Genomic DNA, 288,358 nt, shown 5'->3' with positions numbered 1-288,358 from the left:
AGACTACAACTCCCAGAATCCATCTGCCATCAACTGCAGCAATTTCCAGGTATTTTGATCCTGCCAAAATAATAACTCTTTCAAGCCCTAATCTTTATGATGATTTAGATCTTGTATGTTGCTTTTAATCGATGCATCTATACAGGAGATTAAGATCCTCCGGGGAGGACCTGCTTTCTGTCCCGCCATTGTCACAGGCATGATTGGTGGGGACCAGAGACAGGGCCTTCTCGGTGATTGCTCCCCGGCTATAGAACTCCCTTCCTGGTGAGATCAGGTTGGCCCCCTCCCTCCTGTCCTTAAGGTAAAAACTTGGCTGTGGGACCAAGCTTTCGGGACAGGGCAATAAAGCATTAAAGCAGCAATAGGAAAGATTACCAGGCTAATTAGATTTGGCATGGATGACTAGGATGGTTTTAAATGATGTATTTTAATATTTTGATAAATATTTTTAATGTTTATGTATGTATATAAGAATTTGTGTCCCGGTATTGAATGTTTGCCATATATATGCTGTGCTCTGCCCTGAGTCCCCTTCGGGGTGAGAAGGGTGGAATATATATATATATATATATATATACACACACACACACACACACACACACACACATACACACACACACACACAAGTCAAAGTATATATTTATGTATGCATGCCTGTTTGTTCCATAAATTCTGTAGCTAGGTGAGTTGGCCTTGTGTGATGTCACTGAGAAAGAAAGGTGGCATGAGGATGGATGGATGGATGGATAGATGGATGGATGGATGGATGGATGGATGGATGGAAGGAGAAAAAGAAGGAAAAGAAAGGAAAGGAGAAGGGAGGAGGAAGCAAAGAGAAAGGAAAGAGGGACAGGTATAAGGAGAGGGAAGAAAAGAAGGAGAAAGGTGATGAAAATAGGATAGGTAGTGGCCCCTCTAACATTTGTGCAATATTTATTTATTTATTTACCATATTTATAAACTGCCCCTCTCAGCTCAGAGGCGACTCGGAGCAGCCCACAATTGGCAACAATCCGATGCACCAACAACCACAACAAGCAAAACAATAATAAAACACTGTTAAAAGCACTAGCACACAATACAAGGACACAAGAAACCATACAAAGCCTTAAAAACATTATCGTGAGTGTCTCCATGTCAAATCATTATTCAGTTGCGTCATCAAGTGGTTCCATGATTTTGTATAAGTATATGAAAAACCAGGTATATATATTAGTTGTATTATAGCATTTGCAACATCATCCTTGAAGGGAGGTATTTAATAAGTTGGTGTTGAGGGGGAGAAGATTAATGAAATGGGGGCTGTACATAGACTAAATCACAATTCAAAGTGCTGGCCTTAACATATAAAGCCCTAAAAGGTTTCAGCCCACCTTACCTGTCCAATCGTATCTCCCTCTATGAACCATCTCGGAGACTAAGATTAATAATAATGATGATGATATTAATAATAATAAACTTTATTTATACCCCGCTCCATCTCCCCCAGGCCATGCCCATCAATACAATAAACACAGTATTACACAAAAACATAACAAAACCAAAAAATAAAATACATAACATGCAAAAACCAATATAATAGACAACATAGCAATATAAAATCAAACATCGAAACACAAAGGAATTTCACAGGGCAGGGCCAATTCAAGAATAAAATTTAAAAATTTAAAAACAATGGGAGATAGGGCAGTGTAAAATTGTCGTAAAGGGGGATCCGGGGATGAGGAAGGATTTAATTGCACGAACCATAAGATAAAGTGCTTCTGAGGTCATTTTGGTCAGGGAGTGTCCTACATTCAATCATTGAAGGCACATTGGAATAACCAGGTTTTCAGTTTCCTCCTGAAGATTGTCTGGGGAGGCCCTGCTCTCGGTCCCACCTCCTTCACCATCACAGTTGATGAGGACAAGAGACAGAGCCTTCTCACTGGTGGCCCCTCAGCTGTGGAATTTCCTCCCCAACTAAATCAGGTCACCTCTTCCCCCTGTCCTTCAAAAAGAAAGTAAAAATGTGGCTGTGGACAGTAATTTCAGTGCAATGTGAATATGGAATAAGTGCAATTATGACTGGAATGGCTCCTAGACTATGATTTTGGATTGTGTGATTTTAATAGTTGGTTTTAATGTTTAGATGTTTTTAACTTTATGGTTTTAAATGTATATGTTTCTTTTATTTGTATGTCTGTTTAAGTGCCTACTGTAAGATGCTTTGAGTCCCCTTTGGGGTGAGAGGAGTGGGGTATAAATATAGTAAATAGATAAATAAAATAAATTTAATAGCCGGTCATGGAAACACCTTTGCTTGCAAAATCACACTCTGGGCCCCTCTCTTCATCCATCAAAGTCCATTTTCCCATGCTGTCTTTCTGGGAATGGGATGCTGAAGCTGAAGTAGCTATCATCACTAGTTGTCTCCACCAATCTAGCCGATCAATACTGCCCAGAGCTGGTACGAAGCATCTCTTCCTAGCAATGCTCACTGTTCATCCTATTAGCAGCTTATCGATTCTGACATATTGTTGGCTTGCAAGCAAGCTTCAGCAGGAATGCATTCTTCCTCTGCATTTTTTTGTGCAACGCTTGTCTTTCTTTCCTCTCTAAGAGATGGCAAACTTGTGTTCTGAAGTCCAGATCTGCTGTGGATTGTTTGTGACAGGTACTCATTTGCAGGAAAGCAGAGAGCATCAAACACCAAACAAGGCCCTTTAAGACCCTTTGTTCTTATCTCCGAAAATATATCAAAGGCATGAGCGAAGAAACATAGAAAGGCATGTGCTCTGAGCTCGCAAAGTAACTTCACGATAATTGCCGCTGCTGTTAAAAGCATCAGAGAAGGGAGGAAGGAGTCTGGAGAATGGAAGGAGACATGAAAAATTCAAGAAACAAATTACACAATGCTGAAATAGTTCATGTTAGGACATTGCAAGTTACTAAGTTTTGTGGTTTCCAGCTGGAAATATTAGTTCTTGTGGCTGATGAACATTATGCTTGGGTTCAAAAAACAATAGTGAGTTTCAAAAAGTTTTGATCCATAGCCAAGTATTTTGTGGTGACAAGATTGAAGGGTTTTTTGTTGTGCGTGCTTGTGAAGTGGGATGAGTGAGGCAGGGATTTTAATGCAGATATTTAAATGTATGAATCTGGACTATCCAAAAAGTAAAATGCACTATTTTACAAATCTTATTATTCATCCCAAGTAATTAGATCAATTAAATCAGTTGGATTTAGGTATGTGTTGACTCGCCATTCAATAATTGATTCAGTTGATCTATTCCAATGTGCCTTCCAGGGGCGGCTCAACCCATTATGCAAAGTAAGCATTCACAGTATAGTTGATTTTGCCAAGGGGCGCTCTTGAGGTGCTCTTGGGGGAAAATAGACCTTGACATATGTGAGTTGTAGTTACTAGGAAGTATAGTTCACCTACAATCAAAGAGCATTCTGAACTCCACCAATGATGGAATTGAACCAAATATGGCACACAGAACTCCCACGATGAACAGAAAATATTGGTTGGGGGGGGGGGCAAAATACTGTTTGCGTACCGTTGAAAATTACCTAGGACCGCCTCTGGTGCCTTCAGTGATTGAACATAAGGTACTCCCTGACCAAAAACTTTGCACTAAATGACCTCAGTAGCACTTTATTTATGGTTCGTGCAATTAAATCCTTCCTCACCCCAGATCCCCCCTCCCTATATTTGACATTGTCCTATCCCCCAGTGTTTTAAAATTTTATCCTGAATTTGGCGCTGTCCAATTTTTTTGTTTTAATGTCTGATTTTATATTGTTGTATTGCTATTATATTGTTTGCATTTATGTATTTTATTTTTTGGTTTTATTATGTTCTTGTGTTATATTGTTATGTATTGTACTGATGGGCATGGCCTTATGTAAGCCGCACCGAGTCCCCTTGGGGGAGATGGAGTGGGGTATAAATAATTTATTATTATTATTACTATTATTATTATTATTACTCAAGTTTGGATTTAGCCAGCATGGGATACAGATCTGGGACACATTCACATTGCAGAATTATAGTGCTATTATTCCACTTGAACCTCCATGACAACAAGTTTTATTATTTTTTGTTTGTGTAAAAGAGGGCGAGTGCTCATTGTCCATTGAGGAAAATTTAGAAGAAATCTTCTCAGATGATTTCTTGGCTGGAAACTGCAAGTCTACACAAAAGCCAAAGCTTCTCCTCTTGGAGGAGGATCTTCTATCTTCATTCTCTTTGCCTTGTTCTGCCTTCTTCAAGGGCAAAGGGTCGTTTTCCATCACCGTAGTCTCCAAACTCAACCAAGAATTGGAAATTTTCAAAATAACTACTAAAATGTCACAGTACTAAATATCCCCTAGTTGTCTGAGGATATTGAATTATTATAGTAAAGGTAAAGGTTTCCCCTGACATTAAGTCTAGTCGTGTCCGACTCTGGGGGTGGTTGCTCATCTCCATTTCTAAGCTGAAGAACCGCCGCTGTCCATGGACACCTCAAAGGTCATGTGGCTGGCATGACTAAATGGAGCATGGTTACTTTCCTGCCAAGGGGATTCAGAGCGGCTTACAAGATATATATATATACATACCACACACACACACATAGGTAAAGCCAGAGGTTTTCTACTGACATTAAATCCAGTCGTGTCCAACTCTAGGGTGTGATGCTCATCTCCATTTCTAAGCCAAGGATCCAGTGTTGTCCGTAGACACCTCCAAGGTCATGTTGCCAGCATGACTGCATGGAGCGCCCTTACCTTCCCGCCAGAGTGGTACCTATTGATCTACTCACATTTGCATGTTTTCGAACTGCTAGGTTGGCACATGCTGGGGCTGACAGTGGAAGCTCACCCCACTCCCCAGATTCGAACCTGTGACCTTTTGGTCAGCAGCTCAGCACTTTAACCCCCTGTGCCATCGGGCTCTCTCTCTCCCTCTCTCTCTCTATATATATGAATGATATCACATTCACTAGCTGTGTACAGAAATGCAATATAGAGGGAGGCAGACATGCATGCTTGCATGATAAGATAATTATATCATACAAAAGCCAACTAACACAACCTGGGGATCACAACCAGATACTGTGAAGACATCTCCCCTTTGGCTTTGCTACTCTGCTGCCTTCCCACCAGAGCAGTACCTATTGATCTACCCACATTTGTATGTTTTTGAACTGTCTGGTTGGCAGAAGCTGGGCCTAACAGCGGGAGCTCACTCCATTCCCCGGATCCAAACCACCAACCTTTTGGTCAGCAAGTTCAGCAGCTCAGCAGATTAACCCACTGCGCCACTGGGGGCTACAGCTATCATTATACCTGCCTTTAAAAAAGAAAGAAGCCAATTGGTTTCTCAGAAGAAAATTCGTTACTTTAGTTCCGCAAAAATCTGTTGCAGCACAAGGCACAGAATGACCCAACATTTGAACCATGTGATATCTCTCTCTCTACTCTTTAGTGGGGCAACAATCCTGTAATGATAAAAGTAACTGAAATATACAGTTGGAAAGGATGAGAAGTTATCATTTCCAACTGTATACCGCCCTTCTCAAACTTGAAGAGGACTCAGGGTGATTCACAGTGTTGGCAATTCAACGCAGTTGATTCAAAAAAAGTATAAAACATCAAAATTGCCCCTCTCCTGATGAAACGTTAAACATTATTGACCACATCACATAAAATGACATGACAGCATACAAAGACATAGCCGATGTCCGTAAACAGTGCTGGGCCACTGCACTTAAGATATGATTATAATGTAACTTAGTTAAGCCATTGTTAATGAAGAAAGAAACTTGTTACAAATAACAGGCTATTCCCAAGTTCTGATACAGACTTTGCAAGGCTAATAAACCTTCTGTTGACATCAAGGTTTGGTTTAAGTGAATCTTGATCAATTTGTCTCCAAAATGCATTTTCGAATATACAAAAAATGAAAACAAGTATACATTTTTAAATAAATGGGAAAACAATGTTCCTTTGCAAACCCATTCCTTCCATTTTACCACTTTATCCTGATCATACTGCTGACAGCCCACAAAGAAGGAGGAGTATAGAATTCAGTACCCCGTGGTTTCTTTGGATTGCAATTCTTGGAGAACGACATTCCTCAGGATAACATAAAGAATTGTACAAGAAGCACATTATCAGTTGCCAGATACACCATTTATTGTATTGCCATTTGCACAGGACTATGAGCCAACTATTCAAGGCAGAAACTGAGGGAACAAAAGAGGGGGAAGGAAAACCTGGATGACACTGTAAAAGGCAGTAAATCTACTGGAAGCTGGCAAGAAAAAAACCAAATTATTGCTCAAAGTATTCCACTGAAGTCTTACTGAGTGGCTGGAAAATACTTCATTGAGTAAACATTGGAAGCAGAGATCTCAGTTCCATTTTTCCTTCCTAAAAATTGAAGACAGCTGCTTAAAATCAAACCCTTGGCTTCTAGAAATAGGGGAAAGGGCTTTTATGGTTGGAGATCTAGGCTGATATAGACCTGTGCTTGCTTGGCCTGCCAGTTGCCATTACTTACTTAGGCAATCCCTCATAGTCCAAGGATGATGGTCCTCCAAGTTCGGTGTTCTGGCGGTGCGTCCATAGGTGACTGTGGAGCCCTATTCTTGATATGCATCTTCTCCCACAGTGAGGACATCAGTTTCCAGGTGGAAGGTGGTCCCGATGGGGTTGGCTTGATGCACCTTCCTCTTGGCACATTTCTCTCTTTTGCCTTCCATTCATGCCTCTTCAAATTCCACAACACTGCTGGTCACAGCTGACCTCCAACTGGAGCGCTCAAGGGCCAGGGCTTCCCAATTCTCAGTGTCTATGCCAGAGATTTTAAGGTTGGCTTTGAGCCCATCTTTAAATCTCTTTTCCTGTCCTCCAACATTCCGTTTTCCATTCTTGAGTTTGTAGTAGAGTAACTGCTTTGGGAGATGGTGATCAGGCATCCGGACAACATGGCTAGTCCAGCGGAGTTGATAGCAAAGGACCAAAAATACTACTGTATGGTGCAATTAGTTCAATTTGTATAAAGAAAATACTAACAAACAGATTTCTGGTGATGTCCACCTTTCTGTTTAAAAACTTACTCGTACCTGCATTCTTTTTTAAAACACCAATTTCCCTTCATGAACAAATTTCTCCAAGATGTGCCCTAATCATGATTTGGAATAAAGCTGGATGGGGAATAAAATCATTGCTAGATGGAAAAGACACTGGAAAAATAATGATCTGATTGAACGGAAGAGACTGAAAGGATACCATCTCGTTACAGAGAACCAAAGCATAAAGACGTAAAGGTCAGTGATATATCACGACCTTTAATTCACTCCACTGTGTTTTTCCATTCCAGCTCATGCATTATATCTACTGGAGCTGGAAGCACAGAAAGGCCCAGCTGTAAATATGACCTCCCTCCTCTCCCTGCCTCTTTTGGCTTTGATTTTGATTATCTGCCAGTCCTGCAGTTGGTTTTAAGGAGAGGGAGGAAAAACAAGCCGAGACTCTAGCTTGCTCCTCACAATTGCATTTCTGATTTGTTGCAGCATTGAGTGCCCTTGTGCGCTCGGTTCGTTGCATTGCACAGACAGCTTTTGAGCATCATGTTTACCTTGCGGCAAAGCAACATGGCATTTCCCATGAAGCATTTCTGTGGCATTATCCGTTTATTCCGAGAGCTAATTTGTAATGGTGATCTAAAAGAGGCATATCTAAAAACCCATTTAACACAGGATTTGCAGTGCAAATTAACTTGGAAGTACATTCATGGTTTGAGGACTTTCCATTTGCATATGGCTCCCTCCATAATATTCTACAGTGCTCTATGTGACACAGTGACAGCCAGTGCCTCCTGTGTCAAGAATATGGTCAATCCCATCTATTATGTATTTATTTATTTATTTACATTATTTATATCCTGCCCATATCAGCTCACAGGTGACTCAGGGCAGTCTACATATCTGCACAATTCAATGCCATCAATACATACATTCAAAAAGCAAAAACAATTAAGTGCTTTAGACAAAAAAGACAGTGCAATAACAGTTTTAAAAGAGCTATATCCTCTCGTTCCAATCCTCATCGTTTCATCGTCTTGGCCGTTCCTGGGTCATTCTCCATCTCAAGCTTGACTATTTATTCCGGGGTTCCAAATGCTTGCTCAAAGAGCCAGGTTTTTACTCTCTTCCGAAAAGTCAGGAGGGAGGGGGCTGATCTAATATCCCTAGGCAGGGAGTTCCACAGCCGAGGGGCCACCACAGAGAAGGCCCTGTCTCTCATCCCCTAGGTTTCATTCCAGATTTTATTTGGGTTACCGAATCCCATCCCCAAACTAGACTTAGATTCTTTAAAGCCTTGGCTAAAACAACGCTGTGTGTATATGTCTGCAGGAGGTCTCTAGAGCAGGGTTTCTCAACCTGGGGGTCAGGACCTCTCTGGGGGTTGTGAGGGGGTGTGAGAGGGGTCGCCAAAGCTATCAGAAAACACAGTACTTTTGTTGGTCATGGGGGTTCTGTGTGAGAAGTTTGTCCCACTTCCATCATTGGTGGGGTTCAGAGTGCTCTTTGATTGTAGGGGAGCTATAAATCCCAGCAACTACAACTCCCAAATGTCAAGGTCTATTCCCCCCCCCCCAAAAAAAATCGACCAGTGTTTTCTTTTGGGCATAATGAGTATTCGTGCCAAGTTTGGTCCAGATCCATCACTGTTTGAGTGCACAGTGCTCTCTGGATGTAAATGAACTACAACTCCAAACCCTTCCAGCATTTTCTGTTGGTCAAGGGAGTTGTGTGTGCCAAATTTGGTTCAATTCCATCATTGGTGTAGTTCAGAATGCTCTTTGATTGTAGGTGAACTATAAATCCCAGCAACTACAACTCCCAAATGACAAAATCAATCCTCCGTTCAACTCCACCAGTATTCAGATTTGGGCGTATTGGGTATCTGTGCCAAATTTGGTCCAGTGAATGAAAATACATCCTGCAGATCAGATGTTTATATTACGATTTATAACAATAGCAAAATTAGTTATGAAGTAGCAATGAAAATAATTTTATGGTTGGGGGTCACCACAACATGAGGAACAGCATTAGGAAGGTTGAGAAACACTGCTCTAGAGGCGGAAACAATCTGGATATGTTGCGGAATATACTGGCCATTGCAATGTCCATTGTGAATTAGGAAATGGAAGGAAAATGTGGTGAAATGAATGAACATTAGCAATTTTGCTAGGGATTGGGGGGGGGGGGTCATCCACCCTCACTAGGCCAAACCAAACCCTAAAATCCTTTCCCTCCAAATTCAAAACTATAAAGAAACATGGAAGTGAGAAAATGCTTATTTCTGGTTTTGAGTTCATGGTTTTAAAGCTGGATTGGGATTGTAGTGATTTCAGCTGGGACCACAGTTGAAGGGTCCATGCCCGGTGAGTGTATGCTAAACCAGATCAGCCAGGACAGAGAAACAAACTCACCAGGTTGAAGGAAAGCCACAGAGGTTTATTACGATTCAGCCAGAATGGATACAAATACAAGCAATTTGCTTTTAAATGTACAAGCACAACATACATAGAAATGCAGAACATCTTATACAGTTCTGACAGCTGTTCATACTTCTCACTTCCTCCCCTGATTGGCTGGAAAAGGGGCCGGCTAAGATCCATGCAGGATTGGCTGTGGGTTCTCTTGATGTCATCAGCTGAGGATTGGTTTATTTAAGGAATCAATCCTTTATGGGAATGCCCCTTAAGAGGGTACAGTTCATGGGAAACCAACAGTGTAATAGTGACACTCCTCTCGTTCTTTCGCTGTAGCTACTTTATTATGGCTGTAGGAAAGAGGGCTTATTGTCTCATTCATGGAGTCTGTAGGATACAGCTGCCTCTAGGTCTGGTTCAAAACCTTTAGCATTCCAGAAATTGTTTTTATTAAAAAAAGAGAGATATTTGCTTTCAATCTCTTGATAAACTATAAATCTTTCAGGGCAGGGGGGAGTATTGTGGCTCAATAACAATGCTACTGGGGTATTCTGGAATATGAATCTTGGAAAAAGAAGCTAATTCATGTTCTGGTTGTAGGAGCATTTTGAAAATGTTTATGTCTCAAACCTTGCTTCCATTAGTTGTGACATTAAGTTGTACCCAAAAAGATAGGCTGCAATTTCCAATTGCTACCCAGATGATTGGTTCAATTTGAAAAATTCAGATGGAAATAATTGGTTTAATGTTTTTAGTTCCATCCATGGCATTTGTGTTTCTTCTCCAGAACTCTCAGATGATCAGTTCCATTCTGCCCGTTTGATGTCAAATCATTTATTCACTAAGTCCTTTTCTAACGCCCTGGGCTAAGGAAATGTTTGGGGTGTGTGTGTGCAAGAAACTGGCTTTTGACTCTCCTCTTGTTCTTTCACTGTAGCTACTTTATTATGGCTTCCATACTTTTGGCACTAGTAAGTATCCAGCTTTCCCCTATAATAATGGCACTTTATTTCAAAACTATGAAAAAGAAAGAAGGCTTATTGTCTCATTTCAGATTTTTCAACAGTTAAGAGTGCCTGAAGGTGCTTCCACACAGGGATAAAACCTGCATCAAAGCAGATTAAAAAATCCACTTCAGTGTGGATTTTAGTCCCCACAAGTAATCCAAAATCCGGGCTTTCCCAAGCAAGGTGGCTACATGCCATCCCGGTAACTATCAGGATGGCATGCAACCACTCTGAAGCCTTCCAAAAGAACCCCTTAAAAGTTTTAAAAGCTTACCCGGCTGCCATTTTTTCCTCCTTGCACCCTCCTGGCGCAAGGAAAGCTTCAGGTTCCATCTGAACATGAGGAAGAACTTCCTGACTGTGAGAGCTGTTCAGCAGTGGAACTCTCTGCCCTGGAGTGTGGTGGAGGCTCCTTCTTTGGAAGCTTTTAAACAGAGGCTGGATGGCCATCTGTCAGGGGTGATTTGAATGCAATATTCCTGCTTCTTGGCAGGGGGTTGGACTGGATGCCCCATGAGGTCTCTTCCAACTCTACGATTCTATGATTCTATGATTCTATACCCCCCTCCCCCCCGTCTCTTGGTGCATGACTTTCTCACACCAGAAGGGTGTAAGGAGGAAGATAATAGTGGCTGGGTGTGGTTTTTTAAAACTTTTAAGAGGCTCCTTTGGGATTTGGGGAGAGGGGTTGGGTGCTCTCTTGGTTTTTCAGGCTCCTGGAGCCCCCCCCCCCCCCAAAAACAAAACAAAACAAAAAAAACAACAAAATGGCTATGTGGATTGGGCTCGGGGATTGCACAATGCAGTCCTTGGCCCAATCCACCCAGGACCCACACCTGGTAAGACCCGGATCTTACCTAAGATCCAGCTCTTACCAGGTGTTTAATTAATTCCAAACAAAGCAGGGAAACCCTGCTTTGTTCTGAATTAATTCAGTTTTATGATGCAGTCATTTGGACGTCTCCGGTAAAACCATGACAGATTCTTCATTATACATCTGTCTGGATGGGCCCTTAGATACCTGTGCAGATTAAAACCATTTCTGACACAAGATGGAAGAATAACAGTTTTTACCATTTCTTTTATAAATATGGAATTTCAGAGTTGCTCTTTGTCTCCATTGGCCAGAGGGGAAACTGGGATACAAAGGAAGAACTTGACTTTTCCCTTTTGAATTAACAGCTTTTTCAGGAACAGACATCCAACTGATATCAGGGGTTCTCAAGGAACAACACTGTTGTTGTGATATTCAAATGACAAGAGGATGACAAGATTTCCGTTTGACATTGTTCGGTTTTTAACTTGTGCATAATTTTTATATAAAAAACAAGAAAAGAACTCAGAAAGTGATTTTTAAAAAAACAATTAGTTATAAGGGAAGATAAGGACTGTACTTCACCAGCCAACAGTTGCAGGATTGAGGTTTTTGCAATCTTCAGTGATGCCAAACACTAGATTTGAGATGCTTTTTAGGGTTCATTGTGTAGAGATAGTGCAGGAAGAAGGGAGGACCTATAATTGTGGAGGAAGGAGTATGATTTAATAGAAGTAATTATTTACTCCTTTATTATTTTTATTATTTTTCTGGCATGGGATCCAAGGGGGATTGCAAAGGGAATTAATTTCAGAGCTCTGGAAGAGAGAACAAAGCTCCTTCTCTTGGACTTCTTAGGTATATAAGAGTAAAGCATTTTGGAGCTAGATGACAACAAAGTTCATCTCTCAAGACAGTAATTTCACAAGTATGGCATGAAAGTGGGAGTCCTGTTCAATTGACTGTGTCCACCATCTGGAAGTTTTCAGAACCCTTCTGCATCTAGGCATGAGATAGTCTAGGACAGCAGCTTATCAGACAGAATTTTATTTTACACTAGCCATCCCCTGCCACGTGTTGCTGTGGCCCAGTCTGGTGGTCTGGAAAATAAAGTAATGAGAAAGTGTTGGTTTCTAATAGATGTAATTAATTTATGCTTGTGGGTAAACAGTATTTCTTGCTGTTTCTTTGTCAGTGTTGATGTGGAGATTGTCTGGTTTGCCTACTCTGGAACATGCAACATATAATTGTCCTTCTTTAGGGGTCCCTTTCAAATCTATGATACTATATCTGTGTGTGTGAGTGTGAATCATATCTATCTATCTATATCTATGGCTGGATGGATCTTTATCAGGAGGGCTTTGATTATGTTTTCTGCCCTGGTGAAGGGAGTTATGCTGGATGGCCTTAAGTGTTTTATGTTGGTCATGGGGGTTCTGTGTGGGAAGTTTGCCCCAGTTCTGTCACTGGTGAGGTTCAGAATGCTCTTTGATTGTAAGTGAACTATAAATCCCAGCAACTACAACTCCCAAATGTCAAGGTCTATTTTCTCCAAACTCCACCACTGTTCACATTAGGGCATGTTGAGTACATATGCCACATTTGGTCCAAATCTATCATTGTTTGAGTCCACAGTGCACTCTGGATGTAGGTGAACTCCAACTCTCAAACTCAAGGTCAATGCCCACCAAACTCTTCTAGTGTTTTCTGTTGGTCATGGGAGACCTGTGTGCCACGTTTGGTTCAATTCCATCATTGGTGGAGTTCGGAATGCTCCTTGATTGTATGTTAACTATAAATCCCAGCAACTACAACTCCCAAATGACAAAATCAATTTTTTGAGTGATGGTCACTCCTCAGGTTGGTAGGTGTCTTATGTCAAAATTTGGTGTCAATTCATCCAGTGGTTTTTGAGTTATGTTAATCTCACAAACAAACATTACATTTTTATTTAGATAGACTTCTTCAAGAAAGAAAGTCATATGGAATTAGTACATTGGCACCTATTCTGTGAAATGTTCTTCCATGCGGCCCTTGACACGATCTGTTTATAGTTCCACACATGTTGCAGCTATACACTATATGCAAACAGTCTCTGTTTAATTCCAAGCTATCATCTATTTCATGGATCACATAAACAGTGCTAATAGTGACTGGCTCCACTCCAGCATTCCCTCAGTATCCATCCATACACTACACGAGTGAGTACAATGCAGAATGTGCTGGAGAGCAACAATGTGCAACACTTGCTAATGATTAGATATTTATTTATCGTGTCAGGAGCAAACCAAACAGTTGTATTGCATTTTTTAACAAACAAACAAACAAAACACAAAGTTTGCAAGCTTGGTAGTTGATTAAATGTCCTTTGACCAGTAGCTGGCCACTTGGAGTGCCTCTAGTTGTTCTTTGGCAGCTGACATGCCTTCAATGTTGATTGAGATTATTGTCATGGTTGGTCCTGTAAAGGTCAGTTGGTTGTTTTGCTTGCTTGTTTGCATGTTGCAAGTCGCTTCTGGAGTGAGAGAATCAGCCGTCTATGAAGACATTGCCCAGGGGACGCCCAGATGTCTTGCAATCCTGCGAGGAGGCTTCTCTCGTGTCTCATGATTAGATGACATTGCACCATACATTCAAAACACGGAGCACACAACTCAAATGTGCAACATGTGATGCAGAACTGCAGTGCACAATAGATGATGCCCATCTGCAATGCACAATGTGAAACTACAATACTCAGTGCAGAAGCATGTGTAAAGAAAAGATGCAGAGATATACTGCTGTGTATGCAATTCTGTTTCCATTGTTATTTACAGAATGTATTCACTATGCAACCGTGCATTTTTGCTCATGCCTATTGTGACTTACACATATCTGTGTCTCTCACTAGATGCCAACTAAAATTTGTGTCTTATGTGCTTCTGTAACATGTGTGTGTATTATTGATGAACATCGCGTTGAAATGTTTGAATCGCAGCATAGATAAATATTTGTAAATTGGTAAACAAGCTATTAAATAACCTAAATGACTAAAACCAGAGGGCTGTTGTCCAAAAAAAAGAAAGAAAGAAAGAACTCCCCTAAGCTTTCAAACATGTCTTTAATATGTATATAATATGTGAGCTTAATATATGAGCTAAGCAATGAAAAAGCAAAATTTAAAACCTAGCAGTAATTCAAAGCAGTGAATCTGCTAACTAAAAAAATGGATGCAAGCTTAAATTGCACACACTTTTCCTTCTGAATATTAAGTGAACCAGTGGTGATGAATAAACATATAAAGCATGTTTTCAATCAGAGCTTTCAATGTATGCAGAGCCTGTTGTGTGCTTTGCCAATAGCCACTGTCAGCAATTCTATCAGACTTGGCTTGCAACAACCTCCCTTTTTTATTTTTCAAGGGTGGGGGTTGGCAGCTTCTGAGTGTACTGTTCCGTTATTTCGATGGACCGTCAGCCAGCACTTCAGGCCTCTGTTTAAAGATGTCTGCATCTCGTTTACATTTATCAGACAACTCTGCAAGTGTGAAAGCACACTTGATTCAGCCAAGTGGAGTGGGGAAAGGGGGGTGGCTCGGGGATCCTGGTTGCCATCAAAGAATGGAGCTTTGACCTGATGGCAAAAATATGTGTGTGTTCCTCAGCTGGCTGGGATGTTCTGGGAACTGCACAGCTCCCACCTCTTTTGCTGCTGAGAAGGTTTATTGCTGGATTAACAGATTCGGATGTCAGGATAAACAGCTGCATGCAGAACAGGATAAACAGTTGCACCCAGGGTGGTATAGTGGAAGGACAAAGGGCCCTTCAAATGGTTAGGATGAAAAGCAGTTGCAAGCCAAAAATTTCTAAACCAAGATCTTGCATGGGCCTTACAGAGTAGAAAGTTTTGCCAGGGTGTACTTGTTCTCTCTCCTCTCCAGGTCTGCCACTTACTTTCTTCCTAGATCAGTGGTTCCCAACCTTTTTTTGCCCAGGGACCACTTTGACCCGGCACCACTCACCAACATAAGTTCCAAAAGAGTTACAAATCAGTTCTTGGTCAACTTTAGATTCGGCTTGGGCTGCTGATTCAGAAAATTGCATTGGATAGATCACATCAGCTCTAGTTTCTGATACAGAACATATGCCATATTCAGTGATAGGGAAGGAGTGACAAGCAGTGTGATTTGAAATAAAATAAATAAATGAAGAGAAAGGAGGCTCGCAGACCAGATTTTGTCCTTGCGGCCCACAGGTTAAGAACCACTGTCCTAGATAATGCTCTTTATGACTACTTAGTGATCATGGAAGGTGAAGGCATTATCCAACCATGTTTCTGTATGCAGACATACAAGGATGATATCTTTCTTCTGAATCTGAGGATCCCAGGAGATCCACTAGAACATCTGCTTCTTTGTGCATCCAATTGTAGGAACACAGGTGGATGCAGTCTTGCCCTCCCATAGCTACTATATGGCTGGTGGGAAAACCCACCCACTGAGAATGATTCACTCTCTCTTGTTGTTGTTCATTCGTTCAGTCGTCGCCAACTCTTCGTGACCTCACGGACCAGCCCACGCCAGAGCCCCCTGTCGGCCGTCACCACCCCCATCTCCTTCACTCTCTCTAACCTGACCTGAATTGGAAAAGACAATTCCAATTAATCCTCTCCCATTCCACTTTTACAGCTGTTTTTAAAGTGTCCCAGTTTTTCTTCTTTGCTTCCATTTTCCTCTTCGTTCTCTGCTTACTTTAGTTGCTGAAAACTGAATTCAGAGGGCAAAGGTACATTTAAATAACACAACAGCAGGGAGAGTAGAAGAGGAAATAGGAGGCAAGAACAGATTGCTGTAGTATTGTCGAAGGCTTTCATGGCCAGAATCACTGGGTTGTTGTAGGTTTCTTCAGGCTATATGGCCATGTTCTAGAGGCATTTCTCCTAGTTCCAGCAGACCTCACTACCTCTGAGGATGCTTTCCATAGATGCAGGCAAAACGTCAGGAGAAATGCCTCTAGAACATGGCCATATAGCCCGAAAAAAACTACAACAACCCAGATTGTTGTAGTCTCTCATAGCTGTGTGTCATTCCCCATTAATAACATTTTTTCATCTTGACCATGCTCTAATATTTGCACCTGTGAAATGTTGGAGGGTATACAGATGTTGTGGGCCTATAATTTCTATGGATAAATGTACTGAATACTTCCATCTGAAGCTGCCAAAAAGGGGGATAAAAATATGCAAAATAACCGGAGCGGGACGCAGGGAGCGCACAACGCCCTTGCTGTCCCAGCTCCACTGGCTGCCGATCAGCTACCGGGCCCAATTTAAGGTGCTGGTGCTAACCTACAAAGCCCTAAACGGTTCCGGCCCAAAATACCTTGAGTACCGCATCTCGGCCTACGAGCCCACGAGGACCTTGAGATCATCCGGGGAGGCCCTTCTCTCGGTCCCGCCTGCCTCACAGGCACGCCTGGCGGGGACGAGAGAGCGGGCCTTCTCGGTGGTGGCCCCCCGGCTATGGAACTCCCTCCCTGCTGAAATCAGACAGGCGCCTTCCCTCATGGCCTTCCGCAAGGGCCTGAAAACCTGGCTCTTTGAAAAGGCCTTCAGCTAGTGATATGTTTTTTGGAATGATCACCGGAATGGACTATGACTATGAGACTGGCTATGACCCAAACTAGACGAAGCGGATTTTTATATGTTGTGTGATGGTCTTATGCTACTGTAAATTGTTGTCTTTTTTGTGTTATGTACACCGCCACGAGTCGCCTCCGGGCTGAGAGTGGCGGTTAACAAGTGCAAATAATAAATAAATAAATAAATAAATGACATTATTCCTGGGTTTGTCACCAGCAACATGCCAGCATGGTGTGGTGGATAAAGTTTGGTTTATGTCCTATATGTCAGTTGTCCATATAGACGTGGACAAAACAGCTTTGTCTTTCTTGCAGATTGTTAGGAGGACGGAATGGATAGTCCAAGACATCTTAGTCCAAGGCAGAGGAAAAAATATCCTCCACTGCACATATAGAAATGAACCAGAATGACTGTTGACTCTTACTTCAAGATTGGTGATTTTATAATATCCTGCACCATTAAGGCTGCTTAAAAGATACAGAGCAGGGTGTGTAGCACCTGTAGTTTTGCCTTGCAAATACTTTTGTTCATGTTCAATAGGGCTTGCTCCCTGATTAATGAATTCCTCACTGATTCAATTGAAAACATATTCTCCTTCTTTGCTTGATCCAATGTAAACATGCCTCACAGAAAAGCATAAAACTATATTGCTGTTTTTAAATTGTTTTAAATTGCTTTTAAATTTTGTTAGATTTTAGCCATTTTTGTAAGCCGCTCCAAGCCCCAGGGGAGTGGTGGCATATAAGTTCAAATAATAAAATAAATAAATAAATAATAAAACTATCAATAAAAAGAGGAGGCTTCCAATCACCTCCTTGTTATAGGAAAACCAGGCCACGTCACAGTCCACTGGTAGATAAACTATGGTGTCCCATGTGGTCTCACGTACAGGGGATGAGCAACCAAAGGACTGAGTACACTTACTGGGCTGCCAGTTAGCACTCCTTTTTTTTTTTGGTCACGTCAGGAGCGACTTGAGGGGACACCCGGATGATTTGATGTTTTTATCATCCTTGTGGGAGGCTTCTCTCATGTCCCCACATGAGGAGCTGGAGTCGATAGAGGGAGCTCATCCAGCTCCCTCCGGATTCGAACCTGCGACCTGTCGGTCTTCAGTCCTGCCGGCTCCTTGATTGAATCATCCCTTGATTGAAGTAGGTCATTACTTCCACCCAGTACAAGGTGTAGTGCCTGCAACATATCATTCTCAAGTCCAGGCAGATGACATATGACACAACTTTATATTAGTTCAGAAGAGCACTAGAACAACTTCCGAATCAGAAGCTTCTTTCAAAACCACTTCATAACATGGGGTGTGCTGTTTAAATGAAGGAAGGTTTTCTTAGTCCTTCTAAACACACCTAATCATTTGGGTGTGTGACATCTCTTTCAGTCTTAGTATAATGCAAAATAATAGCAGCAGCTCAAAGGGAAATATATTATACAGCAGAGCCCTTGGTCTCAGACTAAGCTATAAGAGAAGCACAAATAGACCAAATGGGAACAATTTCCTTGACCTGTACATTTTTGGCATGATAGAACAATGCAGAGACCATGAACGTCCTGACCCTATGAACTGGGATTAGGATTTGAAATACAGGAAGTAAGCAATCAGGGAACTGTGCTAAATGAGAGACTAGAAAGTTCATTATTGCACTATAACTCCCAGAATCCCTTGCATAATGATGTAGTCCAAAAAGGACTGTTTTGAAGCTTTGGCTTACCTTTTGTGCACTAGATCCCACAATACGTTGCCATATCTCTGTCTATGAGCTGTGTTCCCTGGCAAGCTAGATGAGAAAGAGACCATGATTTGAGTGTCTGATAGTAAGTAAGCAAACAAAGGCACACATTCCATTTTGAGGTCAAACAAATAGCATCAGAGTCATAGGACTGTTTTCCTATGGAGAAATTTCTACACCATTCTCAGCAGGGGAACGAATGCGTAAGCGTGTTCAACAGGGAGTTCGCTTGAGAGAAAGCAACCCACCGGCACAAATCACCCACCCAGTAGACATAACTACATTCAAAACTTTGCACAGTCAAATCTCTGTGTCTGTTCACTGATGTATACAAGGGCTAACTAACCATTGTAGTTACTTGGAAGACAAGGTACTGTGGCAGGATGGAAGTCAGCCGAATAGCATGCTCAAGGCTCTTTTTTTATTTTTGACACTGCAGTAAAGGTTTTGATTTTCAAAAGAAACCAAAGTCAAAGGTTTTGGAGCTCAGAAGCAGATTAAACAATTTGGTACTATTGAAAAAATACACAAGAAAGGCAAGCATTTGGCTTCTGTTACTGAATCTCTATAAACCACATCAGATGAAGGATCAAGGTGTTGTGATGATAACTGTTCAGTTGGCATAATACTATTTGGAAACCCAAATCCTTCAGACTCAATATGTTGTCTCTCAAAATAGCCTATCCTTATTTTGCCTAGGCCCTAGGGTATTGCAGAAATGTGATCACATCTACGGATGTGAGAGCTGGACCATAGGGAAGGCTGAGCAAAGGAAGAGAGATGCTTTTGAACTGTGGTGTTGGAGGAAAGTTCTGAGAGTGCCTTGGACCACCAGATGTTCCAACCAGTCCATATTTCAGGAAATAAAGCCTGACTGCTCATTGGAGGGAAGGATATTAGAGGCAAAGCTGAAGTACTTTGGCCACATAATGAGAAGACAGGAAAGCTTGGAGAAGACAATAATGCTGGGGAAAATGGCAGGAAAAAGGAAGAGGGGATGACCAAGGGCAAGATGGATGGATGGCATCCTTGAAGTGACTGGATTGACCTTGAAGGAGCTGGGGGTAGTGATAGCAGACAGGGAGCTCTGGCATGGGCTGGTCCATGAGGTCACGAAAAGTCGGAAATGACTGAATGAATGAACAACAACAACAAAATTGGAGGAAATGAGTTCATATGAAATATACACACTAAATGATGGACATATTTATTTATTTATTTATTTATATATATATTTAGAGTTTTTATACCCTGGTCTTCTCACCTCCGGGGAGGGACTCAGGCTGGCTAACAACATAAAATTCAATACAATAAGAAAAACATGATAGGTCATCAATATAAAATACATTAAAATACATTTCATACAATTCATACAAATTACAGCAAGAATCAAGTTTGTCCAAAAGAATCACAAATTCATCGCCATCCACCAGAAAGGTCAGCAGTTATTGACTCAATCACCATTCTGTGAATGCAGTATCCCAAAGCCATGTTTTTACCTGCTTTCTAAACATCAGGAGGGAAGAGAATACATTCGGACAGGTAAATAGGGTCAGAGCTGTTTAGGGATTTATAGGTCAACACCAGCACTTTGAATTGTGCTCGGAAGCTGATTGGCAGCCAGTGGTGCTGGCCCAACAGAGGAGTAGTATGCTCGCTGTGCCCCCGCAACCCCACATAGAGAACGTTGTAACCAGAGCATGTACCACTGTGGCCAAGTCAGACTTCCCAAGTGTTAAAAGTGCCAGCATTCATCATTGCAATGTCCAGAGTAACATATTGAAGGAGAATCCAAATTTACAGGTCACCATGTCTATCCACATCAACAAACCAATTCTGACATTTTTCATCTGCACCTCATTTAGGACTGGGATTTCATTACCCATTCAAGGCAAACTCACCCAAAAATATTTTTTAACAGTAATAAGGTATCTTGAAACTATGGTTGCTAAGAAAATTCAAGAAGTTATGTTATCACTATCTCCTGTGAAGACTGTACTGAAATTCAGAAAAAGGAGAGAAGTAAACACTCTGATCCTGCAAGTTGCCTAAGTGCTAGTGTAGTGATTTCAGCTAGGACAGCTGTTAGAGAAGTCCATGCTCGGTGAGCATTTACTGAACAAGATCAGCAAGGACAGAGAAACAAGCTATCTGGGTTGAAGGCAAAGCCAAGAAGAAGAAGAAGAACTTTATTTTTCTACCCTACCTCCATCTCCCTGAAGGGACTCACGGCGGCTTACATGGGGCCAAGTCCAAGGCAAAATACAATTAAAAGCCAAACAATAACACATTTAAATGGCATAAAACAGCATAACAATAATAGCAAGCATCAAAAGCAACAGCAGAGTAATTTTGGAGGAGGCGGGCGGAAGGGGAAGGAGGACCACTATGCAAACTGGTTAAAAGATAAGGTGCTTCAATAAGGTGGATAGAAACATATAATAGCATAGGAAATAGCATGGAAACAGTGCAATTAAACAGGATCAATTTAGCTTCATTTTAAATATATATATAGTAATGTAATATAGTAATTTAGAATCAGGTCATGATTCAGGTCATGATGCAAGTCATTTGTCATAGCCAAAGAGTTTTATTATGATTCAGCCAAAAAGGATGTAAATGCAAGCAATATGCTTCAAAAGGTACATGCTTAAACTCACAGAGAAATACATGACATCTTATACAGTTCTGACAGCTATTCAGACTTCCTGTCGTCGTCCCCCCCCCCCCCCCCCTATTTTTTTTTGTCATGTCAGGAGTGACTTGAGAAACTGCAAGTCTCTTCTGGTGTGAGAGAATTGGCCGTCTGCAAGGACATTGCCCAGGGGATGCCCAGATGTTTTTTGATGATTTTTATCATCCTTGTGGGAGGCTTCTCTCATGTCCCCGTATGAGGAGCTGGAGCTGATAGAGGGAGCTCATCTGCCTCTCCCCGGATTCAAACCTGCGACCTGTCGGTCTTCAGTCCTGCCGGCACAGGGGTTTAACCCACTGCGCCACTGGGGGCTCCATTATTCTCTCTCTGATTGGATGAAAAAGAGGCAGACTACGATCTGCGCCCGGATTAGCCAGGGGTTCTCCTGATGTCATAGCCTGCAGTAAGAGATTCCCATCATGAGATGTGGTTGTCCAGTTTGAAGAGCCAATCTATTGCAGAGACACCCCTTGGGAGGGTGCAGCCCAGGAGGAAATGGTGATGTGGGCATGCTGATGAGTCCTTCATTAGCTGAGATGTCCAGTTCAGTGTGAAACAAAGGGTGTAAGATCCAAGAGACAAAGGTGGTGATTCTAGACAATCAAGGGTTCGGCTGCCTGTAGAAAGAGTTAATGTATTCATATTTGCTCTGCTCTGCCCCCTCTTCCACGGAAGCAGCAGACTCTCAGCCCCAAGTTAATTTAACAAACATTCTGAGCTTATTTTGTTGGCAAAAAGGATCATTTATCTACACACACAAAGATTCTGATAGTTATCTGGTTTGAGTAATAGCTGAAGGGATCATTTCCCAAGGGATTATGTAAACTGGGGAAAGGGAAAGACATTTTGATACATGCATTTGATACAGTTCATATACTTTTATCCTTTTAGAAGTAATCACAGTGCCTAAAACCTACAAGGTAACCCAGAAATCATCAAGTTAATACATTTTATTAAAGAGTTAGATTTAAGAGTTTGTAGGGTACAGCTGCTGCTAGTTCCATTCTTGAACCTTTTGCAGCTTCGACATTGCACAATTCAGATGGGGGGTTGCCATGGATTAACAACATTAGGATTAATGAGAAGTTTCTTTGTACCCTCCCTATTTGAGACATGGCATTATTATTTTTTAAAGTAATATTTTATTTAATTTAGTAAAAAAGGAAAAAAGAAAAAGAAAGAAATGGATTTAAATATAGGCCAACTATTTATCCTGCCCTGTCCACTTAAAAAACAGAACACTGTGGTAGGATGGAAGTCAGAGTCATATGACATGCTCCTGACTCCTTTTTTTTGATACATAAATAAGAGTTTTGATTTTCAAAACATGCCACATTTAAGAGAAGTTTTGGAGCTCAGTCCAAGATTCCCAACACTCTCCTGATACATCCTCCTTGGTAATTATACACTTATAGTCCAATCTGTAATTAGCTCTGCAACAAAGAGCCTACTTACAGAATGAACATGTGGCGACAGACCAGGCATGCACATAGCTGGCACAGCCCTAGCCCTTGGGAAAGGCAATAGAAATAGGATGGGAATGGGACAGGGGAAGGTGACACTGGTTTAAGAACTTTGATAACTCCTCATCAGTTTAGATTACCATCAAACTGCTCCAAGGAAGTGGACCGTACATTCAATACTTTTTATCTGCCTCCCCCTATTGAATACTATGAACTAAATTCAATTTCTATCTCAACTAGACAAAATCTGTTGAATCAGCTGGAGCTTCTTAAGCCAACACTTATGTAAGTTCCATTGATACAATGAATGTAGTCTAGTTGGCCTTCCCTAAATAGGTTTAGGACTATTTTATCTCTTGTGGCCAGATATCTGAGTTCTTCTGTGTTTTGTGTGTGGTCTAGTAAAGGTGACTTCCCAGATTTAAACTTGTGTTCTGTTATCATTCTGGAAGAGATCTGACAACTAAACAAGCTGTCAAAATTGAAGACCCGTCTTTTCTGGCAAGCCAACCAGTCAACAATCATGAGTTTTGATTTACATTCTATTGCTGCCGTATGTTAAGTTTGTATCTGTGTTTGGTGTATGTTTTTATATTGGTATGTTTTTATCTATATGTGTTATTTTATGTTCAGATGTTTTGATTTTGTTATTCGTCCTCCTTGAGCCATCAGGAGAAAACAAAATTTATTATTATTATTTGAAACACAACAAGATGAGTCCACAGCAGACACTCTACTGGCTGTTGAATTGGATCACACATCGGACACTTCCCAAGTGTCTAGGACTGTGTGATGTATCGGCGAATAATGCGTGCAGATCCCAGTAAGGTGGCCTTTTGCAGCTGGCAGATGGTAATCTTGTCAGCACTGATTGTGTTTAAGGGCAGGTCAAGGTCTTTAGGCACTGCACCAGATCACCACTGGGACCACCTTTACTGGTTTGTGCCAGAGTCTTTGCAGTTAAATTTTTAAATCCTCAGATCGCTTTTCCAGTTGTTTCTCTGCAATCCTGCTGTCACCTGGGATTGCGACATCAATGATCCATACTTCATTTTTTTAACACGATTGTGAGGTCAGGAGTATTATGCTCCAAAACTCTGTCTGTTTGAATCTGGAAGTCCCAGAGGAGTTTGGCATGTTCATTCTCTGTAACTTTTTCTGGCTTGTGATCCCACCAGTTCTTTGTCACAGGCAGATGGTATTTGTGGCACAAGTTCCAATGAATCATCTGAGCAACAGAGTTGTGCCTCTGCTTGTAGTCTGTCTGTGCGATCTTCTTGCAGCAGCTGAGGATGTGATGTATTGTTTCATCTACTTCCTTGCAGAGTCTACATTTGGGAACTGTTGTCGACTTTTCAATTCTGGCTTTGATGGCATTGGTTCAAATGGCTTGTTCTTGAGCTGCCAGAATCAGGCCCTCCTTTGTCTTCGTTTTCAGAGTTCAATTTGTGAGCCACAGCCATGTTTTTTCTTTCTCAATTTGGCTCTCAATTTACCTAGGAACTGTCCATGGAGAGCCTTGTTTTGCCAGTTTTCTGCTCCAGATTGTGTTTTTACGGTATTCCCTCTTCGTCTTTTGCACTTTAAGCAGTTTACTAAAATTGACTTCCCTCAATGTTGGTTCTTGACTGCCACATAATCTGCCAGGGCATGTTTCTCTTCTTCTACCATTTGTTTCACTTGCAGAAGCCCTCTGCCACCTGATTTTCTGAGCAAATAAAGTCTGTTGACATCACTATGTGGGTGTAATGCGTAGTGGATTGTCATCAGTTTTCTTGTTTTTCTGTCCAGATCATCCAGCTCTGCTTGTGTCCAGTTCACAATCCCAGCAGTGTATCTAATGACGGGGGTGGCCCAGGTGTTAAGAGCCTTGGTTGTAATTCCGCCATTCAATTTGCTCTTCAAAACCTTTCTATTATTATTATTATTATTATTATTATTATTATTATTATCTGATTGCAATGACTGTGTCTGCACTTCTTTCCCATATTTATGTTGTTAAGCACCTTCAAGTTTTTACTTATGGTGGCCATATAATGAGAGACATCAAATCACGTTGTCATCAACAGCCCTAGTCAAGTCTTGCAAACTTAGTGCCATGGCTTCCTTGATTGAGTCATTCTACATTCTATCTTACAAAGTATTATTGTATTTTAACAGGTTATACATGCTTCATGATATATTCCAAGTACAACATTCTCAATTTAGTCATCTTGGCTTCTAGGAAGAGGCCAAGTTTTAGTTGCTCTTGAGTTGCTTTTTGGTCTTTCTCATACCCTCCAGTAAAAATGGGAATATTAATCTCCCTCTCCATCTGGTCACAAGGACTTTAAAGTTCTCTGAGTACTAAAAATAAACACAAGGTCACTTAATAATAAATAAGTTAAATGACAATCAGCACTTGCATTTATTTCTCTATAAAGATACGTGGTTGATATTAAGTGATACTCAACAAACTGATTGGAACAGCAGTGCAAATTTGCTTCTTGAAGCATGAGTTAGGGCCCTTCTACACAGCCCTATATTCCAGAATATAAAGGTAGAAAATCCTACACTGAGTCCACACTCAGATAACCCAGTTCAATCTTGATATTCTGGGATATAGGGCTGTGAGGAAGGGCCCTTACTCTCAAAATATCATCCTTTTTTCCAACAAACTAGGGAATGTGAAAGTGTATCTGGATAACAACAATAACTGTTAAAATATTAGGTTTTTCTTCTGTGTTGCTTAACTGGTTTAACAGCCTGGACTACTATGCTGTCATTAACACTGACCTTCCTCAATTCCAGTATATCAGGGTTGGGCAGGGAACAAATCTAGATTTACCTGTTGTTCAAGATTATTTGTTGTCCATGGAAAGGACTCCTGACTCCCAATTACATAACAACAACAGCAACCAAATGAATGGCTTTCCCCAGTTTATGCTACTGAAATGAAGAAACCTAGGAGATGGGCTGTGAAGTTGATTTAGTTCTTGAACTTAAAACATCTTGTGACCATAATTCATTAGTATTAAGTTTATAAATGGATCCTGATTAGTAGTTCATGGCAATGCTCTACATTACACTATTAGGTAAAAAGTAAAGGTTGCCCCCTTAACATTAACTCCAGTCATGTCTGACTCTGGGGGTTGGTGCTCATCTCCATTTCCAAGAGCCAGCATTGTCCGTAGACACCCCCAAGGTCATGTGGCCAGCATGACTGAACAGAGTTACCTTCCCACCGGAGCGCTACTTATTGATCTACTCATATTTGCATGTTTTCAAACTGCTAGGTTGGCAGAAACTGGGGCTGGCAGCAGAAACCTCCTGCTGCTCCCCGGATTCGAACCTGCAACCTTTCAGTCAACAAGCTCAGCAGCTCAGTGGTTTAACCCACTGCACCACCGGGGACTGGAATTATAGTGCTGTAATTACACAATTACAGCACTATAACTTCACATTAACTGTCATGATTCAGTCCTATGGAATTGTAATATTTAGGAATGGGTGTTTGGAATGTGAAAGCTAGGGGACTTCTGTGTCTCACCAAACTACAACTCCTAGGATTCCATAGAATGCAGCTATAGCAGTTAAACTGGAATATTTACACTATAATTGTGTAGTATGAAAGAGTTATTAACGGTGTGGGTTCTTTTCAAGGAGTTCCTACAAGCCTACCTATCTCTTTGTTGTCATGCTATTCTGCATCCTATTTTAACGTCATCTGCCAAGCAGATTTACAAGGCATTTGACACCAGAGGATTTAGTGTCCAATTTGAAACACCCCCAAGCATTTCCACTGGATGCTCAGCTTTGAAAAGCAAAAGGGAATAGTCATGTTGCTTTTGACTTACTTTCGACTAAGAAGAAATGTTCAGCCATCATTAGCCAAAAAACAAACACCCCAGTTCTATGAATGTTTCCTTAACCTTAAACACTGATTGCATTCAGCGAGACTACATACTCTGGTGAGGGTCTAAATTCCCAAAGGCAGCAAAACCCATCTTATCCTGGAAACTAAGAATGGTCAGCCCTGGTTGCTATTTGGATGGGAGATCACCAATTATTACCAAATACTGTAGGCATATTTCACAGGAAGGAAATGGCCAACCACCTACGAGTATTCCTTACCTTTTAAAACCCCATGAAATTCATGGAGACACCATACATCATCAGGCAACCTGAAGGCACACATGCACACTTACTTTGGAGAGTGTGAACCAGGAACCAGAGCTTCAAAATCATTACAGTTTTCAGAATTCCCTAGACAACATGAAGCATTCCAACAAAATAAATTGGCTAGAGAGTTCTGTGAGTTTTAATTTTTTTAAAAGTAATGTTTTCCCGAGTTCTGTATAAGATTCTCATCTTAAATGATGGAAGAAAAGCAAATTGCCCAGACTATTCAGGAAGCCACTGGGACCACAGTACAAAATGTAAAAATCAGGCTAGGGAACTTGTGACTTTCCAGATGTTGTGCTCCATTTCCCACCATCCTGTCAACCCTGATCAGTAGTAAAGAATCAGTAGTAAAGTAGTAAAAGTAAAGTAAAGTAGTAGTAGTAAAGTAGTAAAGTAGGGTTAAACTCCTGTGCCGACAGGACTGAAGACCAATAGGTCGCAGGTTCGAATCTGGGGAGAGTGTGGATGAACTCCCTCTGTCAGCTCCAGCTCCCCATGCGGGGACAGGAGGGAAGCCTCCCACAAGGATAGTAAAACATCAAAACATTCGGGCATCCCCTGGGCAACGTCCTTGCAGACGGCCAATTCTCTCACACCAGAAGCGACTTGCAGTTTCTCAAGTCACTCCAGACACGACAAAAAAAGTAGTAAAGAGTAATGGGAGGGGTTCATCAACATCTGGTGGACAACAGGTACCCAAACTCTGGATCATAACAGAGTTGCTTTATGTTGTTGATCCAAATACAACTTGTTGTGGAAATTGCTCAGTTTGAGAGAATTGGCTCTTTTTCAAAGTACCATAGGCCTCTTCACACATCAGTAGAAATGAATGTTCTGCTCAGCAGGAAACAAAAGTAAACCATGGCTCGATGGTGTACTCATTTATATAATACATGTGTTGGAAAGCATATATTTATTGCATTTCCCATTCTACCTTTTGAGGTATACAATTAAAGCAAAGGTTGTAGTTAGTATAATTAGTGGTTTCCGTACCATTGAGGAGGTCCATCTGCTCCCACCTTAAGAGTAAATTCTAAAGGAGCTATCCAAGATACCAAATGTACTTTAGGAAGGGGGTTCAGTACCTAGCACAGTGTTTCTCAACCTGGGGTCCCCAGATGTTTTTGGCCTTCAACTCCCAGAAATCCTAACAGATGGTAAACTGGCTGGTATTTCTGGGAGTTGTAGGCCAAAAACATCTGGGGATCCCAGGTTGAGAACCACTGACCTAGAACAGCTTCTTTAAAGTTCTGAATTAATTCCATGGCAGAATCACTGTCCTGCTGCTGTGGAAGCTGTCAACTGCAGTAATTACTGACAGAGCTTCTAACTTTTATTTTTTGGCTCCTATTTATCTCACAGCTCTAAGACTTGGCATACCCAAATAACTTCTCTAGTTCTAGACTTTACTAGTGTCAATCTAGGTAAAGGTAAAGGTTTCCTCTTGACATTAAGTCTAAGTCATGTCCGATTCTGGGGGGTATTGCTCATCTCCATTTCTAAGCCGAAAAGCCAGCGTTGCACAAAGACACCTCCTAGGTCGTGTGGCCAGTATGACTGCATAGAATACTGTTACCTTCCTGCAAAAGCAGTACCTATTCATCAACAGACATTTGGATGTTTTTGCACTGGAAAGTAAGCAGAAGCTGGGGCTAACAGCAGGAGCTCAACCCACTTGCTGGATTCAAACCGCCAACCTTTCAGTCAGCAAGTTTAGCAGTTCAGCACTTTAACTTGCTGCGCCACCATGGCTATCAATTGAGTTCATACAGCATTCAGGCCTGAGCAGAACAATTGCTTTTAGCTGCTAGATCAGGGATAGGCCACTGAAAAAAAAATCCCCATGATGACTTTTGTTTTTGGTGTCAGGAGCGATTTGAGAAACTGCAAGTCACTTCTGGTGTGAGAGAATTGGCTGTCTACAAGGACTTTGCTCAGGGGATGCCTGGATGTTTGATGTTTTACCATCCTTGTGGGAGGCTTCACTCATGTCCCCACATGGGGAGCTGGAGCTGACAGAGGGAGCTCAATCCGCTCTCCCTGGATTTGAACTGCTGGCCTCTTGGTCAGCAGTCCTGCCTGAACAAGTGTTTAACCCATTATGCTACTGGGGATTCTGGGGGGGGGGGGGTTGTTTTGGTTTGGTTTTTTTGTCATGCCAGGAGTGACTTGAGAAACTGCAAGTCGCTTCTGGTGTGAGAGACTTGGCCGTCTGCAAGGACGTCCAGATGATTTGATGTTTTATCATCCTTGTGGGAGGCTTCTCTCATGTCCCCGCATGAGGAGCTGGAGCTGATAGAGGGAGCTCATCCGCCTCTCCCCGGATTCGAACCCATTACGTTACTGGGGGTTCTGGGTTTGTTTATTTTTTTGTCATGTCAGGAGCAACCTTAGAAACTGCAAGTCACTTCTGGTGTGAGACACTTGGCCGTCTGCAAGGACTTTGTCCATGGGACACCCAGATGATTTGATGTTTTTATCATCCTTGCGGGAGGCTTCTCTCATGTCCCCGCATGAGGAGCTGGAGCTGATAGAGGGAGCTCATCCGCCTCTCTCTGGATTCGAATCTGCGACCTGTCGGTCTTCAGACCTGCCTGCAGAGGGGTTTAACCCACTGCACCACTGGGGGCTCCTTGGGGTTCCGGTGACTGACAGATAATCATGCTGGTTGTATTCTTATCAATTATACAAGAAAAGTCCTTTATCCCAAAGCAACCTGCTAGTTGGATGCTAAAAGCAAAAAATTTCCTTGCCAGCATTGGTACACTTGATCCAAAAACAGACTGGTTTAATTTTCCACAGCTGTTTACAGATATAGAGTAGTGGTTGGGGGGAGAGATAAAAGAAAATATTCCTTTTTGGAACAGACAAGCCCAAGAAAACAGCTTTTCCTCCCTGTAGTTCTGTGATTAATAGATTCTGTGATTTGTCATCATAACCAGCTGATGATCAAAATTTCCCACCTCTGGCAGGCACACCATTCAATAAACATTTGCTGCACATTTCACTCTGAAATGTATCAACTGCTGAGATAATAAAGAGTGGCTTGGTTAGAAAGCAGCATCTTTTTACATTTGGGATGGCAGATATTGCGGCATCCCTTAGGGTTCTGCTATAATCATCAACACCGTGTAGCAGCCAGGTCTGGAAAAAATAGTGAGCAAAACAAGCAGAATTCCAAAACACGGTCTTGCTACATAGAAGGGCTGCTGCCTGATCCCACTGGGACTTAGCTGATAAGGTCACAGGGAGGGGAGGAAAGATGGGTAACTAAATTTATTTTAGTTACCCCTAGATGTAAAAAAAAAGCCACCCACCCAAAGTACGTGCACAGGGGCACTTTAGAGATATCTGACTCCTGCAACATTCATTGCGTCAGATGCTAATCCTCATTTAAATAGAGTGATCCCCTGTATTGACTGGCTTCTCATCAGGCAGGTTTTGTTATTTCCCCTAATTCCATTGTCTGTTCTTGGCTGCAAGCACCAATTTAATACTATAAGATCATTGGCTTCCTACCAAGAAGCAATTGCAATATGGCTCTTAAGCAAACCAGCCGAGTTTGCGTGAGCCAGGCAAAGAAGGGATGCTGAGCATTTTCCCTCCGAACAGCTGTAGCTCCTAATGATTTCAGATCCGGATGGAAAGGCTCTCAGAAGCATTACAGCCCAAAATTTGGAACTGCCAGTAGATAACAAAAACACAGAAAGAGTGGGATGGAAGGAAAGAGATTGGTGTATTGTGGTCAAGGCTTTTGGAGTTGGCGTTATGCTTTTTTTTTTAAAAAAAAACATCAAGAACTATGATATCACCTTCCACCTCACTTTCACACTTTCCAACATTTCACAGATGAAAATCCGGACACATGAGGCCAAGCAAAGTTATAGTGTGATCAAGAAAGCAAAAGATATTAATATTGAAGCTAGGAGAGGCGACAATAGTTTGCTGGGAAGACAAGACTGCTGTTGCATGTTGAACTCAGTTTGCAGCAGCTGAGTTCAAATGAGGACAAAGAGGAAAAGTAAAAGGAGATGAGAGAAATTGGGACATTTAAAATATATGTCTTAAAATGTAGACCAGTAAGACCACATAGGATTAATTAGGACTGTTCTCACTAAATTAGTACAATGGGGGATATTTATTTATTTATTTCATATCAAAAGCATTGCATAAATTAGTATAAAACCGATAAAAATAGAAGGAGTGCAGGTGGCTAAATATCTTTTGACCAAAAACGGGCAACAGCAATGGCATTGTCTGTAGCCTCCAACAATTCTTCCTCTGTACATGAGGCAGAGCATAGTGGACAAGCATACAAATGAAGAGTTGTCTGTTCTGCTCCACAGTCACATAAGGTGTGGGATTCTTTTAGGCAGTGCCATTTTGCCAGGTTGTCTTTTGTTCTGCCCACTCCACTTCTGAGTCTGTTCAGGGACTTCCAAGTTGCCCATTCTTGGTTTGCCCCTGGAGGAAGACCTTCATGGGGAGCCATCCAGTTGGGATTTTCTGGTTTAGTTGCCCAGAGGGGTACCCTTGCTGTTGCTGGAGGGACGCCAAGAGGAGTGGTAGTTCTCATAAAGCTTTTCCTTGATTTGAGTCTACTGGGAGGAGGCTGGTAGCCATGTAGTGGGTGGCTTTCACAGTGTTCAACCTTATTTCTCTCACATTTAGCAGCAACTTCCCATCGCACATCAGGGGGGCAATGCCCGCTAGCTTGTAGAGTTTATCAACAGGTGTAGGTTTAAGACATCCTGTTATCATTCTGCATGTTTCATTCAATGCTATGTTCACCTGCTTTACATGGGCAGATCTGTGCCAAACAGGGCAGGCATACTCAGCAGGTGAGTAAGACAAGGCTAAGATGGATATGACACATGCATTCAATTGCATAAATAAGACATCCAGGAGACATTTTGCAAAAGAGCTTCTATAATAGAGCAATATACCCAAGCCATTTGAAACAATTTTCCACCAATAGATTGTAGGCATTGCAAGCCAAAGCCTCTGAAGGGCAATTGCATAGGGAAGAAAACTAACATATAGGCTGCAGGCGTAACTACTTGGAATTTTGCAACTCCGTCTGGCCTGGTGCCCTCGGTACGCCTTTGAGCAAATTGGTATCTGGCTTTTCATCTCTCAGCCTGAAAGCCTGCTGAAGGATTTAACATTGGAAGGAAAACATTACATTATCTTAATCTGACAATGTGCTGCATGAACTTTTCATGAACATTGCACATCCCTCATTAAGCTGCATCAGGTGTGTACTTGTTCCAACTGCACAGCCAGAGTTGGAAGTATTATTGAACACAGAATGGGCTTTTTGGACCTGAGAAAAGGGCAGGGAAAGCAAATGGATATGCAGAGGTGATCAAAGGGCCTTAACAAGGCAACAGTTGGCATGTAATTTATTTGCAAGTGCTTTTTAAATTTAATTGTGCCTTCTCAAAGTTGTTCATTAATTGTCCTTTTCCAACAAAGACCCACAATTTATGCCCTTATTTATTTATTTTTTGTCGTGTCAGGAGCGACCTGAGAAACTGCAAGCCTTATTGATATAAAAATATGATAGATGATTTTTGTAATTCATTCTTAGATTTTTATCCCATCTTCCCTCCAACTAATCTAAAGCATAATTCACTAGGCTTGTGCGTTCTGGGTGAATCGCTATCCATTTCTGCTTACCAGTTACCAAAAGCCCCCCATATCAGTTTTTCAGCGCCTCCCGAAAACGGGCCCACTGCTAAATGGGCATTTTCATTCCACACAGCTTTATATTCCAGAATATCAAGGCAGAAAATCTCACATTATCTAAGTGTGGACTCAGATAACCCAGTTCGAAGCAGAGATTGTGGGATTTTCTGCCTTGATATTCTGGGATATAGGGCTGTATGGAAGGGCCCTGGTTTTACTGCTTTTTAAAGCTGTTCTACTCTAGAGGAGAGGCAGGCGCCCACACTTTCTTCTCTCCCAGCACCAGCAGCTTCAAGGCATTTTAAGTAGGCCCAGAGAAGGAAGAGCAATGATCTGGAGCTTAGTTGAGCTATCCTGCCTGGACTACCTTAAAAATTCCCTCACTTGCTTGCAAGGCTGCTGTGCTTCTTTGAAGCTGTTTCTGCTTTCTACTCTAGATGCGAGGTAGGTTTCTCCTTTTGTTTGCTGGGATTACTATTATTAATAATTATTATTATCATCTTTAGAAGTGTTTTATCAAGGAGATGAAGGGTAAGAGAAAAAGAAGGTAAAAGGGTGACTCTCCGTCTCCAAGTCCCCAACTCCTAGTCAGTCCCACTAAATAAAAAGAAGCAGGAAAATATAGGAAAACCAAAAAGATTCAGCTGTGATGCTGAATAGAAGAGGAAGAGATGAGATCAGCTCCCACTCGCTTTTGTGTCGGGTGGGTTTTTGTACCAGAAGGGCCCTTACCATTATGAGCTCTCAAAGTACCGAAGATAACGAAGGAAACTGAGGAAACAAAATCCACACACATTTATGGCTCTCCTTTCCCCCTAATCCTCACAACAAACCTGTGAGGTAGGCCAAGGTGAGCAATAAGGGTCTTTGGACCATAATAAAATGTTGTTGTTGAGTAGTCCAAAGTCACCCAGTGAGTTCGACTGTGACATGGAGACTTGAGCCTAGATCTCCAAGACTGAGTTTCCAATACCATACTGGCTCTCTCTCCTGAGAAGTCCTTTTTCTTCCCAGATCAAAAGGAACCCTCCTTAAGAAATTCCTAAAACTAATCTTGTGTACATTTGCTTTTTTTGTTTTATAATCTAGAAACATTACTGCACTAAACTCAGAAATGGAGATATATTGCTGTCATTGCCTTTCCCATTCTTGGTTGTGGCTTCTAATATGCTCTAAATATTGGGCTTTTCCCTCCCATTACACAACTGTCTTGTCAATGTACTTTTCTGCCACTCTGCTGGCTCCTAATCCTGGGCAAATGCACAAATGTCTGTCAGACCTTTTTACTTAACAAATACCTGCTGCTACTGGCTTTCTCTAGAGCATTTTTCGGCTTCTTTCTCATTTTTGCCTTCAATCTGTAATTGACATTAAGATCTAAAGGTTTATTGCTCTCTGCGGACATCATTTGTCTCTCGAACACTTCCAAAGTGCAGAGGGATGAGTGAGGGTAAGAATTATTGACAAAAATCTTGGCCCTGCTGAAATCAGGGTTTCTTTTGCCCTTAATTCCAAGAGGATCAGGGGAAACAATGAAAAATGAACATTGGAATAATTTTGATTAGATTTGTCAGGATTTACAAAAGTATTGCATTTACTTAATGTTCCATTTCTGGCTGGATAAGCAGTAAGCTTTCAATTGTATATGTTCAGTGATTTTTAAAGGCCTGAATGTTTATTCCCCCCAAGATATCTAAAATGCTCTTAATTCGCTTTTTTTGTTTGTAGAACAAATGGCAAACAGTGTTACACATCTGTATTTTGAAATCTGAGCTCAATAGATCTCAGTAGCGATATACTGGTGGAACAAACTATAGCATTGTTAGGATTGCTGTTGCAAATTAAATTTCATTGTGATGTAATTATAAAACATTATCTCATTTGGAAGAAGGACTTACTTAAGGATTTGCACCTAAATGTGCCTCGGTATAAAGCAGTTTCTTCTTAACTTAGCCAATCTTCTTTAGTATTTATTTATCGTATCAGAAACAAACCAAGGGAACTGTGCTGGCACGGCTGTGCCAGGAGATTTGATTCTTTTTCTTGCACTGTTAGTTTGCATGAATCTATTCAAGTTATGCTTTTTTGCAATTGGGCAGCTTTCCCCAGGTTGCAATCATAGGGCCAACAACTGATCAATCATCATTAGTGCCTTTAAACCCATCCCTTTCCCCAGGTTTAGAGGGAAAGGGGGACTTTTAGTTCAGTCTTACAGTTTGGAGCCCTACAGTAGGACGTGTGGGCTTTTTCTCTACCCCACCTGTAAAAAGCTTTGCTTCTTACAACTCTGCCGGGGTCAAAGAAATAGATCAACAGCCAGCTTTTGCTGGGGAAAAAGGAAGACCTCTACAGCTTTGTTGGAGAGTAAAGTTACAGGTCCACAGTCTTTGTGGAGAAACTAAAAGGACATCAGCTTAGCAGATCTGCAGCAACCATTGCCTGGTAAGGGACCATTCGGACTATCCATAACGCAGCTTGGAGCCGGGAGTTGGGGCCTCACGCCAGCAGGGTTAAGAAAGATTGCCCAAGGAGGGGTTGGAAGGTTTCCCTAAAGAAGATAGGAACAGTTTATCAAGCAGTTGCCTGTCCCTTGTTGGCAGATAAAGAAAGCTACTAGTTTTTCAAGATTATATGGCATTTTATTCATTTGTTTGAAGATTTAAGCCTTAATAAAGAACTTTGTTGGACTTATTTTGAGCCTCTACAGAACTTTGTTTTGGGAAACCTAAAGGACTCTTTAGCTGAGGCACCCTGGTGTCCCGTTGGGCATACAGAAAGCACATCCTATAAACAGTCATTATCACAGACCCAGCGCGCGACAGCACAGGTACCATTGTGATGTATTTTAAAAACATAAAGTTTAAAAACTTGGAATTATATTAAATGTCCCTTGACCAGCAGCTGGCCACTAAGAGTGCCTTTGGTGTTGCTATGAGAACGTCCTCCATTGTGCATATGGCAGGGCTCAGGTTGCATTGTAGTAAGTGGTCTGTGTTTGCTCTTCTCCACACTTGCATGTCATGGACCCCACTTTGTAGCCCGGTTTCTTGGGGTTAGCTCTGCATCTCATGGTGCCAGAGCACAGTCTGTTTAGGGCCTTCCAAGTAGCCTAGTCTTCTGTGTGCCCAGGAAGGAGTCTCTCATTTGGTATCAGCCATTATTTGAGGTTCTGGGTTTTAGCCTGCCACTTTTGGACTTTCACTTGCTGAGGTGTTCCTGCAAGTATCTCTGTAGATCAGGGGCCCTCAAACATTTTAAACAGAGGGCCAGGTCACTGTCCCTCAAACTGTTGGAGGGCCGGATTATAATTTGAAAAAATAATATATTATTTATAGTGCAAAAAAACACTTTAAAACACTACAATAATTAAAATGAATAACAATTTTAATAAATACAAACATATTAGTATTTCAATGGGAAGTGTGGGCCTACTTTTGGCCGATGAGCTAGGATTGTTGTTGTTGTGTGCTTTCAAGTCATTTCGGACTTAAGTTGACCCTGATCGCGGGCCGGGTAAATAACCTTGGAGGGCCGTATCTGGCCAACGGGCCTTAGTTTAAGGACCCTTGCTGTAGATCTTAGGAAACTATTTCTTGATTTAAGGTGTTGGCATGCTGGTTGCTATCTGAACAGATGGACGAGAAATGTCACTGCCTTGGTCCTTTCATTATTGGCTGCTACTTCCCAGTGGATGTCAGGTGGTGCAATACCAGCTAAAGAGTATAATTTCTCCAGTGGTGTAGGGTGTAGACATCCTGTGATTATGCAGCATGTCTCATTAAGAGCCACATCCACTGTTTCAGCATAGTGAGATGTGTTCCACACTGGGCATGTGTCCTCAGAAGCAGAGTAGCAAGCACAAGGGCAGATGTCCTCACTTTATCTGTATATTCTATAGTAAGATATATAAATAAATGGATGTGAATATGCATGTATTGTAGATGTGTCTGAATTATAGTTCCAAGACTATCAAATACAATATCTGAAGCTTGTCTTGCTGTGCATATCAAGGGCTATGTGGAGTTAAAACTATTATTTATCTTGTGTAGCCAATGGCGCCATTTTGGCTACAAGGAAATTGGAAAAATAGGTTTGCTCCTAATGTAAAACAGATCAAATTATTCATTTATGTTGGGGAATCTGAGCTGTTAGGCTCAAAAATGACCCTCAATTGGAGCAAATATAGCAGAGTACCAGGAGTAAACTCCATAACCAGCAGAAATGTGTGGTGGGAAGAGATAGCCTTCTGTTCCTTAGGATGGCACAGGATTGTAGAGTCAGAACTTTGGTTCAAAAATATTTATTGAAGTAAAAAGAAATACATTCTTGATAGAAAAGTCTTGGAGCTAACTAGCTTACAAAATCTCATCTTCTAAAGAAGGTAAATAGTAAAAAAAAAAAAAAAGGTCAATGCAGCTACATTTTGCCTAGAGAGGGGCAAAATGTGTCCTCATAACGAGAAAGGAAAAGGTAGAACTGAAAATGATGGAGACCACATGGTCAACCCAGGGCTGTTAAGAGGAAGTTCCCTCACAGAAATTCCATTACTATGTCATCAAAGGGGAGGGGGCTAGTAGCAAAGAGGAAAGGCAAAGACCTTGTGGGAAAGGAATCCCTCAGCTTAGCCCTGTTTCTAGTCTAGCTACTCATTGATGACTAGAAACTTGATGACAGAAAAAAACTTGTGCAGTCCAGGAATGAAATCCAACAATTTGGAATATAAATGAAGATTATATTGCATTTCCAATGTTGTGGGCTGCAGTTGCTTTCTGTTCTAGCCAGAATAGCTAATGGTAAGAAATTATGGGAGTTGTAGTCCAATAGCATTGGAAAGATAGCTCATTCTCCACTCTTCATGGACAAAATACCCACAAATCACTGATATTCAACCCATAATTCACTGAAATTCATAGATCGATATTCTCTTCAACTAAAATGTTAAGGCAGAAGTACTGTAAAGAAAAGAATCTGGATCAGCTTCTGGGGTTTACTACTTCGTTGTGCTACCAGTGAATTTGCCCTCTGCCTCTAACCTTGTTATTAAATGTGAAAACATTTCTTAACAATATCTCTATGGACAGAACTGAGTAGTAATGAATCCACAATACTCATGTCCCAAATAATATCCCAAGGCCAAACACTGTGCAGGAACAACATGTCTTTTATATAATTTGAAAGGGGAAAAAACATATCAAATAATAGGGGGGAAATCCATTGTATGGAGGAAATATTCATTTCTATTCCATTACAGAAATGACTTAAGAAAAGGAGACTTGTTTAGAATGTCCTGTTCATTGCTTATTAAACATACATTTAATCAAAATCATTCTAATTTTAAAGTAGATTCACAGAATCAATAAGTTTACTTATGTGTAGCAGTGCAATTTCAGGAATGTAGGTGCCCCCAGTGGTACAATTAATTAAACCAGAGGTCAGGAACCTTCGGCCCTCCAGGTGTGGTGGACTTCAACTCCCACAATTCCTTGGGCCAAGGTAAGCCTTTGGGGCGAATGCCGAGCCTCAAGGAATTGTGGGAGTTGAAGTCCACCACACCTGGAGGGCCGAAGGTTCCCCATGCCTGAATTAAACCCTTGTGCCGGCAGGATTGCTGACAAACAGGTCAGTGGTTTGAATCTGGGGAGAGTGGGTTGAGCTCCCTCTGTCAGATCCAGCTCCTCATACGGGGACATGAGATAAGCCTCCCACAAGGATGATAAAACATCAAACATCTGGGCATTCCCTGGGCAATGTCCTTGCAGATGACCAATTCTCTCACACCAGAAGTGACTTGCAGTTTTTCAAGTTGCTCCTGACATGAAAAATAGTTCAGAAATGTCCCGGATCCTGTTAGTTCTAATGCCAATTCTGAAACCTTGGTTTTGGAAACACCTTTTCTGCAATGCAAAACCCTTGGCTTAAAACTTGGCTGTTCCGATGTGCCTTTGGAGAGTGACCATTTATCCCATCTCTGTCTGCTCCATCCATAGTGGTGTCTCAATGATGCACTTTCCCCTGTCCTAAACTGAAATCCTACCTTACTGTTTATCCTTTTGGGCTCCCCTCAATCACAAAATTTTTATTCATATGTCATCCAGGGTTTTATCATTTTACCTTGTCCATTTGGTCTGCCCATTCTGTTTGATTTTACATTGTGTTAATTTGCTTTATTTATGTTATTTTGTTACTGAATGTATTTTATTCTGTTGCAATTTATGTTGTCTGTAGTCTGTATTTTATTTTTGCTGCATTGTATCTTTGGGCTTGGCCTCACGTTAGCTGCCCCGAGTCCCCTTTGAGGAGATGGTGGCAGGGTATAAATAAATAAATAAATAAATAAATAAATAAATATTATTATTATTGGTTGTTGTAGGGTTTTTTGGGCTATATGGCCATGGTCTAGAGGCATTCTCTCCTGACGTTTCGCCTGCATCTATGGCAAGCATCCTCAGAGGCTTCTCTGTGAAATACACAAGCATGTGGACAATTTCAACAAAAAGGAGGAAACCATGAAAATGAACAAAATCTGGCTACCAGTATTAAAAAAACTCTAAAATTAAAACAGCACAAAAACAGAGAGGAAACAAACAAGGACATCTAATCACCTCTCAACAAAAGTTTGCTCTAGGCAATGTCAGGCCATTATATGCTAATCAAGGTAGTCAGTTGAAACATTCACACCTAGCTCCAGCAGACAAGAGCCCTTTGTCTCACCCTGGTCATTCCACAGATATATAAACCCCTTTTCCTAGTTCCAACAGACCTCACTACCTCTGAGGATGCTTGCCATAGATGCAGGCGAAACGTCAGGAGAGAATGCCTCTAGACCATGGCCATATAGCCCGAAAAAACCTACAACAACCCAGTGATTCTGGCCATGAAAGCCTTCGACAATACATTATTATTATTATTATTATTATTATTATTATTAAGCACCCCTCAAATTAAATGCCGATGGCGGCATTTGTGTGCATGCATATAAACACCTGTGTGGGCCCTCCCTTCTGTTTCCGAGCTTGCGTGTGAATAATAACCAGGCATGAACAATAGCTCTGAAAGCAAACACTGGCTTCTTGTCCTATGGTAGGGATCCATTTCACTGAATAATAGAACAGTGAATAGAGAGTCCCATGGTGATCGGGTTTTGGGGTGGCATTAAGTATCACTGGGAAATGATCCACCAAAAGCCTCCACTCTCCTGCCTACATTCACTGAAAAAAAGAGAAATGGTTTTCATAAGCATGTCTCATATCAATCAATAAGCCATCATTCTTCACCGAGGTTACAAAGAGCTCTGAATAACAGCTGGATTTTAAACGTTTCAAGATTGGAGAATCAAACATTTCTTTACTGCTTGCTTTCTGTAGTACTTGATAACTGGCCTGAGACCAATATTTCTGAAGAAAGACCACTTGAACCAAATTTTAATATTTCTACACCTCTCCTCCCTTGTTTCTGGTAAAACTCTACCCGTTCAGTATCAAGTCTGCTTCCCTCCAAATTGCTATTTGTAACATTTCCCCTGATAAAACCACTTGGAGATCTTGAAAGCATATTTATTTTAGTTGACCCAATGAAAGTAGTACACTAAAAAGAATGCTGTCTTTTTAGTTTTTTGGGGGTTTTTTTTGGACATGTCAGGAGTGACTTGAGAAACTGTAAGTTACTTCTGGTGTGAGAGAATTGGCCGTCTGCAAGGACATTGCCAAGGGGACGCCCAGTTGTTTTGATATTTTATCATCCTTGTGGGAGGCTTCTCTCATGTCCCCGCATGAAGAGCTGGAGCTGATAAAGGGAGCTCATCCGCGCTCTCCCTGGATTTGAACCTCTGACCTGTCGGTCTTCAGTCCTGCCGGCACAGGGGTTGAACCCACTGCGCCACCGGGGGCTCCTAGTCTTTTTGGTGTACTACCAATAAGTAAAGAACAACACTAAAAAAAATAAAAAACGGGAATTCCAGACATGAAACAATCAGGGCCAACTAATCCTCTCCCAACAAAGGATTCCTCCAGGCAGTAAGAAGCCAGACCTTGAAAACTGCTAGGCCATTAAATGCTAATCAAGGTGGCCAATTGCTACAGTCTTACTTACTTACTTAGGAAATCCCTCATTAGCCGAGTAGGATAGTCTTCCAGGATCAGTATTCTGGTGGGTCCGTAGGTGACTGTGGAGATTCTTGATCTGCATCTTCTCCTGCAGTGAGGGCATTGGTTTCCAGGTGGAAGGCGGTCTCGGTCGGGGTTGGCTTGACGTGCCTTCCTCTTGGCACGTTTCTCTCTTTGACCCTCCATTCGTGCCTCTTCAAATTCTGCAGCACTGCTGGTCACAGCTGACCTCCAGCTGGAGCGCTCAAGGGCCAGGGCTTCCCAGTTCTCAGTGTCTATGCCAGAGTTTTTAAGGTTGGCTTTGAGATACACCTACCTCAAATAGATAGTTCTTTCTGCCACCCTGGACATTCCACAGATATATAAACCCAATTTTCCTAGTTTCCAACAGACCTCACTGCCTCTGAGGATGCCTGCCTTAGATGCAGGCAAGACGTCAGGAGAGAATGCTTCTGGAACATGGCCATACATCCCAGAAAACACACAACAACCCAGTGATTTTGGCCAAGAAAGCCTTCAACAATGCTGTCTTTAGCCTTCTCTGCCAAATAGTGTTGGGATTCCATAGCATTGAGCCATAGCAGCTCATTAGGTATCAAAGTTGAATTGATTCTGCAGTGCAGATGCACCCTTTGGGCAAGCCAATGTGTGGCCCTTTAATTATCAGATCCCACTAGAAAAACAGCTTCAGATCTCCTCAGATGCTTTGCTCCCTGCCTCATTCCCAGCTTCCTTCTCCCTTGTGAGCACTTGGAAATCAAATTTAGATGATAGGGCATGGAAAAAAAGTGGACCGGCCAAAGTATCAGGAGTGACTTCATCTGACAAAAGTCTCATTCTCTTTCCTCTCTGGGACACTTGACATAATTCACCCTGGGAGTACTTGGACAAATCACTCCCATGTCAAAAGACCAAAACAAGGGAATGCTTTATATCGCTCTCTGCTTCCAGAAAAACCCACTATTGTGAAGCCAGCGAGGGAAGAAGCTCTTGTCGACAAAGCCAACCCTGTGCAAATTATTTCCATTCTTTGCTGTAACGGAGCATTGGGAATGCAGGTCTGTTCAGCTAATAGGATTGACAAATTCCTCTCTTTTTTGCCCTTTGTAGGCAACTCTTGGACATCAACCACCAACGTGAAGCTTTGACGTGAGCAAAGCGGAATGACCTTTCATTCCGGACTGCAAAGGGTAACAGTCGCAGTAGCAAAAACGTCATAGACTCAGACTGCAAAAATGTCAGGCATTTATTTGTATGTATTTTTCACCTTCTCTCAGTGTATAGTTCACCTTGGAGTGGGGGGGGGGGGGGAATCTCTGGGTAATTTATAGAGATAAATGTGACTTTATAGGCTTACAGAAACATAGCCCTGTAGACAAAAGATGTGTCATATAAAGAAAAAAAGAAGGATAATATTGCCCTGAATCCAGAACAATTGACTTTAAAATTATGTGTATCAAGTTATTTTATTATTATTTTTTAATAACCACAGCTGCTAGAATTTGCTTTGTGAGAAGATGGAAGCAAGAAGAGATCCCAGATGAAGTTGAATGGCTGACGAAAATATTAAGAGATTAGAAATATGGATAGACTCACCTTCCTCATTTCAAAGAATAAAGGAACAAACATAGAAGTGTTCTGTCACCGCTGGGCCTGTAGTTAGTTAACTTCAGTACAGGATGTGTAACCTTTGCCCAGCGGGAAGCCAGGGGCCTAAGGAGAAGTTCTCAGAGGTTTCCAATACAAAGAATTTTCGGATGGCTATAGAAGTACAACAAAGTCTTTTATTAATGAAATCAAACAGGAACTTCAAGGCTTTCTTGATAAAGTATTGGTTCTCTCAATCTTGTCCACAGGGGACAGGCACTATCTTCAATAACATTTTCTTTAAAAGAAAATTCCCCTTTTTAGCTCCTCCCAGCCTGACTGAAATCCAACCCTCGCTGATGTGTGCTCCACTACCGGACCGAACTGCTTCTCGGACGCCGAGTGGACCTACCACCAAGGGAGTGGATATTCTCCAGCTGGAGTTCTTTAGTCTTTAAGGCTGTTTTCCTGGAAATTCCCAAAGCTGTGGGAATGCTTCCCTTGAGTTCTTAGGAGACTCTTAAAGCTGTTCTACTCTGGATTTCTTTCCCTTCTGTTTCTGTTAGAATTTCTGTAACCCTGGAAATTCTTAAAGGTTGAAGCCTTTGTACAGGGGAAGTTACACACATCCTATACAGAGGCTAACCTGGCTGAGACTAACTAAGAAATGGCTCCCTTCCCTCCAAAGCCCAAAAGGGGGGGGGGGGGCAGAGCTAACGAGCCCAATGATAATTGACAGGTGGCTTGCCCTATGATTGCAGCCAAAAGAAGCCACCTATCTGCAGAGTCCCTGAAACTTAGGACTGCAAACAAACATTCAATGCAAAGCAAACAAAATTGGAGCTCCTGGTACAGCTGTTCCAGAACAGGAAGAAACGGAAAAAAGTTACTGAATACTTAATACAAAAAAAAGAGAATTTTGATCTAATAATTGGAAAAAATGAAGAGAAAAAAAGAAAAAAGAAAGAAAAAAGGGGAAAAGGGAAGGGAAAGAAATGTAAAAGAAGGAGAAGGAGAGGAGGAAGAGAGAGAGAAGGAAGGAAAAAGTAAGAAGACCTATAGAAGATCCCAAGAAATCAAAATATTTTTCTTTCCAGTCACTTTTATTTTTCTACACAGGGGTTTGTTTGTTTGTTTGTTTTAGGTTTATTTTGAGGGGTTTCTTTGCTGTTTTTTCTGTTTAGATTTTTCTCTCTTTTTTTGTTACTGTGATATTTTATTTTACCTTATTTTTTATATAATTCAACTTGCACATTATTACTTTCATATTGTCTTGATATGTTCTTAAACGAAAATCTCAAATAAAGATTATTTTTTAAAAATTATGTGTATCAAATTTGGTCCAGATACATCAAGCCAAGTTGGAGTCTTTTTGGAAATAAACATACAGAGGGTTGCTGTGAGTTGTCCAGGCTGTATAGCCATGTTCCAGAAGCATTCTTTTCTGATGTTTCACCCACATCCATGGCATGCTTCTGGAATATGACCATACAGCCTGGAAAACTCATGGAAACCAGTGATTCTGGCCATTAAACAACACATTAAACATGCATACTTTCTTTTATAATGAAAAATAGTATCCAGAGCTTACCAAAGTTACATTTTTGCGCAGTAATAGTACAACGACAGTTACTTTTCATGTTGTCCCTATTCAAAGTTTTGGAATTTTGCTTTTTGCACCATGCCACCTGGGGAATGCTGGGAGATGTCATTCTCAAGGTCTGCCTCAATATTTTAAGAAAATATGTGTGCTGAATTGATCTCAAGGGGATATGCTCTTAAGTGGACATGTACGGCAGTTGGCTGTTTGCTTTTAAAATGTTGTATGTAATATGAATAATGTATATATAAAGTAAAGTTTAGAAAATAATCCTTTTTTTAAAAAAAATGGAGCCCCAGTGAGGCATGTATATGCCCCAAACAGTGATAAACAACTGTGTTTTTTTTTTTTACTATGTATTGAAGTTCATATTGATCAGATTTGCCATGATGATCTTAGTCATGCTCTAGGTGAGTTTAGTGCAATTGCCATTTGATCTCTTCACATTTTTTTGCATAAATAAGCAGCAAAACTGAACATGAGAAAATGACCCGAGACTATGGGAAATATGAAGAAAATGAATGTGAAGAGGACAGATACTGGCATTGTAGCCTCTGGAATAACCAGACTGAATATTATTTCAAAGACATAGAAATAACCATAAATTCAAATTGTCATCTGTATCTAACTCTTAACATATAATGAAACTCTTGGATTTTGTAGGTCTTCATAGCAGGGTCCCTCCAGCTACTTCGAAAGTCAGATAATATCAGGACCTTTGTGTGTGTGTGTTTGTATGTCAGTCCACTTCCAAGCACAATTCAAAGTGCTGGTCCTGACCTATAAAGGCCCAGCTTACCTGTCTGAACGTATCTCCCTCTACGTCCTGCCTCATAGTTTAAGATCATATGGAGAGGCCTTGCTCTCAGTCCTGTCAGCCTCGCAAGTATGCTTGATGGGGAAGAGGGACAGGGCCTTCTCGGCGGTGGCCCCATGCCTGTGGAACTCACTCCCCATGTCGGTGTCTTCCCACCTTTCTTTCAGAAAGAAGGGGTTTTTTTTTTGTCGTGTCAGGAGTGACTTGAGAAACTGCAAGTCGCTTCTGGTGTGAGAGAATCTGCAAGGACGTTGCCCAGGCGACACCTGGATGATTTGATGTTTTTATCATCCTTGTGGGAGGCTTCTCTCATGTCCCCGCATGAGGAGCTGGAGTTGATAGAGGGAGCTCATCCGCCCCTCCCCGGATTCGAACCTGCAACCTGTCAGTTTTCAGTCCTGCCGGCACAGGGGTTGAACCCACTGCGCCACCGGTGACTCCTAGAAAGAAGGTTAAATTGTGGTTCTGGGACCAGGCCTTTGGACAGCAAGCATGACAGCACTTTGGATGTTGAATTGAACTGGAATTGGCTATATGGATTGATGACAATGTTTTTAATGTGTTTTTAACTTAATGTTCTATTTACTGTTTTAAACCATCAAGACATTAGATTTTGGAAAAGTTCAGGATGAAATAAAATCTTTCAAGACTCAGTTTGTAATAGATAGTCTCCAAGGCTAATGCATACTTTCCTGATTTTCTCATGCTTCCTTGGTAACAATAGTTCATGAATTGAATCTGGTGCATCTCTGTTAGAGAAGGGGGAAAATCGATTAACACTCATATTATAAGTGTTCCCCACATCCAAATATGGATGACCTATTTACAGAGTCTTCAGCAGGAAAGGAGAGAAACAGGGGGAATGGGCTTTGCTGGCAGGAGCAGAAAACAGCTCGCAGCTCCATGTCTGAATGCTATTAACAAGTTTGCATTTTAATTTACTCGGAAGCAAGAGCTGCAGATTTAAAAAGCCACTGCTCATAGTTGTTTTGAACCTCCAAGACCAAACAGGTCTTTTTTCTTTTATCTGCTGCTAGTTCTGCTGTTCCCTCATTCTTAGTTTTGCATCAGTTGTTCTGCACAATATGAAAGCCGCCTTCTCTTCAAACCGTGTCAGGTCAATAAAATGTAGCACCTCAAGCCATTTTGATTTCTTCCAACTCTTCAAAATACTTCTCTAGCTGTGTCTGTATGCCATATTCTAAGGATTAACTGAGTATAGTATTGTTAAGACACTGATAAGCCTCTGTAGGGACATACTGGGAGCAAGGAATCAGATTCCCCTCCTCCCATCTACTCGATTAAAAAAATACTTTCTATTAAAATTCCAAGTTTTATCTAAACGTGATCGAGGTGTTTTTTTATTGTAAAGCAGACAAATCTCTGACAAATTAATAGATAATTGCAACTGTGACACAAACTATTGAATTGCCAGGTATTGATGGCTCCGTAATTCATGAAAGGCACAAGCAGCAAGTTATTGATCAGAGGCTGATGTCACACAGTGACACAATGTGTCTGTGAAGAAGAGTTCAAGCTAATTTAAAGACATTATAAGGCAAGAGGCATGCCTTCAACTATTTTAGCAGTACAACCATTTGGGGAAAATATGACGAAAAAGGAATTGAAAGAATTTTCAGAAGGCTGCATCGTAAGAGTTTCATATAAAATATACACACATGGTAAACAAAACAAAACAAACAAACAAACAAAAACTACACCCCTTCCAAATTGTGGATTTAATAGTCTCCATGAAAGTAGATTTTTTTCCCAATCTCCTGAACTATATTCTGATAAAACTTGCACCTTGCCTCACGTATTTCAATATTTTCAGGATATTTGGGTTTGTTTTTTAAAAATTGTGTCAGAAGTGACTTGAGGACCTCACAACCTCTGAGGATGCCTGCTATAGATGTGGGCAAAATGTCAGGAGAGAATGCTTCTGGAACATGGCCAAACAGCCCAAAAAACGTAAAGCAATCCAGACTTCAGAACCCGCCTCGAGTCACTGGAAGGCTGAGAGGGGCGGTATACAAATACAGCAAATAAATAAATAAATAATATACTGCAATTCGCTTCTGGTGTGAGAGATTTGGCTGTCTACAGGGATGCTGCCCAGGGGACACCCGGATGTGTTACCATCCTGCTGGGAGGCTTGCCTCCTTTCCCTGCAAGCTAGAGCTGACAGATGGAAGCTCACCTCTTCTCATGGATTTGAACCTTCAACTTTCAGGTCAGTACTCCAGCTGGCACTCCAGCTGGCCATTGCACCACTTCAGCTCTAGGGTATTTTGATGAAACTGCATTATATGGAAGTGTAGATGGGGCCTCAGGCAAAAGCAAACTATTGTAGGCTCTCCTAGCTCATGTTTCTTCCTTATTCATAACTTTTGCTATCTAGACCACTGCTTCTTAAACTGTGGATCCTGACCCTAAATGGGCCCCCTTAACTCACCATTAAGAGGGTCACAAAATGTGGCAACAATAAAAGATGCCTGAACTTAGTTGCTATTTTAGCCGTTTCCTTGTACAGTATCTGTTAGCAGCAATGTGCACTTGCAGTGTTTACAGTGGACTCTGCAGAATATGCTTCAGCCGTACTTCATAAAAAGGGAACTCAGCCTGTTTAGCAAGTCTTGCAAATGCTGATTTGTTATCAGTCAATGTTTGGTTTGTTTTATATACCTATTTACCTGGGTCATTTAAAATCATTTCCAGCAGAAGGGGGCCACAAGTGGAAAAAGTTTTAGAAGCCCATATCTGATGCCGATGCTGTTTGGCTAGACAAAAAATGTCCCAGTTTTTGTCTGTGAAATGTTGGAGGGTATGATGATGATGATGAATTTATTACCCGCCTCTGCCTGTGGCTCAAGATGGAATACAACCTAATTAAAACAAGAGATTAAACACAACACAAAGACATATAACAAGACACACAGACTTAAATAGAAGTTCAAATCCACAAATGAAATGCAGATTTAAAATCACAAATTTATTTGGGTCTATGAATAGCAAGTTTCCTTCGAAACCTGTTCTTTGTCTTCATCTCAGAGGTGCCTCCTTTGTTCCATCTTGTCAAAAGGCATATTACACATAAAAGACCGGGAAGGGAGTAAGTTCAGGGGTAGGAAAGCAAGCAAGCCCATTTCCCACTGCAGGGCTGAACTTCTATCTCTGTTGTGTGTTGAATGCCCCTGCATGGACAGAATCTATCAGGCAGTCAATCTCTGCAGAAAACAAGCAGCAGGAAGCCTTCTACATAAAACGCTAGTTTTCCGTCTGGACTAGTAGCATTTACTCACACACCGAAGAGAACCCGTCAGAAGACGTTTGCCGGTGTGAAGGAGGCCCAAAGACAAGTGCTGGGAAAAGAGAGAGAGAGACGGAAATAGCCAAGCAACCACAGTGTGCTTTAGCTCCGTGACTTGGCTCAGTCGAGGAAAGGTTTCATTCACTGATGTGTCAATCTGGGCAGAATGGGATGAGGCAGTCCCTGCAGTTTTCAAAACATCTTCTCCCAACATTGGCTCCTGCAATACTGGCTAAACCAGTGGTTCTCAACCTGGGGGTTGGGACCCCTGGGGGGGGGTCACGAGGGGGTTTCAGAGGGGTCGCCAAAGACCATCCAGAAACATAGTATTTTCTGTTGGTTATAGGGGTTCCATGTGGGAAGTTTGGCCCAATTCTATCATTGGTGGGGATTAGAATGATCTTTTATTGTAGGAGGTGAACTATAAATCCCAGCAACTAAAACTCTCAAATGCCAAGGTCTATTTTCCCCAAACTCCACCACTGTTCATTCACAATGGTCATGTTGAGTATTTGACAAGTTTGGTCCAGATCCATCATTGTGTGAGTCATAGTGCTCTCTGGATGTAGATGAACTACAACTCCAAACCTCAAGGTCAATGCCCACCAAACCCTTCCAGTATTTTCTGTTGGTCAGTGGAGTTCTGTGTGGCAAGATTGGTTCAATTCCATTGTTGGAGTTCATAATGCTCTTTGATTGTAGGTAAACTATAAATTCCAGCAACTACAACTCCCAAATGACAACATCATTCCCCTTCCAACCCCGCCAGTATTAAAATTGGGGCATATCACGTATTTGTGCCAAATTTGGTCCAATGAATGAAAATACATCCTGCATATCAGATATTTATATTATAATTCATAACAGTAGCAAAATTATAGTTGTGAAGTGGCAACAAAAATAATATTATGGTTGTGGGTCACCACAACATGAGGAACTGCATTAAGGGGTCATGGCATTAGAAAGGTTGAAAACCACTGGGTTAAACAGTATTGAATGTTTCAATTGACCACCTTGATTAGCATTTAATGGCTTGGAAGTGCCTGGGGGAATCTTTCTTTGAGAGGTGATTTGATGTGCCTGATTGTTTACTCTCTGTTGTTTTGCTGTTGTAATTTTTGAGTTTTTTAATACTGGTAGCCAGAGGAAAAGTGTTCTTGCCATACATCAAGGGAACCACTGACTGCATAGGGAAGCTGATGAGGAAACACAACATACAAACCACCTACAGACCCACCAAAAAATGCAACAACTGCTACGTTCAGCAAAGGACAAGAGGGATCCTCTCACCTCTGCAGGAGTCTACTGTATTCCATGCAGCTGTGGACAAGTCTACATAGGGACCACCAAACGCAGCAGCATGGCCCAAACACGAATCAAGGAACATGAAAGGCACTGCAGACTACTTCAACCAGAGAAGTCAGCCATAGCAGAGCACCTGATGAACCAACCTGGACAGAGAATATTATTTGAGAACACAGAAATGCTGGACCACTCTCACATCCACCATGTCAGGCTACACAGAGAAGCCATTGAAATCCACAAGCATGTGGACAATTTCAACAGAAAGGAGGAAACCATGGAAATGAACAAAATCTGGCTACCAATATAAAAAAACTCTAAAATTACTACAGCAAAACAGCAGAGAGGAAACAACCAGGCACATCTTAACACCTCTCAACAGAACATTTTCCCAGGCTCAGCCAGGCCTTCAAATGCTAATAAAGGTGGTCAGCTGAAACATTTACACCTATCTCCAGCAGAGAAGAGCTCTTTGCCCCACCCCAGCCATTCCACAGATATATAAACCCATTGTCCTATTTCCAACAGACCTCACTACCTCTGAGGATGCTTGCCATAGATGCAGGCGAAACGTCAGGAGAAATGCCTCTAGAACATGGCCCTATAGCCCGAAAAAACCTACAAGAACCTAGTGATTCCAGCCATGAAAGCCTTCGACAATACTTTTCTAATGGTCTTTGGTGACCCCTCTGACACCCCTTTAGCGACCCCCAGGTTGAGAAATGCTGGTGTAGTAAACTTTACCATTGCTGGATTATTGTAGGTTAACATCAGCTGGAAAAAGGGAAAAAAGACAGAATGGGGGCGGGGCCATGGTAAGCCCCGCCCCTCCGCGGCATGAAAGGCAGCTCCTGGGAGTGGGCGGAGCCTGCCGCGGCCCCGCCTCCTTCTGCTGCCTCGTTGCGGCGCCTCCGCCTCGCCCCCTTTTCTCCCTTTGGAGAAGCAGAGTCGGCGGCAGCAGCGGCGAAGGGAAGGAGAAAGGAAAAAGGGGGAGAAGAAAAAAAAGGCGCCCTCCCGCCTCATCCTTTGTTTTTTTGGTTCCCTCGCGTTTGTGTGTTTCTCGGCGTTCCGTTGTTCCGCGCGCCCTCCCGCCTCGCTTTCCCTCCCCCGCCTCCTTTGTGTGCGAGCGAGGCCCCTTTCCCCGCTTTTGTCGAGAGAGGGAGAGGGTCGAGGATGGGGCCGAGCGGGGGCCTCTGCTACTACTGGGTGAGGAGCCGCCGGAGGAGCAGCAGCAATAGCCCTTGAAGCCGAGGAGGAGGAGGAGGAAAGGGAAGAAGGGCGACCACCACTTCCGCCGCAGAGACCCTCCGCCGCCGCCTCAGGTAAGAAGGAGGAGAGGCCAGAGAGTGGGGCAGCAGCCACAAAGGCCAAGGCCATCCTAGGCTGTCTCAAAAGGGAGGAGATCGCCATTCAAGGGGGGGAAGGGGGACAAAAGGGTCCAACGCAGCCCTCCCCATGAGGAACGGCTTGAGGAGCTGCTGATGTGTAGCCTAGCAGAAGGGAAGGCTTATACAGACATATAACTCGGAGTATCAAGGCAGAAAATGATACAATATCTGCTTTACATTGGGATATCTGGGTCCACACTGCCAGGATCCCTCCCCAAGCAGCAACCAGCCTGGTGTTGAAGCTGCAAAGCCATTCAGTGCTAATCAAGGTGGCTAATTGCAACATTTATTTATTTAGACACAATATCTGCTTTGAATTGGGATATCAGAGTCCACACTGCCAGGATCCCTCCCCAGGCAGCAGCCAGCCTGGTGTTGAAGCTGCAAAGCCATTCAGTGCTAATCGAGGTGGCTAATTGCAACATTTATTTATTTAGACACAATATCTGCTTTGAATTGGGATATCAGAGTCCACACTGCCAGGATCCCTCCCCAGGCAGCAGCCAGCCTGGTGTTGAAGCTGCAAGGCCATTCAGTGCTAATCAAGGTGGCTAATTCCAACATTTATTTATTTATTTCGTATTTATTTTGTATACTTCTACCCCGTCCTTCTCAATCCCCGAGGGGGGACTCAGGGCGGCTTACAAAATGGCATAATTTGGTGCCTACACAAATACAATAACATATAAAAACAGCAATTAAATGGTTAACAATTAAAACAACAATATATCTCACAGTCGATAGCCAATCTCAAGCACAGCGTTCGCCAACTCAGGGTCCATACTTCGTTCCACATTGTCTATTCCTATCCGTCGTCACCGTCCTTTATTCATCTGCCAGATTGCCCAAACGCCTGGTCCCACATCCATGTTTTTAATTTCTTTCTGAAGGAAAGGAGGGATGTTGCTGATCTAATTTCCCCGGGGAGTAAATTCCATAGGTGAGGGGCCACCACTGAGAAGGCCCTGCTCCTCGTCCCCGCCAATCTCACTTGTGACAGAGGCGGGGCCGAGAGCAGGGCCTCCCCAGAGGATCTCAGACTCCGAAGTGGGACGTAGAGGGAGATGCGTTCGGACAGATACGCTTGCCTCAAGCAGACAAGAGTTCTGTGGTGGGAACTGTCATAAAACATGGCTAACCAGGAACAGGGGAATGGGATAGTGCAAGTTGTAGCTAAATGGAAACTAAGCAAGGGTGGTTTATTTATTTATTTATTTACGACATTTATATGCCGCCCTTCTCACCCCAAAGGTGAGAAGGTATATATACATACAATATAGTACAATATCAGTATTATATCATTATTTATATAAATAAAAATGTAATGTTCTGGGTTGTTGTAGGTTTGTTCGGGCTATATGGCCATGGTCTAGAGGCATTCTCTCCTGACGTTTCGCCTGCATCTATGGCAAGCATCCTCAGAGGTAGTGAGGTCTGTTGGAACTAGGAAAAAGGGTGTATATATCTGTGGAATGACCAGGGTGAGACAAAGGACTCTTGTCTACTGGAGCTAGGTGTGAATGTTCCAACTGACCACCTTGATTAGCATATAATGACCTGACAGTGCCTAGAGCAAACTTTTGTTGAGAGGTGATTAGATGTCCTTGTTTGTTTCCTCTCTGTTGTTGTTCGTTTTGGGATTAACGTAACTCAAAAACCACTGGATGAATTGACACCAAATTTGGACACAATACACCTATCAGGGCAACAAGTGACCATCACTCATAAAAACACTGAAAAACACAGCAGAAGAGACTTAAAAAGCCAAAAAAATTATTACATTACAACGCATGCATAAAACCACATATATATAAACACAAACGCATATATATACACACATATATACATATACACACACATACATACACAGGTGCCCCTGGTGGCGCAGTGGGTTAAAGCGCTGAGCTGCTGAGCTTGTTGACTGAAAGGTCGCAGGTTCGATTCTGGGGAGCAGCGTGAGCTTCCGCTGTCAGTACTAGCTTCTGCCAACCTAGCAGTTCGAAAACATGCAAATGTGAGTAGATCAATAGGTACCGCTCCGGTGGGAAGGTAAGGGCGCTCCATGCAGTCATGCCGGCCACATGACCTTGGAGGTGTCTATGGACAACGCCGGCTCTTCGGCTTAGAAATGGAGATGAGCACCACACTCCAGAGTCAGACATGACTGGACTTAATGTCAGGGAACAACCTTTACCTTATACACACACAAAGAACATATGCACAGACTGGGCCACAGCAACGCATGGCAGAGGACACTAGTATTGTAATATTATGTGTAATATAAATATATAAATATATGTTTATATATGTGGAAGGTCCCAACAAAGGATTCCCCCCAGGCAGGAATCAGCCGGATCTTGAAGCTGCATGGCCATTCAGGGCTGGCCAATTGGAACATTCACACTTGCTTCAAGAGTTCTTTCTCCCACCCTGGACTTTATTCCACAGATATATAAAGCTTCCTTGCCTAGTTTGCAAAGTTAGCTGGCCCTGACTGATTAATTCTTGTCTGGAATTCTACTGTTTTCAGAGTGTTGTTCTTTATTTACTGCCCTGATTTTAATACTGGTAGCCAGATTTTGTTCATTCTCATGGTTTCCTCCTTTCTGTTGAAATTGTCCACATGCTTGTGGATTTCAATGGCTTCTCTGTGTATTCTGACATGGTGGTGGTGAGAGTGGTCCAGCATTTCTGTGTTCTCCAATAATATGTTGTGTCCAGGTTGGTTCATCAGATGCTCTGCTATGGTTGACTTCTCTGGTTGAAGTAGTCTGCAGTGCCTTTCATGTTCCTTGATGCGTACCTGGGCAATGCTGCATTCGGTGGTCCCTATGTAGACTTGTCCTGATTGATGGTGGGATCTGCTTCTGGAGGATTTTAAGCAGAGGCAGGATGGGCCTCTGCAAAGAGGGCTTTGATTGTGTTTTCCTTCCTGGCAGAATGGAGTTGGCCTGGCTGGCCCTTGGGGTCCCTTCCATTATGTTTTAATTTGTGTAATGTATTGTATTGTTTGTGGTCTATTTACTTTGTTTTATACAGGCATTGGATTTTTGCCTTTATTATGTTGCAAGCCGCCCTGAGTCCCCTAGGGGAGATTGGGCAGGCTACACATAAAGCATTATTATAATGATGGTGAGTATTTGCCGATGCAAAGGCACTTCTCTGCTGCAGGGTCCCTATCCATCCCTGCTTGGAAATCCTTCAACTGTGACGTTAGTGGGAAATCGTTTTTTGCAGCATGGATGCGATGGAAGGTTTCAATGGCACTTAACTGGAAACGTCATTGAAGGATGCAAAATCTGATTTAAAGAACTCTGAAATCAGGACAGTAAATAAAGAACAACACTAAAAAAAAGCAGGGAAATTCCAGACAAGAATCAGGACCAGCTAATGCCTTCCAACAAAGGACCCCCCCATAGAGCAACCAGGCAGAATTTGAAGCTGCAAAGCCATTCAGTGCTAATCAAGGTGGCCAATTGCAACATTCACACTTGCCTCGAGCAGACAAGAGTGCTTTCTCCCACCCTGGACATTCCACAGATATATAAACCTCGTTTGCCTAGTTTCCAACAGACCTCACAACCTCTGAGGATGGCTACCATAGATGTGGGTGAAATGTCAGGAGAGAATGCTTCTGGAACATGGCCTGGAAAACTCACAGCAACCCAATGGCAGAATATAGCTGGTGTTGTAATAGTGAGTCTATAACATGTGCCTTCAATGATGCTACTTCAGAACAGATCTGGAAGTATTCCAGACACAGTAAGTTATCAGCACAGTGAGAACTATTTTGCACCTACAAACGGATTTGGAAAACTACCGGGCACAATTCAAAGTGCTGGCTTTAGCCTATAAAGCCCTAAACGGTTCTGGCCCAACTTACCTGTCCGAACGCATCTCCTCTTATGAACCCACTCAGAAATTAAGATCGTCTGGAGAGGCCCTGCTCTCGGCCCCGCCTGCATCACAAGTACGTCTGGCGGGTAAGAGAGACGGCCTTCTCAGTGGTGGCCCCTCGACTGTGGAATGTCCTTCCTACAGATATTAGATAGGTCCCCTCCTTGTTATCTTTCCAGAGGAAAGTGAAGACCTGGTTGTTCGAGTAGGCATTTGAATAGGGAGTGTAAAGAATATAGGAATATGGAACAATTGGATGATGAAACTGGATCCTGATTCTAATTACGAGACGCTAACGAGATGTTAATTGATGTATAATGGATTGTTTTAATACGCTACTGTTTTAATTGTTTTTAACTGTTTTATGTTATTCTGAGCATTGAATTTTGCTCTTGCTAACCGCTTTGAGTTGCCTGGGGGCTGAGAAAAGCTGTATACAAACATAGTAAATAAATAAATAAATAAAACTCACAACAGCCCAGTGATTCTGGCCATGAAAGCCTTCGACAACACATTAAAATCTAATCTGTTGGAAATGGGGCGATGGAATCCAGTGGACCGCCTTTTTAGAAGCATACCCAGAATTTTATTGTTGCGTGGCTGTATGGCAAATATATTCTAGCAGCATTTTCTTCTGACATTCCACCTTTATATACTCCACTTGCTGAAGTTGCCAGCCACAGATGCCTCCAACCTGGCAGGATGGTGGCCTGGATGGGCCTTGGGTCTCTCAATGCTCTTGGTCAACAGGACTGTGAGGTGTTGGGTCTGCATGTGTTTTCCTGACTTCCCTGTAGATGTTTCCCACTGCAGGATTTGGGAAAATTTACATAAAATATGTCACAATCCACCTGTGCACTGTTTTTTGGAAGTCTTGGGTTATATTTCTTGGCCAGTGTAGCTTTTAAGTGGGACTTCTGTGAACGGATGTCCTGGATACATGTCTCTCTCCAATAGGTTTCCATGACCAAGCAAAGTTTCAGTTCCCACTCAGCCATGAACATCCATTGTGTGACAAGGCAAAGTACACTCGGTGTCAGAGAAAGGCGTCTGCACAAATTTTGCCAAGACAATCCTGGGATAAGGTTAATGTTTGTGTTGCTGTGAGTAGGGAATGACTTGAAGACATGCAATCACAAATTGGGCATGAGGTTTTTAGCAAATCCCATCGGATATTGGAGAAATACACAATTACACCTGTGGGCAGAAGCCTAAAAACAAAATGCCTTCATGTTGTTATCCAAGTATAGCGACCTTAACAAAGGGTTTTCTTAGTAAAATTTGCCCAGAGAAGGCTTGTCTTTGCCTTTCTCTGAGGCTGAAAGAGTGTGACCTGCCCAAGGTGGGTTTCTGTGGCTTGTATGGATGCAATTTCATGTGCCCAAGAGTCCTGGTTAAGTGTTCAGACCACTGCAACATACTTGATGTGCTCCAGATCCAATTGCTAGTCCCAGATACGTGGATTCATTAAGTCAGTGTGGCCTATATGAGCGCTGACTTACATTTTAGTACTTGATTCATTGTATCTTCTTGAAACGAGGCTAATTGTTGAATTTAGGCCAGAAATCCAGATTCAACCTGGCCCAAAACATCTTGCAGTTTTATGGAACACAATTAGGTTAACTCCTAAGTATGTTTTCATTTGATTCCATCATGCAGAAGCCTTATACCCAGTAAAGGTAGAGACCGGATTTTGCAGCCTTCAGTTACCTTGTGAGCGAGTATCATTGATGTCTGTGGGGATTTCTTCTGTATGCCTGCAGTTCAGGATTTAACTGCATTTAATGGGCACAGAAATCTATCTTGTGGGGATGATGCAAATCTTGCATCAACAGAGTTACCTTTGAAGTCCCTTTGAAATATGTAATTCGATGGCTAGCATGCCCATCCCAAGACTTGTGTGTGTGTGTGTGTATAAATAAATAAAAATGTAATGTTCGTTTCTGGGATTAACATAACTCAAAAACCACTGGATGAATTGACACCAAAATTGAACACACTGAAAAACATAGTGAAAGGGACTTAAAAAGCCATTTTTAATAACAATGCATGTGCAAAATCACATATATATATTTACACAAACACACATATATACATATACACAAATATATAAACATAGGTAAAGGTTTCCCCCTGACATTATGTCCAGCCATGTCCGATTCTGGGGCTTGGTGCTCATTTCCACTTATATATGCACACATGATTGCTCCACGGAGGTTGAGAAGGGTGGTGTACAAATAATTGAAATAAATAAAACATAAATATACATAAGTATATACACACCTGTACACACACAAAACACATATACACAGACTGGGCCACAGCAACACATGGCAGGGATGGCATATATATATATATATATATATATATATACACACACACACACACATATTATAAACTATATAGTATATAAACATAGCAGTGGTGGCGCAGTGGGTTAAAGCGCTGAGCTGCTGAGGTTGTTGACCGAAAGGTCACAGGTTCAATTCTGGGGGGTGGCGTGAGCTTCCGCTGTCAGCCCTAGCTTCTGCCAACCTAGCAGTTCGAAAACATGCAAATGTGAGTAGATCAATAGGTACCGCTCTGGTGGGAAGGTAAGGGTGCTTCATGCAGTCATGCCAGCCACATGACCTTGGAGGTGTCTATGGGCAACACCGGCTCTTCGGCTTAGAAATGGAGATGAGCACCACACCCCAGAGTCAGACATGACTGGACTTAATGTCAGGGGACAACCTTTACTTTTTTTATAGCAGTGGGAAAGGTAGGATTGAATTCTACCTCTCCCACTGCTATGTTTGTGTGTCACAGTACACTCTTTCATGGGTTTTACTGTGGATCAAAGTGACTTCTTACACCTTGGAGATCTAGTCAGCTTATCAGTCTGTTCCACAGCTCAAGTGTGACGGGGGATGATGAATATGTCCCTTGTCGTCTGGAGGTGTAAATGTGGGTGGATTCTTGTTTAACTGGATTCCTGTGAAGCCTTGGGGCAAGAAGAGTGCAGAAAGTGTGTTCTGAATATAGATTTGTGAATGCCTGTGGCTTTGTGAGGATCTCTCTCAGTCTCTGGATTGTGAAAAGCAGTGTCTTTCCTTATTAGGGTTTCTGTTTAGGTTGCGATGAACACTTGTGTTGGTTCCTGGATAGCTATCAGGCTCTAAAATAAAGGATGTTGCTTTCAATTAAAAGGACATCAAGCCCAGAACCTGCTGCGGTGTCTCTAGGAAGTATTTCAGTGGTGCAGGAGGAAGTTGTTCTGTGCAATGCAGGAAAGGGCTAATGATCTGGGGAAGAAAGGGGAGTGTGCAACTGCGGCCATAAAGTCTGCTCATTACCATCCTGGAAGGGCTTCATAAATTGGAGGCTGCAGAGAGAGAGAGAGAGAGAGAGAGAGAGAGAGAGAGAGAGAGAGAGAGAGCAGGTCTGCAAAGCACATGCCCTTTCCCTGCTTTGCAGCTCATTGTGTTCTCATTATGTGCCTAGAATGAAATGCCCTGAACCGGTTCTGGCTTGAAAGCTATTCTTCCCTTCCTGGTCTTTGTTCTTTCTGAAGCTGGAAGTAAAAAGACCTTGAGGACCTCGTATGATCTTCATCAGTATGTTTTGTTAATGAATCGCTCCTGGGGTTCTTTCTTAATGTATTTAGCCACACACCTTTGTTTATCTTAGGTTACTTGTTATTTCAAAACAAATGTCAACAGTTCAACATGGTTTCCTTTTTTTTTTTTTTTCTCATTGCTGAGAGAAGGTTAAAGGTGCATTGAACCTCAGTGAGTGTTTTGAAGCATTTTATTGCATTTTCTGTGTCTCTGACTCTCCTCCACAGGAGTATACCCAGTGATGATGATAGGTTGTGATATCACTATAATCTATGGAGATTTTTTTATAGAGAAGGAACAGTAGAGTTCAAATCAATTGGTACAGTTCAAACTGGTAATACATTTCTCTAGTTTTGTCATTTCCTTTTTTAAAAATGGATGGTGTTAAACTGGGTTTCATTTTACTATTTCTACTTGGACTGGGCAGTCACAATTTGCTTATTGAGATCTCAGACAATGATTATTTCCCCAAACTATCCCAGTTTGAACAGTAAGAACTGACCATGGAACAACCGACTGGTTCAAGATTGGGAAAGGCATATTGCAGGGTTGTATACTCTTCCCTAACCTATTCAACTTGTATGCAGAACACATCATGCGATGTGCGGGGCTTGACGAATGCAAGGCTGGGGTGAAAATTGCTGGACAAAACACTAACAACCTTAGATATGCAGCGAGGAGAAGCTGAGAAGCTTTCTAATCAAGGTGAAAGAAGAAAGTGCAAAAGTTGGTTTGCAGTTAAACATAAAAAACCCCCAGATTATGGTAACAATGATCGACAACTGGGAAATAGAGGGAGAAAACGTGGAGGCAATGACAGACTTTGCATATCTAGGTGCAAAGATTACTGCAGACACAGACTGCAGCCAGGAAATCAGGAGACACTTACTTCTTGGGAGGAGAGCAATGATCAATCTCAATAAAATAGTGAAGAGTAGAGAGGGTCCGCATAGTCAAAGCAATGGTATTCCCCGTAGTCACCTACGTATGTGAGAGCTGGACCATAGGGAAGGCTGAATGAAGGAAGAGAGATGCGTTTGAACTGTGGTGTTGGAGGAAAGTTCTGGGAGTGCCTTGAACCGCCAGAAGATCCAACCAGTCCATACTTCAGGAAATAAAGCCCGACTGCTCATTGGAGGGAGGGTAGTAGAGGCCAAGATGAAGTACTTTGGCCACATCATGAGAAGAAAGGAAAGCTTAGAGAAGACAATGATGCTGGGGAAAATGGAAGGAAAAAGGAAGAGGGGCTGCCCACGGGCAAGATGGATGGATGGCATCCTTGAAGTGACTGGCGACCTTGAAGGAGTTGGGGGTGGTGACGGCCAACAGGGAGCTCTGGCGTGGGCTGGTCCATGAGGTCACGAAGAGTCGGAAACTACTGAATTAATGAAAAACAAATCCTAGTTTTGTTCGTTCCTCATTCCAACATAGGGTACAGGTGTATCTTGTTAATATCTGGTTACTATTCCAGACCTCCACCATAGCTTTCTTTTTTCGCTTTCCAGTGTGCATAACAGCTTTGCAGCATATTTACTTTATGATTTATTAAGGATGTAGTAGTACTAGTCCTAAAAATGGCAAAAGTAGAAATAATAAATAAAAGATTAGCTGGAACATGACACTGAGTCACGGAGTGCACAAGTGCTGTGAACAGAGTGCAGATAACAAAATGGCATCTTACTGTATAATTGAAAAGCACATTATTAGGGAAGCACTCCAAGGCAAAGTGCCTTAAAACAAGGTATGCTTCTATGGAAAAAGTCATGTTAATGCGATCTGTTGGGAGGCATTACCAAACATTTTCCCCCATATGCCAAGAGCTGGCACCATATTTATGCCCATTGTCTACAAAAGTCTTTTTTCTTTCTTTCATGGAAGCTTTATAGTTGCTATCAACCTTCCATGAACCACCCACATACATCTATATAAATAAAAAATGTAATGTTCGTTTTGGGATTAACATAACCCAAAAACCACTGGACGAATTGACACCAAATTTGGACCCAATACACCTACCAGTCCAACAAGTGACCATCATTCGTAAAACACTGAAGAACACAGCAGAATTGACTTAAAAAGCAAAAAACAAAAATTACATTACAACGCTTGCACAAAACCACATATATACACATATATACATACATATATGCATATACACACAAAACACATAAATAGGAAGGAAGGAAGGAGAGAAAGAGGGAAAGAAGAAGGAGGGAAAGGGAAAGAATGAAAGAAAGAAGGTTAGGGAAGGAAGGAGAGAAGGAACGAAAGAGAGGGAGGGAAGGAAGGAAAGAAGGAAGGAAGGATAGAACCAAAGAGCAAAGGAAGCAAGAAAAGAAACAGGTAGAGAAGGAAGAAAGAAGAAGGGAAGGAAGGAGAGAAAGAAAGAAGGAGAGAGAGAGGGAGGGAAGGTTGGCCACAGCAATGTGTGGGGGGTTCAGCTAGTACATCTATATAAATAAAAATGTAATATTCGTTTAAGACAATGATGCTGGGGGAAAAGGAAGGAAAAAGGAAGAGGGGCCGACCAAGGGCAAGATGGATGGATGGATGGATGGATGGTATCCTTGAAGTGACTGGATTGACCTTGAAGGAGCTGGGGGTGGTGACGATTGACAGGGAGCTCTGGCATGGACTGGTCCATGAAGTCACGAAGAGTCGGAAACGACTGAACGAATGAACAACAACAACAACAAATGTTCGTTTGTGGGATTAACATAACTCAAAAACAACGGACGAATTGACACCAAATTTGGATACAATATACCTATCAGGCCAACGAGTGACCATCACTCATAAAACACTGAAAAATACAGCAGAAGAGACATAAAAAGCCAAAAAACAAAAATACATTACAATGCATGTGCAAAACCACATATATACACGCAAACACAATATATACACAAATATATACACACACAAAACACATATACACAGACTGGACCACAGCAATGTGTGGCAGGGGATAGCTAGGATATATATAAGTTTGTCTTCCAGTGGTCATTTATGAACACATGTAAATGGGTTTTACACGTGCAAATAATATGATAGTTGGAGTTACAGGCTAACTTTATAATGTTTTCAGTACAAAGGGGTTTAGTAACACTTATTGTTCCTGGATTGAAACTTTGTGTCTCTCTCTTATGTTTCTTTGTTTAGAATATTGGCTCTTAAACAAACTACTTTGTATGACTTCTTATGCTCTTAAGACAAATCTATTTTATGAATAAGGCTTTAAGTGAATGACCCTGATTTTATTTCCTGCCTGTTCTCTTCAACACTTCCATAGGAATCCACTGGGGAAAAGATACAGAGCTCTTCATTTCAAAATAATTTTGGAAAGTCCAGTGATGGTTTACAGAACCTGTTCCACGGTGTGCTCCATAGTAGATTTGTAGCAAAGATAGATGTGGAGTGGGAAAGAAGTTACTCCAAATTGCTCATGTATGTATGGCTATTAAGAATTAAAACTCTATGAACTCTACTCAGGCTTGAAAGTAAAGTGCAAAATCTCTGGTTCAGATTTCAGTCCTATGTCTTTAATATAGTGATTATACTCCTGCATCAAAGGCTCCCTGTTGGTGCAGCGGGTTAAACCACTGAGCTGCTGAACTTGCTGACTGAAAGGTCGGGGGGTTCAAATCCAGGGAGTGGGGTGAGCTCCTGCTGTTAGGCCCTGCTTCTGCCAACCTAGCAGTTCAAAAACCAGCAAATGAGGGTAGATCAATAGGTATTGCTTCGGCAGGAAGGTAACAGTGCTCCATGTAGTCATGCTGGCCATTCTTTTGGATGTGTATTCTGTTTAGTTGAAGCTAATTTGATAACATTTTCTATTTAAGAGATATAATATCTTACAGATTTCATCAACAATATCTGAAATAGGTGGCATTTGTGTGAGTCTTTAGAAGGCTGCCATTCTAGGTTTCTTTTTGTTTGTGTTATTCTACCCAAAACAATAATTAATTTCTTAACTTTTCTAGAAATTGCTAAATTGTTGTTACAAGAGCCACAACTGTTTTTATGTAGTGCATAAAAATGGGAGTAAAGAACATGAAGGAAAATAGTAAAGTTCTTTGTTGCAAGAGAACTACCTCCCTGGGTTCCTCCTCTCACTCATGTGTGCAAAGAATATAAGAGATTTGCTTATAGTGACTTGGGAAACATAAATGAGATTCGGGGAGGTTTCTAGCTAAATGATGCATATGCAAGCCTGGGATGCAGAATTCAATTATTGTAATGACTGCAACTTTATTCCATTGAGAAAAGGGGAACAAAAGGTTGTTTGTTAAGGACCATACAACTGGATACAAAGACTTCAGTGACCTTTGAGTCTTAGAGGGCTGTGCATCTGAAGGATGAATTGTCTAAAGAACTGGAATAACTGCCAGGAGACAGGAGATCTACTTTTCAGTCCCTTTGCATATTCCTGTTTCCATGTCCCTATTAAAATATGTTAATGACAGAAACCTCTTCCGCAGACAGAATGAATGTCCTTTTAATCAACAATATTCTAATTAACCACCCTCCCCCCAAGAAAAGTACACACTGTTTTCAAGAAAAAGGTTGCTTTGAGTTGCTGAAGTGCTTGAAGGAGCTGCTATGAAGTAGGGAAACACTTTTCTTCTTGAGAAGCGTGGTTCATTTATATATTTTTTCTAACTTTCTGAGCTAGATCACTGCCAAAGTGGAAATTAGCAGGCATTCTATGCATGCAAAGTGCATTTAAGGTCAAAGCGGGGTTGACGTTCTCCCAGCAATCTGTCAACGTGGAGTGAGCCAGCCTTTGGGACTGTTTGAAGGACCATTTTTCTCACTTGAAGGTGGATGCCTTATTGCGGTGGTTCTCAACCTTCCTAATGCCGCAAGCCCTTAATACAGTTCCTCATGTTGTGGTGACCCCCAATCATAAAATTATTTTGTTTGCTACTTCAAAAAATGTAATTTTGCTACTCTTATGAATCATAATGTAAATATCTGATATGCAGGATGTATTTTCATTCATTGTACCAAATTTGGCACAAATTTGAATACTGGGGTTGGGGGGATTGATTTTGTTATTTGGGAGTTGTACTTGCTGAAATTTATAGTTAACCTACAATCAAAGGGTGTTTCTCCCCCTGCCTTGAAGGGACATGAGTTTTCCTCCAGCCTCGCACGCTCTTTCTAACCCGCACCACGCTGCCCCCGTCGGCGCAGTGGGTTAAAGCCGCTGGTTCGAATCCGGGGAGAGGCGGATGAGCTCCCTCTTATCAACTCCAGCTCCTCATGCAGAGACATGAAAGAAGCCTCCCACAAGGATGATAAAAACATCAAATCATCCGGGCGTCCCCTGGGCAACGTCCTTGCAGACGGCCAATTCTTTCACACCAGAAGCAACTTGCAGTTTCTCAAGTCGCTCCTGACACAACAAACCCTCCCTCCCCAAAAAAAACCCACTTCCGTGTGCTGAGCACACCTGCTCTCCCCTCCTGCTTGGTCTCAGAAACAGCCCTTCCCTTGGCTAAGAGGCCACCTGAGAGGCCAGTCAATCACAGCAGGAGGAGGGCTTTTGGTGGGAGGATTCGTCATCTGTTTCCAAAAAGGAAGACGAGGACAGGTGGAGAGATCTTCAGCCTTCTTTGCCAAAGGGGTTCCTTAGACCATCATAAATATGTGTGTTCTGATGGTCTTTGGTGACCCCTCTGAAACCCCCTTGTGACCCCGCTAGGGATTCCAACATCCAGGTTATTGTCTTTCCAAGTGAGGTCCAGCGGGCTGAAATAAGGGCAGGGCCATCTCTATTGTGGGATTCTCCTAGAAAACTTGCTTCTTCTGCTGAAATTCAGTAAAAGCAATATAACAAGCCCCAGAAAAAGACAAACTAGATGCTTTCTTATTCCCTCAAAGCTTCTACAAATGGGTATCTTGAATTGCCACTTGAAAGAGACAGTAGATGAGGACAACTGGTTCTCTGTTGAAAGTACGTGTGGACAACTTTCTCCATGAATACTGTTGTGTCTTCACCATTAATGTTTTCATTTAAGTTAGTGCAGTTTGAGGCTTTTGGTCCCTGTATATTGCAGTGCTCTGTTGACTTAAGAATGGGATGAAAACGTTTAAGTGCAATGATCTCCATTTGTTTGCTGACACCATGTTTCTTAAATCAGCAGCTTCCTACAAATAACATTTGTAACATCAATTAGGTGTGTTGCACTGCACGATTCCAGGGTACAAGGCCAAACCAAATGCAGTGCTGAATAGACTTAAAACAGGCTCCGAATAACAACATTGCAATAGAAAATTAGTACATACATACATATAAAGGAAGGTTCTTTAGGAGGAGTTCGAGAGAGAAGGAATAATAGGGGGGAAAGGGGGCATCCCTGTCTTGTTCCTTTACTAATCTTAATACAAGCGGATATCTGGCCATAAACTTTTATTTTAGCGAATTTTCTTGAGTATATTGTGTCTATCACCGTGATAAAACCATATCCTGCATCCATTTCTCTTAGTAATGCTTTAATTAGGCTCCAATTGACATTATCAAATGCCTTTTTGGCATCTAAAAACAAAAATTCTACCTCCTTTTGGATGTTCTTTTCATAATATTCTGATTTGTTATTATAGATTTCTAAAGGTTGAGTGCAGTTTTATGTGACTATTTCTATTTTTGCTTCAATAGAGGATGACAAGTAGCTTTAAGAAGTCCCTTTGTTTCTTCTAGAAAACATTGTAGTTATCAGGGAAACTTTGATGTAATGCTGCTACGGAGTTGGTAGAAAGTTACCTACCTAAATCTGAGCAAAGATTAAAAACTGATAGACTGAAAAAATGAATTAGTTAGAGGATGAGTCAGTGTGAAGTATTGGTTTGAGTGTTGCACTAGGACTACAAGAGACCAGGGATTTACAACAAAAAGAAATGACAAGTCTCATCTGGATAAATCTTGCCACGAAACCCCTGGAATTGCCTTTAGTCAGAACTGACTCAAAAGCTCAGAATTTCATCACGTATAGGATGCGAGTGGTATATGAGGCACATACCTTCTCTACATGGCTCCATGTTGTCTTTTTGGAAGTCAACCACACACTTTGATTCTAAGCTTTCAGATCATTCCGTATCCTCAATGCTGTAGAAAGCATTGACAATTTGTGTAAATCCGGTAAAAATGTTAAGGTCAATCTGATACCAGTAAATGTGAATTGCACTGCACTGAGCGCGACAGAGGTTTGGCGGAGGAAATAAAGAAAATAACCTTCATGATAATGTACTAGAGGGATATATAAGTACAAAAAGCATGTCAGGCGCATTGTGTACCCTTTTAGCTTCAAATCATTACATTGCAAGAAATAGAAAACCAAGGATATTGTATAGAGTTCATGTGTCACGGCTCAGGTATGTTTGTTTTAAAGGTAACTTTGAATTAGCTTCCTTTGCATCTGTGCTTGCCTTGATTTTGGTTCCTATTTGGGACTGCATTAAAGCAGATATTTTACCAGTGACAGGGAGAGCTTAAGTATCTGAAGTATCCACCTGGAAATTTGTAGTAAATTTACCATAAGAATGAGAAAAAATATCCTAGAAGGTGATAATCTAAACCAGTGGTTCCCAACCGGATCAGGGACCACTTGACCAGGGACCACTTTGATGACCAGGGACCACTCTCCAACATTAGTCCCAAAAGGGTTACAAATCAGTTTTTCATCAATTTTAGATTTGGTTTGGTTATTTGGGGTGCTGATTCAGAAAATTGCATTGGATAGACCACATCTGTATCTAGTTTCTGATACAGAACATATGCCATCCAGTAGTCGCTATCTGCTTGCCCACAGAAAACTATATTTAATAAGCCTTAGCACTATAAGATGGTTTCATGAGACCAGTTGCTCTTGTTGCAACGGTGTAGTAGTGGTGAGGGCGTGGACTGTATTTAGTTCTTGCTGATCACTGGTGGTCCACGGACCACAGGTTAGGAACTACTGATCTAAACTATAGACAGAGAAGAAACACTGGAAATGATTGGTGTTGTGTCTTTAGTCGTACAGTGTGTGCTTGGTATCCACCAGGATTTGGCTTGAGGACTTTCTGTGAATAACACAATCAGTAGATGTTCAAGTCCCTTATGGAAAATGGCAATATTTTCAAGCCTATTATTTATTTATTTATTTATTTACTGTATATACCACCTTTCTCATTCCTGGGGGGGATGGGGACGGGACGGGACAATATACCAATGGCAAAAATTCAGTGCCAACATGTAGTGGCAGTAGTAGTAATAATAATAAACTTTATTTATACTCTGCCACCATCTCCCCGAAGGCATCTAACATGAGGCCAAGCCCAGAATCACAACAAATAACAAACAAATACCACAAAATAAAATACAGAGAAGCAAAGTACCATCAAAATAAATACATAACATAATGAAATAAAATAAACAGTTCCAAAATGACATGAAAGAAAAATGGAACACAGTGGGCTGGCCAAGTGTACAGGGAATAAAATTGATAAAAATGGATAAATCCCTGGATGAGATAGGTAGAATATGTTTCTAAGGGAGAATATGTATGAGGGGGGAACTCAAAAAAGGCCCAAGAGTGGGTGGTTGGATCTGTGGATACAAATGGCTGACTTTAAATCTTAATTAATTGTTTTAAAAAATAATGCCGTCTTCTTTGATGTATGTAAAGCAGGAGATCCCTTCAAAATTACTTGAAAATTAATTGCTTCTTTCAATCACCCAAATGGTTACCTTGAAGCAAAACGAATAGGAAATATGACGAAAGGAGAAAACCTTTCATGAATGTCATGTCCAGTCATGTTTGTTAACTCCCCAAATAATTGGTACAGGAACATTTTAAAAGAGAAAGATGCAGAATTAAGATCTGTTAAGATTTTGAAGAGAAACCCTCCTTATTCATCTAGAAAACATTTAACTGGTGATCTACGTGCCTTTGATGCTATATTATTGTAAGGGAAATAATTTTCTGAAAACTTTGGTCAATGTTTGGAAGCCATGACACATTCCCGGCAGCTATTAGTCACCAGTCAGGACAGAGTTCATGATTGTAGTAATCTTCGTGCCTAGTGATAAAACTATGCCCTGGAAACATGGGATCCTATTTAATCTTGGAATCTTCAACCAAGTCAGAGCTGGTAGTAATTGGAAGATAAATCACTAGGAAAGACTACTGTAGGGTATATTTAGAAGGAGGCGATGGCAAACCACCTCAGGCAACTTGAAAGCATTATATTTGTATTCATAAATGGATTCTTTTAACCTGTAATAAGTAGTTGTCTGCACTGCAGTGTGTGCTATTGCCTTGTGGCTGAGGATGTATGGAATTATGGGCTAATTCAAGATTCCTCCATTGTTTATTCATAAGCTATTTGACACAACCATTTCAAGGTATGGAAGACTTATATTAGTGGGCTGTAAATTGCTCTGAAGATGTGTCTTTCGAGGCTTCAGAATCCAGACAGATTTGTGGTACTTTTGCCTACTTAACTCCCTGCTGTTACAGTTTTTGGTCAATTAAATATTACTTGTGGGTTTTCTGAATTTTTAGCCAAGATCCTGTCAGTTAGATATATAATTTCAAGCACAAAGCTGAATTGAGGTTGAGACTATGGGTTATGAAAGGAGAATCTAACAATAAGGCCTCCTTTTCCCATTAAGAACCTAGTTCCTTAGGAGCCCGCAGTGACGCAATGGGTTAAACCTTTATGCTGGCAGGACTGAATACTGACAGGTTGGAGGTTCGACTCCAGGGAGAGAGCAGATGAGCTCCCGTTTGTCAGCTCCAACTTCCTATGCGGGGACATGAGAGAAACCTCCCACAGGGTGCAAAGACATCTGGGCATCTCCTAGGCAACATCCTTGTAGAGGGCCAGTTCTCTCACACCAGAAGTGACTTGCAGTTTCTCAAGTCTCTCCTGACACACACACACACCCTAGTGCCTTATGGTTCATCTACTCCAGGGGTCCAAAAACCTTTTAAACAGAGGGCCAGATCACAGTTCCTCAATCTGTTGGAGGGTCAGAGTATAATTTGGAAAAAACAAACAAACCACGAATGAATACCTATGCACACTGCATATATCTTATTTATAATGCAAAAAATACTTTAAAACATTACAATAATTAAAACAAAGAACATTTTAAAAAAATATAAACTTAGTATTTCAGTGGGAAGTGTGGGCCCGCTTTTGGCTGATGAGATAGGATTGTTGTTGTGGTCGTTTCAGACTTAGGTTGACCCTGAGGGAGAGCCGGGTAAATGACCTTGGCGGGCCGTATCTGACCCCCGGGCCTTAGTTTGAGGACCCCTCTACTTCACCTGGGTGAAAAATGGGGGAGCCAACGTTCATATCAAAGAAAAAATACAAAGACTCTACCAGTGGCTGGATCTGCAAGATTAGTAGAAATATACTGTGGTTGAGGAGGGAGAGGGAGGGAAGGTGGAGATAAGGTAATCTACACCCGTGTAAATTAGCATAATGTCTTTAATATTTGTTGAATTACTCAGGATTTATATGTGTAACACTTGGAATTTGGCTTATTGATTTGTGTTTATAACATAATAAAATATCTTTTAAAAATAGTTTGAGGATCCCTGATCTACACTGTAGAGTTAATGCAGTTTGATACTGTTTTAACTGCCATGGCACAATGTTGTGGAATCATGGGTATTTTGCCTTCTTAGCCAAAGAATGCTGGATGTCACACCAGACTTTACATTCCAGAATTCCGTAGCATTGAGCCATGGTAATTAAAATGGTGTCAAATTGCATTAATTGTACAGTGTGGCTGCACCCTGAGCGTCTGGTTAAAGACATGGCTGCTTATTTGCTTTGGTTTTAACACTCTATCATTGGCAAGGACATTTGTCTCTTCCAGAGTTGAGATCCTGAATTCTGTGAATGGATATGAGATTGGAAGAAGCGTTTTATGCCCTTCTTTCCTTCTCTAGCAATGCCTCCTTCACTTAATGGCCCTTTATTCATATAGTTCTTTGCTAAGGGAAGGGTCCAGTCTTTTGTAAGTAGGCCCCAGGACAATCTTTTCTTTTCTTTTCATTTAACCCATTCCTGTCTTCCAGAATGTGGGGTCGTAATAACTAACTAGTTGCAGACATGTTGGCATAGTGTGTTTTGTATTATTTTCCTTTAGCTTTCGTCTTCTTTTGTAAACTCAAACCATGTGAACGGATGTAAATACTATGCATGTTTAAAATCATAAGCTCTGTTAGTAGTTTGTTCATTAGCTTTGAAATGCAGATTGAGATCTGAGATTCCCTGATTTTTTTTGGCCGTATCATGTATGTGTATTTAAGAAGGGGTCACCCCTTGAGCGTGAGAAAAAGCAGTTTATTGAATTGCAAAAGAGTGGACGTGTCTCTTTGAGCACAGCTGGACATGGGTTTTAAGGCTGTTGTCAGCTTCCCCCATGTGTTTCGCAAGTACCAGCAAGACCTGACGGTCATTTCTTAGGCAGAATAGCAGTAAATATTCTGACATTGCTTTGCAGCGTTGAAGATTTTCTGTTTAGAAAATAATTTGTTGTTACCTTCAATATAAAACGTAGAGTTAGAAAAGGCTCACTGGGGCTGGGGAGATCCAGGATTCTAATATTTTATCAGGAATTTGTATCGAAATACACATCTGAAGCCTGCTATTTTGGAGCAGGAAGTGCTCAAGATTGTGGTTTGACCATAATTGTTTTTGATAATGTAGAATTGATATATGGATGCTAGATGTGATTAAACATTTTTTGAAACTCTTCCTCTCAGGATCTAAATCTGAAAGATGTGGGAGATCATTCTGAGATGCAGATTAGGCTGGATTTCTGTAACTGGTCTATCACCATTTGGAGAATTCAGGCCCGACTGCATATAATCCATTTTCTGGATCCAGATTACGTGCTATTATATGGCAGTGTAGATCCAGCCTCAGTGGTGTGTATTAAGTTTCGGTTTAGGGTCTCCTATGTCCAACATTCTATCTGCATGTAGTTATCACCTTTCTATGAATCTATTTATCATGTCAGAAGTGAATTGAGGGTACAGTTGTAATGTATTTAAAAACACAAAGTTAAAAACTTGGTATTATCCTAAATTTCCTTTGACCAGTAGCTGATCCTTGGAGTGCCTCTGGTGTTGCTATAAGAAAGTCCTTCATTGTGCATGTTGCAGGGTTCAGACTGCATTGTAACAAGTGGACTGTGGTTTGCTCTTCTCCACACTTGCATGTCGTGGACTCCACTTTGTGGCCCCGTTTCTTAAGATGGGTGCTGCATCTTGTGGTGCCAGAGCACAGTCTGTTCAGTGCCCTCCCAAGTCGCACAGTCTTCTCTGTGTCCAGGAGGGAGTCTCTCATTCACTATCAGCCATGGATTGAGGTTCCGGGTTTGAGCCTGCCACTTTTGGACTCTCGCTTGCTGAGGTGTTCCTGCGAGTATCTCTGGAGATCTTAGAAAGCTGTTTCTTGATTTAAGACATTGGGGTGCTGGCTGATATCCAAACAGAGGATGAGCCGGAGATGTCACTGCCTTGGTCCTTTCGTTACAGGCTGCTACTTCCCGGCGGATATCAGGTGGTTCAATACCGGCTAAACAGTATAATTTCTCCAGAGGTGTAGGGCGTAGACATTCTGTGATAATGCAGCATGTCTCATTAAGAGCCACACCCACTGTTTTAACGTGGTAAGATGTATTTAATCTGGGTATATGTTTTTAGCGGTAGAGTAGCAAAGTGCAAGGGCAGATGTCTTCACTGTTTGTGGTTGCAATCCTCAGGTTGTGTCAGTCAGCTTTCGTATATTATTTCTAGCATTCACTTTTTGCTTGATACTCAAGCAGTGCTTCTTGTAAGTCACCATTTGGTGAACTCAGACCCCATCTACACTACATATAATCCAATTTCTGGATCCAGATTATCTGTTTTGAACCAGATTACATGGCAATGTAGATCCAGGCTGTGTGATATGTATTAGGTTTCATTTCAAGGTTTCCTATGTCCAACATCCTATCTGCATCTAGTTATTTAAAGAAGGATTTAATGATTGTTTGAGCTGGGATTGTGTTATTATTTTAATGTATTTCTTTCTCTTTGGTAAACAGTGCAACTGTACTATTTGCTTTCGTTAGTAAAGAGAATGGAAACAAACATAATAATATTGGTAGTTTATTTGTAGGTTGCTTCTCCCCATTGCTTTGGACGTAATGTGTTATGGAAAACTTGCTTTTACAAGAAATTACAATATTATTTTCAAAAAGTGATGGGATTGGTTGTAAGTGTGTCCAGCTTTTCCTTTGTGCACCAAGTATTGCATACCCATGCTTCAAAATGTTCAATTTCTTTGGAATTCTTGCCAATTTTGCATGTGCATGTTCCTTAAAAATAGTAATATATTAATAACAGATATTTACATTACGATTCACAACAGTAGCAAAATTACAGTTATGAAGTCGCAAGGAAAATAATTTTATGGTTGGGGGGTCACCAAAACATGAGGAACTGTATTAAGGAGTTGCGGCATTAGGAAGGTTGAGAACGACTGTACTAGAAGTTCTTTCCTTCTGATCCCTGTGCAAGTATCAATATGGAGGGAAAATGTTTAAGAATCCCTGCTCTATTCTATCAGTGTGAACAAAGTAGAAATGTATGCTATAATGTTCTCCTTTCATTCGCATCTGTGAGTATTTTTTGAAGATGGATTTTGATGTTGTACTTTTTTACGTCTCCAGAACTCAAAGATGTAGTAGAATTAAAATATAGCCTTTTCACAAGTGAGAGTTGGGTTTTAATGGTACTGTAAATGAAGTGATAATTGCTATCTATCATGCACGGTGCTCATTCTTTTAAAGCCTTTAATATGACTCTATGAATAATTGAATAAAATGAGCTGTATTCGATTTCATTAGTCCCAGGTGACTGCAACGTAGTGAACAGAATATTTGTTGGAGGAGAAATTTGTCAGATGGGAGAACATGACATTGGATGATTCTTCAGAAAGATTCTGACAGAGGTTTTTAACCTGTCCCTTCAGTGCTGGTTTCCATGGCTTCTGCAGACATTCAGAGAACTCAGAGCATTTGTGGACAACAATGAGTTTAATCCTCAAAAATGGGAGAAACCACCATTTTTGGTCACCACTTGTAATGATGGATCTTTTTTAATTGATGTTTTATTTTCATTCTCTAGTCTGACAACATAATTCTTCGGTTTGTACCCATTTCTAGACTGTAGATTCCATCTGTGTGTTTGTCTATCCATCCACCTGACTTATAGATGCCATGTATTTCATTATTTCTGATCCTCTAAGATAGCCTTTCGCAACCGGGGGGGGGGGGGGGGGTCGGGACCCCTGGGAGGGTCGCAAAGGGGTGTCAGAGGGATCACCAAAGATAATCAGAAAACACAGTATTTTCTTTTGGTCATGGGGGTTCTGTGTGGGAAATTTGGCCCAATTCTATCGGTAGGGTTCAGAATGCTTTTTGATTGTAGGTGAACTATAAATCACAGCAACTGCAGCTCCAAAATCTCAAGCTCTATTTCCCCCCTTACTCCACCAGTGTTCACATGCAGAATTATTGAGTATTTGTGCCAAGTTTGGTTCAATCATTGTTTGAATCCACAGTGCTCTCTGGATGTAGGTGAACTACAACTCCAAAACTCAATGTCAATGCCCACCAAACCCATCCAGTATTTTCTGTTGGCCATGGGGGTTCTGTGTGCCAAGTTTGGTTCAATTCCATTGTTGGTGGAGTTCGGAATGGTTTTTGACTGAAGGTTAACTACAACTCCCAAATGACAAAATCAACCCCCCTCCCAACTCCACCAGTATTTAAATTTGGGCATATCGTGTATTTGCGCCAAATTTGGTCGAGTGAATGAAAATACATCCTGCATATCAGATATTTACATGACGATTCGTGTTGTTGTTGTTCATTCGTTCAGTCGTTTCCGACTCTTCGTGACCTCATGGACCAGCCCACGCCAGAGCTCCCTGTCGGCCGTCACCACTCCCAGCTCCTTCAAGGTCAGTCCAGTCACTTCAAGGATGCCATCCATCCATCTTTCCTATGGTTGACCCCTCTTCCTTTTTCCTTCCATTTTCCCCAGCATAATTGTCTTCTCTAAGCTTTCCTTTCTTCTCATGATGTGGCCAACATAACAAAATTACAGTTATGAAATAGCAATGAAAATAATATTATGGTTGGGGTCACCACAACATGAGGAACTGTATTAAGGGGTTGCAGCATTAGGAAGATTGAGAGATACTGCTTTAAGAGTTTTCTGTGAATGCAAAGCAAATATAAAAAAAGGAGAGAGGGGCACATCCATTCTGTGGAGTGGATTTGAAATTACAGATCTTTCTATTCAGTGTCCTGCAAAATAGGTTTTTTAAGCGTAGAGTTGGACCTTGAAACTCAAGTGTAACTACCATCTCCTAAGGAGAATGTAAGGAAAATCGAGTAAATAAGCACGTAGTCTTTGATAATCAAAATCCCCAAAATCAAGCTGTGAGCTAAATTCAAATTCTGCACTCTACATTAGTCTTGCATTAACCATTGAGTTGTAGAATCAATGACCTTGCTCTGGTTGGTAAAAGTAAATGTATTAGTTCAATTTTTTTTAGGTCTAATGACAAACTTTGCATTTATATTTGTTCTTTTGTTATCTCAGTTTTGATCAGTAGTAAATATCTATTGGGAAAAACCAAAGTGGTTTTAAATATATTTATCTAAAGCAAAGGTTGTGTTTGGGGTATTGCTTCAGATTCACAAATTATTCAATTCACTGTGGAATTTTCATTCAATACTACATTAAAATTCCAGGTTTAAAATAGTGTCTTTTCCTATTTTATTGCTGCCATTAATTGCAATGGTCGTTTGATTGTTTCTTTGGCATGAACGCACTCTGAACCCCTTCTGTGTGCTGTAGTTGAAAGGTAATACCAAGTGACCAGCTAGGTCTGGTTTCCACTGGGGGCCTTAGTCGCAAGAGATTTAAAACCCATGTTTCTGATGAAATAAAAATAGCTACAGGGATTAAATTGTGGTGAATGTTGTGCTGTTTGCAGGAGCCCATAGCATTCCTGCTGAGAGTTAATCTATTGATAGTGTTTGAATTGTATAAACATGTCTGTTTCTCACAACAGAACATTCTATCTCATGTCATACTGCGATGCGGGAGCCCCCAGTGGCTCAATGGGTTAAACCCTTGTGTTGGCAGGACTGCTGTCCGAAAGGTCGGCGATTCGAATCTGGGGGGTGGAGTGAGCTCCCATCTGTCAGCTCCAGCTTCTCATGAGGGTACATGAGAGAAACCTACCATAGGATGGTAAAACATCCGGGCATCCCCTGGGCAACATCCTTACAGACAACCAATTCTCTCACACTCAGAAATGACCTGCAGTTTCTTGAGTTGCTCCGGATACAAAAAAGAAAACAACACCCTGCAATGCACTTTGGGATGACTAGCATATATGTAGAAGTATTGTGTACATTCAAGGTTTCCATAGTTCAGTTTATCCTGATCCTGTAAACTATTGCCATGCCCTCCTTCCTTTTATTGGACCTAGACGCTTAACACTGGCAGAAAGGATGGAATGAATAATAATAATAATAATAATAATAATAATAATAATAATAACAACCACCTATATAAATAAAAATGCAATGTTCGTTTGTGGGATTAACAGAACTCAAAAACCACTGGACGAATTGACACCAAATTTGGACACAAGACACCTAACAACCCAATGCATGTCCTTCACTCAAAAAATTGATTTTGTCATTTGGAGTTGTAGTTGTTGGGATATAGTTCACCTACAATCAAAGAGCATTCTGAACCCTACCAACAATGGAATTGAACCAAACTTGGCACACAGTTCTCCCATGACTAACAGAAAATACTGGAAGGGTTTGGTGGGCAATGTCCTTTGGTTTTGGAGTTGTAGTTCACCTACATCCAGAAATCACTGTGGACTCAAACAATGATGGATCTGGACCAAACTCTACATGAATACTCAATATGGCCAAATGTGAACAGTGGTGGAGTTTGGGGAAAATAGAATCTTGACATTTAGGAGTTGTAGTTGCTGGGATTTATAGTTCACCTACAATCACAGAGCATTTTGAACCCCACCAACGATAGAACCTCCCACACAGAATCCCCAGGGGGACAGCTAGTAATAATAATAATAATAATAATAATAATAATAATAATAATAATAATGAACTTATTACCTCTCTGTGTGGCTTGAGGGAGGGTTAAGCCATCCTACCACTGTGCCATGTCTTTGAATTGCTTTCCATGCCATTGCAGAAAACAAGGGTAAGAAGTTCAGTCATGGAGATCTAATCTAATGTGTCTTTTGGCTGTTAATGGACCACAACTGGAAGAAAATGGTTGTCCAAACCATAACATATTTTTGAGTATCGCACATTAGAAATAATGGATTTTTTTTAGTATGAGTCTTGAGTAGTACTCTCAGGTTAGGAAGTACTGGCTGACTGCGACCAATTTTTTTTCTCCTGAGTCTGTGCCATTTGGAGAGTATATAGCCTTTACTCTTTGTACTTTCTTCCAGTTTTAGTACAAGCGGCGCGACTTACTTGTTACCGAATCTCCCTTTCTGGCTTCCCTTCTGCCCACGTTGGGTGATCAAAATGCGTCAGAGCACAGTGCACAGTTATCCTGCAACATTTTTAGAATGGAAGCCCATCAATCTTAACTCTTCTACTTTCTTTTTACAAATCCAATTTATTGCATCGAGCTTCATTTTTTTTTTTACAACAAAGTGTTCATTTTTCGACAGCATCTCACTTGGTTGCTTTTAATTTGTTTTCTTGTTTCTATGATGAAAATGTATGGTGCAGTGTGTGAGAATGAGATTTCATCTCACTTGCTTTCCTTTTCCATAGACCGGTATCATTATTAAATGCTTGACAGAAAGACAACTGCCAAATTTTGATCAAATTTGTAGACATTTCAAATTTTCAATAGTTCTAGATGTGTCCGGTACAGAATATGGGGTTACATTGGTCTTTCCTCTAGCCCTTTACCTAGAAGTGATACCTTTTCCTTTCGCAATAATGGTATGAAAAATGATATTAAAATTGAGAGGATGAAAAAAAATATTTGACTGAGGAAAAATCCAAAGCTGTCAGAGGGCTGGAGCATAGCAGCTGCTCTTAATTTAGTGTGCTGCAGAAACTATTTGTCTCTGGCTTTCTCCAGCAAGGTTAGTGAAGCAGAAGCCTAATGACTCTGAGAACTCAGCATTTTAAAAACGTTTTATCATAATATGCAATGAACCAGGGGTTATCTCAATCTGTGTCAGCAGGATTCCTCATGGATTCCAGTCACTAGTGCATTTTATGTGTCCTGGTAAATATTTCAGGATGACTATCAGCAGGGCAGAAATGGGGTTAAAACGAATATAACGTTAGGTTTTGTGCAAGTCTCATCTAGAGCTCCTTTCCTGCCTAGAGGTAATTCTATGCAGTAGACAATGGGGACGGAGATGGAAAAATCTCATTACGGAATAACTGACATCTGCCTGGCTTGGGGAGAAATCATTGTTGGGTAAGTTCACAATAATTTGCAGAGGCAGGCAGACTTTATTCTAGCAGACTTCCCTTTACAAATTGGTGCTCTCAACAAATTATATTTCATAGAATCATCTATATAAATAAAAATGTAATGTTCGTTTGTGGGATTAACCACTGGACGAATTGACACCAAATTTGGACAGCATACACCTAACAACCCAATGTATGTCCTTCACTCAAAAAATTGATTTTGTCATTTGGGAGTTGTAATTGCTGGGATTTATAGTTCACCTACAATCAAAAAGTATTCCGAACCCCACCAACGATGGAACTGAACCAAACTTGGCACACAGTTCTCCCATGACCAACAGAAAATACTGGGTTTGGTGGGCAGTGTCCTTTGGTTTTGGAGTACTAGTTCACCTACATCCAGAGATCACTGTGCACTCAAAACACTGATGGATCTCGACCAAACTCTACATGAATACTCAATATGCCCAAATGTGAACACTGGTGGAGTTTGGGAAAAATAGCATCCTGACATTTGGGAGTTGTAGTTGCTGGGATTTATAGTTCATCTACAATCACAGAGCATTCTGAACCCCACCAACGATAGAATTGGGCCAAACCTCCCACTGCATGGCTATCATTATTCTGCTAAGTTAATAATAAGAATATTAGCAACTGTCATTATGTTAAAGAGAGTAAACATCTCTTGTCTGGATGAGTCCCTCTATGGAGGTAGAGAAGATCAGGATATAAAAGTATTAAATAAATTAATAATGTATCACTTCAGTTAAAAATCTTTCTTAAGAGGAGTGATCTATCAGTCCTTCCTGTCTTGTTTTGATTGAAGCAGGAATGCAAAGGTGGCTGTGAGCCTTTTTGCTTTAAATTCTCTCATTTTTTCATTAATTTCTTAAAATATTTATTTCTCGCCCTACATCAGAATATCTTAGGGCAGCTTGCAATAAAACTAATGTAAAACTATCAAAAACACAGACGACTGGGTGACTTGGAAGGTTTTATTTATTTATCGTGTCATTATCAACCAGACAATTGTGTTACATTTTTAATAATTTTTTTAACAAACAGACAAAACAGAGTTTTCAATCTTGGTAGTTGATTAAATGTCCTTTGTCCAGTAGTTGGCCACTTGGAATGCCTCTGGTGTTGCTGCAAGAAGGTCCTCCATTGTGCATGTGGCGGGGCTCAGGTTGCATTGCAGCAGATGGTCTGTAGTTTGCTCTTCTCCACACTCGCATGTCGTGGATTCCACTTTGTAGCCCCATTTCTTGAGGTTGGCTCTGCATCTCTTGGTGTGAGAGCGCAGTCTGTTCAGTGCCTTCCAAGTCGCCCAGTTTTCTGTGTGCCCAGGGGGGGGGGGGGAGTCTCTCATTTGGTATCAGCCATTGATTGAGGTTCTGGGTTTGAGCCTGCCACTTTTGGACTATTGCTTGCTGAGGTGTTCCAGCGAGTGCCTCTGTAGATCTTAGAAAACTATTTCTCTGCAGATCTTAGAAAACTTGGAAGATGCTGTACAGACTGTGCTCTGGCACCATGAGATGCAGAGCCAACCTTAAGAAATGGGTCCACAAAGTGGAGTCCACAACATGCGAGTGTGGAGAAGAGCAAACCACAGACCACCTATTATAATGTAGCCAGAGCCCTGCCACATGTACAATGGAGGATTTTATAGCAATACCAGAGGCACTCCAAGTGGCCAGCTACTGGTCAAAGGACAATGAATATAAACTTTATGTATTTATTTATTTACTATATTTGTATACTGCTCTTCTCAGCCCTCAGACATCTCAGAGCGGTTCACAATAGCAAAATTCAATGCTTAAAACATCATAAAACAGTTAAAATCAATTAAAACAATAGCATTATAACAATAAATTAAACATCATCTAACTTTGTGTTTTTTAAATACATTACAACTGTACCCTTAGCCGCCCCGAGTCCCCTTGGGGAGATGGTGGTGGGGTATAAATAAAGTTTTATTTATTTATTATTATTGGTTCGCTTCTGGTATGATAAAAAATAAAATCTCTTATCACTATAAATGTAACTATGGTGCCCTGGCATTGAAAGCCTCAAGAGCCACATAAAATGAAGTGTTGAGCCGAATTTGGCCAGCAGGTCTTGGATTCGAGGCGTGTGATATTGAGCTCACCACAAAAGAGAAGGTAGGTTTTATGTGGATTGAAACAAATTTAGAAGTACCGTTTTTATTGTGTTAGAATGATCTCATTCAAAATAAATAAAAACCTTTTTTTCAAGCAAGTGATATAAAGGGAGAGAGAGAGAAAAAATAAAGGCATTAAATATTTAACTGAACAGATGGCAACTCAAAATCTTCTCTTCAGTATCACACTAAGATTGTGGGATGCACTGAAATTTGACAGTATATTTGAATCTTATGTTGAATACACCTGATCAGCTTCCTTGAAAATTCTCCCCAAAAGGCTATAACTCATTCTCTCCCTCCCTTTCAGAGCTTTTCTTTTTCTTGGAGTATTAATACATGCTGAAATGCTGCCAGCCATAAAATGACTGTTCACTTTCATTAGATGCTTTGTTCTCTCTATAGATTAAACAGGAGTGATCAGCACCAAGCACCTGACCTCATGTGCTATACTGCATATGCTAATTTGTGTCTGAATATCTGAGCACTTTAATTGGACTACTGACCAAATGGGAGAATGTTAATAAATCTAACTGGTTGCCAGGCAAAGTTGTATTTCTTCTGATCAGATTTGTTTTATATTATGTCTAGGGAAGTCAGAATGGCTCTGATATTTTATTTCACGTGATCTTTGGCTATATTTCAGGAATTCTTTATATTATTTTGGGGTGTTGTTCAGAAGCGTCCACAACATGGAAATCACACACACACTATTCTGCCTCTGACAGAGTATATGTGTGTGGTTTTATAATGTTACTAGCGGTCCCCTGTCATGCGTTGCTGTGGCCCAGTCTGGTGATCTGGAAAATAAAGTAACGAGGAAGTGTTGGTTTCTAATATATGTAATGTCTTTATGCTTGTGGGTAAACAGTATTTGTTGCTGTTTCTTTGCCAGTGTTGATGTGGAGAGTGTCTGGTTTGTCTACTCTGGAACATGCAACATATCATTGTCCTTCTTTAGGGGTCCCTTTCAAATCTTTGATATTGCATCTGTCATATACATATATGTTTGTGTGTGAATGGCTGGATGGCCCTTTGTCAGGAGGGCTTTGATTATGTTTTCTTACCCTGGCGAAGGGAGTTGGACTGGATGGCCTTAAGGCAGCATTTCTCAACCTGGGGTTTGGGACCCGGGGGGGGGGGGGGGGAGTTGTGAGGAGGGGTCAGAAGGGTCACCAAAGGCCACCAGAAAACACAATATTTTCTGTTGGTCATGATGGTTCTGTGTGGGAAGTTTGCCCCAATTCTGTCGTTGGTGGGGTTCAGAATACCCCTTGATTGTAGGTGAACTATAAATCCCAGTAACGACAACTCCCAAATGTCAAGGTCTATTTTCCCCAAACTCCATCTGTGTTTATATTTGGGCATATTGAGTATTTGTGCCAAGTTTGGTACCATTCCATCATTGTTTGAGTTCACAGTGCTCTCTAGATGTAGGTGAACTACAACTCCAAAACCCAAGGTCAGTGCCCACCAAACCCTTCTAGTGTTTTCCGTTGGTCAGGGGAGTCCTGTGTGCCAAGTTTGGTTCAATTCCATCATTGGTGGAGTTCAGAATTCTCTTTGATTATAGGTAAACTATAAATCCCAGCAACTACAACTCCCAAATGACAAAATCATACTTTGAGTGATGGTCACTCCTTGTGTAGTGAGACGTTTTGTTGCCAAATTTGGTGTGATTTCGTTCATTAGTTCTTTTGTTTTTAAGGTACTCAATATGCACAGAGCATTTTTATATATGTAGATAGATGAATGAATTAAAAAAAATCACTTCTCTGGAAGGATTGTAGACAAGCACAAAAAATAAAGCTACTCTTTGAAAAAGTGTTAGTTGGTTCCGCCTAGTTAATATATATAGGAAATATTCCCCTCTATGAAATAATCCATTAGTATATTGTCAGACTATTTTTAAATGTGTTTAAAATGCAATTAGCATGTATTGTCCTTGCCTTTGCTTAATCATTGTGACCTGCGCAAATTGCTGTGTGTTCAGGTAACACAAAGTGCTCTGACATCTAGATAATACACAATTATTCTGCCCCTTTGTTCAAAACTTGCTTCTCCACAGCTTTCATTTTCTAGTATATACAGTCAGTGATAACAAACAGGCAAAAAGAATTCTCCCTCATCTCATGTAACCCACATGAGGCCATTGACACTCATGTCCACCTGCTCACATTTCACCACATTTGCATAGTGTATATATTACTTAGCGTTTGTGGGAAACGTAGGATAGTCAGAAATGCTGAAATGCCTCTGCTTTCACCAAAACCAGAATGCAATATCATAGAATCATAGTTGGAAGAGACCTCATGGGCCATCCAATCCAACCCCCTGCCAAGAGGCAGGAAATTGCATTAAAAGCAACCCTGACAGATGGGCATCCAGCCTCTGTTTAAGTATTCCAAAGAAGAAGCCTCCACCACAGAGAGTTCCACTGCTGAACGGCTCTCACAGTCAGGAAGTTCTTCCTAGTGTTCAGATGGAATCTCCTTTCTCATAGTTTGAAGCCATCGTTCTGTGTCCTAGTCTCCAGGGCAGCAGAAAACAAGCTTGCTCCCTCCTCCCTATGACTTCCTCTCACATATTTATACATGGCTATCATGTCTCCTCTCAGCCTTCTCTTCTTCAGGCTAAACATGCCTAGCTTTCCTCATAGGGCTTGTTCTCCAGACCCTTGATCATTTTAGTCACCCTCCTCTGGACACATTCCAGCTTGTCAATATCTCTCTTCAATTATGGTGCCCAGAATTGGACACAATATTCCAGGTGTGGTCTAACCAGGGCGGAATAGAGGGGTAGCATGACTTCCCTGGATCTAGACACTATGCTCCTATTGATGCAGGCCAAAATCCAATTGGCTTTTTTTGCTGCCACATCACATTGTTGGCTCATGTTTGACTCGTTGTCCACAAGGACCCCAAGATACTTTTCACACGTACTGTTCTCATGTGGCCTTCCTCTTTTTTTAAAAAAGAAGAGTAACACAGATTGTACGAACTCAAAAATCCTCCTAATAAAGGATCTGATGGGAGTGTAATACTAGAAGCTGTAATACTAGAGCTTGGGACCATCCACCGAAGCAGAATGGTGTGGGATTCAGAAGAGATAAGAGGACCAACTGCTTCAAATTAAGCAAATTTGCCACCGCATGGTATCATGATGGATGCCAGCTTGGACGGCTTTAAAAGGGAATTGGATGAATTCATAGAGGCTCGGCCCCCTCAGCCGCTATTATTTAGAATGGCTGTGTATCTCCTCCATCAGAGGCAGTAGGTCTCTTGCCAGGGAATGTGAGACAGAGATGCTGATGCATTTGTGTCCCCATGTAGTAACCTTCCCATAGACAACTGGTTGACCGCTATTGAATAGTGTTGTGTTATATAAGCTTTTCGTATGATCTAGGATTACTGAAAGAGGAACACAGAGCAATGATGGAAAACAAGACGCCTGGTTTGAACTGGCTGGTCACAGCCTTTGGAATGGTGTGATGGAGGGCGTGGATGTGGACAAAATACAACCCAGAGGCTTGCCCACTAAAGACAGAGATAAGAGCAGCTTGAAATGTATTTAGGGAGGCAGAAATAGTGTGTGAGGGCTAATTAGAAGGAGGGGAAGAGAGAAGATCTGAATCATGTTTCAGGGACCTGAGAATGGGGAGAATTTAGAGAGAAGTATTGGTTTGAAACAAAAAGGTTAGTGTGTATGCGTGGAGCATGCACAAAGTTAAATATTTATTTTATTTGTTATGTAATACATCTTCACTGTTTTCATTTTTCTACATCTCTTGTCTGAAGGGTTTATTGTAATTATTGACAAGTAAAATGTATCACACTTTGAACCCACTTTGAAATTAAATGAAGCATTGAATATTGCTCTGAGAATCATAAGTACTTTCAGTACTTTCAGAAATACAGTCGGTACTTTCAGAAATACAGTCTTGATTTTTAGTTTTTAGGGTCGACGTTGCATAAAAACAGCAAAATGCATCGAATACTTCTTTTGTGTATAATCCATTCAGATAAATAGGACTTGAAAAAAAAGAAGCAACTGTGCTGTTGACCAACTCCTATTTATCCTAAGGATAAAAGGCCAAGATAAGAGTAGGGACCCACTGTTGGAACTGCGTAGCTAACTTAGAACCTCAAGGTTCCATTACAGATGGGTTGCAGAGGGACCTAGTCATGCATATTGTAGAGTCTTTTAAATCTATGAGACTTTGAGCTAATCATGACTGATTTGTTTCTTGATTTCAGCAGCTATTCTCTAAAAATGACTAAAATTGATTAATAATAATAATCTATATAAATAAAAATGCAATGTTTGTTTGTGGGATTAACAGAACTCAAAAACCACTGGGCGAATTGACACCAAATTTGGACAGAATACACCTAACAACCCAATTAGTGACCATCACTAAAAAAATTGATTTTGTCATTTGGGAGTTGTAGTTGCTGGGATTTATAGTTCACTTACAAACAAAGAGCATTCTGAACTCCACTGATGATGGAATTGAACCAAACTTGGCACACAGAACTTCCAAGGCCAACAGAAAACAGTAGAAGGGTTTGGTGGGCATTGGTCTTGAGTTTTGGAGTTATAGTTTACCTACACCCAGAGAGCACTGTAGACTCAAACAGTGATGGATCTGGACCAAACTTGGCACGAATACTCCATATGCCCAAATACGAACACAGATGGAGTTTGGGGAAAACAGACCTTGACATTTGGGAGTTGTAGTTGCTGGTATTTATAGTTTACCTACAATCAAAGAGCATTCTGAAACCCACCAACAATAGAATTGAACCAAACATTCCACATAGAATCCCCATGACCAACAGAAAATACTGTATTTTCTGATGGTTTTGGCGACCCCTCTGACACTCCTTTATGACCTCTGCATGGGTCCCTTACCCCAGGTTGAGAAATCTGCCTTAAGGCCATCCAGTCCAACTCCCTTTGTGAGGGCAAAAAAAATGTAATCAAAGCCCTCCTGACAAAGAGCCATCCAGCCATAGATATAGATAGATAGATATGATTCTCTCTCTCTCTCTCTCTCTCTCACACACACACACATATGACAGATATAGTATCGTAGATTTGAAAGGGACCCCTAAAGAAGGGCAATGCTATGTTGCATGTTCCAGAGTAGGCAAACCAGACCATCTCTACATCAACACTGAAAAAGAAACAAGAAGAAATATTGTGTACCCACAAGCATAAAGAAATTACATATAGTAGAAACCAACACTTTCTCATTACTTATTTTCCAGATCACCAGACTGGGCCACAGCAACTCGTGGCAGGGGACAGCTAATAATAATAATAATAATAATAATAATAATAATAATAATAACAACAACAACAACAACAACAACAACAAAGCTTTATTTATACCCTGCCACCATCTTCCCAACGGGGAACTCGGGGTGGCTAATATGAGGCCAAGCCCAAGAATTACAAGATATCAAAATAAAATACATACGGCAAATGAAATGTAAACAAAACAAATTAATACAAAATCAAACACAGGAAATGAAATAAAATAATGAAAATGTTAAATCAGATTTGTAGACAATAATGGTAATATTGTGAATATTTACTGTTTATATTTGAACATTTCCATGGTAGAAGCATTTCTGGCTCTTCCACTTAAGGAGGGATATTAATATTTTAGTTAATCTTTGCCTTTAGATACATAGTTTCTTTAGTAGAAGAACAATATTAATAGCTGTACAGACATAATTGATACCCACCACTTTCACCTAACTTTTAATGTTTTATAGCTATAATACTTTAGACTTTTTTTCGTCTTCTTGCTTATTTACATAAAATGAAGTGCTGCATTGCATGGAGGAAAATGAAGTGCACTGTTTACAGTTGTGTGGTTTGTGGTATCTCCCAAAGAGCAAATGGAAGAAATTTAATAACAGCGACAAGAAGGATAACCATTAATAAATATATGGCACTACTGAAAGTCACTTTGAGCTTTTAAACATCCAGTTAAGTAAAAGCTCTTTCAGAATCACAGTTTTAAAGTCAAATCAGTGGCACTTGCTGCTTGCCAACAACCAAATATGCTTTCAAGGGCTATTAAATATTCAAAAGTTCATTCTGCGCAATCATAGTAGAATAGTCCCATGGATGTTTGGTACATTTAACAGTTAGGTTTGCTCTGTTTGGCTAGATTTATTTTTTGGAAGGAAAAAAAATCTGTCGACTATATTTCAGCTTCTCCAAAATGGTTTTACATTTTACCCAGTAGTTTGTGAAAGACAAATGAAGAACATCTTCTCAATGTTCTCTAATTTGCTGTCATTATGTTCAGGCTGTAGATGTGAGACTGATGTTATTAGAAGAAATTAAAGCTGAGAAAAAGTTTCTTTAGAAATGCCTTTTGAAGACATTGGATGATTCCAGCTCTATGAATTTCAACTCTGTATTATATATAGTCTGAAGGTCCTTTTAAAAAATCCAACTGGAAGATTGTAAATGTTTAGTACTGTCAGCTTGATATTGTGTTAGACCACAAGAAGATAAGAAGCCAGGATGACTTACATTTTGCATCCATTTGGGCTGCTGCAAGCAGATGTTTAAATGCAGTTTTGGCATTCTTTGCCTTTTGAAAGCAGCTAGCTTTTAACCAGTTTATGGAATAAAAGATTGCTTTTTAAGAAGACACACAGGCACTCAGGCAAATCAGGCAGTATTCATCTCTCCAAATAGCAACATTAAGTGATTTAATTATCATAACTTTCAGCAGTTGTTGCCTTTCCATCAAGCGACTATGGCAAACACTTTCCTTTCAATTTCCCGGCTCAGATTCTCTGGTTCATGATTTATTTTGAATGGATTACCTTGCTGGGTGAGACTGCATAGTTTGAAATATTGACATTGTCATAGTAACCAGAACTGTGGCGGCTGATAATTGGACTTCGAGGTGAATCATGGTATGTGGGTGCGCTCTTGAGACCAGATTGCCTCCATCACTTCGCTCCTTTGGAATCGTCTGAAACACTATAGTTGACTCTTTGCCATTTGCTTCCATTTAGAGTTTAGGGGATTGAAAACATACATTTGTATGCAACAACAATCACAGAACGGAGACCAAACATTCTTTGGCGTTGTGCCCTATTTTGTGACTGAAATGGAATAACGTGGCTTAATTGGTCCTTCTCTTTGTGGCATCCGGTTTATTTGAAACATTCAGTTTATGCAGAAAACTGCTCACCAGTTAGAGCTGCTTTTTTATAAATCTGTGGCTCCTTGTCAGTTGACAAATATTTGTATATTGGATTTTGTCCTTCTTAGTCAGTGTTTCTCAACCAGGATGGGTCATGAGGGGGTGTCAGAGGGGTCGCCAAAGATCACCAGAAAACACAGTATTTTCTGTTGGTCGTGGGGGTTCTGTGTGGGAAGTTTGGCCCACTTCTTTCATTGGTAGAGTTCTGAATGCTCTTTGATTGTACGTTAACTATAAATCCCAGCAACGACAACTCCCAAATGTCAAGATCTGTCTTCCCCAAACTCCACTAGGGTTCACATTTGTCCATATTGAGTATTCGTGCCAAGTTTGGTCCGGATCCATCATTGTTTGAGACCACAGTGCTCTCTGGAGGTAGGTGAACTACAACTTGCTAACTCAAGGCCAATGCCCACCAAACCCTTCCAGTATTTTCTGTTGGTCATGGAAGTTCTGTGTGACAAGTTTGGTTCAATGCCATTGTTGGTAGGGTTCAGAATGCTCCTTGATTGTAGGTGAACTATAACTATAAATCCCAGCAACTACAACTCCCAAATGACAAAATCAACCCCCCATCCCACCAGTATTCAAATTTGAGCGTTTCAGATATTTGTGCCAAATTTGGTTCAGTGGATGAAAATACATCCTGCATATCAGATATTTACATTACGATTCAGAACAGTAGCAAAATTACTGTTATGAAGTAGCAAGGAAAATAATTTTATGGTTGGGGGTCACCAAAACATGAGGAACTGTATTAAGGAGTCGCGGCATTAGGAAGGTTGAGAAACACTTTTCTTAGTGTTGATATAATAGTACAGAACTGGGGCACATAAGCTTACAACAGAGGCGTGGGAGTAATGAGTGCTGGAGGCTTTCAGATGGTCTACTACACTCAGATGGTCTACTACACAAAGGTTGTGGAACAGTCTGGAGAATCTGTGTAGATGTGCATTGTTTTCTTGATTTCATGTACTAAAAAGATTTTTGACAAGTGTCCATTTCACCAACTTATTGAACATTCTGTGATTTAAATAAAAAACACGGGATTTTATATTACCAATCAATCTCCTTGCTACTTCTTTAAAGAGAATCCCTCCTCAGTAGCCTGTCTTGGGTGTTTAATAATTTTGCACTGATGTTTGATATTTTTTTTTATTTATTGTGTCAGAAGCTTATTGAAAATATAGTTAAAATGTATAGAAAAACCACAAAAAAGTTCCATACTTGACATTACATTAAATTTCCTTTGGCCAGAAGCTGGCCACTGGTGTTGCTGTAAGAAGGTCCTCCATTGTACATGTGGCAGGGCTCAGACTGTATTGTAGTAACTGGTCTGTAATTTGCTCTTCTCCACACGTGCATGTTGTGGACTCCGCTTTGTAGCCCAATTTCTTAAAGTTAGCTCTGCATCTTGTGCCAGGGCACAGTCTGTTCAGCATCTTCCAAGTCTCCCAGTCTTCTGTGTGCCCAGGGGGGAGTCTCTCATCTAATATCAGTCACATTGTTTTATGTTTTTGACAATGTTGACATATGATAAAAAAATTGTTAAAATGGAGCTGGGGAAAATTTGTTGAGTGATCACCTGAGATTGAGAGTAATTTTTCAAGCATTGGGATTTACATTTTTGGTTCCTGCACAGTCCTTGAAAGAACCCTGTTCTTCACATCCAGTGTGGAGAAGGGGATGTCAAGATCCATTCCATTCCATGTTCATTCATTCATAATTCATGAGTTATTAAAAATATATAATTTCCATTGTGTATCTACATATTTGAGATGCCTCAAATAATGTGGCTAGTGGCCTCCAAAAATCTCCTGGAGGGCTAGTATGTCCCCCTACCCTTTCACAGTTTCCTATCTTGCTATATATGCACTTATTGGAGGGGAAACCCCTACTGAATTCAGTGAGTCATAACCTCTGAATAGACATCTGTGGAATCTATATAAATAAAAATGCAATGTTTGTTTGTGGGATTAACATAACTCAAAAACCACTGGACAAATTGTCATCAAATTTGGACACAATATACCTATCAGGCCAACAAGTGACCATTACTCATAAAAATACTGAGAAACACAGCAGAAGGGACTTAAAAAGCTAAAAATATAAAAAGCCCACGTTACAACACATGCACAAAACCACATATATAAATACAAACACACATATATACACATATATACAAATATATATACACCCAAAGCACATATACAAAGACTGGGTCACAGCAATGCGTGGCAGGACACGGCTAGTTTTAATATAAAATCAAATACCGATTCTCTATACCTAAGACTCTCTAGATAACTGAAAACTACCTTAAATAGCAACAAAAATAAGTTAAAATCAGTTATTGATTTACCTCTACAGAAAGTGGGGAGAGTATGTCTCATTTTGATGTGTTTTCGACTGCATTTGTTCTGTGCTTTAAATAATAAAGTTCAGGAATGCAAAATAGCTTCTTGCAAACTGCATTTTGGTTGCATTCTTTAGAAGAAGAATTGGTCGTCTATGTGTTTTTGGAAGGTTAAAGAATTACACTGGAGAATTACCATTTTTTTAGCGATCGGGATAGAATTAAGAGATTAAAAGCTTTACACTAAGCTAAAACATCTTCATTTATGAGCTATACAACTATAGAACATAAAACTACAGGAATTCGGATTTCTCCCCCAATGATCCCTGAACCATCTGTCAGATGTGTGGCAAAAAAAAATATCATGAAAACTCAAATATATTTAGTCATGAGTAAATTTATGCATCTCTCTTCAATTTGAACATGTTCACAGAGCTGTTCAGTTCACAAGTAATTAATACAGTCAAACAACATTTAAAATAATTTCCACTATGTTTTTCTTGTACTCTGCTTTGAGTCTTAGAGACCTCATTGTGTAAATGGTACCAAGCAGTTTCTGGTTTTACAGAACTCTTGAAGGCACTGGAGACAAGTAGTGTGAAGACATCTCTCTCGCGCCTCATGTCATTCTTTGGCTCACAATAATATAGGCTGTAGATCTTTTCTGGGCAGCCTGCTACACTAGCAGATGGCTATTTTTCAAAGCAGCTCCTTATTTCATCTGGGTCAGAGGAAAACGATTGCTTCTGGTCCTTTTTTCAACATTTTTTGTTAGATGTAGACTTCTCATATTATGTCTTCCTGCTAAAGCTACTACCTAGACTCTATGAGTTTCTAATCAGTCATTCTTTCAAGTCTGTTTCACAAATGGACTGAAGAGGAATATATTACTCTATGACAGAGCTTTTTACCCGATTTCCTCAAAAATAAGGCTGACTCTTATTGAGTTCTGCTCTAAAATACACATTGGGGTTTATTTTCAGGGGTGTCTGTATTCGGATTGATCATTTGGCAATAAGTCTCAAGTTCCATCTATTTGCATAGTCATTTACTACTTGTGCTAAGGCACCCGCTTGGATATTTACAAATTCTTAATTATAATTTATATTATAATTTATTTTAAGTATTAATGGCAATATTTTTTCATGCAGGAGCAATTTGAGAAACTACAAGCCGCTTATTATGTGAGAGAATTGGCTGTCTGCAAGGACGTTGCCCAGGGGATGCTCAGATGTTTTGATGTTTTACCATCCTTGTGGGAGGCTTCTCTCATGTCCCCACATAGGGAGCTGGAGCTGATAGAGGGAGCTCATTGCTCTCTCCCCGGATTTGAGTCTCCAACCTATCCATCTTCAGTCCTGCTGGCACAAGGATTTAACCCATTGTGCCACCGGGGGCTCCTAATTTTATTTACTTATCATTATTATTATTATTATTATTATTATTATTAAATTCAGTATATATGTCATGTGTTGCAGTGGATGTATTACTATTTTTGCTGAAGCATTAGAATGTATGGATTGGCTTTAGCACTTTTAAAGTACACTAGCTGTACAGGCCACACGTTGCTGTGGCCAACCTTCCCAGCCTCTTTATCTCCTTCTTTCTCTCCTTCCATCCCTTTTTTTCTTTCCTTCCTTCCCTCCTTCCTTCCTCACCCCTTTTCTTTTCCTTCCTCTTTCCCTCCTTTCTTCCCTCTCTAACTATTCTTGGACTGCAACTCCCAGCAGTCCTCCTGATCCATCTACCTACCTATCTCTATCTAATCTATCTATCTGGAGGTTTGCTGGGAGTTGCAGACCAGGGATAGGAAATTGGTTTATATGCAGGGATTGATATGCTCTCAAAGAAATCCAAGGAGTTTGCAGCTTGGAAGCAGTGCATTTGGATTATCCTCCTCTTCTAAAGGGCCTGGTCTAGGGGATGATGGGAGCTGTAGTCTAGAAGGGAGTTTGGATATACTTTTGTGTGTTTTGTTTGCCAGGGGAAATTTTTTTGCGCATGCGCTGTAGTGTCTTTTTTTGTGTGTGGCTTTTTAGGTCCATTCTGCTGTATTTTTCAGTGTTTTTATGAGTGATGGTCACTTGTTGGCCTGATAAGTGTATTGTGTCCAAATTTGGTGTCAATTCACCCAGTGGTTTTTGAGTTATGTCAATTCCACAAACTAACATTACATTTTTATTTATATCGATTGGTTGGTGTCGAGTTGAGTGGTGAGAAAGCACTTTCTTGTCCCCACTTTGCCCTGCAGCTGGCTGTGCAGGTTTCCCTCCACACTCTGTCAGGTTTAAGTTTAGTTTTCCTTTTTGTTGTAACTCCTGTTTATTTATTTTCTTTTATTCCATTATTTTTTCCTTTTGGTTGTAGCTCCTGAAGCCACAAACAAAAGGGATGACCATCTTTTTGGAAAATGGAATTCTCCAGAACCTTTTGGAGATTTATGATCTTTGGAAAGGGATGACCTTGTTAGAAGTCACAACCTTTTGAAAATATGATGCCATAACCTCTTGGTAAAAGTATGACCTGTTAGAGTCATAACCTTTTGGGAAAGTGGCATTCACGAACATTCTCTCATATATATATATATACACACATACAAACACACACATACACACAGCAGAGTTTCAGAAGTGTTCCTTTTAGTTCCCCAAAATCATGTACTCTCCCTTAAAATATATTTGCCTTTAAATCATGCTCCCAAAAGACAAAAATAAGTAGACTTCTTTAAAAGTAATGTCGTTAGTTCACTCAGAAATTTCATGTATTCAGCATACAGGTACTTTGTATATCAATCCAGTTACAAGTAGGAATTGAAGTATTTCTCCGTGTAGGTAACACAGGGTTTCTTTCTTAAAATCAATAGTCCATCGTCCAAAGCATCTCTGTTCTTAGTCTAATACAGTCTCTGCAGTCTGTTTCAACTAAAGTATCTTAGCATACTGTTCCTGTATTGAAGTCTCTAAGTCAGGGGTTCTCAAACTAAGGCCCAGGGGCCAGATACGGCCCTCTAAGGTCATTTACCCGGCCCTCGGTCAGGATCAACCTAAATCTGAAATGACTTGAAAGCACACAACAACAATCCTATCTCATCAGCCAAAATCAGGTCCACACTTCCCATTGAAATACTAATAAGTTTATATTTATTAAAATTGTTCTTCATTTTAATTATTGTATTGTTTTTAAGTGCGTTTTTTTGCACTACAAATAAAATATGTACAGTGTGCATAGGTATTCATTCTTTTTTTTTTTTCCAAATTATAATCCGGCCCTCCAATGGTTTGAGGGACTGTGCCCTGGCCCTCTCTTGAAAAAGTTTGAGGACCCCTGGTCTAAGCATACAGTTCCTGCTGACGCCTGAAAGTAGAGTTCTCTATTGAAGTCTAAAACAATCACTGTTCTAAAATAGAGTCTGAGCTCTGAACAAGCCCAGACCTGATCACATGGTCTGCAGCCCCTCCCACAACAAAGAGTTATGGTCAAATTGCATACCAATACACACACTCTGCTGGTACGTCTGTACCAGGAGCTCCAACTTTATTTTCTTTCTATTAAGTGTTTGCATGCATTCCAAAGTTTCAGGGATTCTGCAAAAAGGTGGCTTCCTTTGGTTTGCAGTCATAGGGCAAGCCACCTGACTATCATTGTTAAGTTTGGATCTGCCCCTTCTCCCAGGGAGATGGGAAGAGGGGGCCATTTTAGTTAGTCTTAGTGAGGAAAGCTAAGTTAGAAGACATGGACAAGCTTCACCTGCAGAAAAGCTTCATTTCTAAAGACATTCCGAGGGAAAATTCCCAAAGCTCTGGCTGGGAGCTTGCAGCCTCTCAGCCTTACAGCATCTGAGGGAAACAGCCCTAAAGTCTTAAAGAAATTCCAGAGGGAAAACAGCTTTATAGACCCGAAGAACTCTAGCTGGAGAATCTACAAGCGTTGTCTGGTAGGTTTACTCGGTACCAAGACGCAGTTTGGAATCGGTAGTAGATCCCACACCAACAAAACTTAGATAACAGACAGCCTGGGAGAGGTTAAAAAAGGATTTTCCTCTCAAAGTATAAGAACAATTAACAAAGACAGTTGCCTGTCCCTTGTGGACAAGATTAAGGAAGCCACCAGTTGATTTAAAGCCTTGAAGCATTTGTTTGTCTCATTGAAGATTTGAGAAATATCTGTTTAATTTGTTCAATAATAAAGGACTTCGTTTAACCTGTCAAGCCATCTAAAGACCATTTCTTCAGGAAAATCCTTGAGGGCCTCTTTCGTGGCACCCTGGCTTCCTGCTGGGCACAAGGTGCATGTCCTATTTCAAAAGACAATTATTACAGGCCCAGTGCATGACAGAACACACACATACAATACAGTAAGCAATCTGAACTGCATACACAGCAAACAACCAATGGAGGCTGGATAAGGTTGCTATTTCCAGCACATATAACCCTTTGGTCTGATGGTTCAGAAGATGGAGAAGTTCCTTGTAGAAAAGATCTGCCACTTCAGTTTGGACTTAATCCATACTTTTTCCACCTGGTTGTCAAAGTGAAAACTAGAGGTAGTTCACGTGCCTTCAGTGGTTGTGTAGAAGAGGGAATTGTAGCCGATGTTGCTTATTATCTTGTTGCATGACAAGCAACACCCTTTGAAAAAAAAAATTTGTACCACTATTAAAGGAACAGGAGCTGTCTCCAGCTATCAATCTGGCAATACTATTTATGCCTACTGTTAACAAATGTTTGTTTAATAGGAATAAAGAGCCAAAGAGAACCATATTATCAGTAAGCCTTATTAAGATAAATCATAATACAAAGCATCCCTTAAAGGGAACACGGTGTTACCTCTTAAATCTTAATTGTATGTATTAACGCTTGTCTGAATGTAGAGCCGTCATCTCATTTCTACATCTACAAGATTTCAAGAAAGCAACATTAAATAGGTTTCAACACAGATCGGATGTTTCTTCTTCTTCATTGTTTTAAATTAAACATCAGAAAGTGTCTTTATGAATGTTAATTTGCCTTTTAATCAGCCAGAGTCTCAGTGAGTGAGTTTGTGTATTAAGTTGGAATCCGTACAAATTACACTTAATTATAATCAAAGTGAAGCCTAAAGTAGGTCACATGTCTTATCAAATAAAACATTCCGAGACAACATTTTGTTTGCTTGGCTGGATATGAAATATTATTCTGAGGTGTTTCAGCTGCAGCTTTTCAATGACAGCTCTCATGTGTTTTTAAACTGTGGTTTGTTCTTCTGAATTATAGCTACGCTGTTCTCTTGGGAACATAAGCTTTATGACTTTCATCTCAAAATCAAGATTTACCCTATATTGAATTGTGAGGCATTTCTGCAGTCTAAATTTTATTTTATTTTACTTTATTTTGTAATATAGGTTTCATATTACAGACATTATAAGAGCAGACTAGATTGGTTATATACAAATACTGTATATACTTGAGTATAAGCCAAGTTTTTCAGCCCCCTTTTCAAGACGGAAAAAGGCCCCCTTGGCTTATAATTGAGTCAAAGTTATTTATTGTTTTACTCTATTATTATTATTATTATTATTATTATTATTATTATTATTTTACTGACACAAAAACACAGTATGTCCCAGCAAACGAGATCTATATGCTGGATTTCGTATCGCAAAATCACAAGTCGAAAACTTCCCAAGCGTCTAGGACTGTGATGTATTTTCGAATGATGTGCGCAGATCCAAGTAAGGTGGCTTTTTGCAGTTTACAGATCATGATTTTGTCAATGTTTATTGTTTCCAAATGCTGGCTGAGATCTTTTGACACGGTGCCCAGTGTGCCAATTACTGGGACCACCTGTACTAGTTTATGCCAGAGCCTTTGCAGTTTGATTTTGAGGTCCTGATAACGGCTGAGTTTTTCCTGTTGCTTTCCCTTAATTATTATTTATAATTAATTTATTATTAATTATTATTATTTATAATTTATTATAATAATAATTTCCTCTATTATTGCATTTATTATTTACTCTATTTATTATTAGTATTACATTTATTTTACTTTATTTTTGTTGTTATTACATTTATTATTTTACTCTATTTAGTATGATTATTACATTTATTATTTTACTCTATTATTATTGGAAGGGTACATAAGCATATTTACATTGAAGAAGGTTAGAATAATGTTTTAATCAGAGTTGGACAGTCTTATCTTAAATTACAGTTTTATGTAAATATTCAAAAACATTTAACCTACTGATGCCTCAATTAATGTAATTTTATTGCTATCTATTTTATTTTGAAATTTACCAGTAGCTCCTGCATTTCCCACCCTCGGCTTATACTCAAGTCAATATGTTTTTTTGTGGTAAAATTAGGTGTCTCGGCTTATATTCGGGTTGGCTTATATTCGAGTATATACGGTACATTCTTTATAAACCCTTCTAAAACTACTCCTCCCCCAACATAAAAAATAAAAAACTTAAAATTCACATCCTTTTTATCTCAAGCAATTAAAATATGTTAATCATCTTTTTCTCATAAACCCCCTTTCATTGTAGCTTTCTGCATTTTACTAGTTGTCATATAGCCTAACTTCTCTTTTCCAGTAAGCATGATTGACATTGGTCAGTGCTGCCCTCCTCAATTTATTCTATCTTCTCTTTGGAGCAAGAAAACACCAAAAATGAAGTCACTATGATACATTGCAATTTTAAAGTTTAAGGACACCTATATCATCTATGATAAGACATAGCTCAAAACAAGACAGTTATAGAATTAAATGTATTAGTCTCTGATTAGGTCATGCAATAGTATATTTTGATTTCATGAACAATTTGCAGCATGCAACATGCATGGCTTACGGCAATAGCTGATTTCAGGCGATGTTAAAAGCAAGAAGTGATCTTCCGAACTAGCTTTTGAAAAGTTTCAGGAATGCTATTAGTTGTGACATTATGCCGCTCTTAATAGAAGTGTTTATGGATGTTGGAGGTTTTCTTCTTCCTTACAGCTCTCAAAATGTTTTGAGTACATAGCTTTCTTTGTCAAGTACATTTAGAGAATAGTCTGAAAAGTTTACATTTCATCTCCAGCAAGAGGGGAAACCACATGGAAATAAACCTTGATGTAAACCCTAAGTGCTAATCCCTTGTGAATTTAGCATAGGCAAAAATCTTAGCGAAAAGTGGAAAATAAACGTACTCCTTCAGTCAGTAGCTTAGGCTTTAACACTTACGTGGTTGTGCCACTTAGATTGCATTAAGAAGGAAATAAAACCTTGGAAGGAAAGAAAAAGTACAACCTGAGAACAGACCCATACATCTTTACGATTGTGATGTTCCTGCTTAAATTAAAAATGTTGGCAAAGTCTCCCCCTTTGCAGTTCTGCATGAATATTTCATAAAGAAATGCAGTTTCTCATATATACAATCTGTCACACATCTCAATTCTGTGTTTTTCATTTTTTTAGTAGCCTGGATATGATTTAATTATAAGACTTTTAGTGCGTGAATGTATATACACACATATTTAAACATAATGCACACACATAGATTTTTAATGTAGGAGACTACATTACTTTTCTATAATTTCTCACAAATTAATAGTTTTTTTCTAATTAATTATTTTTATTGGCATATTTTGAAACAGCACATAGGAGCACTTTGAAATCTTTAAATAGGTTATTACAAAAAATATGATCTGTAGTTGAATAATCTGGAGGTTATATATGTATTTGTTATTATTAGGCTTCCTGATCTCAATAAGGGCATTTCACCAATTAGTTGATAAGAGAAATTCCAAAAAAAGGGAGAGCCCAAAAGAATATGGGCAAATAATCTTGTTGTAATAAGATAGGGGACATTTTAGGTTACAGGTAGAGTCAGACTTAGGTTAAGATGTTAGTGCTTACTCCATATCCCTTTATATCAGTGGTTCGCAACCTGTGGTCCGTGGACCACCAGTGGTCCCCAAGAACTAAAATATGGTCTGCGCCCTCACCGTTACTACACCATTGCAACGAGAGCGATAGGTCTCACAAAACCCTCTTATAGTGCCGAGGCAATGGGGATGTCGGGAGGGGAGATGCTGAATACCCATGAAAAGTGTGACAACAAGCCTCCTGACTACTGTTTCTCCTCTCCACCCCCCCCCCCCCCCCAAGCGGAGCTGTTCTATTTGGCACCTGGAAATGGTGATGCCTCGGTATCTTCCAATTTAGGCCTATTCCTGGGGTTATTTGGGGTGCTCATTCAGAAAATTGCATTGGATAGACCCCATTAGCGCTAAATTATTAAATACTAACTGTGCCCTGCTACGCGTTGCTGTGGACTATAGTGAGAATTTTCAAAGCAGAGGCAGCTATCTGGACTATTATGAAAGAGAGGTACCTACCTATTCCTTCCCCCCTTTTTCTTCCCCTTCCCCTTTCTCTCCTTTCTTCCTTCTCTACCTCTTTCTTTCATTCCTTCCTTCGCTCTTTAGTTCCACCCTTCCTTCTCTCTTTCCTTTCTTCCCTCCCCCTTTCTCTACTTCTTCCTTTGTCTCCTTACTTCCTTCCCTCTTTTCTTCCTTCATTCACTTTTTATTTCCTTTTCTCCTTCTGTCCTTCCTTTCTTCCTTCTTTCCTTCTGTACCTCTCTCTTTTCTTCCTTCCTTTTCTCCTTCCTTTCTTCCCTCTTTCTTTCCCTCCTTCCTTCTTTCCCTCCCTCCTTCTCTCTTTCCTTCCTTCCCCCCTTCCCTCCTTTCTCCCCTCCTTCCTTCCTGTCTGTTCTCCCCCAATACCATGGTAGAGTCCCTTCTAACTCTATGAGTCTATTTAATATAGTAGTGTATAATAGTAACATTATATTATATAGTAATATGTATAACACACACACATATATGTATATAATAGCAATATATATCATAGTAATATAAAGTATTGTATATATAGTTTTTTAACATACTCATTATGCACAAAACATATAGATTTCTGTGGGTGAGCAGATGGAGACTACTGGATGGCATAAATTCTGTATCGGAGATTAGAGCTGATGTGGTCTATCCAATGCAGTTTTCTGAATCGGCACCCCAAATAACCAAACCAAATCTAAAGTTGACCAAAAACTGATTCATAAACCTTTTGGTACTAATGTTGGAGAGTGGACCCTGGTCAAAGTGATCCCTGGTCATGTGGTCCCTGGTCCAAAAAAGGTTGGGAAGTACTGCTTTATATATTGGTTGTCTTCTGTACATTCACATCATGTATGTTTATTTGTATTGGAATATCTTTATTCCTCAGGGAGTTGTGTCCCAACTGAGCTACTAACATCCAACCCCCCCCCCCAAAGTCCAAGAAGAGTAGACTTCACTGACATATGTGTAATAGGTGCCCATTTATGAGGACTTTGGTGCAATCTAGGTCTTGTCAATTATTGCTTGTTATGGTCTGGTCTTTTAGAAATATACTCTTTGATTTATAACAGCTCTCCTTATTTAGAACAACCTTTCTTCATTTTCATAACCCAAGAGGTACCCTGAGTATGGAACTCCTTTTCCAAAGCTATTTGGCACCAGTATTAGGTGCCAGGTGGAAGATATGTTTTCAACAAATCATTAATATTTTATGGGATTTGTGGTATTTTGGTAGGTGCCTTGGGACTCTTCTTGTAAAAGTGAAAGAATGTTGGTAGAATGCTGTAAATAAATCATTTCAACATGGAAGATTTGGAGGGTCAATCCTGGGTTGACCATTTGAAAAGAGAGATTGGATAACAGTGCTGGGAAGGACATGTACAGAACTCCGAGTAAATGGTACAAAGTTAATTAGACATTGTGTGAAGAGTACTTTCTTTTTGTTTGTCCTGAATCTCCTGCCAGTCAATTTAATTGGGTGACCCTGAGAGCTAGCTAGCATTATAAGAAAGGGAATAAAATTAGACGGGGAAGAGGAGGAACAATTATATATAGTTTTAAATTTGGCTATGGCATTGGTTTGTGATAAGGCATTATTAGATTGGCGGGTTTATTTTCAGTCCCTTTGCAACAGTAAGAATATGTATGGTTTTTTCAAAGTGTTGCTGCACTAGATTGATATTTTCACTAATCACAATCACCATGATTCCAAAATCCAGTTGTAGTCTATAGTGTGTATTTGAATCTAAAGGTATGTGAAAATTACTACTTTGTCAGTAGCTCCATTCTTTGGAGAGAAAAGGTACATAAACATGTGGTGGCTGGGCAAATATTGATGTTCTTGGAAGAACTACATTATGTGGATCCATTTCACTCTGGGTCCAGGTCAGGGTGAGCTAGTTCTGCCCTCACACATGGTTGAACGATGGGAGAGTGCTACCCTGTTGATCTTCTTGAATCTCTCAGGAGCTTTTTGATACTATTGATCATGGTATTATGCTTGGTCAGTTCTGTCAAATTAGATTGGGGTGGGATGGCGGCATTATGTTACAGTGTTCTGCTCCTAGCTATAGGGTCAGCTCCAGCCCCATGGCCATTACTTTGTAGGGTGCTCCAGATTTCAATTTCAATATGCTGTTGGAAGCCTCTGGGAAAGTTCATTAAGAGGTCCCAGGTTGAATGATATCAATATGTTAACAATACTTCTCATTGGTGTGGTTTGCTAAGGCTGTGGCTGGATGATGTAATGGTGGATGATGGTCAGTAAACTAAGGCCCCAGAATTGGATTGGTGGTTTTCTGGTTAAGGAATTGAGTAAACTAATATTCTATGATTATAGTTGGTGAGCTTGTTGTGTGGCTTGATGCATATTTGGAAGGACTTTTTAATCTGTTCTTGTCACTGAAGGCCCAGGTGGACTCTCCTTGGGGTAATTGAACTGGTGCACCATCCATGGGTTTTTCCAGGACAAGAATAATATTGCTGCCGTCATCATGGATTTATAGCATCAAGATTGCATCGCTGCGGTGCACTCCGCATGGGGCTGCCCTTGATGATGACTTTGACGCCACAGCTGGTGCAAAATGCAATAGCTGAACTGCTGATGGAACACCATTAAGATTCTGCATCCTTGGATTCAACCACCCACAGCTTGAAAATACATACATACATACATACATACATCTATATAAATAAAAATGTAATGTAATGTTCGTTTGTGGGATTAACAGAACTCAAAAACCACTGAACGAATTGACACCAAATTTGGACACGATACACGTATCAGGCCAACGAGTGATCATCACTCATAAAAACAATGAAAAACTCAGTGGAAGAGACTTAAAAAGCCAAAAAAATAAAAAATACATTACAACACATGTGCAAAACTATACACACACATACATATATATATGTGCAAACACACATATATACACATATATAAAGAGTGGGACACAGCAGTGCGTGGCAGGGGACGGCTAATTAATATATATATATATATATATATATATATATATATATATATATAATGTTTGTTTGTGGGATTAACATAACTCAAAAACCCCTGGGCGAATTGACACCAAATTTGGACACAAGACACCTATTAACGCAAGGAGTGACCATCACTCAAAAATTTTGATTTTTTCATTTGGGAGTTATACTTGCTGGGGTTTATAGTTAACTTACAATCAAAGAGGATTCTGAACTCAACCAGCGATTAAATTGAACTGTACTTGGCACACAGGACTCCCATGACCAACGGAAAACATTGGAAGGGTTTGGTGGGCATTGAACTTACATCCTACATCCAGAGAGCACTGTGGACTCAAACAATGATGAATCTGGACCAAACTTGACACGAATACTCCATATGCACAAATATGAACAAAGATGGAATTTGGGGGAAATAGACTTTGACATTTGGGAGTTGTAGTTGCTGGGGGTTTATAGTTCACCTACAATCAAACCCCACCAACAATAGAACTGGGCCAAACTTCCCACATAGAACCCCCATGACCAACAGAAAATACTATGTTTTCTGGTAGTCTTTCGTGACCTTTCAGACACCCCCTCACGATATCCTCACAGGGGGCCCAACCCCCAGGTTGAAAATGCTGCCTTAAGTCCATCTGGTCCAACTCCACCAGGTCAAGAAAACATAAAGTCCTCCTGACAGAGCCATCCAGCCATACATATAGATAGGTATATATGATTCACACACATGTATACGACAGATAATAGTATCATAGATTTGAACAGGATCCCTAAAGAAGGACAATGATATGTTGCATGTTCCAGAGTAGGCAAACCAAACAATCTCCACATCAACACTGACAAAGAAACAACAAGAAATATTGTGTACCCACAAGCATAATGAAATTACATATAGCAGAAACCAACACTTTCTCATTACTTTATTTTCTACCTCACCAGACTGGGCCACAGCAACGCGTGACAGGGGACAGCTAGTATATATATGCACAAAAAAGCAAACCTTGATTTTGCCATTTTGTATTTTACTATGCTGTTGTATATGGAGCTTGGATATCCACAAATGCTAGTATTCTTGGGGAGTTCTGGAAGCAAACCCTATGTAGATACTAAGGGGCCACTGTTTCCCTAAGCATGTTGGACCAAACAGTGAAGTTAAAGCCATTGCCTTAAACATCTCTTGGAAATCAGTTGCTGAAGAGTGGCGCTCTTCTAGGTACAGCATGGTTTCTTTTGCATCACAAAATGGCCTGGCTCCTGGTTCCTGAACAATCATTCTTTGCAATATATATATATATAATAAGTTGCTGTATTGTACTCTAGATAAACATTTCTCATCCGTGAGATGAGTTGTGATGCTTTTGCAAAAGGCCTGTCAGTTTTATTAGTAAACACAACATTTGGTAACTGTTTTATATTTCTTAACGTGTTGCAACTTTTAGTTTTATGCTTTTCTATATGCATACATAAAAACTGGATACTGTTGTAAGGAAACCAATACTTCAACAAAGTCTTTTAACAGGGTTCTTCTTCTGGATTTTATGCCTCTGGAGAATGTTATAAAATTCTCAGATATAGATTTTTAATGGACAAATCTAACATTTTCCAAAGATAGTACAAATTTTTGTTTTTCATTGCCTGCCTTAAGAATTATAGCTTACTTTCACAGGTTCTATATAATAATTTGGTGTGAGATCTACTTCCTTGGATGTTGCCATCACAGTCTCATTATCCAAACCACTATCTCTAATAAATTTCTTGTAGTGATACATTTACTGTTGCCCCATGGTGCGCTTGCACATTTGGCATTTCATTAGTCACAGTGCATATGATTCAGTAATGCACACACACAAAGAATGATGTTCATTTTTCATATGAGAGGGAAAATCTGTTCTCCAGATCTGTATTTTAAAAACAGCAAGTCTTTCTGTTAAAATTATATTCCCACAATAACTGCGCAAACCCTGGGTATTGTATGTATGTGTATGGCGAGGGAGAAAAATAATCTTGGCCCCCAATAAAAAACCTTTCCCTCCGCAATATTAGTTATAGTAATAGTGGCTCTACTAGTAATAATAATAGTGACAGTCAAAATATTAGAATGTGCCCAATGCAATGGTATCTCTCTGATTCTGGGATAGAATCAAAATTATCAGTCTCCCAGTCTCTACAACTGGGAGACTGAACTCAATAAGTTGTTGGTGGCGATATTTTTTTTTTATCTTGTCAGAAGCGACTTGAGAAACTGCAAATCGCTTCTGGTGTGAGAGAATTTGCCGTGTTTGAGGACGTTGCCCCTGGGACACCCAAATGCTTTACCATCCTGTGGGAGGCTTTTCTCATATCCCTGCGTGGGAAGCTGGATCTGACATATGGGAGCTCACCCCGTCTTGCAGATTCGAATCGCCGTCCTTCAGGTTAGCATTTCAGCTGGCACAAGGCTTGTGCCACCACGGCTCCTGGTGGTGATGGTGGTGCTTTTCCAAATAGCAGATTTGAATCCCAAATGTCATGACATTAAACAAGCCCTCCCTTGCCTTTTAAAACTTTTATGCTTGGAATTAATTACTTTTCAAAGGCGAAATTTAGGAAAGGGAAATTAGGACTTTGTTGATTGAGGTCATGGATCAGTACTTGACTCAGACACAAAATATTCCTTTTGATGGTCTTTTCATTCATACTCTCATCATATTGCAACTGAAAATGCTTCCTGATGACAGGTTTTAAAATAAAAAATGCTGCCCTTGTGATGATGATGATGATGATGATGATGATGTTTATTTATACCCCATTTTTTCTTTCCACAAAGGAGACTCAAAGCAGCTCCTTTGAATTCATTCTGTATTGAAAGCAAGGCTTGGTGCAGAAGGCTCCGCTACCGAAAAGATAATTGTCATTGAGGTTGAAAATACCAAAGTAGTAAACAGTTTGCGAAGGTGATTGATTGCTGAAATGCTTGACGATGACACTAACCTTTTACTGTGACTAATGCTGTAGGTATAGTTTTTAAGCTGAAAACCGGAAGTATGTGTCATCTGTTTTGGAAAGGCAGTGGAAAATATATTGCTCACACTTGCCTAACATTTTCATTGTTTTCATTCCAGATTATAGCTTTTAGGTTTTGACAACAAGTGGGTGGGGAGTCAGCCGAAAGGTGGACATAGTAGTTGAGAGTGTGTTAAGCTGCGTATACTATTCGTCTCACTATCACTAGACTGTCACTTTTTAATGCCACAAGCTGAGTAACTGTCTGTGCTTTCTTTCTTTCTACATTTAGATATGAATATCTGTAAAATCAATGTTGAAGAGATAGGGTAAATTAATATAAAATGTATTAATTAGGCATTCTTGATAATTTTTCAAAAAAAACAAAACAAAACAACAACCTTTGTTCCATTGCTATCTTTGCCACATTGGTACATAATAATAAAAACATGATTAAAGAGAAATAGCCATTGCTGGAGACAAGTTGGAGACAAGTTACTGGATATTTAAATCAAAGAAATTGATATGGACCTGAAAAAGAAGAGAGGATTACTTTTGGGATAATTTGATGGAGCAGAAAAATCAAAGAAAGAAGGGAGATGAAGGAAGAAAAACAATAAAAAGAAGGAAGAGGAACAAACCTCAATAAAGATACTTGGAAGTCAAGAAACCTCTACTTTATATATATGTGTGTGTATGTATGTATGTGTGTGTGTGTGTGTGTGTATATATATATATATATATAGCGCTATTCTCTTTGGGTTTTTCTCTTTTTTGTTTCTTTTTCCCTTTTTTCCATTTTCCCCTCTCTTTCTTGCATTTTATTTTTCTTAAGTTATCGTACATTATTTGTTTCAAATGAGAACTCTCAATAAAGATATTTTAAATAATAATAATAATAATAATAATAAGCAGATGAAACAATAGACCACATCCTCAGCTGCTGCAAGAAGATCACGCAGACAGACTACAAGCAGAGGCACAACACCGTTGCTCAAATGATTCATTGGAACTTGTGCCACAAATACCATCTGCCTGTGACAAAGAACTAGTGGGATCACAAGCCGGAAAAAGTTATAGAGAATGAACACGCCAAACTCCTTTGCGACTTCTGAATTCAGACAGACAGAATTTTGGAGCACAATACTTCTGACCTCACAACCATGCTAAAAAACCAAGTATGGATTGTCGATGTTGCAATCCCGGGTGACAGCAGGATTGAAGAGAAACAACTGGAAAAGCTGACACGATATGAGGATTTAAAGATCGAACTGCAAAGACTGTGGCACAAGGTGGTCCCAGTGGTGATCAGCACACTGGGTGCAGTGCCTAAAGACCCTGGCCTGCACTTAAACACAAATCGACACTGACAAAATTACCATCTGCCAGCTGCAGAAGGCCACCCTACTTGGATCTGCACGCATTATTTGTCAATACATCACACAGTCCTAGACACTTGGGAAGTGTCTGACGTGTGATCCAATACAACAGCCAGCAGAGTGTCTGATGTGGACTCATCTTGTTGTGTTTCAAATAATAATAAGATAATGCCATTGTCAAAGACTTTCATGGCCGGAATCATTACGCTGTTGTGTGTTTTCCAGACTGTATGGCCATGTTCCAGAAGCATTCTCCCCTGATGTTTGGCCTGCATCATGTTGTGTTTGGGTACTGTATTTGGTAGTCCCTATGTAGACTTGTCCACACCTGCATTGCAGGAAGCAGAGCAGGCTTTGAAGCTGACAGGCCATTCAATGCTAATCAAGGAGGCCAATTGCAATATTCACACTTGCCTCAAACAGACAAGAGCTCTTTCTCCCACCCTGGACATTCCACAGATATATAAACCTCACTTGCCTAGTTTCCAAGAGACCTCATACCCTCTGAAGATGTCTGCCAGAGATGCAGGCAAAACATCAGGAGAGGATGCTTCTGGAACATGGCCATACAGCCCGGAAAACACATAACAACTTAAAGATAAAGCCCTTTGTGGTAATAATAATAGCAATAGTTATAGTAAGCATGACAACAGGTAAAGTTCAGATTTGAAAATTGAAAACTCAAACACTAACCTACTTTGAGATAATTGAGAATGACTTCAACCTATTTCTAATATCAGATCTATTTTCTGGATCATGTGATGTTAAAAAAGTCAAACTAGAGGCCCCTATTATTTTAGGACTCTAGCAATGTAAGGAAATACATTTCTTTTGTGTGGTTAGGCCCAGAGGAGAACACAGCCCACTGTGAAGGACTCCGTGTTCTCCTTTGTTGCATAGTACGCAATGTTGTACAGTTCTAGCGGAAAACTAGGACAGTGGTAAATATGGGATAGAGCTATATAAAGTTGCATAAAAGGAATGATGGCATGGCTGCTTGGTACTGACACAGTATTCATTCATTCCTTCCTTCTTATTATTGCCTTCGCATTCCATTCTTGCACATCATTTCAGTTTTTGTCATAAACACTAGAGTAGCCTTAAAAATATGCAGTTAAAGTTAGTGTGAATATATTACTAAAGTAAAAATCGTGTTTTCATTTAGAGAGAAAAATATCCCTTGATGTGATTTGTTTTAAATCAATGAGAGATTACTGTTGGGAAAGGAGCAAGATCTTGTGATATAAAATTGGCTTGCATGCTTCCATTCTTCTTTTTTGAAAGACCACTGAAGTGGTTTAGATAGAGCAGTGGTTCCCAGCCTTTTTTTGACGAGAGACCATTTGATCAGGTACTCCTTTGACCAGGGACCACTTGGCCAAGGACCACTTTGACCAGGGACCACTCTCCAACTTTGGCGCCAAAAGGGTTATGAATCATTTTGGTCAATAATAATAATCATCATCTTTATTTGTACCCCGCCACCATCTCCCCGATGGGGACTTGGGGCGGGTTACATGAGGCCAAGCCCAACAATGCAGTACAATAAAGGAAATCAAAGCACAAACAACAACATAATAAATTACATAAAACATAAATTATAAAAATACAGCAAACAGTATAAAATTACAATAAAACACTAAGGGTAAAAACATGGGGTGAGACAGCAATGGAGCAGATTATTTGTGAGAGAGAGACTCTTCTGAAATAGGGTCGAAAAGGACCTTCGCACAAAGGGAGAGGAGGTGTGCACTGCAGACAGATATTGAGGGTTAGTAGCAATATAAAATAAAGCCCAACTGCTCATTGGAGGGAAGGATAGTGGAGGAAAAGATGAAGTACTTTTGCCACATCATGAGAAGAAAGGAAAGCTTAGAGAAGGAAAAAGGAAAAAGGAAGAGGGCTTGACCAAGGGCAAGATAGATGGATGGCATCCTTGAAGTGACTGGCTCGACCTTGAAGGAGCTGGGGGTGGCGACGGCCGACAGGGAGCTCTGGTGTGGGCTGGTCCATGAGCTCACGAAGAGTCGGAAACGACTGAACGATTGAACAACAACAAAACAATATGAGATTATATGGTTAATCTCCCAAAGCGCAGCGGAAGAACCAGGTTTTGAGGTTCTTCTAAAACTTTCTAAAGTGGGGGCTCGCCTAATCTCACCGAGCAATGTCAACTTTAGATTGGGTTGGGGTGCTGATTCAGAAAATTTCATTGGATAGCTCTAGTTTCTGATACAGAATATATACCATGGTCAGCAACAGGGAAGGAGTGGCACGCGACATGAAAGGAGCGGAAATAAAATAAATAAAGAACGTGTACAAGAACCCTGCCAATGTCCTCCACAAACACCATACTGCCCACCACCCAAATAAAGGCTTTTACATGGCACAATTTCATCTTAGATTTTATTTATTTTTATTTATTTATTTTGGGCATTTGTACCCTGTCCGATCTCGACCTCCGCAGAGGCACTCAGGGTGGCTAACAAACCGGCACCCCATGGTGCCCACAACCAAAACATAAATATACAATTTAAATAACAATATAGCAATAAAACAGTATAATCTTTTTTTACATTTTACATTTTTCTTCCACCACAGACATCCCAGTTTTTCTGACTCTCCTCATTGGTGTGGAATTTGCATGATCCCACACTCTGCCTCTCCCATAAACCTTTCCTATTCATTTCTATGACACACAGCAAACAGAGGAATTGATTCGCATCTGAACATACTAGAGAAGTTTGGGGAGATTTCACCACGATTTATAGGAGTTGGAGGTGATTATAGTTCACCTGCAATCTAAGAGCACTCTGAACCCCACCAAAAATGGACTTAGAACTAACTTAGCACACAGAACCCCCATGATCAACAAAAAATACTAGAGGCCTTTGGAGGGATTTGTAGGAGTTGTAGTTCACCTTCATCCAGAGCACAGTATGAACCCAGACAATGATGGATGTGGATCGAACTTGGCATGCATACCCGATATGCCCAGTTTTGAATACTGGTGGATTTTGAGGGGGATTGGCCCGGACATTTTGGCGTTGTAGGCATTGGGATTTATAGTTCACCTGTGATCAATTAGCATTCTGAACTCCACCAACAATGGTATTGGACCAAACTTGGCACACAGGACCCCCATGACCACCAAACTGGAGGTTTTTGGAGAAAATTCACTTTGACTTGGGGAGTTGTAGTTCACTTACATCCAGGAGCACCCAAAACACCAATGGATCTGGACCGCACTTGGCACACATACCTGATATGCTGAAATGTGGTTACTGGAGGGGTTTAGGGGGAAATGACCTTCCTTTCTGGGAGTTGTCGTTCACCTACAACCATAGAAATTGTGATGTCCCCTGATGATGGACGTAAACCAAACTTGGCACACAGAAACCCATGACTATCACGGCATACTGGAGGGGTTTGAGGGGACTGACTCACCATAGTAGGAGTTGTAGTTTACTCTACAGCCAGAGAGCACACTGAACCCCACCGATGATGCATCTAGAGCAAACTTGCTCAACATAAGTTCTGATGGAGTTTTTCGGGGTTAACCTGGCATGATGTGAGTTGTGGTTCACCCATAACCTTATGCATTATGCACAATTTTAAAAAATGACTTTTTGAAATAAGCCAACGCTGAGTACCCAAGCTAATAAGTAAATACAATTGATACTGTTAGCCAAACTGTTGAACAAGACAATTCCATTAAAACAATCCCACAACTTTTCTTTCTTAAATGCTGCATTTTTCATAATAGGATACAAGTGAGCTTATAAAAACCGTGACATGGAACCTTTTGTAGTTCACAGCAAAACTGTTTAGTCTGACACTAGTTAGAATACTTCCCATTGGTTTTAGTGGAAAAAGAACAATTTATTTTGCTGGAGAAGCCTAATAATGCAGCAGTGACATACCTTGTTGGCCAAGCAGTTTACATTAAAATCTTACTCGCACCAATAGTTCTATTGAATTTTATTGGAAAATCTAAGCCGTCCATATTTGTTTTTAGAGCAAAACCCATAGAAGATAAATAATTAATGGAAATTACACTTGCAGTTCTCATGGGTGTTTTTTATATTCTTCTTATCTCTGATATTTTCATTGCTTTTAAAATGTTTTTTTAATGCCTGGCACCCAGATTTCAAGTAATGGTGGATGCATTAAACATGCATAAGAAAACAAGTGCTCATCCTTACAATGTGGTAGTTGCCTCTGCTGTGTTCTAGGCTGTTAATTCACCCAAAACACCAAATGTATAAGAAATAGATTTAACTTGCATGCAAAGTTGCAGGTGCCTTTCATTCTATTCATGAAAGACAATCTTGTGTATCTGTATGTGTTACAGATTGGCAAGGAGCAAACGTGAAAATCCAAATTCAGACGGCTTCTTTCGGACCAGCTTTATTCATTTAAATGCAATAGGCAAGGTACTCCTTGGTAAATCTCTCCCACATTCACCCTCCCAATGCCATGTTATACATTTAAAATGCTGCAATAGTCTGCAATACAAATCTTCCCTTCTCCCCTACATCTTCTGCTTGCATGATAAGCTTTCCAATATAATATTTTACCTTGTGCATTCTTCAGTTTTAATGATTTCATATTATCAGTTACATCAACGGTTCTGGTTCAGAATGTGTGTTTCTTCCATACATGTGTGTTTAAAAAAGTTAATTTCCTATCTGTCACATTAAGACTCAAAACTACATGGTTACGAGATCTTTTCTACCTTTTTCCTTATAAGGATGAGATAAGGATGGGATGAGCCCCTGGTTGCGCAATGGGTGAAACCCTTGTGCCGCAGGACTGAAGACTGATAGGTTGCAGGTTCGAATCAGGGGAGAGTGCGGATGAGCTCCCTCTGTCAGCTCCAGCTCCCCATGCAGGGGCATGAGAGAAGCCTCCCATAAGGATGGTAAAACATCAAAACATCCAGGCGTCCCCTGGGCAACGTCCTTGCAGACAGCCAATTCTATTACACCAGAAGCGACTTGCAGGTTCTCAAGTTGCCCTTGAGAAAAAAAAGAAAAAAAAGACAAAAGGATGGGATGAACTCGACCCAATTAAAGACCCTTCTCTACCGACATTTTAGAGTGCTGTGTTTTTATCTAGTGCTTTTCCTGCCCAGTCTAGATGGTCCATGTGGACACTCTATGATTGTGTTCATATGTTTTGACTTAGAAGAGACCTCGTGGGCCATCCAATCCAACCCCTTCCAAAAAGCAGGAAAATCATATTGTAGTACCTCATTGTTAGGAGAGTCGGATACCAAGCTAAATGTCTTATTATTATTTGAAACAGAACAAGATCAGTACACAGCAAACAAGATCACTATGGTGTTGTATTGGATCACACATCGGACACTGCCCTAATATCTAGGACTTTGTGATGTATTGACAAATAATGCATGCAGATCCAAGTAGGGTGGCCTTTTGCAACTGACAGATGGTAATTTTGTCAGTACCGATTGTGTTTAAGTGCAGGCCAAGGTCTTTAGGCACTGCACCCAGTGTACTGATTACTTTTCCAGTTGTTTCTCTGCAATCCTGCTGTCACCTGGGATTGCAGCATCAACAATCCGTACTTGGTTTTTTAGCATGATCGTGAGGTCAGGAGTCTTGTGCTCCAAAACTCTGTCGGTCTGAATTCGGAAGTCCCAGAGTAGTTTGATGAGTTCATTTTCTGTAACAGTTTTAGGCTTGTGATCCCACCAGTTCTTTGTCACAGACAAATAGTATTTGTGGCACAAGTTCCAATGAATCATCACAGCAATGGTATTATGCCACTGCTTGCAGTTATTGTTGTTGTTATTATTACTTTCACTTAGTTTTCTGAATACATTCGCACCCGTTACGTAAAAACACAAGTGAGGTGTATCCTTTGTGGCTCCAAAAAAGAACATCCTTCAGTAGACACAAAGATTTGTGTGTCCTTAATTTTTTTTTCTTTATTTCCGTGTTGTAAAGCTGTCTCAGTGGTTCCATATTCTTGTTATATATCAAGCTGTTATATGGATATTATTGATTATTTGAGGCAACTTTGCCTGGTTGCTGTTGTATAGGAAGAAAAGCCTTTTACCTTAATAATACTAGTAGTAATGTTCTATATAACCTATGTAATCTAATCTTGAACGAGGCAAAAAAAAGTAAAAATAATTCATATTTGCATCCTCCTAATGAGGATAGTTATCTTACTCCTGACTGTGTGTAAACATTCAGCTCATTTTTTCATCCTCTGCCACTGATAGGAAGACTGCCTCAGTGGTTCTCTGAAAGTTTTTTGCTCATTGTTTGAATTTAGGAAGCAGAACTAATCTTGACCTACTTTTGGGGCTTCTGTAAGTGTCTTCTGAAATGAGAAAAGATGATGTTCCTTTGGGAAATTCCCAGACGTGCTATTGAGAGCACCCAGAACTTCATGGTGATTTTGTATAATAGCGTTTATTACGATACTGATAAAATGAACTCACTTTCAAGGCATGTAGTAATCTATTCCCGCCTGCCCTACAGCAACCATTTGAATACAATCATCTCTGCATTTGAAGAACTAGACAAAGTTCCTATAATTTCACCTCTGAAATGACTGAAACTACAGAACAAGACTGTGAGACATTATGTTGATGGACTTTATGTATTCCTGCCACTGTTAAGGCCAGTGATATTTTGCAAATATTACCTTGCCCTTGGAATACACTGTGGGTCTAGTTGGCCCTGTATTTAGATATTTTTTTTGGTCTTTGATTTTTTATTTCTTATAGTTGTTGTGTAGATTGTATTGTCGAAGGCTTTCATGGCCGGAACCACTGGGTTGTTGTAGGTTTTTTTGGGCTATATGGCCATGTTCTAGAGGCATTCTCCCCTGACGTTCCCCCTACATCTATGGCAAGCATCCCCAGAGGTAGTGAGGTGTGTAGGTTATTTTTAAAAATGAAATCATCAAGTAGTAAAAAAAGTCTTTCCTTTCTTCCCAGTATATTATTGGATTAGAGGTGGATTATCCAGAATTAATGATACCTAAGAGTTTTTTTTTAAAAAAAAGCTAAAGTGATATCATTGAGATCAGAAGGGTAATTAATTCTGTAGGAGAGTAGACTTAAAAACAATTTCACTGGAAAAATGCATGCAGGAAAATATTTGTATATCACCCAGGAGTGTGGTAAAAATGCCCGCTAAAGTATGTTTGAGGGATTTTCATGCTTATGTGGAGGTGCCATGTAGTAGGACGTGTAGAGTCCTCCATAGTCTCCTGAGGAACCAGTGTGGTCCTTAACCATCTACATTGTTCAACTTACCGAGGAGATAGACTTAGGAAACCTATTCACACACTTATGAGACAATATCAGTTGGTGCTTTCAAGTTGCCTGTCAGTTTTCGGTGATATGAATTAGATAGGGTTTTCTTAGACAAGGAACACTTACGAGGTGGTTTTGTGAGTCCCTTCCTTTGAAATTCAGTGTAAATCACATGTTATTCATTGGTAATCTCCTGCTTGAGTGCTAACCAGAACTGGCCCTGCTTAGCTTCCCAGATTAGACAGGATCCAGTGCAGTAGTTCCCAAACTTTTTTTAACCAGGGACCACTTGATCAAGGACCACTTTTACCAGGGATCACTCTCCAACATATACGGTTCGGATCCAGCTTACTTGTCCGAACGCAACTGCTCCTATGTCCCACCTCGCAATTTAAGATAATCTGGGGAGGCCCTGCTCTCGCTCCTGTCAACAGCGCAAATGCGGCTGACGGGAACAAGGTGCAGGGCCTGCTCGGCTGTGGCCCCCTGCCCATGGAACACACTCCCAAAGGCCTTCAGACAATAGATGTATGCAGCTTTTAGTGGGACAAGGACTGGAACGGCAACTCGACTGATGAGATTGTTTTATGCTTTTAATAACTGTTTTGATATTTGGTGATGTACTGTTTTTAATATGATTTATGTTTAAAGTGTAGTTTTACTATTGTAGTTGTAAGGCATTGAATTTTGGCCATTATCTATGTGTAAACTGCTTTGAGTCCCCCTAGGGGTGAGAAAAGCGGGATATAAATACTGCAAATAAATAAACAAACAAACAAACATTAATACCAAAAGGGTTAGGAATCAGTTTTTGTCAACTTTAGATTTGGTTTGATTATTTGGAGTGCTGATTCAGAAAAATGCATTGGATAGACCACATCAGCACTAGTTTCTGATACAGAACGTATGCCATCCAGTTGTGGGATGCTCGCCACAGAAAACCATATTTAATAAGTCTTGGCACTATAAGAGAGTTTTGCAAGACCAGTCACTCTTGTTGCAACTGTATATTAATGATGAGGCCGTGGACCATATTTTAGTTCTTGCGGACCATTGGTGGTCCATGGATCTCAGGTTGAGAACCACTGCTTTAGAGTTTGTAGTCTGGATTTAATAAACTGTGAATGGGTTAGAACATCTGGTCTGAATATAATATTCCTTTGATGTACTGTATCTAGAAGTTTGTTTTTCTCAAATTATTTAGCTTACAATGCTATGGGGCAATCTGTCAATGATAGTAGTTCTGTTTGTGAGTTATGAATGCATACATGGGGTCTAAATGGAGAATATAAATACCTCAGAATTATCATTACATGACTCCAGCTTATGTGTTCATATCACCCAATAGGATTCTAGCAGTAAAATGCCATCTGAAGTATTTGTTCTTATTTGTGTAGGATGATGCATCTTTTTTATTGTTGTGTTAAGCTTTCATCATCCTGATTCATTTAGAAGGTTTTGAATGCTGACTAAGGCAAGAAAGCAGTGTTAATAGTTTTTAAAATAACAAAACTGGACTCCCCAACTTTGTAATGGTTAAGAGCAAATCTGACATTAGCCTTCCAACAGCTATATCTGCATTTTTATAATTTACAGTTTGTAGGCTGCACATTGTCTTCGAAGTAGTTGACGTAGATCCATCCATTAAACCTGGCAATCCAAGTTTTATACACTGCAGCAAATTCAAAAAAAGTGACAAAAGCACAAAGGTGTTGGAGTGCATCATAAATATTAATAGTCTTTCCAATGCAGCATCAGACCTTCGTTGAGGGGGAAGAGCTGAATTTCAAAGAGATTAAGTGACCTGCTCAAGGTTAGGTTGCATACCGTGTGCAAATTTGCTCTAGTTCGACACAATCTGTGGAGTTAGTAATAGAAAGAACGGCAGAATACACACTGGAATAGATGATATTGGGTTGGTTCATGGCACTGTGTTGTAAAGGAATCCTGTTTTGTGTTTCTTCCCCCTTGAAGCCACAGCCTGGAAAGGGTTACAGTTGAAATGCCTGTAGCAGTCCGGAGAAAATGTGAATCATTGAGTGAGGAAAGAATGGGAAGCCGGTGTTGCAAGCTGTTTTATGGCTCTGGGTTAGGATTTTTGCCAAGCATGTATGTTAATGGTACATGCTTTTAAGCCTGGCCGAGGTGAAACATATCGGTGTGGCTGTGTGGCCAGAGGGAGAGGAGAGAAGTAACTTTTGGTTTCCAGCCCTTTCCCTTGGCGCCTTCCTCTCGCCAGCTGCTTCTGCAGTGTGTGGATGCGTGAGCAACATGGAGGAGGGAGGGACATCGGCTGCTGCTTTTCCCAATATCTCTTTGACGGCTTCCACTGCAGGGGCTGCAAGGACGGGAGGCAATCTGGATGAATCCGAAAGGTCAGTGCCATCAATAAATCACCCACAGAAAGGTATTTGAGGGGAAGCTTAACCCGCTTCTCCTCCTCAAAACCATATCCTGTAGATATTCTGGATTCCTTTAAGGGGGGGGGGGGGAATGCATTCAGTTGTGTGATTTAGCGTGTCATTTTGCAATATGAACCACAATATTACAATTCATGCATTTTTTCATGCATTATTTTCTTGCATATTGTAAAATAACGAAGATAATTAAGAAAAAAATAGATAATTGTATGGAGCCTTCTATTGTTGTTATTTCACTAGGCAATTACACGAAAAAGTAATACTTCTTCCATTTTTCTGATGGTCTTTTTAGCATTTCATGAGCTGTAAAGAACAATACTGCATTGTTATTTCTGCATATGTGATCTGAGTCTTAAGAATAGAGTTTAATTGGGTGAAACGCAATCCCTGTGAGTTTAATTATCAGGAATGTAGTGTATTTGCATTTGGAAAGGAGTGTTGATTGAATTAAGCATTGTAGTTTCCGAAAACTTGTTTTAACCCTGGCTCCTCAGCCAAAATTCCTTGTGAACAAAGCAGCGTTTATAGCTTCAAGGGAATTCCATCCCTTTCACCTTGGCTGTTAGATTCTTCCCTTTGGCTGATTTGAAATAAGGCAGGTACTGTTTTAAGTTGTGTTGGGATATTCTACTAAACAGAGAGACTTGCAGGGAGCAGCCTGGGAAGAGTGGCTGTTAAACTAAAAGCATACCTTAACTGAGCAAATGCAACCTTCCACCTGATTTTTTTTAAACAGTACAGGGTTATTTGCAAGACTAAAAAGCAGGAAGTAGGTGGGATCATAAATCCCAGTTTCATTTGACATGCAAATATACAACATTCAGGTATTTTAATATATGACTCCACCCACTTGGTAGATTCAGCCTCAAACTAATGGTAGCCTCTAGGACTAAATGAAGTTCAGACTAGATTCCCTAGGAGGTTTTTTCATTTTTTTATTTGTTTGATGAAGGTAAAAGGTTTATATGTATAAAACCACATGGAATTCTAATTTTTGTACTCAATCTAGAAATTGTTTACATAATTGCCCTATGTCAGTGGTTCTCAACTTTCCTCATGCTCCGATCTCTTAATACAGTTTTTATGTTGTGGTGACCCCTAACCATAACATTATTTTTGTTGCAACTTCAGAACTGTAATTTTGCTACTGTTACAAATCATAATGCAAATATCTGATTTGCTAGATGTATTTTCATTCACTGGAGCAAATTTGGCAAAAATACCTGATGCACCCAAATTTGAATACTGGTGGGGTTGGGAGAGGTTGATGTTGTCATTTGGGAGCTGTAGTTGCTGGGATTTATAGTTCACCTACAATACCAGGAGCATTTTGAACTCCACCAAGGATGGAATTGAACTTGGCACATAGAACTTCCATGACCAACAGAAAATACTGGAAGGGTTTGGTGGACATTGACCTTGAGTTTTGGAGTTGTAGTTCACCTACATCCAGAGAGCACTGTGTACTCAAAACAATGATGGATCTGGACCTAACTTGGCACGAATGCTCAATATGCCCAAATGTGAACACTGGTGGAGTTTGGGGGAAATAGACCTTACCATCTGGGAGTTATGGTTGCTGGGATGTATAGTTCACCTAGAGTCAAAGAGTCCCCTTCAGGGTTGAGAAGGGTGGGATGTAAATGAAATAAATAAATACGCTTTGCTATAGTAATTGCTTAGAGTGGACTGTATTGTATGTGCATGCATAAGAATAAGGACAAATACATCTTCTAACAATAGAGTTTCAAAATTTAATTATCAGTGTGAATTGATTGAGGAATGAATTTGGCAGCCATTTTCATGTGGTAAATAGATATTGCAGGTATAGGGTGGAGCTTACTCTGTTTTGGGACACTTCTCAGCCAGAATAGTTCAGTCAAAAGCAGTAGAGGAGGGCATTTTTTACTGCCAGTCTGACCTGCGGGCCATATATGGCCTTTGGAAAGGGTTTTTCTGTTTCCCGGAACTATTTTTGTGGTTTTTCTGGTCCCCGGGACCTCAAAACGCCCCAGATGGCATTTTGGAGATTGTGGAGGGCATTTCCACCACATGGGAGGTCCCTCTGAGCATTCTAGGGGTAAAAATGTTTTTGTGAGATTTTTTGGAAATGTTTTTTGCCTCTACATGCTCTCTGGAAGTATGGGAATAATTTCCATCACATTTTGTTGCCATTGGACTAATGTTAGCACAGAAGAGGTCTTTAACAAAACAAAACAAAAGTGAACAAAAAATGACCAACTCATGTCCTGCTATTAAGAGTCCCTATCTTGGGAATGAAACAGCCCAAGAAGGCACCCCTGGCTCCTAGAGGTCCTTTTGAGGAGTTAGGAGCAATATATAGGCAGTTCCCGAATTAAAACATTCGACTTACAAACAACTCACAGTAACAAAGAGGGGCAAGACAACAAAAAGTGAGAGAAATTTACTCCTAGGAAGGTAAATTCACTCCTGAAATAATTACCATGGGGAAAAGGTGTCTCCACTGGAGGTTTATCACCAATCCTTGTTTCTACAACAAAGCAATTTTTTTTCAAAATCCAATTATCACAGGGATAGAAAGTGCAATGAAATCTTCTGAACAGGGGCACGGAGAGCAAAATAAACTCCATAGAGGTGTTGACTGTTCCTTATGATGGCCAAATATATGTGTGAGTGTGTGTGTTTTGTGTTTGTATGTGTATATATTTAGCTGGAGTTCCACTTAAAAATGTACTTGTACAAACAAATTCAACTTAAGAAATAATTTACAGAACCTATCTTGTTCATAACTAGGAGACTGCCTATATATGCGTGTATGTATGTATGTATGTATGTATGTATGTATGTATGTATGTAGATAGATAGATAGATAGATAGATAGATAGATAGATAGATATTATGGGGGTTGTATTTCTCCCATAGGAAATATTTACAGTATTTTTATTCCACCCTTCTCACCCCGCAGGGGACTCAGGGTGGATTACAGTGTACATATACATGGCAAACATTCAATACCATAGACACACAACATATCTAGACAGCCACACAGAGGCAGCTTAACATTCCAGCTTTTTTTATGAGGGCATTATGGCCACAAGGGGAGCTGTCTCTTCACTGTCCATTTGTGACACTGATGAAGTACTTCTTCATTCTTTGCATGCCTGCTGGGGATTTTTACGGCGTCGTAAATTAGTTAAATTAGCCTCACTGCATACGGTACCTACATTTCCTACTTGACAGGCAACTGTCTTTCAGGCTGCAAAGGTTGACAGCAAGCTACACACAGTCCCTCAAACTGTTGGAGGGCCGGATTATAATTAAAAAAAATATATGAATGAATTCCTATGTACACTGGACATATCTTATTCATAGTGCAAAAACACTTAAAAACAATACAATAATTAAAATGAAGATCAATTTTAACAAATATAAACTTATTAGCATTTCGGTGGGAAATGTGGGCCTGCTTTTGGCTGATGAGATAGGATTGTTGCTGTTGTTGTTGTTGCTTTCAAGTCATTTCAGACTTAGGTTTATTTATTTTATTTATTTATTTCAGGCACTTCTGCCTCGCCCTTCTCAATCTCCTAGGGGGGATTCAGCGCGGATTACAACCGGCACAATTCGATGCCAACAGTTCAGCAGATAAAATACATAACCACAAGTTAAAACATTCAATTAGTATAATAACAACTAAAAGCCAATCTAGTGGCCAACGTTCACCAAGTTCTAAAATCCGTAAGTCCATTCAGCATTACCATAGTCCTTTCCAAGTTTTGATCGTCATTACCTTGTCAGTCTGCCAGATTACCCAAAGGTCTGGTCCCATATCCATGTTTTCAGCTTCCTTCTGAAGGAGAGGAGGGATGTTGATGACCTAATTTCCCCGGAGAGTGAGTTCCATAGGCGAGAGGCCACCACTGAGAAGGCCCTGTCCCTCGTCCCCACCAGCCTCACTTGTGATAGAGGTGGGGCCGAGAGCAGGGCCTCCCCAGAAGATCTTAAGCTCCAAGGTGGGACATAGAAGGAGATATGTTCGGACAGGTACGCTGGGTAAATGACCTTGGAGGGTCATATCCGGCCCCCCGGGTCTTAGTTTGAGGATCCCTGCTCTAGAACATGGCCACATAGCCTGAAAAAACCCACAACAACCCACTGTCGTGTGAATGTCTATATGGCGGCCTTCATGTTTCAGGCAGAGGAAACACTGCCACCACAGACGACCTACTGAAGACGGGTTGCTGCTTACACATGCGCAGAGCAGCTCTTCACTTTGGGGAGTTGAGAATTGCTGCCTCCATGAACCACTTCCAGTAGCTTGGATTGCCACATGTACATTCAAACAGCAACTCTATTCTTCAGGGGAAACAAGATGATCACGGACCACCTCTGAAAGTGCAGGACCACTGCATGTACAGTTGCTCATCCCCATCCCAAAGCATAGGCTTGTTGTGTGAGTATGTACATGAGTTTTGCTGGGCAGCAGCTTTGGTGTCCAGCTGCCAGGCGCACATTCTTCATGCCAACCCCTTCTCCAGCTGCATGTTTTACAGACTTAACCCTGCAGGGAGCCTTGGCCCTGCCGTCACTATGTTTGTGGTCTTTCTCCTTTTGTGAGAATCCTGTACTCCAACCTCTGCTAATGTACAAATATATTGCCACTTAAACAAATGCATTCATATTCATAAAGCTAAAAATATGGCAGACTTTTAGTTTTGTTCCATCTAGCTCTTTAGCAGCTTTAGTTCTTATATGTCTTACAGGATCAGATTCAGTTCTTGTATCAGGAATCCTTCTAAAAAGCATTACTGCCTCTTTGATTCAGGAATCTCCCACAGCGGTGAATTCTAGAGCTCAGTTAAAGAGGCCGTAATAAACAAGTCTGGTTTTAAAACATATTTGTAAATATCATAAGCTCTTTGATGCTTTTTGTTGTTGTTTGCGATTATAAATAGATGTTGTTTGGTAACTGGTGATTAGGTTCTCTAATTAATATTTAATGGTTCTTTTAGTAGGCAGTGTTCACAAAATAGTGTAGGAAACATTTCCCAGTTCATGGAGTGTTTAGTTCAGGGCAGACAAGATCAGGCATGATGAAGCAATTCAAGGAAGCAGACCAGAGTGGGAAGAATTCCAAAGCAAATTGCATTTGTGAAATGTAACTTGCATGGGGAAGAGTTGTAGTTAAAAATACTTACAATTTCTGGGTTGTTGTAGGTTTTTTCCACCTAGCTCCAGCAGACAAGAGTTCTTTGTCCCACTCTGGTCATTCCATAGACATATAAACCCATTTTCCTAGTTCCAACAGACCTCACTACATCTGAGGATGTTTGCCATAGATGCAGGCGAAACGTCAGGAGAGAATGCCTCTAGAACATGGCCATATAGCCCGAAAAAACCTACAACAACCCAGTGATTCCGGCCATGAAAGCTTTCAACAATGCTTACAATTTCAATGGGTAGATTGCTTTAAATGACCCATGAAGGGTTGGATAGGTTTGTATTACCTGTGGCAGCCCTATGAAAGAAATCCTAGATACTTACTTACTTATTTAGGCGATCCCTCGTAGTCCGAGGATGATGGTCCTCCAAGGTCGGTGTTCTGTCGGTGGGTGACTGTGGAACCCAATTCTTGATCTGCATTTTCTCCCGCAGTGAGGGCATTGGTTTCCAGATGGAAGGCGGTCTTGGTTGGCTTTGGCTTGACGCGCCTTCCTCTTGGCATGTTTCTCTCTTTCGCCCTCCATTCGTGTCTCTTCAAATTCTACAGCAATGCTGGTCACAGCTGACCTCCAGCTGGAGCACTCAAGGGCCAGGGCTTCCCAGTTCTCAGTGTCTATGCCAAGAGCTTTTAAGGTTGGCTTTGAGCCCATCTTTAAATCTCTTTTCCTGTCCTCCAACATTCCATTTTCTGTTTTTGAGTCCAGAATAGAGCAACTGCTTTGGGAGATGGTGATCGGGATCCAGACAACATGGCCGGTCCAGCAGAGTTGATGGTGGAGGACCATTACTTCAATGCTGGTAGTCTTTGCTTCTTCCAGCACGCTGACATTTGTCTGATAGTCTTCCCAAGAGATTTGCAGGATTTTCCAGAGGCAGCGCTGATGGAATTGTTCCAGGAGTTGCATGTGCTGTCTGTAGACTGTCCATGTCTCGCGAGTGTATAGCAGGGTTGGGAGGACAATAGCTTTATAAACACGCACTTTGGTATCCCTACGGATATCCCAGTCCTCAAACACTCTCTGCTTCATTCGGAAAAAAGCTGCACTCTGTTACCAACAGACTTTCTTGAATCCTGCAAACTCAGAACTGTGGTTTGCTTGATTGAGTCTATCTCACTATAATGTGGTCTTTCTCGTTTCCTACAGCCTTCTACATTACCAAGCATTATTATCACTTCTCATGATATGGCCAATATATGATAGCCTCAGTTTGATCATTTTGTCTTCTAGAGAAAGTTCGGGCTTGATTTGCTTTTTTGTCAGTCCATGTCACCCATAGAACTCTATTCCAGTACCACATTTCAAATACGTGGAATAGGGAAGAACCTCCCACAGTTTAAACATGCCGAAAGAGTGTCCCATGTTGCAATTTTGTGTATTTATTCAGTTACATCTTGGTCTTCTATCATTAATGAAACTCGAGAACTGGGGGTAAATTATCTGTACAACAAAATTAAGATAAGAAAAGGCTGGAAAATGAGAGATGAGGATCATGGTAAAGCAAATATGATTAAAATAATTGTGAGACAATTTAAACCACAAATTAAACTTTTTTTTTACAAAATGTCAATTATACAGTTTTATGGAGATGGAGAACTGCCAAATGTTTGTATCAAAAAGGAGTGACGGAGAACACAAGAATGTAACCAGATATTAGCATAAAATGATGCTACCAAACCGAACAAAACATAAGGAACCCATTAGTCTGGTGCTGGGAGATATTGAGAAAGTAGAAGGGCAGAGAGATCATCTATAAAGGTGCAAAAAGAACCAAGGAGCAAAACTTTGAACTTGCATGAGTTTCAATAAGGAAAAGTTGATTGACAGTATCAAGAGCAGGAGAAGAATTGAGCAAAACAAGAGTCAAGGTCTGACATCTTTTTGGCACAAAGAAGAGAGATAGAAATACAAGCCAGAGTGATATTTGGCGGATGATACTTGATAGTGTCTGATAAGAATCTGTTCAAGAGACTTGGCAAAAAAGGAAGAGGCTCAGACTGAACAGTAAGATGAAAGTTTATTATAACGTGATACTTCCATTCTTCAAACGAGCAATTAAAAAATTCAAAAAGCAAATTAAGGAGAACTGGGAAAGAGAGAGGTGAAATCCAAGTGAAAAGTAAGTGTAGAATAAAGGCTTTGTGGAATTATCTATCTTCTTATTTATTTCCAGTATTTCTACCCCATTCTTCTCAACCCTTGAAGGGGGACTCAGGACGGCTTGCATTTGGCATAATTTGATGCCATTTAATATAACAAAGCAATATAACAACAATTAAAACAATAAATAGAATATTAATTAAAACAATAAAAACAGTATTAACTGCCATATCACCATTCCAGTCAAATTCCATATCCAAAGCGCTATTTATATCTGCTATCCAAAACCCTGGTGCCAGAACTACGACTTCAAATTCCTCCTAAAAGACAGGAGGGATGAAGCTGATCTTACATCATTAGGAAGCAAGTTCAACAGACGGGGCTACAGCTGAGAAGGCCCTGTCTCTCGTCCCTGCCAGATGTATTTATGATGCTGGAGGGAGCAAGAGCAGGGTCTCCCCAGATGATCTTAAACTGCAAGGCGGGATGTAGAGGGAGATGCGTACAGACAAGCAAGCTGGGCCAGAACCGTATAGAGCTTTATAGGTCAAAACCAGCATTTTGAATTGAGTTTAAAAGTGGATAGGCAGCTAGTGGAGCTGACACAACAAGGAGTGGTGTGCTCCCTGTATGTCGCCCCAGTTAACAATTTGGCTGCAGCCCGTTGGACTAGTTGAAGTTTCTGAACAGTCTTCAAAGGCAACTCCACATAGAGTTAAAGGAAGAACCGTTTTAACACAGCCATACCTTCTAAGATTTTTTTGCACAGCAAACTAAAAGGTTTAGGGTCCCAAAAACAAAGTCTTAGCTATCCATGGATGTTACTGGGTAAAATGGGAGCCCCCGGTGGCACAATGGGTTAAACCCCTGTGCCGGCAGGAGTGAAGACCTGTTGCAGGTTCAAATCCGGGGAGAGGCGGATGAGCTCCCTCTATCAGATCCAGCTCCTCATGCGGGGACATGAGAGAAGCCTCCCACAAGGATGGTAAAAACATCAAATCATTTGGGCATCCCCTGGGCAATGTCCTTGCAGACAGTGAATTCTCTCACACCAGAAGCGACTTGCAGTTTCTCAAGTCGCTCCTGACACGACAAAAAAAACAAAACAAACCTGGCCCAAATTATCTGTCTGAACGCATCTCCCCCTATGTACCATTGCGGAGATTAAGATCCTCCGGGGAGGCCCTGCTTTCTGTCCCGCCATTGTCACAGGCACCATTGGTGGGGAAGAGAGGCAGGGCCTTCTTGGTGATTGCTCCCCAGCTATGGAACTCCCTTCCTGGTGAGATCAGGTCAGCCCCCTCCCTCCTGTCTTTTAGAAGGATGGTCAAAACTTGGCTGTGGGACCAAGCTTTTGGGACAGTGCAATAAAGCGGCAATATGAAAGATGACCAGGTCAATTAGATTTAACGCGGATGACTAGGACGGTTTTAAATGGTGTATTTTAATATTTTGATAAATGTTTTTTAATGTTTATATATGTGTATGTGAATTTGTGTCCCAGAATTGAATGTTTGCCATGTATATGCATCTCCTTCGGGTTGAGAAGGGTTGAGAAGGGCAGAATATAAATCATATCCTAAACAAAACCTTGAATTTGCTATTTTACATAAGGGATGCAATTTTACTTCACCATTCTATATAAAAGATCTTGAGCATGTAGAGCAGTGGGTCCTCAGGTGTTTTGGCCTACAACTCCCAGAAATCCCATCCAATTTACTAGCTGTTAGGATTTCTGAAAGTTGAAGGCCAAAACATCTGGAGACCCATAGGTTGAGAACCACTGATTTGGAGATTTTGGTATCCGCAGAGGATTATAGAACCAAAACTCCAAAGGTTGTTGGGAAGAGAATATAAAGAACTTTGGGAAGAAAGTTTCCTAGTGAGCATCACAGAAGTGAGCATAATTTGTTTTTCTTGCTGATTCAAGCCCCACTTCACTGCCACATCATCATTTACAGATACTAATAATATTTAATCACTTTTGAATAATATTTAATCACTTGAAGCTTAATTCCCACCAGCATGCACTCTTCTTCTTACCTCCTCCCCATGTTACATTGTGATTGACTTAACATTGTATATAACATAGAAATGTTTTATTTGGCTCTAGCTTCGTCAGCTCCAAGTTCCAATCCATCTTAGAAATTCATTAATTCAATACGAAAATAATCTTTCTTACCTAAGCTGCATGAAGCAATGATTCATTATATTTTCATACATGCATGCTCTACTTTTCCCTTTGTAAAATGCTGCATTTGGAAATTTTGCATATATGGAATGCTGACACTTTTGTAGGAAGTTCCTAGGACTCATATTTAATATAATGTCCACATTCACAAAAAGGCACATTGGCTGTATCCACATATGGGATTGCAATTTACTACTACTACTACTACTACTACTACTACTACCACCACCACCACTACTAATAATAAGAATAATAAGTAGGAGGGGGGCTTCACTGGGGCTCCAGGAGGGCTAGATTTGGCTAAGCACTTGACAGTAAATTGAGATAACACAAATTGGTTCAACAAAAAGTTAATGCGTGTACAACAGAAAAGAATTTGAAAGCTTTTATATGATCAAAATCAATCAAAGCAAATCACTCTTGTGTTGTCTAAGGCCTTCATGGCCAGAATCACTGGATTGCTGTGAGTTTTCCAGGCTGCATGGCCATGTTCCAGAAGCATTCTCTCCTGACATTTCACCCACATCTATGGCAGGCATCCTCAGAATTTGAGAGGTAAGTGAGGTTTATATATCTGTGGAAACTGGCCTCAAGCAGAAAAGAGTTCTTTCTTTCACCCTGGACATTATTCCACAGATACATAAACCTCACTTACCTAGTTTCCAACAGACCTCAGAACCTCTGAGGATTTTTTTTTTCCGTGTCAGGAGCAACTTGAGAAACTGCAAGTTGCTCCTGGTGTGAGAGAATTGGCCAGCTGCAAGGACGTTGCCCAGGGGATGCCCAGATGTTTTGATGTTTTACCATCTTTGTGGGAGGTTTTTCTCAAATCACTTGTGTTGTCGAAGGGTTTCATGGCCGGAATCACTGGGGTGCTGTGAGTTTTCTGGGCTGTATGGCCATATTCCAGAAGCATTCTTTCCTGACATTTTGCCCACATCTATGACAGGCATCCTCAGAGGTTGGGAGAAACTAGGCAAAGTGGAGTATATATATCTGTGAAATGTCCAGTTTGAGAGAAAGAACTCTTGTCTGCTTGAGGGAAGTGTGAATGTTGCAATTGGCCATCTTGATTAACATTTGATGGCCTTGCAGCTTCAAAGCCTGGCTGGTTGCTGCCTGGGGCGATCCTTTGTTGGGATGTGTTAGCTGGCCCTGATTGATTTTTGCCTGGAATTCCCCAGCTTTTTGAGTGTTGCTCTTTATTTTCTGTCCTGATTTTAGAGTTTTTAAATATAGGTAGCCAGATTTTGTTCATTTTCATCATTTCCTCCTTTCTGTTGAACTTGTCCACATGCTTGTGGATTTCAGTGGCTTCTCTGTGCAGTCTGACATGATGGTTGTGAGAGTGGTCCAGCATTTCTGTATTCTCAAATATTATGATTTGTCCAGGTTAGTTCATCATCACATTACACATTACAAGAGCATCATTTGCCAAAATTGGGTTAAACAGGGAAAGGGATTGTTTAAATCAACCAAGAGCGTTTTTGTTTTTAATTTTTAAAGATGGTTTGAGGCATTCCAACCGATTCAGGTTTATGTGTATGGTGGATATGGGAATGGAGTTTGATTTCTTGAACTTGAAATTTCTCTGGCTCTATTTAAAACCTACCTTTACTTTTGCATGACTAATGTTCAGATAAGATTAAAGCGGTGAGTATACGTTTTCTGAGAAATACTTTTGACAGTCCCATTCTTTCCATAGTTACTGCTTTCCCATGGAAAGTTAGAATAATAGAATGCTACAGATTTTCCAGATTTATTTTTAGAGGAGACCAAATCGAAGCAGGTTTGATGACAGCATATAGAGTTCACCATGACAAGAAAAGAAGCTAAGGGCAGAGTAATTTGAGTATCCTTGGCTGGTTTGCTATGTGTGGTAAATCATGGATGGCTATACCAGCTGGAAAGCAGCAGCTTTTTGAATTTAGCTGTTCAGTAGTTTCTGTACATGTGAGTGCACTGCTTTGCCCATGGCAAATGCCACTGTTGCTGCATTAGAGCCTATTACTTACATGGAAGAGATTGGATTAAGATAGACAAAGCAAATAGTGATGAGATAGGCCAGGGTTATTATATGTGTCAGACAACTCCTAAGCTAGCCTGCTCCCCTTAGGTGCCTTGGAGAACCCTGGTTTCATGAATTACAGTTTATAAGGAAAGGAGTACTGGAAATATTTACAAGAATAGTGTTATCTGGATAATTTTATTAAATTCGGCATATTAGATTCATAACTAATATGACTATTCTCAAAATAACATCATTTATTTATTTATTTACGACATTTATATGCCGCCCTTCTCACCCCAGAGCGGCTTACTATATAATACACACACACACACACACACACACACACACACACACAATATATTATATTATTAGCGTAGTACAATATCAGTATTAATTATTACTATATTGTATTATAGCATTATATTGTAATATTATTAGTAATATTACATGTAATATAAATATATTTATATAATTATATATATTATATATTATTATTATTATATTATTATTATAAATATAATTATATCCTTGCAGACAGCCAATTCTCTCACAGCAGAAGCGACTTGCAGTTTCTCAAGTCGCTCCTGACACGACAAAACAAAAAACAAAAAACCAGAGGTAACATATGGCAAGGAACCTTTTGGGTTCTCTGACACGTCAAAAAATAAAATAAAATATATATTATGAACCATCTAGGAGCTTAAGATCGTCTGGGGAGGCCCTGCTCTCAAACCTGCCTGCCTCGCAAGTGCAATTGGCAGAGATGAAGGACAAGGCCTTCTCAGTGGTGGCTCCCTGGCTATGAAATTTCCTCCCCAGGGATATTAGTTCGGCCCCCTCTCTCCTGACTTACCGAAAAAAGTAAAGACCTGGCTCTTTGAGCAAGCTTTTGAGAATGCAGCAGAATAGATAATATGGAACTATGAATGGTGAGCATGGAATGGCCAGATGATGTTACTGGATAATGTTTTTAACAGGATGACACCGATGATTATATGTTTTAACAGTTTTTATATATGTTTTATATTGCAATGTTGATTTTTTAATGGCACTTTTTGAATACTTGCATTGAGTTGTGCCATTCTGTAACCCACCTTGAGTTGCCGTATGGCTGAGAAAGGTGGGCTAGAAATATCGTAAATAAAAAAATAAATAATAAATATATTGCAGTACATTATAAATATTTTTAAAGAGCACCTACCTGGTATAAAGTAAAAGTTTCCCCTGACATTAAGTCTAGTCATATCTGACTCTCAGGGATGGTGCTCATCTCCATTTCTAAGCAGAAGAGCCAGCATTGTCCGTAGACGCCTCCAAGGTCATGTGATTAGCATAACTTCATGAAGTGTCATTACCTTCCCGCCAAAGTGGTACCTATTGATATACTCATATTTGCATGTTTGGTAGTAGCTGGGGCTAACGGTGGGACCTCATTGTGCTCCCTGGATTCAAACCAGCAGCTCAACAGTTTAACCTGCTGCACCACCAGGGGCTCGTCTACCTGATATATTTTCCATCAAAAAGTGAAGTCGAAGCGTAATTTTCACAGACTTTAGTTTGTTAGATGCATGGAGTAAGGTGCCTAGAACTAGACCTCTAGAGCTATGAATGAGCTGGTAGTAGGTGTGAATAGCAATAGAAATGCAAAAAATATACCATAGTTGTTATGGTGATTAGGTGACCAAGTCAGTTTTAACTAGAGTAATTGGTGGTCAAAGAGAGTGTTGTCAAGGCAAGTAGATAGCTTTATGAATGATAGTTATTAGACTATAGTGATATGCTGGATGGGGACCAGAAATGAGATGTAATAAACTCACCAAGAGAGCCCAAGGTTGGGTTGTTAACCAGTGTTATAACATTAGAATAGATAGAGATAGAGTTCTAGGAAATCTGTTGATGGATTGGAGCTTGTGGATATGTTCTAGTTGTCTTTTAGGTCTTTCTTTGTAGTTTATGTTTTTATTCAAGGAAGATTGGGTTGTGCTGCAACTTTTTCTTTGTACTGTTTCCATTCCTAATGTGTGATTTATGTCCATTTATTCTCTGGCACAGAGGCTGGCCTGTTTGCCCAATGTAGAGTGCTGAAGGGCATTGTTGACAGAAGATGGCATGCATCATATTAGAGTATGAGCAAGTGAAAGTACTTATAGCATCTTGACTTCCTTTTGTTGAGTTAGCATTGTAGTGCCTTCTGCTTCACTCACTCATTGTCTGCGCTGCTTATTGCTTCCATTTCAAGTTGAGAAAAATCTGATTCAGTGCAACTGGTTGGACATTTTACTTCACAAAAGGATGTAGGTGAATCTGTGAGCACAGAAAACTGCTTATATTTTGTCACGGCTAGTACTTGTGACTGAAAGAGATGCTACGTTGGGTCCAATTTTGGGAGAGACAGGATATAGATTAAATAATAATAATCTATATAAATAAAAATGTAATGTTCGTTTGTGGGATTAACAGAACTCAAAAACCACTGGACGAATTGACACCAAATTTGGACACAAGACACCTAACAGCCCAATGTATGTCTTTCACTCAAAAAAAAAAAAAGATTTTGTCATTTGGGAGTTATACTTGCTGGGATTTATAGTTCACCTACAATCAAAGAGCATTCTCAACCTCACCAACGATGGAATTGAGCCACACTTGGCACACAGTTCTCCCATGGCCAGCAGAAAATACTGGAAGGGTTTGGTGGGCAGTGTCCTTTGGTTTTGGAGTTGTAGTTCACCTACATCCAGAGATCACTGTGCACTCAAACAATGATGGATCTGGACCAAACTCTACACGAATACTCCATATGCCCAAATGTGAAGACTGGTGGGGTTTGGGGAAAATAGAATCTTGAGATTTGGGAGTTGTAGTTTCTGGGATTTATAGTTCACCTACAATCACAAAGCATTCTGAACCCCACCAACAATAGAATTGGGCCAAACCTCCCACACAGAACCCCCATGTGGGCCACAGCAACGCGTGGCAGGGGACGGCTAATAATAATAATAATGACACTTTATATTCCACCCTATCTCCCCAAGGGGACTTGGGGGGGGGGGATCACAGTACACATACACATTCCTGTCTGTTTTGGACAGATAGGAATGAGACAGACAGAACAGAACAGAAAGGAGGTATATTGTGCTGATGTCCAGCTTTTTCTTTGGCGCCTTGGAGGTTGTGCTCAAACCCAGCCACATGGGGGTGCTGTCACTACATCCTCTATGACAAAGAGCCATCAGGACTTCCTCCTTCCTTTTGGTCACCAGGCATTTTCTGATTTTTTATGGTGTCGTAAAATACTTCCCCCTTTTGTTTCACAGTACCTAATTTCTCAACTTTTTTTAAAATTGTTTTTATTATATATCTTCTATATAAATAAAAATGTAAAGTTTGTTTGTTGGATTAACATAACTCAAAAACCACTGGATGAATTGCTGCTAAATTTGACCACAAGACATCTAACCCAAGGAGTAACCATCACTAAAAAAATGGGAGTTGCAATTGTTGGGATGTATAGTTCACCTACAATCAAAGAGCATTCTGAACTCCACCAATGATGGAATTGAACCAAATGTGGCACACATGACTCCCATGACCAACAAAAAACACTAGAAGGGTTTAGTGTACATTGACATTGAGTTTTGGGAGTAGTAGTTACTGGGATTTATAGTTCACCTACAATCAAAGAGTATTCTGAACCCTGCCAATGACAGAATTGGGGCAAACTTCCCATGCAGAACCCCTATGACCAATAGAAAATACTTAAGGCAATCCAGTAGGCAAACTAGACAATCTCCACATCAGCACTGACAAAGAAACAGCAAGAAATACTGTTTACACACAAGCAGAAAGAAATTACACTTTCTCATTATTTTCCAGATTACCAGACTGGGCCAAAGCAACGTGTGGCAGGGAACGGCTAGTGTGTGTGTGTGTGTATACACACACACACACACACACACACACACATATATAGAAACATACAATCTTCAAAATTCAGAAGTCAAAATACAAGTATTTTTCCCCAATCCCACCAGCACCAATCCCCCCATAGCAAGAGTTTCTATGCTTATTACAATTGTTCAATCATGATAATAATCTTATTTAACTCCTTATATCTATCTTTCCCCTTTATTCTGGAAATTAGACCCTTCCATTTTGCCTCACAGGTCCTTATCTCTACCTAATTTCTCTACTTACAGCTCAAGCTGTTTTTGAACTGCTTAGGTAAACAGTGAGCTGGGCTGACAGTTGGGAGCTCACGCCGACTCAGGCCTTCAAACTGGCAACCTTTTGCTTGGTAGATCTTATAATTGCTGGTGATTTACCAACTGTGCTAAATCAATCAACCAGTAACTATTTCAAATATGTTACACATTTGCATGGTGTACCTGGAAGAACGTGATATCTATCTATCTGTCTGTCTGTCTGTCTGTCTATCTATCTATCTATCTATCTATCTCACATTCTTCCATATATATATATATATATATATATATATATATAAACTTATATTAGTTTGTTCTGAGCATTAAGATCATTAAAAGAATGTGCAAATGTAATATTACCTCCTTTTTCAGCTTAAGATTTCAGATGTTAACATTTTGACTTTAGAAGCCTATTATTAGTGAGAGGTATTTTGAAAGCATGAACTAATTTTAGATATCTTTCAAAGTTGCTTTCAATTCTATTTGGACATTCCCCCCCCCCCCCCCCCCTAAATCAGTGGACCTTTTAATCATTTTGGGTATATTGGTAAAACTATATACTTTTCTGAACAATGTTTAATATATTTTATGGTTGAATATGGCCAAGGCAACCACAATAGCCTTTGTATTAAAGTACAGGATGGAACCAAGAATTAGGTTAAAAATGTGGGGAGCCATGAAGAGTGTGTGGGATGCATCCAGAAGAAAATTGAAGAAATTATCATGACGGCAAGCAGCACCTCCTCCACAGGTCTCCTTTTGGTTGTAATGACTCAGAATTTCATGCTGCTTTAGTTTAAAGAAAGAGACAATTAAGTCACTTATGGATGCTGCCAAGCATCAATATCCACTGCTAAGAAACTGCGAGCGTCTTCACTGAAAAATAGTGTGGGACAGCAATGCTGATAGACCCCAATATATTATCCTTGCAAAGGAACCCTTTTACTTGAAGAAAGGTTTAAATGCACAGCTTACCAGTATCCATGCTTAGTAAGGTAAAGGTTTCCACTGACATTAAGTCTAGTGTAGTTCAACTCTGGGGGGTGGTGCTTATGTCCGTTTCTAAGCTGAAGAGCCAGCATTGTCCGTAGACACCTCCTAGGTCATGCGGCCAGCCTGACTGCATGGAGCGCCATGACCTTCCCACCAGAGCGGTACCTATTGATCTACTCACATTTGCATGTTTTCTAACTGCTAGGTTGGCAGAAGCTATGTCATCAGCTGGGGACCCCTTCCCCCCAGCACCAACTGCCACTCTGGACCAGAGTGAAAGGGGGGGGGGCAGTGGACACTTCCACCTTGTCTCCTGTGTAATGTTAATAATATAATGTAATGTAATATAATATTATAATGTAATGCAATATAATACTACTAATAATATGATATTATAATTATATATTTATATTACACTAGCTGTACCCAGCCACGCGTTGCTGTGGCACAGTCTTGTGGTATGGAAAATTAAGTAATGAGATTGTCTGCTTAACAACAACAACAACAACAGTATTAGTAATAATAGCATCCTAGGATAGAAAGAGACTTCCAAGGGCCATCCAATCCTGCCCCTTCTGCCATAAGGGAAAAGCACAATCAAAGCACTCCTGACAGATGGACATTCACCCTCTGCTTAATAATAACAACTACTACAACAACAATAATAATAGAATCCTAGGGTAGGAAGAGACCTCAAAGGGCAATCTAGTCCAGCCCTTTCTGCTATAAAGGAAAACACAATCAAATCACTTCTGATAGATGGCCATTCAGCCTCTGATGATGATGATAAAGAGAAAGAAGAAGAAAAATAGAAGTTCACCTACATCCAGAGAGCACTGTGGAGGGAAGGGGTTTGCATGCATGTGCTGTGTTTTCTTCATCCTTTTGTAAATTTTAAATGTTTTATCTTTTTTTTGGGGGGGGGGGGAGTTTTTTTGAGTGAAGAACATACATTGGGTTGTTAGGTGTATGCTATCCAAATTTGGTGTCAATTCACCTAGTGGTTTTTGAGTTATGTTAATCCCACAAATGAGCATTACATTTTTATTTATATAGATGTAATATTACTAATAATATTACAATATAATGGCATAATACATATAGTAATAATTAATACTGATATTGTACTATGCTAACAATATAATATATTGTATGTATATATAGCTTGTAAGCCGCTCTGAGTCCCCTTCGGGGCAAGAAGCGCGGCATATAAATGTTGTAAATAAATAAATAAGCTGGGGCTATCAGTGGGAGCTCACCCTGCTCCCCAGATTCGAACTGCCAGCAAGTTCCGCATCTCAGTGGTTTAACCCACTGTAGCACCAAGGGCCCATATCCATGCTTGCTTGCAATAAAAAGGGGTTTTTTCTTATTGGCATGACTTGAATTCTGGCTTCTTCTTACCGTGGAATGCACTTTCACCATCTGATGGAAAGCCAATACAACAATCCTGATTTGGAAGGTTTTCCAGCTGCTGAAAGTCTTCAAGTTTGTGTCTGTTCCATCAGATCAGAACTGTAAGAATTTCAACAAACTCAAAGGAAGTATTTCATACCTACTCATTTTCTGCGTGGATCTACAATTACAAGCCTGCTGGATATTGCATGGTAGGCATTAGAATAAAATCACTCTCTCTCACACAAAAGATAATTTGGGTAAAAGCCCAAGTGACAAATGAGGGTTACCAAGGCAACAGCAGATATTTAACATTTTTGTTTAAATATGTTTAATCATACCGTATCTGTAAAACACACACATACACACTTTGCCTGCTTGCTGAGTTGCCACTGAATCATTGCTTTTAAGGGTCTGTTGGGTAAATATCTAATTAGAATGATATACCTCTGATAGTCAGTAAATCTCTTTTTGATTTCCTTTTTGGCCCTATTAGGAAATTGCAATAGCCACGTGATGGAAGTATCAGAAATGATCTCAATTCTGCAGATAGGGAGGTAATGTAGCAATGAAAATGATATTCAGAAATAGGCACCCATGCTATTGTGTTTGGCCATGCCTCACAGAATCCACCAAAATGTGTGAATGCAACTAAACAGCTTATTGAAATGGAATAAAGCTTCGGTTTTTCGCTTTGAATAAAGCTTCAGTTTTTCATGTACATATAGTTAAACTGTACAATTCACAAGAGGTAATGACGGATTAGACAAATTTGTGAATGACAAAGATTACATAGCTTAGCAGAAAAGAGAAATATTGTTGTCTTGGCTTTTAGGATTTCCTGGGGTTATTTGGGGCACTGATTCAGAAAATTGCATTGGATAGACCACATCAGCTCTACTTTCTTAAATATGGTTATCATGATTCTTAATGGGCAAGCAGATGAAGACTTGGACATGCCACGTGTTCTGTATCTCAAAAACTAGGGCTGATAGAATAAAAGTGGTATCATTTTTAGAATTGGCAGGAACAGGTCTAACTTTTGAGATACCGAAATGTGTCTTGCCCAATTTTATCAAAATATTAGGTCAATATATGGATAAAATGTGATTATAAGTCAATGACAATATATTACTGCCTAGTAGCAGGCCTCTTATAAACAGTTGACAGGAAACATCAGTGAGATGTTGTTGTGCTTGTGGACTTAACATAGAGATAGGCATATGACCATGGAGGAGTTGGGTATGTTTAGCTTGGAGAAGAGAAGTTTGAGAGGGAACATGAGAGCTATGTTTAAACATTTAGAAGGATTCTACATTGAGAAAGGGACAAGGGCATGGAGCAATGGATTCAACTTGTAGGCAAAGAGATTCCACCTTATTTATTTATCACTAGCTGTCCCCTGCCACATGTTGCTGTGGCCCATTCTGTGTGTGAATATATGTGTGTATATTTGTGTTTGCGTGTGTATATATTTATATATGTGTGTATATGTGTGTGTTTGTATATATGTGTGTATATATTTGTTAATTTGTGTGTTTATATGCGTACATGTATATTGTGTATATGTGTGTGCTTGTCTTTATGCATATTTGTGTGTGTATATGTATGTATGTGGATATGTATATGTGTGTGCATGTGTATATGTATGGGTGTATTTGTGTGTGTTTGTGCATATATATACGTGTGTGCATGTGCATATGTATATGAGTGTATTTGTATATGTATATATGGTGTATTTTTGGGTTTTAAGTCTGTTATGCTGGGGTTGTGTGTGTGTGTGTCTGTGTCTGTGTCTCTGTGTGTCTGTGTGTGTATGGGTGATGGACACTCGTTGGACTGTTAGATGTATTGTGTCCAAATTTGGCATCAATTCATCCAGTGGTTTTTGAGTTATGTTAATCCCACAAGGGAACATTACATTTTTATTTATATAGACTAGCCATCCCCTGCCACGCGTTGCTGTGGCCCAGTCTGGTGATCTGGAAAATAAAGTCATGAGAAAGTGTTGGTTTTGAATATATGTAATTTCTTGATGCTTGTGGGTAAACAGTATTTCTTGCTGTTTCTTTGTCAGTGTTGATGTGGAGATTATCTGGTTGGTCTACTCTGGAACATGCAACATAAAATTGTCCTTCTTTAGAAGTCCCTTTCAAATCTATGCTACTATATTTGTGTGTGTGTGTGTGTGTGTGTGTGTGTGAGAGAGAGAGAGAGAGAGAGAGAGAGAATTATATCTATCTATATCTATAGCGGGATGGCTCTTTGTCAGGAGGGTTTCGATTACATTTTCTTGCCCTGATCAAGGGAGTTGGACTGGATGGCCTAAAGTATGGGTTCTGTGTGGGGAGTTTGCCCCAATTCTGTCGTTGGTAGGGTTCAGGATGCTCTTTGATTGTAGGTGAACTATAGATCCCAGTAACTACAACTCTCAAATGTCAAGGTCTATTTCCCGCAAACTCCATCTGTGTTCATATTTGTGCGTATGGAGTATTCGTGCCAAGTGTGGTCCCGATCTGTCATTGTTTGAGTCTACAGTGCTCTCTGTCCAGAGAGCACTGTGGACTCAAACAATGACAGATCGGGAACTACAACTCCCAAACTCAAGGTCAATGCCCACCAAACCCTTCTAGTGTTTTCTGTTGGTCATGGGAGTCCTGTATGCCACGTTTGATTCAACTCCATCACTGGTGGAGTTCAGAATCCTCTTTGATTGTAAATAAACTATAAATCTCATCAACTACAATTCCCACATGACAAAATCATTTTTTTTAGTGATGTTCACTCCTTGAGTTAGTAGGTATCTTGTGGCCAAATTTGGTATCAATTTGCCCAGTGGTTTTTGAATTATGTTAATCCCACAAACGAACATTACATTTTTACTTATATAGATGTCAGGACCGAACCAAAACAGTTGTATTGCATTAAAACATACAGACAAACAAAACACAAAGTTTGCAGACTTGGCATTCTATTAAATGTCCTTTGACCAGAAGCTGGCCACTTGGAGTGCCTCTGATGTTGCTGCAAGAAGGTCTTCCATTGTGCATGTGGCAGGGCTCAGGTTTCATTGCAGTGGGTGGTCTGTGGTTTGCTCTTCTCTACACTCGCAACCAGGAGATTCCACCTAAACATTAGGAAGAACATCCTGATGGTAAGAGCTGTTGGGCAGTGGAATATGTTGACTGTGATGGAGTCTCCTTCTCTTCTCTAGAGGTTTTTAAGCGGAGGTTGGATGGGCCATCTGTCGGGAGGGCTTTGGTTGTGTTTTCCTACATGGCGGAATAGGGTTGTCCTGGATGGCCCTTGTGGTCTCTTCCAACTCTATGATTCTCTTGTCATACTTTTTGAATTCAGGATTGGTGACATACACAAGGGTTCTGCAAGTAGAGTTCCATTCCAGAGATAGTTTATTCAGCAAGGTGTGTATTTCCCTTTGCGTTTTGACCAGACGCCCATTGAGTATTGTGGAACCGGATCATTATATGAGTTTTGTCATCAGTTACACATTGGTGTGATTCAGCGTCCAGTCAGCATGCTGCACCCACAGTGTAGATATATTTACATATCTTTTGCGTAAATGTTACATATTTATTTGTTTTTTTTTATGCTGTTTAATAAGCTACAAATGGCTTCGCTTTTTTTAATTTGTTTTTTGTTGGTGAAGCAGTCATTTTTATCAGTTGTTTTGAAAGGGCTTTAAAGAGGAAAAACATCTACCAGAAAGCAACATTGTTTGCTCTGGTTATAAATTGAGAAATGAGACATCTTTGGTTCTTAATGTGTCCAAGGGAAACAGTTCACTTCCAGAAAGGTTATAGGAGCGACTTCTGTTAATTAACTGGACTTTATTTCTTCTTAGTTTTTCATTCTGCAGAAGCCGTTCCTGTTATTTTTCTTATTTTCCTGATACAACTCATCTTTTCAAAATTTGATGCTTGAAATTAATTGGTTATACCTGTTTGCCTGGGTTTCTCTGCCTTAACATAATTTCAATAATGTTTCATTTTTCCCGTAAGGCTAATAGCATGTTCACTTCATTATTCCATTTTCCTTCACTAACATTCACAATTGACATTGGCTATTGTCCTTTGAGCATTTTCCAATGGGTTCTGAGACAGATTTTTTTTACAGCTTAAACCATGACAGTTACCATTATAAACTTCATAGTATTCTTTCAAATAACATTATTTAAGGTTTGTTTGGTTCCCAGCAAAAAATACTGCCCTGATTCTATAATCAAGCCCTTCTGAAAAGGCTTGCTCATGAAGACATTTTATTATCCCCACTATAACTCCGTATAATTAAAAAGGTCATATTGAAGTACATTGGCCTGTGGCAGAGGACAGTGTGGCAGACTCCAGAGAAGTTGAATCAAGTGGCATCTTGATCTCAGACATTTCTGCAAAAGTATCTGGTCTCAGTGCTGGCTTAATGTCATGCCTTGCGACCTTATGTTCAGTATTGAACCTACACTACTTCCGCAACAAAGTTTTTTTTTTTTTCATATCAGGAGCGACTTGAAAAATTGCAAGTCGCTCCTGGTGTGAGAGAATTGGCCGTCTGCAAGGCCGTTGCCCAGGGGATGCCAAGATGTGTTACCATCCTGTGGGAAGCTTCTCTCATGTCCCTGCATGGGAGCTGGAGTTTACAAAGCGAGCTCATCCATGCTCTTCCCAGATTTGAACCTCTGACCTGTCAGTCTTCAGTCCTGCCGGCACAAGAGTTTAACCCATTGTGCTACCGGGGGATCCTAAGGCACTAAGTTCTGAATGGGAAAAGGAGGCCTTGTTGTTAGAGTGTTCTTTAACAACCCAGAGGTTCCCGGTGACGCAGTGGGTTAAAACCCTGTGCTGGCAGGACTGAAGTCTGACAGGTCACAGGTTCGAATCCGGGGAGAGCAGGAATGAGCTCCTCTATCAGCTCCAGCTCCTCATGCGGGGACATAAGAGAAGCTTCCCACAAGGATGGTAACACATCAAAACATCTGGGCGTCCCCTGGGCAACATCCTTGCAGATGGCCAATTCTCTCACACCAGAAGCGACTTGAAGTTTCTCAGTTCCCTTCTGACACGACAAAACAACAACAAAAACAACAAAAAACAACAACTCATATACCTTCCAGACATGCACATATTCTCCTCCATCCTATGGGAGGCTTCTCTCATGTCCCCACATGAAGAGCTGGAGCTACAAGATGGGAATTCACCCTGTTCCCTGGATTCAACCGCTGACCTTTTGGTCAGCAGTCCTGCTGGTACAAGGGTTTAACCCATTGTGCCACTGGGGGCTCCTAAAAGGGGTGCTTTTAGAGAGACAACTTTGAATATTACTTGCTTTGTTGGCCATGTGTGGTGCTCACCTGACATGAAGAAAAGCAGAAGAATCACTTAGAATGAGTGCACAACTTGTGATCCTGTTCCCATTATAAACTTATGGAAACGGGACTGGGAGAGACCCTCTTTGGAAATGGCTTTAGGATTATTGAAAGTAGAAGATAGAAAAAATAATTTGTACTCATTTTCCATTCGGTAGTGGCCTTCCAAGTATTTTTGTAAACAGCCATGTTGGGTTAGTAATGTGAAGCTCTGCATTTGTGTCAATTTGGCCCTTGTGGGCGATCAGGTTAATAGCCTGCCATTAAGCAACTTGCTGGGTTTAGAGAAAGTAGGTTTCCTTAAGTTAGATTCAACAGTATCAAGCCTTGCACCTTATAAAAATGAAGTCACTGGTTTATGGCTGGGATATTATCTCCATCTATTGAATTGAATGTTGTTGTTCTTGAGATAATAACCCTATATTCCATTCAATATATGGAGGTAATATCCCAGTCAGTGACTAGGTGGTAACTTGAATGACCTTCAGTTGGATTATGTTTGATCTGTCTTTTCTACCTAATTTAATGAACCGCCTTCGGCAGAGGAGAGATAATTGTTTGGCACAGGGGTACACTTGGATCTCCTGAAATTGCTTTTCCTTGTTTACAAACTGCCTTGAACATCAGTGCGGTGTTCCCCTTATTAACCTACCAAGAGAAAAATGTGTTCTATCTCCTTATTTTTGATTGGGGGTGTAGATACCCATATTGATTTCTCTCCTCATTCATTGAACTTTTATGAGGTAGTGTTGAGTTGGCCACCATCTTTGTGAGTAATGTACCACACAAGATTGTTGAGATGGTATTACGGCAGATTGATGTGCCCCTTCAATGGGAACAATATAATAATATAATAATAATAATAAGAAGAAGAAGAAGAAGAAGAAGAAGAAGAAGAAGAAGAAGAAGAAGAAGTAGTAGTAGTAGTAGTAGTAGTAATTTGGATTATTAATGTCACCATACTGGGTGACAGTCACATTGAAGAAGAACAACAGGAAAAACTCAGCCGTTATCAGGACCTCAAAATCGAACTGCAAAGGCTCTGGCATAAATCAGTACAGGTGGTCCCAGTGGTCATTGGCATACTGGATGCCGTGCCAAAAGATCTCAGCCAGCATTCGGAAACAATAGACATTGACAAAATCATGATCTGTCCACTACAAAAGGCCACCTTGCTTGGGATTCCACGTATCATTCGAAAATACATCACATAGTGCTAGATGCTTAGGAAGTGTTCGACTTGTGATTTTGTGATATGAAATCCAGCATATAGATCTCGTTTGCTGTGACATACAGTGTTTTTGTGTCAGTAAAATAATAACATAATAATACACTTTTTAAAATATTCTGCTCTTCTTCCCTAGGGAACTCAGAATAGATTACAGCATTTACATACATCGGCAAACATTCAATGCCTTTACAATCATATACAATGGGACAGACAAACACAAACAAAGCTAGTGGCTCCTCCTTTCATTTCCGGCTTTCTGGAGGTGGTGCTCATCTCTGGCTCTAGGGAGATACTTAATCCGTTTTCAAACCAAGGAGCCTTTGTTGTCACCTCCTGGTCGTATGGCCAGCAAGATTGCTTGGATGTTCTCTTTGTCATTTCCTACTGAAGCATTACCTATTTATCTACTCACATTTGCATGTATTAGAACTGCTAGGTTGACAAGAGCTAGGGCTGACATGTGGGAGCTCCCCCAGTCTAGTGGATTTGAACCACCAACCTTCAGGTCAGCAGTTCAGCCAACCTTCAGGTCAGCAATTTAGCAGCACAAGGGTTTAACCCATTGTTCCACTGCAATGTATACATCAATACGACAGAGTGCGTATTATTGTATTTCTTCAGTTGTAAGATGTCAAAAGATGTGCCACAATTTCAGTACCACCACCAAAAATACATAAGATCCACTTACGATTCTAAGATGCAACCCATTTTTAGAGATGTTTATATAGGAAAAATATGTGTCTTAGAATGGAAGAAATATACTATTAAGATATTTTAATTTGCTTTTATTTTGGGCCTGGTTTAATATGCTTACAGTCATCGAATCATAGAGTTGGAAGAGACCTCATGGGCCATCCAGTCCAACCCCCTCCCAAGAAACAGGAAAATTGCATTCAAAGCACCCCCAACAGATGGCCATCCAGCCTCTGTTTAAAAACAGAGAGTTCCACTGCTCCACAGATCAAGGAGCCTCTACCACACTCCTGGGCAGAGAGTTCCACTGCTGAACAACTCTCACAGTCAGGAAGTTCTTCCGCATGTTCAGATGGAATCTCCTTTCTTATAGTATGAAGCCATTGCTCCATTGCGTCCTAGTCTCCAGGGCAGCAGAAAACAAGCTTGCTCCCTTCTCCCTGTGACTTCCTCTCACATATTTATACATGGCTATCATATCTCCTCTCAGTCTTTTCTTCTTCAGGCTAAACATGCCCAGCTCTTTAAGCCACTCCTCATAGGGCTTGTTCTCCAGACCTCTGATCATTTTAGTCGCCCTCCTCTGGACACATTCCAGCTTGTCAATATGTCTCTTCAATTGTGGTGCCCAGAATTGGACACAATATTCTACCAAGGCAGAATAGAGGGGTAGCATGACTTCTCTTCTAGAATTATTATTGTTTAATGTTGTCTTAAACTGTCAAAATTCCTATTGTTGGGTCCTTGGATAAAGGGTGGGACATATATTTTTAATGAAATTGTTGCACTTCTTGCAGCATTGTTCCTTAACTTGCATTTTCAACACTAACTGAGAAATGCAGAAGAAAAGCAGCTAGTGTCATGTATATCAGTCTTGGAATATTTACAAATACTTGTATTTGTTGGGAAGTTTTGGATGTTGCTTTAAAAACCTCCCAAGAAGCTAATCTTCGTTACAGTTATTAAATGTAATATATAAGTTTACTGCTCAAAAGCAACCCAGAGTATTTCGTTGGTAGTTTCATAACACACCCACAGCTATCATATATAATGCTACAAGCCACTGGTTTATGATGCAAAACACATACCCTCTGTAATTCCAAAAATAGCCCAAACAGCTATTACAAAATAAACTGAGTGGAAGTATCACTTTTAATATGACAATCCTAATGTGACCTTATGTCTTAGTTGCCTTAAAACAGAATCAATTACAGTTTCTGTGATAGTTGCTTTGGTTACTTCCTAGCTTTGGATTGAATAATGTATCAGTCTCTTCATACAGAAAACAACCACAAAAACTTTGACTTACAAATTAGCAAAGACAAATGCCAGGAGGGACTTGTTATTGTGGTCATATCCAGTTGCTTATATCAACATAATTTTTGACTGTAGGCGAATTTGTTCTTGCCTGACGTATTCTGCATGTAAGCTCACTGGGATGAGTTATGCCTTATTTTAAAGCCCTTGTGTTAAAGGACACAGTATATGTTAGACAGGTATATATGCTGGATAAGTATATATTGACATCTATATAAATTTTAAAAATGTAATGTTCGTTTGTGGGATTAACAGAACTCAAAAACCACTGGGGGAATTGACACCAAATTTGGACACGATACACCTAACAACCCAATGTATGTCCTTCACTCAAAAAAATGATTTTGTCCTTTGGGAATTGTAGTTGCTATGATTTATAGTTCACCTACAATCAAAGAGCATTCTGAACCCCACCAACAATGGAATTGAACCAAACTTGGCACACAGTTCTCCCATGACCAACAGAAAATACTGGAAGGGTTTGGTGGGCAGTGTCCTTTGGTTTTGGAGTTGTAGTTCACCTACATCCAGAGAGCACTGTAGACTCAAACAATGATGGATCTGGACCCAACTCTACACGAATACTCAATATGCTCAAATGTGAACACTGGTGGAGTTTGGGAAAAATAGTTTTTTGACATTTGAGAGTTGTAGTTGCTGGGATTTATAGTTCACCTACAATCACAGAGCATTCTGAAGCCCACCAGCAATAAAATTGGGCCAAACCTCCCACACAGAACCTCCATGTGGGCCACAGCAACGCATGGCAGGAGATGGCTAGTTGATATGTGAAAAGGCAACATTTAAACATTACGGATACGTGTGCATCCACAAATCTGCTCAAAACATTATTTATTCAGCCAGCCAAGTCCCCCCCCCCTCCCATAATTAGGAATGGCTTGAGACACTTCAAGTTGCTTCTGGTGTGAGAAAATTGACCATCTGCAAGGACATTGCCCAGGGGACGCCCAGATGTTTTACCATCCTGTGGGAGACTTCTCTCATGTCCCCCACAAGTTTTAATGTCAATAAAAAAGGATCCAAAAAGAAAGAGAGAACACAGAAGGACCAATGACTGCATTTCTAAGGCTCTCCAGCCAACACAGATCACAGAGCTCCATTTTAGAGGTTGTCATCTAAAATATTTAAGATTTTCAAGCTGTGGCTTAGAGATCATGTTCAAAATGTATAATGTAAGGTTCTCTTTATGAATTCCTTACTAACAGCAAAATTCCCATATGAATGGAGAGTGGGGAAAGGTGATAGAAGGAAATAGTTTTCTTGAGATTGAGAGAGCTCTAAATCAGAGTTTGGATTTCATGATATCTTTATATAAATATACAGATTATGTTTTGATAGTATCTTGAATGGCTTTGAACTTGAATGCTTCCCTAGAGATATAGGTAGCTAAAGGCTTCCCCTGACATCAAGTCTAGTCATGTCCGACTCTGTGGGGTGGTGCTCATCTCCATTTTCAGGCTGAAGTGCCGGCGTTGTCAGCAGACACCTACTAGGTCATGTGGCCAGCATGACTGCATGGAGTGCCGTTACCTTCCTGTAGAAGCGGTACCTATTGATCTGCTGACATTTGCATGTTTTCGAACTACTACGTTACCAGAAGCTGGGCCTAACAGTGGGAGCTCACCCCGCTTCCCAGATTCAAACCGCCGACCTTTTGGTCAGCAACTTCATCAGCTCAGTGGTTTAATCCTCTGTGTCCATCTCTAGAGATATAACCTTCCTGCAGAAGCGGTACCTATTGATCTACTGACATTTGCATATTTTTGAACTGCTAGGTTAGCAGAAGCTGGGCCTAACAGCGGGAGCTCACCCCGCTCCCCAGATTCAAACCGCTGACCTTTCGGTCAGCAACTTCATCAGCTCAGTGGTTTAATCCTCTGTGTCACCAGGGGGTCAATCTCTAGAGATATACTAAAGATATATTTTTGGAACAACAAAAATGAAAATTTTAAATTAACATGTGAAAATTACAAATAGGCTTTATGATGTTCTTGGCTCAGAATGACTCCTTATGTCAGATATTAAAACAATATTATTACTACAGGATTTTATTATAAACCAGTCATGTTTATGTTGTTGTTTTTGGGACGGGGACACAACATCCTTCATGAAAATGCTGAAATCTATAGACTTTGTTTCTCTTTGCATCAAAATATCTTCTTGCATTGTAAATTACTTTGCTTCCCATATACACATCTGGGATGAAAAAAAAAGACTGTGTAAGGAACTATTCTATAGGGCCCCTTGAACTGTTTAAAATTTCAAAACAGCAGATCTGGGGTCCTTTGATATATTCTAATGAGTCTGAATAAGACGCAAGCACTCTTTTCTTCCCTTTCTTTGCTGTTACTCAGAACCTTTGGTATCATGGTTAATTTTAAGGCAAAAATTACATTTCCCATAGTTTTTTTGTTTTTTTTTTGTAATTCTCCACATTGGTGAGATTCTGGTGATACACTCCAGTGCTGTTTCCACAGAAACCAATGACCTCTTGCCGCTCTCCTGTGTATATCCTAAAGATATATGATCTAGAAGGCTGACAACCTCTTTTTAGGATAGGGCAACGTTTCTCAAACTTGGGGTCAGGTCCCCTGGGAGGGAGATCATGGCGGGGTTTCAGAGGGGTCCTAGATTTCTGATGGTCTTAGGAACCCCTTTGGCAGAGAAGCCAGAAAATCTCCTACTTTCCTTCTGTTCCTTTTTGAAACAGACTGATAATCGTCCTGCCAAAAGCCCTTCTCCATTGTGATTGGCTGGCCTCTCAGCCAAGGGGAGGACTGTTTTTGAGACTCCAAGTGGGGAGGGGAGAGCAGGTGTGCTCGGCACATGGCAGCGTGGTGTGCATGTGTGCAAAGGAGAGCGTAAGAGGCTGGAGGGAGACTCCCACCAATGAGTCCCTTCAAGACATGGTGTTCTGTGGGAAGTTTGGCCCAATTCTATCGTTGATGGGGTGCAGAATGCTCTTTGACTATAAATCCCAGCAACTACAACTCCCAAATGTCAAGGTCTATTTTCACCAAACTCCACCAGTGTTCACATTTGGGCATATTCAGTACTTGTGCCAAGTTTGGTCCAGATCTATCATTGTTTGAGTCCCCAATGTTCATTGAATGTAGGTGAACTACAACTCCAAAATTCAAGGACAATGCCCACCAAACCCTTCCAGTATTTTCTGTTGGCCATGGGAGTTTTGTGTGCCAAGATTGGTTCAATTGCATCACTGGTGGAGTTCAGAATGCTCTTTGATTGTAGGTGAACTATAAATCCCAGCAACTACAACTCCCAAATGACAAAATCAATCCACCCCCTTTCCCTGCACACCTCACCAGCATTAAAATTTGGGCGTATTGGGTATTTGTGCCAAATTTGGTCCAGTGAATGCAAATACATCCTGCAGATCATATATTTACATTACTATTTATAACAAAGAAAATAATTCTATAGTTGGGGGTCACCACAACTTGAGGAGCTGCATTAAGGGGTCGTGGCATTAGGAAGGTTGAGAACCACTGTTTACAGTAATGTGAACTACTCTAAATTTGTAATTCTTCCAAATTCTTTTTTCTTTAGGATGATGAAGTCCTCTCTACATTCAGAAGAGGATGATTTTGTTCCAGAGCTTCAGAGAAGCATCCATCCCCGTGAAAGACCAGATTGGGAAGAAACTCTCAGTGCAATGGTAAAGAATCTCTTTTGCTGTCGTTGCCTATAGCCCTTAAAATATTATCTGGTCCAGAGAAATTGATTTATGCTTTTTGTGGTTATTTTCAAACCATTACATTGATTTCTGTATAGATTTGAGAATTGTGGAAAGCATTCGAGTATTTAGATACATGTTCTAGTAGAGAGGAGGAGAAGGAAGAAATGGTGGTGATGATGATGCTGGCTGATTCTCTCCCATTAATACATGCCCCAAAGCACAGCTAGTGATCATTTAAATGCTTTGTAATGTAGCAGTGATTTTCAATTTGCATGAACCGCTCTGTCAGCTAGGATCCATACCATGTATGATTTTCTAATGGAAAATAGCCTTGTTGAAATACATTACATAAACAAACACCATTATATATTATGTTATATTAGTCTGCAGAAAAAGAAAAACCTTGGATTTTAGCATGCTCTTTTTCCAAGCCTTTAAATTGGTGTTTGAAAAGAAACAACTCCAGTCCTGGCACAATATCTCCTTCATATGCTTATTTCACAAACAGTACTAGAAGAATGGAATAAGTGAAGCTCATCTAATTTGTATTTTTTTTCTTCTGCTTCATTTCTATTCTTTCAGGCATAAAAACACAAAAAGCACTCCAAATTCTGAGTGCTATTGTAGAAAATGCTGTAGCTCTTCGCTTGGTTGGGATGGTGAAAAGTCTTGGATTGCCAAATGCTAAAGTTAGTTCTTCTCTACAGGAAGGAACTTGTGTTGTTCTTCATCTTTTGTCTTGTTAGGCATGCAATAACATGTCACCTTCTTCTCCCATCTCCCGCTCCTCATAGCTTCAGGAAATCCTTGCGATTAGTCATAGAATCATAGAATCAAAGAGTTGGAAGAGACCCCATGGGCCATCCAGTCCAACCCCCTGCCAAGAAGCAGGAATATTGCATTCAGATCACCCCTGACAGATGGCCATCCAGCCTCTGTTTAAAAGCTTCCAAAGAAGGAGCCTCCACCACACTCCGGGGCAGAGAGTTCCACTGCTGAACGGCTCTCACAGTCAGGAAGTTCTTCTTCATTTTCAGATGGAATCTCCTCTCTTGTAGTTTGAAGCCGTTGTTCTGCGTCCTAGTCTCCAGGGAAGCAGAAAACAAGCTTGCTCCCTCCTCCCTGTGGCTTCCTCTCACATATTTATACATGGCTATCATATCCCCTTTCAGCCTTCTCTTCTTCAGGCTAAACATGCCCAGCTCCTTAAGCCGCTCCTCATAGGGCTTGTTCTCCAGACGTTTTATCATTTTAGTCGCTCTCCTCTGGACACATTCCAGCTTGTCAATATCTCTCTTGAACTGTGGTGCTCAGAATTGGACACGATATTCCAGATGAGGTCTAACCAAGTCCCTTGCAATACATGTAAAGGCTCATCATATGGTGAATATGGGCAGTAAAAATTCAACCTGGGGAGGAACATATAACAAATTACATTGATTATTGTGTAAATAATTCTGATGGTGCTCCACCACAGTATTGTGTTGTGTGTAGAGCACTGGAGATGGTGTAAGGAGACCAAACTCTCCAAACTCAAACTTATTGATTAACTATGGGCAGACCATTCTCTCTAAGAATACCATATATATTTGAGTATAAGCCGACCCGAATATAAGCCGAGATACCTAATTTGACTTCAAAAAACTAGGAAAACGTGTTGACTCGAGTATAAGCCGAGGATGGGAAATGCAGCAGTGAATGGTAAATTTCAAAATAAAAATAGATACCAATAAAATTACATTAATTGACGCGTCAGTAGGTGAAATGTTCTTAATATTTACATACAGCTGTAATTTAAAATAAGACTTTCTAATTCTGATTAAACCATCATTCTAACCTTCTTCAATGTAAATGTGCTTACATATCCTTCCAATAATAATAATAGAGTAAAATAATAAATGTAATAATAAAAATAACAATAGAGTAAAATAATAAATATAATAACAATACTAAGTAGAGTAAAATAATAAATGTAATGATAGAGTAAAATAATAACTATAATAACAATAACAATAGAGCATAATAATAATAATAGAGTAAAATAATAAATGTAATAAAAATAATAATAGAGTAAAATAATGTAAGTGTAATAATAATAATAATAAATCTAATAAAATAATATTAATTACAGAGTAAAATAATAAATAACATTGACTTGATTATAAGCCGAGGGGGGCTTTTTTCAGCCTAAAAAAGGGGCTGAAAATCGAGGCTTATACTCGAGTATATGCAGTATGTTATTGTAAATTGCTACATCTGATTAAATGGAGTCTAATCCATGAAGTTCAAGCCTAATAACGTTTGTTTAAAGTGGTACAAGATTCTGCTGTGTTTGTTGAAGGACAATGTTTCCTCTCTCATATCAGTACATGTTGAGCCTTGGAAGAAGAGTGTGATAATATCAGACTGTTGTTAAACCTCTTAAAACAGTGGTTCTCAACTTGTGGGTCCCCAGATGTTTGGCCTTCAACTCCCAGAAATCCTAACAGCTGGTAAACTTGACCCTGACAAGAGAAGAAGACTATTGTTTTGGTTCCAAGCCCCTCCAACATCTAACTAGAACAGATGAAGTAAACAAGCTTGCTCCCCCCTCCCTATGACTCCCTCTCACATATTTATCCATGGCTATCATGTCTCCTCTCAGCCTTCTCTTCTTCAGGCTAAACATGCCCAGCTCTTTAAGCCGCTCCTCATAGGGCTTGTTCTCCAGACTCTTGATGAGTCGCCCTCCTCTGGACACATTCCAGCTTGTCAATATCTCTCTTCAATTGTGGTGCCCAGTATTGGACACAATATTCCAGGTGTGGTCTAACCAAGGCGGAATAGAGGGTCAGCATGACTTCCCTGGATCTAGACACTAGACTCCTATTTATGCAGGCCAAAATTCCATTGGCTTTTTTTGGGCATCGCATCACATTGTTGGCTCATGTTTAACTTGCTGTCCACAAGACTCCAAGACTGCTCTCGAGCCATGCGTCCCCCATTCTGTATCTTTGCATTTCATTTTTTCTGCCTAAGTGGAGTATCTTGCATTTGTCACTATTGAACTTCATTTTGTTGGTTTTGGCCCATCTCTCTAATCTATTAAGATCGTTTTGAATTCTGCTCCTGTCTTCTGGAGTATTGGCTTATCTATCCCTCCCAATTCGGTGTCATCTGCAAACTTAATGATCATGCCTTCTAATTAATCACATGAATTTCTGCTGTCATCTGTTATTAGCTTTTGGGCAGTACGGTTGCCACTCTTTGTTGTGTGCAACTTATCTGTACCTGTTTTTAATCAGATGTTTCCCAAACTTGCAGGTTTTGTAGAAAGATGAGGTCGAAATCCAACCTTCATAAACATTTTTCCAGAAATGCAGAACACACCAAACGTGTACTGCTGAATGGTGTAATGAAATTTAAACAGAAATCATGGGTAAAACTAACAAAGCAGCAGTCGAGAGTAGAAGAGTTCTGTGCAAGACTTAGAGATGGATGACTAATTGCACCTGTGACACTGTACTCTTTAAATCTGTCCTTATTTGGCCAATTCAATTAATTGGTTCTAATTTTAGTTCAATTTACAAATGGAATATTAGTATTGGCACAGGTTTCTTGCTTGTGTTTCATGACTATAAATTTATATTCATAATTCAGTTTCTGCATCTCCCAGAAAGTGTAGGTGTAAGCCTTTAAAACTTGAACTGCTTCTACTACATGAAAGTAAGGGTTTGCTCCTTGTACCACAGTGAAGGGTAATTGTGGAAGTGGATTTTGCTCACTTTTTCATTATTGTGTGCCTTCAACTTGTTTCCAGTTTATGGCAATCCTAAGGAGAACCTATTACAAGGATTTCTTGGGAAGATTTCTTTAGAAGGGGTTTGCCTTTGGCTTTCTCTGAGATGAGAGACAATGTGTTCTAGTCAAGTGCTCTGACACACTGTTTCAGAAAAGCAGTATTTCCCCTCTTGTTATGAACAACATATTGCACATTAATTTATCATGCTTCATTAATATAGTGACACTGATAGACAGTATTAGATAGAATCATAGAGTTGGAAGAGACCTCGAGGGCCATCCAGTCCAACCTCCTGCCAAGAAGCAGGAAAATCATATTTAAAGCACCCCTGACAAATGGCCATCATTAATTAAAGTAAAAGACTGGGATCTGAAAATGGTAAATATGGAAAGGATAAAAGAGGAATTAAGAGACTTAGATTGGTACAAGTATCTACAATTGGGTAAATGGTCAAGTGACATAAGGAAAAAGTATAATGGAGGTAGGGAATATACAAAAATAGAAAAGATGATAACTCAAAGGGAGACTAAAGAAGAGAATATAACATTAAAAGGTACAGTAAGTGATATCTATATATAAATTATTATTAATTGATGAACAAGAACAAATGTATTTGAAGGAAGTATGGGAAGTAGATTTGGGGGGAAAAGTGAATAATCAAGAATGGGCCAACATATGGAGTATGAGATTACGAAAAAATATGTCTATAAGAATTAACGAAAATTACTACAAAACGACATGGAGGTGGTATCTAACTCCCATTAGATTAAATCAGATTGATAAAAATACTCAAATCAGTGCTGGAAAGGTTGTCAGGAAATAGGGACATACCTTCATATGTGGTGGTCATGTAATATTATACAAAAATTTTGGGAAAGCATATTCAAAGAAATAAGAGCAATAATAAAAATAGAGATTGAGATTACACCAAAATTAGCATTATTACTATTTATTTATAAATAAGCATTATTACTTATACATGGTAATATAATTCCCTTACAAGAGGAGAAAGAATTGGTTTCTAATTTGGTAACAGAAGCCAAATTGTTAATAGCAAAAAACTGGAAAGAAAAAAAGAAAGAAATTCAATTAGAAGAATGGTATAGGGAAATTTGGAATATAGCGATTAATAATAAGCTAACTTGCAAGATTAAAATTAAAAGGGGAATATGTAAACAAACAGACTTTTGGAAAATATGGGAAAATTGTGCTTAATGAGGGAAAGGGGTATAAGCCAGCAAGAGAAACAATGATATTTTGGAATGGTGAAACAACATGAGGTGGTTGGTCCTGGTGAAGGGGGCACAAACTAAGGGTAAGGGGAAGAGGGAAAAAATGGTATCATAATAATTATAAAGAAATACAATATGTATAAGTGGATAAAAGGTGTGTGATAGAGTTATATGTAGCATAAGTTGTAATGGAAATTTAAAAATAATGATAAGAAATATGATTAAAGATGTTTTGATGTTTATTTACTGTTAGATTGTATATAATACTAGCCGTCCCCTGCCACGCATTGCTGTGGCCCACATGGGGGTTCTGTGTGGGAGGTTTGGCCAAGTTCTATTGTTGGTAGGGTTCAGAATGCTCTGTGATTGTAGGTGAACCATATATCCCAGCAACTACAACTCCCAAATGTCAAGATTCTATTTCCCCCAAACTCCACCAGTGTTCACATTTGGGTATATTGAGTAATTGTAGTATTTGGTCCAGATCCATCATTGTTTGAGTCTACGGTGATCTCTGGATGTAGTTGAACTGCAACTCCAAAACCAAAGGGCACTGCCCACCAAACCCTTCCAGTATTTTCTGTTGGTCATGGGAGAACTGTGTGCCAAGTTTGGTTCAATTCCATCGTTGGTGGGGTTCAGAATGCTCTTTGATTGTGGGTGAACTATGAATCCCAGCAACTACAGCTCCCAAATGACAAAATCATTTTTTTTGAGTGAAGGACATACATTGCGTTGTTAGGTGTCTTGTGTCCAAATTTGGTGTCGATTCGTCCAGTGGTTTTTGAGTTCTGTTAATCCCACAAATGTACATTACATTTTTATTTATATAGATGACATACTCTTTTGTCTAAGATACTGTAAAAAGAGAGACGAATGTATGCTTATACATTCTGTTGGACAAATTTATAAATAAAATCTTTTTTTAAAAAAAGCCTCCATAGAAGGAGCCTCCACCACACTTTGGGGCAGAGAGTACCACTGCTGAACAGATCTCACAGTTAGGAAGTTCTTCCTATTGTTCAGGTGGAATCTCCTTTCCTGTAATTCGAAGCCATTGTTCCCTATCCTAGTCTCCAGGGCTGCAGAAAACAAGCCTGCTCCCTCGTCCCGACTTCCCCTCACATATTTTGATTACTTGGAACAGTCTGGTGTTATGAAGGGAATTAGATTAGAAGGGCTGCACAAAATCATCTAAAACATTTATTCTCAAGGTTGAACTATACTTGTGGTATGTAATCACTAGGTCGCTCTCTGCTCATCTTGGGTATGATGCATTTTCCTGGCTAGCTGAATTATTCCAGCACAAAGTGTATTATCTGGTAGTTTGTTGTTTGAATTATGTGACAGTTGCCTTCTGGGGGTAACAATGATTAGAACAGTAATTAAGCTAGAGTGTTTCTCTCCAGATTTTTTTTGTCGCACAAGTCTCAAGTTTCTCAGACAGCATGGCAGGGGATTTGGAGAGTTATACTTAAACCCCTGGAATATGCTTGGCATAATGGCAACTGTAATGCAACATATTTGAAGGATACTACTCTGTTGAAGGTTGCTTTGGACCCTGCAGAAAGTGCCAATCTCAGTTGTGGTTGTACCAGGGGATTGTCATTTGGAGGAGGAAGAAATGGGCAACGTATCCAAGTAACAAATTGTCAGATGGCATGGGATAAAGTGGAGATGGGATACATGCCTGACCAGACCTACACACTCTGAACCAGTGAGCAGGGTAATTTTCATTTCTGTATTTCTATCTATCTCCAAATCCAACTTCTGTGCTTTTCAAAAAGGGATTTCTTTCTACCTGCTGTTATCTGTGACAGTGCTTGGTACGGACTGACATCACTTTCCATTTAAATGTTCTGCAGTACTAAATCAGTTGTTCTTACAGTGGAAAACATCACAGAGCTATTATATATTGTCTGTTCTCTTAAATTAAGATAGGTGTTCTGGTCTCCTTGCCAAAATGAAGCATAATGAAACCAAAGGTTTGAGCTACATAAATTTTAGATGGATTTCTGTGAACGATATCAGATTGAGGAAGTCCTCGACTCCACAGAAAAATTGTATGGCATATAGAGTCATTTGCCATTCTGCTTACATACTTCTGCTGTGATTTACTAAAGGCGTGATCTGGAATGAAGAACACGTTTGAGTTGGCAGTTGTATGGCAGGTTATGGATAGGTTTGACAGTTTTTATGAATATTTGAAATTATTTTTCAGGGCTTGAGAGCTCTTTCTGAATGTATAGGGTTAAACCCATGCACATTCACAGATATACACGCATACATACCAAGGGCTCACGCATGATAATTAAGACCTAGCTTTTGCAGCTGTCAAATTTTGCCTTCACTAGTCTTTCTAAAAATAAAATCATGTTTGCCGAGAGCTTTTATTTCCCTCCCAAATGAGACTTGTAATTGGCATCTTCTGACAGCTTGTGTAAGGCTGGTGTTTAACTTTAAAAAAAATCTTATACTTAACGTAGGGATATGTCTCATTATTATTCAGTTGAACTGGCGAAGAGCTTGAGCATCCCGACTAATGGTGCATTCCCTTGACCTGCCCTATCTGCTTCAAGATTGGCGTGGGCTGAAAATGGATGTGAGAAATCATGGCCCAGCATTATTTCCAATTTTAACTCTACATTTGGCCTTCCCACTGTTTTTAATTATGTATTGTTTTTTTTGATAATGTTGTGTATTTTATTGTCTATGTTTTTTAATTGCTTTTATTGATGTTTTACTGCTTGTATTGTTGTGTTTGGGCTTGGCCTCATGTAAGCCGCACCAAGTCCCTTGGGGAGATGGTAGCGGGGTACAAATAAAGTTAATAAATAATAATAAATAATGCTTTTCACAGAGCTTTAGTCAACACTGATACCATATATTTAATTGGTTACAAAAGGTTTTAGTACTTTTCCTTTTTTTTCCAGGCCTCTTTGGAGTCAAACTCTTGGGCCAAGTCTTGGCCACCTTTTTCAATTGTCCAGTGATGTTGCATGCCCTTTCTTTGTAGAGTGGGATCTCTTGAGTCTACATCAGTGGTTCCCAACCTGTGGTCCATGGACTACCAGTGGTCCACAAGAATGAAAATATGATCTGCGGCCTCACCATTACTACACCGTTGTCTCAAAACCACATGGCAACGAGAGCGACAGGTCTCGTAAAACCATCTTATAGTGGCAAGGCAACGGGGAGGTCAGGAGAAGAGAGGCTGACTACCCACAAAAGATTACTACTACCACATCAGCTGAAGGTTATTAAATATGGTTTTCTACGGGTGAGCAGATGGCGACTACTGGATGGCATATGTTCTGCATTAGAAACTAGAACTGATGTGGTCTATCCAATGTAAATTTCTGAATCAGCACCCCCAAATAACCAAACCGAATAATAATAATAATAATAATAATAATAATAATAATAATAATTTATTTATATACCGCTCCATCTCCCCGAGGGGACTCAGAGCAGTTCTCAGAAAACATCACAAAACATACACAGTAAAAACAACCTAACCATAAGATTAACAAAACAAAATACAAGCATAAAAATTATCGCCATAACACACATATATTAAAAGTAATCCTGCCTGATTCACGGCAATTTAAAAATTTAAAAGGCCGGGCCAAGATTTGTGCAAGCCCAAAAATTCTAGGGGGCTTGGGAATTAAGTGCAATGCTATGGCAAGCAACAATAATATTAGGTACGGGACTGTGGCTGTTCATTCCGGGGCTGATTAGAGGAAATGATCTGGGTAATTGGTAGGAAGAATAAGGCCGTATTCGACAATGTGTAGGGCTGAGTTAGAACTGGTCATTTTCAAAGGCTTGTTGAAACCACCAGGTCTTCAAGGTCTGACAAAAGGAGGGGAGGGATGGGGCCTGTCTTATTTCCCTTGGAAGGGCGTTCCAGAGGTGGGGGGCCACCAACGAGAAGGCCCTCTCTCACGCTTGAGACGGTAGTGGGACCGAGAGGAGGGCCTCCCCGGAAGATCTTAAAGTTGACCAAAAACTGATTCGTAACCCTTTTGGTACTAATGTTGGAGAGTGGTCCCTGGTCTAAAAGAGGTTGGGAACCACTGGTCTACGTATATGAAAACATATACAGATCCGGATTCAGACTAGGTTAAAGCATTGAAAAAAAAGAGAGCCTCTTCTGTACATGTGGGAAAGAAGATGTAAAGAAGAAGCACCTGCCATTCTTGACTGTATCAGGCAGGGTAATAAGCCATGCTGGTGGAATATGTTCTTGTCTTGTATGGTGTTGCTAACCATGACAAATCAAGCTTAGATTATAGTCTTTCTAGTACTTGGTTTGATACTCCAGTAACATTTGAATTTAAAGTATGCACCTGTCCCTATCTAGGTCTTTTTGGGATAAAACAGGATTGGCTTCCAGTAAGGATAAGTGATAAGATGCCTGGACTTCAGCTTCCTTTTAGATTAATTTTAAATTGACTTCTTGAAGACATGCTGCTCAGTTCTCTGCTTCCACAGAGCCTCTGATTCATACAGCAATAAAAACGGGATCTGCATTGGAAACCTTAATAGCTGAAGCAAAGGAGCGGTTTGTTAATAAAAATCTGTTCATGAGCTATTATTGGTTTCCCTGAGGTGTTTTGTTCATTTAAGTCTTGAGCCTGCTGAGGACAACAATTGATAGGCCTCCACTTCTCTTTGCTGAAGCTATAAATAAATTTGTACATAAAACATACTGCTGCTTACGTGTGGGACATTTCTTTCAGGTTGTTCATTAAGCTCCTTTCTTTTCCTTCATAAAACATTCCATGAACCATAGTGGCCTCGCCATCCTTGTTCTACTACATCAGTGTTCTCTTTATCTGACTTGTCCCAATTTATTTCTTTCATCCCATCTTCTGGTTGTACCTGACAGATACGCTACATCTGCATATAAGCAAAGAAAATAAAAATGTAGTACTTTGTTTAGTACCATGTTGGCTTTGGCCACTTTTACTCTATTACTCTGTTTTAGTTCTGTTTTGAATTTCAGACTTCTGGGCATCTCAAAAATAGTAATAGGTAAAAGGATGTGGAGCTCACTTGTTTTGGAGGCATCTCTTAGGGCCCTTTCACACAGCCCTATATCCCAGATTACCAAGGCAGAATATCCCACAATATCTGCTTTGAACTGGGTTATCTGAGTCCACAGTGCCATATATTCCAGTTCAGAATGGGGGATGTGTGGCTCAAGAGCAGTACGTGTGAAAAAGATCTTGGGGTCCTCGTGGACAACAAGTTAAACATGAGCCAACAATGTCATGTGGTGGCAAAAAAAGCCAATGGGATTTTTTGTATTAATAGAAGTATAGTGTCTAGGTCCAGGGAAGTAATGCTACCCATGCTCTATTCTGCCTTGGTTAGACCACACCTGGAATATTGTGTCCAATTCTGGGCACAGCAATTGAAGAGAGATATTGACAAGCTGGAATGTGTCCAGAGGAGGGTGACTAAAATGATCAAGGGTCTGGAGAACACGCCCTATGAGGAGTGGCTTAAAGAGCTGGGCATGTTTAGCCTGCAGAAGAGAAGGCTGAGAGGAGACATGATAGCCATGTATAAATATGTGAGAGGAAGTCATACGGAGGAAGGACCAAGCTTGTTTTCTGCTGCCCTTGAGACTAGGACGCAATGGAGCAATGGCTTCAAACTACAAGAAAGGAGAGTCCATCTGAACATTAGGAAGAACTTTCTGACTGTGAGAGCCGTTCAGCAGTGGAACTCTCTACCTCGGAGTGTGATGGAGGCTTCTTCTTTAGAAGCTTTTAAACAGAGGCTGGATGGCCATCTGTCAGGGGTGCTTTGAATGCAATATTCCTGCTTCTTGGCAGGGGGTTGGACTGGATGGCCCATGAGGTCTCTTCCAATTCTATGATTCTATGATTCTAATGTGGGATTTTCTCCTTTGATATTCTGTGATATAGGGCTGTGTGGAAGGGCCCGTATTTGTCATTATCTGTATATGTTTTCAAACAGAAATTCCATCCATGGCCTGTGGATCTGCATTGAAGTCAACCCTGCTTTATTCTGGCTGGCTTCAGCTCGATAAGTTCCCCTTTTCCTTTTCCAATAAAAGCAATTTTATTTCAAAGCTAAAACACACTTTCCTATAAAACACCCATTTAAATAAAAATAATATGGCGTTTGAAAGACTGCATCTGCCACTATGGATGGCTCATGAATAAAAACAAGACATGATGTTCCATGAACTTAGGTTTGTGGCTTTCATTCTTTGCTATTCTGCAAACTGTTTTATTCCTGCCTGAATTTCCAGTGCATATTGTGTGTACAAATTGTGTTCTCTGAAAACAGTGTTAATCCTTAGTAGACTGTTTTTTATGTACTGTATTCCAGCGTCATCCCCTTTTATGGTGTGACCTTTCCATTGCATGTCATGTTAATTTTGTCATTATCCAGCAATTTATTTTGCTGCGTTCCTAAAGCAGAGAAGCTTTGAACATGCATATTATGAAGAATCCTTCATCATTGGAAATAATAATCCTTTTCAAAACATTATGCCAAAGTTCTGCTTCCAGACAGGCAGCTTCTGTAGCACAATCTTAAGAACTCAAGATCCAATGTCTATAAGGCAGGAGTGGGCATATGTGTGTGTGTGAGAGAGAATCATATCTATATCTATAACTATATCTATATATCTATGGCTAGATGGCTCTTTGTCAGGAGGGCTTTGATAACAGTTTTCTTGCCCTGGTGAAGGGAGTTGGACTGCATTGCCTTGGGTATTTTCTGGTGGTCATGGGGGTTCTGTGTGGGAAGTTTGCCCCAATTCTGTCATTGGTGGGGTTCATAATGCTCTTTGATTGTAGGTGTACTATAAATCCCAGCAACTACAACTCCCAAATGTCAAGGTCTATTTCCCCCAAACTCCGTCCTGTTCATATTTGGGCATATTGAGTATTCATGCCAAGTTTGATCCAGAATCATCATTGTTTGAGTCCATAGTGCTCTCTGGGTGTAGATAAACTCAAGGTCAATGCCCACAAAACCCTTCTAGTGTTTTCTGTTGGTCATGGGAGTCCTGTGTGGCAAGTTTGGTTCAATTCCATCATTGATGGGGTTCTGAATGCTCTTTGATTGTAGGTTAACTATAAATCCCAGCAACTACAACTCCAAAATGGCAATATCAATTTTTTTGAGTGATGGTCATTCTTTGGTTTAGTTGGTGTCTTGTGTCCAAATTTGGCGGCAGTTCGTCCAGTGGTTTTTGAGTTTTGTTAATCCCACAAACAAACATTACATTTTTATTTATATAGACTAGCCGTCCCCTGCTAGGGGTTCTTTGTGGAAGGTTTGGCCCAATTTTATCATTGGTGGGGTTCAGAATGCTCTGTGATTGTAGGTGAACTATAAATCCCAGCAACTACAACTCCCAAATGTCAAGATTCTATTTTCCCCAAACTCTACCAGTGTTCACATTTGGGCATATTGAGTATTCGTGTAGAGTTTGGTCCAGATCCATCATTGTTTGAGTCCACAGTGATCTCTGGATGTAGGTGAACTACAATTCCAAAACCAAAGGACACTGCCCACCAAACCCTTCCAGTATTTTCTGTTGGTCATGGGAAAACTGTGTGCCAAGTTTGGTTCAATTCCATCGTTGGTGCGGTTCAGAATACTCTTTGATTATAAATCCCAGCAACTACAACTCCCAAATGACAAAATCAATTTTTGATTGAGGGACATACATTGGGTTGTTAGGTATACTGTGTCCAAATTTGGTGTCAATTCATCCAGTGGTTTTTGAGTTCAGTTAATCCCACAAAGTAACATTACACGTTTATTTATATAGATTAAGGCAAAAAATAAAGCAGAAGTTCAATTTAATCACCAAATGCTGGCAGAAATGATTTGGCAAAAATGTCTCCATTGCCTCTATGGATGGTATCTTAACTGAGAATGAGATTTCAGGTTTTCCAAATGTTTTAGGGAGCCCTTGAAAGCCTCAGAAATGTCCTTAGGGCCTATGTTTAGCAGACACGTTGCATTCCGTTAATCTCATTGCAAAACCACCCAACGGCTGTCTTGTCAAGGCAGAATCCAGGCACACTGGCAAGGTCAAAACAGGAAGTGAGAAAGATCCTAAAGCAAAGTCCAGTAACAATCCAGGATTTAATAAAAATCTGTAGCGTCAAGCAGGCAGGAATATTCCAAGAGGCCAATCCCAACAAGGTCTGTCACTAATAAATGGTTCGTTGCTAGGTCTGGCTCTCATGGACAACATTGTTCTCAGCAGTTAAATTGAAGACACTTCTTAATGACTGAGTTGTCAAACCACATCCAAAGCTCTGCTTCAGATAAGCATATAATAAGACTCCCTTGGAGGAGAGCCCTACTTTTGATGAAACGTGTTACCCTTGTTCTTTCTGTGTCTCCTCTGTGATTAAGCACTTAGCCTCTTCCTTTATAGGACGTTGTACACATAGACTCATCCATCTCTATAGTCATGCTGCAGGAGGCCAGAGATGCAGCTTCCAGCAGCACTGAGGTTCTTGATTATTTGTATTCTTATTAATTCTATTATGTTTATTTATACCTTGCTTTTTCTCTCCACAAGGGGATTCAAAGCGGCTGAGAGGAACTGATTCCTCATTAGTCTCAGTCTTGTGGATTTTTACTGGAGGAATCCTCTTCTGAGCACATAACAACAACCATTTTGTTAGTTTTCAGGGGCTCAGAACATTTTTGTTCTTAAGTGTATGTTGAGAATGATGCTTTAGATGAAAAGTTTCCTGAAGTTCATGTAGATGTGATAAAGCTAAGAATAGTGTTCCAGTGTCCTGACCCCTTAATTAAGATGTGTATTTTCTCAATTGAGATAAAATATTTTCCCCCAGAGTAATTATAAAGAAAATAGCTGCCTTAAGGGTTTTTTTTTTTAATAAATGTGTCTTGGCTGTACTCGATAGCAATGAGGTGAAGATCATGTACTGTAGAATGTCTTCTATAGCTGCTGTTAATTCAGTGGCTGATTTCCTTATTATTATTATTATTATTATTATTATTATTATCTTTATTTATACCCCGCAAAATCTCCCGAAGGACTCGATGCGGCTTTCAAAGGCCAAGGCCGCCAACAAACAACAGCATACAAATACACAATAAAACTCATAAGCAAATAATAAAACATCAAGCAAAACAATAAAACAGTAAAACAATGACACCGTGACGCATTTAAAACCTAAAGGCCAGGCCAAATGTAATGGACAATATTTAAAAGTGCTGAACTTGACAGGTAATATGTAGAGGTATTTGGAGGTAGGTGCAATGTGCAGATAATCCTGAATCTCTAACAAAGTGTGTTTGGGACATGATGCTGGGAGTTTCCTATTCTGGAAAGGCACACTGGAACAGCCAGGTCTTCAGGCTCTTCCTAAAGACTGCCAACGTTGAGGCTTGTCTGATGTCCTTCGGGAGAGAGTTCCAGAGTCGGGGAGCCACCACAGAGAAGGCCTGTCCCTTATCAGAGGTCCAGTATATTTGCCAGCTAATTTAGTGTAGCCACCAGTGATAAATTCTGTGCCTCAAAGGAAGGCAATAGCAGTCCATCTCTGAATAAATGTTGCAGGTGAAACCCTAGAAGAAGCTTAAAGTTGGCTGGAAGAAGACAACAGCAGCAACCACAGCCAGTACTTTCCTTTGGAGGGTTGATCTTGTTGCGGTTTATACGAAAGCAAACCCAGAATGCATGCATTCCTGTCCAGACTTCTCAGCCCTTTGTGCACCAACAATGAGTAAATATGAGCCAAGTAAATGGGAAAAACAAATTTTACTCTTAAGTAACAGAGTCAAATAAGCAGATTCAAAAACACAAAATACCCAGCTTTGAAATAGGTGAGCCCATCTTCAGAAATAAAACTCACATAAAGTCCTTAGCATTAAATTCATGCATCTTCTTTGTAGATTTCTTCTTCCTTCAAATGGTGCAAGGATACCAGCATAATAAGCTCTCAGCCTGGAATGTACTCCGTGTAAGTTCTGAAGCAAATGTTTCAGAAAGTCCCAAAATCCATTACAAAACACTCTCCAAGTTATACCCCATTCAGGGAGTGGGTCAAGCTTTATAACCTTGATTACTTCAATTAACACAAACACACACACACACACACACACACACACACAGACGATCTTTACAGAAACTTTAGTCATATACATGCATATACCATAATAGGTCTGTGTTTGCACTTCCCTTATTCTATAATACACCATATAAGTTGATAGTAGTTATCAGTAGTCAACCATATGTCTATGTAAGTGGTTTTCAACCTTCCTAACACCGCAACCCCTTAATCCAGTTCCTTATGTTGTGGTGACCCCCAACCAAAACATTATTTTTGTTGCTATTGAATAACTGTAATTTTGTTACTGTTATGAATTGTAATGTAAATATCTGATATGCAGGACGTATTTTCATTCACTGGACCAAATTTGGTGCAATACCAGATACACCCAAATTTGAATACTGGTGGGGTTGCGGGTGGATTGATTTTGTCATTTTGGAGTTGTAGTTGCTGAGATCGATAGTTCACATACAATCAAAGAGCATTCTGAACTTGACCAATGATGGAATTGAATCAAACTTGACATACCGAACTCCCATGACCAACAGAAAATACCGGAATGGTTTGTTGGGCATTGACCCTGAGTTTTGGAGTTGTAGTTCACCTACATCAAGAGTGCACTGTGGACTCAAACAATGATGGATCTTGACCTAACTTGGCACAAATACTCAATAAGCCTGAATGTGAACACTGGTGGAGTTTGGGGGGGGGGGGGGGGATTAGAGCTTGACATTTGGGAGTTATCATTGCTGGGATTTATAGTTCACCTACAATCAAAGAGCATTCTGAACCCTACCAACTATGGAATTGAATCAAACTTGCCACACAGAACTCCCATGACCAATGGAAAATACTGTGTTCTATAGAAACCCAATTTTCCTAGTTTCAATAGACCTCACAACCTCTGAGGATGCTTGCCATAGATGCAGGCGAAATGTCAGGAGAGAATGCCTCTAGAACATGGCCATATAGCCCGAAAAACCTACAACAACCCATTTTCTGATGGACTTTGGCAATCCCTCTGACACTCCCATCACAACCCCCCCTCACGACCCCCCCCCCCCCGAGTCCCAACTCCCATGTTGAGAAATGTTGTTTTAAGAGATCAGGGTGACACAACTCTATACCTACTTCAGTAATACACGTTTCCCAGATTCAGAGACACTTTCATACTGGCCCAGCTGTGCGGAGCAGTTTGGAAACTTGTTTTGTAGGCTAAGAACAATTTAGTCTATTACCTAAATCTTAAGCTGTTATTGGTCTTAACTATGGTTTATTGCACGAACCCTCTTAATGAACCATAATTTGAAACAGACTTAGTTAAAATTAAGCTCAGTTTGTTCTGTCATCTGAAATCAAGGCTAATAAAAAAAAATGAAGCTTTATATCTATGTTGAAGTTTACTGATTATCCATTGACATTTTTCTTAGCTGAAAATTCAAACTCTTTGACAAATAAAGATTTTCCAGTTTTGATATCTTTTAGTTTTGATATCTATATTAAATATGCCCATAAATGCATACTGCTTTTGTTGTTCCTGAATCAATGTCAGCAAATAATATAGAACCTCCAAGAAATGAATTACTTTTCCCTTGACATGTTATGAATGCATTTAGTGATTTAGCTTCCCATTTCTCTGACCAGCTGCCATTCAAAACAAATGGCACTGTTCTATTCTCACTTAATCGAATGACTAATGTTTATATGTGATGGTACTACAATTTACAACTCATACCTGATTTCAGCTGAGGGTGACCTTGGTAATGGTAGTGATATTCAAGCAATCCCTGAGTTACATACACCCAACTTATAAATGCCTTAGAGTTAAGAACGGAGGTGATACAACAGGAAGTGAAAGAAATCTGTCCCTCAGAAGGGAAATTCACTCATGAAAGAGTTGTTATGGAGAAAAGTTGTCTCCACTGAAGCTTTATTGTCAATCCTTGTTTCCGCAACAAGACACATTTTTCAAATCCAATGATGACAGGGGCAGAAAGTGAGGTGAAAGAAATTTCACAAGGGTTTTAACCTTTCCCTATGGTATACAAAGATTCAGATATAAATTTGGTTGGAGTTACACTTAAAAATGTACTTGTTCCAACTTATATACAAATTCAGCTTAAGAACAAACCTACAGAACCTGTCTTGTTATGACTTTGGGACTGCAGGCATTGGAGAAAAATACATATCTTTGTTTTTCTTCCTTTTTTTCTCCTCTTGCAGTGATAATCTAATCAAGCAAGGTACTACTACTGTTGCTCTACTGAAATCCTAACACTGATGTATGTATAGCATTGTAACTTCAAAATGGCATTTTAGGGTGATCAGAATTGTTTCAGAATATGGAGTGAAACAAGTCCCATTGTGTTCTTAAAAAATGTAAAGTGAATGGCTTTTGGTTATAAAACAAATCATTTCTAAGGGAAAAAAAACAATTAAGAGAAGCACATATCCCACAAATGTATTTTAGTTGCGTCTCTCTTTTAAAACAAACAAAGAAAACAAACAAACTGATTTCTAACTAATGAGCTGAAACAAGCAGTGCCAGGTTGAAAACCTTTATCCCTGACCTCCAGGTGACACAGAAGGTGAGCTTATGCATTTGACATATTGGAGCACAGAAAACAGGACAACCTAAACAGGCATGGGCAAACCCAGGCCTGTGGGCTGGATGTGACCCCTTGGGCTCTTCTCTCTGGCCCTTGTCTGCCTCGACCCTCCTCTCAGTGTACAGATGTGGCATCCTGCCACATCCTGAGGTTGAGGGGAGGGCTGTGCCAGGGACACGTGGCTTCTGAGAGTTCTCCAGAGAACTCTCGGCAGTGGCCTGTCTCCTCCTCCTCTTCTCAGCTTGGGAACACAATGGGTCACTGCATCCCTAGGCTGAGAGGGGGTCCCTCCTTCCAGGCATCAACCACCTCCCCCCATGTCTTGTGCCAACCACCTCCCCCCATGAGCAAACCCAGGCCTGTGGGCCGGATGTGACGCCTTGGGCTCTTCTCTCTGGCCCTTGTCTGCCGCATCCCCGGGTTGAGGGGAGGGCTGTGCCAGAAACACGTGGCTGCTGAGAGTTCTCCAGCGGCCTGTCTCCTCCTCCTCCTCTCAGCTTGGGAACACAATGGGCCACTGCATCCCTAGGCTGAGAGGGGGACCCTCCTTCTAGGCATCAATCACCCTCCTTGTGCCAACCACTTCCTCCCATGGACAAACCCAGGCCTGTGGGCCAGATGTGACCCCCTGGGCTCTTCTCTCTGGCCCTTGTCTGCCTTGACCCTCCTCTCAGCGTGCAGATGTGGCATCCTGCCGCATCCCCAGGTTGAGGGGAAGACTGCGCCAGAGACACATGGCTGCTGAGAGTTCTCCAGAGAACTTTCGGCAGCAGCCGGTCTCCTCCTCCTCCTCTCCGCTTGGGAACACAATGGGCCACTGGGACCCTCCCTCCAGGCATCAACCACCCTCCTTGTGCCAATCACTTTCCCCCATGCCATTTGCCCATGGTCTACCCCCACCCTCTCCCACCCAGCCTGACTCACCTGCCCCAACCCAGCCCCCAATGCGACCCCCACCCCAAAAAGGTCTAGATTATGCCTAATCTAGAGTGATTGTGTGTGACATTTTCCCAAAGTTAATAGCACCTAATTTCTATAACTATATTCTGTGTACAGTGTGTTCAGAAGTCTTGACCTCAAGCATTAGCTTTGGCACCAGTGAGAAACAGATGTGCTCCAGTGGCCTGATTTGTCACATCATCAGCTTTCATCTGCCTTGTAATCTTGGGACACTTGTGTTATCAAAATAGTAGGAAGATTTATCTAGGAGAAACCATTCTGAGGGCCAAGTTCAACTTCAGTTTCACGTATTCAACAAAAGCAAGTGCCAAGGGCAACAGGGGAGTCAACAACAAGTATTTGGCTTGACAGGCTTTTGGTCAAATCACCTTGGCTGGCTCAAACCTTGGCTTAGATATGACAAATATTGGAGAGGAAGCCTCGGGCGGATGTAATCCAGTCATAACAATAGTTATGACACTCCTGATAATAAAAGCACCCATTTCCTGGCAGAACACCCAGATGCGGTGAGCTTGTTCTTGCTGCTCACGGTGAACCTAATATTGTCACATAGATCAAGACATTTCCACTTAGTGCTGAAAAACTATCCTCAGCAGGTGTGCTGGAGTTTTGTAAATAATAATAATAATAATGACTTGAAATGTTCCTAGCAGAATCTGTATGATGATTGGTCTGTGAAATATTAGTTACAGTCTTAGGCATGTTGTATTCTGTTTTTGGGAAATAGAATCGGGGCAACATCTGCCTTAAACAAAAGGATATACTTCAGTTCAAAAAAAAATAAAGCCAGATACGCTGTTGATAATTATTTACTGCAATTCTTAGGAAGCTTTCTATCCAGGTAGTGGCTTGGGCCAGACATTTTTTGCTATAGAGACAGAGAATTGTGTCTTGTATGGTGTGAAGCATTTCAAGGATGGAGACACTTAAGCCAATTTTCTGCCTTTATGTTTAGGACTTACTGTATATACTCGAGTATAAGCCTAGTTTTTCAGCCCCTTTTTAGGCTGAAAAAAAAATCCCCTCGGCTTATACTCGAGCCAAGGTTATTTATTATTTTACTCTGCTATTAGTATTATTTTTATTACATTTATTATTTTACTCTATTATTATTATTATTATTATTATTATTATTATTATTATTACATTTACATTATTTTATTCTATTACTTTTATTACATTGATTATTTTACTCTATTATTATTACATTTACATTATTTTACTGTATTATCATATTTATTGGATTTATTATTTTACTCTGTTGTTATTATTACATTTATTACTTTATTATTACTATTATTATTAATTTTCCATTATTTACTCTATTATTATTTTTATTACATGTTATGATATTTATTATTTTATTCTATCATTATAGGTAATAGGTGAGCACATTTGCATTGAAGGAGGTTAGAATAATGGTTGAATCAGAGTTGGGCAGTCTTATCTTAAATTACAGTTTTGTGTAAATACTCGAAAACATTTAACCTACTGACGATTACCAGTAGCAGCTACATTTCTCACCCTCGGCTTATACTCGAGTCAATACATTTTTCCAGTTTTTTGTGGTAAAATTATGTCCCTCGGCTTGTATTCGTGTCGGCTTATACTCAAGTATATACAATACTTCTTTGAGATCTGATGAACATAACAAATGGTTTCTACAAGTGTTTGTCTTATCAAAGTGTTGAACTGGGGAATCCAGAGTACAGTTGGCAATACCTAGCAACGTTCACAACTCAAATAGAGAAAATGATATTAAATGACCCAAAAGTAAGATAATAGAGGAGGCACAAAGGCAAAGACTGAGGAATTCTGATGTTTGATAATTCTCACTTTGTTCTTATATGACCATATTGCTCTATATATAAAGAGTCGTGTACCTGAAGTGTTTCCTTCTGGTATTGTGAAAAAGCTGTGTCCATTGTTTTCAATTTATTTATTTATTCATTCATTCATTCATTCATTCATTCATTTATCTATTTACAATATTTATATACCACCTTCTCACACCTGGGGGGACTCATTAAGAGTTTAAATATGTATTTAGAAACCTACTATCGATTCATCCTTTTGAAAAATAGTTTTGTCTTCTGGGTTGCTGTGAGTTTTCTGGGCTGTATGGCCATGTAAAGAAGCTTTCTCTCCTGACGTTTCACCCACATCTATGGCAGGCATCCTCAGAGATTGAGGGGTCTGTTGGAAACTAAGTAAGTGAGGTTTATATATCTGTGGAATGTCCATGGTGGGGGAAAGATATATGCCACATATATATATACACCTCACTTACTTAGTTTCCAATAGACCCCTTAACCTCTGAGGATGCCTGCCATAGATGTGGGTGAAATGCAGAGGCGGCCCTAGGTAATTTTCAACGGTAAGCAAACAGTATTTTGGTACCCCCCCCCCCCCCAACCAATCACTGATATATATTTTCTGTTCGGCGTGGGAGTTCTGTGTGCCATATATAGTTCAATTCCATCAATGGTGGAGTTCAGAATACTCTTTCACTGTAGGTGAACTATACATCCCAGTAACTACAACTTGCATATGTCAAGGTCTATTTTCCCCTAAGAGCGCCTCAAGAGCACCCCTGGGCAAAATCAACTATACTGCAAAGGCTTACTTTGCGTAATGGGTTAAGCCGCCCCTGGTGAAACGTCAGGAGAGAATGCTTCTGGAACATGGCCATACAGTCCGGAAAACCCATAGCAACAAGTGATTCCAGCCATGAAAGCCTTCAACAACACAGTTTTGTTTTCTGTCCCTCAATAAACATACTTTCCAAGATTCAGAGAAGTATTTTCACTATGGGAATTGGTAATACTGCCAAAAACACTCAAATGTTTCCCACTCTTTTGTTCCCCACCAGGCGAGAGGAGCAGACATCCCTGAGATTTCAGGAGAGCTACCGCTACGGACATGTGGGAGCACAGCCAGCATGAAAGTGAAGAATGTGAAAAAGTAAGCTGTTTTGTCTCGTCATTGATACTTTTCTAGTTTCTCTGATTGACACTGTTGTTACTAATGCAAGCACAGATAAACGTGTGAAAAGCAAGTGAATGTTATCCTAAAGTACCAAGGAAATTATTCAAATTACTGAAAGGCCACCCACATTTTTGTTGCTCAGTGTGCATCTGGAAACGAGGAAAGAATAACAGAAGATTATTCATAAATCTTAACCTTTCTGCGTTTTGATTCAAAGCATTTTTATTATCAACAATTTTGGGAGTAATGGTGGGTTAACCCAGTCAGTATTTTGGTTTAATGATCTCATTCACATGTGTAGCTGCTGATTTCTAATGTGATGGAATGGGTTCATGACCCTTTCCCATTTCCCCAATGAATTAACTGTAACTAGGAGAGATATCTTTACCATTCTTATTTTGAGCCTATTTATCTGCCTTTGTTGTTTGCAATGTCTAAGGACAGTGACTTGCACAAGGTGAACAATATCAGTATTGATTCAGACATAACACCAAAACCTCTGTAGCAGAAAAAGGCTTTGTACCTTTCTCCTGGTTCTGGTTTGCAATCCCTGATTTATCATTGCAGACATCACAACATACCAAAGATGTGCTTCCTTATCAGGTTGGTTTGGCATGGTGTCAGAATGGAACCTAAAAATAAATATTGTTGTGTGTAAAGTGGAAGTGTGCCTACCTACACATTTAATTTACAGAAAGTTGTGCCAAAATGTTTGCCTCAAATAATAAAAGTTTGAAAATATATATACTCTACCTTATAAGTGCCATTTTAACCATATCTTGTAACTGTGTCTGTTTGCTCCATCTATTTTCTTGCTCTAAGCAGAATGATTTTTGCTATATATTCTACTCGATGGATTTGTACATCTTCAGCTGTAATGTTGGTCTAAGGTTCAGAGGACTGTCCAGCAGGGATGGATTTATTTGGAGCATCCACTTATCATCTGTTGATTTTGCCAGAATAGCTCATGACCCTATTTCTAAGGGGAAGAGACCAGATGCTAAATCTCATTTTCACTCTTAAATTTCTGCAGGAAGAGTGAGTGATGATCACAGTCTCTTCATTTTACAGCCAGAAATATCTGCCCTAGGAATCTCAAATAGCTCTAGAACCTGTAAAAGTGTAACCTCTCTAATGTTTGGAACCATGGCAGACAATTACAGGGCATTACCATATTCAAACTAGATAAAGGATATGGGAAAAAATGTTCTGCTGGTGGGCTGTGACCCCTTTCACAGGTAAAGCTCTGGTTTCATTTGTGTGGAATGTTGCTCAGTTTGTTTCACCTGTTGTTTGTATGAAAAGAATGGACACCTAACGTACGTGTGAAAAAGATCTTGGGGTCCTTGTGGACAACAAGTTAAACATGAGCCAACAATGTGATGTGGCGGCAAAAAAAGCCAATGGGATTTTGGCCTGCATCAATAGGAGTATAGTGTCTAGATCTAGGGAAGTCATGCTACCCCTCTATTCTGCTTTTGTCAGACCACACCTGGAATACTGCGTCGCAAGTCTGGACACCACAGTTGAAGGGAGATGTTGACAAGCTGGAATGTGTCCAGAGGAGGGCGACTAAAATGATCAAGGGTCTGGAGAACAAGCCCTATGAGGAGCGGCTTAAAGTGCTGGGCATGTTTAGCCTGAAGAAGGGAAGGCTGAGAGGAGACATGATAGCCATGTGTAAATATGTGAGAGGAAGTCACAGGGAGGAGGGAGCAAGCTTGTTTTCTGCTTCCCTGAAGACTAGGATGCGGAACAATGGCTTCATTGAAAGGAGATTCTATCTGAACATTAGGAAGAACTTCCTGACCGTGAGAGCTGTTTAGCATTGGAACTCTTGCCCCGGAGTGTGGTGGAGGCTCCTTCTTTGGAAGCTTTTAAACAGAGGCTGGATGGCCATCTGTCAGGGGTGATTTGAATACAATATTCCTGCTTCTTGGCAGGGAATTGGACTAGATGGCCCATGAGGTCTCTTTCAACTCTATGATTCTATGATTCTAATACCTGCGTTCTCCTCTCAGGCACTCTCCCCTCATGGCAAATAACAACCAACAGTTTGTGCCTCACAGAATTGTTTCCTCACTGCTTTTTCTGTGTCATATGGACAACTTTGCACATTCCTATGAATCTGGTATTACTTGGTGCTCAGATCATACTTTTGGTACAGTCTTTATTTTTACACACAAAGTCAGCCTCAGTGATTGCAATAACTTAGTTTGGATTTATTGTTTTTATTTCAGATTATCCTTTACCAAGGGCCACTTTCCAAAGATGGCTGAATGTGCCCACTTCCATTATGAAAATGTGGATTTTGGAAATATTCAGGTGAGCTTGTTTATGAACTTTTTTTGTTTAGTCTAGATGAAAGGACTACATAGAAATTGAATACCCCTGTTGTAAACCTGATTGTGCTTTGTGCTGTTAATAGATTACTAGTCTCTTGCCACCCTCTTTGCATATTGTCCAATCTCTCCTAATGGCAATATACTTTTACCTGTCACATCTTCTTCAGTTTATAACCTGCCAGCCATTATGGCTGCAGCTGAATGGCTACCTGCCTATCTCATATACAGGCAGTCCCTGAGCTATGAATATCCAGCTTACAAACAGTTAGTGGGTTGTTGTATGTTTTTTCAGGCTATATGGCCATGTTCTAGAGGCATTCTCTCCTGATGTTTCACCTGCATCTATGGCAAGCATCCTCAGAGGTACTGAGGTCATAGTTATGCACAGGCCTCTGTCCTCCCTCACTGCCATGAAATCTTAGCACTGAGCCAAAACATATCTGTATCTCTCCACCCCACTTTCGTTTTTCTCCCTGTTGATCTCTCCAAACTCCTTTTTTCCTTTTCTTCCTATCCATATCTCTCCACCCCCTATCTTTTTCTTCCACTTTCAGTTGGGTTGCTGTCTTCTGAAGAATTCTGAGGTTTGTAGTTTAATGAGGCACAGGATCCCTCTGGCTGAGCGGTTTAAAGACCACTTTCTAAACTACAAACCCCAGAATTTTGCAGAAGGAAGCAGCTGGACTTAAAGTGGATAGATGCTCTAAAGCAGTGTTTCCCAACTTTTTTTTTGACCAGGGACCACTTTGACCAGGGAGCACTCTCCAATATTAGTACCAAAAGGGTTACCAATCAGTTTTTGGTCAACTTTAGATTTGGTTTGGTTATTTGGGGTGCTGATTCGGAAAATTGCATTGGAGACCACATCTGCTCTAGTTTCTGATGCAGAACATATGCCATCCAGTAGTCGCCAACTGCTCGCCCACAGGAAAACATATTTAATAAGCCTGCACGATAAGAGGGTTTTGTGAGACCAGTCACTCTTATTGCAATGGTATAGTAACGTTGAGGTTGTAGACCATATTTTAGTTCTTGTGGACCACTGGTGGTCCACAGACAACGGGTTCGGAACCAATGCCCTAGAGCAGGGGTCCCCAAAATAAGGCCCAGGGGCCAGATACGGCCCTCCAAGGTCATTTACCCAGCCCTTTCTCAGGATCAACCTAAGCCTGAAACAACTTGAAAGCACACAACAACAACTGTCCTATCTCATCAGCCAAAAGCAGGCCCATACTTCCGATTGAAATACTAATAAGTTTTTAAGTGTTTTTTGCACTACATGTGCAGTGTGCATAGGAATTCATTCATGTTTCTTTTTTTCAAATTATAATCTGAACAGTTTAAGAGACTGTGACCTGGCCCTCTGTTAAAAAGTTTGAGGATCCCAGCTCTATAGAGTGATGAGATCCAGTATCGCCTTCGTCCTCCCTGTATTTCTCTACCTCTCCTCACCTTTCCTTCATGTCTGACACTACTTTTAATTGCCCTGGCTCAATGCCACGCTATGCTGGGATTTGCAGTTTGGTAAAGCAGCATCATTCTTTGGCAGAGAAGACTAAAGACCCAGGATCCCAGAGCAAAGTGTTAAAGTGGTGCCAAATTGCATTCATTCCACAGCAACTACATCCCAAAGAATCTGGGGCAGGATAAACAGGAGAGGCTCCAGGAAGAAAAGGTTATCTAATTCTATCATTTTCCTTTCAATTGCTTGGAAGCTTTGGTGTGTTTAAAAAGGGGGTTCTAATCACACATGAACTAGAATGCTCACCTTTTGGGCCAAATTACAAACATTGCACTTTTTTCCTTGACCTGTTCTTTTTTTTTTTAATAATTTTTTATTGATTTATCACATTTATTACATACTATTACATTTTGTACATCAACCTCTTTAACATGCTGTTTTGTTGTTTTGCTCTGACGTTTCCCCCCCTTTTCTCTTTTTTTTCCCTTTTTTCACCACAGTGCTTCCTTGACCTGTTCTGACTTGCAAATAAATCCAACTTAAGAACGAACCTACATACCCTATCGTGTTTGTAACTTGGGGACTGCCTGTATTCCCATTCCTTTTGAGTCTTTAGTTCTGAATGAGCACAACCAACTCTGTTTTGGTCTGTGCTGATAGTAGACTGGAGGAATGTACTAAACTCTGAGTCACATACAGGCTTCTTATGTTTTTAAATTAAGTCTGATAACTGCTTGGAATAAGGGACTCATCATCAATGTACTTTGAATTTACATTCCTTGTTACATGTTCCTTTGAGATTCCCTCCCCTTTTCTTGGAATTAAACGAGGCACAAACACTGACTCCTCCTACCGCTCTTAATGTATTACCACAATGAAACTATTGTTGAAATGTTCAGATTTGCTTCCAGATTGAAGTAAAACTGATTGACTGACTTGTATCAACTAGAGCTGATTTGCAGTTCTAGAGATGATAAAAGCAATCTTGAAAATATTCCCTGTTAGTTTCTGATAATTGATCTTTTGAAGTTTATCTTTGTTTAACAACCATTTTAAACACCCTCTTGGTTTAACCTAATAACACTACCCACACGGTCTGAATTATCCTGCATTCAAAAGCTCTGTTGAATAACAGATTCTCCATTATCATTAGTTATACTCTTTTGTTCCTAAAGCAACTAAATTCACTCTAGAGCACACCTTCTTTATCCAGGTAATCCATTAAATCTGCTATTCTTATGAAGTGCCTTCTGCATTATTCTTTAGTAACGATAGCTTTTAGTTGAAATGTACATGATGCATGCCAGAACAGCTTCTAACCTTTTACTTTCTTTCATATAATCCATACGTAGCAATCCATACTCTGGAAGGTCCCCTCTCCAAAGATTCCTAGGCTTATACATGAGTATATAGAGTAGGCAGCTTCATTAAAAAAAGAAAGCAATTATTGCTATTTTATTTATTTATCTGAAGGATGTTAGTCAGGATTTTCAGATGAGAAAGGCTCCTATAGAAGCTTACAAAGAAAATAAGAAAGTCCCAGTCCTTGAGTACATGCTCTAAAAGACATCACACAAAAGGGAAAGATAATGGGAAAAGGATGGAAATCTTGGGCAGTTGGACTTAGTGGGGTTTATTGCTTCCTGGATTGTAGGATCATCACAATTTGATATGTTTGAGTTATTTTGATAATTTAATACTGTATGAGTTGTACCTGGGAGCCATTTATGTAGACTTGGTTGTGTGATTGATGTTGCATGATTCGCTGTGCTAAGTTAGAGAGTCTGACACCTGAATTTTAAATCAAGGCTTTTGGACAGAAATGACACTACACACAACTTTTTGAATGATTAGTGCATTGTTATTATATAATAAGAGAATTCAAATACGGTTTTTGTGTGCATTGGGTTGTTGTAGGTTTTTCCGGGCTATATGGCCATGTTCTGGAAGCAATTTTTCTCCTGATGTTTCACCTGCATCTATGGTAAGCATCCTCAGAATGCTTGCCATAAATGCAGGCAAAACGTCAGGAGAAAAATTGCTTCCAGAACATGGCCATATAGCCCGGAAAAACCTACAACAACCCAGTGATCCCGGCCATGAAAGCCTTCGACAATACATTTGTGTGCATTGTTTTAACACTATTACATATGAACAATACATGCAGTTGTTTATTTTTATTTCGTGGCAAAAGCATTGCATAAATAAATATAAAACTGATACAAAATAGAAGAAGCAAAAGTGGCTAAATAATTTTTGATCAAAAATAGGCAACAGTGACCACACTGTTTGTAGTCTTAAACAATTTTTCCTCTGTGCATGAGCAGGCATAAGGGACAGGCATAAAGGTGCAGAGTTGTTTGTTCTCTTCCTCAGTCACGCAAGGTGGAGGATTCTTCTAGGTCAGTGGTTCTCAACCTTCCTAATGCTGTGACCCCTTAATACAATTCCTCATGTTGTGGTGACCCCCAACCATAAAATTATTTTCATTACTACTTCTTAATTGTAATGTTGCTTCTGTTATGAATCATAATGTCAGTGTCTGATATGCAGGTTGTATTTTCATTCATTGAACCAAATTTGGCACAAATGCCTGATACGCCCAAATTTGAATACTGGTGGTGTTTGGGGGGGGGGGGGGGGAGATTTTTTCATTTGGGAGTTGTAGTTTGATGGGATTTATAGTTCACCTACAATCAGAGAGCATTCTGAACATCACTAATGATGAAATTGAACTAAACTTGGCATACAGAACTCCCATTACACCAAATGGTGAAAGTGCGAGCCAGGCAAGGGGGCTTTGTGCGAGGTCAGGCCTCGCGCCGAGATCCCCTCGCCCGCCTCGCGCCCTTGCCGAATGGTGAAAGTGCGAGCTGGGTGAGGGGACTTTGTGTGAGGTCAGGCCTCACGCCGAGGACCCCTCACCTGCCTCATGCCCACGAAGGAAACTGAGAGTGGGCGGGAGGTGAAGCGAGCTTTGCGTGATGCCAGGCCTCGTGCGAAGGAACCCTCGCCTGGCCCGCGCCCTTGGGAGGAGGCGGCCTCGCGACCCCTCCGAAATGACCAAGTGAACCCCCTGGGAGTCGTGACCCCCAGGTTGAGAACCGCTGTTCTAGGTAGTGCCATTTAGCCAGGTTGTCTTTTGATCTGACCAATCCGCTTCTGAGTCTGTTCAGGGACTTCCAAGTTGCCCATTCTTGGTTTGACCCTGGAGGACCCCTCACCCGCCTCATGCCCACGACGGATACTGAGAGTGTGCGGGAGGTGAAGCAAGCTTTGCGTGTTGCCAGGCCTCGTGCGAAGGAGCCCTCGCCTGGCCCGTGCCCTTGGGAGGAGGAGGAGGAGGCCTCGTGACCCCTCCGAAATGGCCAAGTGAACCCCCTGGGGGTCGCGACCCCCAGGTTAAGAACCGCTGTTCTAGGTAGTGCCATTTAGCCAGGTTGTCTTTTGATCTGACCAATCCATTTCTGAGTCTGTTCAGGGACTTCCAAGTTGCCCATTCTTGGTTAGACCCTGGAGGCATACCTTATGGGGGGCAAACCAATGGGGATTTCCTGGTTTAGCTGCCCAAAGGGATACTTTTGCTATTGCTGAGGAAACATTAAAAGGAGTTGTGGTTCTCATGAAGCTTTTCCTTGGGAGGAGGCTGATAGCCATGCAATAGGTGGCTTTCACAGTGTTCAACCTTATTTCTCTCACAATCAGCAGCAACTTCCCATTGCACATCGCCGAAGGAGGGAGGGGGAGGGCAATGCAGTTGTTCATCAACAGTAATTAATACAAGTGTAGAACAAGCTGGGTTTTGCAGTTACCTTTGCTAGAGGATCCTATTTGGAATTTACAGAACTGTCTTCCTCTAGTGACTTGTGTGACTGAATAATGTGTATGTTGTGTTAATCCATGTTTTAAATATAACAATGAACCTGATTAATTAGATTAATTTACCATCCTGACAATATTTAGCAAATAGCATTTTATCAAGATCAGTTCTACGTCTTTTATATTTGTTTTCACTATGTTCTCAAGTTAAAAAAAATCAAAAGCTATGGATATTTTTCACATACAGATGAGCCCTTCAGGCAGCATGGATCTGTGTCTATGTGAGGCAAAAAGCACAATTGTTTATCAGCATAAAAAGAGGTTCTCAGAACACACTAGAAGTTGGTGTTGTGTTTCTGCACATTAAAAGCCCATTCCATTATTCAGTGAACCCTGGCACAGCACATTAAACGTGCATATTATTGCTGGGAGAATAGCTATTTGAGCTGAAAACCAGTTTTCTTGTTTTGAAAGCAGTGCCAGAAACCCTTTGCTTCAGTTCAATGTTGTTTTGATGTAGAATATCTTTTTGCATGCTGTAGTTTTCCAAGAATGTGCTCTGCATCTTGACTTCGTAACATTTAAAAACGAGTTCTAAGTTGTAATAACACTTCTGGGGAACAGGTTCAAACGTGACTCTCTCTGCCGAGCTGTATTGGCTCTCCAGTTACTAGAGATAACACTGAGAACCAGTTTCTTGAATTGTTATGTGATTTCTGGACTGTATGGCCATATTCTAGTAGCATTTTTTTCCTGATGTATTTGTGGTTGGCATTTTCAGAGGATCTTCTGAAGATGCCAGGCACAAAAAAAGGCAAAATGCCAGGAGAAAATGCTGCTAGGACACGGCCATACAGCCTGGAAACCACACAACACTCCAGTGATTCCAGCCATGAAAGCCTTCAGCAATACAAAGAAAAGGTTGCATTTCCTCCCTGCTGCAGCTTAGCATTCCATAGACACTATTAACCATGAGTTAGAATATGTATTTAGCAAGTGTGGTAAAATGAGGAATCTTATTTGACGCTGTCCCAAGCAATTCCTTACTTTAGAACTCTTTTAGCAGTGATATTTGGGCTAAATTGGAGAGAACAGGGCAGAGGAAGTCCTCCTCAAAATGACATATCAACAATACTGTACCTTGTCTACTTCTGCATTTAATTCTCAACCTTTCTCTCTTTGTGGTCCTGAACTCTTTAAGAGCATCACAAGCCCCTCATCATCACATATCACTTCTACAGAAACTGCTGCTGATGTTCCTTCTCCTTCAAAACAGTCATTTCTTTGTTGTGATATATGTTGTAATGGGACATATTTAGAGGAGAATTGCATTTCCTAGCGAAATATTTCAAGGGTCCCCCCTCCCACCTTTGGGGCCCAGTGACACCACAGAAACAATCTTGAAGGACCTGAATGATAAAGGAACACTATGAAGGAAAGAAATGTTGGTGAATAGATATTTGAGGGAAGATGTGTGAAGAAAAAAAATGTAAGACATGGGTAGGTATTTGGGGGTCCTAGAGGCGCTTTCACAAAAGGATATCATTATCTCTGACCAATGCAGGCTGGGGTTGATATATATGCTGCAGTCTGACACATCAGGATATCATCAGGTTTTAGAAACAAATGGTTCCAAAAATACTAAGCAAAAATGTGAGGTCATTGTATGTACGTATAGTAACACCCAGTATGTTAATACTTGTCATTAAGTGGAGAATTATTCACGGAACAAGGGAAAATTACTCTTTATGTTGCATTTCCTCTTTGTGATTGCTCTTATATATTTTTTCTCAATGATTTGAATTAACACATAGGTATTAATTTATTTGTCATATTATATACTGCCCTTCTCAACGCTGAAGGGGACTCAATGCAGCGCACAAAGGCACAATTTGATGTCATATATTGCATAAAATACATATCCAGCAAATAAAAAGGACATTAAAACACCCACTAAAAACATATCAACATTAAAATTACTAAAATCACATAATACAACGTAATAGTGCAGGCTGTTCCAGTTATCATTGCACCATTCCATGTTCACATATTGCACAAATCATTTATCCAAATGCTTGGTCCCACATCCAAGTTTTCATTCCCCCTCCCTAAAGTTCAGGAGGGAGGGGGCTAATCTGATGTCACTAGGGAGGGAGTGCCACAGCCGGGGAGCCACTACTGAGAAGGCTCTGTGTCTCGTCCCCACCAACCATACCTGTGAAGGAGCTGGGACTGAGAGCAGGGCCTCCCCAGAAAATCTTAATCTCCTAGGTGGTTTTATAGAGGGAGATGCATTCGGATATGTAAGGTGGGTCTGAACTGTTTAGGGCTTTATAGGCTAAAACCTGCACTTTGAATTGTGCTAGGTAAATCTAATAAATAATAAATAAACTTTATTTATACCCCGCCACCATCTCCCCCAACGGGGGACTCGGGGCGGCTTACATGAGGCCAAGCCCAAACAACAAATTACAACAAGGTAAAACCAAGAACACAAACAACAACATCATAATTAAATAATAATAAAAGAAAAATATATAAATACATTAGCAATATAAAATTACAATCACAGTGACAATGGGCGGGCCACATGTGCAGAATAAAGTGATTAAAATTATTACAAACTCAGGTGAGATAAAAGGAGGAGCAGGTTATTTGCAAGGGGAGCTCAGTTAAAAAAACAGGGTTGTTAAAAAAAACAACAACAGGGTTTTGGAACCAAGCTTTCCCTTTTTTTTTTGGGGGGGGGGGGAGGACCTGTACTCCAATGACAGAAATGTTGAGGCTGAGTGATAGTGTGAGGTTATGTACCTACCCACCAAAGGCGCAGCAGAAGAGCCAGGTTTTGCGGTTCTTTTTAAAGGTTTCTAGGGTAAGGGCTTTCCTAATCTCTCCAGATAATGAGTTCCAGGTAATGAGGTAATAATTGATTCATTATCTCATATTCTCTCTCTCTCTCTCTCTATACACACACACACACACACACACACACATATATACACACGCACGCACATGCATATATGCATGCATGTGCATGGTGTGATTCTCTGTTGTGGACAAAACTCAGAATTATAACCAACTATGTGCCTTGAAACAATAATAAGAGCCATCAGTATAATTTAGGGAAAAATCAGGAAAAAAAACCATTATCAGGAAGTAAGGATTTTAAAATTATAACCTGAATTCAGCAGGTATTTGCCATGAGAGCAGACCCACTGAATTAAATATTTAGCTTTGGATTCAGTGAATTTGTTGTGGTTAAACTGCCAGTTGGCTTCTGGGCCATATTAGATTATTGCACTTTCTGTGTTTCATGGTCGCATTTTTGTTCTGTGGTTAATCCATTTTCACTCTGACAGTAACAAATATGAGTTCTTATCCTTCTCCAGAGTCCTGAGTTGCTTTATATATTTCACTTGACCTAATTTCTCCTATTCTTGTGAATGAAATAAGAGGCTTCTTCTTAAAGAACGTCGTGCTGGTCATGCCTCGGGCTTTGCTGGCACTTCCACTTCACAAATACGAAAAAGCCAACAACTAGGAATTTAAATCACCATTCCTCTTAATGCCTCAATGAATAGTATTCAGTTTAAAGTAATTTAATTTTTCAAAATAGTCTGTATCATTCTCTTGCAAAATGAGGGTTGGTGAGTAGTATCTTCATACTGTTTTCCCTTCTGAATGGACATATAGATAGATCTGAAAAGACAAGAAGCAGCCTTGCCGTTCACTCTCTTAACATAAGGAGAAAGAAATGTTAAATTTGATTGTAGACTTTCAGGCAGTGGAAAAGGTGATACCAATCCAGCAATGAGAGTCAAATGCTGTTGACGCAGACGCTGGTAGAAAAGGATGAGAGGGACCCATGTTGGATTATAGTGCAGGAAAAAGCACAGTAAAGCTAGGCAGTTTAATCTCATTGAACTCATTCATCTTGGATGCTTCTGTGCTGAAATCATTCTTCATTTTCTTACCCAGAGAACCAGTTTTCCCTCCAGAAAGTAATTTTCCATATATCCTCAGAACGAAGACCTTTCATCTTAGCAAAATAGCTATTTGCTTGTTTTCAAGCCCTGTATATTAAGCTATTTAGGATTCCCAGCTGCTGAGAAAGCCATGGTTGCTGGAAGATAGTAGCTGTATGTCTATGCATGCAAGAACATAGGAGCATCCATCAGAAAGTCCACAGACAGGACATGAGTGTCATAAGCCTCTCCCACTCATTTTCCACCATCACCTTGAAATACTGGAGATCCTTGATAGCTGTTGCGATTAATGGCCCTTATCCTCCTTGGATTTCCCTAATCTCTTTTCCTTCTTGAATTTGCCTAATTGTCTTTTAAAGCCATCCAAACAGGTGGCCATCATTATGTGCTGTATGAGGAATTAATTCTTCTTCATTTTTTCTGACTCTCAAGTCTCTAATCAGGAATATTCTGGATTCTTGGATTATGAAATAGAAAGAAAATGTATAGTTGAAGGCTTTCATGGCCTATTGGAGGGCTGTTCGGGAGAACAGGTGGGAAGTGCAAGGCCAGATTCTACCAGTGTCCAGAGTGGAGGGATGGGGCCTGTCTTATTTCCCTTGGAAGGGCATTTGAGAGGCAGGGGGCCACCATTGAGAAGGCTCTCTCTCTCGTCCTCACCAACCGTGCTTGTGACATTGGTGGGAGTGAGAGAAGGGCCTCCCCAGAGGATCTTAGAGTTCGCGCTGGTTCATAGGAGATGTGATCGTGAAAATAGTTTACTACTAGAAAAATCCTAGCATAACATCTATTGTATTGTTGAAAGCTTTCACGGCCAGCATCATGGGTTGTTGTGAGTTTTTCAGGCTATGTGGCCATGTTCCAGACACATTCTCTCCTGATATTTCACCTGCATCTATGGCAGACATCCTCAGAGGTTGTGAGACCTCACAAACACTGAGGATGCCTGCCATAGATGCAGGCAAAACATCAGGAGAGAATGCTTCTGGAACGTGGTCATACAGACCAAAAAACATACAACAACCCAGAAAGAAAATGTCTCCTCATTTGATTTCTGTGTGTATACACACCTCTATCACATCTCATAGAATCATACAGTTAGAAGAGGGCTCCAAGGGCCATCCAGTCTGACCCCCTACCATGCAGGAACATAATCAAAGCATCCCCGGCAGATGGCCACCCAGTCCCTGCTTAAAAACCTACGCCACACTCCGAGCAGCATATTTCACTGCCAAACAGACCTGAACATTGGAAGTTCTTCCCAATGTCTAGGTAGAATATCTTTTCCTGCAATTTGAATCTATTGATCAATCTCCCTGTCTGTAGAGCAGTAGAAAACAAAATGAGATCCTTTCAAATATTTAAGCACGGCTATCATGTCTTCGCTCACCTTTTCTCCCTGCTAAATATACCCAGCTCCTTCAGGTGTTTCTTGTAGGGGCTTGGTTTCCAAACCTGTTATTTGAAAGCATCCCATCCATTGAAATAATAGTATCTATTTGTTGCTGTTGAGAAGTTGTTGATGCCCAATGTCCTCCCTGCAAAATTGTGAGGAATAGTTGACTGTATTCTTTGTCAAACACTGCCACCTGCTGTTTAGAGAGTGTAATACCTATTAGGATTAACCAAAAGTGCCACAGTGCTGCACTGAGAAAAAAGGTTTTATTTGATTTAGTCTATTTTCTCTTTTTTAAAAGAATGTATGTATGTGTGGAAATTTGAAAATAAACCTAAACTTCAGAAGTAGAGAAATATCTAACAACTTCTGGGAGAAAAAAAACCCAAGGAAGAACATAGATGTTATTGGGTCGTTGTGAGTTTTTCAGGCTGTATGGCCATGTTCCAGAAGCACTCTCTCCTGACATTTCACCTGTATCTATGGCAGGCATCCTCAGAGTTTGTGAGGACTCACAACCTCTGAGGATGCCTGCTATAGATGCAGGCAAAATGTCAGGAGATAATATAGTAGACAATGCCACATATTTAATCTGTCTTGCTATATAGCACCTGCTTAAACACAGAATCTCCTCTTCACCTCTCTTTGGGATTAAAAGTTCATTAATTTATGATGCCTTTTTTCAAAATTGGCTGTTATTTGTAGAAAGGTAGAGGTGGGTGGTAATTTATGGAATGCCAGGTATTAGACATTCTTTCATTTAAAAATCAATTTGTTAATGGACTTTGAATGTCATGTTTTGCTTACTGTGGCCTTTTAGTAGCCAAAAGTAATAATTGGGACAACTAAGGTCATACACTTGACATTCAGTGCCTGTTTTTGTGGTGGTGGCTCTGCTCCTTCAAGTTTTTTTCAACTGATGGTGAACCAAGCATTGGGTTTTCTGTGCAAGAGTTGTTTAGGGGTTTGTTGTTGCCATTTTCTGAGGCTGAAAGGATGTTATTTACCCAAAATCACCAGTGGGCTTTGGTGGACACGCCAGATTTTGAATCTTTTTCTCTGCCCCTGGTTGTGCAGTGGGTTAAACCACTGAGTTGCTGAACTTGCGGACCGAAAGGTCGCCGGTTTGAATCCAGGGAGTGGGATGGTCTCCTGCTCTTAGCCCCAACTTCCAACCTAGCAGTTCAAAAACATGTAATGTGAGTAGATCAATAGGTACCCCTCCGGTGGGAAGATAGCGCTCCATGCAGTCATGCTGGACACATGACTCTGGAGGTGTCTACAGACAAAAGCTGGTTCTTCGACTTAGAAATTGAGATGAGCGCCAACCCCAGAGTCGGACACAGCTTCTCTCGTGATCCATTATTCTTTTCAATTCTATTCTAGTTCTCTTACCCCAATTTACACTATAGCAGTTTCATACCCCAGTGACACAGCAGGTTAAACCATTGAGCTCCTGAAGTTGCTGACCAGAAGGTCGGAAGTTCGACTTGGAGCGGAATGAGCTCCTTCTATTAGCCCCAGCTTCTGCCAACCTAGCAGTTTGAAAACATACAAATGTGAGTAGATCAATAGCTACCCCTCTGGCAGAAAGATAGCACTCCATGCAGACATGCTGGACACATCCTTGGAGGTGTCTACGGACAACGTTGGTTCTTCAACTTAGAAATGGAGATGAGTACCAACCCGACTGGACTTAATGTCAGGGGAAAACCTTTACCTTACCTTTTTTTACTTCTCTCAGAGTCCTACTTTGACACTCAAACTAGCACACCACATGGACTCCCACTGTACCCCTTCTTTTCTTCTGTTTTTCTTCTTTCTGGATAAACTAGAAGAGCCTTCCTCTACAAAGGCATTGAACATTCCCATTGGTTGCACTACAAAAATGCCTTTAGATCCATTTGTGCCTAATTGTCTCCCTCCAGCTCACAAAGCATTATCTAGTTTGTGATCCTGAAGTTGTCTCTGCGTAATTTTTAGCCGCTGGACTCGCGTTTTCAGACTTATAGGATCCTGGTTCTGTGGCTTGAAAATGGGTTTCCATGGTGATACAGAAAGTAATTGGTCTAAAGGATGTTCAAGAGAGTGTTTGTGCATGTTCCTGCTAGACCTTTGTGATGGAGGCCAGTTGTCACTGCGGGTCACAGCCAGTATTTTTTTTTGTTGGTTCATTTGAAAGAGGTTTTGGAGCTTATTAATTCTTGGAGCTACGGTTTATGAGAATGTCACTGGGCAGCTTACGTTAAGAGGAAGCAAAGACATATTGGTTGCCAGAGGAATAGCCCTCTAACCTGTCCACTTCTGACAAAATGAACCCATAAGCTCAACTTTCCTTTATGAAATAGCCCAAGATCATCACATAAGTCTTAGTTGGCATGATAATGAGCAATCGTGCATGCTCCTTAAATCTACATTTTGCTTTCTGTTAGTAAATCTGCTTATCTGCTTCACCCGTCCATTAGACTCTCCTCCTTCATTCAGTAAGATTTCTCATTTCCCTTATGGATAGCCTCTGCTCTTTTTCATTCAGGGTAAATTTGAGCATAATTAACAATAGATCAGAGTATGGGCACTGGTTGCAACAAAATCTGATATTGTGTTTACTGCATACAAGAAATTGAATTTGGTGGAATTTCTGGAATTAATATGTAATCAAAACTTATGTCATTGTTAGCCAGATCTAAAATTCAGTTGCAGGTGATAAACAATTTCTTACTGCAGATGTACCTGTAATTCCTAAAATCTGGACATCCATAACCCAGGAGTACAACCAATAATAATAATAATAATAATAATAATAATAATAATAATAATAACAACAACAACAACAACAACAACAACAATCTTTATTTATACCCCACCACCATCTCCCCAGTGGGGACTTGGAGTGGCTTACATGGGGCCAAGCCTGGACAACATTACAATGAAATAAAACAAAAAACATAAACGACAATCAACATCATCAAAATTACATAGGAGCAAGTTATTTGAAGGGAGCTCATAAAAACAGACAGAGTTATAGAACTAAACTTCCCATGTGGAGGGCGTATACTCCAGTGGCAGAAGCATTGAGGGGAGCAGTAGTATCATGTTATGCACTTACTCACCAAAGGCACAGTGGAAGAGCCAGGTTTTAAGGTTCTTTTTGAAGGTTTCTAGTGAAGGGGCTTTCCTGATCTCTCCAGGTAATGAGTTCCAGAGTCGGGGAGCCACAGAGGAGAAGGCTCTCTCCCTTGTGCCCACAAGACGAGCTTGTGAGACTGGCACCAGGATTGTGGCGCAGCTGGCTGAGTGTCAGCTGCATTAAGATCACTCTGACCAAAAGGTCATGAGTTCGAAGCCAGCCCGGGTTGGAGTGGGTTTCCAACCAATTGTGTGTAGCCTGTTGTCGAACTTTGCAACCCGAAAGACAGTTGCATCTGTCAAGTAGGAAAATTAGGTACCACCTTAAAGTATGGGGAGGCTAAATTAACTGATTTATGAGGCCATAAAGAAGACTCCAGCAAAGCATTGCAGCCGAGAAGCATGCGGGGAATGCGGAAGTGCTTCATCAGCGTCGCAGATGGACAATGAAAGCGACAGCTCCCCTGGCGGCCAGAAAAAGTTAAATAGCCTCTGTGTATGTCTGTATATATTTGTATGTCAAAAATTGGCATTGAATGTTTGCCATATATGTGTACACTGTAATCCGCCCTGAATCTCCTGCGGGGTGAGAAGGGCGGAATATAAAAGCTGTAAATAAATAAATAAATAAATAAATAAATAGAGGCGAAAGGAGGGCCTCCCCTGAAGATCGAAAGGCCCAGGTTGGTACATGGAGAGAGATACGGTCACGAAGATAGGCAAGTCCCAAACCGTTTAGGGCTTTATAGGTGATAACCTGTACCTTGAATTGGGACTGGAAGATAAACGGCAGCCAGTGGAGCTCCTTAAACATGGGAGTCGACCGTTCCCTATAACTAGCCCCAGTTATTAATCTGGCTGCCGAACGTTGGACAAGTTGTCGTTTCCAGGCCGTCTTCAAGGGTAGCCCCACGTAGAGAGCATTGCAATAGTCCAGTCTAGAGGTAACTTAAGGCATGGGCCACCATGGTCAAGTCAGACTCCACCAAGATGGCATATAACTCAGCATAGCCTCCTCTTACAGTTTTATCTATACAGACAGTCCGCAAGTAGCAAACAAGATAGGTTTTGGAGGTTTATTCTTAAGTTGAATTTGTATATAAGCTGGAACAGGTATATTTTTAAGTGTAACTCCAGCCAAAAAAATGTATATCTTTGGATAGCATAGGGAAGGGTTAACATCCCTGTAGTGTTTGTTTTTGCTGTTGTTTGTACGTCAGATGTTTGTAACTTGAGGACTGCCTGTATATTAAAGATATGGGATGGGATGGAAGAGAGAATGCTCAAGAATCCTTCCAGTGTGACCCTCTGAGCTCATCTTTCCGACGTTGTAAATAGCGTTCCCAAGTCCCACTCCACAGAGGTGGCCTGCTGTGGTTTAATCTCTTTCTTCATGGGACCAGAGGAATTTTTTACATTAGAGATAGGCAATCTGTATCCCTCCAGATGTTGCTGAACCCTGACCATCAACCATGCTAATCTGGGCTGACATCTGTCAGCCCAGATCAGCATCTGTCAGTCAACAAGTTCCCAATCTCTGACATATCAATTACTTTATTTGGGCAGTAAAAGCAATTTGGTACCATTGCATTAGGGTCCCCTGGTAGTGCAGTGGGTTAAACCGCTGAGCTGCTGAACTTGCTGACTGAAAGGTTGGCCGTTTGAATCTGGGGAGTGGAGTGAGCTCCTGCTGTTAGCCCCAGCTTCTGCCAATCTAGCAGTTCAAAAACATGCAAATGTGAATAGATCAATAGATACCTCTTCTGTGGGAAGGTAACAGCGCGCTCCATGCAGTTATGCTGACCACAGGACCTTGAAGGTGTCTATGGACAACACTGGCTCTTCAATTTAGAAATGGAGATGAGGTCCCCCCCCCCCCACTCCGGAGTCGGACATTACTAGACTTAATGTCATGGAAAACTGTTCCATTTTCTGAGCAGAAGCCACAAAGGGGTGGGGGATTGGGGTGGAGGAGTGAAACTTTTTCCCCTTGTTTTCCTGTGATTCCTCCCACCCATGTCACTGTCGTCCAGCGAAAATGGGGAAAATGGTTTTCCTTCTTCGACACCCCCTCCTCTAAAAAGGACTACCTTTCTCTGCCTAAACCCCCTTTTGAAGTTTGTCCAGATAATGGAACAGTACCAGCAATTTTTATATTTTGATATCCAGAGATGTCATCACTGTATTTTTGGTGATTATTTTATTTGCTAATACTAAGAAATGGTAGATATTTCATTGTGTTACCATACTGAAGTGTAATGAAAGTTTCAGTATGGCAACACAATAAAACACAATATTGTTGTTTGTCTCAGTAATGCCTCTCTCGTAGAAAAATTTACTGAAAAATAACAAAACAAATCTGGATGTCTAGCACTTGGCAAGTCTGGAAACTGTCCCTTGGAAACTATTGCCCATTCCTATTTATTCAACCTTTCGTCATCTCTGACGGATGATGTCAAAGATGCAGCTGAGAAGGAAATATTTATTATTTATTTATTTACCACACTAGCCGTCCCCTGCCACGCATTGCTGTGACTCAAACTGGTGATCTGGAAAATAAAGTAATGAGAAAGTGTTGGTTTCTGATATATGTAATTTCTTTCTACTTGTGGGTTAACAGTATTTCTTGTGTCTTTGTCAGTGTTGATGTGGAGAATTGTTTAGTTTGCCTACTCTAGAACGTGCAACATATAATTGTCCTTCTTTAGGGGTTCCTTTCAAATCTATGATACTATATCTCTCTCTGTGTGTGAATCATATATATCTATATCTATGACTGGATGGCTCTTTGTCAGGAGGGCTTTAATTATGTTTTCTTGTCCAAGGGAGTTGGACTGGATGGTCTTAAGTATTTTCTGGTTGTCATGGGGGTTCTGTGTAGAAGGTTTGCCCCAATTCTGTTGTTGGTGGGGTTCAGAATGCTCTTTCATTGTAGGTGAACTATAAATCCCAGCAACTACAACTCCCAAATGTCAAGGTCTATTTCCTCCAAACTCCATCTGTGTTCTTATTTGGGCATATGGAATATTCATGCCAAGTTTGGTCCAGATCCTTCATTGTTTCAGTCCACAATACTCTTTCAATGTAGGTAAACGACAACTCCAAAACTCAACACCAATGCCCACCAACCCTTCTAGTATTTTCTGTTGGCCATGGGAGTCCTGTGTGCCAAGTTTGGTTCAATTCCATCATTGGTTGAGTTCAGAATGCTCTTTGATTGTAGGTGAACTATAAATCCCAGCAACTACAACTCCAAAATGGCAAAATCAATTTTTTTGTGTGATGGTCATTCCTTGGTGTGGCTTGTGTCCAAATTTGTTGTCAATCTGCTTAGTGGTTTTTGAGTTACATTAGTCCCACAAACGAACATTACATTTTTATTTACATAGATTTGTATATCGCCTTTCTCAGCCAGTGATTCGATTCTGTAACAATTATAACAATTATAAAGATACAGTTAAAACAATTATAAAAACAATTCAAACATTTAAAATGTGATATAAAAAAAATACTGCCTGTAAAAACAAAATCCTCGGCGTCTCCTTACTCAAATCATTGTCCAATTGCATTGTCAGTCAAATAATTCATAATCCATCTTCACTTCTTCAGTCTTGTGTTGATCAGATGCAGTATGTCTCTCACCACTTGTTTTGCATTTGTCCTCCTGTTTATTTTATTGTTCTTTGCAACAGAAATATTAATTTGGCTTTGACAGCAGGGAAAAGATACAGGCATATTTATATGAATTGCTTGGGTCAGCTTGGTATGGCGTTCACCCCCTTTCCTCCATTCTCCCTCCATCTTCTACATCAATTCTTTTATCAAGGCATTATCTATCTGTACCCACTGCTTATGATATAATAGGAATGGCGGAATATATTATTAACAGTTGCAAGATTTTTTAAAATGAGAATTTATAAATTATTTTGTTTTTGAGCCTTTTTTGTTAAATAGTATGGAGTATTCCAGATGAGGGATAAGACAGAAGCTGGAGTAAATTCTTACAAAGAGGACCTGGTAACCTAGCAACTGCTTCAGAGCGGATTTAACTCTTTCCTTGATATTAATGGCAAACTTTTGTTTATTAGGATGAGATGTTCAGCAATAGAACCAAGAATATGAAAATATAATATTGGGTGATGTTGAAGGTGGTGGTGGTGATGGTTGTTTGGCAAAGACTTATTTCTGCCTGTGCCATTCACAAAAAAGAGATTGGTAATTATTGTGGGCATATACTGTCACGTGAACATTTTGCACTTTAAAATATTTTAATAATTACCATAGAGAGAAAGATACAGATATATAGGTACATAGGAATTGCAAAGGCTTGCAGAGGAAAATGCTTACGTATCTGTAGGAGGGATGAACAAATATGAGGGGTATTTTTTAAATAAGGTCCATTTTGTTGTAGACACTAGTAGTTCGCGCACATACCACAACGAGCGCGTGCGCCGTGTACCGGCATGCCTCGGGAACAACTGTGCTCAGTTTCCGCTCTGTAGCTAACCTGTACGGTTTTGTTCTGCGCTTTAAAAATGTTTAAGACTATCAACTCACCCTCCGCATGTGAGGTTCGCTCAGTGTTACGGTTTTTGTCAGCAAGGAACCTGCCTGCTGCAGAAATTCATCGACAGATTTGTGAAGTATACGGTGATCAATGTTATTTATTATTTTACTCTGTAATTATTATTTTTTAGATTTATTATTATCACACTTACATTATTTTACTCTATTATTATTTTTATTACATTTATTATTTTACTCTATTATTATTATTATCCTCTATTGTTATTGTTATTATAGTTATTATTTTACTCTATTATTACATTTATTATTTTACGCTTTTATTATTATTATTGGAAGGATATGTAAGTACATTTACATTGAAGAAGGTTAGAATGATGGTTTTATCAGAATTGGAAAGTCTTATTTTAAATTACAGTTTCATGTAAATACTAGCCATCCCCTGCCACTCGTTGCTGCGGCCCACATGGGGGTTCTGTGTGGGAGGTTTGGCCCAATTCTATCATTGGTGGGGTTCAGAATGCTCTGTGATTGTAGGTGAACTGTAAATCCCAGCAACTACAACTCCCAAATGTCAAGAGTCTATTTTCCCCCAAACTCTACCAGTGTTCACATTTAGGCATATTGAGTCTTCCTGTAGAGTTTGGTCCAGATCCATCATTGTTTGAGTCCACAGTGATCTCTGGATATAGGTGAACTACAACTCCATAACCAAAGGACATTGCCCACCGGTATTTTCTGTTGGTCATGGGAAAACTGAGTGCCAAGTTTAGTTCAATTCCATTGTTGGTGGGGTTCAGAATGCTCTTTGATTGTAGGTTAACCCAGGAACTACAACTCCCAAATGACCAAATTATTTTTTTGCGTGAAGGACATACATTGGGTTGTTAGGTGCCTTGTGTCCAAATTTGGTGTCTATTTGTCCAGTGGTTTTTGAATTCTGTTAATCCCACAAACGAACATTACATTTTTATTTATATAGATTAAGAACATTTCACCTACTGATGCCTCAGTTAATGTAATTTTATTGGTATCTATTTTTATTTTGAAATTTACCATTCGCGGCTGCATTTCCCACCCTCGGCTTATACTCGAGTCAATACGTTTTCCTAGTTTTTTGAGGTCAAATTAGGTGTCTCGGCTTATATTCGGGTCGGCTTATACTTGAGTATATACGGTATCTTAGATACGTCATTCTAAAAAGTTGGCTTGACTTCAGTACCAAAATATGTGGCAATAGATGGTTTTCCTCTTCCTAATTTTCAGTTTTAACATTCAAGTTAATCTGATTGCATGAGCAGACACTTCACCCTTTATATGTTGTGTCAGAGCCGGTTTCTGGCAGCCCTTTTGATGTCAGGAGCATTAAAAGTTGACCGTCTCCTTTTATTAGGTTCTTTTCCAGTAAGCTGTGAAACGTGCAGCAGTAGTGCTTGGTTTTTGGGTAGACGTTAAGACTGAATATATTGGCCTCAGTTGCACTCATGACTTCAAGGGGATTTCATTGGCTTGTAAGATCAGGCAGGACAAAAAATCAGGAGTCAGACACCAAATTGGAGTGAGATGGTGCCTTTATTTCAAGCTTCAGATGGCAGTTCCCTGTTACCCTTTTTGCTTTCTGGATTACAGAAGCCAACTAGTGCTTCGCATGAGCGCTGTCCCTGCGTGCATCCTCTCCCTCCCTCCCTCGTTTCTCTTGGCACTCGGTAAGCTCCGTGGCTCGTCTTGTGGGACCTTTCCAGCGTAAGTGAGAGAGAAAGGAATAGTTCTGATTTTTTTTCTGCAGCACAAATTGAGCATGAAATGGGCAGTGTGGAAAAGGCTAACAGGGTTACGGAGGGAGAGCACCATCCCTATTCATCGCCACGTTCATCCAGAGAAACATTGCAGTCCGGGAAAGGGGTGATCAAGCGCAATGTGGGGATTTTAATTTGATTTTTGCTAGGCTGCTGTTCCTGCGTTTTGGAGGCTGATGCCTAGAAGGTTTTTTTTAAAAAAAAAATAGTTGCTGGGAAACTAAGGAGGGACTTGGATTTCTTAGGCCTTGGCTAGAGATTCTAGGCATGGAAAGAATCACTCATTCTAGAGAGGGTAAGTGTAGGCTGGATTGGCAGCGGTTATTTTTAAAAGCATCTTTTCAAACTTTTCGAAATGCATAAGCTCGTAATGCTACCGATGTCTGGAGAAATATTTTAAGCATGGCAGCATTTAAAGGTGACTATAAATATATTTTTTGAATTTAAATTACTATGTGCAAGTTTCAAATATAATCACAAGGGCTTTTTTAATAAAAATGTGTGAAGATTGCAAAACTGGGAGACATGATAAAATGCTCAGAGTATTCTCTCTGTTTACTTCAACAATTAACTTCTTGATAGTCTAATATACTGTCAAGTTTGATGCATAAAGCTGTTCGAGTAAGATTTCAGTAAAATAACAAAACAAAAAGAATTATGCAACTTCACACTGATTTAATCTATTCTGTCTTTTCTATAAGAAACAGAAATAGGAAGCCATTTGGAGAAAACATAGAAATTTGACATTTAATTTGTTGTTTCTATTATTGTGACATTGAGAAAAATGTCTTTGTGTATGGTTGCTTCAGTTCAGAGTTCCATGTGTATCTACAACTACCATTAGTACTATGTGAGTAAAGTATGTGTTAAGAAGAAATATGAGACATGCTGCTTCTTTTCTGTAGGTTCCTAAGCTTTCTTTAGTAGTAGCACATAGATTTCTAAGCAAAGTTTGAACAACATAGAGCTCATTGATCATATTCTTTGTCTTTTCTGAACTGTTTCCCACGATCTCTCTAGCTGCTAGCACAACACAGTTTTGATAAGTTTGCTTTTTTTTTGTCATGTCAGGAGCGACTTGAGAAACTGCAAGTCGCTTCTGGTGTGAGAGAATTGGCCATCTTCAAGGACGTTGCCCAGGGGACGCCCGGATGTTTTGATGTGTTACCATCCTTGTGGGAGGCTTCTCTCATGTCCCCACATGAGGAGCTGGAGCTGATAGAGGGAGCTCATTCACGCTCTCCCCGGATTCGAACCTGTGACCTGTCGGTCTTCAGTCCTGCCAGCACAGGGATTTAACCCACTGCAACACCGGGCGCTCCTTTTGATAAGTTTGCTGTCTCGTTTTGATTCTGTCTTAGATAACAACAACAACAACAACAGCTTTATAAAGTATTATTATTATTATTATTATTATTATTATTATTATATCCAACACACAAGATAGCCTCCTCTTAGAATTATAGAATAATAGAGTTGGAAGAGACCTCAAAGACCATCCAGTCCAACCCCCTGCCAAGAAGCAGGAAAATCAAATTCAAAGCACCCCCAACAGATGGCCACCCATCCTCCGTAGAAGGAGCCTACACCACATCTTGGGGCAGAGAGTTCCACTGCTGAACAGCTCTCACAGTCAGAAAGTTCTTTCTAATGTTCAGGTGGAATCTCCTTTCCTGTAGTTCTTGGGTGAGCCATCTTAATGTGCTCCTTGCATCTCAAAAGTTCTAAGGAGTCTAAACCTCCTCAGATGATGATCTATCTATAATAATTGGACGATGAGAAGTATTGTTTGTTTCGTAAAGAAAAAAACAAAAACATTTACCAAGATTGGAATCATTCCACCTAGCACAGAAGACTAGAATACTATGTGCTGCACAGTCAGTGTGCCCAGATATCACATATGAAAGGTATATAGTTGTTAAGAGGAACACGAAGCTGAGAAATATTGTTTCCTCCTCACACAGCTTTACCTAATCATATCCATGTAATACATCTTGCCTTGGCATACTCATCTCATGGATAATGGTTGTTTACCCAACAACCAACCCAATATTAAGCAAGTGATATTTGGTAATGTGGAATTGTATTTTTAGCTTTGAAAACTTTGTTTTGCTGTGAGATTGTCTAATTTGGGGACCACATTGATACAAAGATTTTTGACAAATATTGCTTCCTCTATGGTAACAAGCATAGTCTTAAATTCCTTGATATAAAATTCTCCTTGAAATGTATTGGAGGTTGGAATGGAAGTTCCTGCTTTTTGTATGCCTGGCCTAAACCTGTTAACTGATCTGGTTTTATATCTTCCTTCCTTCCTCTCTCCCACTTCCTCCTTCACTCCTTCCAAAAAAAACTTCTCTACTTCTTGGATCAGCTTTCACTCCCAGAGGAACAAAATGAAATAACGAGGAATGGCTGCGAGTCCAAGGAACTTGTCTATCTTGTACAAGTTTCCTGTCAGGTAAATTGTATACATTTTTTTCTTTTTGGTTGTCATGAAATATTACTTGAACTACTTGGTATTTTGAAGCCTCCCTCATTTTCTGTTGTATGGTGAGAAACATACTGAGTTTTAATGAGATAGCTACATGAGAAAAAGTGCTGACTGTAGTAACATTGCCAAGGAAACACTGCAGTTGGGTCACTTTAGGTCTGAAATCACTTCAAAGCCACAGAAGAACAATAGTTTGTAGACCAGGATCGTGGTGCAGCTGACTCCCATTAAGTTCACTACTGACAAAAGGTCATGAGTTCGAAACCATCCCGGATCAGTGTGAGCATCCGACCAATTTGTGTAGTTTGCTGTCGACCTTTGCAGCCCGAAATACAGTTGCATCTGTCAAATAGGAAATTTAGGTACTGCTTATGTGAGGAGGCAAATTTAACTAATTACAACGCTATAAAAATCTCCAGCAAGCATGCAAAGAATGAGGAAGTATTTTATCAGTGTCACAAATGGTCGGTGAAGGAATAGCTCTCCTGGTGGCAAAAATATCCCCAAGAAAAGCTGGAATGTTAAATTGCCTCTGTCTCTGTCTATATATGTTTTGTGTCTATGGCATTGAATGTTTGCCATGTATATGTACATTGTAATCCGCCCTGAGTCTCCTGTGGGGTGAGAAGGGTGGAATATGAATACTGTAAATACACACACACACACATATAAACAATTAGGGGCCCCTTGATGGTGCAATGGGTTAAATCCCAGTGCCGGCAGGACTGAAGACCGACAGGTCGTAAGTTTGAATCCAGGGAGAGTGCGGATGAGCTCCCTCTATCAGCTCCAGCTCTTCATGCGGGGACACGAGAGAAGCCTCCCACAAGGATGGTAAAAACATCAAAAACATCCGGGCGTCCCCTGGGCAATGTCCTTGCAGACAGCCAATTTTCTCACACCAGAAGCGATTTGCAGTTTCTCAAGTCACTCCTGACATGCCAAAAAAAAATTTCACCCTGAGTCCCCTGCGGGGTGAGAAGGGCGGAATATAAATACTTATATATATATATATATATATATATATATATATATTAGGCCTGGGCGGTTTCGTTCGTTAATTTTGTAATTCGTTAAATATTCGTTAATTTTAGCAATTACGAAACGATTACAAAACTTATTTTTAAACCCGGAAGTGTTTTTAAATATCGAAACGGCATGCGCCAAAAAATTTTGTATTTCCGTCCATTTCGGAAATACGTAAGATGGCTTGGCTAGATGCTTGGTGGGAGCTCTCCTCTCTCTCCTCTCCTTAGCCAGTCAGAGGCAGAGCCTGAAAGAGGAGGAGGAGGAGAGGGCGGGGAAGGCGCCGGCTGAGCAAGCGAGCGAGAGGGCGAGCGACCCTCAGCGGGAAGGCGGCCCGTCCCTCCTTCCTCACCTTTGTGGTGGGTGTGCTTCTTCGTTCTCCCAATTCCTTAGCGGAGGGCTGTGCTTCGTTCTCCCAATTCCTTAGCAGAGGGCTGGGCTAGATGGCCTTTGGGGAGCCCTTCTCCCAATTTCGCATTGCTTCGGAGGAGCCGGGCCCGACTCGGCAGCAGCGCTTGAGGGCCCGCCAGAGTGAGTGCCTGCCTTCCCTCCTTAATAATAATTTCTCCTCCCTATTCTACTAAATTAATAATTAAATTTAAAAAATATTGAAAAAATATTGGAAAAAAAGGGCGCCATCTTTACAAAATGTTTTGTAAATATTAACGAAATTTCGTAAATACCGAACTTTTTTAAGGGAAAATTTTGTAATTATTTTAAATATCGAAACAAAAAAAATCCCCAAATACAAATCGATTTTAGAAACAAATTTTTGCGTTGTTACCCAGGCCTAATATATATATATATACACACACACACATACATATATATATACACACACATACATACACACACACACACACACACATACACACACACACACACACACACACACACACACACACAATTAGGGCCCCCTTGGTGGTGCAGCAGGTTAAACCGATGAGCTGCTGAACTTGCTGACTGAAAGGTTGTTGGTTTGAATCCAGGGAGCGGGGTGAGGTCTCACTGTTAGCCCCAGCTTTTGCCAACCCAGCAGTTCGAAAGATGCAAATGTGAGTAGATCAATAGTTAACGCTTCTGTGGGAAGGTAACAGCCTGCATGCAGTCATGCTGGCCACATGACTGGAGGTGTCTACGGGCAATACCAGTTCTTCGGCTTAGAAATGGAGATGAGCACCACCCTCAGGGTTGGACACGACTAGTCTTAATGTCAGGGGAAACCTTTACTATATAAACAAATATGTCCCCTTTATATATATATATATTAAAACGAGTGAAATAGTCGAAATAATTCAGGGTCATTGTAATTCATGCAGATGTAGCATTGGTCGAAATGTAAAAGAAAATCTGTTCATCCCAGTGCAAACTCGACTACTTTGCTTAGGAGAGTTGACAGCAGTCTATCTTGTATTTCTGCCGAAGATGCTGTCTTAAACTACTGGTCACTGCAACATAGTTTACAAGGGAATGCACAGCACTTCATTGCTTTCTTCCTCTCTGTCTGCAGGGCAAGAGCTGGATTGTGAAGCGGAGTTATGAAGATTTCAGAGTGCTGGATAAGCATCTTCATCTTTGTATTTATGACCGGCGCTTCTCTCAGCTCTCAGAGCTTCCCCGCTCAGATGCCTTGAAGGACAGTCCAGAGGTAAAAATAAAGTCTATGTCTAGTTATGTGTGAAAGGGGACAGATAGATTCTTGGGCATCAAAATATCTTCTTTTATAAGATTTGGCTGCACTTATATCTATATAAGTATTTGGCTGTACTTATATCTATTTTATAAGTACTTATACTTATAATATATCAGCGATGTGAAAATTGTAGCTTGTTTTTTCTTCCCCTGTGGCAAAATTTAAATTGGCAGAAAGTTCTGATAGAAAAGAAAATGTTTGATATCCTGTACCAGCAGAATCATATTATTTCTTTTTCATTTTCTGTGTAGCTTGTCACCCAAATGCTGATGGCTTACCTGGCACGCCTCTCCGCCATAGCAGGCAACAAGATAAATTGTGGACCAGCCCTCACATGGATGGAGGTACTGTAGAGCAAAGAGCTTTGTGTCGTTTAATGTGCCCGCTCCTTTGCTGAATGCTTTTTATGTATGACCATAAAAGCTGGAAATGAAATGTGAGGATACAACATTAAATGATAAATCTCTTTTGATTGCTGTTTCCTCTCTTACGGTATGCTTGTAGGTACTGCAGAAAGATCAATTTTCTTCTCCTAATGTATGCATCTGTATGATATACATGCTTCTCAAATTCATAGTTATATTTCTAGATCTGTGGAGGCTTTCTGGATTAAAATGGTTCACTTTCAATGCAGGGGCCCTTCAACACTATTTATCAAAAATGATCATTAACTGCTTTGACTCCTTGTGGAGAAAAAAAGTGGGGCCTCAGTAGTAGTAGTAGTAGTAGTAGTAGTAGGAAGAAGAAGAAGAAGAAGAAGAAGAAGAAGAAGAAGAAGAAGAAGAAGAAGAAGAAGAAGAAGAAGAAAGGTGAATACCATAAAAACACAATCCAGAGCAGAAGAGAAAACTGGCGAAAGAAGGCTCTCCATGGACAGTTCCTGGGAAAAATTGAGAGCCAAATTGACAAAGAAAAAAAACATGGCTGTGACTCACAAATGGAACTTTGGAAAAGGAGACAAAGGAGGGCAGCCCAAGAACAAGCCATTCGAACCAATGCCATCAAAGCCAGAATTGAAAAGTCGACGACAGATCCCAAATGTAGACTCTTCAAGGAAGCAGATGAAACAATAGATCACATCCTCAACTGCTGCAAAAAGATCACGCAGACAGACTACAAGCAGAGGCATAACTCCATTGCTCAGATAATTCATTGGAACTTGTGCTACAAATACCATCTTCCTGTGACAAAGAACTGGTGGGATCACAAGCTGGAAAAAGTTACAGAGAATGAACATGTCAAGCTACTCTGGGACTTCTGAATTCAGACAGACAGAATTTTGGAGCACAATACTCCTGACCTGACCTCACGATCGTGTTAAAAAACAAAGTATGGATTGTTGATGTTGCAATCCCAGGCAACAGCAGGATTGAAGAAAACAACTGGAAAAACTGACATGATATGAGGATTTAAAGATCGAACTGCAAAGACTGTGGCACAAGCCAGTCAAGGTTGTCCCATTGGTGATCGTCACACCGGGTGCAGTGCCTAAAGACCTTGGCCTGCACTTAAACACAATCGGCACTGACAAGATTACCATCTTCCAGCTGCAGAAGGCGACTTTACTGGGATCTGCACGCATTATTCGCCGATACATTGCACAGTCCTAGACACTTGGGAAGTGTCCGACGTGTGATCCACTACAACAGCCAGCAGAGTGATGTGTTACAACAGCCAGCAGTTTGCTGTGGACTCATCTTGTTGTGTTTCAAATAATAATAATAATAATAATAATAATAATAATTAGAAGAAGAAGAAGTTGATTTTAAGATCAAACTGACAAAATAATCATCTGTCAGCTGTAAAAGGCCACCTTACTCAGATCTGCACACATTATTCGCCGATGCATCAAAAAGTCCTAGACACTTAGTAAGTATCCGGCTTGTGATCCAGTACAACAGCCAGCATAGTGATCTTGTTTGCTGTGTACTAATCTTGCTATGTACCAAACAACAACAACAACAATAGATAAGCAGGCAGTCATAGGGTGAAATAAGTTTGACAGGTGTATCATCTGTAAAATCAACAGCTCTGCCCATCTTATCAAAGAAAGCTGAATGTATTCAGATTATTTTGGAGAGATAGTGTGATGTAAAGGTTTACGTATTGGGCTACAATTCTGAAGATGAAGATTCAGATCTTTGCTTGACCATGAAAACCCACTGGATGACCTTGGGAAAGTCACACACTCCCTTCAAAGTATGGCAAAGAGAAATTGTAAACATAATCCTGTTATAAATCCATTTTTGGGTTGCCACAAGTTGGAAACAACTTGAAGGTGCATAGCAACAAATACGATTATCTCCCCAAGCTTGTTGCTTTCAGGTGTCAGACAGGAGCAGGATAGAGACTATAATGAAATAAAATAATGTCTATAGTATAGTTTTTGTGTGATCAACCTTGCCATATCAACATCATTTCTGCCATCCAGTCAGTGAACTGTCGTATTACCAAGAATTTAATATAGATGTCCATTAGAGCATTCTGCAAATTTTGTTATTGTAATTCACAATGGAAAAAGAGCTCTGATATGTAGAAAGTGTAGTTATTTGTGGCCATTCCTTGTTGTACTTGTGCACTCATTCTGACTAGAGCCCCTCAAGGTCTGCTGTCTTTGTAAATCAGTATGAAATCCCCCTCTTCCTGCAAACAGTCAATAAGATAAATCTGCAGAGCTGCTTGTCTTCATTCAACCGCCTCACATCTATCATATCTTTTTTTAACAGATTGATAACAAAGGGAATCATCTCCTCGTCCATGAAGAATCTTCCATTAATGTTCCTGCTATCGCAGCTGCCCACGTTATTAAGAGATATATTGCTCAGGCAGCAGATGAACTGTCGTTTGAGGTAAATACTTAGAGGAATACATTTTCTTTATCAAGGCAGTCCCTGAGTTACAAACATTTGACTTACAAACGACTCAAGGATGGGGATGAGACAACTGGAAGTGAGAAAAATCTACCCCTTGGAAGGGAAATTCACTCCTGAAAGTGTTATCATCATGGGGAAAAGGTGCTCTTTTTCTCACTCGCATGTCGTGGATTCCACTTCGTAGCCTCATTTCTTGAGGTTGGCTCTGCATCTCCTGGTGCCAGAGTGAAGTCTGTTCAGCGCCTTCCAAGTCGCCCAGTTTTCTGTGTGCCCAGGAGCGAGTCTCTCATTTGGTATCCGCCATTGATTGAGATTTTGGGTTTGAGCCTGCCACTTTTGGACTCCTGCTTGCTGAGATGTTCCAGCGAGTGTCTCTGTAGATCTTAGAAATCTATTTCTTGATTTAAGTTATTGGCATGCTGGCTGATACCCAAATGGGGTGGGCCGGAGATGTCTCTGCCTTGGTCCTTTCACTCTTGGTTGCTACTCCCTGGTGGATATCAGGTGGTGCAATACCAGCTAAACAGTGTAATTTCTCCAGTGGTGTAGGGCGCAGACACCTCGTGATAATGTGGCATGCGTAGAAGAAATATTACATAATGCAGTTTGGGATTTCAGAGTGGACACATTAAACCATCCATTACAGTCAGTGAAAGCTTATTTGGATACCATTTAAATATATAAGGGGCCCTCTGGTGGCGCAGTGAGTTAAACCTCTGAGCTGCTGAACTTGCTGATCGAAAAATTGGTGGTTGGAATCCGGGGAGTGGGGTGACCTCCTGCTGTTAGGCCCAGCTTCTGCCAACCTAGCAGTTTGAAAACATGCAAATGTGAGTAGATCAATAAGTACCGGCCACATGACTTTGGAGGTGTCTATGGACAACGCTGGTTCTTTGGCTTAGAAATGGAGATGAGCACCACCCCTAGAGTTGGACACGACTAAACTTTATGTCAGGGGAAAACCTTTACCTTTTTAAAATATATGATACCCAAAATCTGGCCATTAGTATTTTGATCTCATGAATTTATATTACTGTACTAGCCATCCCCTGCCACGTGTTGCTGTGGCCTACATGGATGTTCTGTGTGGGAGGTTTGGCCCAATTCTATCGTTGGGTTCAGAATGCTCTGTGATTGTAGATGAACTATAAATCCCAGCAACTACAACTCCCAAATGTCAAGATTCTATTTCCCCCAAATTCTACCAGTGTTCACTTTTGAGCATATTGAATATTCGTGTAGAGTTTGGTCCAGATCCATCATTGTTTGAGTCCACAGTGATCTCTGGATGTAGGTGAACTACAATTCCAAAACCAAAGTACACTGCCCACCAAACCCTTCCAGTATTTTCTGTTGGTCATGGGAGAACTGTGTTCCAAGTTCCATGGTTGGTGGGGTTCAGAATGTTCTTTGATTGTAGGTGAACTATAAATCCCAGCCACTACAACTCCCAAATGAAAAAAATCAATTTATTTGAGTGAAGGACATACATTGGGTTGTTAAGTGTCTTGTGTCCAAATTTGATGTCAATTCGTCCAGTGGTTTTTGAGTTCTGTTAATCCCACAAACAAACATTACATTTTTATTTATATAGATATTGAGTAACATTGGTTGTTACTTATGGAAAAATACATTTAAGGAATTTGACAAATAATTCGGGTTCTTTGTGAACCTCACTTGTCTGAATGCAGTCTTTTATATTTGTGAACATGTGGCCCATACATTCCAAAGTCATGTTTCAGGTTTTTCTCTTGCTTTTAAAAGCAGACACACAATTAAATTTGCAGAACTTGTAAAATAAGAGATTACACTGAAAAATGAATGTATTATGTATAAAAGGCTCATATGAAGAATTTTGCATGCTTATATTGAGTTTTGCTGGTGTCATTTGCAAGCACTGAGTGATTCGTGCAAACTATACTAAATGTTTTATACAAGGCAAGTGGTCTCAGAGGAAATTTTAAGTGTCTCTTCTTTTCTTTCCTTCTTTCTGATGAAACACCACATTTCCTTCTTATATTGGCATGTTTAACTTAGTGGGGCATGCCTTTGAAAGGTGACCCTGAAGTTCATAGAAAAAAAAGAAGGCTCAAAGAGAACAAATACACAAATGAATACTAGATTCAAAAGTAGCAGTTCATTTGTAAAGGATCCTTTCTCAAGTGATTTCATTCTTCCATGATGACTCTGTCTCAATCAACACTTCACATTTTAATCATAGCGGCCTTTGGCCTTTTCACTGCTATCAAACATAATTTTCCTTATGCAAAAAAAAAAAGTGTGTTATGAAGCATTTGAAGTGCCTTCAGTTATATTTTAGAGTTTACAAATGCTGATGCCACCAGCAAACTAAAATGTTCGTTTTTTAAGTGTATTCTGTATTTGGTTTATTTTTAGTCTAACAGGAGATGTGCCTTTATCCACAAGGATGAAAAAAACGATTATATGATAAGAATGTACATTTTTTTTCCATTTCCAGGTGGGAGATATTGTGTCTGTTATTGATATGCCCCCGAAAGAACTGACCACATGGTGGAGGGGAAAGCATGGGTTTCAGGTATGTTCAGTAATTAAGTTTGTTTATTTGTTTATTTGCTATATTTGTTTAATATGGATAATGGAGAAAGGTAGGGAGTTTCAGAAAAATGTATATTTCTGCTTTATTGACTATTCTAAAGCCTTGACTGTGTGGATCATAATAAATTGTGGCAAATTCTTGGTGGTATGGGCATACCAAATCACCTTGTCTCTCTCCTGAGGAATATGTATAAGGACCAAATAGCAACAGTAAGAACTGACCATGGAACAACAGACTGGTTCGAGATTGGGAAAGGCGTACGGCAGGGTTGTGTACTCTCCCCCAATCTATTCAACTTGTATGCAGAACACATCATGCGATGTGCGGGGCTTGATGAATGCAAGGCTGGGGTGCAAAAATTGCTGGAAGAAACATTAACAAACTTAAATATGCAGATGACACCACTTTGATGATCAAAAGTGAGGAGGAGCTGAGGAGCCTTCTAATCAAGGTGAAAGAAGAAAGTACAAAAGCTGGGTTGCAGCTAAACATTAAAAAACCAAGATTATGGCAACAAGAATGATTGACAACTGGGAAATAGAGGGAGAAAACGTGGAGGCAGTGACAGACTTTGTATTTCTAGGTGCAGATGCAGACTGCAGCCAGGAAATCAGGAGACACTTCTTGGGAGGAGAGCAATGAATATCAATAAAATAATTAAGAGTAGAGACATCACACTGGCAACTAAGATCCACATAGTTAAAGCAATGGTATTCCCTATAGTAACCTATGGATGCAAGAGCTGGACCATAGGGAAGACTGAGTGAAGGAAGATAGATGCTTTTGAACTGTGGTGCTATAGGAAAATTCTGAGAGTGACCATTCTCAATAAAATGACCATTCTCGATAAAATAGTGAAGAGTAGAGTCATCACACTGGCAACGAAGATCCGCGTAGTTAAAGCAATGGTATTCCCCATAGTCACCTACGGATGTGAGAGCTGAACCATAGGGAAGGCTGAGCAAAGGAAGATAGATGCTTTTGAACTGTGGTACTGGAGGAAAGTTCTGAGAGTGCCTTGGACTGCCAGAAGATCCAACCAATCCATACTTCAGGAAATAGAGCCCAACTGCTCATTGGAGGGAAGGATAGTAGAGGCAAAGATGAAGTACTGTGGCCACATCATGAGAAGAAAGGAAAACTTAGAGAAGACAATGATGCTGGGGAAAATGGAAGGAAAAAGAAAGAAGAACCGACCAAGGGCAAGGTGAATGGATGGCATCCTTGAAGTCTGGATTGACCTTGTAAGAGCTGGGGGTGGTGACAGCTGACAGGGAGCTCTGGCGTGGGTTGGTCCATGAGGTCACGAAGAGCTGGAAACAACTGAACAAATGAACAACACATTTGTATACCGCCCCTCTCAGCCCGCAGGCGACTCGAGGCAGTTCACAAGGCAACAATTCAATGCCAACATCATAAAAACTTTTAAAACATTTAAAAGCATTAACATATCAATTAAGACCATAACAATTAATAAAAACAAATCATTTCATCTCCTAGATAAAAATGTAGTCCGATCGCATAGTCCAATTGATCCATAATCCTATGTCTGTTACACTGCCTTTTCAAATGCCTGCACAAACAACTAGACTATCACTTTTTTGGGAAAATCAAAAGGGAGGGAGCTGATCCGATGTCCCTAGGAAGGGCGTTCCATAGCCGAGGGGCCACCACTGAGAAGGCCCTGTCTCTCGTCCCTGCCAAACGTACTTGTGGCACAGACAGACTCGAGAACAGCCCCCCCCTCCCCCCAAGACGATCCTAATGTCCTAGGTGGTTCATAAGGAGAGATGCATTCATAGATGGTGGTTAAGTTTAGCCAGTTTCAGTAGCTTCCATGTTTCATGCCTTTCAAAGGAAATTAATGTGCTTAACAGCCACCATGTCCAGTCATGTTTTGTTCTCTTTCTTTCATTATATATATATATATATAGAGAGAGAGGGGGGGGGCAAGGTTTAAAAATGAAACTATTTTACAACTTTTTGTCCTTCTTGCATTGAGAAAAACTAAAATGGATATTGTGCAAGCATTGTTGCAGGCTGGCAGTTGAAGAGACAAAGTATGATATATTAAAGGAAAGAGATGGAGGCAAAATACCAGAAATGATCAGTGGTGACATGTAGCCCTGCGGACCATCAGGAAGGCAAATAGGAAAAGTTAGGAAAGTGGAAAAACCTTTAAATAGAACATACTTAAACAACAGCGAAATTAACAGTCAGCACATTCCATTTTCTTGTTGCAGTTCCTGGAGCTAGATTTATACGTGTTGGAAACTAGGCAAGTGGGGTTTGTATATCTGTGGAATGTCCAGGGTGGGAGAAAGAACTCCTGTCTGCTTGAGGCAAGTGTGAATGTTGCAATTGGCCATCTTGATTAGCATTGAATGGCCTTGCAGCCTCAAAGCCTGGCTGCTTCCTGCCTGGGGGAAGCCTTTGTTGGGAGATGTTAGCTGACCCTAGTTGTTTCCTGTCTGGAATTCCCCTGTTTTTGGAGTGTTGCTCTTTATTTACTGTCCTGATTATAGAGGTTTTTTAAAATAATGGTAGCCAGATATTGTTCATTTTCATGGTTTCCTCCTTTCTGTTGAAATTGTCCAATCGTTGTGGATTTCAATGACTTCTCTGTGTAGTCTGACATGGTGGTTGTCTGAATGGTCCAGCATTTCTGTGTTCTCAAATAATATGCTTGTCCAAATTGGTTCATCAGGTGCTCTGCTATGGCTGACTTCTCTGATTGAATTAGACTGCAATGCTTTTCATGTATCTTGATTCATGTCTGCGCACTGCACTTGGTGGCCCTTGTGTAGACTTGTCTACATCTGATTGGTATGAAGCAGGCCAGGCTTTGAAGCTGCAGGGCCATTCAATTCTCAAGGTGGCCAATTGCAACATTCACACTTGCCTCAACAGACAAGATTTCTTTCTCTCACCCTGAACATTCCACAGATATACAAACATCACTTGCCTCGTTTCCAACAGACCTCACAACCTCCGAGAATGCCTGCCATATATGTGGGTGAAACGTCAGGAGAGAATGCTTCTGAAAACATGGCCATACAGCCCGGAAAACTCACAGCAACTTAGGTTTATACTTTTGATATAAATGAACTTCCAAGTGCGGAGATAAGTATGGAACTCAGAAAAGTTACTTTTTGGACTACATATCCCAGAACTCCCAGCAAGCACGCTAACTGGGGAATTCTGTGAGTTTTAGTTCAAAATGTTAATTGGTTCAGGGCCTAGATACCTACACATCTGTACATAGTCCTAGAAATGTTGGAAATTTGAAGACATAAGCAGAATATCAAATTGAGTAAGAGTATGATTTGTAATTTGGAAAGACTTCCTCTCAGTGATTTAAATATTGTGGCATTGTGCAAATAGCTGTTTACTGTGAAAATATTAAGAACGCCCGATTCTGTTCAGGTGTTGTCTTAAACATGCGGCTAATGTGAGATGCCTTCTCTCTCTCTCTCTTCTCTCTCTCTGGCTCTCGCTCTCTCTCTCTCTGATACAGGTGGGATTCTTTCCTAGCGAATGTGTAGAACTAATTAATGACAAAGTTCCTCAGTCTATGACCAACTCGGTGCCAAAACCAGGTATGAATGTGTACATTTTAAACTATACAAATACTCTGCTTTACAGTGTTAATTCAGTGCTTAATGTCTTTCAATGTTAATATAAAAGCACATAAATATATTTATTTTTTAGTTATCTTGGTTTTATATATGTTTTATAAATTATTAAGACACAATTAAAACTACATCTGGACTGGTTAACAATTAATGCTTAGTGTGAGACGTGATATTTCATCGGAGAGCTAGTCTTTTCAAATTAGCCTGGGGAGGAAGTGGATGCCTTGCCATTGAAAAGAATGCTGAAAGATTGCCATCAGCGTTTCCCCCTTTCAGTTTGACTCCTAATAATCTCTGGCTTTGAAGTTTGAGTTTAGAAACTAAACTCAAGGCTACTCACCATTGCATCTTGTCTTCTTAATAGTGGCATTTTTTTCGGTTTTGTGAATTTATAGCTTGGCTTCCAAACTAAGGACTTCGAAACCCTTCAGTCTTGATCTCTGTGGATTTTCTCCGAATCCAACATGCACTTTTGTCCTAAACTTATTTCATCTCAGGTGACTTGTCTCATCTTTTAATACTTGCTTCTCATTCCAAAATTTACACAACTGTAATGTGTTTTATCTGAATTGAAAGTTGTTTTGTGGTTTTACTTAATCTATGCAACCTCTGAATTGAATAAACCAGGTATGGGGAAACCCAGGCATGGGGGCCGGATGCGGCCTCTCGGGCTCTTTTCTCAGGCCCTCCTCTCTCTCACCATCCTATCCTTCCTTCCTTCACTTTTTCCTTCCTTCCTTCCCTCCCCTCCTTCCCTTCTCTTTTCTCCCTGTCGCCTTCCTTCCCTTTCACCCTTCTGTCTTTTGTTCCTTACCTCTTTCCTCCCTCCTGTCCTATCTCCTTTTTTCTCCTTCCTTCCTTCCCTTTTAGCTTTCCCTCCTTCTCTCCTCCCTCCCTTTTTCTCCTTCCCTCCCTCCATTCCCTTCCATCCATCACTCCTTCTCTTTCCTTCCTCCTTCTCTTCCTTCTTTCATCCTTCCCTTCCCTTCCATCCTTCCTTCTATCCTCCCTCCTTTCCCTTCCTTCCTTCCCTTCCTTCTTCTCTTTTTCCTTCCTCCTTACCCTCCCTCCCTCCCTCCCTTATCTCCTTCTTTCACCTTCCATTCTTCCCTCCCACCATTTCATTCTTCCTTCCTTCCCTCTTTCCTCCCTCCTTCCCTCTCTTCTTTTTTCCTCCTTTCATCCTTCCCTTTTGTCCTTCCTTCTCTCTTTCTTTCCTTCCATCTTTCTTTTCCTCTCTTACTTCTCTTTTTCCTTCCTTCCTTCCTTCCTTCCTTCCTTCCTTCCTTCCTTCCTTCCTTCCTTCCTTCCTGTGAAGGCAAATCGTGCCATCTTCTGTGTTAGGGATCTTTCCCAGACAGAGCCTTATTCTTGGGTCTTGTTTGTTGATAACACATTTCAGAACAAGGTAAACTTATATTTAGGGTTATGTATATTGTTAAGAAATTCTTACATTCCAATGGTAACAACATAGCTCCCTCCAGCTTTTGACCCACTTACAGAGTTTCTGCTTGCTTTCGAGAGAAATTGATTATTCCACTTCAGAAGTATGGCCAAGATATATGATGCCTATTATACTGCTGGCAAAGGAGTTGTACCGAAATGAAGTTATGGAGGAATGAAAACATGAAATTCCAAATAGGTTTAATGCACAGCTTAAAATGGAAATTTAGCAGAAGAGATATGGGACATTTCTTTGTGGAAAGTGGAAGTCTGGATGTGAAGTCAGTAACAATTGAAACTGTGACATAAATAGTTTGCCAGTGTTATTAAAATAATCCTAATGTTCAGAAAGAAGGAGGCGAGACTCTTTGGTTCTTGGAGACTCTAAAAGTTATCTTAGGTGTAACTTTTGGTACTAATTTCTTTTATGCCACATATAGTGAGCTCCTGCTTTGCTTGAAAAATGGCTTCATTTCAAGATGACTAGGTATTTATTTATCAAGCAAATTGAGAAAAGTTATAATGTATAGAAGAACAACAAGCAAAGTTTAAAATGTGGCATTATACTAAATGTCCTTTGACCAGAAGCTCGCCACTTCGAGCACCCCTGGTGTCGCTGTAAGAAGGTCCTCCATTGTGCATGTGGCAGGGCTCAGACTGCATTATAGTAACTAGTCTGTGGTTTGCTCTTCCCCACACTTGCATGTCATGGACTTAGTAGTCCCATTTCTCTTACAATTAACTCTGCATCTCATGGTGCCAGAGTTCAGTCTGTTCAGCACCTCAAAAGCCAACAGGATTTGGCCTGCATCAGTAGGTGTATAGTGTCTAGATCCAGGGAAGTCATGCTGACCCTTCTATTCTGCCTTGGTTAGACCACACCTGGAATATTGTGTCCAATTCTGGGCACCACAATTGAAGAGAGATATTGACAAGCTAGAATGTGTCCAGAGGAGGGTGACTAAAATGATCAAGGGTCTGGAGAAAAAGCCCTATGAAGAGCGGCTTAAAGAGCTGGGCATGTTTAGCCTGAAGAAGAGTGAGAGGAAACATGATAGCCATTTATAAATATGTGAGCAGAAGCCATAGGGAGGAGGGAGAGACTAGGATGCGGAACAATGGCTACAAACTACAAGAAAGGAGATTCCATCTGAACATTAGGAAGAACTTCCTGACTGTGAGAGCCATTCAGTAGTGGAACTATTGGCCCCGGAGAGGTACCTTCTTTGGAAGCTTTTAAACATAGGCTGGATGGCCATCTGTGGGGGTTGCTTTGAATGCAATTTTCCTGCTTCTTGGCAGAATGGGGTTGCACTGGATGGCCCATGAGGCCTTTCCAACTCTATGATTCTTTGAGTCTAAATCACCCAGCCTTCTGTGTGCCGGGGCGGGGGGGGGATGGGAGTTTCTCATCAGGTATCATCCATTGGTTGAGATTCTGGGTTTTAACCTGCCACTTTTGAGCTCTCGCTTGCTGAGGCATTCCTGCAAGTATCTCTGTAGACTTAGGAACCTATTTTTTTTTATTTAAGGCGTTGGCATGCTGGCTGATATCTGAGCAGAGGATGGGCGAGAGATGTCATTGAATAGGTAGAAATGCAAGAAAACTCATAAATTTCAACTTACTTTTGAATGTTTGAGGTTGTATTCCAGAAAATTCTAATTGGTAAAATTCAGTAGGATCCCATTGGTCAATGGAAAATGCATTCCATTCTTGAATGGCAATCGAAGGAATAGATTTGAGAATGGAAAATGATGGGTCAGTAAGGCAACATTCTTCCTTCTGAGCCTCTTTCAAAGTGCATAAAGTCATGCACATGCTAGCTTTCTCTCCATCGAGCAGCATGTCCAGATTTGCTATTGCTGTCAGGAGGTCTAGAGGCACCTCATATATTCTCATATGCAAGCAGTATTCCCATCCACATGTAGAAGATAAGGGCTGCATGCAAAAGTATAATATAATGGGGATTGCACATGAGTGGCATGGTGAAGGAGATGCTGTGTTTACTTTAAGGTTTTCCAAGCCACATCCCTTGCAGTGCATCAAGCCACTTGACCCCTGAAGTGGAATGTGAGGCTGGAGATATTACAAATGTGAGAATTATGGGCAGTTCTTTGCATCCCAGCAGCTGCAATGAAACCTGGTGGCTTTGTTATCAGCAGCAGTGACTGCATGCCAAGTATTAGCCTAAAGTTTAAAGGCGTTCTCCAAGGTGCTGATCTAATTTTGCACATAGGACTCAGCCGCAAACTAGATACCAGTAAATCCTTAAAATTTAGAAGGAAACCTAGAATGGATTCCCCACCCCAGTGAAATCAATGATATTACCCTCCACTGTAACCATTTTTTTTTTATCAGAGAGGGATTGCTTTTAGTTGTTGTAGGACTAGGGGACTCTCACGTGACCCTTAAGACAAAATTGAACCTATAACTCCCAGAATTCATGTAAATGGGTACTTACAATGCTGGGACTTGCAGTTCCACAATAGCTTGATGGCTGTCTGTTCACTCTCACTGATATTAACTGTATTTCCTTGATTGTAAGACACACTTTTTCCCTATATAAGCATCTCTACAAATGGAGTGTGTCTTAGAATTGTGGGTGCTAGTGCTCTCTCTCTCTCATTCTCTATCTATATAAATAAAAATGTAATGTTAGTTTGTGGGAATAACATAACTCAAAAACCATTGGATAAATTGACACAAAATTTGGACACAATACACCTGTCGGGCCAATGAGTGACCATCACTCATAAAAACACTGAAAAACACAGTGGAAGGGACTTAACAGGCCAAAAAATGATGCTACAGTGCATGTGCAAAAATGACTCCCCCTGGCAACCAAATACACAATAGCATATCCACACTTGCTTCCGGACTACAGCTCCCAACATCCCCTAGACCAAGCCCTTTAGGAGAGGAGGGTGATCCAAATGCACTGCTTCCAAGATGCAAGCTTTCTTCTCTATGGATTTCTTTGAGAACATCCCAATCCCGGCATATTTCCAATTTCCTATTCCTGGACTGCAACTCTCAGCAATCCTCCAGATAGATAGATTAGATAGAGATAGAAAGGTAGGTAGATGGATGGATCAGGAAGACTGCTGGGAGTTGCAGTCCAAGAATAGGTAGAGAAGGAAGAAAGGGGAGAAAAAGGAAGGGAAAGAAAAGGGGAGGGGAAGGAAGGGAAGAGCAAGAGAAGGAAAAAAGGAGAGAAGGAAGGAAGGAGAGAATGAAAGAAAAAAAGAGAAGGAAGGAAAGAGTGAAGGAAGGAAGGAGAGAAAGACAGACAGACAGACAGACAGACAGAAAGAACGAAAGAAAGAAAGAAAGAAAGAAAGAAAGAAAGGAGGAGAGAAAGAGTGAGGGAAGGTTGGTCACAGCAATGTGTGGTGGGTACAGCTAGTGTGTGTGTGTATTCATTCTGTTGGTGGTTTTGACATTAATGTACGTCTTACAGTCTATGACATCTTAGAATCAAGTACACTGGACAGAACTCACACTCTTCCACGTTGATAATTGGACTAAAGATACACTTTGATGTTTCTTCTCACACACATTAAAGTCAGCACTCCAGTTTCTCGTGTAACGGAAGATGCAAAACATATTCTTCATGAAACAAAATGTACAGTGATTGTGTTTAGTTCTGCAGTAATGGAGAAAGTGCAAACATGTGTCCTGTCATCTTCTTGTAGCTCTGACTTTACTTATTCTGAACATCGTGTTCCTTTCTGGTATATAATTCCGTTTCTAGTTGTTTTTAAACCAAGTGTTGTCAGTTTCTTGGCAGTTGTAGTGAAGGCTAAGAAAGAGGCAGGTGTCCTGCCCTCTGCAGTTTCTGTTTTATGATTTTCTGCTAATAGATGCTATTCTTTCTTGTTTGTCTCTTCTGCTACTGTTTTACCATTGTTTTGAATGCTAGCTATATTAGCAGAGGTCTTCCAAAGTGTATATCATCATCTTTGAACAAATGTGTGTGTGTGTTTTAAAAAAATCATCATGCCATCTGTCTCATTCTGTACCAGAGTCAGCATCAAATGTTTTTGCTAGTTTAGTGGATTATAGCATTAGCAAAGAAATAAAATACAAAACGCCATGCGGGATTTGGATACTTTTCAATACACAGTTATACTACTGTACACAAATAAAGTGTTGCTTCTTTTGGTATATTGTGAAAACACACAATCATCCTTGTTTTAGGCGCCTCCGGTGGCACAATGGGCTAAACCCTTGTGTCAGTAGGACTGAAGACTGACAGGTCGGAGATTTGAATCCGGGGAGAGCGTGGATGAGCTCCCTCTGTCAGCTACAGCTCCCCATGTGGGGAGATGAAAGAAGCCTCCCACAACGATGGTAGAACATCAAAACATCCGGGCGTCCCCTGGGCAATGTCCTTGCAGACGGCCATTTCTCTCACACCAGAAGTGATTTGCAGTTTCTCAAGTCACAACTGACACGAAACAAAAAATCCTTGTGGTACATAGACTTAAAGTAATTTTTTTCTTGGAATATATATATATATATATATATATATATATTAATAATGAAGAGGAATAGGGGAAGCAGTAAGAGGGTAAAAGTTATTTATACATGTAAAGTGGGACAACAAAAATATGTGAGGAAAGTAGGAAAAGAAAAAAAGAGGAAGTAACACACAAAAGATACTAAAAAAGAACTAAATAGAGGAAAAAAGATGAAAAAAGTAAGAAAAAAAATAAAATAAATTGTCCTGGTGAATTCCATCCAATCCTTTGTGGTTTCAAAATTATTTGTTCTATAGTATTTTGTATTACTTTAACTGTACCATAGTGTAACTTTATTCTTCTTATGTTCCATTTTATATTAATTCTATTTATGATTCTTTAATCTTGTTTGTTCATAATCATCCATCAGTGTAAGTTTTTTTAATGTACAGAATTCCATTATTTTTGTGTCCCTCTAAGACTGTCTTTCTAGTTCTTTTAAAATGCTGCATTTAATAGTATTTTCTTCAATTTATTTAAGCTAAAATGAGTTTGCTTAATTTGTGTAGACCATTTTTATAAGCATTTGGATTTGAGAGCTTATTGAAGCAATTGAGGACTTTGGCTCTTGGGTATGTCTACTATGTTGTCTTTGGCCATTTGTTGAACACACCAAATAATGTGTGTAAATGATTTGTTAATCATCAGGGAACTGATATAGGCAAAAATGGGCCATCACCATAAGCCTGATAGTTGAACCATCTCTCAGTCTGATACTTTAATCCATCTGAATGTTGTTCTTTTGGAGTTGGAAAGGATTTGTCTGTGTGTAGCAGGAGTCTGAAACTTGTGACCCTCCAGAATTCCAGTGGTTCTCAACCTGGGGTCCCCAGATGTTTTTGGCCTACAACTCTCAGCCAGTTTATCTCAGCCAGTTTATCAGCTGTTTTCTCAGCCAGTTTATCAGCTGTTAGGATTTCTGGGAGTTGTAGGCCAAAAACATCTGGGGACCCCAGGTTGAGAACCACTGCTCCAAATACTGGTGGAGTCTATCTGTCATCATCCCTAACCAGCATGGTTGATGGATTGATGGAAATGGAACGCTAGCATTAACCAGAGAATTATAGTTTCTTTATCACTGAACTCAAAGGAAAGATTCTCCATGAACCAACCTGGGCCCTTCGATCTTCAGGGGAGGCCCTACTTTCGCCCCTGCAAGTCTCACAAGCTTGTCTTGTGGGCACAAGGGAGAGAGCCTTTTCCTCTGCGGCTCCCCAACTCTGGAACTCATTACCTGGAGAGATCAGGAAAGCCCCTACACTAGGAACCTTTAAAAAGAACCTTAAAACCTGGCTCTTCTGCTGCGCCTTTGGCGAGTAGGTGTACAACATGACACTACTGCTCCCCCCAATGCTTGTCATTGGAGTACATGCCCCCCTAATGGGAAGTTTAGTTTTACAACCTTGTGTTTCTTTATGAGCTCCCTACAAATAACTTGCTCCTATTCTTATCTCATTAGAGTTTTTTAACATTTTATCCTGCACATGTGGCCCACCCACTGTCACTGTGATTGTGTTTATTGTAATGTTATTTTGTTACAGTATTCATATGTTTTTTTAAATGTAATTTTGATGCTGTTGCTTGTTGCTTATATTTTGGTTTTATCTTGCTGTAGTATGTTGTCCGAGCTTGGCCTCATGTAAGCCTCCCCGAGTCCCCGTTGGGGAGATTTATTTATTTATTTACTTTACTTATATACCGCTGTTCTCAGCCCGAAGGCGACTCACAGCGGTTCACAACCAATAAAAACAGCAATAATTCAATGCAGAATATAACAACAATTAACAACTTAACACATTACCCAAACAATAAACACTTACTACAATAACCGATCACAATCGTCTCATTATCAAAAACATAATCCAGATTCGTCATCCATTGTTCCATTCCTATGTTCATTACCAATCATTGCACTAGTTATTCGAGATGGTGGCGGGGTATACATAAGGTTTATCATTTTATTATTATTCCAATTCATTTCCTGTTTTACTGTTGCTCCTACCCTTCTGTATGTAACTCTGGAGTCCCCGGTGACCCAATGGGTTAAACCCTTGTGCTGGCAGGACTGAAGACCAACAGGTTGTAGGTTCAAATCCGGGGAGAGCACGGATGACCTCCCTCTATCAGCTCCAGCTCCCCATGCAAAAAGATGAGAGAAGCCTCCCACAATGATGGTAAACATCAAACATCCGGGCATTTCCTGGGCAACGTCCTTGCAGATGGACAATTCTCTCACGCCAGAAGTGGCTTGCAGTTTCTCGAGTCGCTCCTGATTTTAAAAAAGTATGTAACTGTAGAATACTGTGTCTCTTCTGAAAGCCACTAAGTAAGTCAGCTTACAAACAGACAAAAAGAAGTATACTAAAGTATATTTGACATGAACAAATGTGAAAACTTGTCCTACAAGGCACTTTGTACTTTCAACTTCTGATGAATCTGTTAGCATGAAAAGCCTCTCTCGCTTTATCAGGTTTTATGCCACTGTTTTTATGTATGGTTTTGATGCTAGATCAAGCATCTGTGAAATACTTGTATCAACCTATCATACCAATTCCTTGTTTCCATCCCATGTGATGGTGCATTAAGTGGCCATCATCATTTCCAACACTTTCCTTTCCATCTCTCCCCATCTTCTCAAATTTGGCACTGTCTGAAAGGGGATAGAAATGTACGCCGAGGGATAAATAAAAGCAGCTGTGTTGGCTTTAGTTTCATTAAATCTGGTCTAATGAAGAAAAAAACCTTAAAGGGACAGATCACCAAACTTTTTTTTTTTTTTTACAAATGTTGGGGAGTTTTGGATGTGTAACATTATGTTGCTTGGTCTAGAGATGTGATGATTTGAATTGGGATGAGCAAGTGTCTATCCTCACATTACAGAAAGGCTTTGTTGCTGTGCTTTGGAAATATGTGCATTTTTCTGATCTATCTTCAGTTCCCATTTTGTATTGAGCTACTTAAAACTCAGATATATTTCAAGAGATTCACAGCAGGTGTATACAGTCGTGGAGATGTGCCAAACAAAGAATGTGGAATTATGTCTCTGTTCAATCTCAGTTGCTTCAAATCTTTCCAGCCTACAAATGAAAATGTATTTTTCAAATGGATGTTCACTGTAATAATTTCTTTTCCTTTGACTTGTACTTTCCCAGTTTCCCCTGCCCATGGAGCCCGTCCAGCATCCTGGAGCTACTTTCCCCCTTGTACGGTTTCATTTATTCCTTTTCATTCTGTCTTAAGTTTTGCATTTAATTGAGCCAATATCTGTTTGAGAGCTATGGGAAGAAATTAGCATTGTATTTATTACATTTTTATATTTCTTACATTTTTATTTCTATTGACTTTTAAAATACGCAGCAAAGAGAGAGAAATGGGAATGTCAGTAATCTGAAATATTCTTGCTGCTTATTTTATTTTTAGGGATTGTTGTAATTACAGTTGGGGCCTATTTAATCATAATAAACAGGTACAATCCTAGAATCAAAGATGTATAATCTTATAGCTGTATATATCACCCGAGGGTGTTGTTTTCACCAACTTTCTTAATGAAAGTAAAGCCCCCGGTGGTGCAGTGGGTTCAACCCTTGTGCCGGCAGGACTGAAGATTGACAGGTCAGAAGTTCGAATCTGGGAGAGTGCAGATGAGCTCCCTCTGTCAGCTCCAGCTCCCCATGGGAGAAGCCTCCCACAAGGATGGTAAAACATCGAAACATCCAAGCGTCCACTGGGCAATGTCCTTGCAGACAGCCGGTTCTTTCACACCAGGAGTGACTTGCAATTTCTCAAGTCAATCCTGACATGAAAAAATAATGATGATGTTGAAAATATATTAAGTGTATAGTAACAAAAACAACAATTCTTTATTGATTAGTCAATTTTGACCATATCAAAACATGCAAAACATACAAAACATACACACTTGCCCATACATACTTGATCTTTTGGCTAAGATCAAGTGTAGTATCTGTTCTTATCAGTTAAAGTGTAGAGTAATTTCCGGAATAAGATATTTGTGATGTTCAGGTTTTCTCTTTTTCAAAATGGAACGCAAAGACATTATTTACTTATTTATTTGTTTACTATATTTCTATATCGCCCTTCTCAGCCCAAGGGCGACTCAGGGCAGTTTACAAAACCAGCACAATTCGATGCCACAATAATATAAATAGTTAAAAGCATATAAACATCCATAAAATTCCATTAACAATAAAATCAATAAAACATAAATCCTCCGTATCTAATTTCCAGAATCTTTATTCGATTGCAATTGTCCAGCCGTTCCGAGGTCAAGTAATTATTTACTACCTTGCATTTGAGAAAGCCTGCTCACAAAGCCAGGTTTTGACTTTTTTTTCCAGAATATTAGGAGAGTGGGAGCTGATCTAATATCTCTGAGGAGGGCGTTCCATAGCCGAGGGACCACCACTGAAAAGGCATCACTTTCAGTTTCAACCCCTGAATTAATGTCTTCTTGTTATCACCAAGGTTGATTCACTGTTGTGAATGCTTGCCTTTTGAGCAGATCTCAACAGCATTGTTTCGGCTTTTAGAAACATATCTTAGATATATTAGGTATATTCAGTTTTTAGGTATATTCAGTTTTCATATTAGGAGTCCCTGGTGGCACAGTGGGTTAAACCCTTGTTTTGGCAGGACTGCTGACCGAAAGGTTAGTGGTTCAGATCTGGGGCATGGAGTGAGCTCCCATCTGTCAGCTCTAGCTTTCCATGCGGGGACATGGGAGAAGCCTCCCACAGGATGATAAAACGTTCCTTGGGCAACATCCTTGCAGATTGCCAATTCTCGCACACCAGAAGTGACTTGCAGGTTCTGAGATGAAAAAACAAAGTTTTCATTTTACATTTTTTTTTTGTAATATTAAAGAAAACATTTCATAATATTGGTGGATGTTATGGAAAATTAATTGCCTGCATTGTGATTTGAGATTGTAACAATACTAGGAATCTGAGTTGTTTTCTTTGTGACTGTATTAATGTTCACAAAGGAAAGTATCACAAGAGACAGATTGCCAAGGTATTCATATTTTCATTACAAAGCAAGAGAACATCTTCCTTCTGTCAGTGCTAGCAATTATAATGGAAATGTGCAGAACTCCAAAATCATAGCAATAAAAACAGGGAGGAATCTATGATAGCATTTGTGTGTGACTACAACTTTGGTTGTCTCCTTATGCATATCTGGGTTCCCTAATGGTGGAGATCAAATCTTGCAAAGAAATCCTTATGATAGGATTACTTTAGGATCATCACAAAGTGTACACAATAATAACAATAACAGAGAGTGCCCTTTTCTCAAAGATAGCAAGATGTCATTATGGGCTAAATTTTTCAGCATGCTTTGCATTCTTACTTGGCCTCAGCAGTGCTGTCCTTGCATAACAACTTTACTACCTATTTAGTTAGTCAAGCTTTTATTTGAAAGATTCCAGTTTGTTATTAGATTATTTTGCTTGTTATTAGATTATTCTCAGTGAAAACAAAATATATTTCTACTGAACAGTTTAAGCAAGAGATTTTGCTTTCAAAATTTCGCTTAGAGATCATGTAACTCTAATATTCATATATAGCAGTGGTTGCCAACCTGTTGTCCATGGACCATCAGTGGTCTTCAGCCTCACCATTACTACACTGTTGCAACGAGAGTGGCTGGTCTCGTGAAAGCCTCTTACAGTGCTGAGGCTTATTAAATACGGTTTTCTGTGGGTGAGCAGATGGCAACTACTGGATGGCATTTGTTCTGTATCAGAAATTAGAACTGATGTTGTCTATCCAATGCAATTTTCTGAATCAGCATCCCAAATAACCAAACCAAATCTAAAGTTGACACTGATTTGTCACCCTTTTGGCACTAATGTTAGAGAGTGATCCGTGGTCAAAGTGGTGCCTAGTCAAGTGGTCCCTTCTCAAAAAAAGGTTGGGAACCACTGATATATAGTCACAGATCAGTGTGGCTGTTATATATCCTTGACAACGTAGTGTCAGGTTCACATAAGTATTTTCTTTCCCTGGTAGACGCTGAGATATATGTAGCTGTAATTCAGTTGGTTCAGTTTTGAACATACCTTGCTTACCAAACCTTATTTGTGATATGGAAATATTTTGTTATGTAGATAGTTCCATGACCCTGGCAGATATTTCATGAAAATTCATCATGACACCTTCTAGTGCACTGCGGATGAATTTTAGCCATATGTTTGTCATGCCTATGCATAAAAAGAAAGGAAGGAAGGGCTGGAAACATTTTTATTACCCTGGAAAAAAATAATAGCAAACATTGATCAATATCAGTTTTAATACCGTGTGACCTTGGATATATTCACAGGTGGCAGAGAGTAAATGTGAATTCTAGGGATGGCATTTCTGTTTTTACATTCCTATCTCCATACTAAGAGTGGGAGGATTTGCAGCCCTCTAGATATTTTGGGATTTCAGCTTCCATAATCCTTCATATAGCTATGCTATAGGGCTACTGGGAATTGTAAGCCAAGTACAGGGGGCGGCAGCATAACTTCCTTTTTTAAAATGCGCGCCATTCAGTCGGTTGAAGACGTAACGGAGCGCTAGTGGTCTCGTTCGAGAGGCGGGAGTATAAAGTTTTGTCCTGACACAGTTCAGTCGCCATCATGCGTTGGAAGAGTGAGGAGTGTGCTTTTGCCATTGAGGTTTACTTTTTGAGCGGATTTGGAGTGGCTGGCCCGCTCTCCAGAATTGGCCCCTTGTGATTTTTTCTATGGGGTTTTTTGAAATCCCATGTTTATGTGAACCGTCCAAGGACCCTACAAGATTTGAAGACCAACATCCAGGAAGAAATTGCCAACATAACGCCTGCTATGTCCCTGTATGTCTATGTCTTGAAGTCTCAGTATTTTCCAAGAGTCATGACAAACGCCAGAAATCGGTTTTCTCAGTGTATGGAGAATGGGGGACGTCACCTATCTAATTTGATCTTCAGAACTACGTAAAACAATACTTTAAGTATGCGCCTACATTATAATTTTTTTCTGATTCATACAATGGGTTTTATTAAGTTTTGAAAAAGTAAGTTATGCTGCTGCACCCTGTACAAATTGCCTACAATTACCCTGCCCAGTATAGAAACTAAAAACGTGCTAAGCTGCAGAGATATGAAATATTTTCAAGTCAATTTAATTTTGTATTAAACTTATTTGTCCTTTTCTTGCTTCACTTTCCCTTTCTCCCCCACAACTGCATGCAGATTTGGAGATGGATAGTGTAAAACAAGGTTCAGCCTATGTTTCAGAGCCTTTGAACCAATCCCACCTGAGCTCAGGTAGAACATATTATATATAGTAAACTGTAGTTTCGTAAATGTGCTAACCCAGAGCCTAACATTGTCTGTACTAGCAATAATATCTACTAAATTTGGTGTTAGAAGGTATAGTTCCGGTTATGTCCAAGCAGTTGTTTTCTAATAGCTGGCCAACAAGTCTTAAGTTCTGACGTGTGCATGTATCTGTGAATAGAATATTTGTCTTGTCAGGTGTATTATGCCTTGAAAACGAATGAGATCATAACTAGAATCAAGCTTTTATTCCCAAAAGGGATTCATAAGCTGCATATGTCCTGTGCTTGCCAGTTTGTTTATGAATATTTAGTTATATCTGGATGCAGCAAATTTCCAGAATAGATATGTTGCCTGCATGGGGGGCAAGGGAGGGCAGATGAAATATTATTGAAACCCTGTTGTTCAGCGGCACCTCAAATAACCATATTACACATGCAGCTGCAAAGCTATAACTGGGAACAGCGATGCTGTGGTTGTCATGACTACATTGCAAAGGCTTGTGAAGACGAACATCTATTGGAGTAAAAATAACCTAGGCATGGTTTTCTGAGTCATGGAGGTTGGATAATCTGCCTCCATTAAAACAGTTGTTAACTGTTAGTTAGGGTCATCCATCCTCCTATGCTGTTTATTTATAAGAAATGTGAGAAAACGGTGGAAAGGCCAGGCTTCGCTTCTGTGGTTTTTGTTTCTTGAATAATTTTAGGCAAAATGTGCCTCTGATGAAATGAAACATAATTAATGTTGGATAACCTCAAACAGTCAGTAGATGGAATTAAATTGAAGAACTATTTATATCCAGTCTTCAACAACCAGAATCTGTATGTCTAAAGTTTGATTCTTTCATTGTCCCCATCTCTGTCCCGATTGCCTGCTATGTTTGGGAGAATATCTGCATATCTACAACCTTGTATCTGGACATATTAAGCAAAAATGCCGAGCTTCTCCGAGCACAACACTCACAAATACTCTCATTGATTTACCTTACAAGTGGAGGAGCAAGCTTCCATCATGGATTGTTTTGTGAAAGAGAGTGAAAGGCTGGAATATTGTGTTCAATTCTGGGCACCACAGTTGAAGAGAGATACTGACAAGCTGGAATGTGTCCAGAGGAGGGCGACTAAAATGATCAAGGGTCTGGAGAACAAGCCCTATGAGGAGCAGCTTAAGGAGCTGGGTGTGTTTAGCCTGAAGAAGAGAAGGTTGAGAGGGGTTATAATAGCCATGTATAAATATGTGACAGGAAGTCATGGGGAGGAGGGAGCAAGCTTGTTTTCTGCTTCCCTGGAGACTAGGACGTGGAACAATGGCTTCAAACTACAAGAAAGGAGATTCCATCTGAACATGAGGAAGAACTTCCTGACTGTGGGAGCCATTCAGCAGTGGAACTCTCTGCCCCGGAGTGTGGTGGAGGCTCCATCTAGCTTTTAAACCAAGGCTAGATGGCCACCTGCTTTGAATGCAATATTCCTGCTTCTTGGCAGGCGCTTGGACTGGATGGCCCATGAGGTCTCTTCCAACTCTATGATTCTATGAGTGGGGAGAGTCATAGACCTTTTCAAAAATCCTCTTCCTAGCTGCCCAGCTGTTTAGAGAAGAGATAGGCAGAGCATCTTGCATGGTTGTGTTTCAAGCATTGCAAAGTCAAGCAGTGGATTCCATTCTAAATGCTCTCAAACTCTATATCCTATGAATACATCTGAGCATTATTCTATGTTCTCAACCTAAAAGACAAACTGAACAACAGATTTAATGTGTCAGCATGTGGCTTCAATTTTTTCCAGATTATTTTCCCCCCATTGTAGGAGCTTGTGATGAGTCATTACACCGCAGTGTGTTTGATCTCTAAAATCTAAGTAGATTATTTTTAAACAAAACCAAAATATATGTATGACACAACTCTTTTTACATACACCCTCTATTTACTTAGACATGTTTTCTTTTAAGTATAATTTAGTTGTCACACACCAGCTACTTTGCAGGTGCTCATTGAGGCTTTAGACCTCATCATTCTTGTCTCACATGTTAATTGCCTTAACATTACTTCCAAGATATAAATTATATAACAAATAACAGAAGTTATGATATGTTACCTCCTCCTTTGCTACCACTAAAATTCATACGAAAAGCTCCCATTTCTACTTTTAGTGCCAAATGCTGAACTCCTAATTCAAATAATTATAACTCTGGATGATTACAATAGCATGTTAATAGAGCTTGGAATGGCATCAGAAGCTGTGTGATTCAGTCTGTACAAAAAAAAAATCACCATGTTCTGAAGCCCTATAAAAATGCCAAAAGATTGGTTTTCACCCTTGCAAAGGGGAGCCAAATATAGTGTCTTTGTCTCATCTAATTTACAAAGCTTGTTGAGGAAGCCATCTATTTTTTTCATCCTGACGTAAGCCATGTCTGTACATGTCTTCAAGTCACCTGTCGACTTATGGTGACTCTATGAATTTGATAATATTTTCTTAGGCAGTAATATATAGTTTCTTCCTCTGAAAGCATACCCCACATGGTTAGCTTCTAAGAGCATTGCATATTTAGTGTTTCCCTCGCTGTGAGCCATTCTTTTGTTTTTGTATTTCTTGATAGATTTTAGTTAGATTTTTTTTCTGTAGGTGAAATTCTACTGATGGTTCCTAGTGATTAATTTCTCCCAAGTACCTTAAGAGTAGCATTCCCCTCGTTGACAAAAGTTTCTTCCCTGAATGAGTTTGTTATCCTTTCATCTCTTTGGAAGCTTCAGATATTTCTTTCCCATCTAAGCACATCAACAGCTAAGCATTCTTTCAGCTTGAGTGCATTTGTGTCCTCAGACAGAGTACTACTTGTCTTTGTCCTCTGCTCTAATCTAGAAGGCGATTGAGTGTCTTCTGTGCTTGGAGCTGCATCTTCCAGCAGTGTTTCTTGTTTCGTTTTGTGTTATTTCATTGTAGGATTTTCATGGTAAAAGATATTCAGAAATAATAATGATAATGATAATGATAATAATGTATTGTCGAAGGCTTTCATGGATGGAATCACTAGGTTCTTGGGGTTTTTTTTCGGGCTATAGGGTCATGTTCTAGAGGCATTTCTCCTGACGTTTCGCCTGCATCTATGGCAAGCCTCTGAGGATGCTTGCCATAGATGCAGGCGAAACGTCAGGAGAAATGCCTCTAGAACATGGCCCTATAGCCCGAAAAAACCCACAAGAACCTAATAATAATAATAATAATAATAATAATAATAATAATAATAATAATAGAATTATTGAATTATTAATTGAATTGAAAAGTCAACAACAGATCCCAAATGTAGACTCTGCAAGAAAGCAGATGATACAATAGATCACATCCTCAGCTGCTGCAAGAAGATCGCGCAGACAGACTACAAGCAGTGGCATAACACCGTTGCTCAGATGATTCATTGGAACTTGTGCCACAAATACCATCTGTCTGCGCCAAAGAACTGATGGGATCGCAGGCCAGAAAGAGTTACAAAGAATGAACATGCCAAACTCCTCTGGGACTTCTGAATTCAGACAGACAGAGTTCTGGAGCGTAAGACTCCTGACCTCACAATCGTGTTAAAAAACAAAGTATGGATCATTGATGTCGCAATCCCAGGTGACAGCAGGATTGAAACAACTGGAAAAGCTGACACGATATGAGGATTTAAAGATCGAACTGCAAAGACTCTGGCACAAACCAGTAAAGGTGGTCCCAGTGGTGATTGGCACACTGGATGCAGGGCCTAAAGACCTTGACCTGAACTTAAACACAATCGGTGCTGACAAGATTACAACCTGCCAGCTGCAAAATGCCACCCTACTGGGATCTGCACGCATTATTTGCCGATACATCCACACAGTGCTAGACACTTGGGAAGTCTCCAATGTGTGATCCAATACAGCAGCTAGCAGAGTGAGCCTGAGAGTGAGTCTGAGAGGAGGGCCTCCTCCATTGATCGCAGTGCCCAGGATGGTCTTATGGGGAGATACAATTAGCCAAATGGCCTGGACCCAAACCATTTAGGGCTTTATAGGCAATGACCAGCACTTTGTATTTAGCCCAGAAGTGGACTGGCAACCAGTGGAGCTGCCTCAGCATGGGAGTCATCCTCTCGCGATACAATGCTCCAGTTAGCAATCCGGCTGCCAATCTTTGCTTACCAGTAGCCCCTTCTGTGCAGAACTAACAAGAATTAGTTGCAGTGCCAGTTATGTTGGCTTCACTGTCCTCTCTTCCACTACTGCTGCCATAGTGGGGTCTACTTAATACACTAGAAATATATCAGGAAGCAGTTTATGTATAGTTGTTTGATTGGTTTTTGGCTGCATACCAGCAGAATTAAGTATGCTTCATACGTTCCGAAACTCGTGGCGATTAATCCCATAATTATGTGTGCCTGGGGACACATATCTAAGTGTACCCAATTTTAATTTTGCCCTTGACCATTCTTCCCCTACCTCAAAGCACGCACACACATATTCCCAGTTTTATGTTTCTGATCAGTTAATTTTATCTTTACAAGCTGTATACAACAATTTCCTCAACCTCATTTGTTGTTGTCATGTTCATTACATGAATGTCAAATGAGTATAAATTGGCTGTGCATCACAGCTAATATGACTTGACAGCACTTGACGCTGGCAGTTGGGAAACACGCCGACCACTTAAGAAACTAATTCGGACACTGAATGGATGGCAAAGATTGAAAGTTCAGCTTCTGTTCTTCCTTCTTCACAATGTTTTCTCAGACTTAAACTTAATGTTTGACACATATCTTTAAGTTGTAGTCCCCCTTTCTTGCTAATAGTTTATTAGTCAATAGAAAAGATTTATCAGCTTATACAGTTTTATAATAGTTTATTAGTCAATAGAAAAGGTATATCAGTTTTAGTCACCAATGGCTAATCTGAACTAAGTTAACCCACTACTCCAGTAATTTAAGGTTGCACCAAGGTGTCTTTATGGCTTTGTATCATGATCTCTCTCAAGGCACATGTTTTGTCTGTATAAAATTGAGATTTTGTCTTGATACGCTCTTGCCTACTTCAATATGGATCTTTAAAAAATTCACTGACTATGGAAATGTTGGCAGTGTGCGAAACATTTAATATTCTTTGGCTCTAGAGAAGATTATTCTTACTCTGTCTAAATTTGTTAAGATGACAACTGGAACACACAACGAAAAGAACACAGATGGCTTCCATACTAGAAGCATATGGGACACTCTTGTTTATTGCATAACTGCAGATCCACTGCCAATAATTATCTTAGTTATTTTAATTTTTTGCTCTTTATAGCTTAAAAGCTTAGCATCTCTTGCGTTATACACATATTTACGGTGTTATTATGTGCCTTCAAGTCAATTTCTAGTGATCTGTTTGGGGGGGAGAGCAGTTGGCGAGATTTCTTCAGATAAGTTTTGTCATTGCTTCCCTCTAACGTTGTGAGAATAGGACTTACCTAAGGTCAGGGGTCCTTGCTAATCAGGAATTTGGGTCCTGGTCTCTCAAAGTCCAAATCTAACCATCAGAATAGCCCACCCCATTGGCTTTATTTTTGTGCACCTATTACATGGCTTGGACAAGGGCGGTGCATGGCCACTGTGCTGATTTTGAAGCAAATAATGTTACATGCCACCTAGGCATATGGGATAACTTTGTAATTAGAAGGAGTGCAGGCTATTTCAAGCTAAGAGAAGCTCTTTTTTGGCAAAATAATATTAGCAAAACTTAAGTACCATGAGAATGATGGGACAGTTGGCCTTCCCTCTTGAAATAAAAAAGAGAGGAGTGGGACCAAGGTCTCCCCGCCTCTTTCTACCTTCTTGTTATTATTGTTCAGACACCGGATGGCATATGTCAGGAGTGCTTTGATCGTGTGTGTCTGCATTGCAGGGGGTTGGACTGAACCTTGGGGCCTCTTCCAATTCTATGATTCTGTAGTGTTGGTGATGGTTATTGTTGGTCATTTCAGATATGAAGGCCCTAAGGTTAACCAATAATAGAACTTTCTTAACAAAATGTATTCCGAAGAGGTTTGCCATTGCTGTAATGTATCGTTGGGCTTGGCCTCATGTAAGCTGCTCTGAGTCCCCTTTGGAGAGATGGTGGCGGGTATAAATAAAGGTTGTTGTTGTTGTTGTTGTTGTTGTTGTTATTCCTCTGAGCTGAGTGGATAATGTATAAAGATTTCAGGACTACTTGTAATAAAGTCTTGTATAAAGGTTTGAGGACTACTTGTAATCTAATGTCCCTTCAAACACCAGCTCTGTCTTGGGTCTATGCTTCTCTTTTCTTAAACAGAGGCTACTCTTGTATTCAACAATCCACACCATGGGGAGGCCAGGCACCATGGAATTGGGGACAGGGATGTTGAGATCAACATCAGTGTGTGTGCCCTTATGTTTCTGACACGTGACAATTGACTCTGTTTGGGCATAGTGTCCAAACCTAACAATAAATAGCACATCTCCATTGGTGTGGTGTTACCACATGTAATCATGACATTTGAGGTTACCAGGACAGAAGGGGGTGGTTCAGGAAGTGTACAAAAGGTGATGTGAATGCTATACATCACCGAGTATATTTGGAGAAAAACTGGTGGTTATTGTTACCTGGTGGAAGTGGATGCAGTGGGAGATGGTACAGTCCTCCAAGGTCTCCTGGGGTGCTTATGGAGACTGCCAGCCTTTCACAGTTGCACACTTCAATCTAGTCTTCCTTCTTGGCTTCTCTTCCTATCCTTCACCATCATTTAGAATGGGAACAAATAAGAGAAGCGTAATTGCTCATTGCCACCATGCAGTAAGTACCATAGTTCATTTTGCTAGAGTAGTAAAGATCAGTTCCCTTTTCAGCCACGTGGATGAACCTAATCTATTTCAAAAGTTTGTTGTGTTCATAAACTAAAGGTTGATAATGATTATAACTGTACTATTCATGGGTTGTTGTAGGTTTTTTCGGGCTATATAGCCATGTTCTAGAGGCATTCTCTCCTGACGTTTCACCTGCATCTATGGCAAGCATCCTCAGAGATAGTGAGGTTCTCACTACCTCTGAGGATGCTTGCTATAGATGCAGGCGAAACGTCAGGAGAGAATGCCTCTAGAACATGGCTATATCGCCCGAAAATACCTACAGCAACCCAGTGATTCCTGCCATGAAAGCCTTCGACAATACATTGTACTATTAATGCTCTAAATTTTGTTATAATCAAGGGTCTACTAACCTCGAATCTACAGACTGATCATTTAAAAGAATCTCTCCCACAGACATGGGACGAAGTCAACGTTGATTCTTACTTTGTGTTCTTAGAGTCACCCACAAAGGCTGTTCTGTGCCTGTGCAAAGCTGTTCAGAAACCTTCTCAAGCTGAGCAGCCTGTTTTGGTGGGAACTCTGTCCCGTTCTGCTCATGTCTCGGCAAGATTCCCAGTCTTTCCCTCACTTCCTTTCCCTCTTTTGCAGCTGCAACAGTTCACTAAGGAACCTCTTCTGACTTCTCCAGCTTTCCTTAAACCTTTGCTGGGAACATTGCTTTCATTTGTTTGGCAACAGAGAAAATAATTGACTTACAGCCAAACTCTGCATGTTTATTCATATGTTGTGGCACTGTCGTGTTTCATTTCCTGGTGTGCTTCGTTGCTGCCACCACTTATAAATGGCAAGAGAGAGTCTGTAGATGGGCTTGTCTCTGACTGCAGCAAGACCCTGCATCGAACGATTAAAACATCATCATCATGGTGCAGATGTCAGTAGTTTGGGAACACTCTGCGCAGCAGTAGGTTCAGCTCCCTTGATTGTGGACCAGCTGCACAAATGGAGAACGTCACTGCTTATTCCAGACACTTTTTTGGACTACTCTTTCTTCCGGTTTGGGAGTTAAGACTCCAAAACAATTATTTTACTAAAATGCTTTTTAAAAAAACTAAAGAACTGTTTGTATCATTCTTGGTGTTTATTATTTACTGCCTTTCTGCATATTTACATCTTTGCAGTTCGGTTACATTGTTTTTAATAAACCAAAACTGCTGTAGCTATTTAATAATGTGTTTACAAATATTCCACCACACCTGGCTTTTTTTTTTATTTAACTCAACCAGCTCCTTCATTTCACTTTCCCGCCAGGACTCAGTATGTGCAATACATTGTACAGTGATGCTAGCAAGATGTTTATTTTATTTTTTTCTAATGATGACCGATGACTCCCTTGTCTCCAAACAGTTACAATTTGGCAGGTTAAGCTGGTTACAATGTATGCCTAAGTGCTAGTCAATTTTAGTCTCAATTTAAGATTGGAAGAAGACGAGGAGAAGTAACAGAATCAGAAAGAAAGAACTTCAAAATTTCTGTTTTCCTTCCTTCCTTTTTCTGGGACACCGTATTACAATGAAATGCTTATCCACCAAAAAGTTTTGAATATTTTTTAAAAGCTTGATGTATTTCCATCCTTTCTCAAGTTCCATGGAGAACTGGCATGGAAAAGTGTTGCATGTCTTTATTCCATTTCCTTTTCTCTTCTCCTCAAGCTTGTGTGAGATGGTCTAAAGATACTGACTGACCTATGCTGGATGGGGTTACTTCACAGTTTGGGAGTCCTCCTGGACTCATTGCTGAGCCTGGAACCTCAGGTTGTGGCAATGGCTAGGGGGGCTTTCACACAATTAAAACTTGTGCGCCAGTTGCGCCCGTACCTTGGGAAGTCAGACTTGGCCACAATGGCCCACACTCTCATTACATCTAGGATAGACTACTGCAACACACTCTTGCCTTTGAAGACTGTTTGGAAGCTTCAAATAGTCCAACAAAAGGAAGCCAGCTTAATAACTGGAGTGGCATACAGGGAGCACACAACTCCCATGTTGCGTCAGCTCCACTGGCTGCCAGTTTGCTACTAAGCACAATTCAAGGTTCTGGTTTTGGCCTATAAAGCCCAGTTTACCTGTCCGAATACATCTCCCTCTATGAACCACCGTGGAGGTTAATACAGGGTGCAGCAGCATAACTTCCTTTTTTACAATGCGCGCCATTCAGTCGGTTGAAGATGTAGCGGAGCCCTAGTGGTTTCGTATGAGAGGCGGGAGTATAAAGTTTTGTCCTGACACAGTTCAGCCGCCATCATTCGTTGGAACAGTGAGAAGCATGCTTTTGCCGTTGAGGCCTACTTTTCGAGCGGATTTGGAGTGGCCGGCCCGCTCTCCAGATTTGGCCCCTTGTGATTTTTTTCTATGGGTTTTTTTTTTAATCCCGTGTTTGTGTGAACCGTCCAAGGACCCTACAAGATTTGAAGACCAACATCCAGGAAGAAATTGCCAACATAACGCCTGCTATGCTGGCAAGAGTCATGACAAATGCCAGAAATCGATTTACTCAGTTTATGGAGAATGGGGGAATGTCACCTACCTAATTTGATCTTCAAATCTACATAAAACAAAACTTTAGGTATGAGCCTACATTATATATTTTTTCTGATTCATACAATGGGTTTTATTAAGTTTTGAAAAAAAGGAAGTTATGCTGCTGCACCCTGTATCTTCCGGAGAGGCCCTGCTCTCAGTCCCACCATTATCACAGGGACAAGAGAGAGGGCCTTCTCAGTGATTGCTCATTGACTATGGAACTCCCTCCCTGGTGAGATTAGATCAGTCCCCTTCCTCCTGTCCTTCAGAAAGATGGTCTGTGGGACTAAGCCTTTGGAACAGTGCAATAAGGCAACAATAGAAAACTTTACCCTGCTGTCCAGAGATGGTTTGGAGATGGTTTTAAACAACTAATTTAAAGTGGAGATAACTGATTTTAGTTTTCGTGTATATTTGTAGTTTATTTTATGTTCCGACGATGAATGTTTTCTGTATATATGTTGTGCTCCGCCCTGAGTCCCCCTTGGGGTGAGAAGGCCAGAATATAAATGCTTGAAATAAATAATAAATAAATGTAGAAATCCACTGTCTATATGTAGCTCCCCTCCAAATCCCCTGGTGTGAATGGTAGTGCATATGAATAGGTGAATGTAGAGGTGGTAGGAATAGGAAGTGAGTGGGAGTTTAATCAGAATCACCACAGAAAGCTCTTGATAAGAAGATTGGAAGTAGCAGGAGCTGTTTTTATGCTTGACCTGCCAATCTTTGGTCTGCTTAAAATTGCTTTTCACTCCTGTTTGGTCTGGGGAACTAGGAATATAGTTGTCGGATGCATCTTCCTTGTACTTTCTTTTTCATCGCATGTTTCCTTTGAAACAAAAATAGAACCAGAATTTCATCGAATGTGGCCCTGATCTTTTCTGCTAAGCAGGGATCTCACAGGACTTCTTGCTCCCCATGTTTACTACCTTACACTCATTGAACTAAGACTTGGGTGCAGTATTGTCGAAATTTGGTTTGCGCTTTGAGAATGCTTGGATTTGCACAGTCTTTGCACATACCGACATGCTGCAGCCTTCAAAAGTCTGCCAACATCACCCTAAGAAATGCCTGCAGAAGCTGAAGGAAAGACGGCTGCTGCTGTGTTACACAGATGGGCATTAAAACAAGTTGATACTATTAGACAGTTTTAAGTAAAGTAGGTCATTCTTATTAAATGAAGTCAAGTGCTTACTCCAAATAATAGTAGATATATTATTTCAAACCTAACCGAATGAGGTTAATATTCCATTTTAATAGCATCACTTCCCTTCTTTTAACCATCTGCAGTTCTTGGCACACTGCAGTGATTGCAGTTGTGAAGCCAGAAAAAATGGGGGGGGGGGGGGGGTAGATTTTAGCTGGTGTTCACTGCCAAGCAGCACTGCAGATTTCAATAAGTCTATCCAAACAGCTGAAAAATTATTTAGTGGAAAACTCTATATAATATCTTTTGTCTCAAACTGAGTGTTTCTTGTGTGTTTATATGTGCTTTTGAGTTGCCTGTTGTCTTATGGCAACTCCATGAATTTCATAAAGTTTTCTAAAGCAAAGAGTATTCAGAGGTGCTTTTATCAGTTTCTTCCTCTGTAATATAGTTTACAGCACTTGGTATTCATTGGCAGTCATGCATCCGAGAACTAACCAGAAGTGATCCTGCTTACCTTCCAAGATCAGACAGCTTTTAGTGCCTTTTGAGTATATACCAGTAGGTCTTAAAGGCTGTGTTAGTAAAGGTAAAGTTTTCCCCTTGACTGACCACATTGTGTCCAACATGTCCAACTCTGGAGGGTGGTGCTCATCTCTATTTCTAAGCCAAAAAGCCAGCGTTTTCATACACACCTCCAATTTGCCCATCACATTTCCAAGGTCATGTGGCCAGCATGACTGCATGGAGCGCCATTATCTTCTGGAGCAGTACCTATTGATCTACTCACATTTGAATGTTTTCAAACTGCTAGGTTGGCAGAAGCTGGGGCTAACAGTGGGAGCTCACCCTGCTCCCCGGATTCAAACTGCTGACCATTTGGTTGGCAGTTCAGAAGCTCAGCAGTTTAACCCGCTGCACCACCAGCTGTGTTAGTGTTGTTTAAATCATTTTAATCATTCCAGTTATATTTGCCAGATTGACCAAAGCTAGTTAACTTGCCTTAAATCAGTTGTAACTTCATCCATTTCTGCAGAGAGGGATCAAATCATAAAAATAGCTGGCCTTATTTGATCCTTTGCCAGATCATCATTATAAGCACTTCAGCTCGTTTTATATAGGGCAGAATCCAGAGGCACTTGCCCGCAGAAAAGCAATCCATTGTATTTTCTGAGATCCCCTCCCACTCAAGACTCTTAACAGCAGTGATTTCAGTGCAACTCCCTAGTGATCTCCTTGCAATCTGAACGGCCATATGTAGTGAATCATCTTCTTTAATTGCCTCCCCTCTTGGTTCCCTCCCCCTTCCTGTTATTTCAGTCAATTTGTGGATGGACTAGGCTTGTTGTCTGGTTCCCAGGTTACTCCACGCAGTGCTTTCCAGGGAAGAGAGGAGGAAGAATGAGAGAGAGATGCAAAAGAGCTCCAGATCCTGAGTTCGGGGAGTCACCTGAGCAGAGGAGTGGCTCTCCAGGGTGGAGCGTAGACCAGCGTAGCTTGTTTCACAGGGGTGAGTGAGATCTTTGGGAGGAGCCTCCGCAGATCACAGATACACAGCAGTGTATGTGTCACCGGGAGGCACTGAGCTCACCTATAGATGCACAGGGAGAAGCAGCCAAAGAGGTTTTCACAGTGGAGGAAGACAGTTGAGCCAAAGGGGGGGACATTATTCCTTGTGGATATTTGCAGGAGACACATTCCTGTTTGCGACTGACCTTCCAGCCTGACTAGTTGTGATCGCCTGTGGCTGGAAAGCTGAGCAGATTAGAGAACTCCATTACACTCTTTGAACAGCCACGATCTGGTCTCACCAGGTACTGAGGCTGCTTTCGAAAAGAAATCGGACTGCAGTAGAGGACGACAAAGGTAAGGCAGTGCCTTGTAGCCTCTTTTGGGAAATAGCTTTGCATTTTGTTTGTTTGTTGATGTACTTCAATTTTTGAGATACTTGTTATTAAAATACCCTTCTTCCATCACATAGAGATACAGAGCACCTGGGAGTGGTTGTTTTCAGATTTGTCCCAGGGAGACAGATTCATTATGCCAACACAATGTGGTCAGTCAAGCATCAGAAAGAATGTAGTAGACTGTTTTATAGGCAGCAACATATTTCTCCGTGCTGATCCCAATCATTTTTTTCTCTTGCTGCTAAGGGGGAGAGAAAAAAACACAAAACCTGTTACTCAAGAATAGTGAATGATGTCTTGTTGTGTGGGACTGCAACTGTTGTATCTAGACAAACTAGTTTTCTTGTTTTAAGTGAGGTTGGAGTTGTTGGATCTGTGCCCCGGAGCCATTTGCCTGCCTCTGAGCTCCTTTCCTTAAGCCAATAAAGCCATTTTAAGAAGTACTCTTTCTCTTGAGCGGTATTAATTATAGAGACTTTAATTGTTTGTTTGCCTCTTCCAGAAATGCTTGGCCTTCGGTCTGTGTTATTTGTTAACTCCAGAGTGGTTTTAAAAAGTCTTTATTGAAGTAGACATTAGCTCATAGCAAACCACCAGAGAAGACTTAGAGAGTGGAAACTGCTTAAACACACTTCATATTCGTATACTAAATTGCTTAGGGTAAAAACACACAGAGAGAAAGAGAGAGATGAAGGAGCCACTCTTTCTTCATTTTCCCTTGCTTTCCTTGGTTTTCCACTTTGTGTCATGTATGGGGAATACAGAAATCTTGAATCATGGTTTCATTGTCCATTGGGGTATATATTCCTAGCAAATCCTTAGGCATAGGAGTGTGTTTAAATGTGCTCGCATTTCAGATTTTTTTTTTTGTCATGTCAGGAGTGACTTGAGAAACTTTAGGTTGCTTCTGGTGTGAGAAAATTGGCTGTCTGCAAGGACGTTGCCCAGGGGATGCCTGGATATTTTGATGTGTTACCATCCTTGTGGGAGGCTTCTCTCATGTCGCCGCATTAGGAGCTGGAGCTGATAGAGGGAGCTCATCCGTGCTCTCCCCGGATTCGAACCTGCGACCTGTCGGTCTTCAGTCCTGCCGGCACAGGGGTTTAGCCCACTGCGCTACCAGTGGCTCCGGTATTTCAGATCAAAACCATTATTCCCACAGAAACTTATGCCGGAGAGATTTATTTTATTCAATTGAAGTATTCCTCTAGTCCAGCATTTCTCAACCTGGGGGTCACAAGGGGGTGTTAGAAGGGTTGCCAGAGACCATCAGAAAACAAAATCTTTTCTGTTGGTCATGGGGTTTCTGTGTGTGGGAAGTTTGGACCAATTCTATCATTGGTAGGGTTCAGAATGGTCTTTGATGGTACGTCAACTATAAATACCAGCAACTAAAACTCATAAATGTCAAGGTCTATTTCCCCCAAAATCCACAGTGTTCACATTTGGGCATACTGAGTATCTGTGCCAAGTTTGGTCCAGATCCACCATTGTTTGACTCCACAGTGCTCTCTGGATGTAGGTGAACTACATCTCCAAAACTCAAGGTCAATGCCCACCAAACCCTTCCAGAATTTTCTATTGGACATGGGAGTTCTGTGTGCCAAGTTTGGTTCAGTTCCATCGCTGGTGGAGATCACAATGCTCTTTGATTGTACGTGAACTATAAATCCCAGCATCTACAATTCCCAAATGACAAAATCCTCCCCACAACCTTACCAGTATTCAAATTTGGGTGTATGGGGTATTTGTGCCAAAGGTGGTCCACTGAATGAAAATACATCCCGCATATCTGATATTTGCATTATGATTGATAACAGTTATTACAGTTATGAAGTAGCAACAAAAATAATTTTATGGTTGGGGGTCACCACAACATGAGGAACTATATTAAGGAGTCCCGGCATTAGGGAGGTTGAGAACCACTGCCCTAGGAACTCTTTAGGCATAGGAGTGTGTTTACATGTCCGCTCGCATTTCAGATCAAAACCACTTTTTCCACAGAAACCTATGCTGCAGATGGTTTTTCTATTCAATTGAAGTATTTTTTCTAGTTTCTCCTAATTGCCCATGTATATATAGCTGCTTTCTTATAATAGAGAACATACTCTGTTTCTGCTATCCTTGAAGCGGAACTTTTGCCCATCACATTTTCTGCACTGGTCGGTAGTAAACAAAATCTAATTTGGAGATCATATGCACTATGTCCTGCCTTCTAAGGAAGGTAAGCACTTAAAGCAGTTAAGAAGTTTCCCCTAACATCTGAAGCATTTGTAATGTGCAGAACTAGATGCCTCCCTCAAGGTGATTTCATGAATTTTACATGTGAGATGATTTTATGGAAGAATGTTTTTTAATCTCGTCTTGGCTGTTGTGACAAAGTGCACATGATCATTTGAATATATTTTACTCAGCATATTTATATTTCTCATTGGCACCTGTCAAACCCTGTTATCACCATTGACTAGATGGAGGCAAGGAAGAGGCAGTTAAGGGGCAACACGTGACACCCCCCCCCCCCCCCATATAGTTGTTGCAGGGTTTGTGTTTGGGAGTTTGTACAATCTAATATGAATCCAAAGAAGATGTATAGGCTTGATGTAAATGTACATAATGCTAAAGCAGACATTGACAAAATTCAGACCTCCAAGTATTTTGGACTTTAACCTCCACAATTCCTAACAGCCCCAGGCTCCTCCCCCCCCCCCAGCCAAAAAGGAAAGGACCTGAGGCTGTTAGGACTTGTGGGAGTTGGAGTCCAAACAGCTGGAGGGCTGAAGTTTGCCCATGCCTGTGCTATTTTTTACTTGCAGACTTTCCATTGCTGTTTTGTATATCTTTAAGTCCAATCTGGTGGTGCAGCAGGTTAAATTGCTGAACTGCTGAAATTACTGATTGAAAGGTTGGTGGTTCAATCCGGGGAGTGGGGTGAGCGCCTGCTGTTAGCCTCAGCTTCTGCCAACCTAGCAGTGCAAAAACATGCAAATGTGAGTAAATCAATAGGTACCACTTCTGCGGGAAGGTAATGGTGCCCCATGCAGACATGCCGGCTACATGACTTTGGAGGTGTCTGCGGACAACATCAGCTCTTCGGCTTACAAATGGAGATGAGCACCACCACCCAGAGTCGGACACGACTAAACTTAATCTTTACCTTTTAAAGTCCATTCTGTACCATCTGCAACTGTCTCTCCGCCACCACTTTAGTATTTCTTTGGCAACCATCTTTTTGTACCACCACTCTAGCAAAACTGGATTTTCAAAATCATTTTGAAGTTGCCATGGAAACATGTGACAAGGCAGAAGGCAGAACCTCAAATGTGCTTTTCCTTAGCATGCCCGGCACATACCACTTAATAATGAAAGCAGCCAGATAACGTCCCATCTTCAGGTCCTGTTTCTCAGCTCCAAATGTCACACTGTAGCCATACTTTCCCATATATTTTGTAGGCCTATGATTCCTTTCAGTGTTCGTCTTGCACTAATTAATGAGGATGTTGGATTCTAGTATTTTAATAGGTGTATTTCTATTCTGCTAACATTAGACAAATGGCATGTTATAATTGATACTATAAAGGAAATGTTGTGCATTGTAGTGGTCTCAGGGTTGGAGAGGGACTCTATGGGACCAGGGTTCGAATCTTTCCTCAGACATGGAAACTCACTGGAAAAACTTGGGGGAAATCAGACTCTTTCAGCCTCAGAGGAAAGCAAGGGCAAACTGCTTCTGAACAAACCTTACCCCTTATACACACACACACGCACTAGCCATCCTCTGCCATGCATTGCTGTGGCCCAGTCTGGTGATCTGGAAAATAAAGTAACGAGAAAGTTTTGGTTGCTAATAATTTCTTTATGCTTGTGGGTAAACAGTATTTCTTGTTGTTTCTTTGTCAGTGTTGATGTGGAGATTGTCTGGTTTGCCTACTTTGGAAAATGCAACATAGAACTGTCCTTCTTTACGGGTCCCTTTCAAATCTATGGTACTATATCTGTGTATGTGTGTGAATCATATATATCTATCTATATCTATGGCTGGATGGCTCTTTGTCAGGAGGGTTTTGATTACGTTTTCTTGCCCTGGTGAAGGGAGTTGGACTGGATGGCCTTAAGGGGTCACAGGGGTTCTGTGTGGGAAGTTTGCCCCAATTCTGTCATTTGTAGGATTCAGAATGCTCTTTGAATGTAGGTGAACTATAAATCCCAGTAACTACAACTCCCAAATGTCAAGATCTATTTCCCCCAAACTCCACCAGTGTTCACATTTAGGCATATTGAGTATCAGTGCCAAGTTTAGTCCAGATTCATCATTGATTGAGTTCGCAGTGCTCTCTGGATGTAGGTGAACTACAACTCCCAAACTCAGTGCCCACCAAACCCTTCTAGTGTGTTCTGTTGGTCATGGGAGACCTGTATGTTTGGTTCAGTTCCATCATTGGTGGAGTTCAGAATGCTCTTTGATTGTAGGTGAACTATAAATCCCAGCAACTACAATTCCCAAATGATAAAATGTTTGGGTTGTTAGGTGTCTTGTGGCCCAATTTGGCAGTAATTCATCCAGTGGTTTTTGAGTTATGTTAATCCCACAAATGAACATTACATTTATTGTTATTGTTATTTTTATTTATGCATATATATATAAGTTGTAAACCTAAGTTGTAAACCTAAAGCCCAAAAGCAACTATATCAGCACCAAAATTATACTTCACAGAATGCATATTGAACTAAGGAAATACATTATCACAAGATGTGGTGATAGATGCTGGATTCTTCAGCTTTAGGGAGATCAGGCCATTAAGGATATGACTATTAGTGACTGGCAGCCATAGTAGATAAAGCTGAATCTCTAGATTCGGTACCATCATACTGTGGAATATTGTGGCTAAGGTGTTTTCCTCAAACTTGGGAGATACTGGTTGAGATCTTTCATCAGCCAATATAAGCTTAGTTTAGTGAGGCCATCTTCCCTGTTTTTTAAAAAGCAAACATAATGTCCTTTTCCTGCTTGATTGATTTTTCCCTTTTAGCGTGGTCCTAGTTTTTAATGAAAATGACTTCATTGTTGAACTGAAGCTCCTACTAGATTTTTCTGAACAGCTTCAGCATTAGCAGTGTGCTTTCTGAAGCATGTTTCGTCGAATGATAATGCGTTCCCAAAGCGAATATTGACAATGGAACAGCAATGTTTTGCTGATGGATGATGCATTTAGTTCCACTTAATGGGCTACTAGAAATCTGGTGCACATTTTCAGGTAGAACATTAGATCATCAAGCTATGAAATAATGCAACAAGAGGACTTAATTGAGCTTGATTTTAGTATGGAGCAAAAAAAAAAAAACCTCCTTTCCACATTGAAATAATACAAAACGAAACAAGAAACCTCTGTTTTCTATCTAACTCTTAAGCATTTAGTGCGGAATCTTTTTGCTTGCTTCCCCCCCCCCCCCCCCCGGGTGTCAGGAGCAACTTGAGAAACTGCAAGTCGCTTCTGGTGTGAGTGAACTGGCCATCTGCAAACATGTTGCCCAGGGGATACCTGGATGTTTGATGTTTTACTATCCTTGTGGGAGGCTTCTCTCATATTCCCGCATCTGTGCTCTCCCCAAATTTGAACGGATTCGAACCTCCGACATGTTGGTCTTCAGTCCTGGTGACACAAAATCTGCTTCCTAAAATCTGACTGTTATTCTGTGGTCTGTGCCCCCACTTTCTATCTTTGAAGAATGCCTTCCATTTCCATTCTTGAAATATTTAGAGAAGCTTCTAGCCATGCTTGCGGGAGAATGGTGTCTATAGTAACCCAACATGGGACTGGTGGGAGATGAAGCTCTCATGATCCATTATTCTTTTCCATTCTATTCCAGTTTTGCTAACCCAATTTACACTATAGCAATTTCATATCCCGCTGGCACAGCAGGGCTCCTGAACTTGCTGACCGAAAGGTTGGCGGTTCAAATCAGGGAGCAGAGTGAGTTCCCTCTGTTAGCCTCAGCTTCTGCCAACCTAGTAGTTCAAAAACATGCAAATGTGAGTAGATCAATAGGTACTGCTCAGGTGGGAAGGTAACGGCACTCCATGCAGTCATGCCAGCCACATGATCTTGGAGGTGTCTACAGACAATGCTGGCTCTTCGGCTTGGAAGGGGAGATTAGCACCAACCCTGAGTTGAGCACAACTAGACTGAATGTCAGGGGAAAACCTTTACCTTACTTACTTACTTACTTACTTAGGCGATCCCTTGTAGTCCGAGGATGATGGTCCTCCAAGAGTGGTATCCTGGGGGTGGGCCCATAGGTAACTGTGGAACCCTATTCTTGATCTGCATCTTCTCCCACAGTGAGGACATCGCTTTCCAGGGGGAAGACGGTCCCGGTCAGGGTTGGTTTGACGAGCCTTCCTCTTGGCACGTTTCTCTCTTTCGCCCTCCATTAGTGCCTCTTCAAATTCTGCAGCACTGCTGGTCACAGCTGACTGCCAACTGGAGCACTCAAGGGCCAGGGCTTCCCAGTTCTCAGTGTCTATGCCAGAATTTTTACCTACCTTTACCTACCACCATCACTAAATAAGAGTCATTTTCTTCAGCTGCAATCGCCATAGAAGAGACTTGTCACTGGAAGAATGGCCAACCACATCAGAATGTTTAGAAGTTGCCACCTTGATCCACAACCTATGCAAAGCCTTACATCCAGACAGTGTGAACTCTAGAGTCCAGCTAAGCAGTATCCCATTCTTTTTTTCCTGCTAAAATGTCATCTTCATATATGGCCCATTATTATTATTATTATTATTATTATTATTATTATTATTATTATTATTATTTACTGTATTTGTATACCGCCTTTCTCAGCCAATCGGCGACTCAAGGCGGTTTCCAACAAATCAGTACATATAAAAACATAATACAGTTTAGAACATTAAACAATATAAAACACCACAAAAGCAATAAAAACATCATTAGCATCTCATTATTATCAAGCATTGTCCAGTTCCATTGTCAAATCGTTCGATTTCCTGTATTAGCTACTCTGCATTTCTAAACGCTTGCTCAAACAGCCATGTTTTAACTTGCCTCTGAAACATTAAGAGGGAGGGAGCAGATCTAATCTCCTTAGGGAGGGTGTTCCATCGCCGAGGAGCCACCACTGAGAAGGCCCTGTCTCTCGCCCCCGCCAAACATACTTGAGACGAAGGCAGGACCAAGAGCAGGGTCTCCTCAGACGATCTTAGAGTCCTTGATGGTTTGTAAGGGAAGACACATTTGGACAGATAAGTTGCATCAAGGCATTTCTTTAGCTACATCAAGGCATTTCTTTAGTTCATGGATAGATAACATGTTGCCTTCCTAATGCTGGGCTGAAAATCTCAACATTTCTTAGTATACATGCACACATTTTGTAATATTTTTAGATGTGGAATATGGTAGAATATTATATTACTTTCTGCTACTCATCTAGATCAGTGTGCTATGATAAGACTATAAAGTGCTCAAATAAATAGACTCCAGATCCTTTTGATTAATTAAATGCTTCTCTTTTGGACCTGACACAGCCAAGAACTGGGGAGTCACTGGCTTTCCATTGCCAAAAAAGACAAATTCCTTCAGTAAAGTATTACATGAAGAACTACAAAATATTTGCTTCTGTGGGAGTGTTTCACAGTAAGATTTTCTTTTACCGCCTTAATGTGCTAGCATAATTATGCATTGAAATCTAAATGTGTCAGCACATACCTACCGCTGAACCTGCACAAGCCTGTCAATGTGAAGTTGAGTCGTTCGAGAAAAAAAAACTGCTTACATTACATGGGTAATCTTGTTTCCCTGTCAGATGGTAACCTCTTCATTGACAGACATGTGCCGCCGCAGCCGTGATTGGTATGTAAACAGATGGCACCTATAAGAACATGGCCTTTATAGTGTAAATGAACAATTTGCATTAAATGGTGAGGTGATTTACATGATGGGCAGGAAGATATAAGTTGTAATGAGCTAATTCGCTATATTGGGCAACATAGTCAACTTCCTGAAAAATCACATGATACATATGTTAACAGGAAGGCCTGCATTATTAGTCACAACCCATTGCATGAATGGTAATGGAACAGACAGCTCTGGTGACTTTGGTGGATTTGGCAATACTAGAAATTGGGTAGGGAGAAAGTTCCCATTCAGCCCATATATATTAACAGTGAAGAATTTATTTAGTTAGTTAGTTACAGTATATTCCGCCCTTCTTACCCTGCAGGGGTGACGCTTCACCGTCCATTCACTGTCCAATGGACGCTTCACCATCCATTTGTGACACTGATGAAGTACTTCCTCATTCTTTGCATGCTTGCTGGAGATTTTTTATGGCATTGTAAATTAGCTTCCCTGCATAAGCGGTACCTAAATTTCCTACTTGACAGATGCAACTGTCTTTCGGACTGCAAGCTACACAAATTGGTCAGATGCTCACTCAGACCCAGGCTGGCTTCGAACTCATGACCTTTTGGTCAGTAGTTATCTTAATGCAGCTGACTCCCAGCCAGCTGCACCACAGTATGCCTACACAACCTCTTTGCAATCTCAGTGCACAGCAAAATCAAGATTTGCTTTTTGGAATATTTTCCAATCATACTTGGCGATACATAACTAAGGAATGTATAAAATGTCATTTAAGGAATATTTACTTTTGGAATAATGTATATTGAAATAAGTCTTGTATGGCAAAATTTTGTTGATTGTTGGGATGTATCAAACAAACAAAAAAGTCTTGGGGGAAAAAACTTGGTTGAATCCATGAATGCAATATTTGTTAACAATGGGCTGTTGTGAGTTCTCCAGGCTGTATGGCCATGTTCCATAAGCACTCTGTCCTGACATTTCGTCTGCATCTATGGCAGGCATCCTCAGAGGTTGTGAGGTCTCTGAGGATGCCTGCCATAGATGCAGGTGAAATATCAGGAGAGGGTGCTTCTGGAACATGGCCATACAGCCTGGAAAACTCACAACAACCCAGTGATTCTAGCCATGAAAGCCTTTGACAATACTTTGTTAACAATATCTCAGTGAATTGAGATATTTCAATACATTGTGTTGTAGGCCACCTTGTACCCACTTCTGAGAGAAAGATGGGAGAACTGGTTATTTAAATACAGTGAGTTCTTGGGATCTGCTGGGGTTTTGGCCTTGGGTACCAAGGAGCCCCTGTGATTGCTAAAACCTGTGGGGACTCACGTCCTACTTTATACAATTGCATAGTAAAATTGTGGTTTTGTGGAAATTGGGGAGGGAAGGGGGTAGCCATATATGCTGAACATTTGGGTGGGGATGGCTGACTGTAAATAAAACCAAAATGTCCCACTGATTCGTTTGGGTGAACACTTAATTATGGATCAAAGCCTATCACAAAGTTGGAGCATCTATTTCTTGCCTTCAAGCAGAGCTCCTTCAATGTAGTCCCAGCTAGTGTTAAAAGTAAATTTAAAATCTACATGTGAGTTTGCTTCATTGGAATAATTTATACTATCCATAGAAATCAGAATTCTTTGGCACTCACAGTCTTTCGTTAAATTAATTTGCTTTGTTTGTTCGTTTTGGTGATTTAGTGCAATCTAATTCCTTAAATCGGTGTCCGACCATTTATTTATTTATGTTTATTTACTTAAACAAAAGGCTAGCAGAACACATCCTCTTTCCCTTTGTCTTTTGGTTTTGCTGCCAAACAGCTTATCTACACATGTTCTAGTTTTTGGCCCTGCTTCATTTTCCTTATAGCAAGAATGAAATCGCCCTGCATCCAGTGTGCTGGCCTTTGAGCTGGAAATGTGGGTCACTTGGTATGTGGAAAGATTTTCTTTGCTAGGCTGCTAATCCTGTATTAGCAAGCCTGCTTCCATCAGGAGTCCCAAACCAGGAAAGGGCACGTTTCAAATGTGCTTCTAATAGGACAACTATATGATGTGAGTGGTTTTAATTCATCTGTGAACTCTTGTGAAATTGCCACTAGATCCTCTAAGTGGATTGAAAAGCCATGCTCATCTCTATGTGCTCTAAGCAGCTTTTACTTGCTGTCTGTTTTTCCCGGTGAAGAGAAAGATATATAGGAATATACTTTTACAGGCCCTTAGCTAGCAGTCAAAGGAAATCTAAATTCCAACACAATGAGACAGAGACAGGTCACTACTTTGATGCAGTGACTACCTTACCTTCACCGTACTAGCCCAGAATAGGCAAAGAAAAGATTGCTGGACAGCACAGATCAACAACTACACAAATGCTAAATCATCCTCAGGATCCATCAAGGACAGTTGGATGATGCTGCAGAACTAATGGGAAGAACTTGCAGATCTCATATAGCGATGGCCTCCATGTCAACCAGGCTCTCAGACACAATTCCCAGACACAATTCAGTCCTATAGACATTGCTCATGGATATGTTCTTTAGTCCATGAAAGAAATCCCATATAACACAGCACCCAAGTTGTCCTTTGCTCTTGTCAGAAAAAGCTTACAGAGCATATACAGTTAACCCTTCTGCTTGGAAGCTTCAAATACGAGAGGCAGCCAGGTTAATAACTGGGGCAGCATACAGGGAGCATACAACTCCCATGTTACGCCAGCTCCACTGGCTGCCAGTTTGCTACCGGGCACAATTCAAGTGCTGGCTTTGGCCTATAAAGCCCTAAACGGCCCCGGCCCAAATTACCTGTCCAAACGCATCTCCTCCTATGAACCGTTGCGGAGATTAAGATCCTCCGGGGAGGCCCTGCTTTCCGTACCACCATTGTCACAGGCATGATTGGTGGGGATGAGAGACAGGGCCTTCTCTGTGATTGCTCCCCGGTTATTATGGAACTCCCTTCCTGGTGAGATCAGGTCGGCCCCCTCCCCTTCCTCCTGTCCTTTAGAAGGATGGTAGAAACTTGGCTGTGGGACCAAGCTTTCGGGACGGGCAATAAAGCGGCAATAGGAAAGATAATAAGACCAATTAGATTTGACGCGGAAAACTAGGACGGTTTTAAATGGTGTATTTTAATATTTTGATAAATGTTTTTTAATGTTTATGTATGTATGTGAATCTGTGTCCCAGCATTGAATGTTTGCCGTGTATATGCTGTGCTCCGCCCTGAGTCCCCTTTGGTGTGAGAAGGGCGGAATATAAATGTTTTAAATAAATATATAAATAAATAAATAAAGTCAAACAATTCAAAACAAAAGAGGCTTCAATAAGAGAGGCTAGGAAGCAGTTCTTGACCTCCCCTCGTACCTCACTTTCCCCAAATACAAATCTAGAGTTCTTGTATTGCCCTGTAAATAAGGAAAGTAGGAGGATGGGAACCATAACATTAAAGTTGAGGTCTGTTTTTTAAACATCACTTTTCTAAAAAGGCATTTGGAATAACTCTTTGCTGCCTTTTCCTTTGTCCTTCTTAAGGTCATAAAACACCTGGGGTAAAGGTAATATTTGCAATCAGCCAACGAACAGAGAGTGTTGTCGAACAGAGTGTTGTCGGTGAGCACCTTGACTACTGCCAAGGTCTCCTGGACTTGGGACTCAGTGTGATACATTGCTATAAATCGCATTCTGCTTGGATTAGATGAAAAAGCTGCAGTGTGTGCTTTGAACTTTGCTTAGATTCAAGTATAAGCTATAAAGAGAGAGAAGCACAAATAGTAGAATCTGTAGGTAGGTGCAGACTCTGTGGCTATGGAGAGCCACCTGTATAATAGCAATCTGTGTATTTTCATTCCATGCATTCTTTCAAATTTTACAAAATCAAAATCCATAGCTTTTTATCATATGGACTCAATTTTGGCAAAAACACGGATGAACATTGACATTTAAATGGGAGCGATCAGTTTTCCTGAATGTCTCTTGAATTGTTGCTATAGCTCAGGCATGGGCAAACTTTGGCCCGCCAGGTGTTTTGAACTCCAACTCCCACAATTCCTAACAGCCTCAGGCCAAAGTTTGCCCATTCTTGCTATAGCTGCTGAACTGAATTACAAAAATATGGAAGACGGGATATAGAATCATAGAGTCCCAGAGTTGGAAGAGACCTCATGGGCCATCCAGTCGAACCCCTTGCCAAGAAGAAGGAAAATCACATTCAAAGCACCCCGACAGATAGCCATCCAGCCTCTGTTTAAAAGCTTCCAAAAAGGAGCCTCCACCACACTCCGGGACAGAGAGTACCACTGCTGAACGGCTCTCACAGTCAAGAAGTTGTTCATGTTCACATGGAATCTCCTTTATTGTAGTTTGAAGCCATTGTTCCACATCTTATTCTCCAGGGCAGCAGAAAACAAGCTTGCTCCCTCCTCCCTATGACTTCCTTTCACATATTTATACATGGCTATCATGTCTCCTTTCAGCCTTCTCTTCTTCAGGTTAATCTTCCCCAGCTCCTTAAGCCGCTCCTCGTAGGGCTTGTTCTCCAGACCCTTGATCATTTTAGTCACCCTCCTCTGGACACATTCCAGCTTGTCAGTGTCTCTCTTCAATTGTGGTGCCCTTTTCTCATTCCAAAATTCCAAGCAAATTTTAACGCTATTAAAAGTTTATTCCAGCATACTTAACAGTACCCACAGTGGGTTGACATAATTAAACAGCTTTTGATATTGCATTGACAAAATTAGATTGCCAGATATTTAATTGGAAGTACCTGCATCAAATACAGTTTTTGATTCTCAGCTTGGTATCCCAGTATTGCCAAGTATTTTTTATATAAGAACCACAATATTTTGTCATTTTAAATCAGGACATCTTGACACTTTCCTTAAAGATGAAACTGTCATGCAGGATTCCTGCGTCATTTTTTTTTTTGGCATCAATGTACTGTGAACTTTAGAATTGAGACTTTAGGAAGCAAAAGCACAGAAAACCTGGCTACTTGTGTTGCTGCTTAATGACCCTTTTATAACTTCCTGATGCTGAAAAGGTTAGAGACAAAAGAAATCCTTTTGCCATTTGCATCATGTTGTGACTTTTATTTGAGTAGGATGTCTCAAGCGAATTGCTGGCAAACAAAAGCAATTCAGCAAGGTAAGTAGGGTTTCTTTGTGTGCTCTTTCATGGTTTTTCCTTTTCATTGCCACTCAGACATGGTAGATGAACAGCTTTGTCCTACTTGCTAATTCAGATATATGCTAACTTTATTTCCCTTTTGACCCAGGGTCATTTCCTTCCTATCACATTGTAATTGCTACATTTATAAATCTTGAACACATTGTCTCTGGTGCAGTCAAGCTTGGAAAATCCTAGCAAAAATGAAAATAGTAATCCAGTTTAATTTAACAGCAAAGGAAAAAAGCATAGGGGACATATTTAGCAGATTTATGTTTCTCCCTTTTAAATGATTTCACTCATTTCAGCCATTTATACAATCTGGATAAAGTTGATTGTGTAGATACATAACTGTCACAATTTGGAGCTAATATTGTTGATGGAAAAGCAGTTAAACTGCAATCCTCATTGTTGTATTTTAAAATATATTTTGCTTTCAGGAATGTACTTCCATGCACTGTATTTATTTATTTATTATATTTACTATACTCTCTCAACCTTATCGGCGACTCAAAACAATAAAACAAACATCATTATCATCAGTGTCTCCTAGATAAAAAATGTTGTCCAAGTTCCATTGTCAAATGATTCCATTTCCTATGTCAGTTGCTCTACATTTGTAAATGCTTGCTCATATAACCATGTCTTGACTTGTCCCCGAAACGTTAAGAGTGAGGGAACCAATCTAATCTGTGTTCCATAACCGAGGGGGCACCACAGAGAAGGCCGTATCTCTTGTCCCCGCCAAACGTACTTGTGATGAAGGCGGGATTGAGAGCAGGGCCTCCCCGGACGATCTTAAAGTCCTAGATGGTTCATAAGGGGAGATGCGTTCGGACAGGTAAATTGGCCAGAACCATAGTATTATAACTGAAAGAAATCAAAATATCATAACACTGAGGCAACAACATAACAATTGCTAAATTGTTTGGGTTTTGTTTGCTTTTAGAGGTAAAGGTTGTGAAGTATATATTCATTTCATTGTTTCATTTAGATGCTTGTATTCAACATTTCTTTACAAAAGGAACCCCAAAGCATCACATAATAACATACTAACAATTATAGAATAAACACATGGCACATATTTTGGACAAAGCCACAGACACATAATACTTCACAGCTAATCCATCAGTGGTTCCCAGCCTGTGGGTCCCCAGATGTTTTGGTCTACAACTCCCAGAAATCCCAATCAGTTTACCAGTCGTTGGGATTTCTGCGAGTTGAAGGCCAAAATATCTGGCGACCCACAGATTGAGATGCAAGTGTTGAGGTATACCATTAGAAGTATGCAACCTAAAATTAGCTGACACTAAGAGAGGATGGCTCAGGCTGTCACTGAGCTTTGCATTCAGGTGTGCGCCTGAAATCAGACCTGAAAGTATGAGTGCAATTGTCATGTCATTGATCAGGTCCAAAGGGGCCAAGGCCTCAGAATAAGACCGTTCCTCAATGCTAAGCACAAGATCAAAGGGAACTTAAATTCACCCCACAGCACTTTAACAAGCAGCAGACTCAACAGCTGTCCAAGCACAGCTCATGAAGTGGGATTCTTTTCTGTGGATCCAGACATTTCCCCCCTTATTTCATCTGCAGTTCTACCTATGTGATTGACATTGAAATGTTTATCTCTACCACTTAGGAAGCTGTGAGGATAAACATAACTATAATGCTGATCTTATTACCCTTCCCACCAGTTTTGCAAGTATGTAGAATTTACAGCTTGCTTACTTAGACAATCCCTCGTAGTCCGAGGATGATGGTCCTCCAAATTCGGTGTTCTGGTGGTGGGTTCGTGGGTGACTGTGGAGTCCTATTCTTGATCAGCATCTTCTCCCACAGTGAGGACATTGGTTTCCTGATGGAAGGGGGTCCCGGTGGGGGTTGGCTTGATACACCTTCCTCTTGGCACGTTTCTCTCTTTTGCCCTCCATTCGTGCCTCTTCAAATTCTACAGCACTGCTGGTCACAGCTGACCTCCAACTGGAGCGCTCAAGGGCCAGGGCTTCCCAGTTCTTCTCAGTGTCTATGCCAGAGTTTTTAAGGTTGGCTTTGAGCCCATCTTTAAATCTCTTTTCCTGTCCTCCAACATTCCATTTTCCGTTCTTGAGTTCAGAGTAGAGCAACTGCTTTGGTAGACGGTGGTCGGGCATCCGGATAACATGGTCAGTCCAGCGGAGTTGATGGCAGAGGACCATCACTTCAATGCTGGTGGTCTTTGCTTCTTCCAGCATGCAGACATTTGTCTGCTTGTCTTCCCAAGAGATTTGCAGGAATTTGCAAGAGATTTACAGCTACAATGTCATAACTAAACATTTCTTTGCAGAGCTTGGTTTCTTCTCAATCCTGTATATCTCATTGTAGTGGGCCTGAAGACTTTATATGACTGAAAAGATACATGTGTGTCCACACTAGTGACTGACTTTTACAGAATCCACTTTTGTTTCAATAGTATAATTGATGTATGATTCTGTCAATAAGAATGTGTTTTGTTTTTGTTTTCACAGTGTCCAAAAAACACGGCAAGCTTATCACTTTCCTGCGCACATTCATGAAGTCTCGGCCAACAAAACAGAAACTGAAGCAACGTGGGATCTTAAAGGAGAGGGTTTTTGGCTGTGATCTCGGAGAGCATCTCCTCAACTCTGGCCATGATGGTAAGGATGAAGAGTGTAAGGATTTGCCAAGGGCCTGACTGGTATTTTGGGGTATTCCACCTGCAATCTTTTGCTCTCCATGCTTACAGAGGATTTGAGGCTCTGTTCATGAATGGTTGTCTTACATGGAGATGAAGACAGAGAACTCCCTCTAAGCCTCTTAAGTCCTTATCTATCTTGCAGTGTGAGGAGAGAAAAGGAGAGCTCTCAAAGCAGAAGTCCATTTATGCAGAACTCATAATCAAGTGTCCAGGATTTCCATTCTCTTATTAGATGAGGTTTTCAGATATGTCCCATCTGATATCCGGCTCTTTTGGAACATCACAATTCTGTGTAACACTGGATGAATTTGTTCACTCTTGTTGATTTTGACATCAGTCACAGATGATTCATGTAAACAGGCTGCTCTGGCAGTGATTGTTTAGGAAAGAATCAGGCCAGTCCATTTTCCCAGGAATGGAGGGCATCTGGAAGGAAGCCAGAGATAAATTGTCATCTTTCTGACATACTGCTTCCCCCCCTCCCCATTTTGTTCAAATCTTTGCTACCAGAAAATGTCTTTACAAAACAAGTATCATTCTCCTTGGCAACTATATGGCTCATCACACATCAAAGTCCGTATTGCTGTATTTTCCAATGTTTGCCTTAAGGTCGAAGCCGGCGAGGCTAAAATCCCTGGATTTAGTTGTACTTCGGCATTTGCACAAGGAAGGAGAGGAGAGCTATAGAGGAATGGAATTAATGGCTCAAAAGGGACCAAAAGGTTATCTGATGAAAACTGCTGCTCTGTGGAAGAGACTTTGGTTCCCAGTAAAGAGTGGGTAATGGGTGGGCGCACTGTATAACTTATCCTTCATCTAATTTCAGGATAAGTGTCACTAAAGAGGAATAAGTTTGTAGCACATGCTGAGTGTGCCACTTTTCTATGTGAATATGCGAGGGATATTTTTTAAGTAAGGTCCGTTTTGTTGTAGACACTAGTAGTTTGCGCGCATACCGCAATGAGCGCGTGCGTTGTGTACTGGCATGCCTCGGGAACAACTGTGCTTAGTTTCCGCTCTGTAGCTAACCTGTACGGTTCTGTTCTGTGCTTTAAAAATGTTTAAGACTATCAACTCACCCACCGCATGTGATACGGTTTTTGTCAGCAAGGAACCTGAGCGGTCCTCATCATGGACGTTGTCACGGCCATCTTTGAATAGTCGTACCCACCTACGCACTTTGCTTTCACTCATAACAGTATCACCGTCCACTTCACAAATCTGTCGATGAATTTCTGCAGCAGGCAGGTTCCTTGCTGACAAAAACCATATCACTGAGCGAACCTCACATGCGGAGGGTGAGTTGATAGTCTTAAACATTTTTAAAGAACTGCACAGGTTAGCTACAGAGCGGAAACTGAGCACAGTTGTTCCCGAGGCATGCCGGTATACGACGCACATGCTCGTTGCGGTATGCGCGCAAACTACTAGTTTCTACAACAAAACAGTCCTTACTTAAAAAATACCCTCGTATGTATTGCCACTGGTGCATTTTATTAATTTATTTATTTTTAATTATGTGATGGTTTATGTGAGTTTGCTGTTGTAAATTTATGTCGTTTTTGTTTATATGCTGTGTATTGTTTATTTTTTGACCGGCACTTGGAGTGCTTCTGGGAGCCTCCCCGAGTCGTACAGGGTATAAATAAAGTTATTTATTATTGGTAGTCACACAGTGTTCAGTTGACTCTATGGCCCCCTTTTCCTGAGAGTCATGTAATATCTAAGTTTGTGTGTTCATGCACAAATTGATACTTAAATCTGGTGAAGCTAACCTAAAACAGGAATAAGCCTAGAGGAAAATTCTTACAGCTTCAAAAAACTGGAGAAGGGGAAGTTGAAGAATGTATAGCAGTGTTTCCTGGAGGAGTCATGAGGGGGTTTCAGAGGTGTCACCAAAGACCATCAGAAAACATATATTTCTGATGGTCTTAGGAACCCCTTTTGCCGAGAAGGCTGAAGATCTTTCCGCCTCGCCTTCTCTTTCTTTTTGGAAACGGTTGGTGAATCCTACCACCAAAAGCCCTCCTCCGCTGTGATTGGCCAACCTCTTAGCCAAGAGGAGGGCTGTTTCTGAGACTCCAACCAGAGAGGGGAGAGCAGGCATGCTCGGTGCATGGCAGTGTGGTGCGCATATGCAGGTGAGGGAGAGTGTGCAAGGCTGAAGGAAGGCTCATGCCAGTGAGTCCCTTCAACATATGGGGGTTCTGTGTGGGAAGTTTGGCCCAATGCTGTCATTGGTGGGGTTCAGAATATTCTTTGATTGTAGGTGAACTATAAATCCCAGCAACTACAACTCCCTAATGTCAAGCTCTGGGCATTTGAGAATTTGTGCCAAATTTGGTCCTAATCCATCATCTTTTGTGTGGGTCGACAGTGCTCTCTGGAGGTAGGTGAACTACAACTCAAAAACTCAAGGCCAATGCCCACCAAATCTTTCCAGTATTTTCTGTTGGTCATGGGAGTTCTGTTTGTCAGGTCTGCTTCAATTCCATTGCTGATGAAGTACAAAATACTTTTTTATTGTAGGTTAACGATAAATTCCAGCAACTATAACTCCCAAATGGTCAAGGTCTATTTTCCCCAATCTCACCAGTGTTCACATTTGAGCATATTGAATATTCATGCCAAGTTTGGTCCAGATCCATCACTGTTTGAGTCCACAATGCTCTCTGGATGTAGGTGAACTACAACTCCAAAACTCAAGGTCAATGCCCACCAAACCCTTCCAGTATTTTCCGTTAGTCATGGGAGTTCTGTTTGCCAATTTTGCTTCAATTCCATCATTGGTGGAATACAGAATGCTGATTGCAAGGGAACTATCAATCCCAGCAACTACAACTCCCGAATGACAAAATCAACCTCTTTGATTGTAGGTGAACTATAAATTCCAGTAACTACAACTCCCAAATGACAACATCAATCCCCCCAACCCCACCAGTATTCATATTTGGGTTTTGGGTATTTGTGCCAAATTGGGCCCAGTGAATGAAAATACATCCTGCATATCAGATATTTACATCACAATTCCTAACAGTAATAAAATTATAGTTGTGAAGTAGCAACAAAAATATTTTATGGTTGGGAGTCACCACAACATGAGGAACTGGATTAAGGGGTCACAGCATTAGGAAGGTTGAGAAACACTGGTGTATAGTGTGGGGTTGCATTCTTTTGAAAAGTAAATTGCTGCTCCTGGAGACTTAAATAGAAGAAGCAATTCATCTTTTTTTTCTTTTATTCATGTATTTATTCATTGGCCAGAAAAATGATGGCCCAAGATGTCTGGAGAGGTCAAGGGCATGTGACCAGAGAGGTGCTCTTTGTCTACCCCTGACCTAATGGAAGAGGTTAATGTGAACCACCATTATGTCCCTCTGCTTTAAGATATATCTTTTGAAGTATCCTATTAATGCTTTTATGATTTGTTGCTTCTTCCTTTTATAGCTAGACAGTATGATGCAAATTCCCTGTTTAGTGCTTACATCATCGCATGAAGACATGCCCTTTGTCTCAGTGTTGAGTATTAATCATCATTGTGTCAATACTTACACAATTAGCATGTTCCATTACCGCTTCGTGATCTTATGCCCTGGGGAGTTTTATGTCGTATTTTTCACTCCACATGCCTTTCTTGTGGCTCAGCGCTTGCTTGTGTTTCAGCATGTGCTTTTTTTTTAGTACTTGATTGGATGGAAAGCTGACTTCAGTGGAAGGCGATGAAATCAGATAATCTTTTTAATCTTAATTGGTAGGACATTCCTTGTTGAGATTCTGCATTTTGAGCTGTGAAGCTTCTCATTGCAGGTGAAAAAGATGAGTTGAACATTGAAAGTATGTAGAAAGAATTAAAAAACTGATTTCAAACAGACTGGAGAATTGAGTTGTTGTAGGTTTTTTCGGGCTACATGGCCATGTTCTAGAGGCATTCTCTCCTGACATTTCGCCTGCATCTGTGGCAAGCATCCTCGGAGGTTGTGAACTAGGGAAATTGGGTTTATATATCTATGGAATGACCAGGGTGGGACAAAGAACTGTTGTCTGTTGGAGCTAAGACGTGAATGTTTCAACTGTAGTGAGGTAGTGAGGTCTATTGGTTTATATATCTGTGGAATGACCAGGAAACCATGAAAATCTAGCTACCAGTATTTTAAAAAACTCTAAAATTACAACAGCAAAACAACAGAGAGGAAACAAACAAGGACATTTAATCACCTCTCAACAAAAGATTGTCCCAGGCACTGCCAGGCCATCAAATGCTAATCAAGATGGTCAGTTGAAACATTTACACCTAGCTCCAACAGACAAGAGTTCTTTGTCCCACCCAGATATATAAACCCAGTTTCCACGTTCCAGCAGACCTCACTACCTCTGAGGTTTTTGGCCATAGATGCAGGCGAAATGTCAGGAGAGAATGCCTCTAGAACATGGCCATATAGCCCGAAAAAACTTACAACAACCCAGTGATTCCGGCCATGAAAGCCTTCGACAAGACTGGAGAATGTTTACATTATGACTTATTTTGAGGAGAGCTGAAAAATTAATCTTCAGAACTATGCCAAGCTCTGTGGGTAATGCATAAATAGGGCCTTAAGTTGTAGGAACTATACCATAAATCTGCAAAAGCATTATAAGTAAAAACAAAATATGCTTTACATCTGAACATTTATTATCACTATTCTGCTTCTGAAGAAGTAGATTTATATTCAGAGAAGCTCATGCAAAAAGAGAAAAACACCAGATGGTCTTAAAGGTGTAACTCCATTTCTTTCCGCTCCTGTTCCTCCTTTTTATGCTGCAAGGGTGTAAATTATGTGGGGGAAACAAAACTTCATTATATAATGACATATTAAGGTATGGTTAAGGAGCCCTCAGTGGCACAATGGGTGAAACCTTTGTGCTTTTAAGACTGCTGACTGAAAGGTCAGCGGTTCAAATCCGGGGAGTGGGTGAGCTCCCATCTGTTAGCTCCAGCTTCTCATGCAGGGACATGCGAGAAGCTTCCCACAGGATGGTAAAACGTCTCAGCATCCCCTGAGCAATATCCTTGCACACACGGCCAATTCTCTCACACCAAAAGCAACTTGCAGTTTCTAAAGTCGCTCCTGACATGAAAAAAGGGGTATACGGGTTTCTTTAGCAGCAGCATTTGTGTACTAAGTTTGGCATTAGCTGCACACCCCGATTGTCATGACCTGTCTATCATTAGAATAATTCCCTTCCTTGAAGTCTTTAATCCATGTCTTCTAATGCCATTTCTATGTGCTGAATAAGCATTTGCAAAGCAACCACGTTTGCTAAAACACTAGCTGTTCATCATCCAATACAGGTTCCCAGTGTGCTTTGCTGGCACCCTGTCAAGCTGGATAGTTTTATGGCGATGCAGTCTGCAGTTTTGTCAGCATATTCTTGCCCCTCACTATAGGAAGGCATCTATCTACCTTTATATTATGTTAATAGCTGAAATTGGCAGCAGCTCAGGTCATTAACCCTGGTTCCACTAACTGAAACAAACGGCTAGACTCCGAAAGGAAATCGCCAGCAATGTAAGGCTATTTTTGCGTTGTGTTAATTTTGCATTATAATGTTTCTATGCATTTACATTGTCTCCTACTTCACAATTACATGCAGTGCTTTCCCACTTTTTTAACTCATTTATTTAGTTGGTCTATTAATTCAAAGAAATTCTTGAGGAAATGTTTTAATAAGCAACAGGGTAATATGGCACTGTGTATGAAATACTTGACAGAATAATAATCATAATCATAATCATAATAAAACTTTATTTGTACTCTGCCCCATCTCCCTGAAGGGACTTGGGTGGCTCACAAAAGCACTCAAGGTGCCACACAAAAAAATAAAATTACATAGCACCAAAACAATATATAAATTAACAGAATACAAACAATAAACAACATCAGGTTGTTGTAGGTTTTTTCGGGTTATATGGCTATGTTCTAGAGGCATTGTATTGTTGTTCTAGAGGCATTCTCTCCTGATGTTTCGTTTGCATCTATGGCAAGCATCCTCAGAGGTTGCGAGCTCACAACCTCTGAGGATACTTGCCATAGATGCAGGTGAAATGCCAGGAGAGAATGCCTCTAGAACAGTGTTTCTCAACCTGGGGGTCGGGACACCTGGGGGGGTCATGAGGGGGGTTTCAGAGGGGTCATCAAAGACCATCAGAAAGCACAGTATTTTCTGTTGGTCATGGGGGTTCTGTGTAGTAAGTTTGGCCCAATTCTATCATTGGTGGGATTCAGAAAACGAAAAAATCCCAGCAACTACAACTCCCAAATGTCAAGGACTATTTTCCCCAAACACCACCAGTGTTCACATTTGGGCATATTGTGTATTTGTGCCACATTTGGTCCAGATCCATCATTGTTTGAGTCCACAGTGCTTTTTGGATGTAGGTGAACTACAACTCCAAAACTCAAGGTCAATGCCCACCAAACACTTCCAGTATTTTCTTTTGCTCAAGGGAGCTCTGTATTCCAAGTTTGGTTCCATTCCATCGTTGGTGGAATTCAGAATGCTGATTGCAGGGGAACTATCAATCCCAGCAACTACAACTCCCAAATGACAAAATCAATCCCCCGCCCAACCCCACCAGTATTCAGATTTGGGCATATCAGGTATTTGTGCCAAATTTGGTCCAGTAAATCAAAATACATCCTATATATCTTTATGATTCAGAACGGTAGCAGAAGTACAGTTTCGAAGTAGCAACGAAAATAATGTTATGGTTGGGGGTCAGCACAACATGAGGAACTGTCTTAAGGGGGTCACGGCATTAGAAAGGTTGAGCAGAACACTGCTCTAGAACATGGCCACATAGCCCAAAAAAACCTATAACAATCCAGTGATTCCAGTCTTGAAATCCTTCAACAATACAATAAACAACATAAATTGATAAAATTAAGAGTTAACATTTATAAAACACAGTCAAACCTGTGAGTCATTGGGCTTCTTCAATCACGAACTAAAGTGCCAAACAACAGTGGTCGACATCATCACATACAACCATAGTACACTACTCCAGGTCATTTAAATAACCAGATTTGGATGGTTGGGGCTAATCTAATCTCTCTAGAGAGGGCATTCCAGAGCTAGGGAGCCACCACCGAGAAGGCCCTCTCTCTCATCCCCACCACTTGCATCTGTGACGGTAGTGGGTCCAAGAGAAGGGCCTCCCTAGCAGATCTCAGGGCCAACACCAGTTCATAGAAGGAGATGTGGTCTCCAAGATAGGTTGGATAATTTCCTTTTTAAAGTATTCCCTAATGCCTTAACTGTACCTTCCACCCATTGGAAGGTACGATTGTGCTTTTGGAGAGTAGTTACATATTCTGTCTCTCTGCGAGTTCTCACCCACAAATATTTCTGCTCCTTTATCTCACCCTGAGCTTTTTAAATCATTTTTAAAAATGATTTTATATACATGCGGCCTGCTCACTGTCATTACATTCGGTTGTTTTTTGTTTTTTGTATTTGACTGTTCCACGTCCTAGTCTCCAGGGCAGCAGAAAACAAGCTTGCTCCCTCCTTCCTGTGACTTCCTCTCACATATTTATACTTGGCTATCATGTCTCCTCGCAGCCTTCTCCTCTTCAGGCTAAATATGCCCATTTCTTTAAGCCGCTCTTCATAGGGCTTGTTCTCCAGACCCTTGATCATTTTAGTGCCCTCCTCTGGATACATTCTAGCTTGTCAACATCTCTCTTCAATTGTGGTGCCCAGAATTGGACACAATATTCCAGGTGTGGTCTAACCAAGGCAGAATAGAGGGGTAGCATTACTTCCCTAGATCTAGACACTGTGCTCCTATTGATGCAGGCCAAAATCCCATTGGCTTTTTTTGCCGCCACATGACATTGTTGGCTCATGTTTAACTTGGTGTCCACAAGGACTCCAAGATCTTTTTCACATGTATTGCTCTCGAGCCAGGCATTGTCCCCCATTCTGTATCTTTGCATTTCGTTTTTTCTGCCTAAGTGGAGTATTTTGCATTTGTCACTGTTGAACTTCATCAATAGGTACCAGTGGGAAGGTAACGGCACTCCATGCAGTCATGTCGGCCACATGACCTTGGAGGTGTCTACGGACAACGCCAGCTCTTTGGCTTAGAAGTGATTAGCACCACACCCCAGAGTTGGACACGACTGAACTTCATGTCAGGGGAAAACCTTTACCTATTTCATATTTACGAGAAATGTGATAGGACTGAACCACAAAATTACCAGCCAATCATTTTGCTCAGGACCACTGCAGTCCACTAACATCTGGATGCTCCCACATTCTCCTTTAGTTTTTAAACTTCCTGTGACATATTGCCAATGGGGTGTTGTATTCTCAATTGAAGTGGGAGAGCTTTATAAGTCGTCTTCTGATTTGTCTTTATTCCTGAATTTGCGGCTCTATTTTGAGAATTTAGCGCAATAATTTTGGCAATGGGGAAAGGAAACACAGGCTGCTTGCTTTGTCTCTCATTAACAGGAGGAGTCTGTGGTGCGGAGCATCCCACAGACTCATCATGTTTAAATTTATCAAGCTTCCTCCAAATAGGAAAGCATCTGGGAAACATGGGTGGCATGTTGCCTAGAAACCCAAGACCTAAAAATAGTCACCCAAGTGCCTTGACTTGATTTGAACATTGTTAATTGCCATGTTGTATATTTTGTTATAAAGGCTTCAACTTCATAATCAAGTGAAGGAAGACAAAGCCATAGATCAGTTACCAGCATAATGGTCAAATCTATAATTGATAATGCACCTTGTGAGCTTGTTCTATTTAGGTGGCTTGCTTTCTCAGCGTTACCATGTTGGATGATGAGATTACCTGGCCTCAGGCAAAGCATATTCTGTGTTTGGCATACTTTCCAATTTCATGAAACGAGTGTTGAATGCAACTTGGAACAAATATAAAAAAGCATATTGTTCTTTCATATTTGCCTTGCTTTATGATTTTGAGAGTTGAATGTTGTATTGATGACATCTTAAGCATATGGGAAGTCTTCCATGTTGGCTGCAAATGTTTTGTTCCAAACTAGCTGTCCCCTGCCACATGTTGCTGTGGCTCAGTCTTCTGGAAAATAAAGTAATGAGAAAGTGTAGGTTTCTAATATATGTAATTTCTTTATGCTTGTGGGTAAACAGTACTTCTTGTTGTTACTTTGTCAGTGTTGATGTAGAGATTGTCTGGTTTGCCTACTCTGGAACATGCAACATATAATTGTCCTTCTTTAGGGGGCCTTTCAAATTTATGATACTATATCTGTCATATACATGTGTGCGTGTGAATCATATATATCTATCTATATTTATGGCTGGATGGATTTTTGTAAGGAGGGCTTTGATCTTTGATTGCTGTTTCCAAATTGTTTTAAATTGTTTTTAAATTGTGTTCAATTTTAGCCTGTTCTTGTAAGGCGCTCCGAGCCCCAGAGGAGTGGCAGCATATAAGTTCAAATAATAAATAAATAAATAAATAATGCTTTCCTGACTTGATGAAGAGAGTTGGACTGGGTGGTCTTAAGGCAGCATTTTTCAACCTGGGGGTCAGGACCCCTGGGAGGGGGTCATGAAGGGGTGTCAGAAGGGTCACAAAGACCACCAGAAAACATAGTATTTTCTGTTGGTCATGGGGGTTCTGTGTGGGAAGTTGTTGGGGTTTGATTGTAGGTGAACTATAAATCCCAATAACTACAATTCCCAAATGTTAATGTCTATTTCCCCCAAATTCCTTCTGTGTTCATATTTGGGTATATGGAGTATTTGTGCCAAGTTTGGTCCAGATCCTTCATTGTTTGAGTCCAATTCTGTTGTTGTTGAGGTTTGATTGTAGGTGAACTATAAATCCCAATAACTACAACTCCCAAATGTCAAGGTCTATTTTCCCCAAATTCCTTCTGTGTTCATATTTGGATATATGGAGTATTTGTGCCAAGTTTGGTCCAGATCCATCATTGTTTGAGTCCACAGTGATCTCTGGATGTAGGTGAATTATTTATTTACTTATTTATTTACAGTATTGATATTCTACCCTTCTCACCCAGCAGTGGACTCAGGGCGGATTACAATGTACATATACATGGCAAACACTCAATGCCATAGACACACAGCACATATAGACAGACAGTCAGAGGCTATTTAACAATCCAACTTTTCTGGCCACCAGGGGAGTTGTCGCTTCACCGTCCATCTGCAACACTGACAAAGTACTTCCTGATTTCCCGCATGCTCATCACACACTCATCGTCTAATTATTAGCAACACTAGACCACTTAGTGCAACAGTGGCCTAATTTTGGATATTCAACAATGCATTTGGAGGGGTTTTGAATTAATCATTTCTATCACAGTTGAATAGTTAGTGGGTCTCTTATTTATTGTGACAATAAGATGAGAATTAATTACATACCCGTCATATCTGCAGGGCACATGAGACTGATGTGTGCATTGTCAATTCAGTGTTCTTTTTGACCTGGCACAAGAGCCAGTGACTTGATCATACTGCAACAACTGGGTCCCAGCAACCCCTCCTTCTCTTTCCTACTTCAGCTTGATGTGAAATATCACAGCAGGGCGCTCCCGAAAGTTAATTATGGCAAATACAGCACACTGCCATGCTGTTTGTTTATAAGGCTGGAAAGCTCCAGGGGGCGAAAGCGGTGGAAACATGCTGAGTTTGTTCTCCTGGACACAGCTTCAATTAGGCTGTTCAGGCAGGTAGTGTGGACAGCGCCAGAGACCATTGGGAAATGCATGCATGTGTGCTCTCGGCGTGACAGATTGTTTCTCTGCTCCAGTCTCCCTCTAAAGCAGTACTTCTCAACCTGTGGATTCCCAGATGTTGTGGCCTTTGACTCCCAGAAATCCTAAAAACTGGTAAACTGGCTGGGATTTCCAGGAGTTGTCAGCCAAAACACCTGGAGACTCACAGGTTGAGAACCAATGCCCTAAAGGGAGCAGTGGATGTTAAATAAGAATATGGTAACACTGCATGTTTTAAAACATACCTTTCAAGAATGAGAGACTTAGTTACTTACTTAGGTGATCCCTCGTTGGCCGAGTAGGATAGTCTTCCAGGATCAGTATTGTGGTGGGTCCGTAGGTGACTGTGGAGCCCTATTCTTGATCTGCATCGTCTCCCGCAGTGAGGTTTCCAGGTGGAAGGCCATCTCGGTCGGGGTTAGCTTGACGTGCTTTCCTCTTGGCATGTTTCTCTCCTTCACCCTCCATTTGTGCCTCTTCAAATTCTGCAGCACTGCTGGTCACAGCTGACCTCCAGCTGCAGCGGTCAAGGGCTTCCCAGTTCTCAGTGTCTATGCCAGAGTTTTTAAGGTTGGCTTTGAGCCCATCTTTCAATCTCTTTTCCTGTCCTCCAACATTTTGTTTTCCATTCTTGAGTAGAGCAACTGCTTTGGGAGATGGTGATCGGGCATCCGGACAACGTGGCCGGTCCAGCGGAGTTAATGGTGGAGGAAAATTGCTTCAATGCTGGTGGTCTTTGCTTCTTCCAGCACGCTGATGTTTGTCCGCCTGTCTTCCCAAGAGATTTGCAGGATTTTCCGGAGGCAGCACTGATGGAATCGTTCCAGGAGTTGCATGTGACATCTGTAGACAGTCCACGTTTCGCAGGCATATAGCAGGGTTAGGAGGACAATAGCTTTATAAGCAAGCACCTTGGTATCCCTACGGATGTCCCTCAAACACTCTCTGCTTCATTCAGAAAAATGCTGCACTAGCAGAGCTCAGACGGTGTTGTATTTCGGTGTCGATGTTGACTTTGGTGGAGAGGTGGCTGCCAAGGTAGCAGAAATAGTCAACATTTTCTAATGTTACACCATTAAGCTGTATCTCTGGCATTGAAAAGGGATTGGCTGGTGACTGCTGGAACAGCACTTTGGTTTTCTCAATGTTCAATGACAGGCCAGGCTTCTCATATGCTTCTGCGAAAGTGTTTAGAGTGGCTTGTAGATCTTCTTCTGAATGCGCACAGATGACGTTGTCATCAGCATACTGCTGTTCTATAACAGATGTTGTTGTAACCTTGGTTTTGGCTTTCAGTCTACTGAGGTTAAACAGCTTGCCATCTGTACGATAGAAGATTTCCACTCCTTCCCATCAACAATGAGAGACTAACTGTAGCTACTGACAATGTGATTGATTTGTTGCAGGATTATATCTTGCAGGTTGTAAGGGATGTTATGAAATCTTTTCTAAAAATATTCAAACAGTCATAGAGTTTTGATAAAGTTGCCTAATAATAATATATGATATAGGTGAAGTATGTGCAGTGACCATTTGAGTTTTAAACAAGAGAAAATTATTAAAAGACATGGCTACCTTTCACTTTTTTTCATATCAGAAGTGACTTGAGAAACTGCAAGTCACTTCTGGTGTGAGATAATTGGCCATCTTTAAGGACATTGCCCAGGGTATGCCTGGATGTTTTATCATACTTGTGGGAGGCTTCTTTCCTATCCCTGCATGGGGAGCTGGAGCTGACAGAGGGAGCTCATCTGTGCTCTCCCCGGATTCGAACCTCTGACTTATCAGTCTTCAGTCCTGCCGGCACAAGAGTTTAACCGATTGTGCCACCGAGAGCTCTTTACTATTTACTGAGATCAGTCCTATTCGGTGGATATTTCCAGCTCTAAAAGTATATAGCAGGAAACTTTTTACTGGCTTGCTGATTGCTATATTGGCCTGAATGTTAATGTGTGCCTAGCACTACCTGCCTTCTGGTTGATCCTAATCTGAGTTCCTGCCTTTTCAGTTACAGATTAACTACACACCTGGTATCCTCTGAAAGTTGTAGTTGTGACTTGCCCCGTTGTTGTTGTTTTTTTTCTGTTGCAATGTTAAAAACATTCAGGTACAGACATACTGCCGAAATCTTAAATCATGCTTGCATAATGTAAAACTGCACTCATATAATTGCATTGTAGTTGTGCTATAGCACCCTTCTGCTAAATGCCATCGCTGCCGTTCAATGCGTGTGCAGTTCCTCAATGAAATAAGACAAGCACCTACTCTTCTAACCTTCAGGAAGAAGTTGAAAACCTGGCTATTTAAGCATGCTTTTGATAACGGCTATAATATTATCTGACTATCAGACAGGACTTGAATGGCCATTAGAATCCTAATCATAATGCTGGATACCTTGAACAGAGAAACTGGCTAATTTTAAATGGCATTTATATTTATACTGTTTTTAGAGGACAAATAGCTTTTTAACGTTGTAGGATTTTCGGGCTATATGGCCATGGTCTAGAGGCATTCTCTCCTGACGTTTCGCCTGCATCTATGGCAAGCATCCTCAGAGGTAGTGGCGAAACATCAGGAGAGAATGCCTCTAGACCATGGCCATATAGCCTGAAAAAACCTACAACAACCCAGTGATTCTGGCCATGAAAGCCTTTGACAGCTTTTTAACGATTTTTTTGTTAATGTTTATACTACTGTTTCATTTTATTTGTATGAAGTGCTATTTGTTTTTTGTTTATAATAAATGTACTATAATGCTATAGTACAGTGTAATATATAGTATTAATATTGTGCTATGATAATAATATAATATATTGTATTTACTTGTTACATGTAAGCTGCTATGGAATCCCCTTCGGGGTGAGAAGGGCAGCATTTAAATGTCGTAAATAAATAAATAAATATTGCTTATATTATTTGCTGTATTTGTTGGTTGTTGTAAGCCACCCTGAATTCCTTCTGGGAGATCATAAAACTCCCCTGCTACATCAGCTCCACTGGCTGCCAGTCTGCTACTGAGAACAATTCAAACCACTGACTTTAGCCTATAAAGCCCTAAACAGTTCTGGCCCAGTTTACCTGTTCAAATGTATTTTTTCCTATGAACCACTTCGGAGGCTAATATTGTCTGGGGAGACTCTGCTCTTGGTCCCACCTTCTTCACAGGCGCGATTGGTAGGAATGAGAGACAGGGCCTTCTCAGTGGTGGCCCCTTGGCTGTAGAACTCCCTCCATAGTGAAATCAGGTCAGCTCTGTCCCTCCTGACCTTTAGGAAGAAACTTAAAGCATGGCTATGGCACTAAGCCTTCAAATAGCTATACAGTGCAATAAGTTTAGTTGGAATATGGGCAATAATGACTGGAATGGCCCTTGGAATGTGATTTTGGATGGTGTGATTTTAATAATTGGTTTTAATGTTTATGAGTTTTTAATTCTATTTTTGAATCTATATGTTTATTTTATTGTTTGTTTGTTTTACATTGCCTCAAATTATTGCTAATTGTAAGGCTGCTCTGAGACCCCTTTGGGGTAAGAAGGGCAGGGTACAAATATATATTAAAAATGCAATGTTCATTTGTGGGATTAACATAACTCAAAAACCAATGGACGAATTGACACCAAATTTGGACGGAATACACCTATCACTGGAAAACACAGCAGAAGAGACTTAAAAAGCCAAAAAACAAAAATTACATTACAGCGCATGCTCAAAACCACATATATATGCAAACACACATATATACACATATACACAAATATATACACATATATACACTCAAAAACACACATACACAGACAGGACCACAGCAACGCGTGGCAGGGGATGGCTAGCACAGTAAATAAATAAATAAATACAAATACAAATAAAGGTTATTTTTATTCCTACAATCCTATTGAATCTAGTGGTACACTGAAGAAAAGTATAATTCAGAGGCATTTCATGGTTAATGTGCTTCTTTGTAAAGGAAAAGGATGTTCAGTGCTGCAGGATTAGAGTCTGTGAAATCATGGGAAATGTCAGGAGGTCTTTGCGTACAATAGTTAAATATATTGTGGCCTGTATCAGAAGAGTTAAGATACACATAAGATAATCAAAAGGATGATTTGAAGAAATTTGAAACCCTTTTATTATTTATATTTCCCGGGTAAATTCTGGACCCAAGTCACCATCTGAAAAGGCATATTTATGAAATAGTACATCTTGAATATCATAAAAAATAGCTAATTTTAGTGCTGTTTAGAGTGATTGAAAGTTATATAGATTTAGGTCCTTTAAAAAAAATCATATAATTTCCCAAAGGGCTTCTATATGACTATTATTTTTTTTTTAAAAAAAAAACCTGGCATGATCACAGTGAGAACATTTCATGGTCAACTAATAGCATTTCTTTTGCTTTTAAGTCCCCCAGGTCCTCAAGAGTTGCACTGAATTTATTGAAAAGCACGGCATTGTGGATGGAATATATCGCCTATCCGGGATTGCGTCCAATATCCAAAAGCTACGGTCTGTTTTGCATGTATTGTGTTTTCCAAGTCCAGGATATGCTAATTCTGAAAAGCCTCATTCACTGTGTGAACACTTTCCTCACCAAATTATACACATAATAAATTGATTTTATGGCCTAATTCTAAGAACAATTAAATGTTGAAGGACAGCATGTCTCCTTTTTGATGTGGTCAAAAAAAGAAAGAAGGAAGGAAAACACATGCCACTGTTTGGATTTTAAGCACAGTTATGTTGTTCTAGGGCTCCTATGTATGATTTTTCAATCCAGAATGTTGTAGGATAGCAAATTATTTGCAGCTTTATTTATGGCTCATGTGGGCGTGAGCTTCAGAAACTCTAGTTGTCTGACTCACCACATTAGTTCTTGTGTGTCTAAGCTTCACTAATCTGAAACAGCAATGTCCAAGTATTTTTATCCAGCATGGAAAGCATATTCATCCACGGTCCTCACAAGAAAGCTTTTTTTCGATTATAGCTCTCTTTAATTTATATGGACAATGAAGGCCAATCCATAAGATTTTCCTCCTGTGATTCTTGATTCTGTGGTTGGCATGGTATTTCTCAAAATTTGAACATCATGATTTGGACGTGAAATGTTCCATCATGTTCATCAGTTTGTTTTCTAGTCTCCAGATTTAAATGAAATGAAATTTTGAAAGAGGGCAGTACCTAGACAAGGATTGGGAACCTCATGTATGTTTATGTATGTGTACCTATTTGGGTTGTATCCATAAGGCTTGGTTGATTTTAAAAAATGGTTCAAAACTTATTTCGGATGTAGGGGGCGCTGGTGGTTCGATTCTAAAGTCAATTCCGATTTTCACAGAAATAAATTTTCGAAACTTCTGAGACTTCCAAATTATTTCGTTAATGGTTTGAAAGTGTTATTTCCTGTTTCATTGGTTGGTCTTTACTTTGAAAGTGTTGTTTTACTCCAGAAGCAGGGAAAAGCAAGTGGAGGAAATCCCTTCCTTCTCTGGCTTTAAAACTGGCCTCTCTGACTTGAGCCAAGGCCAGGAAATTCCTTCCTTCTCTGGTTTAAAACTGGCCTCTCTGACTTAAGCCGAGGCCAGGGACCAGGAGTGGGGAAAAGCAAGCGGAGGAAATTCCTTCCTTCTCTGGTTTAAAACTGGCTTCTCTGGCTTGAGCCAAGGCCAGGAAATTCCTTCCTTCTCTGGTTTAAAACTGGCTTCTCTGGCTTGAGCCGAGGCCAGGGACCAGAAGCGGGGAAAGCAAGTGGAGGAAATTCCTTCCTTCTCTGGTTTAAAACTGGCTTCTCTGGCTTGAGCCGAGGCCAGGAAATTCCTTCCTTCTCTGGTTTAGAACTGGCTTCTCTGGCTTGAGCTGAGGCCAGGAAATTCCTTCCTTCTCTGGTTTAAAACTGGCTTCTCTGGCTTGAGCCGAGGCCAGGGACCAGAAGCGGGGAAAGCAAGCGGAGGAAATTCCTTCCTTCTCTGGTTTAAAACTGGCTTCTCTGGCTTGAGCCAAGGCCAGGAAATTCCTTCCTTCTCTGGTTTAAAATTGGCTTCTCTGGCTTGAGCCAAAGCCAGGACATTCCTTCTTTCTATGGTTTAAAACTGGCTTATTATGAGCAATGAGTTATCCAAGCGACTCTATCCATGCCTAGCATCCGTAATGAGTACATACTGTATGTTTTCTGAAATATATCTTAGGCTTTCCTTCTTTTTTTGTAAATGATCACTGTCCATTTTGATTTTATATTCTCCTGTTTTCTCTCTTTACCACCTTCTCCATTATTCATTTTCTCCAGGCATGAGTTTGACTCGGAACAAATCCCTGACTTGACAAAAGATATATATATCCAGGACATACACTGTGTGGGTTCGCTCTGTAAGCTCTACTTCCGCGAACTCCCAAATCCTCTTCTCACCTACCAGCTCTATGAGAAATTCTCAGTAAGTGCAAGATGTAATTCTTTTTTATCCTGTGACCTTTTGACACTGTGTACATATAGCACTATGATGGCACTAGTTTCATCTTACAGAATCCTGGGATTTGCAGTTTTAGGGAAAGATATGCAGACTTTTCAGTCACAGTTCTATACATGTTTCACCATACTACAAATTCCAGGAGTCCATAGGATGCAGCCATAGCAATTAAGGTGGAATCATAATGATAAAATTGTATAGTATGAAATAATCCTTGTATTAATGGGAATCATGTCCACATGTATCTCTTCTGTTGTTTTTAGAAGTAGTTCAGTTAAGCTTACATATAAGAAATTTACACATTCCCTGTAAACTTATCTTACCTATTCATATGGGAATCCATTCACAGCTGTTCAGGTGCATTGTATAACAACACTCTTTGCACTTGGTATGCCCTTGGGAAAAGCCTCACAGCTTTCCGGGACCTCTAATGATACACGTTCATTTATTTGATTTGCAAAGTAAATAAGCTAAGTTGTCTTACTGAAAGGCATTGCATTATTATATTATCTGCTGTCGGGCTCACTGGGTGATTTTGAACCTGTTTCACAATGATAATATAAGCATAAACATGGGGGGAGCACTAGATTGCTTTGACCGTGCTGCAGCTGGAAAAAAAATACAGAAGTAATAAATAATATTGAGAGGCTGTAGGTTGGCAAACACTTCCTTTGTATTCAAACATTCTTGGGGTTATTCTTTGACATTTTGACAAATTGCAGAATAGGGAATTAAATCCTTGACTGATTGTCATGTGTGAGGGTTACTAAAATGAATATTTCTCCCTCCATATACTTTCCCAAATACTGCAGAGTAATTATTCTGCTGATAATACCATCTGGGGATTTTTGCACCTCCCTCCCCCCATATACGTAGATAGATAGATAGATAGATAGATAGATAGACATACACACACACACGTGTGTGTGTGTGTATTCAGTGTATTCTATGCAGAAACCAAATTTACAGAATCATGTTCATTTGACCTGGAAATTAATAATTATGAATATTTCCAATCTTTCCAATGGAAAGGAGAAAATCCTATCTAAATGCATTGGAAGCTTCTGTTGCTCAGTTTAGAAAAAATACTGATGGACCAGCTAGACAAACTAGTGATCTATCTCAGTATAAAGCACTTTCCTGTTTTCCAATCATTATGGCCTAATTAAAGCCTAATTGTTGCCTTTGAAATCGACTTATAGTGAAGTAGACCTAATGATGCCTGCACCTTCTTACTGAAGCACTCTTGTGGTTTTAGACGAGAGTTGGAACATCTGGCATGCAGAGAATGGTTGAAATCTACTGCCTAGACCAGGGGTCCTCAAACTAAGGCCCGAGGGCCAGATACGGCCCTCCAAGGTCATTTACCTGGTCCTCGCTCAGGGTCAACCTAAATCTGAAATGACTTGAAAGCACAACAACAATCCTATCTCATCAGCTAAAAGCAGGCCCAAACGTCCCATTGAAATACTAATAATTTTATATTTGTTAAAATTGTTCTTCATGTTAATTATTGTATTGTTTTAAAGTGTTTTTAGCACAATTTGAGGGACTGTGAGCTGGCAAAAGTTTGAGGACCCCTGGCCTAGACTCACTAGAGGAGATCCATTAGATTACTTGTTAAGTGGCAAATCAACACTAGGCAAGTTCAGTTGATTCAATTTAGTTGCGGTCTAGCCAGGAGTATTAAATCTTTATATCCTAAGAATGGGATATAAACTGTACTTGGATAACCCTGGACAATGTTTTCTCAAAGCTTACTAAATTGAATTACAGTGAAACCTTGACTTAGGAGTCCAAAATTAAGAGTGTTTGAGTTAAGAGCCGACTTGACTTACAAGCAGCGTTTGAGTTAATAGCTAGTGAGAGAGTACGGTTTTTTAGAGCTTCAAGGGAGCAGAGTCTGTGCCTCGTACTCTTGTCTGATTTGGGAAATTGCTGTCTGATTTGCTCTTGTCCACTTTGAGGAACTTTGAGTTAGTTAATTTTTTATGGTTTTTATTTCTGGTATGTTAGGTTTCCTGAAGAGAGAGAGAGCAGGAGAGAGCAAGAAAGGGAGGGAGGCTGGAATGAGTACCACATGCTGAAAATGATGCTTCTGTCTCTTCATTTTGTGCTTTCTCCTTCCTTACCAAAACTCTGTGTTTCTTTTTTTATTGTTCCATGTGAATTTTCAGGTTTTGCCTTGTTACCCTGGCCAACACACTTTTTTTTTTTGCCTCAGATGTGCTTACTTGCCACAACATTGTGCTTCTGCTATTTTAAAGTTGATCTTCCTTTTTATTATTCCATGTGAATGTGCATTTATGCATTATTTGTTATGTATAAAGTACAGATTAATTAAAGGACAGATTAATAGCATTTCAGTGGGAAACCTTTCTTTGAGGTAAGAGCTCAGTCACAGAACAAATTAAACTCTTAACTCAAGGTATTATTTTTTTCACCTTAATGTATGGCTTTCATAGTAGTTGTCAGTGCAGACCACTTGTGTGACATGTTGAAATAAAGGCATGGATCTGAAGTACTGTTTGTTTGTTTCTCTCCAGGATGCTGTATCTGCCGCTACAGATGAAGAACGTTTAGTTAAAATCCATGATGTGATCCAGCAATTACCCCCACCTCACTACAGGTTAGCATTCTTCATTAGTTTTGACTACACCAATATCTGGGGCTCCTTTAATTACGTTTGGCAGTGCCCTCTTTCCCTGCAGGTTTGGCAGTATCCTTCTGTCTCTCCAGGAAACACAGAGATGGACCATGTCTGTTTATATTAAATCCACATTATTTTGTGTGTGAGATTCTAAATTGATGTCTTCCTTTCTAAAGTACTTTGCACATTCATTATGCCTTTATATAATCGCCGTTAAAAGGGAAGGTTAACATTTTTCTGTTTGCTTTCCAATTTTCTACCCTCTAAGATGGCTGGCTTACTGAAGCAGCATCATTCCTTCATGTATTGAATTAAATGGTTGGATGCACACAAAGAGATGTATCGCTACATAAAGCTGACTTCTATTTTAATTAGATCCGTAACAAGACAAACAGTGTATCGTCTGCACAATCTTCGCTGACATGCCATGAAGTATGAAGCAGTGAAGAGAAGCAGAACGATTTCATTTTGCCAAGGAAAGGAGAGGTTATAAAGTCTATAGAATTTTTAATGGTAGCAGGAGGCAAATCTGGTCAAATTAGAAAAATCAACCGTGTGCAGTAGGAATTGCAAGAAATGTAGGGTTGTCATCTTGGAAAATTGACTGTCAATTAAGGTGAACTGTATAAAGCACAAATGCAAGCTTTAAAATGCCTGTCTATACGTGCGAGAGCAAATGAGTTTAAATTGGCAACAGACAACTAGGACAGTTCATTGAGTGGAACTCCAATACTATCCGTCTATACGCCTCCACAAACAGGCTATAGTTCCCAGTGCTGAGGAGCCACCAAGTCACTCTCTCCAAGGACATTGCAGATTACAGCAAACACATCCTAGTGTTCCTTTCTCTCTCCATTTGCATGCCCACACCCACTGCTACTACATTAACCCTTTCCTACACTTTCCTATGGCACATAGCAAAAAGAGGAATTGATTAGCAACTGAACCTACTGGAGAAGTTTGGGGATAATTCACCATGATTTATAGGAGTTGTAGGAAAAGAGATGTATAGTTCACTCTGAACCGCACCAATGATGGACCTGGAACTAACTTGGCACACAGATCCAACATGGGTAACTGTGCATACTGATAGAGTTTGGAGGTTATTACCCTGGAAGTTGTAGTTCACCCTTATCCAGTGAACATTGAACTCAGCCGATGACAGATCTGGATCAAACTTGGCACACAGAACCAACATTTATTTATTTACAGCATTTATATTCTGCCCTTCTCACCCCGCAGGGGACTCAGGGCGGATTACAGTGTACACATATATGGCAGACATTCAATGCCAATTTTAACATACAACATATACAGACATACACAGAGGCTATTTAACTTTTTCTGGCCACCAGGGGAGCTGTCGCTGTCATCGTCCATCTGCGACACTGATGAAATACTTCCGCATTCCCCGTATGCTGCTTTGCTGGAGTCTTTTTTATGGCCTTATAAATTAGTTAATTTAGCCTCCCCACACTTTAAGGTGGTACCTAATTTTCCTACTTGACAGATGCAACTGTCTTTCGGGTTGCAAAGGTCGACAACAGGCTACACTCCAACCCACTCCAACCCGGGCTGGCTTCGAACTCATGACCTTTTGGTCAGAGTGATCTTAATGCAGCTGACACTCAGCCACCTGCACCACAGTCCCGGTGCTGTGGCCAGCTGTGAATACTGGCTGGGTTTCAGGGTGATTGCCCTGGGAATCTGGGAGTTATAGTTCACCCTTATCTAGATATCTCTGAACCCAGCTGATGTCTGTGTCCAAACTTGGAACACAGACCCAACATTGCCAACTTTGAGTAATGGCAGGGCTTGTGAAGGATTGACCCACGATTCTGGAAACTGTAGTTCACCCCACATCCTTAAGCTTTTCCTAATGAGAGCATTCATACAAAAAAAGAAAGAAAAGAAAGACTGTTCTTTTTTTCTAATACATAGCTTTACACATTACCAAACGGTTATTACCAATCTTCGCAAAACAAACAATGCCTTTCTCAAATAGCCTGGGCACCTCCAGGTCCCCACGCTACTCCACAATAAACATAAGTAAGGAATGCTGGCAGAAGTGAGTCAGAAAAGCAGTTTGACTGGGAAACTCTTCAAGGCTTTCTCCAATTAGGCTTGAAGCACTTGGCTGCCGTAGCATTTATGGTAGTGGTGGTTAGCATGCAGTAAAATATAGAAACCGTCTCTTTGGTAGGTTGTGATAGACAGCATATCCTTTCCATGTTCTGTGGAGAGGGGATATTAAGATTCAAGTCTGTGGTTTTCTTCCCAGTTTCGAATTTGTTGTACAGAAACTCACATAGAAAGAAAAAAGATAGGTAGCAGCAGAGCTAATATGTTATGCCTGAGATATTTCTTCGGTAACAAGTTACCTTTTGCAGTAGCAAATTGGAACAGTGTCTCATTTTTTGCTTGTAATATCCAGGCTTGTCATTAACTCTTCTACAGTCTAATGTTATCACATTTCTCTGTATTACTCATGACTGTGTGTTCTGACTCAGTCTGGCCAATGGTGGGAGGAAGAAGGAAAGTAACAAGGAAAACATGTGACCTTCCTTTCTGTAGTGTAGACAGTGTATGTGTGAGACAGAGAAAGAGAAGGCGGAAACAAAAGAGCAAAGATACAGAATGGGGGATGCCTGGCTCAATAGCAGTACGTGGGGAAAAGATCTTGGAGTCCTTGTGGACAACAAGGTAAACATGAGCCAACAGTGTCATGCGGTGGCAAAAAAAGCCAATGGGATTTTGGCCTGCATCAATAGGAGTATAGTGCCTAGATCCAGGAAGGTCATGCTACCCCTCTATTCTGCCTTGGTTAGACCACAGCTGGAATACTATGTCCCATTCTGGGCACCGCAGTGGAAGGGAGATGTTGACAAGCTGGAATGTGTCCAGAGGAGAGCAACTAAAATGATCAAGGGTCTAGAGAACAAGCCCTATGAGGAACGGCTTAAAGAGGTGGGCATGTTTAGCCTGCAAAAGAGAAGGCTGAGAGGAGACATAATAGCCATGTATAAATATGTGAGGGGAAGTCATAGGGAGGAGGGAGCCAGCTTGTTTTCTGCTGCCCTGGAGACTAGGATGCAATGGAGCCCCCGGTGGCGCAGTGGGTTAAACCCGTGCCGGCAGGACTGAAGACCAACAGGTCGCAGGTTCGAATGCGGGGAGAGGCAGATGAGCTGCCTCTATCAGCTCCAGCTCCTCATGCGGGGACATGAGAGAAGCCTCCCACAAGGATGATAAAAACATCAAATCATCCAGGCATCTCCTGGGCAACGTCCTTGCAGACAGCCAATTCTCTCACACCAGGAGTCACTCCTGACACGACAAAAAAAAATGGAACAATGGCTTCAAACTACAAGAAAGGAGATTCCATCTGAACATTAGGAAGAACTTCCTAACTTTGAGATCTGTTCAGCGGTGGAACTCTCTGCCCCAGAGTCTGGTGGAGGATTCTTCTTTGTAGGTTTTTAAACAGAGGCTGGATTAGCATTTGATTAGCATTTGATGGCCTGGCAGTGCCTGGGGTAATCTTTTGTTGAGAGATGATAAGATGTGCCTGATTGTTTCCCCCCTGTTGTTTTGCTGTTGTAATTTTTAATACTGGTAGCCAGATTTTGTGTCAGTTGAAACATTCACACCTAGCTCCAACAGACAAGAGTTCTTTGCCCCACCCTGGTCATTCCACAGATATATAAACCCATTTACCTAGCTCCAGTAGACCTCACTACCTCTGAAGATGAGAAACGTCAGAAGAAAATGCCTCTAGAACATGGCCGTATAGCCTGAAAAAACCTACAACCCACTGTTTTTGAACTTCTTAGGTCAACAGTAAGCTGGGCTAGACACTCAGCAGCTCATGCCGATGTGGGGCTTCGAACTAGCAAGCTTTTGGTTGGTAGATCTTATCATTGTTGGTGATTTACCAGCTGTGCTAAACTTGGCACAAAACGTCTTCAGAACATGACTAGACAGCTTTTTACTGTAGATGTTTTACCTGTATTGGATAAGATTGGATGTGGGGCCTCTTCCAACTTCTATGATTTTACATTTTTGTCAGCTACAATACTAATGGCGAGGGTAAGGGGAGATGCTATATTTCCTATGGAAACAGCCCACCAGATGGAAGATTGTCATATCCTACCACTGGGTTTTTCTCATATCCATAAAAAGAGGCACTGCACTCCTTTCCAGCTGTGCTGCAGCCTACTCACATACTATACAACCATCCTTTGACCTTGGAGTTATTTACAGCCCCAAGCAACAGAGTTAGTTACTGCACATAATTGAAAACCGGGAAGCGGAATCAAAGGAATGTTAACTCTGCTTTGTTCTCAAACATCATGAAGCGTGAAGCACATTTATCAAAAGATCACTAGCCTCCAGCTTCCTTTGAATGGTTCACCAACTAGTTCTGTGAGCAAAATCTACCCGCAAAGGCCAAAAGTTTTTGTTCTTGATGTTAGAAAAAGGGAATGCCACGTATTCCAAGTGCTTCAGTTGTGTAAATTCTTGATGCAATCTGTGTTTTCATTTGATGAGTCTAGTCATGCTATTTCCCCCTGCACAGAAGAATTTAAAGAGAGATGTAGGTTTATCATTGCTGCTAATGCCATTAGAATACATAAGTTGGATGCTTATTGCAAAAGCTCCCTCTGGTGGCTTCAGAGGAAGGATGGAGCTACACCTGAGTTTTCCTAATGTCTGGTTGTTGGGATAAATGTCTGGGTTTTTGCATTAAAATTAAATAAAGCACTAAAGTCTCCCAGTGTAATCTATATAAATAAAAATGTAATGTTCATTTGTGGGATTAACAGAACTCAAAAACCACTGGGGGAATTGACACTAAATTTGGGCACAATACACCTAACAACCCAATGTATGTTCCTCACTCATAAAAACACAGCAATACGCTGCAGAAGGGACTTAAAAAGCCCCAAAAAGCTAAATGACGGAAAGCTAAATGACAATACAGAAAAAAGGAAAGAAAGATAGAGAGAAGAGGAGAAAAAAGAAAGAAAGAAAAGAAAGAAAGAGGGAGGGAGGGAGGGAAAGAAAGAAGGAAAGTGAGAAGGAAGGAAGGAAAGAGGTAAAGAAGGAAGAAAGAGAAAGAGGGAGGGAAAGAAAAAGGGGAAGGAAGGAAAGTTAGAGAAGGAAGGAAGGAAGGAAGGAAGGAAGGAAGGAAGGAAGGAAGGAAGGAAGGAGAGAAGGAAAGAAAAAAGGAAAAAAAGGAAGGAAAGAGGGAGCGAAAAGGGGGGAAGATGTAGAGAAAGAGGGAGCGAAGGATAGAGAAGGAAGAAAAGAGGGACAGCAGAAGAGAAAGAAAAAGGGGGAGGAAGGAAAGAGATAGAGAAGGAAGGAAGAAGAGAAGGAAAGAAGGGAAAGCAGGAAGGAAAGAGGGAGTGAAGGAAGTAGGGGAAGGAGGAGAGAAAGAGGGAAGGTTGGCCACAGCAACACGTGGTGGGTACAGCTAGTCTCTGTATAAAATGTTTGTTTTCCCTAATTTTCTAGGACGCTGGAGTTCCTAATGAGGCATTTGGCTCATCTTGCCGATTACTGTGCCATCACAAACATGCACACAAAGAACCTGGCAATTGTCTGGGCACCAAACCTGCTAAGGTAAGTGTGTTTGTATCAAATCAGAGAGGCGCTATCTTAAATCAGAACTGTTTTACACAAGTTGGTGAGAAGTTTTGCATAAAACAGTGATTATTTATACCTGGCTTATGTGACTACTTTGTGTCACAGCCTTGCTTGAGTGCTATTAAATAGAAACTTCAGGATTCCTCAAGATTAGACATGTAGAGTTAAATACTCTGTGAAGTATGTGCCCAGCAGACCTTTGTTTATATGTGAACTTTCCTTGTTTTTATGGAAATTAATATAGAAAATGGATTTCTTGCTCTACCCTGGAAAGTCGGGAGGGATCGGAATGAAAAATTACTGCATTTTGGAGTGGTTTTTGAATCATTTGGTTCAATTTGGTTCATTTGGTTGGATAAAAATTGTCTGAAGAATTTTAAAATATATCTTTCAGCCATTAGTGGCTTCATGAGTAAATTTCAAGACCCCAAGGGCTTTTATTTTTCATGTCAGGACCAACCTGATAAACTGCAAGTCGTTTCTGGTGTGAGAGAATTGGCCATCTGCAAGGACGTTGTCCAGGGGGCGTCCAGATGTTTTACCATCTTGTGGGAGGCTTCTCTCATGTCCCTGCATGAGAAGCTGGATCTGACAGGCAGGAGCTCACCCCAGTCCCTGGATTCGAACTGCCAACTTTTTGGTCAGCAGTCCTGCCAGCCCATGGATTTAATCCATTGCGCCACTGGGAACCCCAAGGGCTGAATGTGGCCCACAGTTCATCAAAGTCTGATGTACACAAAATAGTAGAGATGTGCAAGCTGTGGGCTAATATCTCTGCACCATTCTGCATTGTGACTGGTTTGTGCACTTTGTCATTCTGTCACTGAAAATCTCCTTTTCCAAGGATATTACTTGCAATGATAATTAACTAGGCACTTTATTAGGAACTGGAACAGTTTTAAGCTGTGAAACAATTAAAAGGTCCTAGTTACATTTTTTCCTATTCACAATAACAACATTGGCCAGTGGAGCAGTTTGAAGTGATATATGTCATTGACAGATAAAGCTGGTTAGAACAACCTAATGTATGAAAATAAAAATAAGGAGGTAAACTTCATAAGATGGAATTGCAACCACTAAACCCAGAGTGATAATCATCCAAATGCTGTGGGACTCTAGCTCCCATCAGATCTAACATCTGCAGGCACTGGTCAAGGAATTTGGGGGTTATAGGCAAACAATATTTGAAAGCCACGGGTTCCGTATTCTGTCCCTAAGAAATGTCCCTAACATGAGGTAAGGTAAAGGTTTTCCCCTTACATTAAGCCAAAAAGCCGGCATTGTCCATAGACACCTCCAAGGTCGTGGATAGCATGGAGCACCGTTACCTTCCTGCCGGAGCGGTACCTATTGATCTACTCAACATTTGCATGTTTTTGAACTGCTTGGTTGTAAGAAGCTGGGGCTAACAGCAGGAGCTCACACCGCTCCCCAGATTCGAACTTGCGCTCTTTCAGTCAGCAAGTTCAGCAGTTCAGCGGTTTAACCTACTGCACCACCGGGGGCTCAGTGGGGTAGTAACGTATTTTAGATCGAATTGATTGCGATGAGACATCTTATTTCAAAGATTATCATGCTTGTAGTGGCTGTTAACATTTAATCTCTCTTATATTTCCTTAGATCAAAGCAGATAGAATCTGCTTGCTTCAGTGGAACGGCTGCCTTTATGGAGGTGCGAATCCAGTCAGTTGTTGTGGAATTCATCCTCAATCATGTAGATGTTCTTTTCAGTTCTAAGCTAAGCTCAGTCATTCGAGAGAGTGCAGGTATGTTATCCTCCAATATTACCTCAAAATCAAGGGGTTCCATTAACACAGGAAATTAATATTATGTCCATTAGTCTTAAAATCCTTTTGGGTGCCAACACTGAAGAAGTTCATTCTTTGGCATGAACTTCAGAGTCTGGATCACTGCTGAGATGGCTATAAGCTGTGACTTCGTGTAGGCAAGATGTACCCTGCTGTAGGTGCTTCTGTATCAACAACACTATGTGATGAAATTAGGAAACAATTCTCTTCCTGGTTTAAAAGTGTTATTCCTGTTTGATTGTGCGGTACTTACTTTGAGAGTAGTTGTAATACTCCAGAAACTTGGTTGTTGTGGTTGTCACAAACTAGCTTGAATTGGTTGAGACTCCATGAGAAATTTGTTGAAAAACTATCGCAAAATGTGTTGCAGGATGTCCTGCAGACAAACTGTTTGCAGTTTAATAAACCTGTTCCATGTTTGTATGATAAAACCAATTAGGAAATTATATTTATAATCCAAGAACAAAAATCATGTTACATAGTGTCATCAATTGGCAGGCCATTCTCAAAAAAGTGCTTCAGCTGACATTTTCATTATTGACCTCAAAAACGTTGAATTCTTGAGATATCTCATTGACTTTGATTCACAAGGTGATCCTTACTTTCTGCCCTCTTCCCACATATTTTTTCACCTTTTTTTGTCTTGTGTTTTATGGCAGGTCACAGCTCCTTGTCACGGCCTAAATCCCTGTTGGTGTCTTCTCCCTCCACAAAACTACTCACCTTGGAGGAAGCGCAGGCAAGGACTCAGGCCCAGATAAATTCCCCAATTGTGGCAGACAGCAAGTACATCGAAGTGGGAGAAGGACCAGCTGCTCTACAAGGAAAATTCCATACAATCATAGACTTTCCATCTGAAAGGTAGAAGTGTCTGTTTAAGGAGCTCCATTGGCTGCCATTTATTTTCCTGTCCCGATTCAAGGTTCAAGTCATCACCTATAAAGCCCTAAACAGTTTGGGACCCGCCTACCTTCGTGACTTCATCTCCTCCCCCAAACCTGCCTGTTCCCTTCGTTCTTCGGGAGAGGCCCTTCTTTCGCCCCCTCCATTATCACAGACCCGATTTAAGGGAACAAGGGAGAGAGCTTTCTCCTCCGTGGCCCCCCGACTCTGGAACACATTACCTAGCGAGATTAGGCTAGCCCCCTCCTTAGAAATTTCTAAGAAGAACCTCAAGACGTGGCTTTTCCGCTGCGCTTTTGGGGAGTGATCTTTCATCTCCTTTGTCATGCTCCTCTATAATGGGTGCCCTCATATTGTATTGTCTCCTGTCCATATGAAGGATTGTCACTACTACTCCGTTCATGAGTCTCTTTTACAAATATGTAGGTTTTTATCTTTATCTCATCCTGAGTTTTTATCACTGTATTTTACACATGTGGCCCACTCCTTGTGATTGTGTTTGATTTTCTATTGTATTATTTTGTATTGTTTTGTTATATTTTATGCTTGTCTTATTTTATTTTATTATGATATTGTCTTATGTTTTTTGTTACTCTATTGTAATGCATTTCTGGGCTTGGCCACCCGAGTCCCCTTTGGGGAGATGGTGGCGGGGTATAAATAAAGATGATGATGATGATGATGATGATGATGATGATGATTATTATTATTATTATGTCTATGTGTTTATGTATTGTGTGATGCATCAATGTGTGCCCATAGACCTTAGATTAAGACCTAACCCCAAAGGAAAAAGCAGGGAAGGACAATAGGAGGAGGTTAGTTGTGAAATACCAATGTAGAAAAAGAAAGGGGGGTGAGGCTATCCTGACAACCTCTAAGTTAAAGGTAAAGGTTTCCCCTGACATTAAGTCTAGTCGAGTGACTCGTGGGGGTGGGGTGATGCTCATCTCCATTCCTAAGCTGAAGAGCCAGTGTTGTCCATAGACAGCTCCAAGATCATTTGGCCAGCATGACTGCATGGAGCTCCATGACCTTCCAGCAGAAATGGTACCTATTGATCTACATTTGCATGTTTTCGAACTGCTAGGTTGGCAGAAGCTGGGGCTAACAGTGGGAGCTCACTACCGGTCCCCGGATTTAAACCGCCAAGTTAAGCAGCTCGGCAGTTTAATCCGCTGTGTCACCAGAGATCCCATCTAGACATTTTATCCTGAGAGTGGTCTGAATTGCAATCCTGTTACTGGACTGCAGTAACAGTACTTCATATGAACTCATAGAATCATAGAAGTAGACTACAAGAGTCATTATGTCCAACCCTATTCTGCCATGCAGGATCACACAAACAAAGCAACCTTGGCAGATGGCTATCTGCCACTCTCTCTCACCTTGCTAAACATCCATGGCAGGCCATATCCGAAAACCAACAGCCATTTTCAGCCATCCCATTACTGACACATGCCACACAAATCTTTCCTACCAAAACCAGAAATGTCCTGAAGGTCATTTCTTGAGTTTAAAAAAGAAGGGGGGGGGGGGAGATGTTGGCTCAAAGAGGGCATGTAGAATAGAATTGTGCATTCCCTCTCTTTTCTATTGCTAGATATGCATTGCCCACTTTAGAACATCCTCTAAATGGAAGCTATTTCCTGTTGTCCCACTACAGAAAGAGGCCACCCGCTAAGGTGAAAAAGTCACCTGTGGGCAGCTGGCGCTCCTTCTTCAACCTGGGAAAATCCTCATCGCTCTCCAAACGGAAACTGCAGCGCAATCCCAGCGAGCCCTCCGAAATGAAAGCCATTGCCCTTGCAGGTAAAGGTGTGCCAGGTCGTTTGTAGAGCTGGGTATCATTTTTCTTTGCTTCGTATTGTTTGTTTTAAATAATGGAATTGTAGGTTTCAAGTAGTTCCCATTTTGCTGATCACTTATAGTCTCCGGAAGATCTGTTGTGAAGTAACATCACTGAAGTCGCATGTTATATGCTCAATTTCACAGCACCCATTATATTCTGCAGTTCTTCAGCCATTGTTGTAAAATACACTCTTTGCATAGTTTGAGGAAAATATATGGCTTATGTTATGTTATGTTCTGTTGAAATATCAGTTTCTGCTAATATATATGCCCATTTGTTAATTTCATTCAACTGTTCTGTTTCTGGCTGTCCAGGAGGGCGAGGAGACAGTGGGACCCTGCGCTCAGCTAAAAGTGAAGAGTCCCTCTCCTCTTTACATGCTATTGATGGTAAGATGGGGGTAGTTCTTGAATCCATTCAACTTCACTGTTGTGGGAAAGAAGATATCAGCTTTATTTTTTAATAATCCAAATGCATTTTTTTCCTTTTAGTAGAATTTTTAGAAGATGCCTCCCACCATTAAAATTATCCAAAATAAAAATTGCCAGGAATACATTCCTTCCCATTTCCAGTAAAAATATATCAGAAGGACCGGAAGTAGAATTATTAGAAGATGCCTATTACCTTTCATAGAATCATAGAGTTGGAAGAGACTTCATGGGCCATCCAGACCAACCCCCTGCCAAGAAGCAGGAATATTGCATTCAAAGTACCCCTGACAGATGGCCATCCAGCCTCTGTTCAAAAGCTTCCAAAGAAGGAGCCTCCACCGCACTCCAGGCAGAGAGTTCCACTGCTGAACAGCTCTCACAATCAGGAAGTTCTTCCTCATGTTCAGATGGAATCTCCTTTCTTGTAGTTTGAATCCATTGTTCCGTGTCCTAGTCTCCAGGGCAGCAGAAAACAAGCTTGCTCCTTCCTCCCTATGACTTCCTCTCACATATTTATACATGGCTATCATGTCTCCTCTCAGCCTTCTCTTCTTCAGGCTAAACATGCCCAGTTCTTTAAGCCGCTCTTCATAGGACTTGTTCTCCAGATCCTTGATCATTTTATTATTATTATTATTTATTATTATTAACTTTATTTGTACCCCGCTAGCATCTCCCGAAGGACTCAATGTGGCTTACAAAGGCCAAGGCCTCAAAAACATAGCATAACAATACACAACTCAAAGCAAATCAAAACAATTAAAGCAATATCAAAAAAACACAGAACAATAAAACAGTACACCAAACACAGTAAAACTGGGCCGGGCCAAATGTAATGGGTACAGATTAAAAGTGCTGATGTGACAGGTGGTATGTCGGATTTTAGGGTAAGTGCAGTGTGCAAGCAATCTTAAAGTCTAATAAAGTGCTTCTGGGACAGGTTGTTGGAGTTTTCCTATTCTGGAAAGGCACATAGGAACAGCCAGGTCTTCCAAGTTCTTCCTAAAGACTGCCAACGTAGGGGCCTGTCTAATGTCTTTGGGGAGTCTAATGTCTTTGGTTAGTTGCCCTCCTCTAGACACATTCCAGCTTGTCAACATCTCCCTTCAATTGTGGTGCCCAGAATTGGACACAATATTCCAGGTGTGGTCTAACCAAGGCAGAATAGAGGGGTAGCATTACTTCCCTGGATCTAGACACTATGCTCCTGTTGATGCAGGCCAAAATCCCATTGGCTTTTTTTTGCCGCCACATCACATTGTTGGCTCATGTTTAACTTGCTGTCCACGAGGACTCCAAGATCTTTTTCACATCTACTGCTCTCGAGCCACGCGTCCCCCACCTTTAAAATTATCCAAAATAGTAATTGCCTAGGCATGTATTCGTTTCCACTTCCAGTAAAAAGAATAGCAGCGGGATTGCAAGGGCAAAGGCAATGCAAGGGCAATGGGGCAAAGAAGGCAAAGGTCATTTCAACTCAAAATACTCGGGACCAAACTTTGAGCAGACATTTATTCTCATTATAAAGAAAATAGAAGAAAGCCTAAGCCTGTATATCAGTGGTTCCCAAACTTTTTTTTCACCAGGGACCACTTGAACAGGAACCCCTCTCCAACATTAGTCCAAAAAGGGTTAAGAATTAGTTTTTGGTCAACTTTAGATTTGGTTTGGTTATTTGGGTTGCTGGTTCCAAAAATTGAATTGGATAGACCACATCAGCTCTAGTTTCTGATACAGAACATACACCACCAGTAGTTGCCATTTGCTCGCCCACAGAAAACCATATTTAATAAGCTAGAGCTGATGTTTATTTATTTATTTATTTTAAACTTTTCTATCCCGATCTTCTCACCTCCATAGAGGGACTTAGACCAGCTTACAGCAAGGATTCAATGCTACTAATACAAGTTAAACATCATACAATACAAGATTAAAATACATATAGATAAAATACATATATACCAAATCGCCAAGGTAAAATCATGTTCAACTCAGTCTGCATATGTGGTCACTCACTTTGGTCTGTAACTAGTCTCAGCCATTATTCTGGGAATGCTTCGTTCCATAACTAGGATTTCACTAGCCTCCTGAAGGACAAGAGGGAGGGAGTGGATCTAATCTCACTCAGGAAAGAGTTCCATAGCTAAGGGGCCACCACAGAGAAGGCCCTGTCTCATTCCCACCAAACGCGCTTGCGAAGGTGGTGGGACCGAGAGCAGGGCCTCTCCGGAAGATCTTAACATCCTTTATGGTTCATAGGGGAGAATACGTTCGGATGTTGTAGTAGTAATCTTTCATAAGTAGTCAGCCTCTCTGCTCCTGACATCCCTGTTGCCTCAGCACTATAAGAGGGTTTCATGAGACCAGTTGCTCTCGTTGCCACATGGTTTTGAGACAAAGGTGTAGTAATGGTGAGGCTGCAGACCGTGTTTTTGTTCTTGCTAACCACTGGTGGTCCATGGACCACTTGTTGGGAACCACTGCTGTATATATTATAAAATGTAACTGTTCAAAATAATTTTACACAATTGAAGTGTACTTTTACACAACTGATTATAATACATTAATGCGAATTTGCCTTCTTTCTTGCTAGGCGAATCGAAACTTTTTCGACCTCGAAGACCAAGGTCTAGCAGTGACGCATTGTCTGCTTCTTTTAATGGGGACCTCCTGGGAAACATGAACCGCTGCAATTCCTATGATAACCTTCCCCACGGCCATGGGAATGAAGAAGAGGGGCATATCCATGTTCCTGCTCTCATCTCTCCACGGTCATCTGAGGATGTTGACCTGAGCCCACCAGAAATTGGTGTGGCTAGCCTGGATTTTGACCCCATGTCTTTCCAATGCAGCCCACCAAAAGCAGAGTCCGAGTGTCTCGACAGCAGCACTTCCCTCCTGGAGTCAATAGACTTCAATAAGGACAAGCAAAGTACCTTTAAGAAGGAGTTAGACTCAGGCAGCCAGTGCCAGACCCCTGGCAGTGCCACAAGCTCTGAACCAGTTTCCCCTTTTCAAGAGAAGACAATGAGTCCCTTCTTCACCCTAGACTTGAGCCCAACAGAAGCAAAGCCACCCAAACCCCAGTCTTTCTCAGAGAAGGTCTCTCATGCCTTCTCCCCCAAGATGGGGCGAAAGCCCATCAGATCTCCGCCACTGCATATCTCAGAGCCAGTTTCCTTCACTATCACCAGCCGAATGCCAGATGTTATCATTGGAGGGGTGTCAGGAAGTATAGGCTCTTCAGACTGGACTAAAGGAAATGCCGGCATGAGTGAAGCTGCGGCCATATCTCCACCCCAGCTGGTAACATCCCCATTAAAAGATAATGACATGAAACCTGGTGAAGGACCCCAACATAAGTTCCAGAACCAAGAAGATGCTAAGAAACTAGATCTTCAAAAAGAGATGGAGCAATCCATGCCCAGCAGCAGCCAGAGTAAGCCTGTACCTTCTGGACAGACACAGCCAGGTACAGTGTGTTTTCCTCCATTCTTTCTTTAAGTTCACAAGCAACAAGCCTCTCTCACTTCTCTGCGTGCCTTTAAACAAAGGGGGAAAATCTGGCGATAAAAAGCCAGACTCTGTTGTCTTCCAGAGCATGTGGAGGTTGCTCAGTCTCTAGTAGAGGGCATTAAAGGAACCCCAAGCTTCTCTGCCGCCTCCTTGCATCACAGATATATATAGAGATAATAAATGCCTGAATATTTTGTATAGCCTTATATCTTTTCACTCTTTCATAAAATGAAACGATCTCTCGCGATCCTTCCATATCAGATTTCCACCCGATAAGCCTATTTTTAACTAAAACTAAATAAATAAATCTGGCTGTACTTGAAGAAGGGACCATTTTTTGACCCCAAATAGCCTGTGAATGAATAAATTGTACAAAAGATCCTATCCAAGGATCGGATCTTCCCTTTCTGCATTATCTACTGCTTAGCTCTCTAGGAGTGCAACAGGAACTTTTAGACAATCTCTTGCGCTTTTCACATCGAACTGCTGTCCTGTTTGCATGTATGGCTCAGAAGATGCACTTTGTCACGCCAAGGAGTTGCCACTGTCAAATGTTGGAGGAGCCCTTATTTTTTTTATAATGGTCTATAGGAATTGCTCACTCTCCTTCCAGGATAACATAAATTATTCTCTTTTTTTTTCCTACCCTTCCTCCCACTAGGAGCAGTTGCCCTCGACTCCCCCCAGGATGCTGTTCCAGTCAATTCTCTCTCTGTTGTCCCTCCTCCTCCTCCAAAAAATGCTGCACGTATATTAGCCTTAGCCCTGGCAGAATCTGCCCAACAAGCCTCTGTTCAGTCCCAGAAGAAACCGGACGTTCATTCTGAGTGTGCCACCTGCACAGAGACTGAGAGCGGTGGAACGGTAGAAAAATTCCATCCCTATTCTGGCATTACCCCAGAAAAGTTCCACCTCTATTCTTCTCTGATAGAGAGCCAACTAAATTTTCCAAATACTACAGCTGGAGATCACCACAGGAGTGGATTCCCTGTGGATCAAAACAGTAGCATGGCAGAGAGTAGCAATCACCTCCATGTTGGCTACCCAGTATTCCGGGACCACCCCCTTGTCCCTGCTGACATACCTGGAAACTTTCATAGTGGCAACAGTATGGGTTGGGACCATTCCCACTTCCATCCATGCATGTTGGGCGACACACGCCATCCTCCTCATTCTGTTCTAACTGAGGGTCAGAACCACTCCGATCCTTGTACTACCAGAGAACCTGTTCAGTCAGAACCACCCAGCGCAGAGACACCTGTAGAAAACCCTCCCCTCCATCCCTGTCTGTCTTTGGAGAAGAATCAAGTCCATAATAGCAAACCTCATTTTCCCATCAGCACAGCAGATGACAAACTTCAGTTTCCTCCTGTAACTTCCGAAGAGAAAAAAGCTGCCACAGTTCTGGCATATATGGCAAAGAACCCGACAGCAGCAACTGAAATCGACACCAGTCAGAACATGGTTCCTCCCCAGCCAGCCACAGTCAGCACTAGCAGCAACACGTGGGGTGAAGCGGGACATGCAACTGCTGAGTACACTCTTGCAGGCAGCCACCAAGCTCCACCACAGAGACCAGGGGACTACCAGCCAGCCATGGGGCAAGCTCCGGCCACTAAAGCTTCTTGCGACTTCAGTCAGGTAAAGGTTACCCTGAGCATGTGTGTCCAGTGTTCTCTGTCTAGCACTAAACCCATGTTAACATTTATTCCCACAGAACGGAAAATGCATACAACCCACAACATCCCAGGTCATTTACCTTACTTTTAATGTTTTTCCTTTCTTCTTCCAAACCTTCCAGAGATATTACTTAGTGAAGTGAATGTATTTGAAGTTAAATGAAATGGCTTTTTTGATTGTTTCCTCTCTGTTTTGCTATTGTAATTTTTGAGTTTTTAAATACTGGTAGCCAGATTTTGTTCATTTTCATGGTTTCCTCCTTTCTGTTGAAATTGTCCACATGCTTGTGGATTTCAATGGCTTCTCTGTGTAGTCTGACATGGTGGTTGTGAGAGTGGTCCAGCATTTCCATGTTCTCAAATAATATGCTGTGCCCAGGCTGGTTCATCAGGTGCTCTGCTATGGCTGACTTCTCTGGTTGAAGGAGTCTGCAGTGCCTCTCATGTTCCTTGATGCGTGTTTGGGCAATGCTGCTGCGTTTGGTGGTCCCTATGTAGACTTGTCCACAGCTGCATGGTACACGGTAGACTCCTTCAGAAGTGAGAGGATCCCTCTTGTCCTTTGCTGAACGTAGCATTTGTTGGATTTTCTTTGTGGGTCTGTAGATAGTTTGTGTATTGTGTTTTGTATGCATTTGAAGTTAGCTGCTCTTAGAAAAGAGCTGAACATTTGTAGTGTGTTATAAACTCAGACCAACAAAACATTGAGTCGTTGTAGGTTTTTTCGGGCTATATGGTCATGGTCTAGAGGCATTCTCTCCTGATGTTTCGCCTGCATCTATGGCAAGCATCCTCAGAGGTAGTGAGGTCTGTTGGAACTAGGAAAATTGGGTTTATATATTTGTGAAATGATGTCCAGGGTGGGACAAAGAACTCTTGTCTGCTGGAGCTAGGTGTGAATGTTTCAACAACCCAGTGATTCCGGCCATGAAAGCCTTTGACAATACATTCAACAAAACATTTCTTACACGAAACATCAGCTAGAGGCAGTCCCCAAGTTACTAACAAGATAGACTCTGCAGGTTTGTTCTTAAGTTGAATTTGTATGTAAGTCAAAACAAGTACATTTTTTACTATAACTCTAGCCAAATATGTATGTGATACATAGATATAAATACCGTATATACTGGAGTATAAGCTGACTTGAATTTTCGCCGAGACACAAAAAACTGAGAAAACGATTGACTCGAATATAAGCTGAAGGTGGGAAATTTCAAAATAAAAATCGATACCAAGACAATTACATTAATTGAGGCATCGGTAGGCTAAATATTTTTGAATATTTATCTAAAACTGTAATTTAAGATAAGATCATCCAACTCTGATTAAACCATTATTCTAACCTTCTTCAGTGTGCTTACATATCCTTTCAATAATAATAAAGAGAATAAAATAATAAATGTAAACTAATAATAATAATGATAGAGTACAATAATGGAAATGTAATGAAGTAAAATAATAAATGTAATAATAATAAATAAATAAACTAAAATAATAACTGTAATAATACTAATAATAACAGTAAAATAATAAATAATGTTGACTCAAGTATAAGCCAGTGGGAACGTTTTTGGCCTTAAAAAGTGTGTGTGTGTGTGTGTGTGTGTGTGTATGAATATGTATATAATGTATATATAAGCTTTGGGTAGCACAGGGAAGGGTTAACACACCTGTTGTGTTTATTATGCTGTATGTGCCCCTCTTCAGGCTATTTCACCTCACTTTCTGTCTCCGTGATAATTAGATTTTGAAAAACTTATAGTGGAAACGAGGATTTGTGAGAAAGCTTCAATTGAGACCCCTTTTCCTCATGATAACTCTTTCAGGAGTGGATTTCCCTTTCTGAAGGGTAGATTTCTCTCATTTCCTTTTGACTGATCCCCATTCTTAGCAAAGATTCATTTGTAAGTCAGATGTTTGTAACTCAGGGACTGCCTATATAGGAAATTTCAGCTTTAGATCCTTATAGCTTTTGAGTTGTCATTTAACAGGATAAGCAGCTATGCGTGCAGTCTTGCAGTAGGTGGTGCTGTTGTTGCATGCGATTACTGTGCTTCCATATTTCATTCCACTACTTTTCAGGTCTTGATACTGATACAGACATGAAATATAGGCAGCATAAGTGTAAACTTTTTTTTCATGTCAGGAGCAACTTGAGAAACTGCAAGTTGCTTCTGGTATGAAAGAATTGGCCATCTGCAAGGACGTTGCCCATGGGATGCCCAGATGTTTTGACGTTTTACCATCCTGTGAGAGTCTTCTCTCATGACATTTTTTTTGTCGTGTCAGGAGCGACTGGAGAAACTGCAAGTCGCTTCTGGTGTGAGAGAATTGGCTGTCTGCAAGGACTTTTGGACTTCAGCTCCCACAATTCCTAACAGCCGGATGTTGGGAGTTGTGGGAGTTGAAGTCCAGGGCTCCTGGGGACCCCAGGTTTGCCAATGCTTTATTTATAATGAACCTTGTAGACATCTCTTGGAGATTTAACAATTTTAACAGTGAAATCCTGGCTCTGGCATCAGGTCTTTGCGGGTTAAACTGACTTGATGGCAAAGCTATGGTTTTAACAGACTCTGATGGACTGCGTATAGGACAACGACATAAATTGGCAATTGTTTTAATGTTTTTATAATGTTTTGTACTGTTTTTACTTGATATGTATACCTATGTTTTCTGTTTGTTGTTAGCCGTCCTGAGTCCCTCCGCGGAGGTTGAGATAGGACGGGAAAAGAATGTCCTAAATAAATAAATACAGCGTATCTGCTCCCACCAAAAAGTCATCTTTGTTTGTCAGTAGAGCCTGTCTTCAGTTCAAAGGATGCAAATGGGCCAAAACTGATTTTTGGTTTGCTTTCTTATTCCAGGTACGAAGGGAGGCGATTGCAGAGAAAGTCCCTGAGCCTCGATCCGCTGAACCGGCTCCTATTTTCATTCCTGAGGGCAGTGCCGCAATCCAGTGTACATCAGCCACGCCAGTTGCCACGTTTCACCAAGGCCATTTGGAAAAGGCCCGAGAGAACGCCAGGGCTCCCCCTTTGCACCTGAGGTCTGAGTCTGTCCCAACTGCATCGTCTTACGGATTTACCCCTCCGGTCCCTCCTGTGAGAACAATGGAAAGTAAAATAGCAGCAGCCATGCATGCAAACAGTGCGGACACTGTGAACCCAGCCACATACCATTCCTATATGGCTCCCTCCGCACTGCAGCAAACAGTAGAGGATCAAATGTTGCCACCGCCGCCACCTCCTCCCCTACCGAAACAAGCTTCCCTTCCGTCTACCTATTTCTCTCACCCGAAGGCAGAGAGCACTGCAGATCCTCCAGCATCAGAGAACTGTGGGCATCACAAGCCAACATCCATGCATCAGTACAGAGCTGAAAGCATGCCAGGGCACTTGTATCACAGCAAGTCTGAGCAACACCCGGGCTATCCTTCTCTGGCAGAGACCGCTCCTTCCATGGGCTCCAGGTACGGTGCATATGCTACCCAAGGGAAGAGCTCATCTGTCCATCACTCCAAGCCTCGCAGCCGAGTGGAATATATATCCTCCATGAGCCCACCAATGAGGAGCTCTAGTTATGCTGAGGAGACCCCACCGTATCCCAGCATTCGTAGGGTGCATTCGTTGCACGTGACGGCTCCCTCCACGATCCGATCAGTCCCCATCTCCCGTACAGAGGTGCCTCCTGATGATGAGCCCCTTTATTGTCCAAGACCTCTCTACCAATATAAGCCATATCAGCCCCATGCGGATTATCATGTCACACAGTTACAGCCTTACTTTGAGAATGGGCGGGTTCATTACCGGTATAGCCCCTACTCGAGCTCATCTGGCTCTTCATGCTATACTGCCGCCGATGGTGGACTTTATGACTTGGATCCATATGGCACTATGAGAGTGAGGCAGTTTCATCCTTTCCCAGGCAGAGACTTTGCATCTTATTCCAAGCAGACCAAAAGTCTCTATCGCTATCCGGGCCTACCCCCATATCCACGGGGAGGCTTTGTTGGACACTTGGCAGGCAAAGAACACAGCTTCGTCAGCAGGGATGTGCCACCTGCTCCCGATGTCAAGCCCATGTATGTCTCCTGGGATTTGGAGGACATGGAAAAATACCGCATGCAGTCCATCCGTCGAGAAAGCCGTGCTCGCCAGAAAGTGAAAGGGCCCGTCATGTCCCAATATGACAATGTCACCCCTTCATTACAGGATGAATTACGAACTGTGGATGTTGTTCACATGCGCAGCAAATCTGATCCTGGGAAAACTGGACTCCTTACGGTTGCTGATGGAAAAGAAGGGAGATACCCAGGCAAGGGAGGCAGCCCTGAGGGAGACGAACGTTACTATGTGCCACATCCAGAACCTGATGTCGATAGAGCCCATTACCATGGGAACTATGGGAATGGGCAGTCGGAGAAACCTTGTCTCCCTCAAAAACAAAGCAGCCTCAGGAGTCGAAAGCAACACGAAACGAGCTGCAATTCAGCAGAGCACAGAACACACCTGCCACATGAAGCGAGCCATAGGCAGCCCCTGGATACTAAAAATGGACCGTCATATCCCGATTACCGGTCAAAGGGCCATCAGGAATTGTCAGAATCCATTGGATATCATCATTCTGGTGGGAAGTATGTCCCAGCTGCTCACGACGCCTCGAGGATAAATCATAAAGAGGTAAAACTGGCGGAGGACAAGGCTGATGTGGAGCGACCTCGACCCAGGCCATCCGCTTCTGCGGAAAAGCATTCCAGAGACTGCTACAAGGAAAGCGAGCACTACGGACAGCCTGCCGCAGTGCCACCTCCTAAACCGGAACGGAGCCACAGCCTCCGACTCCAACACCTGGAGAGCGGGGAGCAGCGGGACCCCGGTGGCCTCCTTTACCCATACCAAACCCTTGGCAAACGCCAAAGCACTATGACCGTTGTGTCCCAGTATGATAACTTGGAAGATTACCATACCATGCCTCAGCACCAAAGAGGAGGGGGCTATGCTGGAGGAGGGGGCTTTCTTCCCCCTTTTGCTCACCCACACAGTAGGACTTACGCCACCGCCCTGGGCCAAGGAGCTTTCCTTCCCACAGAGCTTTGCCTACAGCGGCAAGAGACTGAGATCCACGCAGAGTGACCTGGGGGGCAGAAGAAGGGATAGAGAGTAAGCAGCCCCTGCTGGACAGTGGACTGGTCTATTTTTTCAGTGATAATACAAAATTTAAAAAAAATACATCAAAGCAACTCCTGCCATTAGCCCCCCTACCCACTCAGCTCCAGCCCTCCCTCCACCATGCTGCTTACTGTTTTTTATATTGCAAATGTATAGTTTTCCCTCCCTCGTATTATTTAACAATAGATTGCAACCATCAAGCAGGCTTTTGTTCAGGCTTGAAGACAAAAACAGTATCCGAGAAAACCAGAAATTAGAGCTGGAAATATAGGAAGGGGGGGCATGCTGTGAAGGGTTCCCACTTCCTTCGATTTCCAGACCTATAGCTTTGTCACTATCCTCCAGAATCCTGTGCATGATAATATGTATTTACCGGTTGATACCGATATTTCTTCTCCAGGTAAAAGTCCCTTAATATGTGATCAATAGAGAGATTTATAGAACGACAAACTTTCATAAATAATTTAACTTGGTATTTTAGCCTCCACGCACTAAACTCTAGGAAGAGATTATTTTATATTATTTGTTCCATGTTTGATTTTTAAATAATAATAATAATAATAACAATAATATGGTACCCTTTCCCCTAAATGTTCTCTCAGTGCTTGTTAAATTCGGATCGAATCTGAAATTGGTCAGTTGTTGCAGGAAATACTGGATATGGTCCACGGAGGTGAAGAGAAAAGCAAAATGATCTTGTCTGTTTCAGTGCTTTCTCTTAAGAAATCCACACTTAGTTGCTTCAAAGATTGGGATGTATAAACCTCAGGACTGATTAGCATTGTTTTGAATGGAGCTGATTTACCCAAGCTGACAGGTAACGCTTACATTTGTAACATTTTAGGATCCCTTTTCATGACAAATTTGTTTCCCTAAGTAGTCTTCTAACAGTGGATATTTGGCAATCCTCTGCTGGATGAGCCCAACTAAGAGTAGCAAAATAGCTGTGTCCCGTCCCAGCTCCCAATGCTTTCAGCAGGGAGTGTCGCAGTATATTCTGCATAAGGGCAAGCTGATTTAACTCCCCATTAAAGTAAGTTCAAATAGTAATTATTATTGTTGCGCCTCTGTCTTTATTGCTGATTATTTGTTAGTTATGACCAACATGCTCCCATGTACCTGTAAATTTAGTGACCCAACTTCTTCATGTCCTGAAATAATGTCAATTGGCTTGACCTAAGGGATAGTTAACTGTGTTGCAGCACACACCTTTCTAACCGTGTTGTTGAGGCAGATATGAAGAACCCATGGCCCTCCAGATGTTGTTAGAATCCAACTTTAATCAGTCCCAGCTAGCATATCTAACGATTGAGCCGTAGCCCAGCATTTGAGAAGCAACAGGATGATTTCGCCTTATATGTTTTTAGCATTTAAATTGGTGGTGCGGTGCACAATCTGATGCACCATCTCCCTTACTTTTTAGATACCTGTAGCAACGGAACAGTATATTAGTTTGCTTTTGTGGTGAAGTTATAAAAATCCAGTGCTTTTAAAAATGATGTCTTTTCTGAAAAAGAAGCAAGTAGAGATCTCAGACTTGCACATAACCTTAGGAATCAGATAGTAAATACCCCAGTATTGCACTTACTCCATCAAAAAGTTCAGCATTCCAGTAGATGTCATGAAAAAAGCCCCTCAATAGTCCAGTCCAGGTATAAATGTGTTCTTCTTCTGGATCATCAAAACTCCATAGCTTACTTCAAGTCCAGAAGAGGTGCTCAGAACAGCTTTGTAATCATTAGCAGATGATGAGGATCACTAGAAGGAAGACATCTTAGAGCAGTGGTTCTCAACTTGTGGGTCTCCAGATGTTTTGGCCTTCAACTCCCAGAAATCCTAACAGCTGGTAAACTGGCTGAGATTTCTGGGAGTTGTAGGCCAAAACATCTGGGGACCCACAGGTTGAGAACCATTGTCTTGGACTCGCAGTGGTTCTCAACCTGTGGGACCCCAGATGTTTTAGCCTTCACCTCCCAGAAAGCCTAACAGCTGGTAAACTGGCTGGGATTTCTGGGAGTTGTAGGCTAAAACATCTGGGGACCCACAGGTTGAGAACCATTGTCTTAGACTCGCAGTGGTTCTCAACCTGTGGGTCCCCAGATGTTTTGGCCTTCAACTCCCAGAAATCCTAACAGCTAGTAAACTGGTGGGGTTTCTGGGAGTTGTAGGCCAAAACATCTGGGGACCCACAGGTTGAGAACCATTGTCTTAGAGCATAAGTTTCGTTCATTGGCATTCCATTCTTTTAAATAATATGTTTGCAGGGGCACAAAGTCTGTCTTAAATGCAACATGTTGTTTGGTCCTCTAGACTTCCCAGATTGGTTTGTCACAATAAGAGTAGTTTGTCCTCTCCCTTTTTTTTTTTTTTTTTTTGTCATTGTGGTATGAATTATTTTCAAGGTCTCCACCTTGTTTTAAGTGGGTATCATTCCTGAATGTGCTAAGTATATATTTAGTGGCCAGAAAACTCACTGTGAACCAGGTTTACCTCAGCCTTCTCTCCCTCCTTATAAAGAACCTTAAATCTTTTTGGTTTGGTAGGTAAACAAAAAAAAATGTAGATTGGGCATCCCAGCCTGCTAGTTGTGCGGAGCAAGCCAGTTCCGCCATCTGTTCGGAGTCCTTGCATATCCTACCAAGTGAATCCCAGCTATGACCCACACAAGATTTTTCCTTAAACCCACATAATTTTTACATTTGAGTTCTTCACACTGTAAAAATGGCTGCATAGGTTCTCTTGGGGGTTAAGGTAACAACAAAACTTAGTGTGATTTGGGATATAAAATGTTCAGGTTGTGAAGCTGTAGGGCAAACCTCTGTCTTCACGAAAGCCTTAATTTTCCTTGTATCCTCTCCATATATTGGCCTTAAGTTATCTGCCCTCCAGGTAAGATCAGAAGCAAGCTAACCTATTGTAAAGTTGTAAATTTTGTACATCTTCGTGCCCAGTGGCAGTAGAAATCAAAATCCAAAATGGAAAACTTCAGTTCAACCAATCAAGAGAAAGGACCTCACCGGTTAGGTTTTGGATGCTAATCACTTTCAGATCATTTCCTTAAACCGCACTTTGAGCT

General features: G+C 40.7%; 1 protein-coding gene across 4 annotated transcripts; it reads left to right on the top strand.

Annotated features, from left to right (window-relative positions):
- The first annotated feature begins 50,278 nt into the window (after nt 1–50,278).
- ARHGAP32 (Rho GTPase activating protein 32) lies at nt 50,279–286,781 on the top strand. 4 transcript variants are annotated; one of them, XM_060787498.2, is made up of 24 exons: nt 50,279–50,716; nt 144,352–144,460; nt 166,036–166,127; nt 168,392–168,476; nt 190,980–191,066; nt 193,636–193,773; nt 194,070–194,162; nt 196,545–196,667; nt 199,171–199,248; nt 202,787–202,868; nt 212,024–212,074; nt 216,108–216,182; nt 244,201–244,350; nt 259,569–259,671; nt 261,446–261,590; nt 264,170–264,252; nt 269,794–269,901; nt 271,546–271,691; nt 272,393–272,594; nt 274,303–274,448; nt 274,803–274,877; nt 277,513–278,391; nt 279,097–280,076; nt 282,979–286,781. In XM_060787498.2, the coding sequence occupies exons 2-24, from the start codon at nt 144,353–144,355 to the stop codon at nt 285,244–285,246; spliced, it is 6,297 nt and encodes a 2,098-aa protein (XP_060643481.2). In that variant the 5' UTR covers nt 50,279–50,716; nt 144,352; the 3' UTR covers nt 285,247–286,781. The 4 variants fall into 4 exon arrangements, with proteins under 4 accessions (XP_060643481.2, XP_060643479.2, XP_060643480.2 ...); XM_060787496.2 differs by lacking the exon at nt 50,279–50,716 and adding an exon at nt 113,887–113,998; XM_060787497.2 differs by lacking the exons at nt 50,279–50,716; nt 212,024–212,074; nt 216,108–216,182 and adding an exon at nt 113,888–113,998.
- Nucleotides 286,782–288,358: the final 1,577 nt, after the last annotated feature.

Source organism: Anolis sagrei, chromosome 7, assembly GCF_037176765.1.
Source record: "Anolis sagrei isolate rAnoSag1 chromosome 7, rAnoSag1.mat, whole genome shotgun sequence".
In the NCBI taxonomy this organism is placed as follows: domain Eukaryota; kingdom Metazoa; phylum Chordata; class Lepidosauria; order Squamata; family Dactyloidae; genus Anolis; species Anolis sagrei.
Note: the sequence above shows the minus strand (reverse complement) of the source record. Positions and strands in the feature narration are given on the sequence as shown.

Coding starts and splice junctions, on each gene's coding strand:
- ARHGAP32 (XM_060787496.2), top strand. CDS start 113,895: ATGGAGGAGGGAGGGACATCGGCTGCTGCTTTTCCCAATATCTCTTTG. Junction 202,869..212,023: donor CAACTCGGTGCCAAAACCAG/GTATGAATGTGT, acceptor GTACTTTCCCAG/TTTCCCCTGCCCATGGAGCC. Junction 278,392..279,096: donor TTCTGGACAGACACAGCCAG/GTACAGTGTGTT, acceptor TCCTCCCACTAG/GAGCAGTTGCCCTCGACTCC.